Genomic DNA, 283,678 nt, shown 5'->3' on the forward strand with positions numbered 1-283,678 from the left:
TCTGCATTGTTGCATCTGGCACAGGCAATGCTTCTGTAAATTACATTCTGCGTCCGGTCAAAGACGGGCAGTTCCCTCTCTAGCGATAAATCCAACTTACGAACAGTTTGGCATTCGCTTGAGTTTTGATATCTGTGTAAACTGCAAGTAGATTTCATGATTACCCCAGACCATGGATGGGCGGGATCATTAACGTCTCCACACGTCATGTTTCCAGATGATTCGCCATTGCCAGTCTCACCACAACTGAGGAAACACAATCCGGAATTCATTATACAAATTCATTAATATTTCATGGCAGAAAAAAGAAATTGCCTTTTTTTTTTAAATTATTCTTTTTAACCCGAGGCCAAACTAACTAATATCTCGATCTAGGTAGCCGATAGGACTACCTCGATCGTAAAGCTACGCTTGCACGACAACCACACGGAAACTCACTTGAGGGAGGAAGTGCATAGTTCACACTTCAGTCTGTGTCCAAACAACTGGACACGAATCGTCTTTTTTTGGTTATTCGCTAGGCAGTAAAGTTATCTCTTTCACATATGGACATATCTGCGTTTCCAAACCGATGCAAAATATCACAGTAACACTTCGTGGAAAGAAAGTGATCGACATTGTAAAAAACGTTGCCAAGAAAGGCGGTTGTAAAGCGGTTAAAACTACTGCTACAAACTATACGGGCAGAAATAAGTAATATTTCACTACTATTTCAAGGTGTAAGGAATTCTTTTCATTTGGAAATCCTAGTTTGGATGGCTGCTTCTTAAGCCTTACCTTAAATGGAAGTCCAAGCAACAATCCCCGAATGTGCTGCAAGCCTTGTCACAGAAGCAAGTCCTAGAAAGAGATCTTCTTTCATCCAAGAAACATCTGTGTTTACACGACTGATCGCGAGAACCCTTGTCTCGATGCACTGCAGCAAGAACACTCCTTTCATCTGGCACGGTGAAGTTTTGCTGGCGGAGCAGTTCTATAAGGTTTTTCCAGCTAACAATTTTACCTTGAAACTTCACAATAAAGTTACTGCCTTTTGTCTCTGAATCGGGAAAAAGATAAAATTTGTTACTTCCAACTTTCAAAACACTTTCTAAGTGGCTTGCAAAAGCACAAATCATAAACGGTTTGGCATACAAACCAACTGGGATGGGAAATTCCCCAAAGATGCATTTTGCAGCTGAGATTAAGACTACAACAGCCACAATTCTTAACGTCAAAAAATTTGAATCGTTTAGTTTCATTTTATGTGTCAAGAAAATTGACGAAAACTGCAGATTGAAAGATTTGTCAAATTTTCACCGAGCTGGCAAGCAAAGCTTCGCCGTTTCTTTCTAATGAGATCCTTTGATCCCCTGAGCTGCGAAGCTAACTCTTTATAGCTGACTTTGTGAGAACACAGAACGCTTTGAAGTATTAATTGTTCATGGTCCTGCATGATAAAATCAAATTAATATTTAATTCGTAGGTACGAGTGTGTTCATTGTGAACGACCTCTTTGCGTCCTGAAGTAATTAAAATCCTTTTGGGTGTGCCGAGCTCAGTTCAATTCACGTAGAATTTAAAATAAGAAAATCGCAAACATACACAGCAAATACAAAGGCTGAGTTATTTTAGTATTGATGATATTCCAACACAAAGATACAACATAGCAGAAAACGGGATTCAGTTTTTCAAAGCTTACTTAGTTTCATATGCACCTGACATTTTATGCAAACACTAGCTAAAACTTCAGGCGTTACTGAACAAGTAGCAACATGATATACTGCTTACTAAAGTAGATGAAAAGTTTGTTAAAATGAAATATCTTTAGTATTGTGAAATAACAACGTTTTGATGCCGATCGAATTTTAAAGGATAACAAAATTCATAATTTGGAAAAAAAAATAAAATTTTTCTGTTTAGGGGTTTTTTTGTTTAGGTAGTTGATTAATTTTTCTGACGTACTAGGCTGTCAGTTCTTTTAAATAAAAATTTGTTCAAGTAATTCAATTCTAACGTTATCAGTTTACAAAGGTAAACATATAAAATGCATGGTAATTTTGTATGTTGTTATATCTGTAAAGCAGTTTGTATTAGAAGCCAGACTTTACTCTTGTTTGTCTGTTTCGTCTTAACAATGATCTTCAGAGGACCGCACGCAGAAATCTTGCACCTTTTTACGCCCTTTTACTAAAAGAGAAATTCGAAAATATAACATGATATGACCTATAGCGCGCTCTTTGTAATCAAACATTATTGCACCAATATCTTATCTAGCATCTGCTGATACTGTGGTTAATTTCTTTCTTTGCAAATGCACCTGTTTATGCTGCCTTTTAACTTGATTTCCGCTGTAAAAATTGGTTTTCTGAAAAGTAACTGACAGGCCTATACAAGAGAGTGCGATAGAAATAGTTTCCCTTTGTCTACGAATATAACACAAATATTTGTCTGTTTTAATCTTAGATTTTTCAGATGAAAATAATATCTTTTACCCGATTTCTTTAACCTTAAAGTAAACAAATTGCAGCCTCACCAACAGAATGATAGTTAATGCATTATACAAAAGAAATGTTGAATACGTTCCTGGAAAAAATGAACTGTTGTCTATTTTCATGAAAACAAAAAAGGAAAATCTACCCAGCTTGTTTCGCGTAAACTAAGTTCTTGTTTTCGCCCCAAAATCTTATCTTGGGCAAAACGCCACAAGGTATATGAAGAATTCTGAGAGAGAACACGGCATTCTGGCTTTGCGAGAGAAGATTGTCCAGAAAAGAGTTTCTCCGCTATGGGTGGGGTAAATAAAGACGTCGGAAGCAAAAGTATTTTCGAAAGGCTTTGATTAGAAAAGTTTCTTTTCTGTTTCCGAGAAACAGGAATATGTCGAATTTTTTTTCAATAATACTCCGCTGCTTATGGCATTTTCAACTCTCTTCTTGGTTTTTAAAATGGGATTGGCTACTGTTTCCCGTGTTTGATTTGTACATCATGTAACATGAGAAAATAAACTAATTGTGATCGGCTGAGAGGAAGCACACTTACTGTTAATTTTCAATTCTCACAACATTACAAATTTACGCACCCTCGGTTGTAATTTTGTCAGTCATTTAATATGCGAGTTTTTGCATGAAAACTCGAGCAATTAAGGATTTTAAACTCGCGTAATTTTTAGAATTTTCAGATATCACTCGTATAGCGTAAATTCTTAATTACGTTCGCATTTTTACGATTACCTATACTAATTAGCTACGAATAGAGACATTTTAACTTGGGCGAAGTTCGACAGCCCGTATCGACAATTTGATAGCATTTCAAATTCGAGCATCAGATTCCAAAGTCACCTTTTGCATTTCTCTTGAGCCCTTCTGTTTTGAAATTGCATGTTCCTCAAACATGTCATTATGTCCATGAAGGGAAAGACGGAAAGGAAATGCAAGACGAAACAAGGAAGTGTCTTATTTGTGGACCTTGATTAACAAGTTTCAATGTTTGCGCGCGCAAACATATTCTATGCACATCTGCGCTGTAAATTAGGTAAGCGTGCACAAAAACGTTTGATTGGTAAATTTTAATAATATATTTACATTTCAAAGTGGCTGATGGGGGGGGGAGGGGGTTTCACGAAAAAAAATTTCGAGTTCTTGTACAAATAACGCGAAGATCCTTGAAACACTTTTCTAAAAGTGGCACGTTAATGATATTCTGAAGGTTACAGTATGCGCGCGCTGCTGACCATGACGTAGCCAAACGGTATTTGTGACATCACAACAACATTGCAAACGACGGTTACAACGCCGACGAATTTGTTGCTCTCGAGAGGTTTATCACTTTAATTGCGTTTTAACTTTAAAATATCGATTTCAGCAATTCATGAATGGGATTGAGAAGTTTGTCACTATATTCTTCTTGGCATCAACTACATGTGGACTCTACCAGAAATGTGAGTCCAACCCTGGGAATAGTTTTTGCGGTAAGTACTCTATTTGAAAAGCTTTTGCAGTTATCTGCCTTAGACGTTTCAAGTTCTCGGGCCGAAATTTGCTCTTTTATGCCCCAGAATTTATTTAAAGTTGTTCATATTCTGATTACGTCAGAACTCGTCTTTTTTTCAGTTTCTTTCGTTAAGGCAAGTCCGAACAAACAACGCAGCAACTGGTAAAAAAAATCACTTTTATCTATTTTTGTGTTGTACACCTCTTGAAAACGTTATGGGGGACAACTGCTGCCTCAAAACGTAGGCAAACAAAAGATCTAGAACAATCCGCTTTTTAAACTAATTGAATGTGATTGCAACTAGTTTTAAAAGTTAATCTCGATTTTAAATTCAGCTAAGGATCAGCTGATTAAAGATTGTAACTTTGACAATGAGAAATATTTAGATGGTTTGTGAAAAATCTACGTTCTCGAGGACATAAACATCGCCTAAGCCCCAGGCCTAAAACACGCTCTTAGTTAGCGTGTCGTAACAAGTAATGTTTCGGTTCTATATGATAATTCGTGCAACAAAAACATTGCGGGAACTGTATGCGTCAAGGTGCGTTACATTATGTATTTTGTATTGGACTTGTGCAGCGCCAAAGTTGCGAGTCGAGCTGCGCGAAAAATTAACCTCTCTTAAAGGAAGCACCGGAACAATTTCTGGTTTCAAGGTGATCGCAGAATACAAACGGCATTCACTCGCAAGATCGCGAGCGCTCAATCTTACTACAGGTTCCGCTTTGAACATATAAACACAAGCCGCGTTGGATAACAAACGTTTTACACTATACTTCAAAATCCTGGAAAAAATAAATTCCCTTCCCTTATAAGATTCATTTGTTGTGTTCATTGTTGAATTTCTAGAATTCGTCAAATCGCGGTGGAAACTTCTTTTGCGACCTCAGGCAGACATCAGCAGATTACTGACGACCATGTTGCTTCTTGCTGTTATTGAGGTAAATTTCAGTCTTCTACGCTGTTATCACTTTTACCGAACAGACAGGGTTTTCTAAGCGGAAGGTGCCATATTCCTTAGCCAAAAATTCAAAACCCTGTAAGAGCTATTTAAAGGCACTGAGGAGTCTCCACAAAGTTAAAAGATCTTAAAAGATTAGTGTGAAATGTTCAAAAAAAGTTTAAATAATGTCAGGTAGTTTACAGTGGTCAGTGCGCTTAGCTACACCGAGCTATTTCACAGGCATGCCACTTTAACTGAAAGAAGCAAATATAAACTAAGCATAATAGGCTTAAAAATCCCAACTGGTGGGAGGCAGACCAGTTGGCTATTTCCAAGCATGACCGAGGAGTTGAACTAGGGTCTACCGAGAAACAGCTTCAGCTAAGTGAAAAGAGCGGGACTTGAACCCGCGATCTCCAATTTTCAAGTCCAGCGCCCTAACCACTCGGCCAATATCGAATCTCAGGCTTCCCGGCCCTTGAAAAGAGACAATCATAGGCACTCTAAGCAACACATGTTTTCTCTGTACAGCGCTCCTTTGTTTTGAAAAAAACGAGTATTTATTTTATGACGGCAGAGGGAAAGAGAACTTCTGGACGAAGAAGACGAGGAAGGCGATCTGCCGGAAATGGAAGAGGATGAAATTGCCTTTGAAGAAGGCCTAATGGCGAACATCGAGGGATTTACAAACGACAAAGATGCAACTGAAGTCTATAAGCTTCATCCCAAACTCATACCGCTCTTATTGAGTATAGTTTTCATGTTGGTCAGTTTCGCCGTGGTATGTTACGTTAGTTTTGTGTTTAAATGGACCTTTTTGTCAATGTCACGTAATCTCAACAATTCTTCGTATTTTTCAAATCAACAAAAAAAACACCGCTATAGTTCAATTTATCACGTCGAATCTAGTAAATCTAAGAAGTTTTATAAGAATCCTTTGCAAACTCACAAAGGTATGGGACCCTTAACTCGCCAATTTCTACAAAGAAATGTGTGGCAAGCTCTCATAGTTCTCGAAGTCCTATGTTTTTACGAGTTTCTAATGAAACTCTCCATAGTTACTCAATTCGGCATCAATAAATTGAGCGGTGTGGTTTATTTTTTTGTTTGAATCCAAAAATCGGAGAAGCTTGACATCGGTAAAAAGGTCCATCCTTGCAAACGTTTGTCTACTTTGGAGTCATAGAGACATCTTAAGGTGTAGGCTCTACCAGTTGGGCCGGTTTAACACTGAATTTTGTATCGATGGGAGGTTGTTATTCGTCGCAGACGTCGAGATCAGGGCGATACCTGAATAAAACTGGGAACCGCCTAAAACTAACCTTTGACATCCAGGGTACATATGAGATGAGAAGAATTTGATAAACAGAACAAAACCAAACATCATAATCTCAACTGCCAAGAGGCTGACTAGCTGATAATTTAAAATGTCAAAAGAAGAACTGAGTTCGGGACCACCAAGTCTATCTAAAGGCAGTCACGGAGAATTGAACCCAGCGATTTGGCAAGCTGCCAACTAACTCGTACCCACATCTCACTCTGTTTGATGCTCGGCCTTCGTTTTACCTGACGCATGGGGCCGAGGCATCGTCGCAGGTTTTCTGTCACCTCCTGGGTGAACAGATAGTCCACCTCTGATTACCTAACAGTATGCTGCCAAATTTACCAAAACAACAGACCATTTCCGTATCCTTGGTATTGGGCTGAAACTAGTTTGCAACTTAGGCTAATGAAGGGAATATTTTCAAATGCAAATGGTACGCCACGTTCGATTAGCAATCTTCTAACATGGTTCCGAGGCTTTCGGGTCAAAATTGTAATTTTTTTAAAGTTTCTTTTGTCTCTCAATTCCCAAAAGAGACCTGAATACAAAGAAAACATCACCAAATATAGAAGTGTGTCCTGAAAGCCTCGGAGCCATGTTAGAATATGGATATATCGAGCGTGGCCTATTTAGTCTCTTTTTTATTTCCCCACATGAGCCTCCATTGCAAGCTAGTTCCAGTCCAATACCGAAAATACGAATATGGCCCATTTGCCGATACTCACATGCGCTTCTAAATAAACAAAAGGACTGTTAGGTTCAAGTGCCTTTCATTAGAAAATAATAGCCCTAGAAGAAATTCAAAAATAGAATTGGAAATATGCACAAAAGTAAAGCCAGATATTGTATTGGGACATCCCATATGTAGCGTAAAAAAATGGAATTAGGCTTTGCATTTAACATTGCAAACAAACACGCAAAATATACTAATCTACCTGATTTTATTAGTTATTTTTTATTATTATTTTAGTTACTTACACTGACACAAAACATGCAATTATCTATAGGTATCATTCCTGAAGATAGAAAGGCCCGTGGAATGGGAAAAGAAGCACTTTTAGATAATATTTTTGTACTGGACAAATGAGAAATTTTGCACTATGTATGGTACAATGATGTACAATAACATAAAATTATTTCTATTAAGAGTTACCGTGTAAAATCATTTATGTCACTATATTTTACTAACACAGAAAGCAATTATCATAAAGTAACAAAGAGGACAACGAAATACGAAAGGTATTTAAATTAACTTCATGTATCTTTAGTTGCTGAGTATGAATATTAATAAGCACTTTGATAAGACTTTTCTTTTCTTTTGTTATTTTTTAATTTTTTTTTATACTGGTTTGAATGTGCAAGTTTAGCTGACTGTATTGCTTTCTTATTGGCCGTGTGAAAAGTTTTAAGGTTGCATGCGTTTTCTTAAAATCACTCAATTTTAAAGTAAACTAACCAAAATCAAATGCAGTGAGTTTAAACCCAAGCCATGAAATGAGCCAATTTTGTTCCCAGATCTCTCGGCAAAGAAAGGGGCAACTTGCATCAATATTAACATTTTACTGTCGTTGTTGTGTTTTTAAGCAATCACTTAATGCTTCTTGTTGCAAAACCTGTCACACAACGGTCAAGTAATTATTTTTTTCCGTGTCGAAGCATTGACGTCTCTACACACACAATTTATTCCGTGTCGAAGCATTAACAATTTTGCGCACAAATTGTATAAATACATTGATCGATTATAGCTTTAGTTCGTTTTGAATTATTCCATGTCCGCGCCCATGCTGTTAGCTTAAAGAAATGAAATTGATTTACATTTCCAAAAACAAACAAAAACACAACTCTATACAAAGTCATGTCCATCAAACAAGGAAAAATGTGTTTACATAAGTAAATATTGACAAGTTAAATTTGTCATATTTTTTTTCTCTTTGTCAAGTCTAAAAATTTCTTCAAATGAAGCAGCCGTGACTAAACGTAATTTCCGTTCAGTTTAGTTTGGTACACTGTAATAACATTCATAACATTACATATTGGTTTTTGAAATTGTATGAAATACTGAAGAGTCAACATTTCAAATATAGGTTCCAGTCAAACGGTTTGCAGAAAAAACGTCATAAAATTTGTCCCTATGTGGCTTTTTTCTTATGCAAATACTTCCGTGCGTAATTTTTTCAGGAAGACAGTATTAGTCTGACACCTTTAAAAACGCTGGTTGTTATTTGAACGGATTTTGAATTCACATCACAGAGTTTTGGAGTTGCCAGCTTTTAAAGCGGTTTATAAGGCGATTTACATTAAAATCCTTTGAACAAATATTACAAAATCCATACTATGAATGAACTTCGTTCCTTGCTGATGATAAAATCATCCAGATTTTTTTTTCCCGAATAACATTTTGCTTTATAAATAGCTTCATATATCAATGAGGGCTGTGATTGATAAAATTTTGCACCCAACAAGAACATGTACATTCGAATATCCTCTCTATGTCAGCGCCTAATAAAAAGGTCACGCTAAATATACGTGGTTTACCGAATAACTTATTAAAAGCCATCTGCGGCAGTTTTAACCCGCCAAATCGGCCTTTTCCGCTGCTTTCTTTAGCAGAGATACCGCAAGGTTATAAGGAAGAAATTTTTTGAATTTCCTTTTCGATCCGAATGCTTATGCTACCATTACTGTCCCAAGCTGGTTGCCTTCTTCTAAGGGATCCTAGCGAATCTCCACTCTGACTCGAAGAGCGCTTTCTTCGGCAGTAAAATCGGACTACAATCTTTTTGAACCCCCTGCGGTAGTTTTCGCTGAAAACGGCGTACAAACATGGATTTAAAGCGCTGTTAAAATGAGCCAGGACAAGTCGCACATGTAGCCAGTCACAGGGAAGATCGTGTCCGTAGGCATACATGCTGAGTCTAACGTAATACAGAAACCAACAGAGTACAAAGGCGATGACTACGATGGATACCAAACGAAGGACTTTCTTTTTGACAACTTCTCTACGTCGGAACCCTTCGCTGTTGTTGGACGAATTTTCAGGTGTAAGACCGGGAGCTTTTCGTCTTTTCAAAGTGACAATTATGGCGGTGTACAAGATCATAATCGTAAGAAGAGGAATTGAGAAGATTGCTATCATGTTAAAATGATAGTAAACTTTTTTGGCTACCTCGCCGAATGTGTCATCAAGGAGAAGATTGCAGTACAGTTTTCCATCCTGACCAATCATCGTTCGCACGGCGTAAACGCTGGGAATGCGAAAAGCCAATGCAAGAAGCCACATGCATGCTATGACGATTTTGCAAAGTCGCGCAGAGACAAATGTTCGCAGGGGAAAGACCACAGCATTAAAGCGATCAAAGCTGATAGCGACCACCGTAAAGATAGAAACTATCATCGGCGTTTGATTGAGGAGGATGGAGAGCTTGCAGAAGACAAGCCCAGCGGTTCCATCGACGACCCATTCGAAGCCAAACATCGCCATAGTGAACATCCTAGGCATGTACAATGTGATCATCAGATCCGCAACGGCCATGTTAACAATGTAGAAATTCACAGTGGTCCGCATGCGCTTGTTCTTTCGCACAACAGCGATAACCATGGAGTTTCCAATCAGAGATACGATGATTATGAGGCAATATGGAAGAATACGAGCGACTTTGATGGCCACTGAATCCCCGTGGAAACACCCGCTCTCGGACACCAGATCTCCTGAGGACAGGTTAGCAGTCATGTTGGGATAGGAAAGGCCTTGAACCTCTTTGATAGCCGCTTTCTCCATTTAAACACGAGAACGTGAATCCCACAAGTATCTATCAAAAAAGATAAGAGCCGAGTTAAGTGGCAAAAGCTGGCTACAGGTGAACAGCAAGCGTCCCTCCCTCGCCCTGTGATGAATTCAAGTAGTGGAATAAATACATGCCACACTTTAATTACGGAGCATCTTGTTTGATGTCAAACGAATGTCACACACAAAATTCTATGTCCTAGGCCACGCAATGACCACAGAAGCATTGAAGCACCTTAAAAGTGGATTATCTAGGAGAATATTAAAACAGAGACAGGTGCATAGTGAACATATAACTGCTTGAGATAATATCTTTTAATTTGCTTGTGTCTTTGTTGGCTTACTGGGTTTAGCGTGGGCTAAAAAACGGTTTAAGTCCATTCACACAAAATTTTGCTTTTGTACTCGCAGCTGGTTGCAAGTCCCATTTAACACCATCCATCACTTGGATTGATTTGGTAAGGAAACTGACATATTCCATTTTTTCGGAATAAATAAAAATGGTAGGCAACTTTTCTCTTTAAGTACTTTACGAACGAGCTGATCTGAGACTTCTTTTTTTAACCCAATGCAAATTCGTGCTGTCTCTACCAATAATATTGCAAACACCAACAAAATCAGTTTTACTTTCCGTCACAGAAACCTGACTCCCCATCAACCTTGGCAGACGAAGAAAAAATCAATTAACTGTCACCTTCTCTGTGATCACTTGAAGCTATCTTAAATTGCGAAAAATTTCAGACTTTTATGTTTATGGTATTACATCAGTGTATTTTAATTCAAAAGATCCGAGTTAAATGGCTTTCCAGAGCATGGTTAAATGGATTTTGGTAAAGTTTTTAATTTCAATTGGTCGTATCTGTCCTTAAGTTGAGCGAAGGAAGTTCTCTTAATTTGTATTTACACAAGATGCTCTCTTTTATGGATATTTGTATTTCATTACATGAAGGCTGCATAAATGAAAACTGCCAATGTTTTTCATTTCTGTTGGTCTGGAACACCTGCTTAATGGAATTGCTCATTAAATTAACACGCATTTTAAACCTTATTTTGACTCTATATTACGCGACGATTTCCTGCGAAAGTTGCGAGAAAAAAACACAAGTCAAAAGTGTCTTTCAAGTATTCCACGCCTTCAAGAAATGGCGGGCATACAGTTTTCTTTCAGCGACTGTTGCTAAGCGACACTAAAGATCTCCAGCGTCGTGGCATCAAACTGACGAGGCAATGTTGCGTGCGCTTTGACTGAAAACTGACAAACTCGGCGCTCTCCTTTCCGGTTATAGTAATTATGACAACATGACATTAAACCTTGTCGCTGTTTGGCCGTCAATTTGTCGAGTAACCAAATACGTTGTGAATTACTTTGTTTGTACAAAACTCCAATTTAAAGACGGTGCCTGATAAATACAAAGTTTTTGTAGCAGATTAGGACCATGCATGCGGACAAAGTAGATCTTTGCAAGGGCTGTTAGAATCCACAAAGAAAAATGGGGGTAGCCACGTATTTTTTCGACATAATTAGCCTTGAATCGCAACAAAAATGCTGGCATCAGCATTTTCCTGAAAAAAAGAAGGAAAGGATAATTCTTGTTTTCTTAATTTCTTATATTTCGCCTTCACATACAGAAAAGCAAACACATTTGTAAAGATCTTAAAACTACATGGTGAAAGGTAACAAAAACCATTTTTGGTATGTTTTTAATCACAAAATCGTTGCAACAGAGCTTTTAGCGTCTCTCACAGCCTTTCTCTGGCTCAGCAAAAATACAGTTCAAATAGCTTTTTGTCACAACCAGGAACTAATCACATGTTGAATAGGCTTGTCACTTCCATTTCATAATATAAAATGTAGGGGTAACCGCGCGTTTTTTTAAAGTTATTCATCTTTTTTTGAAACTTTTTACGGTGCCCGTCCTATTTTTTGCTGTCACCTCCCCAGTAAGTAAAACAGTTGCGTCTCTCTTACTTGGTTTCTCGCACATTACGCCATCTGCAGGAAGATCGGGATTTCAGTATAATTTTCGACAGATAACAGCTAGATTTTCAGCTGCAAGCCATTAACAGATAGTGGTTAGCGATACGCTGCTATTCTGGTATTCCTGGTTTTAGTACAGGTTGGTTAAACTTGATTTCATCATACCAGGAAAATTTTGCTGTCATTTTAGTCGCGTACTTGGTAGTGTAGTTGATTACTTACGTCAATGCCAACCCTAGCGCGCGCGAGGAGTGTAAACCATGCCTTACGTGACGCGCAGAACGTGTGCGCACTAATAAAAGTAGGTAACGTAAATATTTCAATCTGAATATGATTTTCTTAATAAATTATGATTATTTTTTATAAAAAAATTAATTCTGCATCGTCATTCCCTCAATCCCTTGAATTTTTTCCAGCACCGCTGACCAAAGAAACTACATACATACATACATACATACATACATACATACATACATACATACATACATACATACATACATACACGCAAAGCAGCCTGTATCCCTTGTGGATCCTCCATTGTTATCCGCTAAGTTGACTTCGGTCGTGTATCATGAACTTGATCCTTAGTTGGATTTCAAAACGGAGTTATAGGCTTCCCCTACCTTGTCACCTTGAAAGAAAATTTCCCAGGAGACCACGTTCCATGCCACGTAAATCACATCTTCGATTGCCGTGTTGCCAGCATGGTTGTCCTGATGGCGTAGTGGATATCACACCCGACTAGTATGCGGGGGGACGTGGGTTCAAATCCCACTCAGGGCGAATTTTCTTTCAAACATTTATTCACTTTACACACGCATACATATACACGCATACATATACATACGTTTATTTGATAAGTAGGTTTAAAATAAGCAATTGTACAACTGATGTGGACCTACTACTACTAAGTCTAAATAAGAGAAACAGAAATTTACAATACAATTGTCATAAAGCGAAAATACTATACTATATACAATAACGATAAAAAGAGTAATCAAATAATTTAAAAATACCTAAATTCAGGGTTCTTATTATAATTTACAGAGCATTCCTTTTGGAAACTGATGTTTCTGACATAGGTCTTAATCGATTTTATCTTTCTTTCAAAAGAGAGTGGGTTTTCAAGCTGTTTGACAGTGTCAGGTAAAGAGTTCCAGGCAATTGCACCTCTGTGTTTAAATTGGCCTTAATACAGCAACATTTAACGATTTCCTAAGACTATACGAAGAAGCGTTCTTAACAACTAGACTATTTACATCATCTAAATCTATATTATAAAAAGCTCTATGCGTTATATTTAGAATACGAGAACAATAAAAATATTTTAATGGCATCCAATTTGCATTTATGAGTACTGTTTCGTCTCCCATGTCTCCTGGTAGTTTGTGGATAAGTCTTGCTGCTCTGAGGTGGATTAGTTCTGGATCTTTCATCAAATAATCTGAGCAAGAGCCCCACACAGCCATACCATATAATACGCTTGGGATTACTGTTTTGTAATAAATTGTTTCTAGTGTGGCTTTTGGTAAAAAGCTTATGCGTCTTAACATTTTAACTTTAGAGCTGTATGAGGTAGAGACAGATTTTACATGATTGGCCCAGGAGAGACTTACATCAATGGCTATACCAAGACATACGGAGAAAGATTCTATATTCGATGGTTTTGTCTCCCCAGACTAAATCCTTCAGAGGGCCAATAAAGGGTTTTGTATCCAAGAGTAATGCATCACATTTCCCTTCATGAATAATTAATCTATTCTTTTGACACCAGGTTTGGAGCTGATCTAATATCACCTGGAAAGCTATAGCAACCTCATCAGTAGTATTATCAATGGTATAAATGGTAGTGTCGTCAGCATATATGTAAACTTCGCCACTTCTTATGCTGTCTGGAAGATCATTTACATAAGTAATAAAAAGCCTAGGTCCCAACAGGGAACCCTGAGGGACCCCAATTTTTACAGGTTTAGATTCCGAAAATGCACCATCCATTTGTGTCAATTAGCTTCTATTTGCTAAATAATCCACCAGACATATCCATATATCTTCTGACACTCCAAGTGCCTTAAGTTTCTCAACCAGAATGACATGACCTACACAATCAACGGCTTTCCTAAAGTCAATGAACAATACGCGTACTTTAAGCCCATCGTCCAAGGCTTCTTTCCACAATTCAGTAAGGTGCAACAAAAGGCTTTCTGTAGAATGGCCCTTCCTAAATCCCCATTGTCTATCCGATAGGAGATTGTGAGAGGTGAAATGATTATCAAAAGATCTACAAACCACCCAAAATTTTGCAAGGAACACTTAGGAATGAAATAGGTCTATAGTTATTTACATCTAGCCTGTTGCCCGTTTTGAGAACTGCAGTTACCTGGGATTTCTTCCACCTGATAGGGAATTGGCAATCTGCTCTGCTTTTCATACAAATTTCAAAGAGCCCTTGTACAACAGAGGACTCACATAACTTAAGGTCTCTTGGGGAAATGAGATCCAAATCCATTGCTTTATTTGGGTTGAGGGATTTCTGTACAATCTCCTGAACTATGTTCCACTCCACTGAAAAACTAGACATAGTAGGGCACACTTTATAAATGAAGTTGGTGGTATCAGGGTTGAGTGGGCCTAAATCCCTGGTTAGATCTAAGGCTATATTTAACTGAAAGAAATCATTAAAATAATCAGCCTTCTGTTCGCTTCCAGTAATGATGTTTCCATTTCTATCTTGTATCGGCCCACATTTTTTGATCTTGCTTTTCTTCAGAATGCGGTTTGTAACCTTCCAAAAAACCTCTGGTGAGTTGGCATTTTCAAAAAGGTTAAGGCAATATGCTGCCTCTGCCTTTCTTAGCATTGCCTTAACTTTGTTCCGTTGCTGTTTGTAGCGGCACCATAATTCATTATTTCCAGGATTGAAATGAGCTTCTCTTAGGTATTTATATCGCCGATTCATAGCCTTCCTAATTTCTGAATTCATCCAAGGAAGAGATCTATCTCTGATCTTCACAATTCTTTTCTTAATGTGGTTGTGAAGAATGCCCTGAACATAGATTCCCATAAAAATACACTATCGTCAATATCTTCAAGAGCACCAACAGTGTGCCATGGGGCTCTGGCCATATCAGCTTTAAGCTCATTTAAGCCTAAGGATTTATAATCTTTAACAAAGGCAATTTTCGGTTTTGGTTTGCTTTTTGTGAGAGCAAAAACTCCATATACAAGATGATTGTCAGAAATACCAAGAATACCAAGAAATACTAAGTAATGTAACCTTTCTGTGTGTACTTGAGTAAAATGATTGGCGCACACCTCGTAATGCCATAAAGCCCATTTATGAGTCATTCTTTTCCCCCCTGGCATGTCCTGCGCAATCCAGTCTATTCTAGGTGCGTGGTTAACCGAGAGCCTCGGGAACGGCAAGTGGAAAACTAAAGAGAGATTTTTGGGTCGGCTGGTCTCTTTTACACTCGCCGTTCTCCGCCACTTTCCCCATTTCAATCTAGACACACTCTGTTACGCGTGTTTTTAAGTCGAGATAGAAGTCAGTTGGAGGGCGCACACGTTATTACTTTACGGGCCCATTAACTGATCTTTTCGAGACGTTGCTAAGGAAAATTTATACTCGTATAACCCTATCGTTTTTAGTTAGGTCAGAGTTATTTCATGTGTTTTAACGTTTTCATGATCAGTAACACCAGTGATGACGTCATTAGGCCACGCCCTTGGTCATGTGACAAATACTGAAAAATGCAAAGGCTCCAAGGCAAATTGCTTTAACGAGATTTTTTTCATTGATGTAATATTTTTAATTTAACCTTCATTACGCTATGCATAGATTTTCTACAAGGTCAGATTTTGAGAGAATTTCAAAATATTGAACAATTTGTAATGTTCTGAAAAAAGGCATGATTTTGAAAAGGGAATACATAGCTATGTTTCCAACGTTGGCTTTAATCAAAACTCGTCGAATCAGGCTGGATTTAATGAAAAACCGTGTTTCCTTTACCATTTAAAGAAACCGGAAGTGCGCCCGAGATATATTGAAAGTTACCCCGCGTGCGCAATTTACACTACCAGCGCACTTCGTTGAGATCAAACAAAGCGACACGGAGTTAGTTTTTCTCTTACTTTTTCTGTTGTTTTTCTGTTTTTTTTCTTATTTTGTCTTTGCTTGTACTTTTCCTTTATTTTGCACTTGTGAAACACAGAGAAAAAACATCTAAAATTTAAGTGAATTTGCAAGTTAGTGTGTTGTTTTTATTTTCCACGCTCAGGCTGACGTAAGTAACCGGAAGAGAAATTTTATTCCTCAGAATTGCATTGCGCATCCCCTGCACACGACTTTTGCGTCATTAACGCGCGCTCGCGAGCAGTTGCAAATGCACAACATATACAAAATGGTGGCTTCTTCTAAACGGCTTCGGTTGCGAGAGACGAATCATCGTTTTTTCTCGGAAACGAGTACCGGGACTTAACGAATTTTTATTTAGTTTGAATGCAGCGATCACCTTCTTTCAATACAGTGAATCGAGACCAGTTTCTATTGCAGAGTAACAAGTTATCACTGAAAATGAGAGCATAGCTAGCACTCGTAAAAGACAATATGTGCCCTCAAGAATACTGCGCGCTTGGAACATATTGAATCCCTGTCGACTAAATATGGGTGTCTTTATCGTGAAACGTACATCAAATTGCTCCTTAACATTGATGCAATGCATCCATTGTTGTATTTCTCGCTTAATTTCTCCCTATTTTTCTGCTTTCACAAAGTGTAAAGCGAGTGGTTCAAATATAAACGTTTCTAAAAGCAGATAATTTAAGGAATTATGGGGTTTATTGAAGGTTTTCCTGCTCCTAAACGAATACCGGGCCCCCTTTTTTATTTCAAAATTTAAGTTCTCTTGATGTAAGCAGCCAACAGGCAAAATTTGAATGAAAATCAATTGTGCGTTCGTTTTCGGGAGAATGACCTTAAATAGATACAAGATTTATCGACGAAGCTGAGTCTTTACAGTATGCGACAAAAGAGCTTATTACAGGGGCCCTACAAACCTTTTGTGGCTCGGTGGTACAGCGCCCTACTAGTGAGCGGAAAGTCATAGGTTCGAATCCTGTTGCTATCACTCAGGATTCTCTTTCTAGGCATAACTCTACTAGCTTGTAAAAGGACACTTCGAGGTAAAAACACATTTCTAATACTGTTCAGGATTTTGGGACAGCAACTACCTATTTGGAAGAAGGGGTATACCTATGCCCAGATGTGGCGTGGCAAAATATCGATATACCCTTCATCTTCCCCGTTGTTTTTTAACGAAGACTTCTATAAAGCAGAGTAAAAAGCAATCACATGTTCAGGGTGGCTTTTTGTTCAATGTTCTGAAAAAATACATTGATATCTAAATATTCAGAAGCTTAATTCAACATGACACTTGACATTCTCTCTCTCTTTATTAAAGGACGACCGAGCTGCTATTTGAGAGTTGTGCTCGGTAAAGGTCCTACGAGTTTAGTTTAAGAGTTTGACTGCGTTCTACCTGTTTGTTTGCCTCGAGAAGAACTCGGCGTAACAGAAGTTATCGACAGACTCTCTATTTTTCGCAAGTAGCTAACATTTCTGATCTTGATTTCGGCAGTAGAGCTTTTAATAATCATTACATTTTAATTTTTCCCCATAAGACGCAATAGCTAGGGCTTTGACTTAGAAACACTCACGTCACTGCCGATAATTAAAATCAAGGCATAACATGCTTTTCAATAACGGTGGACCTTGAGATGCCAGTATGTTGCAATTATCTTCATATCAAGAGGAAATTAAGAGTAAGAGAAAATACGTCCTCCACATAAGCCTTATTCCTAAGGTAATAACTCTCAAGATATCTTGAGATCGCTCCCGGTTTCTGAAATCCCAGGAGAGTCCAGAAGAAGCCAATCTTACTCACACGTACAGCAGCATTGCATGCATTTTCATCCTCCTCGAGAGTATCTACGCAACACGCGTAGAAGAACTGGGTACAAGGTTATCCGGGGAAGCACTACGTACCATGTCTGAAAATACCTTTTGAGTTAATTTCAGTTGTTTAGTTATTATTATCGTTATCGTTATCGTTATCGTTATCGTTATTATTATTATTATTATTATTATTATTATTATTATTATTTAATAACAACAAGAACTTTAATAAAATCTCCTCAGAAAACCTATTTACAAATCTTCACACATTCCAATACCGTAGATTAAATTTTGATGAAAATAAAAATGTCATGAGATCCCAAAATACTAATTCACAAGTTCATATGTATCATCATCGACTTCTAAAATTAGTGGACACACGTCCGTTTAGCGTTATCATCATCATCATTATTATATGGCTTGTGTTTGCAGCCAATATAACGCGCGCTCTTATTGCCCAATTGTAGGGTCTTATTCTCCCTAAATACCCACGGGCCGATTACTGGCCCGCAAAACCAAAGCAAAAGGCATATAATAAACAGCTTATTAACGTCGAACGTTCGGTCTTTACGGGAAAATCTCACACCTCGGCCTTCCCGTATTGACCTCGCCATCGCTTGGTCAATACAGTAAGGTCTCGGCTTGAGATTTTCCCGTAAATACCGCATTCTCATTTAATAAGTAAAGTAGTTATTAACCTTTCAAAAAAGGGAACACATTGGAATAAGGCCTATATGGGGGATTAAACTTTCATCCTCTCCCTATTCATGTGCAATAACGCAAGATTCCTCTCAAACGATTGTTTTTATTAAATCCCTTCACCTTTGCCCTGGTTTTTATAATTAAATATCATAAAATCAGTCTATTGCAATTGCTGTCTACTAATACAGCAGTTTAGCATCTGTGGGCTAAGTTATCTCACGGCTGCATGTTTTTAAGCGACAATAGCGTCAACAAAGAAATTACGAAAGCCGCTGGATTTACTGAGCTTCAGATATGACGAATAATTCATACTGTATTGTACTATACTGCTTTGCACAACACTGCATTACACTCTACTATAATGTACTGCACAACACTGTACTGTACTGTACTGTACTGTACTGTACTGTACTGTACTGTACTGTAGTGAATTGCACTGCACTGCGCTGTACTGCACCGAACTGTGCTGTACTGCACTGCACTGCACTGTACTGTACTGCACTGTACTGAAATCTACTGCGCTGTACTGCACTGCACTGCACTTTGCTGTACTGCACCGCATTGCACTGAACTGCACTGCACGGTACTGCACTGTACTGCACTGTACGGCACTGTACGGCACTGCAGTATACTGCACTGCACTGCACTGTACTGCTTTGCACTGCACAGTACTGTACTGCACTGTACTGAACGGTACTGCACTGTACTGTACGGCACTGCGCTGCTCTGCACTGCACTGCTCTGCTCTGCACTACACTGCACTGTACTGCACTGCACGGCACTGCACTGTACTCCACTGCACTGCACTGTAATGCAATGTACTCCACTGCACTGCTCTGTCCTGCACTGCATTGCACTGCAATGCGCTGTACTGCACTGCATTGCACTGTACTACACTGCACGACACTGCACGGCACGGCACTGTACTGCATTGTACGGCACTGCACTGTACTGCACTGCACATACTGCACTGTACTGTACTGCACTGCACTGCACTGTACTGTACTGCACTGTACTGCAGTGCACTGCACTGTACTGCACTGCACTGTACGGCGCTGCAGTGTACTCCACTACACTGCACTGCACTGCTCTACACTGCACTGTACTGCACTGCGCTGTACTGCACTGCACTGCACTGCACGGCACGACACTGCCCTGCACTGTACTCCACCGCACTGCTCTGTCCTGCACTGCACTGCACTGCACTTCAGTGCATTGTACTGTACTGCACTACACTGCACTGTACTCCATTGCACTGCACTGTACTGCACTGCACTGCACTGTACTGTACTGCACTGCACTGCACTGTACTGCACTGCACTGCATTGCACTGCACTACACTCTACTGTACTGTACTTTACTGAACTGTACTGAACTGTACTGTACCGTACTGTACTGTACTGTACTGTACTGTACTGTTCTACGCTACACTGCACTGCACTGCACTGCACTGCACTAGACTTTGACACAAAGTTAACTGAGGATTGTCAATTGACTGTATATGTTCGGTGTCTCAGAGACACTAAGAGCAAGGGTGTCCCCTTCCTACCTTCCCCCTGGCATCCTCCTCCTTTCCTCACCAGGGATTAACGCGGTTCCACTATGACATGCAACTACCCATGAAACTATGGCATAGAGAAATAAATCTTGGATGCGCCAATTGACAGGGGCACCCAACGGATCGTTTCGGTAAATTATGTGTTCGGAAGGCCTTTAATCCCCTCTGATTTTCTTAAGAGAATTGTCACCTCGAACTTTCGTGATATGAGAAATTTAATGTCTGTTGTTTTCAGATTGTTAAAAATGTCGTTTTGGGTACCGAAAAAAGGTCAGCTATCATTTTCGGAAAGGCGATAAGACCTAAGGTTTTCGGGAAATGGGCAAAAAAGCCCTAATAAATTCGAGAATACTCAAGTTCCCCTAGAATAACCGAACAGATAAAACGTTTTTAGCGCAACCTAAAATTAACCTACAGAGTTTTAACAGAACTTTAAAAGTAACCCAGATGGCCTAAAACAGCGTTTAAAAGCGTTCGAGAGAAAACGGTCGTTACGTCGGGTGCCCCTGAATTGCATATTGAGTTGGACCTCTCTCTGACAATGGGCATGAATTGTTAAAAAAATGTCTTGTAATCGAAGCGCGAAATAGAGATTTCAACGAAGGACTTACTAAAATTAGAACAAAGAGTTCTTATTTTAGTTTTGAAATCAGGCAATTTAATTTGGTAAAACTGAATAGCTCAAAAACCAATCTTTTAAGCTGACGGAATTATTAGTCAATAGAAAGAGCTTATTTGAAGGTTGTCGCCTTGTTTATAGACGGCCTACTGATGTCTGCTAAGAACCCACGTCTTCCTAATAAGATAGTTGTTATTTCATTTCAGTTTTTGAAATTAGTTTGGGTATTAGTTTACCGACAAAGTGGTCCTCGAGTATTTGACTTTGAGCTTAATTTCACATCGTCAAAATCAATAGTGTATCAAGATGAAACAATTGGAGAAAAGTATATCTGTCAAAACCGACAGATATTGAAGCTTCTTTAAGGTTCACGTTTAAAAAGATGAGTTTTAATAAAAATGGAGAAATTAAAGTGATTGGTTTGGTTGTTAATCCTAATCGCTGATCATGTGCTGTGGAAATCATTCACTGCGGCAGATTTTTGTTGTACAGCAGCTAGAAACTGTCCTTTTGCGTGTAGAACATTGTCGGGGGCTAAGCGCTGGTAAAGATGACATAGATTCTGCGAGAAGTCGCTTTAGTTGATCCGTCGTATATTGCAAAAGACTGATGGAGAACGCCTTAAACACGACTTCCTCCACTTTCGAAAAAGAGGAGTGCTTTGTCTTGGATTCCATTACCGTGAAGATAGTCCGCATCTGCGTTTACTGCATTGTGATATTCTTCTCTTTAAGTGGCAATCTTTTAATTATAGCAGTGACAAGAAAGATCAAGATGACGAGCAGGAAATCTATTCATTATCTCATAGTGAACATGGCCGTGGCGGACATATTTCTTAGTCTATATATGCCTCGTGTTATAAGTCTCGTATACGCTGGGTTTGAATGGCAAGTCGATGGTACACCAGGAGAACTGTTCTGCAGAGTTTCAACTCTGCTCAACCAGACCTGTATGGCAGCGTCAATTCTAACTGTTGTTGCAATCAGTTTTGATCGTTTTCTTGCTATTATGTTTCCACTGCGGACCTCACTTCTAACAATTCCCAGAACTAAATTGCTTGTAACTCTCATATGGCTAACAGCTTCTATTTTTCGATTTCCAGTGGTCTATGCAGTCAGTTTAAACAACGTCGACGGGAAACAACATTGTTATGTACAACTCGATGAAACATTTGGCAATGGAACTGAAAAAATCTACTACTTTGTCAATCTTTTATGTCTTTTTGCTGCACCTTTCCTGGCTATTTTAATTCTATATTCTGCTATAATAGTCACTCTAAAAAGAAGAAAACTACCAAAACCTGACAGCGCGTTAAGAATGAATCCATGGCAACAGCGCAAAGAAGAGACTACCAGGAAGGTTTTGTCTATGGTAACAGCAGTTGTGATAGCATTTCTCTGTTGCTGGTTGTTGTATTTTATTCGTCTGATATTGTTTTCCTACGATGTCGACGTTTCATGCGATGTTCAGTTTGTCCGCCTGTTTCTCGCTCATTCCAACAGCGCTATAAATCCTTGCCTCTACGTGGCATTCAGCGAGAATTATCGTCGTGGCGTCAAAAAGATTTTCTCTCAATTGTGTTGTTTACAAGATTGCTGCAGAAACAGCTATATATTACCATCAGCAAAAGGGACTGGGAACTCGAAGACTGTAATCCACGAGCTAGAATTCAAAGACAGTTGCCGGGTAGTCTACTTTTCTACAAAGCTGTAGTGTCACATGTTCTGTATTCACCATGGAAACGATTTCGCTCTCTCCAGTCCTTCGGCAACTTTTCTACAAACTTTTAGTGTCACATGTTCTGTATTCACCATGGAAAAGAACTTGCTCTCCAAAACCCTCAACAACAGGAAAGAACTTGAGCATTGTCAATTCTTTTTAGGCGGCTGGCAACAGTTTCCATCGCTTTCCAAGACTTACATTTTGATGTATCATTATAACCACTCTACATCAGTAGATGCTACAAAGATGGTATCAAAAAAACTACTCAATCATTGGTGAACTCGTTTTTATTATTTTGGTGACAAAACAGGTTACCATAGCAACAGAATGACCTGCTAAAAACACCTTTAATTTTAGCTCTAACTGCTAATAACTCAAAAACGAGCTCGGTGACCCCTATTAAATTTTCAAAAATTCAAAGTGGATTTGAACCCAATGTGCAAGTTGTTTGAAAAACTTTGCCAAAAGTTGCGTTTTATCCTTCTAATCAAAATTCAATACAGTAAAAATATGGTTCACCGAGATCATTTTGATTTATGGGCAGTTAAAGTTGTGGGTGTTTTCAACAGGTCATACTGTTGCTATGGTAATCTATCATGTGTCATGAAAATTGTAATAACAACTTGTACACCAATGACTGTGTATTTTCCTTATCCTACGATCGTAGTATCAAATGACAAAGACTGATTATAATGATTCGTCAAAATCTAATTAAAACACGTTTTCCTTTTCAAACAAGCACAATGCATTTTCACCTATGCTCCACAGTACAGGAACGGGAAAAAGATGCAGTTTCAATCGAGAAAGGTAATTTCGAAACGCAGCTCTTCCTGTCAAGTCAGTGAAAACGGATTGACAGAATTCAAAATTTGGTTTGCTGCACTTCTACGAAAGCATGTCAGCCCTTATTATGAAACGAAACTGTAGATGGAACAGTTTCTATTTCTTTGCCAAGTTTTTGTCTCGAGTTTTCGGTAACTGAACTCATTAACTAATAAGGCCCCTGTCCACACTACACCGGAGAAATTCAAAAACGCTGCTTTGTTTCCATGGTTAGGCCTACCGACCACTCTAGTCCGGCACGAAAACGGCGCTTTTCGAGAACGCTTTTCAAAGCAGAAGAATTTCAAAACGCCGACGTTGCGTTTTAGTGCGGACGGAAAACATTTTGAACACGGAGCTTTTCGAAAACGTTGAGGTAAAAATGATAATCACCTGATTTCCCTGTCCGAATCTTCCTGAAACATAAATCCGAAATGACCGGTAATTGTTGCGTTTTCAAAATTCTCTGTGGTAGTGTGGATGGAAAACATTTGATGCGTTTTGACAATGAAATCGCCACTTTCAAATTTCTCCAGCGTAGTGTGGACGGAAAACATTTGATGCGTTTTGAGAGTGAAAATGCCATTTTCAAGTTTCTCCCGCGAAATGCGCACGGGGTCTAACTTCGTACAGGGTCACCCACGACACAGCTTGTGCTTTCAAACAACATATTTCTTGTCAGTAATGAAGATGCATTCTTAGTATTAAACTAACATGAATTTTAAAACTTAGAACGGTCTGTCACCAAACTGATAACATTTGCAATGTACTGTAAGCACAAGAGGCCATCACTACAGAAATTTAATATGGCATAAAAATTGTTATTGGTTCGTATACAATCAAAAGCACATATTAAGGCGTTTTCAGGTCAAGTGAGACAAGTGTGTAAACGACTTTCAATTCGATAATTCATTAAGTGTTGCACAAAATAAACATCACCAATATGACTTTTTCATCGATCCTCTCGTTGCTTTATTAATATTTGCATAGTTTCATTGTTCAAAATAAGGTCTTCCGTCAGGTTCGTAAAATCTTCCGTTTGACTGAATAGCTCAAACCTTTGGGGTCAGTTTTAAATTCCAACAACGGTGAATAGCTGATATCGCCGCTCAAGAAAACATATTTTTTTTCTTTAAGCTTGAGCAATGTTGCGTTCTGCACCAGCAAATTACTTTTAAGCAAACAACGACATCAATCCACAGTTTTCTTTATTTCTCTACATTTTGATGGCAAAAAGGATGGAAATGTTTTTTGTTTTTTTGGTTAACTAGTTTAGTATCTTTACGTATATCAAACGAGTGCATGTCAGTTTGTTGTCAGAATATCTTCAGTTTTTTCATGGTCATTGAAATTTTAGCTTAAAATTAAACTTCCCTGATATAAATCTCCGAAATGAGTTTGATTTTTATGATACTACCTGGGTATTAAACCCTTGGATATTATGCTAACATTACATTGAAAGCCACAGTTCACTGCACGGTAGAAAAACAAAATCGTATTTCACCTGTTACAGATAAATAAAAGTTAATAAATTTCTCACGCGAAACCCTTTTCGACCTAGGCTAATACGTATCTGTCATACATCTCCTCACAAAAGCTATTCAATTACGCTTTGCATGATCCAATGCGATTGCATTGAAGTGTTGAGTTTATATCTTAAACGTTTCGTTTTCAGTCCACTGAGGTATTTCCTTCTTCAGATCAGCTAGAATCACATCCTGTGCAAAAACGAATTGACTGTTTGGGCTCAGTGAATTACAGTCATTTTGTGGCGGAACAATTTTCTACGTTTTTTAACTAATAACTTATTACCTTCCTCTTTACAAAGTCATTTACCCTTTCTTTCATTTCGTATTCTTTCAAGGCTGTTCATCTTCGTCTTGTGGATACATGGACAAAGTAATCCCTATTGAGGGAGAAACTCTCTGTCTTAAATTACCCATAGCTAAGCTGGGTATGCATTTACAAAGAGGGCTTCGGCTCAGAATGTTTCTAACACCTCCACGAAAATTTTCGTTCAACAGAAGGTACAAACAGGGATTAATCGCGCTGTTAAGATGGGCCAAGAACAGCCTGAGAAACTGAACGTCACAGCTCACTTGAATTTTATAAGAAAACAGAATAAGCTGTACAAAATAGAGAATCCAACACAGCACAAACACAGCGACCACGATCAGCACCATGCGAAGAACCTTCCTCTTTATAACCGCATCTCGTCTTTGTTGCCTTCCCATGTTTCGTAATACCTCTTCTCCGGGAATTTTTCTTAGTTTTAAGGAGATCAAAATACCTGCATAGAGCACGACAGTCACCGATAGAGGCACAGCAAACAAGCCGATGAGGGTAAACTTATAATAAGCCTTCTCCGCTCCTTTGTAAAACGCATCGTCCAGAGACAATAAGCAACCCCACTTGCCATACCTGTCGTAACCTGTTTCAAGACCGTACAGCATTGGCAAGCGAATAGCGACGGATAAAATCCATATCATAGCGAGAATTATTTTGCAAACCGTTTTTGTAATGACTGTTTTTAGAGGCAGGACCACAGCGAAAAATCTATCACAGCTAATGGCGACCACAGTAAATATCGACGCGCATATGGCTGTCTGATGCGTGAAGACGGCAAATTTGCAAAATATCAGTCCAAGAGTTCCTCGTACTTGCCATTGGTAGCCAGAATACCATACAGACATAACACGAGGCATGTAAAGTGTTATTAACAAGTCTGCCACACACATGTTGACGATGAAGAAGTTGACAGTCTTTCTCATCCGCTGCTCTTTCCAGACCACAGCAATTATCACAGAGTTTCCGAGTAAAGAAACAATCAGCAGAACACAGTAAGGAATGATTCGCAGCATCTTAATAGCTGCTGAATCGTGCACGAAGCATTCATCGTTAATGACACTTTGGTTTCGCTGCGTCTGGTTAAATGTTTCGTTTGCCAGCGACATGACCTGCGAATTTCAGGAGTGCGCGACCACTGGTTGGAAAAAAGCCGGTTCGCGAACGGTTTACGAGTACCAATTTCAGCTTGCCTTCGTAACACTGCTAATACACTGATATCAATAACGTCTCCCCACGTTTTTCGGTTCTGAACGTAACTTGGAGCAAACGCCGGTCTAAATGACAATATTGCATGTGTCACCGATCGTCTAAATAGCGATCGAACGCTGCGGAAATTCTATATGTTTTCATTTATGTTAATTGCGCTCGATCACAAAGTGGCGGGCGTTGAAATTCGAAATTCAAATACACCTGCGAGAAAGCTACAAGTCAATGTACTCCCGGTTGAGAAATAGCTTAACGGACGAAGAAAAAAAAATTCAGCTTACATTTACCGTTAAACATTTTAGAAATAAATGCGGTTTAGTTTGCACGGAGCCAATCTATATCGGTCTACAAGGCAGATTATGATTGCGAAGCACCGTTTCAATAAGGGCGAAGGCAAGTGGACATATGCAAACACAGTTGATTTGATGATAGCGGTCTTTATAGAAAAACCGATCAATCTTCAATGACGCTAATTTTTTCCCCTCTTTTCAGATACCGGTTTTGTTGGTTTTATATTCAAACTGACAAATAGTTTACCTCGGCAATGTATTGCAATTCAGACTGAATTCAAACAGTACTTTAGATGTCAGAAGTTGATATCTTCTGCTGACGTTATTGAACTTATTGTAACGAATTTTAGTCTGGAAGTGAGATATCCAGGTTATATATCACCCTCCGTCCCATTTTGCAATTTTCTTGAAAACTTCTTGCGAAGACTTTTCAGTTATTGTCATAGTAGGGGGTAATACGTTGAAAAGAAAGACTAGTCGTCATGTGTGATATATGTCATATTTGAGTAAATGCTGATATTTTACCTGTTGAGGTTTGACGTTCTGCAATATTGTGAGACTCTTTCTAAACTCTGATAAAGGCTGTTTAAACAAAAGCACTAAGTGTAGGCGGGATTAGAAAGTGTTGACAACTTCAAAGGCGTTCAAGCAATATTCAAAATTTATAAAATGATAAAATGTTAGATTTTTGAAATGTTTTTGTGTGCACCAAACGCCGATCAAAATATTCTCGACTAACCAATGCATGGTTTGCTACGACAGTACATTACAATGTAGACTGAATTCAAACCATGCTTTATATTAGATATCAGATGTTGGTGTTTTCCGCTGACGTTATTGGACTTATTGTAAAGTGTTTAGTCAGTTTGATAAGGAAGTCAGATATTCTTTTATCACCATTTTTCCCGCCCGTTTCGCAATTTTCCAAGTAACTTTTGCTCATACTGCCATAGATTTTGTGCAACGATTTATTCATAACCTATATCAGACAATTAAATAACAGGTTTTTAATGCGGGAGCTGATATGCTGGGAAGAAAGACTTGTCATTATGTGATGTCATATTTGAATAAACGGCTGGCACATTACATGTTAAAAGTTGACGTTGTGAAATATGTATTTCAAGAAAATTCCTTGAATGCTCCTTGATGGCTTTACAAAAAACGCATTCAAGCAGTACTAAAAAATTTTGACTGGTTTTTTTTTTTTTTTTGCTAAATTTAAGGAGGGAAATCTTATTAGGAAGTTGGTAACTGATTAGCTCGCGTTGAATCAAGGGAAAGTTTCTCTCTTTCCAACATCTCAAAGATATTTTCTTTCATTTTTCAAGTTGGTTCACGAATGGATTTGTAAAAGGAGACAGACGGTGCTATCTTAATCTCCTTTGTAAAGTAAACTTTCATCAGTAACATTTCTTACCTAATTGTTTATCGGTGTTTACAACTTCAAACTTGAAATTCTAGCATGCAGAGAAACGGTTGCTGAGGGGTAGAGCTCTCTAAACAAGCAGATTTTAACTAGAATTTCAACTAACAGTTCATTTTAAGGCGTGAAAAATCCCCATGCTTATTCGGTAAACACATAAAATACCTGGCTAGATTTTTTTTGTCTTCCGACGCATGAAGCAAATTTCTAGATCAAAGTATAGGGTTTAGGGAGAAATTCTATCTTTTCTGAGATAAGAAACGAATTTGTGTAACAGTTATTTCCAGAGAAACCAATGTAATCCACTTATATTTTCCCGTTTCTCTGTCGTGAATAGCAGCAAACGTTGGCCTTTTGATTGATTTCTTAGTAAAATAGAAAAGCTATAAAAGGTTACCTTAAGAAAATGTACTTCAAAAGAAACACCTGTCTTGCTTTGCAAACACAATAACAGAACGATCTCTCCACGAGTCCAATGGATTTTACACCTCCGGCATAAACTTTCATTTTAATACTTTAAACATTGCTCAATAATAAAAACACCAAAGTAAACCATGGCTTGACCGAGCTATTTTCGCAGTCGCGCGGGGTATTTCGCAAAATTATATTGGCCAAATTGTTTATGTATGTCCTCCGTAGTCAAAGAGAACGTACATGTGTTTGCCGAACTCTCAAGCACTAGCAAATACACATTCTCGTTGGCCAGAAACCACTTCAATTATTTGTCAAAAACGCGCATGCATACAGGAATCGAATAAACAGAATTTCCTTTCTTGTGTCTTGGGGAAGGGAATTTGACTAGCAAATAGAACCAACAGTTTATTAAACAATCTGTATCTGTACGTAAATGCCTCTTGACTGAACGAAATTACAAACATTGCAACTATTTTCTGACCATCGTACATAAAAGTCTTTCAAAAAGACTTGCATTGACAGCAACTATTGTCAGCTGAAATGTTAGCTTACCTCTGTCTTTAACTTGGGTGATCATTTGTGGCTGTGTTGTACATATGAATTCGTCTGATTAAACTCTTTTTCTGTGATAAAACTGTCTTTTTTTAGAATACTGAATTTGGGTAAGGCACTGTTTTCTTTCTCATCAGTTGTGAAAATGGCAAATACAGTGAACAGAGATTTGTTGTCATAATTCTGGTGTAAAAAAAATTAGGAGTAAATAAATACATTCTATGTACACTTGCACATCGATCAGTTTCACTTAGTGCCATGTACAATCAAAACGTACGGCATGCGAACAGGACAGCTTACGAGAACAGAGTGAATGCGCTTCGTAGGATTTTTCTGTAACACTAGTCCATTTTAAAATTGAAAAAAAAAAAAAAGGACATCTCCTTGAGGCTCAAGTCTAATTAAGTCCTTCTTCAGGCCAAAAAAGCTAGAGGTTGATATACGCTTGGCAATGATTTCTTTGCTAGAGTTTACGTATTAGTTAGAATGCGGTTTTTCGCTGTTTGCCTTTTTTTCTACATCGACCGTTCAACAGCTTTCAGGAATTCAACGACGTTTCTCATGGTTTCTTCGTCAGATGAAACGGTATTCTCACAAGCTGTGCGAGCTTTGATTCCAAAATCCTTTGCCTGCAAAATAAATCACAGAATCATCAGAGAAATGCTTGTACACTTGAAATAAAGCAACAAATAAAATTAAAACAAGAAAGAGTTATTTAGGAAACAGCACTTTAAAAGTCGTGTTTTTATAACTCGACAGAAACAGAGAACTAGCACGAGCTGTTGACGTAATGATGGCGCGAGCACAAAGAATTTACATTTTGATGATCAAAGTAAACAAGTTGTTTCCCTTTTTTTCGCCGCGGTGTTTTCTAAAAGAAATAGAAAACATGTTCTCCGTGTTTCTATCGAGTTATAGAAAATATGGTGAAAGTTTGGGAGAACTCGAAAAGGCTGTGGAAACACTCGCCCGCGGCTCGTGTTCCCACGGCAATTCTCGTTCTCCCAAACTTCCACTCGTGTTTCTATTTAACAATTAGATTATGAGCTCGAGATTTCTACGAGGTGATAGTTGATGAGGCCGAGGGCCGAATCAACTATCACCTCGTAGAAATCGAGAGCGAATAATCTAATTGTATTAGTAGAATTCTTACTAAAATTTATTTCAAATAACGGTTTCCATTTATTTCTTGATGTATTATTAAACTTCGCCCCTCAAAAGGCTCGGATTGAATTGTCATTTAAAATTGAAGTTGTGTGCGCGCGCGCATAAGTTCTTTTTAATAATTTCAACATTTTTAAAAGTCAAGAAACCGTAAATGTCCTTTGTTTAGACTTTTCCGGAATTTAATTACCCATTTGCATCAAAATTTTCCTCCAAAACTTTGGAAGATCGAAAAAAACGTCGCCATTTCCTAGACGACCTCCAGCCACTGCACACTAATGGCTGATAGTGTTCAATGGCTCAGCCAATCAGATTACAGCATTTGCATTAGTATACTAGTAGAATTCTACTAATACTCGATAGAAACACGGTACATGTTTTCTATTTCTTAAATTCAGCATTGATATTATTATGCAATTTAACATGACCACAGATTTGGTGCGCCAACCATATTAAGGACGTTCTCGCGAAAATTTTCCATTCGATAGATTTTTTTAATATTTTTACTACAGTCAGATAATGAGATAATTGTGTCTGAAATGCAAATAAAAATGGGGGTCACCGACTTCATTCAGAGATAAAGCGTGTGGAAAACTACCCTGATTTTGAAAAATTGCTGCCCGTAATTCAGCATGGTTTATAGTTAAAAATAGGGACCTTACGCATATACGATGGCGACAGCGAGGACGACGCGTAGTAAAAAATGTGTTTCTATTTTACTTTGGAATGTCGCATTTATTTGGAACTATCCAGTGTCACAGTCTGTCGGTATTAAAACTTGCCCCTGCTGAAAGTGCTACGAATGCGTTCAATTCCAAATAGAAATACGAAAAATTAGCTGTTGTGGTCCACGTTCTCCAGACAACGCAGAACTTGGTCATTTCACGTTGCTGTTTTGCAGAGGACGGCAAAGAAATGTACCAAGAATTATAACGCACGTGCACAACCATTGTTCTTTTCATTAAACCTTTTGTTTGACGAAGTTCTCGTTACCGTTGCCGTCGTGTTTTGCGTAAGGGCCCTACTATCGAAGGTGATTCAACGGAGGGAAACGATCTTAGTCAGATTTTGTAAAAGTGGGTCTGTTGCGTAAATAAACCAAATGTTACCAATGTTTTCACAAAGCTTAACCCTTCAAGAGGCATTTGAGACCGCTGCACAGATAAACGAAGAGCTGAATAGAACGGAATTCGATGGCGCATTTTGCAAAATCTTCAAACTTCCAATCGATAGATTTTCTTCACTTTTTCGCTAAACGTAGAAAATCGGTAGAGAAAATGATCCATCAAAAGAAAAATAGGGGTCACCGAACGTCCATGATCGTTAAATCCAGGTAAAGCTACAGCAATGGCCGTCTGCCATAGCACGCGCTCGATGCATGACGTGGCGTGTGAATTTGCGTGTGCAGTAAGGATGCGCAGAAATAATTAGCGCGAACCTCCTTAAGGTGGCTCAAAACAGTTTCCAGCACTGAGATTTTGACGGAACACTGAAATTTCACCGTGACGTTTTAATGAATTATAAGCCCCTAAAACTGTAATTAAGGGTGTTTTTAGGAGGTCATACTGTTGCTATGGTAACCTGTCACGAAAATGATAACAAGGTGTTCACCAATGATTGGGCAAATGTTTGATACCATGATTGTGGTATCAAGTGATAAAGAGTTGTTATAACGACCCATCAAAATCTAAGTGCTGGAAACTCTTTTGAGCCACCTTAAATGACCGTTTGGAAGTTTTTACTTCTCAGAACGGGGTGGGGTGGGGATAGAGCCCATATACCGCCAAATGGGCACACTCAAAGAGAACGTGGAAGTGTTTTCTATTTCTTTTGAATAGGTCTTATGCCTGATTACATCACATGCACAAACTTCACCCTCAAACCCCGTTTGCATGAAATTCTCTCAAGCCTCTGGCACCTTGAACGTGTTGTTTTCACATCGGTTTTGTTTTCATCTTTGCTGCTTTGGAAATTTCTTCATAATAAAATTTGCAATTTGCATTTTCATAGCAAGGCTTGGTAGTGAAATTAGTTAAAGCAGCCTAATTTCAACGTGCATAAAGGCTATTAGAAAGGTTTCAACATGTTTTATCATGAAAATGACTCTGAAAACAGTCTGGACTTGGGTTTGGCACAAATTGACTTACAAGACATTTCATATCTTCTGACAAGCATTGCCAGAGCCTGTGGGAAAGCTCTCTGGCAGAAGTCTGAAGGACTCAGAGAGCTTCCAAGAAAGATTGCTCGCAGGGTTGCATTCCCACAATGTTGATAACTTGGGAATCCACTACAGATACATGCGATAAGTATTATACTATACGCATGTATACTGTGTTCAGTTTCACATTTTGTTATTGTGGAGGCGCAGTGGCCTCATGGTTAGTGCACTTGAATACGGATTGAGATGTCCAAGTTCAAGTCCTGGGCAGGGACATTGTGTTGTGTTCTTGGGCAAGACACTTTCCATCCAGGCGTATAAATGGGTATCAGTGAACTTAATGCTGGGGGCAACTCTGCGATAGACTATCCTCCCATCCAGAGGTGTGTACAAATACTCCTAGTCACTTCATGCTACTGAAACTTGGATAAACTCCGGCCTGATGGACCACTTGGCTCGTATGCAGACTTTACCTTTGTGTACATTTTATTACTACACATGGAAGAGTAAAGCTTTCCATCATGAGCGATAACTTACTTTTGGCATATCACCCAAGATAAACTGTAACATGGCTGTGGTGAAATAGATTTTACACATGACTGCAGGTGTCTGGACTGATTGTTGCTCTCGGAGGTCTAATATGGCATTTATCACCTGGATAGCTTCTGCTTCTTGAGCTTCATCTGGAAAAGAAGAATTAAGCATTCTGAGATAAACTTCAAACATGAGGTGATGTCTGTGAATTGTCTTTCTAGAAAATATTGGTTAGCATGAGTGCTTACAGTACCATTTGACAGAATTGGGAGGCCCATTGCATAACGTAAGGGTTCTTACAAAATCAGCAAGCCAACTGAACAAGTGGTGCTTACCACTCACGATTGAAATTCAATAATATTTGTTTTTGGCTGAGGAGACACTGAAAACTGGAATATTTAGCACAACTTCTGCCATTCCCTTCCAAGGGAAGGAGGACTGCCTCTGGATTTCCTGAAAAATCACTGCTCCATTTGACTTTCAACCAAAATTTTCAGATTTTTTGGTAAACACGCTACATCTGTCCATTTTCATACCTAAAATATCAAAATCTGTTGGTACACCCGAGTTAAAAGCTGGTCCTATCCCAGAGGGCTCTGCAGGAGTCTTAGTTCGTTGTCCCACCAATCTTCCAAGGTGCTCATACCAGATATCTGTGACCTAATGATAGAAACACATTACTGTTAGTGATAAGCCAAGTCTCCAGTGTAATCAAATCACAAGTAACCCATTAAAGCAGCTCAGGCATGGCATTTTGAGTTATTAATACCCATGTGCAAAATTGCTAGAAAATTGAAGGAAACCTGAAAATTGTAGATACAAAAACACTTATGAGATGAAAATAGGCCATAAAGGAACAAGGATGATTAAGGACAGAGAAGATAAACATGCATGACAAAAGATGAACTTGAAAAATGTAGGTTAAACTTTTCAAGTAAAGGAACTTATGCAGCTCCTTTAAAGACGTTCGCGTGAAAGTGTTCTAACACTGATTTTTTTTTCCGAGACTTTTACCGTTGTAAGATGATGAGTTAGTTATGTCAGAAATGTAAAAAAATGGGGAGTCACTGACTTCATTTTGGAGATAAAAAAACGCACTTCATTAGCGAATAAGACCACAATGTCTGTAAGCCCAAAAATATTACAATTAGATCTTTGAAGTAAAACGTTCTCTGCCAAATATTGTTTTAGTGGACCTATTAAGTTCCTAAAAGAACAAGTTGACATTTAGTGACCATAGTTTACGCGCCTTGCAGCCACAAGATGGCAGGATTCAATGTCCTGTGGACAGTAATCTTGAAATTTCTTTTAACTTCCCACATTAATTTTTTGTTCATTTTTGGACAATGTGGTGATACAATGTAAAATGTAACTGCAAATAAAATCTGTTTCTGGAAAGAAAAGTAGGAGTCGCCAAACATCCAAGATCATTTAACCCAGGCAAAGCCATAGCAATGGCCATCTGCCCCACATGTATCATTGTTCATTTTATTCCTTAGCGTGTGCTCTCAAACATGACATGGCGTGTGAATTTGTGTGGGCAGTAAGGATGCGCAGAAACAATTCGCGCGAACGTCCTTGAGTTGAGTTTGTTGTTGATCCTCATCCTTGCTTCAAGGTTTTTCCAGCACATTCTCTGGTTTTCCTCCCTCCCAAAAAAACCAACACTTCTAAAATTTCAATGCGAACTGGAAACAGTGGACGAGGAGCCTCTCAGTGGGATGTGCCTCAGCAAATTCCTATTTATTCATTTAAATATTTACTTATTTACTTCTGCCATACTAATGGTTAAACTGTAACTCAAGCTTCGACAACAGACCATTTTGCCCCCTGGGAGTGATCTAGATCTAATACTGTAACAGTAGGTGCAGTGGGGTCCAATGCACAGGAATCTATTGTACATGTAATGTACAGTACAATGTATATTGTTTGTGTTTGTGTTAATAAACAAAAGTATTACCAAATGAAGACAAAATAACACAAATTATAATTTAGTGTTACAGGTCTGCATAAATACAGCACATGGAGGCTGTTTACACAAAACTTGTATAAAATTACTGATGAGCTAAAATTCCCCCTCACATCGCACAGGTTTTCTTAAACCATCTTTTAAATCTGAGATACAGACATCAAATTGTGTTTGCATTGGGCATGGTCAGGGAGACTTGATGTCAGTTAAATAACACTACCAAAGCCATGGGTGCACTTGCATACTGGTGCTCTTCTCTGCAGGTATATTTTGCTCTCAAAATTGTTACAGCTAGATGCTACATGAAATTAAAACTATTCGTATTTGTCCATAAAATGTTAAAGCAGATTGAACAGTACCTGATTGTAGAGAGAGAACGCTATATCCAGCTTGTTCTGTCGGTAGAACACATTAGCCATGTGAAAATATCCACCAGATGTTCTGATGTCATCTGTACCATGTACTCTTGATGAATGGTATATCTAAATCAATGGTAAAATTTCATCATCATCATTATCATCATCATGGGACCCAAGTAACTGGATTACTTCATTATTAGTTGAACTTATCTAATATCGTAGGTCCGCAATGCATGTACAGAGCGGGACAATAAAATATAATTACTACAATTATATCAATAATCGTGTCAAGTTCACGTGCTTCGTGTTGCTTCCCATCGGTGAAGAAGCAAAAACATGACTTCCATTTTGTTTTTTTTCGTTCACTGTATAATAAAACCATTATTGTGATACCCAGAATTCAAGCAAGGTCTCGGTAAGGGTTATCAGCCTCAGCCTTAAGCTTGGGTTGATAACCCCTACCTCGACCTTGATTATTCTGGATATCACAAAAACCTCATCCAATACTTGTTTGACATCAGGTCCTTACATCATCAGCCAATTGTGACAGAGCATCTGGATAGTTGCCCTGTGCAGCATACAGCAACCCCAAGTTTCTAAAGAGTTTTGATTTGATGCTGTCTGGACACTCTGGAGTTTTAAGCACTGTCCACTGGGCCTGTGCCAAGTACTCCTCAGCTTGAGAAAAACGACCAAGGCCTGGAGAGAGAAAACAAACTTCAGTTCAATAAATCATAAAACAAAAACTGACTGTCTGACTGACTGAGTACTACTGACTGTGTGACTGACAGGCCAACTACATGTAACTGACTGTCTGACTGACTGGGTATTACTGACTGTCTGACTGACAGGCCAACTAACTGACTGTCTGACTGACTGAGTATTACTGACTATCTGATTGACAGGCCAACTAACTGACTGTCTGACTGACTGCCCAACTAACTAACTGTCTGATTGACTGACAACTGACCTACTGACTGCCAGTCTGACTAAGTACATGTACAGTAATTAAAATACCTTTAAACTCGGAGCAGAGACTTTATTTTCCAGTTAATTGAAATGATTTTCAAGAGTTAATCTAGATCACGCACTCTACATGTAGGTATTAAAACAACAACCAGAGGTGTGTTACATAAACTACAAAATACCAACCTATACTGGCTTCGCCAAGAATGAGGTACGATGGCACTAGTTCTATGCTACTCAAACCATAAACTTCAATGGAGAACTTTAGAGATTCCAAGGCAGCTGGTACCACTCTGTCATATTGACCTTCAAATAGTAGTTTCTGACCTTCTGTACGACATAGTTCAATCATTTGTTTCTGTTGTTTTGGGAGAAAGACCAGAATTATCAGTTCTAGCAGGAAAGTACATGCACATGTATGCTTCATTACAATTTCTACATAACAAAACCCAAAGGAATCTCTGTTAGGAAAACTGATTTAGAAAATAGCCGAAAGAAAATAGGCGTGCTGATTGGTTTAGACCCATCTCAGTAATTCCTAATCTGGAGGACAAAACAATGGTTATTCTCTCCACTGAGAGAAACAAACCTTTCGAATGCAAATTAGCAATCTTACTGCTTTGTCCTCCAGATTGGGAATTAACTGCACCCTTGTCAACTATCATGCGATAGAACTCAAGAGTGAATAGTCTAATTGTTTTAGTACAAATCTACTAGTAGTTCAAAACTTTCGCTAAATACTCTTCACAGACACCTTGAAAACACAAAGAAGCGGCCATCATTCTGTTAACAATCGCACACTGCTACGCTACTCATTATCTATCACAGAATAGACTGATAGTGAGTAGCGTAGCCAATCAGAGAATGGCATTCATGATAGAATGCTAGTAGATTTATGCTTAAACGTGACAGAAACACAGAACTGCATGTACATGTAACACGAGCTGTTGAGGTAATGATGATGCGAGCAGAGAAAATTCACATTTTGATGATCAAACAAGTAACGAAGTTTTTTCACTTTTTTTGACGCATTGTTTTCTAGAAGAAGCAAGTTTTCTGTGTTTCTATTTACTGTAGCTATAGCAATGTGAGTAGAACTATGCGAGAACCAGAAATGCTGTGGGAACACGAGGCGACAGGTAAGTGTTTCCAAATCTTTTTTGCATTCTCCCAAATTTCACGAGTGTTTCTATAACTCGTTAGAAACACAGACCATGTTTTCTATTTCTTAAATGATGTCATGCTCTACAAATACCTGTCTGACTATTTGTTGCTGTTTTCTATGTTGCCTTTCTTCCTCAGATCCAAGAAATGGGATGGGAGTCCGTAATGGAATCAGTAACTGACAAATTTTCTGGTGGATTCCCAGCCAGTCAGCTTTCTGGTGCTCCGATGCACTAAAATGCAGTGAAAATATCTTATCATTTCACTCAGATGTGTTGTCAGCCTTTTAGTACCTTCTGGTTCCACAGCAGAAGTGACAATTTTAACTTCGTTATTGAGTTGAAATGAGGCCTTATGTGACACTTACTCATAAAAGAGATCAGGTAACAGGTAACATTGGGTTGAAAATGTTATAAAACACACCTAAGGTTTGATATTATGATTTTAGTTCAATAACATAAGCTTATTACAAACAAGCTAGGGAGTAAATTTTTTCGGGGAAAATAAAAATTGAACTGGTAAAAAAAATTTACTTGATTGTTTAGGTTTAAGTTTACAAAAAGCACTTACTGGTATTTTTAGAGACGTTTCGGGAAAAACGCCTTCCCTTTTGTTAACTTGAACGTAAACAATTCAATTCAATTCAAAGTGCTACACACGGTTTCGCCACACACCAACAACTTGTTTTTATCAAGAAAAATTCAATGTACGATCGTGAAGTGCAGAAAATTCAAATGTGTAACAACTTAAGAAAATCAGCCGGTATATAATATTAATAAAAGCGGAACAGACAGCTCGTATTTCCGTCTGATTCACACTCTGCTAAAATTTCTCGTAAAAGAATCAGAGACGAAAACGGACACAATTTTGAGCAAAGCAAAACTTACCAATAGTACGTTACTCTGCAATCTGGGCACTGATTAAAAGCTGGCTTCTGACACAGCTCACATAGAAGTTTGACACCCTTAGGGTTAGCCAAAGGATTTATAGTATTCATTACATAAAACACCGACGAGACTGAGGACTGTAAAGTTTCACAACTTTAAAGTCATCTTCCACTGACCGCCATATTGTTTCAAAGTGCGAAGGTTTACCCTGTTGCTAGGCAACTTCGTGACTCTGGCACATGTGTCTGAGGGCTCAACACGATAGGTCTGAAAAGAAAATCTTTCCGTTGGACTGGATCAGTGGAATAAGATTTTCGTTTTGAACGCTGTCATTGGATATTTAGCCTGACCATGTTTTAAGAGCCATTGACCTACTGAACAGATCTAGACAATTGCAAATATAAATTCATTTTTGACTGGGGGTAGTCCTCGGCGTCGCCGTCGTCGTTGCTTAAGCCTGGTTTTCACGAGCGACGCAAGCACAAGCGCAAGCACAAACGCAAGCAATTGAGATTACCACAGTGAAAACGAAATTCGAGACAAAACACAAGCACAAGTAAAATAATCCGAACCTTCCAAACTGTTTAAGCGCGAGGCAATCTCGATCCAGTGTTTTCATTGGCCAATCATAACCATGTGTGGTAAATATCCATTTGCTTGTGTTATGCCTGACTGGTATTTCCTTTTCACTTGTTGCAGCGCAAACACAAGCATAAGCGCAAGAACAAGAAAAAGGAAAAATTTTGATCCTTGTGCTTGTGTTTGCGCTTGTGCTTATGCCTACGTCAAGGGGGTTTTCACAGTAAAAAAATTATTGTGTTTTCGCTTGTGCTTGCTTCGCCAATGAAAACCAGGCTTCAAGCTGCCTATTATATTATTATTACGGCGATAGCGCGAGCAAGACTCAGTCATTCAACTTTCTAAGCAGAAAAATCGCGCCTGTTCTTTCACATTCGATGTCATGTGCTTTATTTTCATAGTGACAACAGTGAAAAACGCAATTGTAAGCAACCTTTGCTCACTAACTTCAGAACAAAAGTGTTTTACATGGCTAGGAGTTGATAACAGAGCTTATTGGCATGATAACCTTCTGACAAGACTTTCGCCTCTTTATATATTTTATGCTGGTAAGATTTAAACATTCGTAATCCGTTAACTTAAGAGTTCCTTGTCCTAAAATGAAGTCAATAATAATGATTTCAAGCTTTGCTTTGCACGGTCCATGCCCAATGTCTTTTATTTTCGAACGAGTTTTATTTTCGATAATTCCAGCATCCGGTCAAAAGTTCGCCAAATTCAAACCCGCTATAATAAATCAATCGAAAGAAAACCTATTTAATAATATTACTTACTTTTCGCCAAGACAAATAAAGCATGATCATGGTAAAGTTGGAAGCCGATAGAATTTTCGTTACACTTGCCACTGACAGCAAATCTCTACTTTGTTGACACTGGAAACTTTACATTGTTTTTTGCAGTTTTTAAATGCTTTTCATGGAACACAACTGGGGACTTGGAAACCATAATATTCTTGAATAACGCCAGCTATCATTAGCTGATTTTGGTACCTTTTATTAATGGAAACACGAGGGTGAATCGAGGAGAACTACAGTATTTTTGTGAACCTGAGCCAAATTTATAATCTGAATCTAACTCCCAAGTTGTAAGAACCTTTGTCACTCGCTATACTAATCAGTATTTTATTGCAATATATCTTGTACTTCCTTGTACATTGTTGGCATAACACTTCTTCCAGCATGACGTCATCACGGTTTTCCCAGCGGAATATCCTGAAATAGTGTACATGAATCATAGATATGGTCATTTATTCTCCTAAGAAATTTAGATATGATGAAAAAGCAGTGTTCTTGCTTAGGTTTTAGTTTTTTTTTATTTATTTGCACCCAAAAAGGAATTTCACTTTCATTTAAGCAATTTAAAGATTAATTGTGTTTTATTACAATTGTGATCCTCTCCGCAGTCGCCATTCTCGTATTTGCGTTTTAAAGTCTCAATTTCTTCTCATAATGGCTTTTTCGAGTTGATCTCAAATTGGTCTTTGCCACACGGGAAAGTTCCACATAAGAGCGCGTGTGAAATTATCAATGACGTCACGATTGCTTTAGTCTTGGCCTTGTTTCAGTGATGAATAAACTGAACATTGCTAGTACATAGCCGAAGCATTCTCGATTCGCTCGTGGAAGACCTCGGAATTTGTCGGAGAATGATTGTGAACCGAGGTTGTTAATCTTCGGAAGAAGAAGAGGAAGAAGAAAAGAAGTAGAAGAACTTTATTAACGTGCCGAAGTCGCTAGCATACAATGTATACTAATAATAATTTTCAAAACTCGTCGTCCTAAGAAATTTAGATATGATGACATATTTTCTGTTCCTTGTAAATTAAGCAAAATAACACATAACTGCTATAGATGTGAAATTTGATTCTCTTGTCGTATTCACCGTTCTAAGAGACTGAAGAGACTTCCAAAACAAAGGTATTATTTCCTATTTAGTAAAACAGTTTATTATATCTCTCAGTCACTAAGCGCACTGTGACTGTTCAATTTAGCGTGCCGTATTCTGCTGTACGACCCGCTAAAATTTAAAACTGCTTTCAAATTGCACTCGCCTCAAGGCTTGTGCTGTTTTGAGAGGATTTTCAAATATCGCGAGTAGTGTAAATGCTTCATTGCTCTCTTATTTATACGATTACTTACACATATTTTGTTCGGAGCAATACTAACTTGAAAATTTACAATGGATTGAAAAAGAAGTTTTGGAATGAAAATCCAACTGAAGAGATCTTTTCCAAACTAAATAGATTAATTCCGTTAGTTAGCGATTCATGTTTAGTGTGGTAAGGCCGAGATAGGTATATAAAGTTGAAAAAATTTGAAAATATTGTTGCAAGTTCTAAAAATACCTGTCATTTTATAGTTGGTCGAGATTGTCTTTTTTTGACGAAATATCTCGTGGAGGATGCTGAAAATAGCATTTCCAAGCCTCCCTCACTCCCCCATTACAAAAACCCTGGCTACGGCCTTGCGCACGAAGATTAAAGACATGGCTATAGACTGCAAAATTATGTTGCATTTATTACGACAGATTTCTACTACAAGGAACTCATAGCTGCAGGCTAAAGTTTATTTTCTAGACCGCATGTTAAATTGTTTTTAATACAGATTTGTGACTGCACACAGCCAAAGCTTTTCTCATTACAGCCTTCCAGCTCCAATTAAGCAACGAGATTAAAAGTCAAGGTATTTGTTGATGGTCTAACTGATCTTTTAAAGTAATCAAAATATTAAAAAAAAAAAACCGGCTCAATTCCAAGTTACTAATAGCAGAAAAGGCGATCACATGAGTAAGACTCAATTATTCAACTTTTTTAAGCAGGAAAATCATGTCTAGTGTTTCACATTAGATGCCATGTGCTTTATTTTCATAAAGACAACAGTGAATAACGCAGGTGTAAGCAAGCTTTGCTCATTAACTTCAGAACAAAAGTGTTTTACATGGCCAGAAGTAACAGAGCTTATTGGCATGATACACGTCTGACAAGACTGTTACCTCTTATTCCGTTAAATAAAAAGTTCCTTGTCCTACAATGAAATCAATAATAATGACTTCAATCTTTGTTATGAACGGTCCATGCTCCATGTATTTTATTTTCGCAAAAGTTTTATTTTCGATAACTCACACATCCGGTCAAAAGTTCGCCAAATTCAAACCCGCCCTAAATAAATCCATCGAAAGAAAATAATTTTCAAAGGCGATATTTCTGACTCTTCGTCAAGACAAATAAAGCATCATGATGGTAATGTTAGAAGCCGATAGAATTTCCGTTACACCTGTCACTCACAGCAAATCTCTGCTTTTTTGGCACTGGAAACTTTACACTGGTTTTTCTTTTTTTTCTTTCTTTTTTTCGCAATCTTTGGAGAACGCTTTTCATGGATCGAATAAAACTGGGCCCTTGCTATTTTGGAGCCAAAATAATATTGCTTGGAAACTAAAATATTCTTGAACAACGCCAGCTTATATTTAACAAATGATTTCGGCAGTTACCTTTTATAAATGCAAACACGAGGGTGAATCTACGGGTGAAAAAAGCATGGAAAATTCATCGTGTTCGCTTATCTCGGCACAATAAAACCGAAATCTGACACACGTTCAAAAGTATAAATAAACCCGAACTTTTTGGTTTTTTAGGAAAATGGAAAAAAAATAAGCTACAAATTTTTACTTTCTAACTTTCCGAAAAAAGTCTAACTCAAAGATTGACGGATATCCGGTTCTTTTTCACTTTGTAACGTGAACAATAGAAATAAACTTGAGGTAAGGGTTACTCCATGCAAGGAATGCAAGGTGATCTTCAGGCTTTTATTTCAACATTGGCGTGGTGAGTCTTGTATTGTATATCATTTACGAGTTTAACTAAATCAAGCCATTAAGATCTCTGAGCTGCATAAAGCTAGCTGTTTAAATCACAAGCGAAAGGTTTCCATGAGCCTTGTAAATAAGCACACGACAGCATGCAAATGATGGTCTCTCACTCTAACGTATAACGAAAATCAACATACTCGTCATTTCCTAAAGCCTATATTTATTTACACATTTCATCAATTTGTGGTTTGAGCAAAAGAAATATTCAGCAAAGAGTAAAAAAATTAGACTTGTTCTCTCGTTATGAATCCATTGCTTCCTATAGCAAACATTCTTGCCCGAGGGGGCAACACCATATGGAAAAGTCGAGGATGCTCTTCGTCTCGCTTGAGTCGCTTAGGAGTATAAATCAAGGATTTGTGTCTCTTTCAGGGTGTTCATGTCGAAACGCCACCATTTTAAACTGTCAAAGTATCTTTAACGAACAAACGAAGAAATAATAGTAAAAACGCTCTAATTTCAGTTTCTCTGCTACATTTCCGCTGGTCGCTCGAGTCCGGTCTACTAGCGCGGTCTCCTTTCCTGAACAGTGACTGGTAATCAAGCCCATTCTGTTTTAAGTAGTATCTTTTAGGGGTCAAATAAAGCTTAAGCCACCTCCAGATTAATCTCCTTCAGGGATTTAATTCAATTTTTCTGACGAGCATCCTCCACCCTTTTATATGGGAGTTCCCGCACCCACTGGCATTCTTGTACCGATCATATATCTACAGTACAGCAGACATTAAGATATAATGAGTTCTACTATGCGCAGATTTGAAATGTTACAAGGTAACTTGCTGCGATCTTCTCAGTCATGTTACAAACTCATCAGGTAATGCTACATAACTGTAAAGCCTTACTCTTTTTATTTCCAGTTACAAGAATTAGCGAGGAAGGCGTCATGAATTACGTAGAAGAAATTCTGCAAGCCATCTTTATTGGCTTAGGTGTCGCTAATTTTCTTCTCAACATCGGTCTTGCTTTAAAAGCCATTGAGTTATGCAAGGAAAGCTTGGTTTTGCTAAATGACAAGGTACTGAGTATAGAAAAGCAATTAGGCCAATTGATTTACAAAAATATCTATGGCACCATGTTTAAGGCGTACCACCGTGTTAGTGATCACAGAAATACATTAGCGTGCGGCAGGAAACTTCTCGCCATTCTTCAGGAGTGCCGTGATACAGTCCAAGAAGGTATGCTTAGCATAGCATTGGCACAGATATATCAGAATCAAAGTAGGTATGCTGAGGCGAAAGAACTTTATGAGAGAGCAATCCCTGTAATGCAAACAACTGGTAACAGAAGAGAAGAGGCAATCAGTTATGATAGCTTAGGAACTGTGTTTGGATCTGTCGGTGAATATGCCAAGGCTAAAGAATATCACGAGAAAGCACTTGCGATCAACATGGAAATTGGCGACAGGGAGGGAGACGCAAGATGCTATGCAAACCTAGGAACAGCGTTTTCCTACCTGGGTGAATATGTCAAGGCAAAAGAATATTACAAGAAAGCACTTGCGATCAGCGTGGAAATTGGCTGCCGCGAGGGAGAACTAACAAGCTATGGAAGCCTAGGATCAGTGTTTTCCTCCCTGGGTGAATATGTCAAGGCGAGAGAATATCACGAAAAAGCACTTGCGATCAGCTTAGAAATTGGCAGAAGAGATGCAGCAGCGATATGCTATGGAAACCTAGGAACAGTGTTTCAATCTCTATGTGAATATGTCAAGGCAAAAGAATGTTACGACAAAGCACTAGCGATCAGCATGAAAACTGGTGACATAGCGAGAGAAATGGAATCTTACAGACAGCTAGTTCATATGTTTAGTGAACTTGGTGAAGATGCTGAGGCTGCAGAGTATTATAAAAAAGCATCTGCGATCAAAATCAGAATGGAAAATTGTGGTAGACAACACGAAGCAGACGATTACATCAGCTTAGGAACTATTTCTTATTCTCTTGGTAAATATGGCGATGCAATAAGATCTTATGACAAAGCACTTGCAATCAAAAAAAAAATTGGTGACAGAAGGGGAGAAGCAGCATGTCATTTAAGGTTAGCAGAGGTGTTTAAATCCATTAATAATATGGTGAAAGCGAAAGAATGCCATGAAAAAGGTCTTGCAATCGCAACTGAAATTGGTGGCAGACAAATGGAAGGAGCATGTTTTCATGGGCTTGGAACAGTGTATAAGTCTCTTGGTGAATACGTCATGGCCGAAGAATACCTCAAGAAGGCACTTTCAATAAGCAAAGATATCGGAGACGGTAAGACTGAACTTCTCTGCTATTTGTCTCTTGCGTTAACGAAGCTATCAGAACAAAAGTCGGAGGACGCTTTCTCCTACCTGGATCAAAGCACTGGAAAATTCGAAGAACTGAGAGGTCTTGTTGGAGACAGCGATCTATTTAAGATATCATTTGCAAACAAGAGCGTTTTTCCGTACCACCTGCTCAGTAGCTTGTTTTGTGACGTTGGAAATCCACGCGAAGCTCTTTATGCTGCTGAGCTAGGACGGGCTAGAGCCCTAGCAGACTTAATGGAAACTCAGTACTCTGCTGAACCAATCATATCAGCTGACCAGCAATCATGGACTGGCATTGAAAATGTCATGAAGAAAGAAAGTAACTGTGCTTGTCTATACATTTTTTATTTTCAAAATATAGTGTTGTTGTGGATTCTGAAAAAAAGCGGTGCTGTTTCTCTCCGAAAATTCAAAGTGGATAAAAAGACTCTTCACACCAGACTAGGAGAGGTCGCTAGAAATTTGGATGAATTTTTTGCCATCATGACTAAAAGCTTTCGAACCTTTGGTATTTTACCAGAGGAGCTCTGCGAGGATAGATCTTTGAATAATATTGAATCGGAACTTGACTCTTCACGGGAAGCGAACTTCGCAACTTTGCGACAAGGCAAGGGCACGACTGATCCTGCACAAAGTCTAACTTTGTTCTACGAAATGCTCATCAATCCTGTGTCCAACCTACTTGACGAGCCTGAAATCATCATTGTTCCTGATCGCGGTTTGTACCGTGTTCCATTCCCAGCTTTACTGGATGGTAATGGCAAGTATTTAACAGAGACTTTCAGAATCCGCGTGGTTCCTTCTTTGACGACTCTCAAGCTCATTCAGGACAGTCCTGCGGACTACCACAGTCAGACTGGTGTTCTGGTTGTAGGAGATCCTGATGTTGGTGAGGTGATTTACAGGGGACGTCTCAATAAAAAGTTCGTGCCATTGCCTGGTGCAAGAAAGGAAGCAGAGATGATTGGACGACTGCTGGGTGTTCGGCCTTTGTTAGGACAGCATGCAACAAAGCAGGCGGTACTTGAGAGGATAAAGTCTGTGAGTCTGATCCATATTGCTGCGCATGGTAATGCTGAGAGAGGAGAAATTGCTCTTGCCCCTCCAGGCTCTACTGCTGGGATTCCTCAAGAGGGCGACTATCTGTTGAAAATGACTGACATTTCACAAGTCCAAGTGCGTGCTAAACTAGTGGTACTAAGCTGTTGCCACAGTGGCCGTGGACAAATTAAAGCTGAGGGAGTTGTTGGAATCGCTCGTGCGTTCTTAGGATCCGGTGCACGCTCAGTGTTGGTGGCGCTGTGGGCTCTAGAAGACAGGGCAACACAGCAGTTGATGAGTTCTTTCTACGAGAGCCTTGTTCGTGGGAAAAGTGCCAGTGAATCTCTTCACGAGGCCATAAAATGGATGAGAGACAATGGCTTTACCGAGGTTTCCGAGTGGGCACCGTTTATGCTGATTGGAGATAACGTGACATTTGCCTTTGGAAAATAAAGGTAAGTATTCAAAAGCGAAGCAAAATGGTTTGATGATTTTGCTTAGTTTGTTACATGCGCAAGTTAAATTTACTGCGATCAGAACGGTCTCACTGACCCGTATCTTTAAAACACAACATAAATAATAGCGATAGATTTTGGTTTCCATTTATTTGGATTTAATTTTTAGACCAGGACAATGTTTTGAGTGTTGATCATATCGCTCGCAGATAGAAAATTGGAAATTTTGTTGCACAAGCTTAGATATTTTTTAATAATTTCCTTAAATTTTGGTTTTGTAGGGAAGAAATGACCTGATCAATGGACGACTCTATACACACAGAAGTCATGCAACGACCCAACAAACTTTTGCAGATACATTGATTTTCTTTTATGTGCAATGTTTGTTCGAGTTATAGTTGTTCATTTTTCGCCAGCAGCAAAGAAACGGTTTTTGAAGCAGCTGCATGTTTTAAAGTGATTTTCAAGAATAGTCTCCAATGAGTATAAGAAAGCGTTGGTCACGTGGATTTCTTCAAATTAATCGGCGGTAACTCAATCCGTTAGACGACTAAGCCAGGAGGGGTAAAGCTCACTGTCTCATTTAGTGTTGTAAATAGCAGATTTTTTTAACACTTGTCGCGTTCAGGGCAGCAATATTTTTATATACCGTTTGAAATATATTTACCTTTACCCAAGAAGAGACAAAAGAAACTGTTAGAGTGTATCGATCGCGCCTAGTTAAAACTTCATAGACATAAGCCTTGAATGGTACTTTCTTGCTAAGTTAAAATTAATGGCTGGTAGCTCGATCGGGGAGGGAAGAATAAGTCAGGAGGACTAAAGGTCACTGTCTCATTTAGTGTTGTAAATAGTGGATTTTGTTAACACTTGAGGCGTTCATAACAACAAGATTATTATCTACCGGCGGGTTGAAGTATCTTTTAGGTTTGCACAAGAACAAACACAAGAAACTTACTGTCAGAGTGTTTCGATCGGGCATAGTTAAAACTTCGTAGAAAAAAGCCTTTGGCGATATTTCCTTTTGTAATTAAAATAATTTCTTTGCTTGTTTGTTTGTTTGTTTGTTTGTTTGTTTGTTTGTTTGGTTTAAAAATGGTGTCTTTATATGAGGTCAATTAAGAAGTCACGTCCAGATTGCCCTCCTTTAGGGTTCCATCCAAGTTGTACAACGAACATTCTCTTTCCTTTAACAAGGGAGTTCATTCCGCCCCACCCACCCCACCATGCGAGGTAACTAAATCTTCGTTAGTTTTGGTAGATTTGTTAGACACAGTCTAGTTTGGTTTTGTTAAATTACAAACACTTGTGTTCAGGTCAAAAAGACACCCTCGGTATTTTTGGCATAAGAGAGATCAGTTTAAAGAACAGCTAATCTGTAGCCTGGTCCTGGTATTCGGTTAATAAGAAAACAGTACGCAATACAACGAGGAAGAACACGAAACAGAAAAGAAAGTGAGGAGTACGCCCGCCCTGCCTACCCCACCCCTCCCCAACCCCCTTCTTTCGCCCATCGTCTATTAGCCTGTAGTGCAGGCGTTTTCCCTGTGTTCACGATTTAGCGGTATTAGCTCGCGATCGAGTAGATTCGCCGTCATGTTGGTTTAGAAAAAGTGCGCGGGGAAGGGGTTACTCCACTTTCAGCATAGCGCCTTTACGTCTCTCCCCAAGCCTCCAGACAGAACTGACCGATCGCGGCTAACGGATCACAAACTGTTCTCTTCTTGTTTTATAACAAAGAAATCCTCTGGGATGCTTTCTTTCTGACGGATGCAATAACTGCTGCTAAATTTCGAAGCGTTTCATCCTCTTGGCTTGAAATTTAGCAGGAAGCGTAAACGTTTTGTCACGGATCATGGCAACATACAAGGTTTCATATCTCTCAGATATTTTAGAGGCCTTTGGCGTTTTATTTGATATTTGCTCATGGTGCCTCATCTGCATGATCCAGAACACATGTAAATATGTTAGGTCGAGTTCTTGGCCATGTTTTCCCAAAATATTGAAAAAATATTGAAAAATGTTTGAAATATTGCAATTAGATTGGGAGGCACTAGAAAAGAGTGAGTAGGATTCAATCATTCAAATTTTTAAGCAGGGAAATCGTGTCCATTGTTTCACATTCGAAGCAATGTGCTTTACTTTCATAAAAAAAAACAGTGAAAAACTCAAATGTAAGCAATCTTTGCCCACTTCCTTCTGAACAGAAGTGTTTTACATGGCCAGAAGTTAATAACAGAGCTAATTGGCATGATAAACTACTAGCAAGGCTTTCGTCTAGATCTCTTAACATATTTTATGCTGTTAAAATTCGAATCTGATTTCGTATTTCGTTAAAGTAAGAGTTCTTTGTCCTAAAATGAAATCAATAACAATGAATTCAAGCTTTGCTTTTTATGACCCATGCCCAATGTCTTTTATTTTGGAATGAGTTTTATTTTCGATAATTTGCGAATCCGGTCAAACTCTCGCCAAATTCAAACCCGCCCTTACTAAATCTATCGAAAGAAAAAATTTTAATAATATAACTTATTTTTCGCCAAGACAAATAAAGCATCATGGTGGTAATGTTGGAAGCCGATAGAATTTTCTTTTCACCTGTCACTGACAGCAGAGCTCAACTTTGTTGGCACTGGAAACTTTACACTGTTTTCTGCAGCTTTTGAACGCTTTTCGTGGATCGATGTAATTTGAGTGCTTCCTATTTTGGAGCCAAAATAATATTGCTTGGAAACTAAAACACTCTTGAATAACGCCAGCTATCATTAGTTGATTTTGGTACCTTTTATTAATGCAAACACGAGGGTGAATCTACGAGAACTACAGCATTTGTGTGAACCTGAGCCAAATTTATAATGTAAATCTAACTCCCAAACCGTGAGAACCTTTGTCACTCGCTATACTAATCAGTGTCATATCTCAATATATCTTGTACTTCCTTGTACATTGTCGGCATAACACTTGTTACCAGTGACACCAGTATGACGTATATTGGTTTTCTCAGAATGTCCTGAAATACTGTGCGTGAATCATAAATGTGGTCATTCATTCTCCCAGGAAATTTAGTTATGATGAAAAAGCACCGTTTCTGGTTTGATTTAAGTTTTTGGAAAACATTAATTGAAACAAATTCAAAGCTCGCTTCATATTTGCGCCTAAAATGTAAGTTCAGGTTCATTTTAAGTAAAATTTGTGTTTTAGTTTGATTGTAATCCTCTTCGCAGTGACAATTCTCGTATTGGTGTTTCGAAGACTCAGTTTCTTTCCATAATGGCTTTTTCGAGTTGATCTCAAATTCGTCGTTGCCAAACGTGAAAGTTTCACACAAGATTCGAGTGAAATTATTGATGACGTCACGATTTCTTTAGTCTTGGCTTTGTTTCAGTGATGAATAAACTGACTATTGTTAGTACATAGTCGAAGCATTTTCGAATTGTTCGTGGAAATCTTCGGAATATGACGGAAAATGGTTGTAAACAGGGGTTGGTATAATCCATATTCGGATAATTTTCAAAAATCGTCAGAAATATCTCTTGGTGAATTCTGAAAATAGCAATTCCAAGCCTCTAGATTTCAAAATTTCTGGTTTCGTTTCCCCGCCCCCTGCTCCGCATTACAAAAAACCTAGCACACGAAGACAAAAGACATGGGCATTAGTTGCAAATTAAAGTCACCTTGCATTCATTACTGCTGATTTCAACTACATTAGACTGCGGTTCAAATTCTTATTGTGTACAGATTTCTGACCGCACACAGTCATAACTTTTCACATTACAACTTTCCAGCTCCAATAAGCAAATAGACTAAAAGTCAAGGTATTTATTGATACTCTTACCCCTCGTGTTAAGGTTACTGTACACCTTCAGGGTTGCCTTCCGGAAAATACTTTTTTTTCGCGCTACTTTGAAGAAAACCTCGGTAAACCATATATCATTGAAAAGCTAATGAACTGTAGATTCGAAAATAACGTTTTTGTTTTGGTGAACAAGCGCAGGCCTTTAAACGCAAAACTGACCGCACTTGCCAAACTGAATTACAAGCCCTTGTGTTACCGCGGACATCCAATCTGACTGGACTATATCACTCAGGAGATAGTGGGCTAACAAAAAGTGTCAGGCTTTTTCGATCTTTCTATCGGTTGCGTAGTAAATTCCTTTCAAAGTTGGACAATAGAGAATATTGTTGATCTTTTCAAAGTTCTTAAAATGCTAATTAAGAAACCGCCTCATTTCGAAATTACTAATAGCAGAAATGGCGATCACGTTAGTAGTACTCAGTCATTCAAATTTTTAAACAGGAAACTCGTGTCTATCGTTTCACATTCGATGCCATGTACGTGCTTTATTTTCATAATGACAACAGTGAAAAAACACAAGTGTAGGCAACCTCTGCCCACTAACTTCTAAACAAAAGTGTTTAACATGGCCAGAAGTTTATAACAGAGCTAATTGGCATGATAAACTTCTGAAAAGACTTTGGCATCTTGATATATTTCACGCTGATAAAATTCGAACGTGATTTCGTATTCCGTTAAATAAAGTCTTCCTTGTCTTAACATGAAATCAGTAGTAATGATTTCAATATCTCTACTTTGTTCGGTCCATGATCAATGTCTTTTATTTTCGCATGAGTTTTATTTTCGATAATTCTAGCATCCGGTCAAAAGTTCGCCAAATTCAAACCCGCCATAATAAATCAATCGAAAGAAAACTTATTTAATAGTATTACTTACTTTTTGCCAAGACAAATAAAGCATCATGATGGCAATGTTGGAAGTCGATAGAATTTTCGTTACACCTATCACTGACAGCAAATCTCTACTTTGTTGGCACTGGACATTTTAATTTACACTGTTTTTTAGCAGTTTTTGAACGCTTTTCATGGAATACAACTGGGGACTTGAAAATAATATTGCTTGGAAACTATAATATTCTTGAACAACACCAGCTTTCATTAGTTGATTTTGACGGTTACCTTTTATTAATGCAAACACGAGGGTAAATCACCAGAACGTTGCTATTTGTGTGAGCCTGAGCCAATTTTATAATGTGAATCTAACTCCCAAGGCATGAGAACCTTTGTCACTCGCTATACTATTCAGTATTAGTATCACCCAACTAGTGGACTAATGCAAATCCTGCATTTTGATTGGCTACGCTACTAGGGGACTATTAGTAATAGTCATCGAGTAGCGAAATTGGCGCCATCGAGCGTGCGCTTTCTTCCGTTTTATTCCCAGATAAATATTTCTTCAACTTGCATTTGCTAACTTTATTATTACCTTTTCTGTCCGACTAGTTGGGTGATACTAACACAATTAGACCCTTCGCCCTCAAGCACCACGGGTCAATAGCCCTTTCGGCTTCGCCTCATGGGCTATTGACCCGTAGCCCTTGCGGGCTACGGGTCTAATTGTTAATTAATCCGTAATATATCTTGTACTTCCTTTTACATTGTCGGCATAACACTTGTTACCAGTGACACCAGTATGACGTCATATTGGTTTTCTCAGAATATCCTGAAATGCTGCACGTGAATCATAGATATGCATCTGGTCATTCATTGTCCTAAGAAATTTAGTTATGATGAAAAAGCACCGTCTCTCATTTGATTTAAGTTTTTGAAGAACAGTGATTGAAACAAATTCAAAACTTGCTCATATTCGCGCCTAAAATGGAAGTTCGCGTTCATTTTAAGTGAATTAAAGATTAATTGTGTTTTATTTCAATTGTAATCCTCTTTGCAGTCACCATTCTCGTATTGGTGTTTTGAAGTCTCAATTTCTTCTCATAATGGCTTTTTCGAGTTGATCTCAAATTCGTCTTTGCCAAACGTGAAAGTTCCACATAAGAGCGCGAGTGAAATTATCGATGACGTCACAATTTCTTTAGTCTTGGCCTTGTTTCAGTGATGAATAAGAGTCTGAAGAGATTAAAAAGCCCGGACAAAAATGGAAAAGCAGATTTTTCTTCGAATTGCCTTCGGCATTGTCTTGAAAGACGTATTCACAAGCAAGTGTAATTAAACTGACAATCTCAAACTAAGCTGATTTTCCAATCTCGTCGGCTATAATAAGGGCTAGAGAAACAAGGCATAGCGCGCCAACCTCGATCTCAGGCTCTCTCTCCAAACAAGGGAGGCAAAGGAGAGGGAGGACGGGTTCAAAAGACGGGTTGCTCGTCGGAAATTTTTCAAAGAACCCCTAAGAAGTACCAAGGTCCTGTTTGTGGGCGTGGCTTGAAAGTTATTTCACTGCCAATTTTTTTTCGGCTCAATACCCTCAAAGGTATCGCAAAAGCTCCCGCTGTGGACCTTTAGAACCGTTTTTTTAACCCCTTAAAGGAACGATGAGCACCCCCGTCCTTTAATTATGAGAGTCCTCCCCCGGTGAGCTTTTGCGCGCGCGCATGGGGAGATTTCAGTCGCAAGTGAGGTGCCCTTCGATTTCGCCAGCTTAGTCAAGAGCGGAGTCGAATACGGAAAGGACAACGAGCTGCAATATAGATCTGGGGCGCTTTCCATTCAACCCAAAATTCCGAAATTTTCGAAACTGGGACAAGTGGTATGGAAATTTACAGGGAAAGGTTCCAGAAAATCCTGAAATTGTCGAATTCGGAGAAAAGCGAACCATTCAACCGAAAATTCCGGAAATTCCAGAATGAAAATCAAATGTAACGGAAATTTCCAGGAAATTTTTTTCGAAAATTTGGCTATACCTCAAGAGGTTGCCCTCTTTTTCGGAAATTGTGTAAATTCGCAATTTTCTATTCAGCGCTAGTTCTTTTGCCCGCGATCATTCTTTTGCGCCGAGATGACGCCGACGCCTATTCGAAAATGGATTATCATTTTACTTTAGGCTTAGCCTGCGAACAGGCTCCCGGCTAGGACGGAAAAAAAATTCGGCGAGCGCGGAACTGAAGAATTTGGAACGTGAAGCGATCGGGGCGGGACGGGCTCACCGGGAGCCTTTTCACAGGCTACTTTAGGCTCCTTTAGAATCCTGCCACTACAATCCAAATCGTTTAATTCCAATAAAAATAATACCCCCGTGGTGTACTGGTTTGTTTTGCATAGGTTGGCTAAGAAATTTACAAAGATTTATAACGCGCGCAGAGCCATTGTACCACTCATTAAACCCTTACGTTCTGTGACTTTTTCGCTGACGTTGTGGTTTCTAAAAGGTCCCTGCTGTTGTGGTCTATAAAATGTCACCGTGTCAACGTATCAGTGTTTTGTTTGCTTCTATATTTGTGATTTAAATCTCGAAGGCATTGAAAAATTCCAAGCGAACAAAAGCGCAACTTGAAAGTGAAAAATGATCATCGCAGTAAATTTTCCAATTTAAGCAATAGGAAAGAAGAAGCCTGAAAAAATCAGGGCTTCAACGGGATTCGAACCCGTGACCTCCGCGATACCGGTGCGATGCCCTATCAACTGAGCTATGAAGCCACACATTGGGAGCAAAATACTCAATTAATTAACCTCGCTCCCAATGTGTGGCTTCATAGCTCAGTTGGTAGAGCATCGCACCGGTATCGCGGAGGTCACGGGTTCGAATCCCGTTGAAGCCCTGATTTTTTCAGGTTTCTTCTTTCCAATTGCTTAAATTGGAAAATTCACTGCGATGATCATTCTTCACTTTCATCTATGACCGCAGTTCAAATATGAATTATTTCATATATACATCACAAAAGCGAAGCTTATTGGAAAATCCTGTTCCATTCGCCCCAGGAAATTTCTAGAAATTCAAACCGGCATTTTTGGTCGAATGGAAAAGCGCTCTTTGTTTGCACGCTTTTTCTGCCAGCGAATCATAAACTGCGAAAAAAAAAGAAGTCCTGCACTCTATGAGAATTTGTGTTTATGAGCATTCCATCTTCCTTTTGCATACAATGCAGTTACTGATAAATTAAATTATCCTTAGAAGATTTCTTTTCTTATATTCTGCTCGGTATGAGATCAATCAGTGATACAACCCTCAAAATTGGTCATTTTTCAAATATAATTTGCTCCCAAGCTGGGATCAAAATGAGCTCTGAAAAATTAAGGCGAATGTTAAACCGATCTGCCAAACGACCAGTCAATACAATAAATGCGACATGGAAAAATAAATTCCGAGTTCTCCCAACAGGAATCTAACCTATCACCGTCTTTCTCAGGCGCTCTTTTACAAAACTACAGTAGACTTGTTAGACGTTTGCTCATCCTCGTCCCCAGAGGCCGCGCTCCTTTTGTTCAGCACGTGACCTCTGGCCGGACCCGATTTCCTGAACATGCGCAGAGTATTCGTTTCGTATTCTCAGCCAATCAGATTTTCCAGATTTGATGGGAGGGCCGTGAATCGCGGACTTCTGGTGTTGGACCCGCCCAAGCGCGACCTCTGGGGACGAGAATGAAGTTTGCTGTGATAACTAAATAAATTATTTCCTCTTTTCAAGTTTTATTTCGCTGTTTTTTCTCTTCGTTCATTTAAACTCAGTTGTTATTCCATCAGTTACCTTTAACGAGAGTAATAGCCCATTTCCGAGTTCACCTAAGCCTCGCTATCAAAGCGAGGCCAGATGCTCAACCATTCAAACGAAAATGAGTTTAAGTTGCATGTGAGTGAAATCTCATTTCCATATGAAAGGATGGGCACCAAGACTCGCTTTCAGAAAGAGTCTTAAGGTAAACCGAAAATGGCGTTTTGGGTTTTCGAAGCGAAAATAACACGATTTTTTTCTGGTTTTTCGTACAAATGTTGAGGCCCTTCATCCCCCAGCAACATCTCCTGCCCCAGGGTGGGGCATTACCAGACAATGTTATCCGTCAGTTTTTTAAAATAGGATGATTACGATTATCTTGGCTCCACCTGAATGATTAAACAAAATCAAAATCACCTCCCATATATAGTGTGTGATAAAATGGAACGACATTTCAGGAGACTGCTAACAGGATCTCCGCGTGTGGACTGGGAAGCAGTCAGTCACAGATTTGCACAACACTCTGAAGGTCCCACACTAAACGGATTGATCACGTGATCTTAACACGTGCGGTAATCAAAATGACAAGTCATTAATGCACAAACATAAAACGCCTTCCATTTCAAGGATGTCCCCAGTATCACCTTCATTCTACACTCTTTTGTGCTTGTTCGTAGCATGGGCCAGTGTACGTTGTTTCATAGAATTAGTTCACCTGAACACACCCAGAAACCCCTACGTTTGCTTTTTGAATTTCCCGAGCTTAAGCCCCCGGGGAGAGAGCACTTCCTATAATGACCTCTACAGAGAGTCTCCGCCCGAAAAGCAGACCTTTTTTAGGCTTCAGGTTTATGGAAAGGTAAGGAGTTCACAAATTGAGGTATATGAAAGGATAGGGAAATTGGAGTATCTTGACTCCCTCCACAACATGAACCGAACAAACAACACTCGTTGTTTGGTTAACATCTCTTCTGGTAATGCTTGATGTTCTCTCGTTGTAGTGCTCATCAACATTCCAAAGTTTTAGAAGAACGATGCATTGGTCTTAAATAGATATGCGAGAGGAGTACTTTTTTCAATAAAAGGTCCACGAAAGGAGTAGCTGTTCTCTTTCCAGACAAAATGTTTACGTAATTTTGAAATGTTTTCTATTTACTATTTTAAAGGCACTTTTTAACAAACTTGGCAATAAAGAAACCGATAGTGTCTAAATTGTATGTGTCGGTTTGATCTGTCTGAGCACTATAAAGACTGGTTGGATCAAATCGCTGCACCAACTGACATTCATCTGCTGACAAACCACAGTTAGGAAGCCCGGGTCCTCCTAAATGGGGAGTCTGTGGAGAAAAAAAAGACAAACGCGTTAAAATCAGTCCAAGCACACTACGCCGGAGAAATTTGAAAACGCAGCTTTATTTCTACGGTGAGGCCTACCGTCCACATTAATCCGTCACGAAAACGGAACTTTTCGAAAACGTTCTTCAAACCGGAGGAATTTAAAAACGCCGGATTTCCGTTTTGGTGTGGACGCAAAACATTTTGCAAACGGAACTTTCCGAAAACGATGACGATAAGATAATCGTGTTATTTCCCTGCCCGAGTTTTCCTCAAACACAAATCCAAAATGACCGGTGATTGTTGCGTTTTCAAATTCCTTCGGCGTAGAGTGGACGGAGACTAAACTGGTGAGAAAATTTCAGTGTAGCACTGATACGTAGTAATATAGGTTCCCACGATCCCTGCTCACTCCTAGCTTGAATTGACATTGGCAGTCAGCTTAGGCTCTTCGTCTTGCCAAATTTGAATGGAAGGAAGACTTGATTAACTAAAAATCTCAACAGTGTAGTAGCCGTTAAGGTCTTCACCCCCTCTTACTCTAAGCTTGTACTGACACTGATAGTCTGCCTAATTTGAGCGGACCGTAACTTGATTCAGTCTTAATCTTAGCATTGCGCATTCGCCCAAGTCTATATTTTCTCTCCGCCCTCTTGGACTAAAATCAGAGTCAGTGTAACGATGCCAGAACGCATGCGTCCTACACGTTGTGTTCTACCACAAGGAAAAACACAAGACCTCCGAGTGAGGTCTCCTATAAGCAGAAGCCTCTCCTACATCACTTGCAAAAAATTTCGGACGTTTTATTTTGGGACACGTTTTATCTCATTTCGGAAAATTCCGGACGACAATTTTGGACACTTTTCTGAAACACAGCGTAAGTAAATTTACTCCTCCAATACACGAATTACTGACTGAAACAACATCTGTGAAAATGATAGTTTTACTACAGCCTCGAGGTTTTACGAATACACCGACGAGAAAATAACACAAATTCTATCAAGGCGTTACATATGTCAAGCAGTGTCTCAACTAGAAGTCACTCGAACTTTGGAGCTGCTTCAAAGTTTTATATGTAGTGTAAATATTTCGGACGCTTAAAATTTCGGATACTTTTAAGTATTAAAAAACTTTCGGACGGTTTCATTTTCAGACACTTTTTTCCTCCGAAATTAAAATCGTCCGAAAATTTTCGCAAGTAATATAACTGGACACCTTTCACTTTCCTTATTCCAAGAGCGTCCGCTTTCAAGAATTCCAAGGTGAAACACACGACTGTTTGCTTTAGCGACAATAAGTCTTCCTTCACGCACTCAATTGTTACTAACAGAAAAATTCTACACTGATAGCACCGCTATGCACAGGGCCGACATGTAGCGTTTCTGACTGGTTATCGCTGTCACGTGAGCAACACTATTTACCTTATCACTGTGGAATTTTTCAAATTGAATCGTAGAACGAATCTTTCGAGCGCGGAACTAACCATTATTTTATTGAGAGTGGGGTTGGGCAATTTTCTGGGGTATGAAATTTTTTTCCCACCTTTAAGTTGTGTGTGATTTTTTTGGTCAGCTGGGCAATAGCTTGTGCAATATTGTTTTTAAAGTCAAACACAGGATAGGTGTGATCTCAGCTTCTCTTTTAGTGTCTTTTTCTGTTGCATATCATACCATATATAAAGGTGTGTGTGTGTGTGTGTGTGTGTGTGTGTGTGTGTGTGTGTCTATGTGTTGTGTGGCGTGTGTCCAATCATATTATGCATAGTCAGCTTGTAAACTGGCAATCTGGCATTTTTAACCCACTGGTTATTTCAGGTTGCCAGTACCCTTGTTATTAATTATAACTTTTAATTAGATTTAATCAATTTTGTAAGAAGAAAGTTAAATTAAGGATGTTATTGTTGTTGTTGTTGTTGTTGTTGTTGTTGGACCTAGTTAGTAGGAAGTACTTGCTTTTTTTTTTCACTTTGCACAATTTTTTCTTTCAGCAGATTTTGCTGTGCAGGAATTTTTTCTTTGAAATTGCCCAACCCCCCATCCCCCACCCTATATAAAAAAATAATGGTCCGTTCCTAATCAGACTTTGTTGTCGTTTACAAAAGGGCAAATAATTCTATCAAATTTTCGCTCGCCTGTCTAGCTAGCTTTAAACAAGGAAACGACTTCAGAGCCCAGGCCACTTGTTCCTCATTTTCCTGTGGAGGTATTGTACAGGTAGAGTAGACAAGCACACCTCCATCCTTCAATAGGCCTACAGCCTGCAACAGAAAGAAATTGTTATCATGGACCATGGAAATCACTTAATATGAGAACTATGGGGGAAAGATATAGACTTGAAAAATCTGATTTTTTTTTTTAGAATTTCTTTGTGACGAATTGCTGTAAAGCTGCCAAGATCTTGGAGGGGGGTTACACCCAAACGCTTATGCCAGGGGTGTGTGGCACTTTTCTTGAAAACCCTTACCCTATCTCAGACCAAACTATATCAGATCTGAGACCTGACCCAAAAATCAACATCCTATTTTACACCTCAAACATTAGTGCTTGTGCAAACATTTGAGAAGTGTTTCAAATTCCCAGCATTTTACAAAGAGTAAATAAAGCTCTTCTAAAGAGCAAATACAGTTCTGAGCCAAAGCACAAAACAAACAGTAACCCTGTTTAAGACCAAAACAACTCAAACTCGTTACCCTTTGTCACAGGGGCATAACGAGGGGGGTACTGGGGTGCCCATGAACCCCCCTTTTGTAAGCCTTTTCTAAGGAAACAACCTACAACAGGTGGTGAAAACGACATGACAATCTGGCGAGTACCCTCAATGTGACACAGTGTGACCCCCATTTGAAAAATCCTGGCTGCACCCCTGTGTCACTGCACATTTCTATAGACTTAATAAAAGGCAATATCCCCCAAAAAACTGGGCTAAGACCTCTTTTTCCTCAAGTACACTGCAGTGGGAACATAACTGATTATTTTAGCTGATCACACAGTACCTAATGAAGGCTATGCTGCATTATGATAGATCACAACTTCAGTTTTTGTCACTTACAGTAGTGAAGAGTTTCCTTTGAAGCCTCGGGTAAGACTGTAACTCTTTCAAATTCATTCTGACAACAAACTGAGGCCGCTGACCCAAAGCACTGCAGGGAGCATCAAGGAGGATGCGATCAAATGTTCCACAGGGGTAGGGTGGAGAAGGACGAAGGGAAACTGAAAAAAAAAAGGCAACAGGCCAAATTTTAAGAATGGTTTTTTTTTTTTTTTTGCAATATCCATGATGAATATTACTAGCCAATCATATTTATTTCTTATAACAGAAACACAGCAAGAAAAAATTAGGGAGCAAACAGACATTCTTTCTGCCCACACAAAAAGTCAATGAACATATTAATTTCAAATTTGCAACATTTTTGCAATTTTTTCTTTGTTTCTTGATTCCCAAGAAACAATAAGATAAAAAGAAAACCAGACCAAGTGTAGAGGTTTAAAGACCGGAGAAAGAAATAACAAAATTTACAGAGATTACACAGAAGTTAAGCAGCAGTTAAAAAAAAAAAATCAGTTCTTGGTGTGCACGTAACATGTACTCACTATTTCCTCTGTTGTAATGTTTTTCAGCATCCAGGGCTTTGATTCCATCATACATGAAGCTCTTTACACACTGGATGCCAAGTTTCTCGCAGTTTGCCTTCAGCTTTGCCACTTTGGGCTCACTCTTGTCAAAAGCCACTACTGTGCCCTACGAAAATAACAATAAAGGGTATTGCTAAACCTGCTAGACTCTGAAAAGTCAATACCCTTCCTGCAAACAGGCTGTGGCCTGCTCTCTCTCACAACCTCCTTAATTGGTGACAAAGGTAACAATCTCAGCCATTCATCTGCCTTTGAAGTGTTCACCTTTCAGTGTAGTCTGAATAATTTATACAGGTGTCCACTTTAGTAAAGTGAAGGGTTTCTTCCTTAAAGAAGGGTAGCATGTGGTCTTAAGTGTAAAGCTTCTCCCTTAGACAAGTGTTCACCTTTAGTGTCCACCTTAGAAAGGCGTCTCCCTTAAATTACAGAGCTTCCTTTAGCATCAATTCAAGAAGGTATGGATCATTAGATAGACAACTAATTAGTGGCAAGATAATTATTTAAGCTTTTGATTGATTTAAGTAACAAACTAAGATATATTTCAACCAGGAGGACATCCTCTTCTTCAGCTCACCTTGTCCCCCATGAGTGATGCTAGGTGAGTAGTTTTGCCACCTACAAAATAAGATAGTCTTGTTCAAAGAAGTTTCCTAATAATTCTATAAATGTCCTCCTAGATGGTGCAGTGCACCTTAGTTAATGTTAGTCTAGGAAAGCTTTAATTTATAAAATATCCAGTTTGAATCTCATTTTCATTTTTGACCAACAAAATGACCTCTACAGTCAACAACCATCAATCCATTTCACCATGGAGATCGAGAACAACAGCAAGATCGCCTTTCTCGACACGTCAGTTTACAGAGAACCTGATGGCTGCCTTACCACCAGTGTCTACAGGAAACCAACACATACTGATCAGTACCTAGTGTATGATTCACACCACCCTCAGTCAGGAAAGCGTGGTATTGTGAAGTGTCTGTATGACCGGGCTAAACGTCTTGTGACCAAACCACCAGTAATCGCTGGAGAGAAGAAACATCTGTCATCTGTAATTGTTTCTAACAGATATCCCTCCTCTTTTGTACAGAAGATCACAAAGGCACGAACAACCCCAAGAAGAGAGCCTGTCGCGGAATTTAAATCCACCGCCGTTTTACCTTATGTCCAAGGAGTTTCAGAGTCTCTCCGCCGCTGCCTAGAACAACAAGGCATTCGCACCGTCTTTAAGTCCGACACGACACTTCGGTCACACTTAGTGCGACCAAAGGACACCGTCAACCCGGCTAAACAAGATGGTGTTGTCTACAGGATTCCCTGTGAGTATGGCAAAGTCTACATCGGGGAAACAGGGAGATCTATGCAGGAGAGGATCAAAGAACACGACAGGGATATATGACTCGCCCATACCCAGACCTCCGCCGTTTCTGAACACACCCACGAGACCAGCCACTATCCTATCTGGAACGAGGTCAAGTTTATTGATCGAGATCCTCACTGGTACACACATAGGGTCAAGGAAGCTATTCACATAAGACTTCACCCTAATAACATCAACAGGGATAGTGGAATTGAAATTCCTGAAGCATGGATACCCACGATCAAGAAACACAACAACAGGAGAACGGTACAACAGCGGACCACTGAGGGAACAGCTACTCGCTGGAACAATGGAACGATAGGAGGATCGAAATGCACCAATCACAGCCAACCTTTGTGATATAAATGATACCGTGCAATCAGTCAACCTTATTGCCTGAAGAAGACTAGCAGTAAGCAGTCGAAACGTCGTGATCTACATCTCAAGTGACTACCATAACGAGCCAGACGTTCTTAGCAACCAAAGAACAGACCTGGGATCCCGTGGCTTACAACATTCCAGTGTAATCATATCCCTGTCGGTGATCGTTTATGTTCCACAAAACGCGTCAAGTTTTGCACGAATGTGTCATAATCCTAAAGTGTGAAATTATATTTACTGTAAGACAATTCCATCGTGTCAGAAAGATACAAAACATTTTAATACTCGGCGATTCGGGAAATCGCACGACTGACGTGAAGCATTTGGATTAAAAGAAAAAATAACGTTGAAACAATGTGTTTTCTAGGTTGGGGCGCAAACGCCAATTTAAAACTTAGACTTTTTGATACATTTCTTACTCTTGTAAAGCTACGGAGCACGTATAGATGAAACGTTTTCGCTAATCTCAGTTATCACTGTTATTCAGTAAGCGAAGTGACTATGCCCAGCAGCCCAGAAATGCCCGAGAGTCAGAAATGTTCTCAGATTTTCCGCGGAAAGCCTAATTGAAACCTGTTTAGGGTATTCTCTGTATACATGTTTGTTGCTTAGCGATTCCAAAAATAATCTGAATTTTCTAGTATTCAAATTTGAAGATCATGTGCACCGACACTTTGAAAATCAGTTAATGTTGTGGGCAGTCAGGAAATTATCTCAAAAATTATGTCAAAGCTCTCAAGAGCGATAGAAATCTCGAGTGCATGATGTAATTCTTTACGAGAAATGTCGAGCGATTCTGGAAACAGCACGACGGAAAAATCACTATCACGATTTTGTTACATATCCCGAAGCACTCAGCAACTGTATTGCATGGACTTCAGCCTGGATGAACCGGAAAAGGATATGTAACATGTTCCTATAATGTCACGCACGACGGTAAAATCACTATGACGATTTGGTTACATATTCCGAAGCGCTCAGCAACTGTATTGCGTGGACTTCAGCCTGAATGAACCAGAAAGGATATGTAACATGTTCCTCTAATGTCACGCACGACGGAAAAAATAACTATGATGATTTTGTTGCATATCCCGAAGCACTCAGCAACAGTATTGCATGGACTTCAGTCTGGATGAACCAGAAAGGATATGTAACATGTTCCTATAATGTCACGCACAACGGAAAAATAACTGTGGCGATTTTGTTACATATCCCGAAGCACTCAGCAACTGTATTGCATGGACTTCAGCCTGGATGAACCAGAAAGGATATGTAACATGTTCCTCTAATGTCACGCACGACGGAAAAATAACTATGGCGATTTTGTTACATATCCCGAAGCGCTCAGCAACTGTATTGCATGGACTTCAGCCTGGATGAACCAGAAAAGGATATGTAACATGTTCCTATAATGTCACGTACGACGGAAAAAATAACTATAACGATTTTTTTACATATCCCGAAGCACTCAGCAACGGTATTGCATGGACTTCAGCCTGGATGAACCAGAGAGGATATGTAACATGTTCCTATGATGTCACGCACAACGGGAAAATAACTACGGCGATTTTGTTACATATCCCGAAGCACTCAGCAACTGTATTACATGGACTTCAGCCTGGATGAACCAGAAAGGATATGTAACATGTTCCTATAATGTCATGCACGACGGAAAAATAACTATGACGATTTTGTTACATATCCCAAAGAGCTCAGCAACTGTATTGCGTGGACTTCAGCCTGGGTGAACCAGAAAAGGATATGTAACATGTTCCTATAATGTCACGTATGACAGAAAAATCAATATCACGATTTTGTTACATATCCCGAAGAGCTCAGCAACTGTATTGCATGGACTTCAGCCTGGATGAACCAGAAAAGGATATGTAACATGTTCCTATAATGTCACGTACGACAGAAAAATCAATATCACGATTTTGTTACATATCCCGAAGAGCTCAGCAACTGTATTGCGTGGACTTCAGCCTGGGTGAACCAGAAAAGGATATGTAACATGTTCCTATAATGTCACGTACGACGGAAAAATAACTATGACGATTTTGTTACATATCCCGAAGAGCTCAGCAACTGTATTGCATGGACTTCAGCCTGGGTGAACCAGAAAAGGATATGTAACATGTTCCTATAATGTCACGTACGACGGAAAAATAACTATGACGATTTTGTTACATATCCCGAAGAGCTCAGCAACTGTATTGCGTGGACTTCAGCCTGGGTGAACCAGAAAAGGATATGTAACATGTTCCTATAATGTCACGTACGACAGAAAAATCAATATCACGATTTTGTTACATATCCCGAAGCACTCAGCAACTGTATTGCATGGACTTCAGCCTGGATGAACCAGAAAGGATATGTAACATGTTCCTCTAATGTCACGCACGACGGAAAAATAACTATGGCGATTTTGTTACATATCCCGAAGCGCTCAGCAACTGTATTGCATGGACTTCAGCCTGGATGAACCAGAAAGGATATGTAACATGTTCCTATAATGTCACGTACGACGGAAAAAATAACTATAACGATTTTTTTACATATCCCGAAGCACTCAGCAACGGTATTGCATGGACTTCAGCCTGGATGAACCAGAGAGGATATGTAACATGTTCCTATGATGTCACGCACAACGGGAAAATAACTACGGCGATTTTGTTACATATCCCGAAGCACTCAGCAACTGTATTACATGGACTTCAGCCTGGATGAACCAGAAAGGATATGTAACATGTTCCTATAATGTCATGCACGATGGAAAAATAACTATGACGATTTTGTTACATATCCCAAAGAGCTCAGCAACTGTATTGCGTGGACTTCAGCCTGGGTGAACCAGAAAAGGATATGTAACATGTTCCTATAATGTCACGTACGACAGAAAAATCAATATCACGATTTTGTTACATATCCCGAAGAGCTCAGCAACTGTATTGCATGGACTTCAGCCTGGATGAACCAGAAAAGGATATGTAACATGTTCCTATAATGTCACGTACGACAGAAAAATCAATATCACGATTTTGTTACATATCCCGAAGAGCTCAGCAACTGTATTGCGTGGACTTCAGCCTGTGTGAACCAGAAAAGGATATGTAACATGTTCCTATAACGTCACGTACGACGGAAAAATAACTATGACGATTTTGTTACATATCCCAAAGAGCTCAGCAACTGTATTGCGTGGACTTCAGCCTGGGTGAACCAGAAAAGGATATGTAACATGTTCCTATAATGTCACGTACGACAGAAAAATCAATATCACGATTTTGTTACATATCCCGAAGAGCTCAGCAACTGTATTGCATGGACTTCAGCCTGGATGAACCAGAAAAGGATATGTAACATGTTCCTATAATGTCACGTACGACGGAAAAATAACTATGACGATTTTGTTACATATCCCAAAGAGCTCAGCAACTGTATTGCATGGACTTCAGCCTGGATGAACCAGAAAAGGATATGTAACATGTTCCTATAATGTCACGTACGACAGAAAAATCAATATCACGATTTTGTTACATATCCCGAAGAGCTCAGCAACTGTATTGCGTGGACTTCAGCCTGGGTGAACCAGAAAAGGATATGTAACATGTTCCTATAATGTCACGTACGACGGAAAAATAACTATGACGATTTTGTTACATATCCCGAAGAGCTCAGCAACTGTATTGCATGGACTTCAGCCTGGATGAACCAGAAAAGGATATGTAACATGTTCCTATAATGTCACGTACGACGGAAAAATAACTATGACGATTTTGTTACATATCCCGAAGAGCTCAGCAACTGTATTGCGTGGACTTCAGCCTGGGTGAACCAGAAAAGGATATGTAACATGTTCCTATAATGTCACGTACGACAGAAAAATCAATATCACGATTTTGTTACATATCCCGAAGAGCTCAGCAACTGTATTGCATGGACTTCAGCCTGGGTGAACCAGAAAAGGATATGTAACATGTTCCTATAATGTCACGTACGACGGAAAAATAACTATGACGATTTCGTTACATATCCCGAAGAGCTCAGCAACTGTATTGCGTGGACTTCAGCCTGGGTGAACCAGAAAAGGATATGTAACATGTTCCTATAATGTCACGTACGACAGAAAAATAACTATGACGATTTTGTTACATATCCCAAAGAGCTCAGCAACTGTATTGCGTGGACTTCAGCCTGGGTGAACCAGAAAAGGATATGTAACATGTTCCTATAATGTCACGTACGACACAAAAATCAATATCACGATTTTGTTACATATCCCGAAGAGCTCAGCAACTGTATTGCATGGACTTCAGCCTGGGTGAACCAGAAAAGGATATGTAACATGTTCCTATAATGTCACGTACGACAGAAAAATCAATATCACGATTTTGTTACATATCCTGAAGCGCTCAGCAACTGTATTGCATGGACTTCAGCCTGGATGAACCAGAAAGGATATGTAACATGTTCCTATAATGTCATGCATGACGGAAAAATAACTATGACGATATATTTTGTTACATATCCTGAAGCGCTCAGCAACTGCATTGCATGGACTTCAGCCTGGGTGAACCAGAAAAGGATATGTAACATGTTCCTATAATGTCACGCACGACGGAAAAATAACTATGACAATTTTTTTACATATCCCGAAGTACTCAGCAACTGTATTGCATGGACTTCAGCTTGGATGAACCAGAAAAGGATATGTAACATGTTCGTATGATATGAACGAGCGAGGGAAAAATGACGATTTTGTTGTTGTTTTTGTTTCCTATAGTGTCACGCATTACTGAAAAATATGTGGTTTTTGTAAAATATCCTGTAGCACTCAGTAACGTAGAAATACTGCGAAGACGTTTGCGTGGGAAAACCAGAGCGGATTTATAATATGTGGCTACATGGTGATTTTACTATATATCTGAATTCGTCTTTCAGAAAACTGGTGTACCATGGACTTCAGTCCAGGGTCTAACCCACGGATGAAAATAGTCATTTAACATTTTAGTAGCTATCTAGTCCCCATACAATCTAAAAGCATGACAATGGGTGTAAGTTATGATATAAATAAAATATTAATCGGAAGACTTAACTTGGTGCGTTTGACTTGTTGAGTTTTGAAGCTGTTGTCTTGATTCGATGCTCTGAGAGGTTGGTCACGGGCAGCGCAAGCTGAAAACACTTTCTGGTTCTCTCCGTCGTTCTTGGGTGAATGAATTCATGTATAAATCAATCGTGGCTGGCGGTTTCGTTTGGTTTTCAGCAGCTGTTTTATGGTTTAAGCGAAAACCAATCCAAATGTATAGTCAGGGCAGCTCCTTTGTTTCTCTTCCCGTGAAAAGAAAACCCACGCGCCTTCTTTAACTCCTCAAGGCAAATTCGATTGGAAACTGGCTCAATTTCGCACAAATGCGTCAGAGAGACACCATATCTTCTAACTCAGAGGCACATCTCATTTTGCATCTGTTTTCAACGACCGATGACGGGTTCATTCGAAGTCGAAGTCTTTTTTTCATATCTGACCGTGCAATATTCCCGCGTTATGAAAATTTATTATAAAATATCAATTATGTGGCCAGATCATATCTGAAAATAACCAGGTTGCTTTTGTACACAATTACTCTCACTGAAAGATATTATCGCTAACCACAATAGAACCGCAAAAGTCTCGCGATGACAGCAACCTAACAGATAAATGACATCACCCCATAGCAACCGGACCTGGCGAATTTTTCAGCTTCCGGTTAGCTCTGGCTCGTGATGTCATGAGACAAACGATAATACACTTAATTAAAATGACCTCTAGTTGTTACCTTAAACAAGCTATCATTATTATGGGTGTTTTTGCTCTTAGAAAATTGAGGTTGTCTTTGATGCAAGAAAAAAATAGAAAATGTTTGTGAGCTAAATGTTGTCGTGATGTACGTCATCATCTTTCTATAAGTAGTTGCATAACAATCTTATTTTTTAATATAAATATAGATGTGGCCCGCCTAGATTAGCCCAGGCTACCTGCGGGTTTGCGTTGTTGCTATTATCAAGCATTTTTAACTTAATGTGTATATCTATTTCTGTAAAAATTGTAAATATGCGAGTCATTATAATAAAGTTGTTGTTGTTGTTGTACAGTTTTCTTAAATTGTTGGTACATGTAATTGAAGCAGTATGTCACCTGGGGAAGCACACATGTCTAAGATAATTTCACTGGGATGAGGATCCAACACGTGTCCAACTACAACAGACGGCAAGTTCTGAAGGAACAGTAAATGAGGAAGAACTCCACTCAGTGACGGGCAGCTAAACAGAGGGGACGTCATACAGACTGCCACACCACTACAAAAACAAACAGAAAATGGAAAGTTTTCCTAGCCTTGCATAGCTCCTAAGAAGAGGACCATATAATGTATTTTGCGGGTAACATTATAGAGCGAAAGCTTTACCTGTTAATTTTTTGCACTGGAATATGTGAATGCTCGAGGTTACCATCCTGGAACCCTGATCAAGCAGTACAGGATTCAAGCCCTGACCAGCATCATTGTGTTGTGTGCTTGGGCAAGACTCTTTCTCTCCATCCATGTGTATAAATGGGTACTGGCAAATCTCAAGCTACACTGTAGGGGTACCCTGTGATGCACTAATGTACCATCCCAAGGGGGTGCAGAGATACCTCTAGTCACTCAGTGGTACAGAAACTAGGATAAACTGTGTACAGCCATGGCACCATGCAGATTTTCCCTTACCTTACGTTTTGCTGAGAGCAGAAAATCTCCTTCCTGGCAAGCACAGCAGTTCCATTTCCAACAAACACCTTTTGGCCATCATAGGGTTTGGTTAGACCCTTACGGCATTTGTCCTCCAGATCAGCAAACGCTGACACTAAATCTCCTCTTTCAATACCTGATATTAATAAAGATGCTTTGAATATTCTTGTATATATCTCTGCACAGGCTTGATGCTTGATGAGTCTAGCTCAGACAGATATAAAGGCAAGGAAACCATCACAAGCCATGTGGACAACAACTGCATAAAACAACTTGGAGTGTTGCTTACATGGCAAACTTCAGACAATTTTTTTTTTCCACGGGTTTTTCAAGAATCCTCAAGCAGTTGTTTTCCTCAGAGTCACACAAAATTTTTCTGGTTAGGAACATAAAATACAAAATCATGTACTCACACAAACCCTATTAAAGGCAGGATTACATTGTTTGCTATGTCATACACTAATTACTAACTTCAGTAAAACTTAAATTAACTTTTTTTGCAACTACAAACATTTTCCCTGATTTATAACCGCCCCTACCCGAGAGTACAAAGCTAGTTCATAGCAGCCCCTCCCCCCCCCTCCCCCCTTTTCCCCTGTACTGCCTACATTTTGTCAGTTGAATTGGTAGGCTTAGATGGGGGGGGGGGGGGGTGAGTAGAGAGGGACAATTTGGAGTGCAACACTCAAGCCATCATGTCTACCCCAGAAAACACAAGATGGAATCTGACCTTACCGGGGTGGGCTGCCATGACACCAGGAGCATAGATATCTGCACCTCGGAGTATAGCGGCACCACAGTGCGAGTCAACAATGATCTCCTTTGAAGCTGGCACAAGATCATCTTTTGGACCAGAACCATGGATCAACAGAATGTCCTTCAACATGTGATGCTCTGTCACTTTGTAATGACATTGTTCTCCTTCCTTGGCTCCCTAATTACAAACCATAACGAGCAGATAGGTATATTTTAAATATTACCCTTTATTTACTTTTCAAACTTAACTCTCTTAATTTGAAAGCTTGCTTGTACAGAGAGAATCATTGAATCAAGTTCTGCTAAGTTCACCTAAAGTGGCCTATACAAAGAGGCTCTGCCCGAACTTTAAAGGGGTGCTTTTCTCAGGCCTCAGGTATATAAAAGGGTAGGAAAATCTCTCATTTAGGTATTTAAAAAGGCGTTTAATTAAAAACATTCAAACAGATGCACCTTATGCGTACAGCTGTACCATTCCATTTATTACCCCATTGACACCTGGAGCTTATTGGCAGAGACATTTTTTGGACATGTTGGACATTTTTAGCCTTGATATCAGCCAAAGAACGGTAGCTCCAATTTACTCAAAAAAAAGCATTTGCAACATAACAGCATGCCTTTCTTTCCACTAGCATCGCCTTTTAGGACATTTTCGTTTGGGCATGCAAAGAAATCAAAATTTCGAGCAAGTGTCGTTAGGCTTTTCAATTTCTTTCATTTTCTTTTTTTTGCCTTTCCTTTTTCTCCTTTTCTTAACTTTTCACTGCAGTGGTTGACCTTCTTCTAGGCTTACTTCCAGTTCAAGAATTTCCAAGAAAGCATCAAGACGGAAAATTCTTACCACAGAGTAGCCAAGTGTAGTTGAGGGAAATTTTGCTCCAAGTTTTTTACTCCAATTCCTAAGCATTTTTGTGCATATTTCAGGCTCAATTGACCCAATCACTGCAATCTGGGTAAGAATGGAAAGATCTTTTCCTCCAGCAGAACTTGAGTATATGGGAAGCCAATTTCGGTCAAAGGTGATGTCAGAAGTGGGAGAAAGGCCAGCACTTGTCATGGTCAGTTACAGCCGGCACAGGCGTGAATGGGTTAAGCACAACACGAAAAAGACAAGATTTCCCTTTTTGGCAATTTATCCACAATATGGGCCAGTTATAAAATCATTTGAAAGGGACCCTTCTCTCAACTAGAGGTATACCAACGGGGTACCTTTTCTCTCAAAATGGTATACAGTACCCTCCAGGATATCTATATGATACATTTCTTCAGATGTTTTGCTGCAACACACCTCCTCCAGAATCTTCTGCAACTGCTGCCGAGCTTCATGTACAGTTGTCTTCAAAGTGTTAACTCGCACAACAGTAAACAGTGGCGGAGTGCAAAGTGCATCCAGAAGTTTATCAAATCCTTCAGAGTTGTCATTCAAATAATGTTCCTGTCTTACCAAAATAAATCAGTTCCATGTGTTTCTTATAACATTCTTTGTTTTGTCTGTAACACATAAATTGTCTGGCCAAGGAGGGGGACTCCCACTTAAAAAGGACGGGGGCGCTCATCGGAAATTTTGAAAAGAACTCCCAAGAGGTACCAGGGTCCAGTTTTGTTGGCGTGGCTTGAATTTTTTCCACCCCTGAGAGGTGCCAATTCTAAAACAACACATCACCTCCTGTCCTATTTTTTCGGCTCACCACTGTTACCGCCAAAGCTTCCGCTGTGGACTGTTTGGGGCTGAATACCCTAAGAGGTACCAAAACCACAGTTTTAACCCCTAAAATGTACGACCAGCACCCCCCGTCCTTTTTATATTAGAGTCCCTGCCCCCGCCCCCTCTGCCTCCCCCTCCCTGTCCCCCTTCCCCCATCCCACCAGGTTGTCTGAATAAAATTTCAGCATAATTTATTTTGAAAGCATACAGAAGATTTAGTTGTCTGGAGAGGCACAGGCTTACCATAGCATAATTTAATTTGAAAGCATACAGATGATTTAGTTGTCTGGAGAGGTACAGGCTTACCATTCGCTATTTGTGTATCAGAGGTTGCCATCCAGAGATTCCTATGTGAAAAGGTTGTGCTTGTTGTTTCACTTAGGGGTATAAATCACACATTTTGGACTTACTTAGGGTCTGTTAGGGTTCAGGTCCAAACTATCTTTTAATCGAAACTATCCCCGACCCTTCCACACGGGAATACCCGCCAATTGCTTTTTGGAACATGAAGGTTCCTTGCTAATGAAAGGTATTTAGGGAAGTGTACCTTTCTCTGCAACCTTATGTCTCATTTAGAGTCTATACTCTTCCTTATTCAGGTGGATGACAATAAGTGCTCAGTTTCTCTGCACTTCAGGTTGATACCAAGAGATGACACCTCTGTGATCTGGATAGTGATTTTCGCACAAATATTCTTATCACTGAAGCAATATGAAAGCGTATAAATTACCTCTCTAGGAAACAGGGAATTTCTCAAAAAGTCTTCGACTTCAGGGAATAAGAAGGACAATTTTGGAAGACGATGTGACATCCTCAAATGGCCGCCATTTTTTTTTTTGGAACTAGTACCCAGTTCCGCCGAGCAGTAGTGCCCGTGGGAGTGGGTGAGGACAAAGAAAAGAGGTCATGTGTAGGAGAGGGTGGGGAAGGAAGACGATACTCACCCCCGGCAAGAAAAGGTTTCTAATGGAGGTTATGCATGGCAGCCATGTTACATGGCAAGACCAATGAAAATGTTTTGCATTAGGAAGAACATTTTTCCCCATACGAAAAAGAATTTATTGTTCCTGCCATGCAACATGGCTGCCGTGCAAAACCTCTATACCGCAGATTTCGCGAGTGTCTTCGGATTTTTTTTTTTTTTTTTTTATGTTCGTGATCATTTCGCTTGGAAAATGCACTGATCGAGTGACTGATCGATACCAAACAAGCAGCGACCTAAAAACAGAATCAAAGCGATCATTAAACAATACCTGCATTACTGATATTTGGAAAAAAAGATCTAGGAAACAAAAAACACAATCTATTGTTTCTTAGGTTAGGCAAAAGGCTGTTCCCCAAATGTGCTCCATTGGAGTGAGAGTTAGGCCCAGTTCAGACGCCGAACTTTTCATGAGCCGAACTTAATTCGAATTTGGACCGACCCAAATTATCAAAAGCACACCTGTTGATTCAGACGTCGAACTTAATTCGCCGAACTTTATTTAGTTTAAACCAAAACACATCGAAATGTCAGCGATTTTCAGGCAAAGTAAAAACTGCTTGTAAAATACGTTATAATAAGTTATGCATTAGGTTCGGCTCATGAAAAGTTCGACGTCTGAATCAAAGCCGTTCCAAAGCCGAAATTCCCGGCTGAGCTAGGCGGGAAGAAAGGCTGGGCCGTTCCAAATTCAAATAGCCGTTCTTAACTGATTCAGACGCCGAACTTTTCATGTACTTAATTCAATATATTTGGTTCGGCTCATGAAAAGTTCGGCGTCTGAACTGGGCTTTAGTGATATTTTGTGTTGATACATGACTCCAGAATGTCTGAAATGTACAAAATTAAATTCCCGCTGCATACGCGATGAGAGCGATAGACCGAAACTCACGAACAAACAAGCGTTAAGATTATACGCTTTTTAATTTAAGAGTCAAAACCTGAGATAGAAATCAGCAAGGATGATTTCATACTGACAGCTTTTGGTGAGCTGTGTTATATTTATTTTTCCCTTCGAGTGATGTACATGTTCTACTTTGTCTTTTTCATTTATTTCTTTTTTGTTTCTGTTTTGAACATAGTGATATTCATTAAGTTCATTTTTACAGGTAAGATGTGAATAAACAAAGGATTTCTAATTGATTAATCTCTAAATTAAAGCCCGGGGGAAAAGGTGCAGGTACTAATGATAGATACTCAATTATTTCTCTGTATGCAATAATAGACAAGTGTCACGTATGACGTCTGCATCAATTATCGCCTATTATTTGAAATATTTCCGGCGTGTAGAGAGAAAATATAATATCATCTCCAGGGTATTACGATCATTATCAAAGGACATGTCGTCCGTCTTGTTGTGTGATTATCATTTTATGTGAGCGAACATGGATGAAATCGAAAATAACACAAACAATTTTTCGGGGCAGGTAGAAACTGTCGATACGAACGCCGGTACATCGAAAGGCTGGCAAGTATTTCAAATAATCTTTTGGACGTGGCTGAGTGCAGCGGCTGTCATCGGGAATGGCTTGGTGTTGGTTTGTGTTCTACTGAAAAAGCGGCGAAATTCATCCACGTTTAAGTTCTATGGAAGTCTGGCCTTGGGAGATCTACTCGTAGGTTAGTACAAAAGCAACCAAGCGAAGGGTTAAGGCCACATAATAGAAAATAAGATACATGTTTATCAAGTTGCTCAAATTACATGTAAGTATTATGCAGGGTTTGGAATACATATTGTAACTCTGTAATTGGTAAACATTTACTGCTACCAAGCTGTTTCGCATAGTTTGTTAGATATTGGACTGACTTTAAACAACAACGACAGCTCTAAACACTTCACAACGATCTTGTTCATGCTTGATCGTGTATAACTGCCATCGATATCTGTAAGAACGTTTAAAAAAAATTATTCACGCAAAATACAAAACTTTATAGCTTTCCACATGGATCGATTATGATACGATTAGCCTTTTGCAAGTGGAAAATATTTTGATCACAGTGGTCAATATGAATTCTTTTTTTAATTTAGCCACGCAAGTCGCTGCGCGAACATTTTTTCAATCAACCGCATAACTTTTGTTAATAATCCGTAGTAATATTGAGCAAGATTGACAGAGCTAAAACACAAATGGCAGTATCATGGTGTCATGTCCTCCCGTGATATCGACACTGGCTGAAAAGACCTGAAAAGAGTTTTCGTGACCTCTGCTCTCTCAATCGATTCGAAGGTTTTTTTGCAATGCAAACAGCGAGGAATTATTATTTGCTTTACATAAACTTTCGAAACAATAGATATTCGTTGCGGACACTCGCTGCGTCCCGCATTCACATGGAAAATTAATTACGGTATTCAAATTCGCCATAAAACAGGAAGTTGACTGCGTTATAACATTAAGTTTTTTCACCAATCCCACTTAATAGTCGGATAGGTATTTATCACGAGCATATATAAAGAATTTTGCTCCGTCCAGATAATTGCACATTTTGCAGAAGTACTTCTTAAATTTAATAGCGGGACGTAGGCTGTCGATTTAATTAAGAAATACACGACAATTCTTTAGAAATGTAAAAGAACTTGTCGAACCTGGTTTTATCAAACATCCTTTAGCGTAAAGAGAGCGTGAGTGCTCTTATATTAAAGTTGCAACACCGTAGCCTGACATTTAGTGACGTCAGCATATCACGTTCGATCGCGAAACTGAACTCGCCTGTCTGGTCACGCGATCCTCTTCAACGACAGGGACAGAGGAGTAGTGTTATATATGATCTAATTTCCAGTTAATTTCAATCTATTTTGTTGATTCAAATCATTGTACATGATCAAACTAAGCGTCATGTCATCGTGTTACTGTTGACATCTTATCCTTCTTATCATAGTTAGTCCCCCTTACTATTAAAACTATGATCTTATCAGACTCGTAACCTATCGCATAGGTTGCGCTTAGGACGCTTAGGTTGATCACGTACAATAAATATTGATTTGTGCCACAATCTTGGGATGTAGGATCAAATACGACTCCTCGATCCCTGTTCCCTTTATTGTGATGTTTAAAACTATCTTCAAAACGACAGAAACCTAAAAATAAAAGCAGTCAGAATGGAAGTTAGAGGTCAAGAAATCTCTCGCGCTGTATGTAATTAAGATTAGCCTGTTCGTAACCTCTTTTTCTATTTTTTCCAGAAAACGGGATTTGAAATTCCTATTCTTGAGCAAGTTTTAAAGTCAAGAGTTGTTCAATTTTTATCTCAGCGCTTACGACAGGCGTGGCCGAATGGAAGTTCGGGCTGTTTTCTTCTTTTTAGCCTTTCCTTTCTTTCGTTTCGTTGACGTCAATCTGCTGGCTCATTGTGAAAGAAACGAGTGTGTCCATATGTGTGAAAGAAACGAGAAAGGATTCTGTATCTTAATATTACGAAAGCGCGCAAGAAAACTTCTCTTATTCTCGTGCGCTAGCCAGTGGGTTTCTACCATTCTTATAACCAGTCAATAATTGCAAGTGGTATTTTCAAATCATTTTTATCTGTAACTTTACCTTCTTTTCTCTTTTATTTTTGCCCAGGGATATTTGGCGCCCCTGTGCTTTTGGTGGTGGCATGTCGCCAGCAATGGAACATGGGATATGCTCTGTGTAGGGCTTATTCCACGGTGATTTCACTTTCTCTCAATGTGTCAATCATGACCTTGTTTCTTATCAGCTTGGATCGTTTGAATGCCGTGTCCAGGCCCTTTCACTACAGAGCCAAGGAAACGTTCACGCAAAAGTGGACTTTGTGGTTCGTTCTTTTCGCCTGGCTGCACTCCATATTCTGGGCCGCGGCGCCCTTGGTGGGCTGGGGAGAGATTATCAAAGACGAAATCACCAACACCTGCAAGCCTAACTGGGCAGCGGAGGGGCTCAAAAACACTTTGTACTCCATGGGATTAGCAGCGTTTGCGTTTGCTATCCCAGTGTTGTCAATGGTAGCCGTGTATGGTATTATTTATTATCGCTCCAAAGTGAGCAGTAGGTTCATGAAAAACCGAGCACAGAGCAATGTAGATCAAGACAATCAGATCATTCGTCAAAAACAACAGAGCGCCATATTGCGGACTGTCTTAGTTGTCGTTGGTATGTTCGCGTTTTGCTGGTTGCCTTACACCATCGCTACAACATTCAAATTATTTTTCCACGAGCCCCCACCGTCATGGCTGGTTCATTTAGGTTTTATGCTGGCTGCTTCGAATAGCTGTGTTAACCCTGCCATTTACTCGGCGTTTGATAAGGGGATGCGAGATGAATTCAAGAGACTTTGCCTCACTTGCCGCGGGAAAAGAGGAATCTCTGAAGAGGACGGTGTTCGAAGTCGACGAAGCAGCTCGAACCTGGCCACGTATAACAACACCGTCGCGGTCAGGATAAGCAATGAAGCTGTGAACAAGATCATTGCCAAGGAAGGCAAAGAAATGAATGGCAAAGCAGCGCCAGTTAGAAGGGAACCAATGACCAAGTCCTACGACGACATGGTTGAGTTGTTTGTCAAAGACATCGCTCAAAAACTTCAAACGCACGCTCGAGAAACTTGGGTGTAGATTGCGTTATAGCTAGCGCTCACCTTTTCAGGTCACAAGCCTTCCGGTCTGCAGGTTGGCATCCCTGATTTGGGTCGTCACCAATTAATCAGTATATTTAACATAAATTTTAGATGCTTATGAATGGAAATCGAGATATTTACAAATATTGCTTCACTAGCCAAACGACCAAATCATGGCCCCATCCTAAACTCGTTTCTAGGGTCTCTCAACTTCTCGCCCTTCCAGAGCGAGAGAGGAGAGCGGGCATATAAAGGACCCTGGGAACTAGGTTGGCCCTATCCTTGATGATCGTAAATTGTAATATTCCAAGTTGAACATATTACGTGATCGTAACATACAAAAAAGTATACAGTTTATCAATTATCAATTAAATACAGTATTTATTTCTATCTCCCTATGACCTATGTACATATTGTACCACTGGAAAATAAGATCAGTGTAAATTTTATAAATTTACAATTACAATTCTTGGTGTTGTGGTTCCTTCTCTTTACTCTGTGTAACTTCGTCAAATCTTTCTTGTATAAAATCTCTCACTGCCTCATCTAGTTGTTCGGAATATTTTCCCAGAAAACTGTGGAAATCCTCCAAGGTTTTATCCTCCCTCAAGAGGAATTCCTCAACAAACGGCGGCTGTTGTCCTATCGACTGCAGAAGAGCAGTAACTCCTTGATCTCGGCGACGAGATTGGCCTTGGTAATTCACCTGCAAAAGAAATAAGTTGCAATCATCATCATAGTAATCATCATCGTCATCGTCATCGTCATCATTATCATCATGATTCATCAACATCGTGGAGACCTCATGTAACTTCACGCCACTCCACTGCCGTAGCAAGGAGAAAACAACTGGGGGGGACACATAACTGAGCGCCAAAAGCGCGAGCCGCTAGGGGGGTCTGGGGGCATGCCCCCCAGAAAATTTTGAAATCTAGAGGTTCGGAAATGCTATTTCCAGCGTTCTCCAAGAGCTATTTGTAATTTACGCGTAAATAAATAAATAAATAAATAAAATAAATATACATTTATGACCTATGACCTATGATACCCTTCGCGTATCGCGAATTACTTCCTACACTTGCAACGTCAATTACAAAATAACAAAACCAACTGTCTCTCAAGCAAGTGTTTAACCTGTCAGAGACTCAGAGTTAGGTCTGAGTTGCCTTAGAGGCAAACGCAGACTTCATCGGCCTGTCGAACAAGTGCTTGCGCCGCTGGTTGTCCCCACAGACAAATTGGCGACGACCACCACCATGTCAATACCATCCGCCAATTCTTTGTAGACACGCAGAAGCATGAGGTGGTTGAGTCTGGCCTCTCGCGTGGTTGAGCGCAGGTAAGTCTTGACCCGCTTTAACAACGGCAAAAAAAAAGAAATAAAAGACGTACAAATATGAAGGGGGGAAATGGAAACATAGAGGTTATTCGGTGGAAAGTTGTGTAATACGACTGGGAGATCAGATTCTATTTTCAACATTTTATGCACGTCTGTTTTTACTTTTGGGGTAAAAAAAAAAAAAACTGGGGGGCACAGCCCCCCCCCCCGCCCCCTTGCTACGGGACTGCACTCTACGCGATTTCTGTGAAATATTAATTCATTGACTTATGAAATCTCAACTACACAACGAAAAAATATGACTTGAGCGTTAATTCCATGACATCAGTTCACACCTTACCTGTTTGCTTCCTAATGGTGCATTTGTGTTTTTCTTGAAGTGTTAACAACCATCAACTGTTTATACTCACGAATTGACACCCCGCGGACGTAGGCCTAAGTTTGTAAAATGCTTCATCGGTGAGGTGATCCTATGAAAAGTACCTTTCTCAACACGGAGAATGACATCTGCACATTCAAGTCTCACGCTAAGGCCGTACTCTAAACGTTTCCTGTTTTCCGCGGAACAGGATGACGAACCCTAGAGCGTATTAAGGTCGGCATACATTAAGGGACATGTCGCGGGGACGTGAAGCTAGAAGAAGCCCCTTAATGTGTACGCATAGGACGCACTTGCCGGGACAGTACGCCAGTTGGTGCACACGAAGCGGATATTGGTTCATTTCTATGTTGTGGCAGGGGCAGTTTGCAAGAGCAGCACACTCGATGCGACATTGAAAATTGAGGTCATTTTGTCCCTGCTTCACGAATTCAAACCAGCTGAATTTCATGCAAGATGTTGCGGAGGAAAAATTTTGCCCTCGTAACTTAAAGTCTTCGCAAAAACGGGCATGTCACACGAGGAAAACTATCGCTCCACATGTCCCCGGATCATGTCCCCTTAACATGCCCCCAGAGTGCACCGGCCCTTAATGTCGTTTGTTGCTTGTTGATGTGAAGTTCCAGAGTGAAAGCTGCTCGAGTGAAACGCTAACTTTCAAGAACTTATCGTGTACTAAACTCATTCCGGGTCCTCACCTCTCCTGGTGGTGTTTGTCCAAAAGCCTCATCTACTACGTCAGCGGGAACGGACATGACGTCATCCTCTGTCAGGTGACCATCCTGGTCTTTATCAAGCAACAGAAACCGCTGTACAATACAAAATGAACCTGAACTCAGACAAACCAATACACCATTTCTGAGTTTCCTTTTCTTGACACAGAGTCAAAAGGAAACACGGAAATAGTCTACCTTACTTGCAAAACATTTCGGACATAAAAATTTCGGACGTTTAATTTGCGGTCCCTTTTATCTCATTTCGGACAAATTTCGGACAAAAATTTCGGACCCTCTCCTGAAACATTTAAGTTAATATTACTCCAGGAAAACACTATTAGACTAAAACAGCATCTACGAAAATGATAGTTTTACTGCACCCTCAAGGTTTGACAGATACACCGACGAGAAAATAACACAAATTCTATCAAACCATTACCTATCTTAAGCCGTTTCCCAATTAGAGTTCGTTCCATAAAGGAAACTATTAACTATTGGCGCTATTTAAAAGTTTCATACTGTACTGTAAAAATTTCGTACACTTAAAAATTTCGGACGGTTTTATTTTTGGTCCGAAATTAAAATCGTCCCAATATTATGGCAACAATTTTATGCTTCTTATGAGCTTCTTATGCCCACGTCTCAGAGCTTTTAGTTCTTCATTTCTTCTTTCAACTACTGTACGGAAAAAGCCATAGCGGCTGGGTGAGGAAAGAAGATGGAAACTTCGTTACAGAGCGCTAGAAAAAGGCCCGTTACACCACGCTTCCAAAGAGATAATGCTTGTCAGAGGTGTCACACAACACACAAGAAATCCAGCATCTTTGCCGGGCTTCAGCCTTCTGAGAAGAGAAAGATGTCTGTTGTGTTTTAGTTCTGCCTGTCTACTTGACTGTTCCTGTCTTCAAGAAATAGCGCATGCTTACCTCTTTAGTGATGAGTCGTTCTCCAGTGTGTTCTCCCTAGATGCATTGCAAAAGAGAAACAGTAAGTACTAACGCAGAAAAAGCCAGCAATGTTGTGAGGTTTAGAGATGTAGCTTCAGCCGTAGTGCTCTACAAGCCAGAGGGTTTATATAATGTTAAGTCTACATACGAACCAAGTGGCCCATCAGGCTGGAGTTCATCCCAGTTTCTGTAGCATGAAGTGAGTGCGCACTAACCATGAGGCCACTGCACCTCCACGGGCGTCTATATAACCAACTTGATAATTCTCTTACCACAATTAAAGAATTGATGATATCAAATGGCACTGATCCACCATGTTCCTTTATTATTCTGAGAGCCATGAACCTGTAACACACACACAAAGAAAAAACTCATTAGCCTGCACTGCTGGCTTAAACACTGAATGGGTAACTCCTTCCATCCCCAGTCTCCCTAACCATCTTACTTAACACACAGTGCAGACCTATATTTGGTTTTCTGTAAAGTAATGTGAACAAGATTAACAGTGAAACGCCATATATATAGAAGACTAGAGTTTTTCTGTCTGAGAGGGGAGAATACATGCAAACCATGCCAGCTGATCAGAGCAACACATACCTTAATTGTTCTCCAGTTGTGAACTTAAAGTTGCTCAACTTTGCTTTTGATGGATCAATACTTCCTGCATTTACTGGAAAAAAAATAACAAGATTGACACTCTAAGTACAGTGTAACAACAGTTATGTTATCAAATGGTGCAAGTGTTAAAACTCTAATAATATCAAGATCAAACCAATGTTCTGTTATTTGAAAGAACAAGGAATATATTGATAGATAATTGTAATATCTTTCAACTCTAAAAACTGCAACTGATTATTCTGCATAGCTGGTGGGACTACGTACATGAGTGATTTTGTTTTGGCCATAAAGCTGTGAATACAAGTGGCAAAGCCGCGTGGAACGGTGAAGAGTCTAGTTGAATTTCAACCTGCGTATTCCCTCACGGGTTCAACCCATGAGAGAATAAAATGGCGCCTCCTTTACAGAAAATCACTCGCCCACGTAACCAATATCCTTCCCAGGACCCGAAGATGAGAGTCCCTGGGAATGAGGTTGGAATCTCATCAGCTATGCAGGCTAGCAACTGATGCACTAATGAGTGCAAATACTGAATTTTTGTAAATCAAAAAACTACCAGTGAGAGGAACTTTTCATACCCTCACAGTCTGTTGTATTAAACCTGTGAAGAGGAGTCCACCAAATGTTCACAGCAATGTTTCTAAACAGTGAAGTCACTTGATGAGCCCATCTAGAAAACAACACCAAAAAAAAATGATAATAACGTTGCAAATTATGTGCCACTCATTGTTCTCAAGTTGTACCCTTGTACTATTTTGAAGCTGATAGTCATCGCAAACCTTAAAATATTTAGACCCATACAGTACAATCAGTTATTTGTTCTGATGGATGGTATAATATCTTCAGACCTCCTGCCAGAAAATAACTTAAGGTCAGGACTTAGACTTAGCTAAGGTCCTTGTGTGGCATCCTTGGTTTGCAACACCTCTCTTCACCCAGAGCTGGATAGGAATTAACAAACATGAAGCCTGCATTCGAGGCCATGGCATATCAGGCTGGTACTCATCCTTGTCCCATATATAATGGACAGGGTTGCTTGTTGTACCCTTTAGGGCTGTCAAAAAGTGGGTTTTTGTGTGGGATGCCTGTGGTATCCCACACTATTGTCATTGGCTCATGTCTGTTAATGGAAATGAGTTTGAATCCCATGCATGTACCCTTTGGGTACCTATGTTTTTTTTGTTTTCTGTTTTTTTGTTTTTGTTTTTGTTTTTTTCTATCCCTTGTTTCCATAGCATGAAGTGATTAGATCCCTTTTCCCCCAAATGAGATGCTAGTGTTTTGAGCAATAATTAAATAAATGTTAGTACTAATATCATGGGTGACAAACTACATGTACTCCTAAATTTTGGCATGAAATTTCAACATTAATTTATAATTTCACAAGCAAAATTACAAAATTGCCATGGCAATGTTTGGCTGTGAAATTGTAATTATTATAAGTAATTTGTCACCTATGATATTCCAAGGTAATCAAATGGTATACTGGTACTCATGAAATTAGAGAATAATCTCACTGGCTTAAATTTTTCAAAATATTTCTATATTTCACTCGTCAACATCTGTTTACAAACATCACAGGCATCAAAACCATGCAAAGAGCTATGTAGCCTTCTCAAACTCATTACTAATTCATCAAGTTTAAACAAAGGAAATCATGACCGTGATGGTGCTTGGATATCTGATCCTAATTAGTATAGATTTTTATGATTCTATTTCTCCATTTGAGAAGATATATCAAACACTCAAGACAGTGTTTGACCACATTTCCAAACACCTCCAAATTTGTCAAAAATACTCTGCTGTGTGTCGTATTTTCAACTCTCTTCCCAGTGTTTGGAAATTTGGTCAAACACAGTCTTTCATGTTTGATATATTATGTACCTGTAAGCTACGTTTATCATGTTATTCACCTGTTTTCATAATTTCTTACAAGACTCACCCATAAGGTATGAACATACAGTCGCCAGGCTCTAGGCGAGCAGACCACCATGGAAGATTTTGTAGACTTGGATATCGGTACATATCAACTTTATCAACATTGGCACTGCAATAGTCACCCTCTCCATGATCCATGTCAATCAACTTGCTGTGTTCCTACAATAATATTATTTATATACATTAGTCAAGCTCATGTTTGGCAATAAAACCTAATAATGACAGTCATTGAAATGTAACTTGTGCACAATGTGATAACCCCATCAAGCACATCAATTATTCTGGTGAAAACTTGCAATATTTGACATCAATGATTGAAAAATAAAATGAATTATTCAATAATTGAATAATATTTTTCACATTTTGTTGCTCCAGAAATATTCATACAGGCCCTCCCACAGAAGGCTTTTTAGTTTGAAACCCCACCCTACTAGAAATTCAAGTTTAGTTTCATACTTTCCTTTTAAAAATTGCCTTTTGATACCCCCTCCCCCTTGAAATTTATGTTCTTAACCTTCATTGGGGTGGGTATGGATAGTTCCTGGAACAGCACATTGCAATAAGTATTAAACATTATTTATTTACCAGGTCCACTATAAACCACTCCTTGACTCCACTGATCATACAGTTAATATTGTCCACAGTATCCATGTGAAGAAAAGATTTGGATCCTCCACTACTAAACCACATCACTGTATCCTTGAACCAGAAAACACAGGCATGAGTCACCAAACTAGCAGATAGGGGTCTGCAGGGGAGCCATGCAATGACCTGGTATACCCCTCCCTCCTAAGTCTAATTCTTTTTCAGTTGATTTACACTTTATAAGTTATAACCAAGAATGCAGATTTTCTTAAGGAAACAAGTGTGGAAACAAGTCCTTATGGTGTTTTGTGTTTGATACATGTACAGGTACAACATGTTTTGGGTGATTTGAAAGTTGACATACAATTAGATTCTTTTTTCTTTTTTGTTTGAGGGTAGTAGGGGAAGGGTGAATTCACTGCATTTACACTAGATAACTCATTACAGCTTCAATGGCATGTCCCCATCTTTTATTGCCAAGTGTGCAACCCCTTCCCCTCAGAGGGGAGAGGGAGAGGGGGCAGGGGGGCAGGAGAGAAGATATGCCAAGAAAGAGCAAATTTCACTTCTAGTACTGTAAACTGCTGCTTATATATAAGCCCTGGGCTTATACAACTTTGTAAGGGCTTTTACATGGGCTTAAAAACGGATGGGCTCATATCTGAGGGGGCTTATAACCGGAATAAAAAAAACCATTCTGAAACGAGCTATAGTTGCACATGTTGATCAAAGTAGACTTTTCATTTACTGGTAACTGAGCTTTAAAACATCATAATAAAACAAATTCAAAACAAGGAAAGCGAGAGGGGGGCTTATATTCTAGGGTGCTCATAACTAGATGTAATTTTTGGTTCACACGACAGGTAGACAGGCCTACAACCAGGGGGGGTCTTATAAGCAGCAGTTTATGGTATGCCAACAAGGTCTGGCATCACTTCTTACCTGTAGTCTGGATGTAAATCCTCCACACAACAGACAAGTTGGTAGGGAAAACTCATGCCACATTTCTTGAGGTAAAGTATCCACTAAGTATCTGTCTGAATCATTATAGATTGTCAAGAATTCTGCGAGGGTTAAGTCATCAGCAGGTCTAGCCCTGTTCTCTTTTTTACCATAATCCACTCTTACTGTAACATCTCCATAATTTTCCCTGAAGAAAGAAATATCATGTGGTTGAGATGACACATTTGTAATATGAATCTAGTTTCATTTCATTTTACCAAATTATACCAGAAGCGCCTAATTTTCAGACAAAGTTTGACAAAGTCCTTTTATTCATAGTTTGCCTGCTCTCTTTTCACGAAATTTTAGTCTTCATTCCAGTCTTTAAAAACATAATAAGGTACCTCTCACACTTAAATTGCCATTGTAAAAAAAACTTGCTTGTTACTTTCTTGTGAAATTCCATTCTTAAGCTAAGCTGCAATTCAGGCATTCACAGTTTTAAAAAATTATTATATATTTATTATTTGTTTCCTTTTCTTTTTTTTTTTTTCCTTTTTGTATTTTGATTTTTGGCCTTGAACTCTGTGCGGTGAACATCTGCCTTTTATGTTACAATATAAGCTTGCCATTCAACATTTACTAGTCGATGTACAGCTGGGTAAAATTATTCAATCTGTGTTCACCAGTTATTCAAATAGCTTTCATGGTTGGTACTACGTCATTAAATAACTAAACTGCCATTATTTAAAATAATTAAAAATATGTATTTAGCTAGAGTTTTTTGGTTTCTTTTTTTCTTTTTTTTTTCTTGTGTATTTTAGTAGATGATATGCACATAAGATATCTGATGTTTGCTCTGATCATGTTTTGTTCATTGATCCTCAAAAGAAATAAAAATCAGATCGGTGTTTATATACAAGTAAATACTTAACTTTTTTAATTTAATTTTATGAAGTCAGGATTTTTACTATGGTACGAGATCAATCTCTGCTACTGTGGCCAATATTTAAACTCCTCTTCTTAGAACCCTACTGCGAAAAACCTGACGTGACTCCATAAGGGATAAGTTTAAATATTTATATTTTAAATTTTAACAACTGGCAAACATAGTCACGACAAAACAAACTTCATGTGGCACAAAATAATAATAAACAAACATTAATACTTTACCGTATATAATTGTCCGTCCAGAGATTAAAACCAGGAGATAATTTAGCGGCTCCTTTGAAAATAACTGGTTGATTGCTCATAACATAGTCCTTAAAGAAGACTTGAGGGCTTGGCAAAAAACCTATTGCCTTTATCGCGCCCTCCGCCGGTCTGTGTGAACCAAGCCGCTTGAGATGGCCCGCTGGGACTTTCTCCTGTTTACAGAAAGGAAAAAATCCGCTAAGACTAACAAAATATAACAAGAAGATTCTGAACATCGTACTCCTGTGTTACTCCAGACTGCATGAATTATTTATTTCACTGAACTTGGTTATGACAAGGTGAATCATGTTTTCTTTGTTCGTCTGGATGAATATGTCAAATTGTGCCAGGCACATAATTTTCGGTACCGAAATGCATTATGGGAATTTCAACATGGCGGACGGAACGCGCTGTGAAAGAACATTTTAAAGAGACCTGATAAGGTCGATAATGCAAAGCAAAATAGGAGTATTTCATAATCCTTTCACCCTTGCTTGCCTTATATACAAGTCTAGGTGTTGTTTTAATTCAATTGCTTGAAAAACTGATAATGACAGATGATATTTCGCCCCAAGACGCCAACTGTGAACTCCGCGCCTTTGAAGCTGAAGAAGACTTCCTGTCTGAAGTTCAGACGAAAAACACGGATGAAGGAGCAAGTCGAATGGCAATTCACAAAAATGAAGATGTAGACTTTCTTCCTGCAGGAAGAATTATAACTGAAGAGGATAAGGAAGTTGATCAGTCGACCAGTTTGCCAAAAATCGAGGAAGAATCCTCGAGCTCGGATCAGGAACCGAAACCAGAGCCTGAACTTCTTTTAAAATCGTCTGAGAAAGGAATAATCGATCATGTAGTGTCGATTTTAGACATAGAACCTTCACTTGTGAACTGCAGAGACAGTGATGGCTACACGCCGCTTCATAGAGCGTCTTATAACGGGCGTATGAACGTGGTAAGAGTTCTGTTACAAAGAGGAGCTGATGTGGATGCGAGAACAGAAGATGGATGGCAACCTTTGCACTGCGCATGCAGATGGGGTGAATATAGTGCACTTATTATAGATGTGAAGCTTGGGAGGGGCTGACATGGGTGAGAGGATTTCATGGAACTCTTCACGGAGAAACAACGGGTGAAAAAAAAACGTTAGCGAGGTGCCAATGAAGCCTTATTAAATTAACACACAAAAACCACACATGTGAAAAAATTTAGTTGCCAAATTATCATAACTTCCCAAATCTTATCAAAAAGCATAGAGCCTGGATCGCAGTGGGTCCCATGTGTTGAGACTCTGGATCAAACGGTCTTAGAGTTTAAGGGCTGGTTAATGGTTAGAGTCACAGAGTTAGGTTGTAAGGAAATAAGCTTGGAGTATTTTTCGTCACCCAGAGGTGTTACACTGTTAGGGCAACATAGGAAAATGCCCAGGGAATCCTGCATTGAACTAGCATCCCACCAGAGAGAGTATCAAAATGTACTCCTCGTAACTTTATGGTACAGAAACAAGAATTTAGCACTGTTGCCGATGAGCCATCTAACTCCACCTTTCATCCGTAGAAATGGAATGTAAAAGACTGCTTAGTAATTACAGGGCCCCAGGGCTCAGTTGCATATTTCACCTCGGGGCTCCAAGTAAACATAATCAACACTTTTGTTTGGACCTCATGAAAGGAAAAGGCTTGGGCTCCAGGCCTGGGGAGGGGGGGGGGGGGACTCTCAAATAAAAAAGACAAGGGGTCAGAAATTTTGAAAAGAACTCCTAAGAGGTACCAAGATCCTGTTTTGTGGGTGTGGCTTAACTTTTTTTTCTTCCCTAAGAGGTACTAATTCTTACATGATACATTATCTCTTGTCAATGTTTTCGGCTCAATATGCTAAAAGGTATTGCAAAAGCTACCACTCTGGACCTTTTGAGGCTAAGTACCCTAAGAGGTACCAAAACAGTGGTTTTTTTTGTTTTTTCTTATTCCTGATAAGTACGACAAGCACCACCGTCATTGTTATATGGGACTCCTTCCCCCGGGGCTCCAGGCTGTTAAGAATATCGTTATAGGTCTTCTAGCTCTCGAGTCTCAGAATCTTTTCCTGTAGCACCCTATAAAGTGAAAACCCCAAAAGAGTTACCCGCAGAAATTATTTGTTTCCCTGAAAATGCTGTGATAACCCATTTGCCCCTTCCTGTTTCTTGTCTTAATTGTTGAGTTCCCTCAGGGAGAGAATAAAATGAACTATAACCAAGAATTAGAATTTATATCTGTGGCGAAGAGTTCTAATGGCCACCAGCAAATATTGTTAGGGCAACCTGACAATTTTTCAAGGGTAACCTGCAACAGACTAATGTCCTCTACAAGGGAACTAGTGGTACCTGCACTCATTCCATGCTACAGGAATCAGGGAATGCTCTGTCAGTGTGGGATACTTTGACCCAAGCATTGAACTCATTGTATATGTATGGCCTTTTAACAAATTAAAAGGGTTAATTTAGCATGACAAGGTCCACAGCAGGAGCTTTTGTTGTACCTTTTAGGGTATTGGGCCAAAAGAAAATATGACAAGCGATAATGTGTTGTTTTAGAATTGGTACCTCTTAGGGGTGAAAAAAATTTCAAGCCACATCCACAAAACTAGATCTTGGTACCTCTTTTCAAAATACCTGACAAGTACCCCTGTTCTTTTTATATGGGAGTCCCCCCCCCCCCCCCCGCCGGGGTTACATATCACTCAGAGGAGCCCTCTATTATTTGATCCTCTGTACGACCATCAAGTACAAAATTTAAAATACAAATAATTTGACTGGCTAATCCAACCCCCTATCGTGAGAAGAAGATCTGTAAAACACTTTCTAGTGTAAGACCTGGGAAAATTAGGTAGCTGGAAACTTCACTGACTGACCTAATCGTGCCTTGCTTTGTCTATTTTGTAGGAAAGACCAACGTTGCATCTCTGCTGTTACAAAATGGTGCTGATATCAATGCACAGACCAATGGCAAGCAAACACCTCTCCATTTTGCCGCCAGTGGAGTCGCTGGAACAACAACTTTACAGCTTTTGCTTTGCAATAGATGGCTGGATTCTAAATTACGTAACATGCAGGATGAAACTGCATACGACATTGCAAAGCGGAGTGGCAAACACCATGAACTGTTTGAAATGGTTGAAGATAGCATCAATGTTAAATAAAGCAACCAGATAAATCTAATTTATGGAAAATAAAATTTATTTATGATAGAACCAAATGTGTTATTTCTGAAAATAATGATGATGGCAATGTTCTCATTTCCTTGGCCAGTCAGAGTTCTCTCCCCTCACTTAGCTTTGCGACATGTTTTTCTTTAAAAACTTGTGCTTTTCAAGAACACCCCTTGCCCCCTCCCCCGCCATGCTCCTCAGATACCCCTGATGTGGAACAGTTTTTCTTTTTTTTTCAAGTGGGGCTTCTCCACAAGAAAGAGGTCCTCAGAAGAAATCATTCCAGTGCTTTTCTCAGATTACTGTAGTTAAATACAACAGTGCGTCACACCAGTGCGTCATATACAACGACCTTGTTGAAGGTTAAGTGATTGCGGGCCCAAACGTTTCAAATATGGCGGCTCGTTCATTGATTATGGACTTACTAGAAAGCCCTAATGGAACATTGTATGGAGTTCTCATTGCGTTTTTAATAGTCATTCTAACTACAGGTTTGTTCTTTGCTTTTTTCCTTGACATGGACAAATATTTATACTCGAGAAGTGTTTAATTCCGGAAATCTTCTTTCGCGTTTATGATGACGTGTTCGTAAGAGATCGGGGAAAAGAACGAGAGAAGAACATTGTTCGAAAAATGTAGCTGTCCACGATGAGTGAAAAGTAGTGCATGTGTTACAATGTCAACATGCCGATTGCTAGCGTCGAGTAAATTTGTAGGCGGGCCAAGTTTATTGATTGGGTCAGTAGCTCTTGAGCAAACAATTACCAGTGAGCTTAATTAAAAGGTTGTGGTTTGTGAGTGTGTAGCAATCAATTATTTGCCAACCATTTGAATATCAGAGGCGAATAATAATTGATTTGCAAGAAAATGAAAATCATGATAGTTTTGGTGATCAAGTTAATTTTGTATGGATTCATTCAACTGAGGTATTATTTATTTGATTATAATTTTTTTTTCTCATAAGACCTGGGGGAGCTACTATCCTATGTGCTACTGAGGGGATGATTTTCGTAAGGATTTTTACGAGGACTGAGATTTCACCCCAGGTTCAGAAGCATATCCTCTTGAAATGAACTTGACATAAATTATTGAAAACAAATTCCAGCCCATTCACCACGATGAAGTTCACAATGTGATCACCCTCCAAGATACAAAGTTTCAGATAATTGAAAATGTGAGTGTAAAGGAATGATCAGAATCTAGAAAAACAGTGGTTTTAATAATCAAGGTTTCACACAAGTCAAGCAGCATACACGGGGCTGTTAGTAAGGGCCATAACCTGTAAGACCTGCTACAGCTGAATATGTTTCATGGGCCCTTGATGTTACAAGTGAACTTGCCTGTAGTTGCAAGAATTCACTCACAAGGTAACATGTTTGTTACAGGTGTGAAAATCAATGCTTCAGTGGACTCAAAACTTCATGACAGTCCTGATACCCATCTATAAGGACACTCCAAACCTTGGCAAGACTACTTTTCCCAAATTAGTTTCTTTTTTTCAACCAAATTAAAGTTCATTATTTAAGGTAACATTTTCCAAAAAAAATGAAAATAAAACATTAAAACATGTGTGAGTTATTGGGAAAAAGAGATTTTGTACTAAAAGTTTATAAACTGTCAAGGTGTCATTCTCCCCAAAAGGCATGGAGTTTCAGCGTCCTTTTCGCAGCAAACAGCTTCATCTGGAGATTCTATATCAAATACTTTCAATTTTAGATTTCATGTCCATAAAGAGTGACTCCTCATAATCACGCTTCAGCAATTGCTCCTCTGTTTCTTTTTGTTTTGTTGCACATCGCTTTCCTTCTGTTTTGCGCATTATTGTTGACTACCGACCTAAAACATGTGCACCTAAAACGTGACTGTAACACTATCACTTTCCTGCAAAGCTCAAGTTTGCATATTGTTAATGCTGGGGGTTTTGTTATTTCATTGGCTGACAGCTTTTTGTGTTGACATCTCCCTCCAAGAAGACGTGACATGTTAAAAAATCTTTAGAAGGCGAAAACTGGCACTTGTTTTTTGAGAGAATCCCTCCTCTTTATGTGAGTTAATATGGTATGTAGAATCCACGGTTTTCCGTGAAATTTGGCCAGAACACGTACTGATAGATAAGGAACAAAGTGTGCCAGCAAATTCTTTTATTTTGAATACTTTTCTCGTGGCAGCCTCTAACGCAGCTTACACGAATTTTTCAATAGTGGAACTTGACAGATCTTTAAAAAGATAACCAATGGAAATAAAAGAAAATGCTGACACACTTTGAGAGATTGATGCTTTATGATTAACACTGCCCAGTTATTTTGCATGAACAATAATTTGCCGGAATTTCAGTCGGTCAATTTGCCGTTTACGGCTTCTACCACCTTAGGAAAGCAATCTGCAAAACAGAATATAATGTTATCAAATTCTACATTTCATAACCCTTCTATTGATGTATAGTTTGTGGGGGGTTTCCTTGAAAACAGCGAAGGTTTGGAGTAACCTTAAAGGTGCCTTGAAATGGCTCAGATGTATTTATTCATTTATCAATTATGTCATCTAAGCTACTTTTTTTATTTGGTTATTCCTTGCAGTCCTGTACCTTTTATTTGGAAGAAGTGGATCCAGAGGTCGTAGTATCCTCTTAGTTGGCCTGACAGATTCCGGAAAAACACTGCTATTCAGTAGAGTAAGTTAATATTCTAAAGTTTGTTTTATTTTTTTCTTTTGTGAACAGACTAAAAACATATATACATAAGCTTATCCTTCTGAGGTGCTTTTTAAGATTAATCTTGTCTGTGTTTCACACAAAAATCCAAGAAGACTGATAACCAACCTTGTGCAATGTTAGTGGCTGTATTCAGATATTGACTGATTGTTTTGTGTGTCATATCGTGTTGTTCCAGAAAATATCCATTCCCCTCCCATGGAAGATTAAAAGTTTGACCCCCCCCCCCCCTCCCTGGAAATTGGAAATTTCGTTTTAGCTTCATACTTTCCTTTAAAAATTTTGGCTTTTGAAACCCCTCCCCCCTTGGAATTTCCGTTAACCTACCTTGGGGTGGGTGTGGATATTTATTTGGAACGGCACATTCTACTTTTAACTTTTTCAGCTCTGTAGTGGAAAATATGTGATGACCCACACATCAATAAAAGAAAACAAAGATCAGTACAAATTAAAAGGCAAAAAGGTACACAATTTTGAATATTCACTTTTTGGTCATAAATAATGAATTGCATTACCTTCTCATTATTGCTTCTCATAGTGTGTATACATGCATTCACCAGTGAAAGTTTTATTTTCTAAGGTAAAAACTGCAAGATCATGTGTTTCAGAATGTAAATTTTTCATTGACCAGAAGCAGCTTGTTGTCCTTACCAAGCTATTAACATTGAATAGTTCTCCCACTTTTGGAACTGAACTTTCTCCTGTCAGTGAGAGAGGGGCCTTGCTTTAGTTTTGAGATGAAAAGATTTGTACGTACAAAGGAATTATGTACACACATATTATAATTATCTTTTCCAGTGCCTGAGATCAGAAGGGACAGGTGGCTTGTTAGTGTCATCACTTACCAGTGTAAAGACTGGGTCCCATAAGATCGTTATGAGCACCATGATTTCCACCATTACAGCGATTGTCTTGATCCTTCTGCAAAAAGTTGGGCAATCCTTATCACTACCAGGTTCCATATAACTGCCATGATCGCTATAGAATAAAAAAATGCCAGGGATGGCAGACCTTATCAAACAGTGACACACTGCATCCTGATAATTATATTTTTCATCACAATGATTACTACAATCCTTGAGACCGAATGATCACAATAATCACTGAACACTTTTGTTTCAGCAGTCATTAGTGATTACATCAATTGTAGCAATGGCATGTCTAAAAGCACTTGCTACACTCACTCAATGGGATGCTAGTCCGTCACAGATTACACTGTACCACCAATAAAACAAATTAATTATCTTCATTTACACTAGCCAACTATTGGCATATTCAATAAATTTTTTTAGCAATGAAAATTATTTCTTTACACTTATAGAGTGGCAAGATATTGGACTTGATAGATCTCCCTGGTCATGAAAGAGTAAGATCAAGGTTTATAGAGCAGTTCAAGAACCAGGCAAGGTAATCGGCACTTTGTTACTTCATCAGTATAATGATAAGTTGTGGTAACTGGACCGAGTGGAGTACAATTCAAGGAGTAATTGGGGTAAGTGATTTCACAATGAGATGAGTGTGCAGCATGAGAGTGATTTGAAATTGCGACAACGATTACTCTCTGAATTGTATGACACAGGGTTCAATTACTAATAATATCTGCAACAAATTTGAAATGAAGAAAGTCTATTGAGAATCTCCTTTGAGCGAAAAAGTCAGTAGCATTTTCCATAAGTTTAGAAAAACTGTAGGAAACATCAATAAGAAGCCATTAAAGTGGGCATACATGTAATTGATGTGCAAATGGCATAGGTATCCAATTACAAAAAGTTGTAATTGGTTACCTTTAATTGGACACCCACATGATCACATGCTGATTATATGACAAATAGGCACACGGAGAACCAATCACAATCAAGAATTTGGTTATAGATACAATTAACAAAGTAAACTTACAATGTAACTAGTTGTGCCAGAAGATCCCTTGCTAGTACATACATTTGTCTTGTGGTTTATAATTTCCTTTCAGTATATTCGTTTTCAAAATCTACAACAAAGGAAGTCAAAATAAGAATTTGTCATTGTTTTTACAAATTTCTAACCAAAAAGCAAATTTAAATCAAAACATCTGCATGTAAGTGTCAGAGTTTTACTTTGCCTAATTCAGTTTGATAAAGCTTACTTGCAGTTTTGGTTTTTTTATGATTTTGAACAAAATTACTCACATAAATTTTTCTTCCAAAAATATTTGCAATTCATCTGAACTTTGTCTTTCAGGGGAATCCTGTTTGTTGTTGATAGTGTGAACTTTCCACGAGAAGTACGAGATGTGGCAGAGTGAGTAAAACATTTTTTATGTATGTAGCCAGTCAGAGTGGGACATTTCTATAAAACAGACAGGTTATTACTTCACAGTAACGTCTGTACATGTTTACATACCAGAGGAGTACTTCTCAGTGTGAGTCCCTTAGATGGTGGCATCACAAACTTGATTCAGAGGCTGGATTGAAGGTTATTGGGAGAACAATTTTTTTTTTTCATCTTAATTCAATGGTCAGTGTAAAATGCACACTACAGACTGCTGACTGGGGATAAAATGTAGACTGAGGGTAAAATGCAGATTACAGAGTAATTACTTTTTTAAGTATATATATATTGTTATTTCCATTATCAAGTGCTAACTGTAAACAGGGATATTCAGGCTACTTGTAGTGAAAGTACGCACTCTAGTAAGCCTAGATTTTACTCTGTTTAGCAGTCCGCAGTCCACAGTCTTTATTTTACATTGACCTATAATTCAACAACAATTAAATTATCACTATTGTTTCCCACATAGGAAACAATTTAATCAGCAGAAAAGTTGTGTTAGTACTGCTAATCAATCTGAATTATTATCCATTGTGAACTGACCACTGAACATAGATCGTGCTTGTTCTTTGCATAGGATTATGTATGACATTCTTGGTGACAAGTATTTGTTGAAGTCTGCCAACTCCATCCTGGTTCTGTGTAACAAACAAGGTCAGCTGGTTACAGTACCAGTGCTCAAAGTTACTCATTACGCGCGTATGAACATTTTGCTTTGTTTAGCTTTAGAGTGTAAGCTCTTTTAAAATTCTTTTGACACTCTTTTTTTCATTTTGTTTTCAGACCTCACAATGGCCAAGTCGCAGAGTGTAATAAAGTCTCAGCTGGAGAAGGAAATGTAAGGAACATTTTTTAGTATAGAAAATGATAGTAAAGTACGTTAAGTTCAAACTGGTCTTTCACTTGGGTTCTATTGAATTAGTTTTTAGAGGGACACAGTTTTGTTAGTAACTTAGTATACGCTATTTACCTAGCCAAAAAAATGTGAATTTGTTTTCTGCAGAAATAACACCAAATGTTGTTTTCAGTTTTTCAAATGTGCATGACTTACACAACACTGGAAGCGTAACTCCGGCATTTTCTCCAGTGAGAAAGCCCTTCAAGAGGAAAAGGTTGTCTTCAGTCTATGAAATTGGCAGAAATTAGTGGCATTTTGGAGATTCATAATTCTTTCGCATCGTTTTATTTTGGGAAGGTGGGAAAGGCTATAGTTTAAGATAAATAATTCTATCACTTCACACGCAGCTAAATACAGGAATTGCACCCTATTAAAGAGCTAACCATTCAAGTCAGCGAACCGAAACGCTACTCAGGCTAGCCGGAGTGCTGTTAGGCTAACCAGAGTGGTATTTATGCTAACCGGAGTACATGTTAGCCGCTAGTACCCCCTCCTCCTCCACAATTCCCTGGCATTTAGCTAAATACTTCAATATTGTGTTTCTTTTTTCAGTACCACATTGCGCGTGACTCGTGCCGCTGCCCTGCAAGGTCAAGACGGAGGCTCAACTCGAACCGCAGGGTATGTCGGGAAGAAAGGCAAGGATTTTGAGTTCAGTCACGTGTTACCAGTGACGGTGGAGTTCGCGGAGTGCAGTGCAAAAGGACAGGCGGACGGTGAAGCTGATGTTACTGCTGTGGAAAAATGGCTGGAAAAGATCGCATAAGAACATCAGACTAACAGAAAGAGGAACGATTATTTAAAGAAGTATAAGTTAGAAGTGGCTAAAAAGACTGTTAAGTAACCTTTCAGAAGGTGGAGGCTAAAACGTTCTGTTATAACAACATGAACGAGCCGCATTTTACGCAGATTGCGTTCAGACTCGGTGCAATTTAGGCCCTTTATTATTTTCGATTATATCGGTATTCATTAAGAAGAAATTGCCCCTCCAAAGTAATGTTTACTTGAACTAAGATGACAAGGGAAATTTTCATTAAAAGTACATGTATACAGAAAAACTTGCCTCAAGAGATGTTGACGTGGTGTTTTGAATTTTTTTTTCGTTAAATATTTCCAGTGTTTTCTTTTTTCACGGTTTTTTGACTTTTGCTAGTCAGTGCGGTGAGTGTGAAGCCCACTTTACTACAAACATGCTTCTTGGGTTTGAAAAAGATAAGGCTGTTGAACTGTATGGGTCCGCAAATAATCCCCAAATTGAACAGAAAATGATCCCGGACCGGAAATGATCCCCATATTGGACCGCAAATGATCCCGATCAAAAAATAAGGAATGGCATGGATTTATATCAGAGGAAGGTGAGAACATGTACAAAAATTATGAACAAAAACACATGTTTTATCATTTTACAAAAAAATATTCCACATTTGCTGTTTTGTTCTTCGAACGGCACAGTTCGTTTTCACTGTCACGCAACAAAAAAAATAATAAATCGAAAACCAACCAATGGAAAAAGCTAAGAAATTGTGATGTACGCTATAGAAGATAACTAAATAAGACACTTCTCCAAGTTTTAGGTCTGTGCATTTCCCTAAACTTCAGAAATTCATCGTAAATGTCTCCCAGAAATTTACAGAGCCCAGTAAGAAAACGCCATGTTATACATCCGTGGTACACCAATATGGCGGCCGGAATATAGTGTAAACATCTGGAACTTACTTTGGCTTTCCAGGCAACTGATTATCAGTACTAAACAAACAAGCATTTACATAAGCACTTTGCCTAATGCTCTAACTTCTAAAAAGGCTCAAAATCATGAGATAAGTATATATTTTTCAACAAACTCGATCGTAGCCTTGTGTCACGCAACCTCCATGACACTGAAAAAAATGCTCTGGTTTCCAAACGAAGCACGCTAATTGTAAACAGATATGAATATACCGCCTCTTATGCCTGTGAGGATAAAAACACGTCACGTGAAGACGATCTATCAAATTAGAAGTCTTAGCAAAACACATACTTGTAAACATCCTCGAAATCCCGGTGGCGATAGGATCAAACATCTATCAAACAGCCAACTTGTCAAAACGAAACGCAAGCCTAATGGCCTTGCTTGATCATGAAGCTGAACTTCATAACTATAGCTTGGAATTTTGGCTTCTTAGAACACTCAAGTAGTCATTTTCGAAGAATTAAAGCCAAAATACGACCAAGGAAAAATTACAAAATAAATTTGATCAAATTTCGAGTGCTACACACTAGGTGTTTTACAGAGTGATGAAACGTTGTAGGCTTGTGGGTCTACTCAGGGGACAGCGTCTTCCTTAATAGTTGCTTCATGGCTAGATCAGATTTTAGTTTAAAACTTTAGACCAGTGGCGTTAATGGCTGATAAAATGGGATTTAACTATAACACCGAAATATCAATGTTTAACAAAGGAGGATATGTAGCGTATGTTGCACTCGTCATAATTTGACTGAGAATTGCAAAGAAATGCAAGGCAAGTCGTGTTTTGATGATTGAGTGGTGATATTCATAACATCGTAGTTAGCAACAAAATTTAGTCGAAAGTATGAAAAAAAAAGCAAGTTGTAAGCCATTATAATTATCAGATGGCTTTAATAAAAACATCGGTATTCACGTACGCCAATTCCCTATCCACACCATCCCACCATCCATGCCATTCGTTATTTTCTAGTCGGGATCATTTGCGGTCCCTATCGGGGATCATTTCCGGTCCGGGATCATTTGCGGTCCAATTTGGGGATCATTTGCGGTCCGGGATCATTTGCGGTCTTGGCATCATTTGTGGACCCGTACAGAACTCCTTGATCCAATAGTATTTCTCTCATCTGAATTTATACAGAGGGTGCAAGCAGCACAGTAAGCTTGAGTCTTTAGTTTTTACCCACATTTAAAAAAAATACCGTCGCGTCTATTCTATAGAAACAGTTTTAAAAATGAATCGAAAAATTCAATTGATCGCTAGATTTAAAGCACTTTGATAACCACGAATAGAAAAAGCAAAACAAGGCTGGGGAATTATTAATTTTAAGCCTCGCTACTAAAGGAGCTTAGACACTATATTTTGAGTTATTTTGGCTGCGAAGGAAACCCGAAAAAGTGGTCTACTAAGATAGAAAAACACCAAAGAGATAATAGTAAACTATAAAGGAACAAGGATGGTTAATGATGGAGAAGATTAACAAGGATTACAAACGACGAACTTGAAAAATTTAGGTTGCACTTTTCAAGATGCACAAACCGTGAAACTTTAATATCTAAAGATGAGCCAATTTTAAATGCAAAGTTCTCTTTCAATCAATCAGTCAATCAATCATTTTACGATAACTTCAGAAATTTTCGCACGCTCATTGGCTAATCTTCATTGTCAATAAGCGGACAGACACATGAATTTATAATTTATGCGATGCGTCAACGAGCGAGAGCGTCAACGAGAGTTTTTAATGCGGCTGTCCTATTATTGTCAATGAAATTCGTCATAACATTGTCATAGTAGTCACAGCTACTTTGACAATGTTATGACGAAATTCATGATCAATAACAGGACTGACACATGAAAAACTGACGTCAATTTGTTAATTTATTAGTGTCAAAACTTTTGGTGAGGTTGCTGGCTCGGATATTGCGGTCTTTCGCTTTCAAAACAATATCGTGAGTTGTTTTATCTGACCGAATCGAAAAAAGGCTTAAAATGAGCGAATTAGTTAAGCCCGTTGTCAAGGCAACCAACGGTTTACAAGATTTGCATTTGAAAGCATTTTCAATAAAAATTCAACACAAACCGTGCATTCTGAAAACAATGAGAGATGTAAATGGATATATTGGTGTGTGAAACGCTTACTGCCTACTATAAATCTTTCATGTAAGGTCCGAAGGCTTTTAAATTGAACAAGTCATGAGCGAAAATATGTATTTAGATGAAGAAACATTAACAGATAAAAACAGTGGCGAAATTGCCGGCGAAGATGCTGCGAGTCGTGACTGCACAAATCAAATGGAAAAGAATTCGACTTCGATAGAAAGTGAAGCGCCTGAACTGAACACTAACGAAGTTGTTTCTGGCTACAATAATGTCGAAAGAAATGAGGAGGCTCTAGAGAATGACATTGGCGATTCACATTTCGAATCAAGAGTAGCAAGCTTGTCGCTGAATTCTGACTGCACAGACAAAAGTTACGTGACGGCTGACGGAGAAAAAGTTGAAGATAATTCGCCGGCCTCAGCGAGTTGTAAGACTGACCCAGTCGCTGCCGCCGAAAACTTCGAAGAAGAGCAAATCGGAGTCCCCGCGCCTGAGGAGAATCCCTTCTTACAGTCGGTAAAATATTTGGAAAAGCATCAAATTTTGAGACTGTTTCAGGTGAGATTTGTGTAGCGAATATTTTACCATGCCGCCATCAACTCCAGTGAAATCGCATACGCAAAATTCAACCGGCAGAGCCTAGTAATTTTATTTTGGCTTTTGTCGATCATTTAGCAGCACGATCAAATTTGCAAGCGTTTATTTTTCTCAAGCGACTGACGTACATTTCCTTGTATTATTTTATCGGTTAGAAACCAACCGGCGTTAAAAATAAGACCATGAAAGTACCGGTCAATAGCACACAAATGATTAACATAATACGTGATCTTTTCATGGTTGTTTTACAAAATTAAAATTGTTGTTACTTAAGTTACATTTTGAAAAGTGAGATGTTCCCGAATTGGGTATCATTAATCAAAATACTATCTGCTCTATTCATAATCATAAGTAGAGTTTCTTTCTTGCTCTGAACAAATCACTGGCCAAAATCCTACAGGAATTCTGATCACTGTTCAAAGTAAATACTTCTTGAGGAAACAATATTAACCCCTCTCTTAAATGCAGATTAGATTTTTGTACTTTGCTCTGAAACTAGATAAGGTTTCAAGTATTTTATTAATGATTTAATCTGTTAATTCCATCCTATGGATAAAACGAGATATAAGTAAACCGACCAGGAAAAGATTTTTTTCGCTGTTTCCAACAAAAAAGACTAGTATACCAAGAGCGATTTGTAAATCATGGGGACTACACTCTTTCTTTTTCATAAGAATATATTTTACGTGGTTTATAAGAATATCGAGACAGAAATCTGCGAAACCGAACGAATATTTTAAGAATAAAACCGACGCTAAGATTTTGAAAAGAAGGTAATTTTGTGTGTTGAAAATTTGTAAATGCAAAACAGTTATGTGCTTTTAACTAAGCCGTAAAAAGTTCTTTTATTCTCTTAACGGCAAAACTAGCCAAAAAAACAATTAAAGCAGCTCTAGCCGTATGCTCGATCCTAATAACATTTTTGCAACAAGTTATGTGTATCATATCAGGCTTCTGGCTTTGCTTGTAGTCTGGCTCCACAATTGCTTAAGAGTTTACTAGAAAATTTTACTATAAAAAAAGTTTACTATGAGTAAATAGATAACAGGGCTGATTGACTGACTAGTGACTGACTCCCTGAGACCGACTGACTGACTGACTGGTTGACTGTTTGACTGTTTGACTGTTTGACTGTTTGACTGTTTGACTGTTTGACTGTTTGACTGTTTGACTGTTTGACTGTTTGACTGTTTGACTGTTTGACTGTTTGACTGTTTGACTGTTTGACTGTTTGACTGTTTGACTGTTTGACTGTTTGACTGTTTGACTGTTTGACTGTTTGACTGTTTGACTGTTTGACTTTTTGACTGTTTGACTGTTTGACTGTTTGAATATTTGTCTGTTTGACTGTTTGACTTTTTGACTGTTTGACTGTTTGACTGTTTGACTGTTTGACTGTTTGACTGTTTGACTGTTTGACTGTTTGACTGTTTGACTGTTTGACTGTTTGACTGTTTGACTGTTTGACTGTTTGACTGTTTGACTGTTTGACTGTTTGACTGTTTGACTGTTGGACTGTGTGACTGTGTGACTGTTTGACTGTTTGACTGTTTGACTGTTGGACTGACTGACTGACTGTCTGTCCGGACATGACTGACTGACGCGATATGATTGACTGGTTGACTCACTGTCCTGTTTCGTTACAGAATTTCGCCGCCCAAATTGTGTACAACAGACCTGACAACCCGCTTCAGTATTTAGTTGACGAGTTGGAGAGGTCCAGTGAAGAGGCGTTGCAGGTCGCAAAAGAAAGCAAAGAACCAGTCACACCATCACCTGACTTGTTTTCGTGACAACCGCTGGCCAGCAGATACGAGAGATGAGCCGATGAGACTTACTTCAGCACACGAAGTTTCGAAGTTCCACAAGCTCTCGTCGCCTGGAAACAGCCGATCAGAGACTTACTTGTCGCAATATATTGAATACCTGAATATGCAAAAATGCTTTAGGAAAACTCAGCAACTATGTTAACAAAGCATTGTAAATACACTTCTTGCTTGCGGTTCACGCCTCGAACCCAAGTAGTAACATGCATTTTTCGTCTATTGAGGCGAGAGTAAAGGTATTAAGATTAAAAATATTTTTGCAGAGAGAATGAATGACTGAAAATCAGCATCTGACGGTAGACAAAATTAAAGAACTGAATCATGAACTAGAAGATTTTATGTTGATGTACAACCAAATTCTCTGCCAAATACTTTGGGTGAAAATGTTCCCTCATTTTTCACAGTCAAGTCGTACAAGATTCAGTTTTTCAGATCACTTGATTCCTTATTCCTGATTTAAATCTTTTCATCCTGTTTTCTTCTTTCTTAGGGCGGTTTTCAATACTGATTGTCGTAAAACCAAAACCAAAGTAATCACTCTAGCTAGTCACAAAGGACGCAGACAATACAGTGAACCAATCAATCACGTTTTACTTCTGATTAGATAAAGAAAAAGTGGCGCGAGTTTTTTAAACCAATCATGTAGAAAACTCCGTGTTAATGTTAAGTAGTTTGGCCTTGTAGGCGACTTATGTCCTTTTGTATTTGAATTTCTACCTGTCACTTGGCAAATTTGTAAATAAATAAATAGATAAAATATAAATAAATAAATAAATAAATAAATAAATGAATGAATAAATGAATGAATAAACTAATAAATATTTATTTTCGCTTTTTGTCTTGCGCATTTCATTGTTAATTTTGCCGAGTATTTTGCTGTACTTATTCATGTCCTTGTAAAATCTGTCTTCAATATCAAAGTTTCAAAATTAAAATAACGCGAGAAAAAACGAAATAAAGAGAGAACTGCGCCATATTGGGAAAAGCCACAATCTTTTCGGGTACGACCTGAATCAGTGTTGAAACCGTTGTTCTTTTTTCATCATTTTATGCGGCATGCAAATTTGTGGCGCATAGTTGCCCCAGGAGAAATGTATCGCGGCAGCTTCGTCAACAACATTCTTTGCATCTCATTATTAACACGAGCGCTTGTGCCGGGCGCTTGTGAAACTTCGAAACTTCGTGTACTAAGTGTCAGAACCGCTCTTCAGCTTGAAGGAATCTTCAAAAACTGTCAACGTTCTACATAACAGCACCAAGAAAGACAAGGGAAGTCACTGAGCATCGATTTCGAAGAAAACTTCTCCGATCGTGAAGGAAATCAGAGAAACCGGCTTAGCACGCGGTGGGTTAGTTCACGCCACCGAACTGTTTAGAAGAACCTGTGCGTTCGTAACCCACGAGAAGAAAAGTAATAAATCGTCAATCATCGACGAGATCTGAGTTATCAACAACTTATCAACAGCGTTAAAAGTTCCTTAGAACGGACAGATCCGAACACAGCAGAAGTTAGCTAAACGCAGGACTACACCACGATCAACATGGCAGAATATTTAATAAGTGGTCACACAAGCTATGTGCCAGAAGACGGGCTCACCGCGAATCAGTTGTTTGGTAACGGCGCAGGTTTGACGTACGATGACTTCCTTATTTTACCGGGATTCATCGATTTCACAGCGGACAGTGTTGATCTCACATCGGCGCTTACAAAAAAACTTTCTCTGAAAACACCGCTTGTCAGTTCGCCGATGGACACCGTGACAGAATCGAAGATGGCTATTGCCATGGCCCTTCATGGTGGTATAGGTAAGAGGTGAAATGACCTGTTTGTACGTTGCTTGATGTCTACGAGAAAACAAAAATCTTCTGAACTTTAGGGAACAAAAGAAAACAAGAAATCGAAGGCATCTCCCCCCGGTTCATGTATAATTTTCTCGTCCAAATGCAGACCTTTCAAAGCAGACGTTTTATACAACTTCCACTGTTTGCATTATTTTGGCGTGCACTGAGTCACATATAGGCTCTCTATTTGCACTTTTAAGATTTATATTGCGTTAATTATCCATCGAAAACCTCGCAATGATCAACAAACAATATTCATACAACTTGTCACGCAACAAAACAATTAAACGTTGACGTTCGAGTTCATCACTCCGTTATCTTTTCAGACCATCAAATTAGCTTATTGCTGGTTTGGTTTGCAAATTGAATCATGTTTATAAAATTGCGTGATAGTTTGATTCTCGGTTATAAATTGACCATGTTACGGTTTATATTAAAATGCAGCATTTTGCCACTTCTGTCACTTTGCGTGCACATAAGACGAATCAATTGCTTTTATGGAAAGAAGACGAAATCGAGCCTTACTGGCAGGAGATTCGCACCCGGGATGGGAGAGCAGTCGAGAGCCGATGGAGCGAACGAAGTCGACCGTCCGAAGGATAGCTAAACATTTCTTTCCCCCTCCCCTACCCCACCCCTTCCCGTCTTACTACACCCTTGCTCTAAACAACAACAAAAGATTGGACAGCGACACGTTTCACAGTTTGTTTGCGTTCGCGAGTGCACTGACCAACCTAAAGAATATGCAAACAAAAGTGTCACGCAACGCACCTTTGGAGAAGCGTTACGTGTCTTACGGCTGCAAGTATCAGTAACGGAAGAATTAAACGTGATCTTGCCTCCGTCTACTGGTCTTTTGTCTGCCAATTTACTCACCCAGTTCTGCGACGGATCAGCAGCTTGACTCACCGCCTTGTTGCTGTGGTTTGACACATCTTAGATTCGTTTTTTTTGTTTTATCTCATTTTCTAAGGAATACTCCATCATAACTGCAGCATGGAATTCCAAGCTAACGAAGTTCGCAAGGTCAAGAAGTTTGAGCAAGGATTCATCAGTGATCCCATAGTTCTTAGCCCGGGTCACACTGTACGTGATGTCATGGACATCAAAAAGAAGTGTGGTTTTTCTGGAATACCGCTGACAGGTACGTTGCTGTGATCAGTTTCACATGGGAGGTCGAACGAGGGACTGGGTCGAGCTCTAGTCGGGGGGTGCTCTTGCTGTGTTCTTGGGTAAGCATTGCACGCGACTTGTGCGCCTGAAAACAGGATTCAGCAGGCGGAAAAAACTCTACTGTCCTGCCGTCAATGTTTTTGAACGGGAAAGGCACTGACGTCGCTGCAACTTTTCTCACTGGAGACGGCGTTGAATATTTGCGGAAAGGAATTTATAATTTCAAAAACCATATCAGATTGCAAAACGTGAAAAATATTTTGTGTCTGCAAGCTTTTGGTTTGGCGCTAAAAATTGGTCGCCTGCGTCCGGCAACTTGCTTGTCGCTCGTCTAGTGTCGCCACGTACCTGATTAAATAGTTAAGTTATTTTGAACAAAATATGCTGTTCCTCGTCAAATTATACCCAGAATTCTCGAGTTAAGCATCAGAAGAGGCCAAACGAACTTTAGTTTTGTCTTTATTTTTGTTTGCTTCGAATATTACCGTGTCGTTTCGGTAGTATATAGGAGAGCTAGGTTTTGAGTCCCGCTCGTAATGTAGAATGGGAGGCGCTTTTGACCACTAGGAATGCTTGTTCTATCTGCTAAACACTTTTCGCACCTTTATCCAACTGACCATCTGCTGATTCTTATTCAGATTCTGGTCGTCTCGGCGGTGTTTTAGTTGGAATTGTCACGTCACGTGACATTGACTTTCTCAGTGAGGATGACTACGGTTTAACGCTGGACAAAGTCATGACACCGTGGGAACAGCTTATTGTGGCCCATTCAGGATGCACGCTAAAGGAAGCCAATCAGATCCTTCAAAAAAGTAAAAAGGTATGTTGTTATACACTTGGTTGGCGTACCATAGAGAGCTCCTCGTTGGAAAATCTCTATTAAGTGAATAGCGCTCTAACGTGGAATCCCTATGAGCGCACCCTTTATCTAAAGCAAATACGCTTCTAAAGCCCCGGCCAAACGATCGCAACATTTCAACGCAACACATTGGAACATTGTTGGGCGCTACATGTTGCGCGCGTTTGGCCACCCTGTTGCGACGTGTTGCGACATGTTGGGTGTTGTTGGCTTAAATTTGAAACTGGCAAATTTTTCATGCAACATTTGGAGATGTTGCATGATGTTGTAGTCGTTTGGCAAGGTGCGTGCAACGATATTACGCCCGAGCATGCGTACTAGTTCGATTTTCAGTGCAACATGTCGCAACACGTCGCAACAGGTTGGCTAAACGCACGCAACAATGTTGCGATATGCTCCGTTCAAATGTTGCGATCGTTTGGGCGGGTCTTAAGAAGCTGAGCTTGTCTAAAGTGGGCACATTTCTGGAGCAGACTCTTATCTGAAGCGGATCCTTTGTTAGCGCTCTAAGCTTACACCTCTAAAAAGATGACCTCCGATCCTCCACGAGTCCAGCCCTCTCTACACGGCTCTTCATTAGTCCTGGATCGTATCTTTCACAAAGACAAAAACCGTAAGTTCGATAGTTTGAATTATCCCCGAGCTCGTATCCGAGTTGGCTTTATCGAGTAACTATTGACACTGTTTAATTTTTTTTTCCTTTAACAGGCAAAGCTTCCCATTGTCAACGATAACGGAGAACTAGTGTCGCTGATGGCGCACACGGATCTCAAGAAAAACCGCGAATATCCCCTGGCGTCAAAAGATAAGAAGAAACAGCTCCTGGTCGGAGCCGCGGTGGGCACGCGTGAGGAAGACAAGCACAGAATCGAGGCTCTGGTGCAAGCTGGTGTCGATGTGATTGTACTGGACTCGTCCCAGGGAAACTCGACTTTCCAAATCGATCTCATAAAGTACACCAAAGAGAGATACCCGGATCTTCAGGTTAATATGTCATTTTTTCACAATAGCTTTCTTAGTCAAGATACGTGCGAATCAACAATTGCAACTAACAGACTCTTCATAATTTTAGCAGGCGTGCTAATCATTATCACAAAAACGTTTCGTCTCCTTGCTTTTGCGTAACTGAAAAGCATTTCTTAAAACTATGTAGATCTGATGCACAGCCGGATATACACTGTATACACTCATGAAAGCGACTGTAATGTAATTTGAAAACTGAAGTAGAAGGAGTTAATGTGGTTGCTGACAAAAAAAAATATCGATCTTGTTCAGGTTGGGGTTAACAACAAAATTTCTCACTTCGATGTTGTGCTTTCAACTTGCGTGGAGTGATGATGTAGTGGCGAAGTACAAAGAAATACTGACGTGTTCCAAAGGCCAAGCAGTACGCCCTGTAAAGCTTTTAGGACTAGCTCCGCAAAACATTAACTTGCGGTTACGATTAGGGAGGGCAGGTGGAGTTGGGCAATTTCCAAAAAAAAAAAGATCGAGCGAATGCTTTTTACTAGCTAGGGTGTGTTTGGAAAAAAAAATTCTTGCACAAGTTATTGCTTACCAAAAAACATCATGCACAACCTAAAGATGACAAAACAATTTTATCCCCCAGAAAATTGCCCAACCTCCCCCACCCCCTCGGGGTTGAAAAATAATGGTTCGTCCCTTAGCTAAGTGATTTTCGTACCATTTTTTCTTCGCAGATCATTGCAGGAAATGTTGTAACCGCTGCCCAGGCAAAGAACCTCATAGACGCGGGCGCAGATGCATTGCGCGTGGGAATGGGAAGTGGTTCAATTTGTATCACACAAGAGGTGATGGCAGTCGGTCGGCCCCAGGCTACAGCCGTCTTCCGGGTCGCGGAGTACGCGCGAAGGTTTGGGGTACCTGTGGTTGCTGATGGCGGAATCAGATCCGTTGGTCACATTACCAAGGCGCTTGCTCTCGGCGCTTCGACCGTCATGATGGGCTCACTCCTGGCGGGTACCACAGAAACCCCTGGCGAGTACTTTTTCTCGGATGGCGTGCGACTGAAAAAGTATCGAGGTAAGGATTAGGTTGCCTGTGGTCCTAACCTGCTTTCCAAAGTCCATACTTGCTATAAAAGCTGTAGCAGAAATAAGTAACTTGCAGCTTGACTTTAATTAGGATTTCCGCATTATAAATATAATTGGAAAATTACAAGAGTACTCGGCCTGACTCAGCGGGCTTGACATGCCATGATATTACCGTGTTTATTCAAGTTCAACAAACACATCACTGCACGAAAACAAGTCTATTCTCCCGTATGAGGAGCAAAATTTGCTATTCTTGATATTAAACTTGTTTATCAAGTCTTTTTCCTTGATAAAGCAACTGCGCAAAAAAAAAAGTTCAAGCAAGAGAATTAAAAGGTAATTCAAGTCCCATGAGAACAGTTAGCCGCTTTTCTTTGTTAGTGTCTTCAAAAAATACATCAAGAAATGGACAGAAAAATTGAATGTGAGAGCTATTTAATCTGGGCGAAAAAGCTATTGTACCACTGCACGAAGGCAATTAATCGAATTATATTTTTTAAATAGGTTACGCTGAGATTGAAGGGTACTGACCCTTCTGCCGCAAGATATTTCCGGAGTTTTTCGTTGATAATCCCACTCGACCGAGGTTAATGTTGTTGTCTTTACCCCGTGTGCTTCAGCTAAAGCCACAAAGGAATTAGCACGTTCATTAGCACACAAGATGATGCATTGACGACCATTTGTATCGTTGGTCGTAAAATATGTTTGCCGTTCAACACTTGACCAGTTCAAGCCCTTGACCAAGAGCTTTCCATTCCCGTGCGTGCACTTGGAAATGATTCATTTTTCAAGTTGTTTCCAAATCTTCACATCACTTTCTTTAAGTCTACAGTTAACGAATTTAATGGTTTAGCACCTTACTTTTGGGAAAGAATCTTCGATGAAATTTACGAGAATTTGCAGCGCACTAAGATCCGATCCGTGCGTTAACAATTCAATTACTTTGCCCTAAAATTCGAAGCAGCCTCTCCATCGAGCGGACTTCATCTTGTTCAGTTCTGAACATTTTGATGTGTATCTCTGCTATCTTGCTAATATATTTCCTATTTGCAGCACAGAAAGTGTTATCAGTGCGCCATTCGCGATTTTGCTCTTCCATTCGTCTCTAAAATACGTTAATTAATGAGCAGAAGTGTTAATTTCCTGTGAAAGGGTATTAAGCAAACTCTAGGTGAAAGCTATTTCGCTAAGGCTCCCGCAGATAGCTGGCATCCTTTGCAAACACGATATAATCACACAAGCAGCTGGAATTGACTCAGATTAACATGTCCGGTTTTAAAATCTTGCTGCTAAACCTGTTATCTCATTAGCTTAGTTGCATAAGGCCACACGAAGCACGAAAGACCTCCAGTAGATACCTGATGCACTACCAAAACTCAGCTCAATTCTAGTGCAGTCGAACCTTACTAAAAACAACCTAAAGCGGTCTGAATGTTTCGTCCCAGCCGTGGGCTAATACATACACCGCTCCATAGTGGCCACCCCCGTGCAATGGCCATTAATTTCGTCCCAAAGTGGCCGTCGCAGATAAGTTCAACTACGGAAAGAATAGTGCTTATTGCCCCTGTTAAAAAACTATTTCCTGTATCCCTGGAAGAAATTACCGATATTTTAATTGCGCGGGATTGAGCGGGAAAAAAGTACCTCTTTCCGCCCTGCTCTCACGCTCGCATCGCTCGTGCGCTCCACGAAAAATAACTCGCAGAAAGATAAAAAACGTCCGTGTATAGACTACGATGCAATCAGACCACAACAAAGTCGCCCCCCAAGAGGGGAGGGGAATAACCAACTTTCATTTAACAACGTTTTGGTCAGAATAACCGGAAAATCTAGGCATTTTTTTTTCAGTTTGTGTAAACTAGTTCTATCTAAGATTGCAGTTATTGAGTTGGCTTGTTTTCTTTCAGGTATGGGCTCACTGGACGCCCTCGAACACGGATCAAGTCAAAGTCGTTACTTCGTGCAAAGCCAAAGAATGAGAGTAGCGCAAGGGGTGTCGGGTACCGTGCCGGACAAGGGGAGTGTCCACAGCTTTGTGCCATACCTCTACACGGGCCTGCAACATGGCTGCCAAGATATGGGCACACAGAGCCTCTCTGCAACACGATCCATGATGTACAGCGGTCAACTCAAGTTTGAGAAGAGATCTCCCTCGGCGCAAGTCGAAGGAGGCGTCCATGGTCTGCATTCCTACGAGAAAAGGCTGTATTGACGAATCCGATGAATTAAATTAGTTTAATTGCGTGACATTTCTTTGAAGAGAAACTTGTGTGGACTTGAATAAACAGCGTCACTCTCCGCTCGCTCAATTCTTCCGCTCAAAAGATGAATTATATTCTACACAAATTCTATATTGAAGGCATTGATTTAAGTTAGCAGAGACCATGTGTAATTTTACCAGCACGCAAGGAAATTCAAAATCGAGGATCGACCAATCATGGCACCACATAGATCTCTGTAGACCTACGTCATCAGCACCAGAATTTTTGTAGAATCCTCAACCTCGTTGCCAGGAGAGAGAGCCTGAGAACGAAGTTCTGGACCTCTTGAGAGAGGGAAGAAAAGAGCCGAAACGAAGGGAAGGAAAATGACAGTCAGCAGACATGAATTTAGTTTGAAGGAGCGAAGTCACGGTTTGCTCATCTTGCAATATTGAGCCTAAGTTTTTCAAGGTCGTCGTTTGTAATCCGTGTTACTCTTCTCCATCCTTAGCCATCCTTGTTCCTTCATGGTTTATTATTGTTATCTCTGAGGTGTTTTTCTATCTAGTAAACTACTATTTTCAGGTTTCCTTCAATTTAAAAGTAATTTTGTGCGCGGCCAAAAAACTGCGATTGAGCTCCTTTAGCGTTGATTGAAGTTGTGTGCCGTTTTCCAAAATTGCTCTGCGAAAGTTACGAGCTGTTTCGAACTGGTTAAGAAATTGTGTAAGAAGAGTTGTTATTTTGATATATGGCAATACTGTTTCTATCTGTTGTAGTTTTTGAGAGGCGAGTTTTTTTTTCATAACTGTTAAAGCTGTTAATATTTACTGTGAATATTTACAGTTTGCTGGTCGCACATCAGCCAAGATATTAATATTGCTTTGCAAAAGAATTATAATAAAGTGGTATTTTCAGAAAAAAATGGTTGTATTTTGGAGAGATTAATATCCCTTAAAATATACTGTACTTAATTTTTCTGAAACAAACAAAAGCCTCAATGGTCTCGAACTGAACGGTGAAAGAAGTTGGCTCGACATTATTCTTTAATTAACATCAGTCTGACTCACTCATTCATTCACTTCGAGTTCACCCTCTAATTGTCTCGTCGACCGCTATGCAACCAATCAGATTCGCGTATTTTTAATTAAAACATGTGTCCAGTGAAGGTTGATACACCTGAGGGAACGCTGGCAAATATAATAGGGACGCCAAGTACGACGCGTAGAAAAAAAAGGAACTTATATTTTACCTTCGAATTTCGCAATTGTCTAGATCTGTTCAGTGCGCCTATCGGTCTCAGAACTTGCTCAAGCTACATATGCAACGCCAGCGTTCAACTCCAATTGAGCCGCCGCCGTTCGCGTTCCCCAAAATACTCAGAACTTAGTTACTTCACGTTGTTGTTGTGCAGAGGACGGCAAAGAAATAAGCCAAAGATCTATAACGCAAGTGCTGGTTGCGTTCTCAGTGCTGTTGCCTTCGTGGTTTGCTTAAGTTCTTTATTATGGCGGGAAAGGGGACTTTCTTGCGAAAAGTTTCTTCATGTGATCAGAAGAGTTTCGCCATGTCAGCATGTCCTTGTGACCTCTTATCTGTTGTTGATCGATCTTCATATGGCTAATACTTCGACTACGATGCGTTCAAGCGGATTCAACAAGTTGTAACTTTGTTCCTATGCAGATATTTTACTCCAGAAATGAGACTTTCTCTATCCAGGGGTACAGATGTGTATTGACGTTAAAAAACCCAAGTCATTCGGTGGCGCCGATGAAATTTCACACCGAATCGAGTAGAGCGCAAAGGAAAAGCTTCGACAAAGGAAGAAGGATACTTTATTAAGTGCAGGGGGTCCTTGCAACAACCCCTGTCGCCTCATACTACAAAACGCAATTTCTTAAATAAGAACTGACAAATCATGCCTTATATTACATACTGTGCCGCTAAATATGTCTTAAAAGTGACAGGATAAGGCAACATAAAAAGGACACATTTCGATTTTTTTTATTCAAATCGACACACTTTTACACTAACAATGTATCAACATCATAAATTTCTAATTACGGCAACCTGCACCGATTTTAAACACAAAGGCTCATTGGTAACGACAAACCTTAGACTTATAGGGGATGACATTAACCCCCTCAAAACACTGGACAAGCTTGCTTTTCCCGTTGCTTTTTTTTTTTTTTTTTTTTTTTGTCTTTTTTTCGCTTCTTCTTTTTCATCAATTTGAAATTAAATTCAAGAAATAAAGCAAATTATAAATATTTCTCTAATTCACACATCTTTTTAGCTAACGTAACATCGCACTCATCAGGGCTGTATAACTGTGTTTTACAACCCTTTTGTCTTAAACGATCTTCATATAAAAAATAAAAATGCGTTTTTTAACGCTTTCGAATCTGTTCAACAATGTTTTATCGACTCTTTTATTTGAAATAAAAGATTGTCAAACAAAAAAAGAAATGCCACTCTGACTGTCAACTTTAACACGCATTTGATGCGCAAATCAGCAAAATAAACCACGCAAAGAAAACATGAAACTATTCTAGTTATCACACCGGCACATTCTTGCTTTGGTCCAAAGAAAACTAGAAAAACCAGCTTCCAAATAAAAACAACAAACAAAAACCTAACCCCACAAGTTTAAACACACCCCACGTTTTCAGCACACCTAAAATAGTTACATCTCCTTAGAAAGCACTGACGTGATGAATGACGAAAGCACAATGTTAAGCACTCGATACCTTACAATCACTCTAGTCCTCGAAGCATAGCCAAAGCTTAGCATACAGAAAAAAACAAATTTATATCGGTAAAAAGCTCGCTCCTAGTCTGTGGCTTTCAGCCCGAAAAGGCAAAGTCTACAGTTTCTGGGGCTAAACTGACAACTGTTTGCAGCCATAATGATTTGTAATCAAAGTAGCTATGTAACCACATCACGCAGATAGCATGCAAAATTTAGCTACATTGATGTGTGTTGTCTGCACGTACGGCTCCATTGTGATGACAGACGACGGAAATCATAAGACCGTGGGTGGAATTTCCCGCACATTCACGCGGCGATAATGGATGAAGTCTGCGAGGTTGCCACGAACCACAATCACGTACCACGGACGATAACAATGAGTAAAAGTACCATACCGTAAGATATTTGACTTCCTTAAATACTTCACGCTTATCAACTGACGGGAAATGGCGATAAATTGTGGCACGTACTGACTTGAAGTCTGTGAACGTCTGTCCTGCTTCGTCAAGAAAAATACTGATTTATCTTCAGTTAAGGGTGCAGATGAAAAGAAGGTTATGAAGGCTATTGTGCAAATGAGAGTGAAATAAAACTCCGTTTAGAGACCCGTTAGACGATGAAACATGTGTGCCCCCCTATGCGTAGTCTTGGGCTAAGCGGAGTTGTTGTTGAAGCAAATAGTGGATATTTTTCATCAACAAAACTTTGTTTGTATAAAACTTCTGAGTGCTTGTTAGCATTTAGCAGTAATTTAAGTTTCCCTGACTGGCTAATTCATACGCACGTGTAAATTTCGTTCACATATCTGGAATATGGTCGCTCACGAGAAAGTCTACAGGCCACACCTAAATGATGTGCTTACAGTGCGCAATGCAGGACGTCCAGGGACGTCTTGCCAGAAAAACACCTTCCGATTTAAACGTCAATTCGTACGTTTTTAAGATTAAAATTCCTCCAGTCCATTACGAACTTTGCGTCGCCCGGAAATACCAATAGAGAGGCTCACATTTTTCAGCATTTTTCAGTATCGTAATTGAAGAACCTCACTATCTAGAACTCGGTTATCGCAAACTTCCCGCTACTTTTCACTTACGGTTATCTCGAGCACCCGACAACTCCAATTATTTTCCTTTATCTCTTAAGAGCTCGAGATAACGGATTAACACAGTACATGATACGACGGATCAAATGTCAGTTTAAGCATGGCTATTAGAGGGAAATAGTTATGAAACCAAACAAAAGATTGTGCACGGTCGTGGACCTTCCAACATAAATCTTGACATCTTTGTTTGCTTCTTTGAAGTTTACCAAGCTTCGTAGCCATTCCCCTCTATTAACTAAGATTTAAGCAAGAGCAAGATCAAACATTTTAAAACCTCACAAAAAATGTTGGTTAAAACAGGCGGACAGACTATGAAGCAAGGTCTTTTGACAGAACGTTGCATAAACACATGACTTGTAGGTCAGGCAAGGATTTCCTTAACTTTCTCTCAGCTGAACGCGACCTTCAATTCGAGCTGCCATCTTCCATTTCTAAATTCTCGGTGAGCTTTTTTATCTGCGCCAGGATTTTGAGGGCGGGGCCTAGTCTGATTGACATCCTAGTCAACAAATGATCTTCTTGCATTAAAACAAATGAATGCCCGTCAATGTGTTCCTCTCTGAACGCATGCGCAATGTCTGGTGAGCCTGTGAGAGCCGACACGAAGTGACACACGTCATCAACACTCCATTCTAAGACGTTCTCGTGCGAGTCCGGTCGAAAACGAGGCACTAGCTTATGAGGTGATACACGTGAAGGTTCCTTACCACCACTCGGGGAAGCCTTGGGTGTGGCGAATGGACTGTGTCTTTCGTTAGAACCCGTAGAAGCCTCGGGGCTTCTTCGGATCCCACAGTCGCGATCGGAGATGGTCGCTATGGGGTTTCGGCTCTCGTTATCAGTTTCGTTTTCGTTCCCATGTCCCTTATCTACCGCCTCGTGTCTCTCCTCGTCCACTTTCGTTGTCCGAGCCTTTGTAACGTTTTTGTCATCGTCCACGTGACCGTTGACCGGGGTAATGTTCTTGGGAGATGCTGATCGTGACGCGCGATGCATTGTTAGAGATGAATGCGTGACCGGGAGACCCTGAAGACTGGCACGAGCGGCTGCCGCGGCAGCTGCATTGGCTTGGATGAAGGAAGATTGGAGAGGAATGTTTTGCGTAAGAGGGTTATGTTGGGCCGGAGGTGTCAAAAGTCTGTAATGCATTAAACTCTGGTGTAGCGCCGAAGGCACTCCAGGCATGTTGGCTCGTAAAGCTTGATGGTAAATACTTGGGCCGTGAGGCGAAGCCAGCAACAGGGGATCTGGTAACAGTCTGGGCGAGTTGTGAGACGGACTCATTAGAGGGGAGGGGCTGGGAAGTTGTGTAAACGGGTTGAATGGCTGGCAGTTTAGCGGCTGTGGTTTTTGTTGTTGCTGTTGTTGTTGTTGTTGTTGTTGCTTGGAGCTTTTTGCTGCTCGTGCAGCAAGTTCTCGTTGGAGAGCCTCCGCATTAACATGGTTCTCAGGGTTCATCTCATTATGAGGATTTAAAGCATCTGTAAAAAAAAATAATAATAAATTGCAATATTTAGCGAGCAAGCCACATCAACCTCAACTGTTTTCATGCGGCCGGGGTCCTCCATCCTGGTCGAATTGGCTTTAGTGGAGGGAGGAAAACCGGAGAACCCGGAGAAAAACTCTCGGAGCAAGGCGAGAACCAACAGCAAACTCAGCCCACGTATAGCACCGGGCCCGTACCGAACCTTGGCCACGTTGGTGGGAGGCGAGCGCTCTCACCACTGCGCCATCCCTGCTCCCCTAAGAATACACCAGGCGGCCAATCCAATGCAAACTAATGTCTTGAATCAAGAACTTTAACCCTCTCAGACCTTGATGCAATTCGAACTTTGAAGTAGCCTGCGTCGCAGACGGTCTAAACCGCGGGTACGGTCCACTATATCGGGAATTTTATGACACGTCCGGCTGCAACGCAGGCTAACCTTTAAGTCGTGGGTGAAATATTCAGGTGTGATCATTCAAATAAGATATTGAGCTCTTTTTCCTTGTGGTACTATTCATTAGCTGTACAAAGTGGTCCTGGTTTATTGCTGAGCGGATCAAACCCAAGCGTGTGACCATTAAAATGAAAGCTTTTAAGCTGTACTTTCAAGAGGTACTGTTTATTATGCTGTACAAGGTGCTCCGACCTTTTAAGTCTGTAGGTAAAACCCCAGTATGTGGCCTTTCAAATGAAAGCTACCGAGCGGTATTTTCATGTGGTACTGTTTCGCCTCTTAAGAAAAACAAGATGTGTGGAATTAAGCTCTAGCGTGTGATCTGACAATTTAAATTAAGGCTATTGAACAGTGCTTTCCTTTTCCAGTGATTTCTCTGGTGCAAATAAAGACTCACCTTGGTGGACCGCCCTGAAAGCGCTCCTACTCCCCGGGGCCCCTTGAGCTCCACCAGGGGATCCGCTAGTTTCCTGAGATTGCGAGCGATGGTGATTTGCCAAATCAACCGTCAGATCTTTTCTTGCTTGCTTGGAAGCCTCGGCAGCCGAGGAATTTAAATATTCCGAGGGAACATCCCTAAAGAAGAACGTGCTTCTCGGGTCGAACTGGAACCGGTCGGCTAAGGAAAAAGAGTCAAGTAGATTTTGCTTTACTAAATTTTACCAGAGGGGTGTATTCCGGGTGGAATTATCCTACGACAAAGCTGTTTTAAAACCAAATTTAAAACGGGGCGTCGGCTGCCGCTTTCTTTTATATAAATGTCCGCATTCTTCCATCCATATTGACTTTCCATTTTATGAAAACAAACATTTCCTCCCCCTCCAGTTTGTGCTTATTTTTAACCCAGTCAAGAATCGAAATAACCAATTGCCCCGACGATGGCTATAAAGGTAATATCAGTTGACGACCCCATTCCAGAATCATAGCAAAAAATTAATTCTAGTACTGTTTTCACTTTGCGGCGGTAAAGCAAAAAACTGTAGAAAACAACCCCGAACGATCAAGTCGTATAGAAGCGCTGAAAGGAGAAATTAGCAATTTATGAGCTCGAGCAGACTTTGTCGTTGTTAACAGATTGCTTTTGTGTTCTACACCGTGATGTGTGAGTTCAGTCGCTTAATCAAGTTATCTGTCTGTGTGATATCGAAATTTACAGACTACTGGATGGTCTTGATATATTTATATCGCAGGCAGTCAAAACAGGTCACCAAAATTGCGACGTTGAATCGCACATAGATTTACAAAAAGAAAATTAAAAGAATCCAAAATGGTAGTTATCACATTTATGTGTGATTTCAGTATGATGTATTTGTTGCCATGACAACTACAAACTGCTTAGTGATGGTTGTAAAACGCTAATTTCCCTGTCTATTTCCAGCGTATGCGGCAGTTTCCCTGTGTTCATCCCATATCCCACGTCATTATTAAAACGGAAAAAAAAATAACATTAAAACGTCCGGTGAGTGCAAAACAGACGCGACTCAACATAAGAAGCAGAATATTGGGTTTCCATTCGAGATTTCCTGCGGACTGCATGGTTTGCACGGGATCCATCATGTCCTGTTTGAACCTTGCCCGCAATATCAACATTGCACGAAAATAACTCAACTACGATATCCCACGCTTTTCCTGTCCTTCGGACGGCCCCACGAACCTTATACTCCGCTCTCTTAAATCTTCCTTTCTTAGGAAATTAACTCAAAAATGAAATCATTAGCAAAAGTTCACAGCTTGCATGCATGCGTTTTAAAGCTTTTCGCCTCACAGTGGTTACTTGGACGTATTTCCGTCCTTAAAGTATATCAGGAAAATGGATTTTTAAGTTGGCAACCAGCAGAGCGACGTTAATCCGGCTTAAAGAGGCACGGAAAGATGATCCAAAGTATAATTTCTTTGCAAACTTGCAGCGAAGATAAATGGTTCGCGGGAGAGTTCTCTTGCGTGCTGTGACGTCACTAATCTAACCGTTATCGTCGAGGTAACAGCATTTTCTCACGTACTCACAAGATCTCGCAATTTTGCAAACTTAAAGATGCGGTGTTACTTTTTTCAATTCTGTTGTAGGAGTTTTCTAGAAAAACAGCGAGTTATCGGCGCACAGAACTTGACAAAGCAAAGATTTGGTCTGGCAAAAAATTCAGTTATACCGTTCTTCACACATTTAAGAATTGGTCCCAAATTGAACGCTACACACAACATGCTAATGATAAGAACAACTTCGTTTGTAAAATCCTATCAACCGCCGTTAAGTCAGCCAAGAACCATTAACATAAATGAAAATAAAACTACCAGAGTTCAAAAATGATGGAATTGACCTTAAATAGCTTCATTTCAACACTCAAGTTGTATTTTCTTACCGGCTTTACAATCTAGTCTTAATTTTTTTTTTTATCAACCCTACAAGACAATGTCGGCGTATTGCGAAACGGAATGCGTGAGTGAGTTTGTTTTGATACGACGGAAATGCAGAAGCTTTTTTGCTCTTGTAAAGCCGTAAAAAGAACGGAATAGAGATGTCAAGAAGCCGGAAAAAGCAGGTCATAAGTTTGGCCATAATACCTTGATAGTTTGCCTATTTTAGTTAACAACGGTCAACCATAAATGAATGCCCTTTGAGTCTTCATGGGCAACAAACTGTTCCAAAGGAGAGCGTGAAAATCAAAATACGGGGAGAGCAGAATTAACTGTATGCTTTGCCACTGAAGTGGTTGAGTGATGATCATATCTGATTTCCTTTGTACAGTGAGAAAAGCTTTGCCCAGTTAGCAGAACTTACTCAAGCGACTTTCCACTAACGGCACTGATCCCGGCAGTAAACACGAAGTCTTCCTAAGTCTGCAGAATTCTTCACCGTGTTGTAAGCTGTAACTCACTTGGAAAAAGAACTGCTCCGCTATGCTTTGCTTAGTTTGACCTTGAACTCAGTTTTACACAACTGTATTGTTTGATTGACATTTTGATCACAAGATATTAAAATATATACGATATTCTGCAAAAAAAATTAACCTTTTCATCAGGACATTATGCATGATTGCCTGCACGACCGTTGTTGATGCAAAAAAAAATAATAGTAAGTGAGACCTTGTTTTTATTCTTTAATGAAAGCTTCGTCAAGATTCTCTGGTGTCCTCGCAGAAAAATGAAAGCAGGAATTTTGGATTGTCGAGTTTAAGATAACAAAATAACGAAATCAAAATTTCCTCTCGCGTCGATATTGCGTGGTTTAGAAATTACCTAAATCTAAACCGCAAAGTGCCCAGTTTACTTCAAAGAACTGTCTTTGGAAAAGCTTTTAGTCCTCGAGCTCAAAAATTGTCGACTTGATCAAAGTGAGGTTACAGAGACAAAAAAGTGACTCTGAGGAGCAGTAACACCTCAATTCAAATTGATATTTCAGTATTTTGACTCTCTTATAGTAGCATTGTCATATTTTTAAATGCTCAATTTATCGCCTAGTATTTTATCAATTACTTTGATTCGGAATTACAAACACGTTTCCAAAATTAGCGCCACTACAATCTCCAACACCATCCGCCCAAGTATGCCTTTGATTGCTCAATTTCTTTTGGCCATTTTTAACCCGTCGGACAATGGCATCACGAGATTGTCTTGTAAATTTTCGCAACAACCAAGGAGAGTATTTTGACTGCGCGGTCGTGGAACAACAAGATATATTTTGCTTCATACAGGGCAGCCCCCATGCAGTTGGTGAAAGAATAAATAAACTTAACACTGGAGTTCTTTAAGTTTTAGAATAAAACTACGCTTTGCTTACTTGCCCGTCTTTTCATAGTGCCCACTTTAGCCAGGTTTTCAGGTGACAAGCTTCTCGCCCGTTTCGGCGGCTCTGTAACCGGAGAGAAGGGGCTATCATCTACAGGTTCTGAACACTCAGAGGCAGTCGAAGACGTTGAGTGCGGGGAATCTCTCAAATCGACACCATTTCTCGCCGATGTGTTCATGTAGCCGTCGATATCAGAAGATGAACCGTGTCTGGCACCAAATTGTAAACCTTGCTCGAAGCCATCTTGCCTCCAAGTCGGCTTAGAAGAGTCTTTTCTTTTTCTAGTCGGAGAGGGCGGAGAGGAAACACTGCATTTACTGGCTAATCTTCCCCGGTTCTGTTTCCAGGAAAATAAAAGCAGTGAGGGTTTGAAGCACTATTGTCTAGCGTTGTTAAACAAACTTGTGGAAATCTCTGATAGAGATAATAGATGCGCGCCTTATATGGGTCGTCTTTTAGCCGTTGGGTCCTGCACCCGGTGCATGTTGCGAAAATATAGGTTCGACTTAAATACTTACTTCTATAAACATCCTAGGTTGCCACAGTGTTTATAATATTAGCGGAATAAACACGAGATAAGCCACGTAGTCTGCGTTACATGAAGTACTAACTGAAAAGATTGTACGAGCAAAGTCTCGAACTTATTTCAATCTTCAATTCTGGGCTTCGCCCAGTTGTACAAAAGGACATGCCCACAAACTGAAGAGGCCAGTGAAACGAAGGATTAACCTTAAAAAGCGTTAAAAGAGTCTTAATAGGGCTCTACGCCAATAAAAATTCCATTAGCTTTCGCTTTTACAGCCCACCACGTCTGGAATTATACAACGAAAAAAAAAATGTCAGCGACTGTGTACGTGATAAAATGTGCACGGCGCCTTCGAACGCACAAAGGCTACTCAAGTAAACCCGTGTTAGATGCTGACATTTGACCTGTGGGATGTAAACTTTATTAATTAAAAGCTATGCAAACCACTCATAGGATTTTTGACTTCCTTTGAGTTTTGTTTTAACAGTACGGAACATTCGGAAGTTGCTGTCAACTGAGGTCGTCCAAAAAAAGACATAACCTTCATTTCTGCCACAAAAAGAGTGCAGGTGGCAACTTTGAAAATATTGATATTTGCACGCAATATTCAGCAATTGAATTGTGTTTCCAGTAATCGTCGAGGATCCACGAGTGTTATCACCTGATGTTGGAGCGACTGACCCTCGGCCGCCGGAGATAGAAAACTTCACATGTCATTTCTTTGTCATATCTATTCGTTTTCTCTTTTTGGCCGGAAATGACTTGATTCGTGCGAAGCCAAGGGCATTGTCAGGCTCCTGGTAAGGCTCCTCATTTGCCAAAAGCAGGCGGGCTTTTGCTCCTTTCTGAACAATAATTTCAACTCAAATTATATAATAGCTCGAAGTGTGCCAAATTCGGAAACAGGTTAACCATTAAGTGACAGAAATCTGCCATTTTTATGCACGCTCCGTCGAGAAAGGTCGAAAACGTCGGTCATTAAAATTCTGCGATTAAAATATCTTGTCCACAACGTCAATATAATAATCAACATGTTCAGGTCATGTTGAATTGTGAGTCAACAATGGAACAATAGAAAGCATTAACAACTCACTACCCGACATTTGCAGCAGAACTTACTTGCAAAACCTACCTCCAGCGGTGAAAGAATTATTTTTGTTGCACAAAATTGAGCGGGTGTTGTTTTCGTACGTGTGATGTCAAACCTGGGTTTTGCCGTTTTTTAAACCCCCCGAACCATCTCTAAAGTGTGAAAAAATTTCAAGAGCTATTGTTACTTCTAAGCTGTCAATTTTATCACCACTTCGCACCGCCTCCTCCGTCAGCTTCGAGAGCATCCGCAAACAGATCTAGCGAAGCCTGTGTTCTTTTACAAAATGTCAAAACGCAACCCACACCACGATTTTGGTGATTTTTTGTTTCTTTGAACTCGTCTAGAAGACATAATCGTCTTAACTTTAGTGTTTGCAGATTGTTATTGGGTTTTTTTCTAGGGTTATTTGCTCCAACATACAAATCCCGGGTAATGAGTCAACTGAGAGCTCTCTGGTAAGGGTAAGGATAATTTTTTTTTCAACCCGTTAATGGGTGGGCAAGATATTGGAGTACATTGGAGCTAGCCTAAAAAGACTTTGGCTAGCTTCAGTCTCCGGTCTTACTAGACATAACCTAAATCAATAAACAAAGAGAATATCATGCGAGTCTAGGAATAAATCTCACCTGTGCACGCGTATGAAACAACAGTGTATTGTTAGCAAATTTTACCGGGCAAGCCACAGAAAATTTAAACTAAAGCACATTGTAATATCTAAGCCTACCCTTGTATAAATATAGTCGAGATAATCCCTTACCACAGGCGACGAAATCCTGCAGCCCAGGCAGTCGCATATAGGTGGATGAACCTTAATCAGTCCGCGTGCTATCAAACTTTTAAGAGATTTCCCTTTGTAGCGGATACTTCTTTTCCAGTCTTTTGCAGTTTCCCGTCCGCTGATGTATTGCAGCTCATTCGGTGTCAACCACTCGCCTTGGAATAAAATGCAAGGTCCTTTGCTTCCCTGGCACAGCTTGGACACGTAAAGCAGCGCAGCGTTTTCACCGCATTGAATTTCCAACGGTTCCTCCGTCACGAGCCCTTGATCAGGTCCGGCCGGTCTTTCGTTGTTAACGTCAAAGCGAATTGGTTCGCCCATGCTTTTCTGACCCTCATCGCTTTGCTCTGTTTTCACGCTGAAATTAGAACTGTCCGAGTGGCTGAAATTTATGTGAGCAGGCCCTGAGCTTGTCGAATTTACGCTGGGATTTTGAGGAGGCATTTGTGCGGAGGTGCCGGCGCTGTTGGTATGTTGTGCGTGAGACTCGTCACGACTGCTATCGTCGGATGCAAGTTTTTCTCGGAGTGTCTTAAGTTCATTAGCATGTGGTAAACCGGTACTTGTCTGCAACGGTGGGGTCGCTTTCTCGACAGACTCACTCGCAGCCATTTTCAAATCCTCTCGGCCTGAAAATCTGCAGATCCACAAAAACGCGAAGATTCTCGGAAGTAATCATGTGGGCAAAATTTGCGCCGCGCTCGCTTGTGTTTTCGTGTGGCGACGCTGGCGACAAGTTTTCTGCCGTCTGTCGCCGACCAAAGCCTGTCGCTCTTTATTTGATGTGATACCTTGCTGGCATCGCACTCCTATGATTGGCTGGCGACCTGTCGGAGTGGAACGCTTATCGTTAGTCCGACCAATCAGATGTAAGCAGTGAAGTAAATAGCAAGTCTACTATTACGGCATTTCATTGTTCTGTCATGAACGCTAAAGTCGTGTCTGCCAGCCAATTTGCTTGAGAGTGAAAATACAATTAAAATTTTCCATCATTTTGGATGTCAGTATGCGAAAACGATGCAAAAATCGGGTCGATGCAGTTTTAATGAAATTGTTTCCGTTCGGAAAGGAAAGTTCTTCCCGTTTCAGAGCTGTGACGGAGCCCATGAAACTGGCCATTACGTAAATGTATAACCCCTGACATTGCGTCGAAAGTTTGTCCAAGCGATGCAAAATGTTTCTAACCCCAATTTGTCGTTCTAAGAATAATTTCACCGTTTGAGGCTTGGCACAAGCACGATCAGTTTCACCATTTCTCGCACGCTTGTCGTGCTTAAATATTCATGGACACGTACAACGGACATATTCATAATAAAGTCATTGTGCTCGCCGAGGGTTATGACGTCATGCAACCCACGCAAATGGGTTCGAGACTAAACATTGAAATAACCAGCGATGTGATAAAATTGCTTCCACTTCTAAATAATGTATTCACCAGGGTTGGCAAGTGCAGTGGATAGAAAAGAGAAATCTTAGAGATACATTCGACTTTGCAAAAAGACCAAATAGATCGCAGGATTTTGCCAGAAGCATTGTTGCAATTCCCGACAATTCAACGGGCCGCCGGCCAGAGGAGATTTCGAGCGATTTCGCAATTGCACTGAAGCGGCCGTCAGTAAATTAATACCACAATTACGGGGCGAAAACTGATGCAGAATAAATAGGGTTTGGTTCTGTATATTTTCTATCGAAGGAAATTATTTATCAAAGAATTAGCAAGGCTCTGGCGAAAACCTTATTTACTCTAGCGAAATTTTCTTCTCAGCGGTAGCTGACGAGAGACTGAGTAATATTTTAAACGATCGAGTTTTTTTGAGGCGTTTACTTTCGCTTTCAAACGATATCCCAGTGGCATATGAATATCAGTCTCGCGGTTTCGCTCAAACCACTGAAAAAACCGAGGCCGTCAAGGATATCTCTCGTAAACTTCGCGCGGTCAATTAACCGGGCTTTGGGTTTTTGTCAGATTTTACGCTATTATTATTTTATCATTTACTTTTTTTTTAATTTTAAAAGACCTAGAGCTTCTTTGAAGGTTCCGGGATAATCAAAATGTCACGCACTGATTTTCAAAAGGCCAAAAACGTAGCATGTAGCTTGTAATTGTAAGGAAAGCGTGCCAGGCTTTTCTTGCCCTTAATTTAACATAAACATTTGATTTGTATAAATGTTTGCGATACACAATTGTGTTATCTTTGGCGTATTGTCGTCGGCTGTTCAGCCTCTTGACTCAGGAAATGCACCCTTGCTTTCCAATCTCCGGATGTCCGACAAATTCGATAGATAGATACTTAAACGCTGATGAACGCAACTGAAACTAATATCGTTAAGAGCGAACCAAAAATAGCAACGTCGGTGACCAGCGACGCGAAAAATGGTGAACTTGAATGAATCTGTTAATGTTGTGGCTGTACACACAAGCAGGTCTGCAAAGCAAAATTGTCATCATATACACAGCAGATATTCCGTTAAAATTGATCAATTGAGAGAGAAAACATGCTTGTGTTTTCAACCGATATATGCCCAAACTTATTTATTGAGAATAATTGTGGCCTTGAACTCTTATTGTTTGTTACGGTTTATTGCAGAACAAACTGTTACCCTTGGCGACGGATTTTATTTTTTACGCTAAACATTCCATTGGGAACTTAATCAGTTTCTTCTCATAATGTGTTAAACGAAATAGCGAGCCCTGCACCGAACTTCGAGTCACCGTTTGTTGACTGATACAAATCAACAGCTTTAGCCCTGAGCATGTTCAATAGTTCGCACGAATTCAATCCGAGTCATAGCACACTGAAACAAGTCACCATCACAAATCAGAACTGTAATGGTGTCCTAGCAAAACGCGGACTAGAGAGATTAAATTTGGGCGTCTTCGCTAAGTAAACTTAATTTCCGAATCACTAGTCGAAACATGGCTTAGTGAAATGACAAGCACAAACAACAACCAACGGATTGTTCCTCCATGATTTCGAGAGCGCTTGCTCAACCACTTTTGCGCTTTAAACATGGAGAAAACCTCTTTTTGACGACCAAAAGCACAGCTGGAAACGAGCGAAAATGTTACTTCCTGATTCTGTTGAATTCATCCTAAATTATTGAAGTTGCCAGGCAGAATCAAAATTTCGATACTGCTTTGGCAACTTTATCTTAGAATCTTGAGTATGTTTTGGAGTGAATTGAATTGAAAATTGTTCAAGTCAAAACTAAGCTAAGCTTCCCATGCAAGTGTGCTTTAATTGAGGGAGAGATAGAAAGCAGAAAAAGTAGAGCAAAGGAATTATTTATTATATGCAAGAACCATTTGGAATTCCTCTGTTTTACTGACCACTAGAAAAGGCAACTTTTATGTTAGCACTACTCCTCATAATGTTAACGACAACTTTTAAGAGCGACGATTAAACATTTGAATAAACTACCTGCATGGATGAAGAAAGAGTTACAGCTGGACAGCCAATGCAACCATTGTAAGTTACATGCCAATGCCAGCTGCAAATATGTACAGTGCACTGAGAAATAACCCGGCGTAGAAACATTACTCATGACTGAAATGCCCCCATTGATTTGTGTTTCATATTTAGTTCAAGGTAAACTGTAGAATCACTGACCGACATTTTTTGTCAGCCTTACAGAGCTGAAAGCACAGTTGAACTAGAAATACAAGATATTTGTTCGGTAAATGAGCAAGAAACGGCAAACAGAATGCTTAAAAACCTCTGTTTCGTGTACCTAGGTTGAATTTTATCTTAGTAACCAAGTGATAAACATTGCGTCCACGCATAACAGTTCCTCCATTTCCAAAGTTCTACAAACTGAAAGGTTACAATGACTTACTAATTCAGAAACAACCATCAATGGTTCTACTGTATCAGAAATTCGAATAACAGAAAAGTAAACAGTGTATCGGTTATAATATTTCAACCTGTTTTTGCCGGAGCCATTAGAAGCTACTAGAAAATGGTCGAGAATGACACGTACGTGCAAGAAGGATTTAATAAACTATATCGGCTGCCCTTCAAACAACGTTACATTTTTTACTCATGGTAAAATAAGATCGTGTATCTTTTTTGCCTTTTCCTTTGATTATAGTAGTTGTGAGCTTGAAACTGGTTCACAGAATACAATTGATTTGTTCAAGGCCCAACTCAATAGGCACTACTTTTGAATTAGGTCAGATTAGTCGGCTTTGCGATCGACTGCTCTTCAAGCTCCTCTTGAAATTTTCCACACGAATTTGCAAACTACACTCTTTCTTGCCTAGAACAGTCTTTTGAATATTAAATTTCTCTTCAAAACGAAGAATCTTGGCGAGTTTAACTGCCTGTGTGGATGACCTTACCAAAGCGTGCAAAACATTTCGGTTTTTGGATATAATGCAATTGTTCCTCACGACTTGCTGCTAAGGGTTCCCATTGAAATTTAGTGGGTTTCGTACAGGGTTTTCAGTCCGGGTTTGCTAGCAAAGGACTAACTATAGATAATTCAAATACCTTCAAATCAATGCTCATCCTTTTCATGCATTTAAACGTGTACTCTCTTATGAATTTACAAGTAGGAGAGGGCTACATTTCCCAAGTTTAAAGAGGGATGGAATTTGATAACTTAGGAACTAGGAACTGTAATTTATTTCAACTATACGCTACATTTCAAACATGATATACATTCTTCATTTATTTTGTTCCTTTTTTGCCTTTTCGTTTGAACATCTTTGTTGCGAAACTCAGGCCTATGTGGACATATATTTTTCAGGGTGTACTTAAATTGTGTCTATGTATTGCTTTAAATCAGGGCAACTTAGATCAAATAGTTCTGGTTTCTTTTGAATTGATTTTTTAGACATTTACTTTTTCTTACCTTTTACAGACGTTAAATATTAGATTGTACTTTGAGAGAACAAAACTCAACGAGAACAGCTGCCTCACAGCTACAAAGTGATCTTAGAACAACGGGAAAAACCTGGCCTTGAGCCAAGCCAGTGAGGACCTCGCCATTTGTCTTGCAAGGTGGGTTCTTAATACCCACTGTATGAAGGTTTCCCAGTTGGGAGTTTTCTGTCATGGCTTGCAAAGAAAACTCTCGCATAAGACATCACCTTGCATAGAAAATCCAAACACATTCAATGCCTTCACAACTCAGGACTCATTGTGCAGCTCAGCTGCAATTCTCTACTATCAATAAGACTTGAATTGACAATTTAGTAACGACAGTTCACTTATTTCACTATATATCATGATCATATCTCAAAATACTTTTATAAATGATGTATGCGGTAGAATATGAACGTTTTACCTTTCACCTTTGGTTTCAGTGATCATCGACTGTTGCCGGAAACACAATGTTTAATGAAACTTGATTTCTCAGGGCGGAAATTGTGCATTTTTAAATTTGGCCTCTTCGATCAACTGACTTTGTCTTCTCTTTTGAATTTGAATGCTTTCATGCCTTTTCTACAATAATAAACTATTTTATCCCTTGGACAGTCTTTAATATTAATTTCCCGTTGTAAAACAACAAACCTAGCGAGAGAACAACTGCCTGTTTAGGTGACCGACCTCAGAGCAGCTGCCAAATGTCGTAGCCAATTTTCCCCCATTTGGTCTTGCAATGGGTTCCAAATGACCACTGTGTTTTGAATTCAGTGGGTTCTGTTTATGGGATTTATGCTTCGGTGTTTTACAGACATAACATTTATATTAGCATGCCTGATGATGGTCAAACTAATCAATAATTCCTTCTCAGATATTGAACAACCACTTGGTAAGAGGAAAAATTGAAATCGACCACTGAGTAAGATTTAGACTTAATACACAATTTAGGAAATGCAATTTTAATAATCTAGAAACGAAATTTTAGTAGTGAGCTTCGATTTATTGAGGATTGCAAGAAACTCACATCAAGATGGCTCTGCGGCGATGAACTTCGAGCTTGAATCACAACATAAAGCATGGTTTTTGAGTTAACTTATGCTCGCTCTCTTCATGAGATTGAAACAATATCGGTAGACTATTGAAAATAAAGCTGATCACTACTAACTCGTGGAAAAAAGCTAAATTCGCCTATAATTCCGATCATTTGGAATTAAGCGTAGTGTTTCATCAAGGAAATTAGATATTGTGTTACCCCCATGATAAGATATTCGGAATCTGGTGTGAGACTATTATAAAACAGCTCTCGAAGCTAAGCCATCGCAGTGAAAAAAATTGTGTCCTCTAAAACTGTATGTTTTACCTTGATATGTCACGTAGAAACACTGCAATACTTTAAGTGTAACTGAGGACAGCTTGCAGTTATATAAAGATCCCGTAAAGATCTCAGCAGATGCCCAGGAAATTAAAATTTTCATCGGCTATTGGCAACCACTGATTTGCTTGGTCATCAGATGGATAGCGCCAGGGTTCAACGGTCTTCGCCGCAGTTCTTTCCCCACAGTTATCAGCCGTTAACATGATCACTGCTAGCCGAGGCTTTTACAGTTCGCCCTAAACCAAGATCTCGTGAATAATCTAAGGCGTATTAAGCTATGCCCGATTTATAAAGCTTCATATTACAAACTGAAGTCTTCACACAGAGATCTGAAACTTTGTCCGCCGTGATTGATGTGTACTTGACTGTCACACTCCACACTCAGGCTCTAGTACGAACCTTCCACAGTAAAGAAGCGCTTTTATTCCTTGATTTTCGTTCTTGTCTTCTACTCGGTCGAAGCAAGTTTCACCGAGGATTGGCGAGTCGTTTGGACTTATAAAACGGGGTTGACAGCAATCAAAGTGACGACTCGGAACCAGAAAAATTATTTTGTACACCATAAAGCCAGAAGTCTTTCCTAGCCCGCCTTGCATTGCCCCTGTAATTGATGGAGCGTGATAAACGACTGAGCGCGCTAACATGTCGTGATGTGCGTCGGTTTACAGGGAAACTCAGAACTGGAAATTTCAAAAGGACTGTTAAATCCTAAATAATCACAATACAGTCATTAAATTCAAAATGCGCATAAATTGATTCAGGAAAAAGTTATGCTAGTCTGCACGTTCGTTTCGTTTTGCATCGCACAACGATTTTCCGGCTTAGTAACTATCAAAAATGCGGCCAGCGACGGTCATAATAAATAACAAAAAGATGATTGATCAAGAGCGACCGGCAAGAAAATTTTTAACTTCATCGCTCGCTGGAGAATTAACCCCATGAATTAACGTCTTGTTGCCGGAAATGTTGCCCTGAGAGTAAATTTTTGCAGTTGCAGGGATAATAATGCTGTTACAAACTCGAGTCATTTTGTTTCAGATATAAACAAATGCACAGCTTGCGAGCAGAATTCACAGCAACGGGTGCATTTATTTCGCTGGACAGGGAGGTCGGTTGATAGGTTGAACATCAGTTCAATCCATTAAAAAAAAAATTTATTGTCACGGCGGTTATAAATGAATAAGACAAAATGTGAAAATGAATTTTACAAAGACTAAAGAATTTAACACACCTGGTTAGAGAGGACCGACGAGGACCCACGCAAAATTGGCCGGACTTCAGTACTATCTCGCCGATGTCGCTTCGCCAGAAAATTGATCCAATGATTACGATGAAAAGAATCTGACGAACATTGCGCAACTTAGGGCCGCCTTTTTAGAGCCTAATCAAATATCGATGAGATTTTTATTCAATTCAGATCTGATGACAGCGTCGTGCAGGAATGAATCGCACGGATCCGCGTGCGGCGTGACCTCGTGTCGCGCACGCACGACAATGCTGACGTCATAGTCCTTTGAGGAGCGGTCGCTATGCAACCATTGTGTGTTTGATTGATCATTCAAATCCTTCAATTGTTTTCAAGATAAGAGAGCTTTGCTCTTGGATCATTCGTGAATCCGCTCCGAGACAGTGAATGAGACAGTGCGTGTATTTTCACCGGCAGTTTTTCAATTAAGTATTGTTCAGTATACGAAGCGCGTGACCAATAAGCAATAAGCACGGCTCATGTTTTTGTTTTCGTAATTTCGTTGCCTGTCGACGGAGGCATCAGCCTGGCTGACGGCGTTCGAATATAAGCCGAGGCAACCATTGTTTTTGCATGCTTGATACTGACAAGATTTTATTGTTTATCAAATAACTCGAGATAACAGGCAGGCATAAGTCAGTATCAGTGGAAAAAAACACTATACGCAATTGTCGCAATTGTTCGGTAAACGTCACAGAACTCTTAAGAACTCTTTCAGTCAATCAATCAATCAATCAGTCAGTCAGTCAATCCCAAATACTACAGTTTAACCCCATTAACTATTTTACGCAGGTTAACGGGCGGGAGAAAACAACTTTATAGATATTTTGCTGACCAATTCATGTATTTCAGGGTATTTGAGATGGAGAAGGTCAAATTCGGTCGTCGTTTAAAAGGTGTTTGCTTGATTGCCAGAAAATTCTATGATATTTGTGGTTTGCAGTATTTTTATAAGCCAGTATTTAGGCTGTATCTAACCCCGGGGTAGAGCTTATGGTATTTCCAAGCTCTTAATTGGTTCCTTTTTCCTTGCATCCTAGAGTGGAAGAATGATGCGAACCAACTCCCCCGTCTCCTGAAATAACCAACAATTAAACACAAATGTTACGCTCTGCTTTTTTTCCTTTCTCAGTTTCCTCTGGTCTGGCAAAGTATCTCTCGTAAATTTGTGCTTAGCACCTTTCTAGACAAGTTTACTTTTCTTCTGTTCTTGTCTTAGTTCCGAAGCTTTTGTATTTATAGCTCCAGTTGTTTTGGTTTCCCTGTTTCAACAATCAACAAATATACAAAGCCTCATTCATTTGGAATAGTGAATTGTGTTTCGCAATGTTCATCTCTCGCACTCAAGAGTCACGCCATTGGAAAGCAGCGACAGAACCCTTATACCGTTGCTTGGAATGCCAGCAGAATTCACCAAAAAAGCTAACGTTGTCTATTAGCTGTAAATAAATTGTAAAAGACAAAATTAGGGTAACAACAAAAATGACGAAATGTACTGAATAACATTAAAGCATGAATATCACTCTGTTCAGTAAAGTTCTCTCCCTAGCTGTTACCGGTGTCTTCCCCGGCATTTCTGTAAAGAGAGAGATTGATTAATCATCCCACATTTCTCATAACTCAATAATGGATTTTCACAGTTGTTGCTGATTATAACGTGTTTTTTTCCAATTCCAAGACAAATCACTTTTGATTGACATGCCACGTGAACAATGGGTGCTGGGTTAAAGCTCATCAATGTAGACGTTTAACTCTGGATTCAGTATTATGAAATACCTACAAATATTATATGGCTAACTTCATGAGCGAGCAAGATGAACCGAATCCTGCGCTGTAATTGGCCACCCGAGCGCGCAAGATGGCGCTTTTGTTCGGTCAAGATGACTGGATATTGCCGGCCCTCGTTCTTTTATTTTTTTGCGTGTTTATGGACCTCCGCCTGGACCTTGAGTCCCCCCGTAGTAATTCCCAGGGCGTTTTTTTTTAATTAACAGAAAGCTGGCAGCAGAGGTGATGCGCCAAAAATATGTCACAGCTAAAATATACCTGACACTGACTCTCGGGTCAGGTTGCTGGAAAGCTTAACAGTAATTGATGATTAAAAGGTGATCCAGGTTTTAATTTCATGTGTACCGATAGTGCTCTTCAAGAATTTTAAGATTTATAAGAAGACCACACTGAAATAGGTATAAAACAGAAAAAAAAGTCCATGATTACTTTAGGTTAGCTTTAAGGACAGTGCCAACTTTTGTTAGTGCGCACATGGCATGGTTTATGCGCCACGCGCGCTCTAGGGTTGAAAGACTTTAAATTGACGTAATCAACTACCTTCCCACCATCCTTGTTTGGCTCAATCCCGCCATACCACCCCAGTCGGAAAGTCGCCTAGTCAGAGTCACAGTTCTCCGTACAACGTCGTCCGTGAAGCCTACGATTTTCTGTGTTTCATCCCGCATCCCGCCTAGCTGTCAAAATGAGAAAATCTCGCTTCCGCCAAAGTATTTTTATCCCGCATCCCGCACTTAAAATTTCTGTCATCCCCCATCCCGCCCTCATGTTTACTCTCATCCCGCCTCCCGCCAAACCTATGTTGGACCCTCGACTACGCTTCAAGTACGCGACTAAAACGAAAGCAAAATTTTCCTACTGTGACCAAATCAATTCTAATGAACCTGCACTAAAACCAGAAATATCAAAATAGCAGAATATAGATAACCACTAATGCTAAAGGCTTCATGTTAAAACAGATATTTCCAGGATTGAACGCTAATGAGATTCAAATTCCTTATGATAAGCATCACAGTGTCCTCAATGGTGCAAAGTCACCAAAACACACACAATTCTGTCAAATATGAAGTAATATGAAAATGTCAAATAACCCTGCCAAATATGAAGTACTAATTAAACAATACTTGCGTTCAATCCTGGACATAAGTGTGTTAAAAGCCAGCTGTGATCTATAGAACAGTATACTGAACTCCATCTGTAAACATTTACCTGCAGATCACTTAGTGCGCGCGCAAAACAAGTGCAAGGGACGCATGTTTGAATTCCTGTGGAGATAATAGGACAAAATGCAACGGGCACCAAACTGAAACGTTTTCAAAATTGATGAAAACAACTCATTTAACTTTAAAAAAACGCGTGGCTACCCCTGCATTTTATGTATTATTTTACGCAAGTCTATTCAATACGTGATTAGTTTCTGGTTGTGGGGGTTTGCCGGCTAAACCAGACGAGAGCTGTCAAGGAACTAAAAAGCGCTTTTGCAACGATTTTGTTATTAAAACCATACCAAAAGTGGTTTTTATGCTACCATTTACGATGTTGCTTAAACATGTTTATGGCGGAGCTCAGACGAAGGTTCGTCAAGCGGAGCACCATAACCATAGGAGCTCATAGGAACAGAACCACATGCATGCATAGAAACATGAACTTTTTTTACCACACATCTTTCTTTTTCTGCTCTTCTAGTCACTGTCGTATTAGAGCAATACAAGGGATCGCTATGGAGAAATCGTCGCGCAGTTGTACAGTCTCTTAGTTTAACCTGACGTCGTTTCATTTTGACTGGTATGCGCGCGGACTGTGCACTAGCCTAGCGAGTAACAGGCTTTAAAACAGCAGCAAACAAAATTCAAAAACTTATCCTCCTGATTATGCTTGCAGTGCTATTCCGAAAAATTCTGCTTAACTAGACTCTGCTCGGTTTAGAAACATAACGCCAAAATGATGCAAGAAAAATCGGGAAACCTACTGCAGCTCCGGTTATAAACACAGGGAACACAGCTTATGAAAACAGTGCGTCGGTTGTTGTAAGCTAATACATAGCTCAGTATTTTGCATCGAAATACAAGAGAAGGTTAATGAAAATAATTGAATTGTCCTACGGAAATCGGCTCTACAAGTCAGAGTTTCTAATTCATTCGATTTTTCGGTCACATTAATTTACTAACTCAGTTTGTCCATTGTTAATAGAGGGAGATGATTAACAAGTCCAGTAATGATCAAAGAAGCAAACAGACTAAGATATATGTTTGAAGGTCCTTGACTCTGCACATCTTTTGTTTTGTGTTTATTGACTATGTATGAATTACATAATCGCAATGCTTCTATTGGCTAGTTGTATGAGCACACATAACCACCTTTTGTATTTTGTCAGGTTTTTTGCAGGGTCAACCCCCAAAATAGCCAACAAAAACATACAACAAAGAACTTTGCCTGGTTTCTTAACCATTTCCCTCTATTAACTATGGTGAGTCAGAGATCAAAAATACCTTCTAAGCTTTATTTTCACGCCTTAATGCATACAAGCTTGCTACACAGGACGCTTCAAAACGCAGTGATACCAAACACTGCGCGTCACTATCAAAACAATATATGACGTCTTATCTTATAAAAACGCAAATATTACAAATCCATGCGATAACCATCTTTGAGCAACAATGACACTTGGTGCTGAATACATCGACTAACATAAATAGACACGCACGCGGGGTAAAATATCATTATTTATCTTGACTCCTCAGTATGATACGTGTCATGTCCAAGTCCACAACCATGATTCAATTATGGAGGAGTTTAGACGCACACAAATATACGCTGTCCTCAATAGGGTCGCTTAAGCCAAACCAAATCGTTGTGTAGTCCATTGAAACTTGCTCCAAGTTGACAGAGTAGATGTGTAGCATTGTAGATTTTTGAACTTCCAGGCATCACGAGCACAATATGTGAATGACTTATGTTTCTTCAGCTACCGAGTCCACGTGACTATTAACATCCGGGTGTCTATGCTCTGTTGTAATTAGACCTTGGAGAAGGATCTTGTATTGAGTTGTGACGTCACTCTTCACTGTCAGCTAGAAATGGAGGAACAAGAGAAAAAAACAAACATCAGCTTGGTTGCAATCAACTCATTTCTGGAAAATGCACACCCTTGCTACTCGCGAAGTTTTTGGTTGGTTGGTTTTTTTCAAGTTCTTTCTCAAATACATTAATGATTCGTCAATTTTAAACCTAGAAAAATATGATCGTGACGGTGTTTGGATGTTTGATCTTAATTAGCATACATTTTTACCATTTTATTTCTCCGTTTCTCCTTAGTTTTAGTTTCAATTGAGAAGATATATCAAACACCCAAGACACATTTCCAAACGCCTCGAAGTTCGTCAAAAATACTCCGCTACGCGTTGTATTTTCAACTCTCTTCTCGGTGGTTGGAAAGGTAGTCAAACAAGGTCTCTCGTATTTGATATATTACTAGTCAATCAACCAGGCAAAAAGCTGACCTACTTGATCTTTGCATCGCCTCACTGACCGAGCCCAACAGAAGAACGGCCGAGAGTTCGAAAACTAAAAACAATTAAAAACTTTGTCCCCACGCTTAAGTGTGCCAATTCGTTTCACTATGATGGGCGTACTTTTCGAAATTATGTTATTTTATTTTTAATGTCTGCTATAAGAATTGGCGAGATGATACTCTTAACTTACCATTGTGCTGGTATTAACAGGTTCATTGGGCTGTGAAAAACAACAAACAACGAAATTACTGTGAGACAAAGTTACAGCAAACTCAAGTCTCAAGTATGACTCTTACAGATACGGAATTGACACCATAAAATGTTTACAATCAGAACAACGTTTTAGACATTTTGAACTGAAAAATGTAGTCAATTTGTTTCTTTTACAACAAAAATCAAATTTTACGCGAGAATTAGGAGGAAAATTGAATGTAAAACCGCACTTCTAATAATAAAGACATTTTTGGTGTCGCTGCCATTCCTCTGATACTGTGCTATTGAATTAAACCCTAACAACTTATTTTTGTAAGAAAGTCGTCCCAGTTTGCGCATCTTGAAAAGTTTAGCCTAAATTTTTCAAGTTCATCATTTGTGATCCGTGTCTCCATCCTCAACCAACCTTGTCCCTTTATGTATGGGTTATTGACCAAGTGTGAGGTCAAGATGGCTGGATATTGGCCAAGTTCTTTTTTTGCGTGGTCATGGACCGAGACGGAGTCGAGGTCCATAAACTCACAAAAAAAGAACGAGGCCAATATCCAGCCATCTTGACCGAACAAGCTTGGTCAATAAAGGATTTATTATATGGCTTTCGGGGAAATTTTTCTTGCGGGACACGGCGGGTAGTCCCGAGCGGGCAAGATAGCTCCATCTTGCCCGCTCAGGTAGCCAATCACAGCGCAGGATTTGATTCATCTTGTCCGCTCACGGAACTAGCCATATAATAAGGTTTATTATTATTTCTTCGGTGTTTTTTATTTTAGTAAATTATAATTTTCAGGTTTCCTTCAATTTAAATGTAATTTTGTGCATGGCCAAAATAACTCGAAATGCTGTGACTGAGTTCCTCGAGGTGAGAAGAACGTTCACCACTTACGTCATGTCCTGCAGGAGGTTGCCACCGAAACACGATGTTCTTTTTTACGCCAATATCAACACCCGCCTGAAATGCAGAAACAAACACAAATTAAACACAATCCTCCACCCATTAAGCAATCTTTCCCAGGAAATACCGCGTAAAGATCAAAATAAACGTCTGCAAAAGCGGCTATGGAAAACGTGAAATTCAAAAACTCGCACCTTAAGAGGTTCAAAGTTAAATCCTCTCTCGTTAGCCTCCTTGGGATTGTCAAAGTAAAAGTCACAGGACTGCAAAGAAAACATACAAATTATTACTACCGAAAGGAAACCAAAGCCAAAGTGCTCACAGCTGACCAATCACAACGCGCATAAGTATCACAGTGAACCAATCAGAGCCGCCGTTAAAACCCTTGCAATCGACGGAAAGCGCGGGAAAGTTCGAGAAGCCAATTTACGGCTGATTTTGGTTCTGCAGTTGATTGGCTGAGAAAACGATATCTTTGTCCTGATTGGCTAGACCGGCTGAACCAAGCTGCAGACAGCTTTTCTTTTTAACCAAACACAGAGCTTAGCAAATATAGATCAAAACAAACGAAACAAAGATTGCTTTTGATAACTAATCTCTGAATCAGTGACAAAAGTCCAGTTTCCCCTGCACATCAAAGGTGGAAGTCTTTCATACCTTTTTAGTTTGTATACTGGACTTGATGCAGCCAATCTCTACGGCTCTTTCTGCGGCCTCAAATCCATCTGGAGTTGAAACACTCTTCATTGTCAATAGGACAGTCTTCTGGATTGCTTTTCCATCTACAAGAAAACATTTCTTTATCAAGGAAAACGCTTTCTACTCAACCTCTGTTAAATCTACGCGAGAGGCGACGTGATCTAATGGCTAGCGAGCAAGACTCCAGATCAAGCAATCCTGCTTTCCATGCACGCTGACCGTGATCTCCGAGTTATGTTGTTGAATTAGCTAAAATCGTGGTCCACACGGACTTTTTAAGTCCTTGGCTGAAACCAAATACGTGCATTAGAGATTTTTGCAAGTTAGTTTGTAACCTTTACAGCGCAGTACGACATTGCGTGCGAAAGGGTTTGGTTAGCGTTTGTCGTTCAAACTGCTGTCGATCATCTTTTCGAAAACAAACGAATTTTGCCGAGCGACGTTATCAGATACACCCGTTGCACATGTCGAACTCGCTTCAAACTCGTTTCTAGTCCATTGCAGCGGTGGGTGAGATTCACTCAAGCTTAAACTGCTAACAGTTTGCTCGATATTTCATCTGTTTAGTTCGCATACCAATAATTGTGACTTACGTTGCAATAAAACGTAGACAAGATTATGAGGCTTAACATAGGCTATAGATGAGCAAGAACATGATATTTGTGTGTAGTTAGTTATAACTAGAAAGCAGACCTTCTTCTTCTTCCTCCTCCACTTCTGCTCTTAGTGATTCAGCACTGGGCATCAGCTCGTCCCAGCCCCTCAAGTACACGATATTTGACCAGGCGCGGCCCAGTAGCTTGACAGAGTAGGGTTGTTCCTAAAATTCAGCACGAAAAAGGGATCAGGTACTTTAACAGAACCACAATAATTACAAATCAAATTCTTAAGTCTTCTCCTTGGCAAAAAACTTTTGGTGCGAACAGCGAGTTTTACACAAGTCGCGTCGTGATTGAGTTGGGCATGCCCAGTCGTTTCTCTCCGCTGGCGTGAAACAACGTAGGCTTCGTAACCATAAGTAAGTTATTCTTTGTGAATAAAAAACAGATAACAAACTGAATCGAAAGAACTCTGAAAAATAACAGTACACTAACGCAAAAAAACCCGACAAAATTGGAATTACAAACGAAACGAGAAAACGGATGGCAAAGATTGGTGAAAATTGAAGCGGACTAAAAACACAGAAATTAATGAAATGGCGCAAGCTTTTATTTGCCGTTCGCCTTTAATTGGCAGTGCAGTTAAGGTCCAGGTGCACGATCAAGAGTTGAATTACTTACCCCGTTATTAATTTCAACAGAAACTTCGTCAGCGTAAAGCTCACTAGCGTGATCCGGGTTAAACGATATTGTGATTTCGTTAGACTCGCCTGTAATCAGTTACACACAAAAACAAATAAATAAATAAAAGCGTCAGTAAATGTATACACTTAAGGTAATTCCTCTGAAATAAAAGTGACCATAGATTTTTGTTCAAACTTTGTCCACTGAATATTTGTCATATGATAACTTCAATTTTGAAATAAAAAAGGGGGGTGCCCATGCTCATTAAGGAGCAGTGAGGCATTGAAAATGCCGCATTTTGGCATTATTTAATGCTTATTATAAAAACGCATTCCCAGTAATTGTAAAATCTTTGTGAGCCCAGACTCATAAGAACACGCATTAAACTACAGTCAATACATTGTGTCGGACACAAATAAACGTTTCAGTTTGATTCAGACAGAAAGCTAAATCCTTGATTAAAAATTTGAACCAAATTTCTTGACGTGGTTACCGACTGCAAAATAGAAAAGACCACAGTGTATCTGCTATTTTTCATATTTATTCAATTTTCAGCAATAGAAATTAGATGAGTCTTTTCTCACGCAAAGCTTATGATTAGTTGATTACAAAGACTGGAAAAAAAATTGGGGTGCCCATGCTCGTTGGTGAGCTAGAGCCATTTTTCAACTGACAGAGCTCAATATCAAGGCAAATCCATCATGTTTTCAATATGCGCGTGCACAAGCGCGCGCTAATGACGCCATAAATTATGCGCAGTAAGGATGCGCAATGCAAATGTGAGGAATGACCTTAACAGCCATTGAAACGGAAAGGACTTATTACGTAGTTTGAAGGAAATTTCCTGTTTTTTAAGTCTACCTGGGCCAATGATCCCTTGGGCCGGAACACAGTCAAATACAGCCATACCATTGTAGTTGGACGGACCTGAGAGAGAGAAAAAGATTCATTTTCAAGGCAAGAGATGTTGCATAAAGACCAGAAGTGACATGTAGTCCATAATAGTCTCACCTAACGCATGCTGCTGAGTTTCTGGTAATTCGTTAAACGGCGGGAGGAACCTGGGTAACACTTGTGCGCGGCTGTGACGTAATGGCGATAAGCTGTCAAGCTTCAGTGAATAGGTGATTGACAGCTCTGACGTGTTGGAGATCTGGAAAAGAAAACCCATTAAAAAAGATTTAACACTCGCAGACCAACGCACGGAGCTTCTTATTGATCAATCAAAAGATTGCTCGAGCAACTCTCGTCAATTCGCGGCGATTGGAACTGTGGACTCGTGCAACGTCCACACCACGCCGAAGAAATTTGAAAACACAGCTTTATTTCTACGGTTAGGCCTATCGTCCACACTAATCCATCATGAAAACGGAGCGTTTTGAAAACACTCTTCAAACCGGATGAATTTGAAAACGCCGGATTTTCGTTTTCGTGCGAGAGGAAAAGATTTTGAAAACAGAGCTTTTTCGAAAACGATGACGTCACGATAATCACGTGATTTCCCTGGCCGAGTTTTCCTCAGACACAAATCCAAAATGACCGGTGATTGTTACGTTTTTAAATTCTCCGGCGTAGTGTGGACGGAAAACATTTTATGCGTTTTCAGCGTGAAACATCCGTTTTCAAATCCCCCCCGCGTAGTGTGGACGGGGTCTGTCCATCGTACTTATACCAGAGAAAATAATACAGCTTTATGACCTCGCGTATTCTCTCATTATCTAGTTACAGTAGTGCTTCATCAGTTCGGTCCGAACGGCCAGTTACATCTGGTCTCATTTTACTAACCGAAGAACTGAATTTGAACCTGAAAATGATCTCTTGAGTTCTACTGCAATTGTTAAAAACGAAATTCCAAAATTGAAAGAAAGTAAGCATACTCGGAGGATTTCGAAAAGCCTTTTGTAATGAGGGGCACCAAAAGATTCGCCAGTATGACAGATAATTGGGTCCAAATTTTTCATTAATTTTAGTTGAGTTTAAGGTCAGAATAAATCCCCCAAAAAACCTGACGCGCTAAAAAGAAGCCAAGTTCTGAAAGAGTGCTCAGTACAGAAACTTCCTTTACGCACCTTGAAGTTGGATGAAATCGTGTCGCCGACTAAAGCGTCTCCTAAATCCAATAGCCCATCCTCAACAGACAGAGAGATCACAGGTTGGACCCCCCTGCCCTTAAGTCTGATATATAGTGTGTTTCGGGGGCACCGCACCTCGAGGACTTCATGAAACTAGAAAACAATGTTACAGAAACAGCTCCATAAACATAGAGGTATATATACTTGACTCATCCACAAGCTAGTCTTTCTATTCGTACTTCCAAATCAGTCACTCGTGCAATATTTGAAAAGGTCACGCCTTCCAACGTCACGCAATCCACTCACCTCTTTCGGGGCATTAGGGCCAAACGATACAATTACATTATGAGTCGCTTGGGGTTCCAGGATCCTCAACGCGTTTAGCATCTGGAACGGACCGTGAGGATCTAGTAACGAGGAGCTTAACTACAAGACAAAACGAAGATACTTGTTCAGAAACTCTAACAAGCTAAGGGTAAGGATTACGACTGTCTGTCTGTCCGCCTGCCTGCCTGTCTACCTGCCTGCCTGACTGACCGACCGACCGACCGACTGACTGACTGATCGATCGATCGACCGACCAACTGACTGACTGGCTGACTGATTGACGACAGACTGACTGAGTGACGGACTGACGGACCGACCGACCGACGGACCGACTGACAGCCTGACAGCCCAACAGGCCTATCAATCGACACGACAGACGAGCAGACAGAACTAATTGATTCATTAATCGACAAATCACCCCAGAAGTCAAAAAAGACCTGCACTTACCCGCAATGGCTCATCGGAGATATTTTGGATGGTGAAACTTTTAACTTCGCATTGACCTTGTGAGAAGAAAACAGATACACAATTAGCCTAGTAAAGAGACGCTTGTCTTAACGCACTCAGTTCCTTACTCGCACGAGACTTGAGCCGAAACGTGGTTCTACAAGGTTTCTTGCAGAGTTTTAAACCAGAGTTACGACCAATCAGAGGTTGTTGTCTGTAAGTTACGTCATCAGTTTGGACTGTTTCGGGTCCAGTCTCAACATTTTTTTCCGGTAGGGAACATTGTTTATCATCAACATCAACATCCTGATGTCCCGCGCAATGTCAGATACTGTTCTACGATTCAAAGCGTCATTTATGAGCGTAATTTCGTTCGTTTTTGACTTAAACACAGTTGCAGGCTCAGTTTTTCCTTGGCTTGATTATCATTTTCCTCCGCTTCACATTTACTAGCAAAAGTTAACATAAACTAATATCGCCCTCAATGAAAAGGGACATTTTCTTCCAAGACTAACCTATTACATATGGAATCACTTAGAGATAAATTTATGTCTCGTCCTTACCTAGTGACACATTTGCAAAGTCCACAACGGACCTTCCACAATCAGAGACCACGACTATATGGGGTCGCACAGCCGGGCAATGCACCTCTAGGTATAGAGTGTTGTGTACACTACGAGAGCAGAAAGAAGAATTCAACAAAGCTAGGTAAGATAAAAGTAAGTTCCATTCCTAAGATTCGAAGAAGCCAGGGGAACCTGTCGGTTTCTAGAGCGGTTGTCAATTGAGTGTCGTAAAACCAAAACCAAAGTAATCACTCTAGCCAATCACAAAGGACACAGACGATACAGTGAACCAATCAAAACTCGATGCAAATGCATGTAGCTGACGCAAAGCGCGGGAAAACGAGTGTGAGCCAATCACAACTGGGTTTCCTTTGCTTAGAACTGATTGGATGAAAAAGTGGCGCGAGTTTTTTAAGCCAACCGTGTAGCGTGGTAAAGCAAAACCAATCACTTTTCGACACTGAAACGAAAACCGCTCTATAGCATGCAGCGATTAAAAAGTTATTAGCGGGTCTAGATGCATTTTCGGTGGTTTATTCACCTATCAGTTAAAATTTTAGTCCTTTTCTCAGCTATCAGTAACTTTTACAGGCTTCAGATCTCAGCTGTCAATTCTCAGCTGGTAATTAAGATTTTGACCAATTTTTAGCTATCAGGTGACCTCATCCAAACCCTCTCAATATACCCACCCCCCCCCCCCCCACCCCCAACCCGTTTGAGATGCTAGTCCAGCGAAGGTTATTCCGCAGCAATTTGTCAAGCTTCCCTAACAATTCGTCCCTGCCCCTATCTCCTCTGCGGAGGCTCAAAGGGAGTTTTATTCCGCATGGGGAGAATCCGCTGAGCGATATGAGTGCAGGCGCAAGGTTACGTGAAGGGTGAAACCCGATCGATCCATTCGACTTTGCGCCTGCACTCACCTCACACAGCCGCTTTTTCTAACGAACGTTTCCAACCTGTAGGGAGGAGAGAGAGTTCCAATCCAGTTATACTACTGAGTTGGGAAAGGGCACTTCGAGAGTAAAGCCTGGTTTTCACTAGCGACGCAAGCACAAACGCAAGCACAAGCGCAAGCACAAACGCAAGCAATAGGGATGACCCAAGTGAAAACGAAATTCGACGCAAACAAACTCATCAGAGCTTTCGGCCATTTTGGAAAACTTTTTAGGCGTGAGGTAATCTGGACCCAGTGTTTTCATTGGCGAAACATATCCACGTGTGGTAAATATCCTTGCGCTTGTGTTATGCTTGAGCGGTATTTCCTTTTCACGTGTTGCAGCGCAAACGCAAGCATAAGCGCAAGCACAAGAAAAAGGAAAAATTTTGATCCTTGTGCTTGCGCTTGCGCTTGTGCTTATGCCTGCGTCAAGACCGTTTTCACAGTGAAATGAGAATTATTGTGTTTGCGCTAGCGTCGCTAGTGAAAACCAGGCCTAACGTTTCTTGTTCAAAAAATCAACAGTGCTCGCAATTAGGACTCGCACCTAGACTACCAAGAAGCTAACCATTTACCAGTTTACATAGCCTCCCACAGATTGAACAAAGCTTACAAGATGTTCATATAGAGCGGGTCAAGACGCCAACGGGATTTTCAAGGGAAAGGCATGGATTAAAGCCGTCATCCAGCAGCATTTGTCTCACCTGCATGACAAGGACTCTGGTTCAGTGCATCTTCCCGGCGCGACAAAGCAAGGAATCACGTACCGCGAAAACGCGTTCTGATAAGTCCTGAGTAGAGCTAGGTGAGCTGACTCGTATTCATTGCAACTAAAAGGAAAGAACAAAGGAATTTCTGAGCTGTTCAAACCATATTTTGGTTTCTTAACAAGTCTCTACCCCGTTAGTCTCAAGATTGGAATAGAATATTAATTTTCTTCACTGATCGCCACGCACTTTTTAATGTTAGTTGTAGGAATTCAGTGGTTCATCAAGGAAATGCCTGTTAGAAATTGAAAGCTAGTAATTTAAAACATTGTATATGAAACTTCATTGAATAACAGCCAGAAAACAGCCAGCATCTTTGTGAAAAGTATCTAGGTCTTACCCGTCAACAACATCATCGATACTGAAAGTTCTTGCGGGGGACTTGGTACTAGCGGTGAGGTTTGGCGCGCTCGGTGTACCGCCTCGTTTTGGTGATGTCTTGGCGCTTTTTCCCGCGGGAGCAGCTTTCCCGCCTTTCTTTTTCTATATATAAAAAAGACACGCATGCAGTCTTCAGCTGAAAGAAGAATCCAATGCTACTTAAAGGAGCTCATCACGGTATTTTGAGTGATTTTGGCCGGGTACAGAATTACTTTTAAATTGAAGGAAACCTGAAAAAAGTAGTCTACTGAGATGGAAAAACATCAAAGAGATAATAATAAATCTTATTATATGGCTGTGTCTCACAAGGACTGGGAAGTAACCAATTCACGAATTTCATTGGCTGAAATCGATATTGACCGCGGTCTAGATTTTCCCATCTAGACCGACATCTAGACCGGTTTCATTTTGCGTTAAAAAAGTAGCAAACTAAAATACAAAAATGTTCACCATTTTCTTTTATTTTCTTCTCAATCATTTATGGAAGTGCCAAAAAGTTTTCTTCTTTGCCATAAAATAAACATCTTATTAACCGAGTTAAGTCGGTCTGTATAGGAGAATCTTGACCTCGGTCTGTACTCACGACCTCGGTCAAGATTCTCCCGTACAGACCTCCAGCTCGGTTAATAACAGCTAAATAAAGGAACAAGGATGGTTAAGGACGGAGAAGATTAACACGGATTACAAACGACGAACTTGAAAAAGCTTAGGCTAAACTTTTCAAGATGTGCAAACGGTGACGTAGCTCCTTAAAACATGGCTTCAAGGCTACTTCAAGATGGCTCATCCATCACCTGGCTCCTCTAAGGTGGCTGGCAACATTTTTTGAATTGTTAGCACTTGAAACTAGAATTAAGGGTGTTTTAGCCGGTCATACTGTGCTATGGTAACCAATAATGTCACGAGAATTATAACGTGTTCATCAACGATTGGGCAGTTGTTTGATACATACCATGATTGTAGCATCAAATAATAATGACCCATCAAAATCTAAGTCTTAAAAAGTGCTGGAAACTGTAGCCTGTCACCCTAATAAAGAATTTCAATTCTATTCTCTTAGCAGCAGTTATTTGGTTTGTGTCAAAAGGCTTCTGCTCACTTAAGAACGTCGTCACGCAATGTTCTTCTTCACTGAAGGCGGTCGTGAACCGGGGGGGGGTGGTACTGCCATATATGGGCTATATAGGTATGTGCCGCTGTGAAGGGTATGGTTTTCAAGCAGTTTACTCTAGGATAGGGTATATAAATCAGAGGGTTTGGGCCTAGAATGGGGTATCATTTTTTTACAAAACTGACTGGTTGGGTGAAGATTTTATCTAGATTAAGGAAACCAGGAATTGCCACTCAAAAATATAAAAAAATCAAATCGGCAAGTTTAAATTTACGCAAATCAGCCTCAACAGTGTTGATAGATGGGGGGATTTGGGGAGTTTACTCTAGTATAGGGTAGCAAAATTCAGCTGAACTAGCTCTGGTATAGGCTAAGGGTTCCAGGGTCCCAACGGCTCATCCCCAACCAGAAATTCCCAAAGTACTCCCCCCTCCGGGGTCGTGACGCACATCACGCGACGATAGTCACATAAAACGTTTCTTCACCGACAACGGTTGAACGTAACGGTTCTCTCCGCTAACGTTGCATATAAATTATAACGGTGAAAATGGAAACTACTGGCGCACACTTACCTGTCCGGAAGGTTGTTCCTGAAGCTTTTCCTGGGGCGAGGCCTGCTCTTGTCTCTTTCTCTCAGCCTCAGCTTCTCTTTCCATCATACGTACGCCCTCCTGTCGCACCATATTTGGATCCATCCGGGGACTAAACGTCACGTGAACCAAGCAACGCTGAAACAAAGAACAAAGTTACTCACATCCTTGGATACGGCTGGTGCGCCTGAAATTTGAATTTCAGGGGAAAACTGAACTGTCTGGACGTCAATGTATGATAACAGGAAAGGTATTAAATTCGGGCAACTTTTGTCACTGGAGACGGCACTGAACATTCACGAAAATATTGTTTCTCGTCAAGTCAAACTCGGAAATCTCCAGTTAAGTATTAGAAGAGGCCAAAGCAACTTAAGCATTGTCTTTTTTTCTGTCGGCTGCGAAGAAAAAGACTATTATTGTGTCGTTTCGGTAGGACAGCTCTGTTTTGTCGCCGTATGCAAGGATTTGCGCTTCTTGAACTTTCGCAAATGAAAGAACTGCGGGGAAGGGAGAATGGAGAGCCTAGTCGACATACAACAAGAACAAAAATTACACGCTGATCAAAAGCTCACCTTCCCTGGATTGACACATCCCACAGCTGGGGACACAGTCAGCGGTGCTCCAGCAGGGACCACAAACTCGAACGACGTGGGGCCCACCTCAACAATGGGCCCTGATCCAATCCTGGGGACAGGGTGGGTAAATTCATTTGCGCTGGTGTGCGAGTTGATGACCTCAATGTGAGCCGCACATGTGTCAGAGACAGCGGTCGCCTTCATTTTAATGACAGAGTGAGAGAGTTCCAGGGGCAGAAGAACACCAACAGCTCGGCAGTGCAGCTTAAACTCGCGTCCAATACCAGTCTTACAGGTTAGATCAAACTCGTATTCCTGTAGCAAGAAAGCAATATCCAAGGACATTTCTTGCGATATAAAAAGTAACCGTAAAATCGAAGTACCCCTAAAAATTAGTTTATTGCAGTAACAAGCAAGAGACAATAATAAACTACTGAAGTTAAAAAGGGAGGACTGAGACATACTGTGGGCCACAAAAACGATAAAATAGTTTGTCGATAGAACTGCTCGGAAGAAACTGCAAATAGAGGTCTTATTCCACACGCAAAACAACTGAGACAAACGAACGAATGAATGAATGAAAATATTTACGGGTCTTATGTCAAGGTGTAGAGATAAACTACTATCACTTGATTCAGTGACTATTTGATCTGTCGCCTACCTTGGCTTTTTTAGCATTAAACATGATGTCCACATCAAAGCTTTCTAGCGGCAGCAGTGTACCAAACCCGTCATTCGGTTGAACATCAACTGTCTGGAATTAAAACATGCAAAGATGCGCAGGTCAGGGCAAGAGAACAAACATACAATAAAGGATATACTAGCAATAATACTAAGGCATAAACCGAAAAATTTCGAAGGAGTTACAGTCACTTAAAAGTTCAGAAGAGCCCCTTTATGGGTTAGTTTTGGCTAAGGGGAAGGGTTGGAAAGTAGTGCGTTCGAGTTTGTACGAGACGTGTGCTCGTTGGGGAGGAAGGAAGAGTTGGTGGGTGGTGTTGAGGGGGGGGGGGGGGGGGCGCCATTGCAGTGTCAAAGATGCAAGGGCGGGTGGCTGGTACCCAGTCTGGTGGATCTCGTGGCCGACGGGGGAGGGGGAGGGAGTGGGAATAACGACAACCCACGCGGCTACGATTCCAAACCGGGTAGACGAGCGCTTACTAACGCCGAAAGGCTTTGTGCAGCGCATCGAGCTTTCTGAAACACTCTTATCTCAACAATTCACTCACATCAGGCACTCCACAGAAGCCAAACGGCTGTGGTAATACAGACTTGTTTGTAATAGTCACGGTTCGTCTCACCGACTCCAATACCGTACAAAAACCAAAATCAATGTCTTGTACGTTGAATTCTATATCTGATGATGTCACTATCCCCCTCACTGTGAAGGGAACTGGGCGTGTCTGGAGATGAAATGAACAAGAAACACCAATTACAGTCATGAAATCACAATAAAGTACACAGTGGTAAAAAAAAACATTAAAAGAACATTTGTAACTGTGTTCTCTGGATGTCAAAAGGGGTTTCATTAACATTTTCGAGGGCGACTGCTTTTCGCAGGCGAGCAAAACTGTTTGAACTAAACTTCTTTATTAGAAAAACTTTCCTGTAGATGGTCAAACTAGGCGGGCTAAATCATCCTCACAGCTGGTCAGTTTGCCCGGTGTCCGGGCAGCAATGAAACCCCCTGCGTCAAGTATAGCAAGAGCTTCGCATAAAGCTGGTCAAGCTCTGTGATCAATTCGTTAGGGAGGGAGGATAAACACACCTGATCTGCGACTCTTATAACCATGGGAGCCTCAAGTAACCTTGTCTCTCTGTCGAAGTAAGTTGGACAATCATCCGGCAAGGTTTGCCTGAAATGCGATAAAAGATAATGTCAGTGAAAACCGAGAAGCTTTAAGAGCCGCGTTGACGAAAACCAGCTACAGAAATGAAATGCAGAAGGTGCTTGCAAAGATGAAGGGACATAGGTTTTCCTGGCACTTAAGACCGAAATGGCGGTTGGTCTAGAAGCTGAAAAAGGACCCTTATTACCTGGGAAGGAACTTGAGCTGCGCGGAGAACTGGGACTCAGCCTGTATGTAAGCTGTCTTGGGTAATAGTTCCAGGTGACTCCTGAGCTCCTTACAAACTTCAAACTTTAGTCTAAGAGCTGATGTGGCTCTGAAAGTCGACACAAATAAACATTAATCCAAAGAGAGCCAGTTTAAACAAGCAAAAGTTAAAGAAGTCTAAGTAAATAAAGCCTTTACGGCATGCTCAAGAGGACAGGCTTTGTTTCCATAAAGCGACTACTGAACGTCACGGTTTGCGTATCTTGAAAAGTTTGGCCTTTAGTTTTTCAAGTTCGTCGTTTGCAATCCGTGTTAATCTTCTCCATCCTTGTTCCTTTATGGTTTAATATTATCTCTTATTCCTATAGTGTTTTATAGTAAAGTAATATTTTCAGGTTGCCTTCAATTTAAAGATGATTCTTTACGTGGCCAAAATAACTCAAAATACCGTGAAAGTGCACCTTTAATGGGATAACAGTCCAACACAGATTGCCACTCGGTATTTTGCCAGGTTGCTTCCACAATTCGCGGGTACCCATTTATACACCCGGGTGGGAAAAGTCACTGTGAAAGTAAAGTGTCTTGCCCAAGAACACAACACAATAACCCTAGCCAGGGTTCCAACCCAGATCGGTCGATCCATAGACCTAAAGACCATCAGAGCATTGCTTCTCCCTTCTCCAATCAAACTAAGCAATGCTTAAACATTATCGGCACCTACCTGTTGTTGACAAGTATTGCATCCTGATACAGGCGGTCGTACATACACATCTTCAGATCCACTACCTAATGAACAAACAAAATAGTGTCAAAGAAAACCTAGGCTTCTTTGTAAAGAACAAAATACTAGAAAAACAAACATAAAATAAATAACTTTATGTAAGTGTCGAAGTGTTTAGCACTTCTGTACTAACTGGGGACTCTGACACAAGCAAACAAATGTTGTAAATTGAACAGAAACTTGTTAAAAATCCCAACGGGCGGGAGGCTGACCAGTTGGCTATTTACAAAGCGTAGAGGCGTTGAATGTGGGACCACCAAACACAAATCCATCCAGTGGCAGGGAGGGGGATTTGAACTCAAGACTTCCAAATCACAAATCCAGCGCCTTTAACCACTAGGCCACACTGCTGGGAATCAAAAATCTATTGCCATTATAACGTATGCTGAACACAATACCTCTCTCTCCACCCACACAGGTACATCAATTCCAGTTCCGCGGGCTCTGATCATTATCTGTCCATAAATGGAAAGAAAAAAAGCAACAAATGATGTACTCGATAGACTTTCAACTTCAACCAGCTTCCTCGTATCTTTAAGCGCCACATAAGACCTCAACTAGCCCCGATATAAGAAAAAACCTTATGGAGCCAGCCATGATCATCCATACTCGCACCTACTCTCAAAAGAAGCCGGCAGTCTCCGCGACGTATGTATCAAACGAATTCCCGATTACAACAAACACATTATTTCTTTCCAACAAGCCCCAGTTGTTTGAAGGCTGGACAACGCAATCCACCGAATAAATAGCTATCCAGTGGATAAGTGTTAACAAAATAAACCACGCTATACGCTGGAGAGTGATTTATCCGGTGGATAGTGTTATCTACATTTCGAACCCGGGCCATAAATTTACTGTAAATCCACTTGGGTATAACGAACGTCGAAATTTTGTCCAAAAGAATACACGCAATCATCTTGCACATACTTTAACAAGACCACGCTATTTTCGTTCAAGCTCTGGGATGTCGACACTTTACGACCAACGGGGAGGAGGTCAGAGAAAAACACAGACACATTTTACTTACAGGGGGCGAGAGAGGGTCGGAGAAAGAGATCTCAAACTCAGCCAGAGCGTTTCCTGGCTTCACAGGATTAAATATCACCTCTAACTGGACCAAAGAAAACGGTGCGATATCTCCAGAGGCAAGCTGTCGATAAAAAGAAAAAGGCAAAGAAAGATAAACAACAGCCAAAAGAAATATCATGATACACTTAAGCCACGTCCACACTACGCCGGAGGAATTTGAAATCAAAAAGTATATACGTATATAAAAATATAACCTTTATTTACCCTCGGCAGTGTTATAGAACAAGTGCTAATTGGGCCGAGCAAACAACTGAAACAAATAATTCAAACTGAACATAACATTGTTAAGAATCCCAACTGGCCGGAGGCAAACCAGTTGGCTATTTACAAGCGTAACCGAGGATTTGAACTCGGGGCTACCGAGAAACAAATCTAGGTGGTGGTCAGAGTGGAACTCGAAACAGGGACCACTGGATTGCGTGTCCAACGCGCTGACCACTCGGCCACGCTGCCCCCACAAGATTATCGTGGCGCCATCGTTTTCGAAATGTTTTCCGTCCATACGAACACGAAAAGCAGCCGTTTTCATGACGGATTAGCGTGGACGGTAGGCCTAACCGTAGAAATAAAGCTGCGCTTTCAAATGTCTACGGGGCAGTGTAGACGCTGCCTTAATCTCATGTCACTGATGGCCAGTCGACCGTCTCTTGTTATGAAGTCTTGTTCAATCTCTTGAAGGTTATACTAAATAATGGGTACTTGCCTTTCCCACTCTAAGACCTTCTAGGATGGAGACCTCGGTTGGAACTGACGAGATAGCTGTCTGGGGCACCGCAGCTGAAGGAAGATCGGCTGAAAATACAAATAAAGAATCAGTCTCTCTATTATACCATCATTCTGATTTTAAGCCCATTCTTCAAGTTACATGTCTGTCAGTTACATGCAATATCAATAAAGAAGTGAGATTTCAAGAGGGAAGAAGCAGCGGGGGTATTAGTGCAACTATTCTCTGACTGGTTTCTTAGATTCCAAGGCCGGTTGTTCAAAGCTAAAAGCTGAAGCTAACCCAGGATTAGCGAGAATTTTGATTTGAGTTTTGTAACTTTTCGGCGAGGTTTTCTGTATATTGTTTGGCGTTCTCTTTGAGTTTGAATAATCTCAAAGTACACAAAAATAAGCAGTGAAAAACATATTTATGCAAAAAAAAAAAAAAAAATACTTCGGTTTACTTTTAATCTTGGGTTAGCGTTAACCAGCTTTCGAACAACCCGGCCAAGGAAAAGAGGTCGTTTGATTCCTTCATGTTGTTTCGCTATTGTTTTACCATTAATGACATGCTCATTTTCCGACATGCCACAGACATCATCTTGCCTACACTATATGACATTTCCCTTCGTACAACTGGTCAGTTTTGTATAGACGTCGAGTCTTGTACGGACGCCGAGTTTTTTTGTTTCAAAACCAGTAGCATGCATCATTCCCTGGCACGCCTCAAGCATTCGTTTACCCACACTAAATTACGTTCTTTGCTTATGAACCGTTTTTGCCAAAGCCTGAACCATTTTCGTTCGTTGCGACCAGGCTAAAAGTTTTCTCGCAAATCGTAGTAAGCCTTTTTTACTGTTTTTGCGCGAATAATGTTGATGGTGTTTGTTTACTTTTGTACTGGGCGCGGAGAACTAATCCGGCAGGGAACATTGGAATTGCATTTTACAACTGACCTCCGCCTACTTGCTAGTTCACCCGGACAAAATACACGACTTGACAAGTTTGCTTTTAAGTGTCAGTACATGAGACTAATTCTACATTTAAGAACATTGAAGGCTACTTTAGTTGGATACCAACCATCTGGCTGTTCCCCAGGCTCCTCTACCGCAGCAGAAGCGTCTTCCTCAGTAGTACCCAAGCCCTCTTCGAACTTAATTGCACTGCCAGATCGGACCGCTGAGGCCTTGTTTACATCTTCCCCTTCTGTAACACGTGAGACAAACAAACAAAATTATATTAAACAATCAAACAAAAGGTGTTTAGAAAACGGGCTTTACGCAGCGTTTAGCGTAACAGAGAAACAAAAGGAAAACTGAGAAAAGCTTGATCGCTAAAGCTGGAAACAATTTCTGTTCTAGGAACTAAGATCAGAGCTATGGTCAGAATATTACCTTGCTGATCTGGATCTCCAGGCGCTGCTGTTACCCCAGCCCCCTGAGGTTCTTTCACGTCCTCTACCATCCCCTCAGGATTTTGTTGTTGACCATTTTGGTTGGAATCTTGCTGAGCGACATTTTCATCAGTCACGGTCTACGGAAGACAGTTGAGGAATATAACACAACATCGTGACTAACTAACTCGAAACCAAACCTCTGACAAAGTGCTTGTAACCTAATGACCATCAGGTACCACGCCCCCGCAACCTAACGAATTTACAAACTGAAACTTTTAACAAATGATAACATATTTACCATTCCGCCAATTGAGCTAAGCTCTGAAGATGAGAGTGATCTTGCCAAACCTGTGGAATTGAAACGGCTTGTTAGAAAAGGAGGACATGCCTACAGTCAAACTTAATAACTGTGTCTATCAGCTCCGAAAACAGCTCCCGTTAACCCCATATCGTGTTCCACTAGACGTAATTTTGACATCCAGCCACGCATCATAAACAAGCATGGCAGTTTCAACCCATCATGAACAAATACATCCTAGATAACAGAATACCTGTTATTTTTCTGAATATGAACTGTGTTCCTAATGCTCCATTATTTGTCACATTGATAATTCTTTTCCTTGTTTCTCCCAGAACTTGACTGCCAAACTCGACTTCAGTCACATCAACAGAGATCTAAGGTAAACAAGGAGACCGTCAACCCTGTCAGAATCAAACTCGACACTCTAACAAATTCTCCTTACAAATTGTTATACATTTCTTTCGCTGTTGGTTCGTGGAATTGGGTAGTAAATCAAGACAATATATCCTAATTGATGATTTTCTTTTTTCTCAAAACCAATCTCCTTGGTATTGTGTTGTCATTGTAAGGAGAAATTTGCTTTCAATCACTCTTGAAAATTAAAGGGGCTAGGTAACAGTGTTTGAGGCAATTTTGTTCACTTACGTTGGGCCGATGTTTTTCAAGTCCACCCGAATGCAATACGTTTTAATCTTCTCCAATTTTGCATATCCATGCCCCTTTAACAATGGTTTTAAGCGGTTATAGTGAAATGTTAGTTGACTCTATGACCAGTTGGTCAGTGCTAAAATTTATTGTTTGAGAAAAATTACAGTAAATAATGTTTATTACATGTCGAATTGACTTATAATTATTTCAAAATTCTCTACATTTCAGTTACCTGGCATTTCTTTGTCACACATCTAATTGGAACTGAAAATGGTCCTGTTTGGGCAAGGAAATCTATGTGACCGACCAAATCTTCGTTCAGCTGCAAGGAAAAATAATAAAACAAATCAATTTATTGAAGAGTTTAGCACTGCTGCACTGATTGGGACATTGAGATATATTGTAAATTGCACAGAAACTGTGTTAAAAATTGCAATTGGTGGATAGGATATTTACAAACCGTGGAGGGGTTGAATTTGGGACCAGTAAACATAATCCTATCTAGTAGCTGGAAAGAGGATTTGAACTCGTGACCTCTGGATTACAAATCCAGCGCCCTAACCACTAAGCCACGCCGCCTCCATACGCAACGTCTGGTATTTTTTCCTGTGTCAACTCAACATTTGGTGCATAGGTTATCTAAGAATAGACACGAAGGTCTGCCATAAGACGTTCTTAACTCACCATGGGCTTAAATGTCACTACAAAATCACAGGTCAAACCAGCAGACATGACACCAGGCGGATCAAAACTGTCAAAAACAAAGAGAATATATTGAGGCGGCTGTATAATTAACTAGAGTTAAATAACAGTTAATGAGTATACTGTGTACCGGAGATTTTACTTACAACACTTCTATGAAGTCTTTCAGAATGTGCGACATTCCAACATATTTACAAAAGTTCTGAGTGTACGAGATATTTGTTAAGAGGATTTTCTTCTTGTAAGATTTCCCAACATCAAAGTCCTGAAAAACATAAAGCAGTCATTATATTAATTAAAATAGCACTTTTTCCATGTTTACATAGCCTCATCTAAACACAAGGGGGATTCGGAGAATAACGAAGTGCGCGAAGAATAAAAATGGAATGCAAATTAATGGAACCCTGCAAGAGTCAGACAACATATTAAGCGTGTTCTGAGAGAAATAGGAGGAAATTGAACGCTAAATTTTCGTTTTAAAAATCATTTTAGGAACACTTGCTTATGCGCTTGAAAAAGCTTCAAATCTTCCACCATTCCGGTTTGTTTGTCTGAGTTTGTCTGAGTTATGACGTCACTCGCGCGCTTCGCTATTCGAGACAATTATGAAATATTTCTCAAAAATACGCGCGCATCTAAAACGTCACAACCGTGTTAACGCACTGTCATCTGAGCACACCTATCGACCAATGAGCTCGCGCGTTGTATCTCACGTATTTTATAAAAGTAGATAATACTGAAGTTACGAGTGAAATCTAGTCTGGCACTGTGTAATACACACCTTGAACACGATGACTTCAGGTTTGCTGTAAAATGCACAACCCTGAAATGAAGCAAAAAAAAGAGGGATAAAGTAAATATGTATTCAACAAATATGAAAACACTAAAATGCGACACTGAAATTGAAGAACAGCCGTAGCTACAGGTATGTGTACTTACCTTAAATTCTCTTCCAGCTGCGACCTGTTTTTGAACAATTCCAGCTCTTTGCTTCATGAGAGCTCTCTCCATCATTTCCTAAAACAAAACGTTCGATAACTGAGCCTAAATCCTCTCTTACAAAAATCAACTTTAACATGATTATAAAGAAATTTGAAACTATAAATTGCACGAATAAAACAGGATACGAAAATTAAGTTTCAGTGGCACTCTAAGATATTTATAAATGAAACAGTGATTGCGCCAGCCACAACATTCTTCATGTAGGCATAACAGGCTTGTCTGTTAGCAGGCTAAAGACAATAACAGCTACATTGCTTAGTCATTTAGTGAAGCAGTGAACCCTCAGCAAACTTGAATCTCCCCCCCCGGGGGGGGGGGGTACTGCCATATATGGGCTATATAGGTATGTGCCGCTGTGATGGGTATGGTTTTCAAGCAGTTTACTCTAGGATAGGGTATATAAAACAAAGCGTTTGGGTCTAGAGTAGGGTATCATTTTTCACAAAACTGACTGGTTGGTTGAAGATTTTATCTAGACTAAGGAAACCAGGAATTGCCCGCACTCAAAAATATAAAAAAATCAAATCGGCAAGTTTAAATTTACGCAAATCAGCCTCAACAGTGTGGAGGGAGTTTTTGGGGAGTTTACTCTAGTATAGGGTAGCAAAATTCAGCTTAACTAGCTCTGGTATAGGCTGAGCGTTCCAGGGTCCCAGCGGCTCATCCCCACCCAGAAATTCCCAAAGTACCCCCCCAGGGAATCTCCGTGATTGAATTTACACTCCCGAGGCGCGGAAAATGAAATAGTCACGAATTCAAAGAATTGTCGTGGCATTAATGATGCTGTAGTGAAAATACCAACAGAAACTTACAGCCCTGTTACAGAAATTAGCACGGAAACATAGTGTTAAACATGTCAGAAAAAATACCTGCTCCATTTTGCTAGGCATGTGAGTCGCAAATTTAAACTTGTGTTCCTTTTTCTCAGATGCCTGATAAAATAAAATAAAAAACACCAAAGAAATTATGAGCTCACATCTTGAAAGGCTCGTAGTATTCTTTTATGAGTCTTGCCAAGCTTTGTGAATGTCGTAAAACTGGTGAGTCAAAGTTAACACAGTGGTAAGATTTCCTATTCGTACTAGCACGTCTAATGAAAGATATATTGTTCAACGTTCTGCCTCCTGAAACCATGTTCTGTTTACACTCGTGTTAGGCAAATTGTTATTTTTGCATCTCACTGAGTTGAAACAGATAATAAAACCATAGTTACTACTAACTATGATAAAACATACAAGTATGAAACAACTAAGTCAGTGTTCTATCTCGAATGCCGTTCTCTGATTGGCTACGCTATCACTATCTATTCTGTTGTAGATATTGAGTAGCGCAGCAGTGTGCGCTTGTTAACAAACTGGCGGCCGCTTCTTTGTGTTTTGGAATTGTCTCTAAAGATGATTTAGATAAAATTTTGAACGGCTAATAGATTTATACGAAACAATTAGATTATTCGCTCTCGATTTCTATGCGTGATAGTTGCACGCGAGAGAAATCTCAAGCTCATAATCTAATTGTTGATTAGTTTTAATCAAGAGTCAGTGAATCATCTTGTTACTTGCAATTAAATGAACTTGTTACAGATACGTAGTTTTATTGCTACAAGCTCTATCTGTCATAAACTAACCTTGTGGACACCTTCTTCCCACAAACCTCTAAATTCTGGTTGAGCCAAGTCTTCTCCTTCAGCATCTGAGTCACTAAACAAACACACACACAAAAAAGGTTAGCAACTCACTGGGATTGGCAATTTTTACAATTACTGCTGCATTTGATTCTGGAGGCTGAGAAAATATGTCCCTTGGTTTCACCCCCTGTGCAAAAGACAACTGAGAATTGAGCAGAAAAAAAATTCATGCTGATGATGGAGCACTACTGCAGTGACCTGTTAAGATTCCCTGAATTATTGTTAATTACTCTTGACTAATTTTCCACAGTCACACAAGTAGACAACCATCAGATGGTCACTACAGGTGTCTCTGTAATACTATATCATTGAGATAATTAAGCAAGTGCAAGCTCTGTACTGGCAGAATATCTGTCCTTGTTCCTGAAAGTTCAAATTGAGAACAATGAAATTCACACGGCAAAAAACTAAGGACTATAGCTATTCCAGTAAGCTCCCAAGCAAGCTTGATTAGTTAGAGAATTGTCGTGACTTTAAGATTGAAAAAGAGCTGATTTGGTCTAATAACTGGCTCAGTAACTTTCCGACTGACCCATAGCAGTTAGCCCTCTCTGTCAGTAAGCCTTCTCAGTCACTTCTACTGCTCTGGAACCCCTATTTACATTACCAAACAAGGCCTCCATCGTATTTTAGGTCTAGTGGCATTGTTGCAACTTGCTACAGTATCTGTTGTTTCAAGAACCAATGACAGACATAACCTGGTCTGAGAGGCAGTAAGTGACCCTCTCAGCTGTCTAATAATGATATATAAGAGAATTGAACTTACCCTTCCTTGGCTTCATCTCGACTTGTCTCGCCATAAGGAGAGAAATCATCCTCATCATCTTCTGAAGACACCGCACCAAGTTTACCTGGTGTGTGTTGACCCTGAGAGCAACACAATTGACATTGACAAGAAAATTCCATCATCAAATATTACTCTCCAGAATTAAAGGATATGCTTAAAGATGATTTCCAGTCGATACTGCGCAGTCTCAGCACCCTAATGTTTATAAACATTATAAGTCTCACTCAATGGAATGCGAATCGATGTCATCCGTTACGAACCACATACCTTATCTTTGAGGCCTTTCAAATTCTTTTTCCAGCAGCTTCATTGAGTTTTACAGCTGCGAAGTTGTTTCATCAAGTGATATGAGAAAGAATGAAGCCTAAAGCTTCGCATCCATAATGGTAGTTGAAATGAAACTTTGAATTTACTTCATGTATTAAGCAGTTGCGAAATGTTCACATTTTGCGATGTTTTACATGCAACAAAACAAAAAAACATGAACAAACTCTTGAGAGCGCGCAGTACGGACTGATACTCATCTTTAACAATCACAGAACTACACATCAAATGTGAAGTTACCCCAGTGTCCTCTACATCAGCGCTGTATTCTACAGAGGATGATCCACTTGTAGACTTGAAAAACTTGGGTTTCGGACGTCTTCTGCTTATTCTCTGCAATCAAGTTGAAATAATGGCTACCTCATTATTACGGCCACTTGTTTTTGTTCCAGCGAGATGCCCATACATTTTCTCATAAGAAAACCCTATTTAATGCAGTCACCCTCTTAATTGGCTAACAGCTACACTCTGAAATCCCAACCTGTTTAACCATTTACAATTTCGCCCCGTTGATACAGCCACTCAAACCAGTCATGTATGTACTGATTGAAATTTCAATTTTGGTAAAGTTATATCTGCATTCCAGATGCTTGTTAAAGAACAGTTGTTTAGAAGTGCAATAGGCCATTTCCTAGTTTCCCTTTGCCCCCGTGTCAAAATGAGTCTTTGTGCGAAACCATTGTTATTAAGACGCATCTCATCTGTAAGTTCATTTTCATTCAAGTCAAACTCATTTTCACAAGAGTTTTGCACGATGACTTATTTTGGAACAGAGGCAAAAGGCAACTCGGAAATGGTTTATTGTGATATATCTGTTGTTTTAAATTACTACACTCAATTTAGGCCATCATGAAATTTGACCCTACCCTGTTAATACACCCAAATTTCCACAGCCCATTGGTCACAGTATTAACAGTGTTCCACTGTCACAAAGTCAGTACTGGGTTCTCTGACAAACTAACTGACCCTATACTAAAGACTTGACACATTACCTTAACCCTCTCTCTTTGCTTTTCGGGCCACAGTTGAGGCTGTTGCTGATAACGTTTTTTCATCTGTTTTTCTTCCTTCAGTATGTTGTCAACAATTTCAACCTTCAAAAATTATGAACAGAACTTTGTTTGTGTCCAGACAAGAAAGAAAATCAATAATCGTAGCTTGCAATTAAAAGCTGTGAACTTGACATAAAAACGCATTTTACTTACCTGCCGCTCTCTCTGTCTCCTTTCGTATGCTCTGCAGAGAAGACATCAAAACAATGCATTTAAATATTTTCACATTCAAGGAAAAAAATACATCCCCAAATGGGAGATGAATTTTTATCGGGTTTCTATACTCCGAATATAGTTATCAAATTGATTCTGCAGTTTAACTGACTGTCAAAGATAACTTTTAGACAAGTAAGACATTGTGATGAAAAAAAGGAAAAAACAATACAACTAGTTAGGAATAAAGAATGGTATGGGATAAAAATTATCTTATACAAAATGTCAAATTATTCTCACATTTTGATTGGTTCATACCTATGATCAATTGGAGGAGGTCGCATAGATGATATCATTGAATTTTTTTGTTTCTTTATTATGCAAACAAATGGATTCCATGTTGCCATGCATCTATTCAGTAATTGATCACGTAAGAAGTCAAAATGTGGTAAGAACATCAGTGATACACTTCACCATCACCTCGTGTGCCACTTTGTTGTTATTACCACATTTTTATGTCATCTGTGATCAATTATTACACAGATGCACAGCAAGGGTAAAAAAGGGTAAAGTCAGCATATGGGCCAAGTGGCCAACCAGGCCGGACCTTACAGTGTATCTCGGTTTTTGTCGCATGAAGTGACAAGGAGTATTTCTACTGCCCCCCTCGATGGAATGCTAGTCCATTGGAGGGTTACCCCCAGCATTAAGTTTGCCAGTACCCATTTATACACATGGGAAGAGAGAGGCACTGTGAGAGTAAAGTGTCTTGCACAAGAACACAACGCAATCTTCCCAACCAGGGCCCAAACCTGGACCACTCGATCTGGAGACGAGCGCACTAACCACAAGGCCACCGCACCCCCACTGATGCACAGCAATATGGAATTTATTTATTTGAGTGCCACGTATAATTAACTTACAGTCCCTCTAATGCTGTACTTACTCCTTATCCTTCTCAAACTGCCTGATCCTCTTTCTACGTGTCAGCTCTTCATCAGGGTTCAACCCCTGTGCTAAGATCTCCTGCCTCTCCTTCAGTTCCTCCTCTTCTTTTTCAAGCCTCAATTTAGAATCCCGGGCCTGTAGGGCCCGAAGATTTTCCTGGAACAAAATGTTGCCAACACATTGAACTTACAGTGTGGCTTTTTAATGATTAATTCCAACTTTAAAAGTTTACAATAAAAAACAATACATCAAATCTACTCCTTGCAAGCCACAAATGATGTGAAGATACCTTCATCAAAAGGTTTATCCTTTCAAATGGATCAAAGGCTCACAATGACATTGCATATCACCTCAAGTGGAATGGTATCTCTTATCTCCTTTGACAGGGGTTTAAATGGAATTTGCAAAAGATGTTCATTATCAAGTCAACATTCATGTACCCCACAAGTTACAAATGAAACTGTAATTATTTTATTTAATTATCAAGCCAGCTATTGCACCTTGTTAGTCTCAATGTTGCCTTTGAGGCTCAGTATGGCCTGCATTCTGTCCTCCATGTATTCACGAGAACGCTCTTCTTCTTCTGCTTCTTTCTGACGAACTCTGTAAAGAAAGGCACAATCATTGGTTGCAACAGGTCATTTCCACATAACCTCTCTGTTTCAAAACGAGTCCTTGAAAACTTTTCTCATAAAAATGAGTTTGATTTGGAAGAACATTTACATTTTGTATTTGCAGGTGAAAGACTTTTTCATCTGAATGGTTTTATTCAAACTTGTTTTGATACGGTGTAAACAGCTCTCGGAAGTGGCCCTTTTGCACAGGACAACATAGTGAACATAGACTACAGCATCATAAAATAAATACTGCTTGGCAAACTAAACATTTTCAGGATGGCAATGTGAGACTCCACCGAGTAATAATTATTAATATCTATGACTGTCACTAATTTTTAAAGTAATTTAAACTTAACAGTAGCCAAACAGAACTATGCTTGTTTTTTTTTTTTTGCTTTCCCTAAGCATGTGATACCTCACTGGTAAACATTACAAGTGCCATAATTTAACAGTAATGGTATACATGTACCTGGACATAGTCTCTTTAAGGAACTTCGATGCCTGTTCTCTGTTGCGTTTTGCTGCAGCAATAGCTTGTCTGTGTTTTCTTTCTCTCTCTCTTAAGGCAGATTTATGCTCTCTGTAAAAGGTTCAAAACAATTTGTTGTTGTAAGCTGTTCTAGTTCTTCATTGTACAATAACTATCAAAATGCAAACAGAAGAAGTAATATATCAAACAAGGAAGACTGTGTTTGACCACATTTCCAAACACCGCGAAGAAAGTTGAAAATATGATGTGCAGTGAGGTACTGTATTTTTGACTAATTTGAGATGTTTGGAAATGTGGTCAAACACCGTCTTGAATGTTTGATTTATCTTCTTGATCAACACTACGTGTAAGGCTCAGGAGAAAATGGAGAAATAAAATAGTAAAAATCTGTGCTAATTAACAATTAGACCCGTAGCCCGCAAGGGCTATGGGTCAACAGCCCATGAGGCGAAGCTGAATGGGCTATTGACCCGTGACCCTTGAGGGCGAAGGGTCTAATTGTTTTAGTATCACCCAACTAGTCGGACAGAAAAGGCAATAATAAAGTTAGCAAATGCAAGTTGAAGAAATATTTATTTGGGAATAAAACGAAAGAAAGCGTCACGCTCGATTGCGCCAAGTTCGCTGCTCGAGGACTACTACTAATAGTCCTCTAGTAGCGTAGCCAATTAAAATGCAGGATTTGCATTAGTCCACTAGTTCGGTGATACTAATTAAGATTAGATATCCAAACATCATCACAGCCAAGATTTCCTTTGTTTAATCTTGATGAATTGTTAGTGACTTTGAGAAGTCATTCTGAAGTACAATTAAAAATCCTTGTGGTTCCCGTCTAATTTCTCATTGCCACATGAACAGATCATCCAACAAACAGGTGGAAAAACTTAGTACATATTATGGTGACCTAGCATCAAATTCTCAAAGTTAAATTCAAAGAAATTAATAGGAATCAATAAATGAGAATTAAAATTTTGATTTTGGGAATTACTTCTCTCTCAGTCTCCTCCTCCTCTCAGCAGCTGCTGCACTAATGTTTTCCTTTCGTAAACGAACAGCTGACCACTCGGCTTTTTGTTTCTCTATGAGTTTCTCATCTTTTTCGAGTTCTTTACCAGCAAGAAGGAATTTTCCTTGTTCAACAGTGGCTTGTGCAAGAGCAAATCTACAGAAACACAATATAACAAGGTATGGAATCAAGTAACTACAGTGTTGGCAATTTATAATCACTCCCTATCCATTAATGGCAAATATTCAAAAATAAAATTTGCTCTTACTATAATTTGCTATTAATAATAATTGCTCTAATCTGCCATTACTCTAATTTGCTATTGCTCTAATTCACTATTGCTCTAATTTGCTATTGTGTAGTTCCAGAAAATATCCATACCTCTCCCATGGAAGGGATTTTTTCTAACACCTCCCCACCCCTCCAGAAATTCCAGTTAAGCTTCATACATTTCTTCAAATTTTTTGGTCTTCCAGAACCCCCACCCCCAGGAAATTCCAATTCCTTCTGTGAGGGGAGCATGGATATTTTCTTGAACTGCACATTGCTATAATTTGCCATTGCTATAATTTGCTCTTGCTTTAATCTGCTATAATAATTGCTCTAATTTGCTATAATTGTTCTAATTTGTTATCGCTATAATTTGCCATTGCTATACTTTGCTATTCCTATAATTTGCTATTCCTATAATTTGCTATTCCTATAATTTGCTATTGCTATAATTTGCTCTCGCTATAATTTGCTATAATAATTGCTATAATTTGCTATTGCTCTAATTTGCCATTGCTATAATTTGCTATTGCTATAATTTGCCATTGCTCTAATTTGCTATTGCTATAATTTGTTATTGCTACAATTTGTTATTGCTATAATTTGCTCTTGCTATAATTTGCTCTTGCTATAATTTGCTATTGCTATAATTTGCTCTTGCCATAATTTGCTATTAATAATGATTGCTCTAATTTGCCACTGCCCTAATTTGCTATTTCTTATCATATTCATGAATTGTGTTTGTCACTGTCACTGTTTTTGTTACATTGTTATTATTATTATTACTATTACTATTACTATTACTACTACTATTACTATTACTATTACTATTATTATTACTATTACTATTACTATTACTATTACTGTTACTGTTACTATTACTATTATTATTATCATTATTACTATTAATTATTATTATTATTAGGAGTATTATTGAAATGTCTCCCTACGTACTCTGCCTCTTCAAGCCGGTGTGAAATTTCTCTTCCCACATCTTTTTCAGCATCTATTTCATTGCACAGCTTAGAGTGATAAGCCTTCAGTCTGTATAGTGAAGCCCTAGTAAAAAATACAATTACATTTCTAATTAGCGCACATCAGTACAAGGTGGGATCGGAGACTGATTTTACTCAGATGACTCATTAGAGTTATAATTTATTACTTACATGTTGTTTTGAGACTGAGCTTCTTCTATTTCACTGCTGACCAATTCTTTGTCTTTCTGCAGTTGATCTATGTGTTCTTGACATTTACTAAGCTCTTCTCTAGAAATAAATAAATAAATAAATAAATAATAGATAAATATGTTTAATGGTAGATTGCCATCAATTTCATACTGACAATAGTAATTATTAATAGTCAGGGCTGCAATAGTAATAATTTAGTTAAATTCATGACACAGTGAGTGGTCGCCCATTTTCTCAAGCCAGGGGCTCATGATAAAAGTGCTTGACAAGAAAATCTAATAGATAGAGCTCAATATCACACATTGACCCATGACAGAGCCTGATACAGATACTAAGAAATGAAAGAATGCTAAAACTCTCCTGCAGTTAAAATATGTTCAGCTTAATGTAAGATTACCTTTAGAACCATCAAATACTACTAATAACCAACTAAAAGTAAATTAAAATTGGCATTGCTAATTACCAGAATGTGCAATTATTTTAAAAGTTCAACCTGTGCTAGTCATAGAATAAGACACTTACCTGAACTGTGATACAAGATAGTCTTTCTCCAGGACTTGTTCACTCAGTTGGTCTAGATGACGCCTTAGTGCCAAACGTTGCAATTTCTCCTACAACAGAGTTTTCAGCCAACCACTGTATTTAGATCAATTGAATTATTGCCTGAAAAAAGGTGATCCTCAACATGTCTAAGATGCAAGCTGGAAAATTACATGTTGATAAAGAAATCCGGTCTTTGTTAAGTTCTTTTTCAAGTAAAATTTTCAGAATTCATGTTACCGACAGACAAAGATATTCTATTGACCTCTGTTAATAAAAAAAATTATCAGTATATAGTTAATTACCACAAGTGTCCAACATATCTCTCACAGGGGATGAATCTACAACCAGATGCATTATTTTAAGACTATAAAGAGATGACCGAACAATGTAACCTTAAATTTTAAAAACAGTTTCCTCAAAACAGTAGGCAGCTTCACTAACCTGCCTCCTTTGTTGAATGATTGGATCGGATGTGTACTCATCCTCTTCCATTCCACCATCCATACTTCTGTAAATTACAAATAACTGACCTTGGATTTGGTTTGGTACAAAGAATAGAATTGAAATATCTCTGCCTCACTGTGATCATTCAAAAATGTTATCATGCTTATTATTGATAATATAACTACCATTGTGTTTGTTTGCAAGTGATCAGACTTCAAGGAGCTACGCCACAGTTTGTGTGTGTTGAAAAGTTTAACCTAAATTTTTCAAGTTTGGTTTAAGTGTATAATCTGTGTTAATCTTCTCCATCCTTAACCATCCTTGTTCCTTTGTGGGTTATGATTACCCCTTTGGTGTTTTTCTATCTTAGTAAACTGTCTACTATTTTCAGGTTTCCTTCAGTTCAAAGGTAATTTTGTATGTGGCCAAAACAACTGAGACTGAGCGCCTTTAAGTGGCACTAGCCCTATCAGCCAGGCTATCAGAATGATACAAAACTCTATCTTGACCAGTAGATCAGTAGAAAGAGGAATAGTAGATTTATAAAGTTGCTGGTAAAGTTGATTTTCAATCGGGCGGACATATTTTATCTACCAACGGTATATTTCTCAGCCTTGTTCCCAGGTCTCTCTTCTTCCCACTCTGTGGAGCAAAAGAGATCCTGGGAACAAGGTTGCAGATCTCTACTTTGGGTCAGTAGATTTGCAAAGTAACTTGTCTGGTGATTTAGGCTTAAAGATCTCTATCCCTAGAAAAAAAATCTTCAGCAACTAAAGCTCTCAAAGTAAAACTTTAAACAAATACACAAGATCAGACAAACATGCTTGAAATATTTTTTACGCAAATAACAAATTTTTGGTACCAGCACTGTCATTAAGTTATAGGTCACCTGTTGCTTTGATCTTCAAACTCATAACAAACTTGTTGGTTTGTGGGTAAATTATCTAAACAACAGACAAGTTTACCTGTAACATCAAGGACCCATCAAGCATACTCAGCCATAACAGTATATAACCCTTAATAACAGCCCTGGAGACAAACATTGATTGAATTCATTCTTTCATAGCCTCACCCTGTGAGAGATTCCTGATCACTGAAATAATTCTTGTCAATATCAGATGAAGGATCACTCTCATATTCAATTGGCCCTGCATGACAAGTCAATAAAGAAGAAATAACTGAATGTAAATATATAAAAGCCCAGGCCAAATCCAAACAAGAGTTGTTTTAAAATACTAATAGATGAGAAGCGAAATAATTAACCTTGAATTGGAATGGACTTAATCATTAAGGCAGCACACAATTTGTGTAAAGAACCTCTGTGATCCATAAACGGCTTACCCGTTCATAAATTTGCACCAGATCTAGACTGAAATGACATTCATCCAAAGTAGTTTTGTATTCCACAAAGCCTAAGTTACAGTTTCTAAAATGGTATGGAAAAAAACATTTGTTTCTGTTCCCACAAGATTCATAAGAAAACCCTTTCTCGGAAACTTTCTCATTTTCCAAACTCCTTTCTCTTACCTTCATCAGAAAACTGCCAATGGTTTTGTTGAAACTTATCAACATCCTCTTGAGTCAGTTCGCCGTTGGTATCAGCATCAGCTGTTTGATCATTTGTCTCATAAAATCCATGTTCCTCCATTGTGTCTTCAAGGGACTTTTTTTCTAAATCAACTACTTCCATATCGGTAAATGGGCCTTGGTTGCTCTGTACTACCTTTTATGTACAAATGTAACAATATATTTTGTCCCAACACAGCCAATGCAACAAAATTCGACGATTCAGCGGTCTCCAATGACAACCATTCTCATGTGTAGATATGGTATGAAGAGTGTCTAGTTGCAACTCTTCAGTCACGGATCGTTACGGAGCTGCTGAAATGGCCGTTTGATAGAATGTTCCACTGGAAAATAACAGGTCATTATCGGAAATATAGCTCGCTAAGTCTTAGCTTTCCAGATCAGGCACTTGAGACAAATCTTTCCCGTAGAATTCCTTTCACAGTATTCAACTCCAGGCTAAAAATGCTACACAAGATATTCAGATGCTCCCATTTCGAAGCGCAACGAGTTAATCAATAAAGCATAGCAATTCCAACAGGTAAACAAGCTGTTATTTAGAGCCTGTCAACTTTCAAGTCGATTGTACCCGTTGAACAACAAAACACGGCGGCCATGACAGCGGTCAGCTTAGTAACCACGACTTCGTTAGGGAGACTGGGACTATAAACGTCTAGGTAGCCGCGTCTTTTAAACCAATATGGCGGCATTTCCAAAGCAGTAAACTTTCCTTGTCGTCTCGTTCCATAAAATCTTCGTCGCATTTTCACTTTGCTAGTTCCTAATCAGAAATCAAGGATGTTGAGACAAAGCATATATCGTTTAAAACTACCCAAGACGTTCCTTCAAGTGACTTGGCCAGGGAGATTAGCAGCGCACTTTGAGGTATAACGCGTGGCTTATGCAATAATTTTCTTCTCGCTACGCAAAAGAAAAAGTTGAAAAAGTTTCTAATCGGGAGTGATATAGACCTATACAGTGCAAAGAAATTGGCACGTGCTGAATATTAGCTTAGTCACATGTGATGGAAAACAGGGATCGTTTTATCAAAATTATTGCATTCCGTGACAGTTGTCATGGCCCCATCGTGTATTTTAGTTAGGGAAGGCTGGGTGTAGTGGTTGGGGCTTAGAGCACATATTGATTTTTTACACATTTGTGTGTGACTTTTAACCCATTTTCATGTATCACACATATAACTGCCAATTCTCACGCGTTAAGCGTGAGTCTCACGCCTGCGGATCTAAAATTGTGATCTCATACATTCAGACCAATTTCTCACGCCTAACTGGCAATAGCGAGTGTAATTGCTGAAAAACCGATTAAATAAAAATTCACTTTTTTTTCCCGGGAAAAACAGTTGGTGATTCCAGCAAAAAAGCATCTTCAAGCTTACTCCGTTACGCGTATTGAGTTCGCAACACCAACTCGTGTTTAGATTGTGTGATGTGACAAGTTTCCGGTTTCCTTTGTCATGGTTAAGTCGTCGAAAATCTTTCTATACTTTCGGTTATCTTCGGAAGTCGTCGGGAAATCTTCACCAATCTTTGGAAGTCATCGGGAAATCTTCGGCAATCTTCGGAAGTCGTCCAAAATCTTTGGCAATCTTCGGAAGTCTTTGGAAATCTTCGGCAATCTTCGGAAGCCATCAGTAAATCTTCGGAAATTCAGGTTCTGTGGAGACGAAAAATCTCACGCATTTTACTGAAAAAAGGGTGGCAGGTGTACACATAGTCATTTTCTCGGGGGGTACTCTGTAAATCTTTTGGTGGGGGTGTACTGCTGGGACGCTGTAACCCTTACCTTACACTAGACCACGATCAGCTTGATTTTGCAGCCTTATTCTAGACTCGCTAGGCACCAAAAATCCCTACCCTACCTCAGACCAGCTATTTTCCACGCAGAAACTTTATCACTATCATAGCCTGAGGAGGGGAGGACTCCGATATAACAAGGATGGCGGTGCTTGTCGTACCCTTTAGGAGCTAAAAAAGTGGTTATTACTTAATAGGGTGTTCAGTATTAAAAGCCCCACAGCTGGAGCTTTTCAGGTACCCATCAGGATATTGAATTGAAAAAAAATAAGACAGGAGATAATGTGTTGTTTTAGAATTAGTACCTCGTAAAGGTGAAAAAAATTTTAAGCCACGCCCACAAAACAGGATCTTGGTACCACTTAGGGGTTCTTTTCAAAATTTCCAACAAGCACACCCATCTTTTTCTCCTCCCACCTCCCAGGTATCGTAGTCCAGCAATTGCTAACTAAACCAATATCATAAAATGTCACTTCCGAGTTAACCTTGGGTAAAGAACCCCCCTGCTCTTGACTCTGTAAATTATATTCTATTCTAGACCAAAACTATCTGATTTCTATACCCTATTCCAGACTAAACTGCCTGAAAACTATACCCTTCACAGTGGCACATACCCATTTAGCTTACTGTATATATGTAGTCAGTTCTGCTTTGTATTGACCCTTTTACCTTGTTTGTGTGCCTTTAAACAAAAGAATATTCGACTGCAGACTAGCCCGATTCTCGGACCAGGTTGCTTATGGTCACGCACTAGATTAGAACAGGGTATAATTTACAACGTCAAGAACAGGTTTCTTTACCCAGGGTTAAGAGAGAGTGCATTGCCGTGTGCGACCTTGACCATCTGAGAATCAGGCTAACTGACTTAACTCAACAGCAGTGAACACTATTTATTTGGGCACTTCAACACTACTAGGGGTTCAAAGATGTTAATGTTTTTTTTTTCTTTTTCAGGTGAGGCCCATCCCCAATGTCTCTCAAAATAGAACTGTGATACGCTTTGCAAGAAATCCAGTTACACGGGCTGAAGAACAGAAATCAAATAAAAAGTCATTTGATGAAGCTTTTGAACGAACAACTAAGAGAGGACCTGTGACATGGGCTTCCTTAGCACTTGTCGCACTTGCCGGCGGAGGTCTCCTGCTTTATGTACGTTATCTTAAGGAGGAAAAGGAACGAAGTAAGAAAGCCAGTAACTTTATTTTTTTCAGTTGCTTTCATGATGAGAAAGGTCTAAATTGTGTGATATTGTTCAGTGTTATGGTTATATTCTAGAAAATCTTAAATTAATATCTAGTAATGTTTTACTTTTTGGTATCCAGCATCTCTGGGAAAGTACAAAATAGTGACACAGTATGCAAAAACCAGTACAATAGCCCTCACATTACAATATAATTGAGCACATATGTGAGGCATTTTCTAGCTATTTTGTAGTTTCAGCCTGAAATTGCCTCGCATCCACATTGGATTACATTGTAATGCAAATGAGAAAAACCAACCACAAAAAGGGTTATTATCTTACAATGTTTTGCTGGAGGAAAACTGGTTTAATTGGTTATCTAGTAGCTCTATTGTTCTTTTTGACTGTGCATTCAGTTTTAATACAGGGTCAGTACCAGGATTTGGGGAAAGAAATCATCAAGCAAATGTCTTCTTAGAAATTTAGCATTTGGTATCACTGTGGTTTTTTTTTATTTACCTAGATCTTTGTATACTCAATCAGTCAATTAATCAATCAATCAATCAATCAATCAACTTTATTTAGAGAGGGTAACACGTGACAGTATAAACTGATAACCTAGTGGCCCTCTGTGCTAAAAATCTATGAGTAATTATAAAATAACTAAGAATAGTACAAAGTATGAACAATAAAAAGTTACTTAACAATGAATAAAACAAGTATGTATATATGCATAATTACAATGATTTTAAAAAAGTCCTAACTATAATAATTACAGTAACTATAATTAGAATTAACCTAACTACATACATGCAATAAAAGTTAAAATATTAAGAGATTGTAAAATGGTCAATATTAGTGTACCCCTCCTTTACATACTCAATATATTTGCATTTAAAAGAGTTAGACATTCCCTGTCTAAAGAAAATCATCTGTTCAATATCACACTGAAATGTTTAAAAAGACATGTTTTATCCTGTAAAGCTACAGAACTATTAATATTTTGTTCTGATCTTCTGTTTAAATGCAGTCAAACAAAAGGAAAAGAATCGCTCAATAGGTAAAGTCGCTCTTGGTGGACCGTTCAGTTTGACAGATCATAACGGAAAAGCTGTGACTGACAAAGATTTCCACGGCAAATGGATCTTGCTGTACTTTGGCTTTACCCACTGTCCTGATATCTGTCCAGACGAGCTGGAAAAAATGGGACAGGCCATTGACATTGTCGGTGAGCTGTTCAGTAACTTGAGAAATCACACATCATTATTTCACATGTGTGTTCAGTTCTAAGAATTTAAAAATTTGAAAGATGATTTAAAACAGTTCCATACTTATGGCTTGGCTTTTAGCCAAATGGATAACCAGGCTCTTTGACTGTGTCAAATCCAAAACAAAGCATGGTAGGTAATTGGTTTGGCACTTATTGTTTTAAAAACTGCTGGCTTGAGCCACAACAAATTTCATTCACTTTTCAAATCGGGCCTGCTGATAGCATAGCTTTATAGTGATCCATACAGTGTCTCTAATTGATCTTGAGTTTTGCATGCAAGTTTCAACAAGTAAGAGAGTTGACTTGGACCTCTTTTCCTCTTTTGCACTGAGACATCAGTAAATTTTGAACAGCTGACAAAGAGCTATTGTTCCAGGTAATGAAATTAGCCAATTGTTGGCTCTTTGCTACATCCTTGAAAGAGATATTAATAAATGTTTTAAGATGTTGATAAATGACCGAAAAAGTAACATGAAAATTAGAATATGTGTTTACATATGTTTAATGGTTTCAAATGGTGGGTGGGTTAGTCTGTTAGTCCATTAGTCTGTCAGTTAGTTAGTTTGTTAGGTCATGCTGTGCCATGAGGCGCAGGAGGCTGCAACAAACGGCCCTGTCTTGTGCCATACCCCTGGCTTTGGCCCAGCTGGTGCACTCCTCAAATGGTTTAAAATTACTGACAGAGATTTTATTATTACATGTATGTGAAGAAATACTGTAAATCTTCGAATTAGTGCCAGGGGTGCTTATTTCAAATTAGGAGAAGACGGGGGGCACTTATTTAATTTTTCCCAAATCATGGCCTGACATGATCATTTTTTAAATACATCATCTGTATGTAAACACCAACATAAGTTGTTTATTGACACAAAAAGCTGATCCTAAAGTTTAAATCGCGACACCGTTAGTACTTAACATGTTCAACGTGTTCGACGTGTTCACTTCACGTGTTCACAAACTGAAACAATGTACAGATCCAATACTACATGACGAAAACTATACATCCTTTGTCTCATTTCTCGTCCACAAAATGGGGGGAAGGGGAGGGGGCGCTTATTTGAGGGGGGGGGGACACTAATTCGAGGATTTATGGTAATTTTATTTTTGTTTGCATGAATGTATTTTTCAGACAAGCAAAAAGAGTCGCTGGGTGCAGAACTCCAACCCTTGTTATTTTAAATTTCAGCCGAAAGGAGGGGCACTTATTCAAGGGGGGGGGGGGGCACTAATTCGAGGATTTATGGTAATTTTATTTTTGTTTGCATGAATGTATTTTTCAGACAAGCAAAAAGAGTCGCTGGGTGCAGAACTCCAACCCTTGTTCATTACAGTTGATCCCATGCGGGATGATGTTGAGGCTGTAAAACAATATGTGCAAGGTACCTATCTTCTGAAGATTTTGATCAGTTGAAGTGAAAAAGCATTCAAACTTCTCCGAAAATTTTCAAGTTCTCCTAACAGGCACCAAACCCTCTCCTCTACACATTTGTTGGACAATCTGCCATTACTAATGAAAATATGCAAAATAATTGCCTTCCCTTTGCTCCAGTTTTTTTAGTGAACCAGTTGACCATTTTTAAAGAGTACTTAAATAAACATACCAGTAGTTCACAACAAATGTGTTTGCTTTATTGCAGAGTTTCATCCCCGTCTCCTTGGTCTGACAGGTTCACTTGAGCAAGTGAAACAGGTCTGCCGGGCTTACAGGGTGTATTTTAGTCAAGGACCAGCAGATGAGGACAATGACTACATTGTATGTGTCGCATAATATAATTCATAAACATAAACATAGTGCATGTAACATTGTACTTCGGGAGGTAAGATGGCCTAGTTGCTTGTGTACTCTAGATAGCACAGTCCAGGTTCAAGCCCTAGGCAGGATCAATGTTTTGTGTTCTTGGGCAAGACACTTGACCGCTCTACTCTCACAGTGCTGCCCTCCACCCAGGTGTATGAATGGGTACCATCAAAGTTGAATAACTGCTGGATGGTAACCCTGTGGTGGACAAGCATTCCATCCTAGTTGCTTCATGTTATGGTAACCTAGAAAAAGCACCAAACTGATGGTCTAAGAGGCTTTGCAAACTCTAAAATAATTCATCAAGTTTTAAACAAAAGAAATCACGATGCTGTGACAGTGAACATTAATTTTGGATTTCTGATGTTAACTACATGTAGCATAAAGTTTTTTGGTTTATTTACTCCATTTTTTCTTAGTTTTAGTTCCAATTGAGAAGATATATCAAACACTCAAGACAGTCTTTGACCACATTTCCGAACACCATGAAGTTTGTCAAAAATACTCAGCTATCCATCATATTTTTAGCTCTCTTCTCGGTGTTAGGAAGTGTGGTCAAACATGGTCTTGAGTGTTTGATTATTCACTAATTGAACCACAGAGCTTTCCATGTACAGTAATATAATTACATCAAATAATATGACATATAATCTTGGTTTCATCAAGATTTCTCAACTTAATGAAAGGTGAGCTTTGATGCCTGGTTAAGGTTCCTGTCTCATTCAGGTGGGAATAACAACACACCCGCAAGGTTTCTGCACAGGAAATAGACAGTACAAAAGAATCAGCGTGGAGCACTTACCATGCCTTGTAGCACTCACTGGACATTGTCACAACCCCACAATATTAATTTCCATCGTCAATTTTACCATTTCTATCTTTCTCACAGGTTGACCACACCATCATTCAATACCTTGTGGATCCAACAGGTGAATTTGCTGAATATTTTGGACAAAATAAGACAGCAGAGGACATTGCTACAGGGATTACAAAACACATGATTTCATACAAACTCAAACAACGTAATAAAAAGCAAACAAATGTTTAAGTATTTAAATGCTACAAAATCAGCCGGCCTTGCAAGAAATGACCAGAAAAAAAGCAAGAAGAATCAGATGATATTCAAGAAAACCAAGTGATTTTTGGATGACTGTCATTAATTTCTTATATCATATCGTAAATAAGTAATTTAGTGTATCAAGATATCACTGCTTACATGTTGCCAAACCACTTTATATAAAAGAGTGCCAAACTTCAAAATAAAAAAAAATCCAAATTTCAGTTTGAAGAGTACAGAAAAACAAAGAGCACTGCTTGAGAGTATTTTGTAATATCCTTTATTTGCATGGCCACACACTAGGGTTTCAATCTACAAACTACAAGCACCACTTTGTAGAGCAAGACATTATTAACAGTACTATGTAAATTAAAGGTACTGCTGATTTGCTTTCATTTGTGTGGTAACTTACAAGCCAAAATTCGTCTACAAATGCCAAAGTCAGAACCACTTTGTACAGCATAATAAACAGCACTACATGAAAGTTATGCTTTAGCTCTCATTTGAATGATCAATCATAGCCAGTCACATGTGTCTGTAGGTTTTGTTGGCACACTGACAAACTACTTGTACAAATAGCTGTAAAGACACACAGGCAGCAAAGCTCTGCAAATGTGCAACAGAACAACAAGAAGAAATGGAGCAGAGAGCCAGTGAAACAATGCCAGCTATATGCTAGATAATAAATTTAATTGTCATCCACATATAAGTAAAAGTTAGAATCATAAAGCTGATGCCAGGTTTCACCTTGGAGTGAAAGGGTTAAAAGTAAATGACAATAATACTACAGATACTGTGAACAGCATTATTCAGCAAGTATTAACAACATTTTGTTCACAAAATATTGCAAGCGACCAAAGGTTTTTAATGCGTTGTTTAACTATGTTTTGGGAGGCACAGCTGCCTAATGGTTAGCAGACTGAACTCCATAATATAATTTTGACTGGTCTGGGTTTGAGCTCTGGCTAGGATAATATTATTGTGTTGTGTTCTTGGACAAGACAAACTAGCAATGAACTGGCATCCCATCCAGGGGAGGGGGGGGGGAGGAGTAGAAATACTCCTAGTTGCTTCATGCTACAGAAACTGTTAGTAGATAAGCGACAGCCTGATGGGCAGCTAGGCTTGAGCACAAACTTTACCTACCTCCTTACCTACCATCTTCTACGTAATGTTCTGACAGAAATAAATATTGACATTTGACTTTTTAGGATGTTCCTTTACGAAAAGTGTGAGTAAACAGATCTCTCTGACTCTCTCTTTTCATACATCTGATTCATCTCTGGTGAGAGAAGTCTGGTTTGTAAACATACTGACTGTGTAAATCAATATTTATTTTACACCATAATGATGCCTTTCCAATCAATGAAAAAAAGAAAAAGTGCTTATAACAATTTCCCCAGCAATTAAGTCAAGTCTTTTGATTTTGACATCTCTCTGTAAGTTTGCAAAACCTGGCACAATAAAAATTGAACTACCTCAGTTGTCCAAGACAGTAGTTTGTAATATTCCATCTTTTACCACTTATGAGTGCTTGTAAAAGCATAACAGGCATTTGAAAGTGATTCAGCATAAAAAATGGCAAAGGATCATTTGCATCCAGAACTGCATCTTTACCAGTCCACAAAGTAGAAAAAAATTCCCCAAGTCCTTGCTGGAAAAGACCAACTTTGGCGATTTCATTGTATAACCAGAAGACATGAGCAGAAGAAACAGGAGGTTCTATTGCAGTGGACAACTGAAACTGAACATCCAAGGCTCCACATATTGCTCTTTCAAGGTTGGGCTGCATGTGATAGGAAACCACGCCTGAATGAAGGCGCGGATTGCACTCGATGCAATAAACTTCTCCAGTTTTCTCATCCTCCAGGAAGTCGAAGCAAGCACAACCAGTGAGTTGCTTGGCTTTGCAAAATGTTTCCATCCACTTTTTGATCTCTGGGTGTTTGACGACATCATAGTCAATTTGCATTGGTGAACAAGGGCAGACATGAAAAGCTTGCAGATGCCCATCCACAGCAATGACATTAGCTGCAAATTCTTTTCCTTTTATGAACTGGTGGACAAGATATGGATTGTCACCATTAAGCTTTGAATCATAGCTAGTGATGTACTTGTCAAACTCCTCTGCATTGCTTGGTATGCGTGTGAAGTTTACACGGTCCACAGAATAAGGCATCAAAGGTTTAAGAAAGTAGTGAGCTCTTGAAAAGAGTCCTTTCTTGGCCATTTCACGGACTTCTTCAACATTGTTTACTTGTTGGAAATATGGCACCTGAAGATTAAGTTTTCGGCATTCCTCTAGAAAGAGAAGTTTATCATCAAGAACGGCAGTCAACTTTGGATCATCAAAAACAAGACATTTGATTTTTGGATTTGCCGCAGCAAGACGCTGTTTGATGATTGTGTCTAACACAGCTGTCTTTGTATGGCTTACTGGAATATACCAATCAATCTTCTCCACATGGGCAATGTGAATCATTCCATTTATATACTCCTCTTTTCCATCCTGGGAATTTAAATTTGGTACGGTATAGAACTTGGAAATAAACCGTGACCATCGAGCTGCAGAACACCAAAAGTCCTCTAAGTCTGCCAAGATCACTCGATGACCAGCTTTTCCCAAGGTTTTAGCAATATGCAGGCCCTTAGTGTGGGCCACGCCCGATACCAATACAGTACGCCTGAGAGATTCTTCAACACGTTGACAATTGTGGGCCTTTCTTCCAAAAAACCAACAAGAAATAGTAAATAGAAGACAGAATGGCATTGTTATGAGTAAAATAAGCAGATAGACAGCAGCCTTAGCCCTGTACCAGTGTTGCCCAAGAAGCGTTGACACAGATGGGAAAAACCCAGTTGGTTTTTCTTTGACATCCATCATTAGGAAAGACTTCAAACCAAACTGAAACCAAAAAAAAAATTAATAATAATAATAATAAATAAACAAATATTTATATAGCGCCTATCCATGCCTGCTCTAGGAAAAAGGAAAAGGAAAGGTAAAGGAAAAGTAAAATTGATTTTTGTAAATAAATTTGGGAAATATGCTGATTAAGCAGTGAATAAGGGAGGCTTCACTTACAAGGAAACATAAGTCAGATGCAGATGGGAGGGGGTGTGGGGCAGAGTGAAGATGAGCTTGATGATGTGAAAGGGGACCCTGGCAGAGTGTAGCTGATCAGGACCTTTCTTTCTTCTGCACTGGATGGGGTAGGCTTCTCTGTCATGCAATACCATTCTCTTGGTAGAGAGGTTCCAGGAACATTGTCAGCACATGCTGTCAAGCACCTCATATGCTGACATGAGTCACGGCCAGAACTGGACTTGGGAGGTGAGGGGGAGGAGGCAAAGCATTTTGGCCTTCTAAAACATGACCAACTCATGAGTTCCTGTATGGCTTTCTCCTAGGCTTTCATGGTCAATTGATTTCGGTGATGTATCAAAACGGCCGGGGGCCAATGACAATGAAACGGCCGCAGCACATTATGGAGGCCTATACTTGGAAGGCCTTATGCGTCCGATGGCGTGATGAGGACTGATGATGATGATGATGATACTTGGAACAGGGCAAGATATCTGCACTACCCCAATGCATATAAACTGATAAGGATCAGAAAGGGAAGACAAAAGTGTCTCGGACCAAAACGGTCAAGATTTAAAAACCCTTTTTTGCAAGATCAATCTCCGGCACTGAAATGAATCGAACACGCGACGATCTAGAGGTCTCCGGTTTCTCGATCACATGACCGCTAGTTTGAGTCTCGTCCAGTTCTGACCCTCTTATACACTCCAAAGAGCGTAGCATTGCGTGATAGAGACAGGGCCAGAGCTGAGTTCTCACTCTGGAGAGCAATTAAGTTAAATATGAAACAGTAAGTGAGAAAGCGGCAGCGTACCCAAATGCAGATAACGCAGATAAGACCCAGACAAGATTATGTTTGTAATGTGGGAATAAGTTAAACTACCTATGGAAGTCTCTACATACCTCGATTGATAAGCAGACGTTCACGAAGAAAAAGATCGAGCTCCGACAACCTTTACAGAAGAGTACTAGCAAGTTATGCAATCCGTCTGATGAATCCGTCCGACCCGTCCCCTGTCGCCAGTTTTCAGACTCAGTTCCAGGTCACGCGGTCGTGTCGAATGCAATCAAAATGGCGGCGTTCATGGTTCGGTTCACGGAACATTTGCATTTCAATCAAGTCTCCTCGTCTGTATTCACGAACACCTGCCCTAGTTACGAGTTCTTGACAACAGTATTGATTAACTTAACAATGGAAGGGACACTTTCAGAGATTAACAATCAATTCTGTTGGCAAGTAAACAAAGGGGTCCTTGGAATTGATCACCAATATCTCCGTGACAAAGCAACTGCTGTAAGAAGGTCGACAGGTTGTCTTGAACGTCAGTCTTGTGTACACAAGGTTGAGATAATAAGAGATAAGACGGCTTGGCAGCGAACGTAATGAAAGTAGTGGCCGTGAATGGACTGAATAATATTGAAAAGTTCCAGACTGGAAAGGGCCAACTGATTTGGTTAAGCTTTGCAATCATGTCGGCTTATTAAACGGATCGTTTGTTTTGAATGGATTCACGCGAGCTTTCTAGCAAATTTCAAGCGTTTCATTCCTTGGGACCGAGATGGATCGTCGATACCTGCTAGGAAAATATTTAGAGATGGCAGCTTCGAGGACTTAACGATGTCTTATCGCGGACGCGGTTACGCCAGTACTCATCAACAACGTCGTGCAGTGCCGAATGGCGCAAGTCACCGTGGACGGCCTTTTCCCGCCGATAGCAACAGCGATTTGGAAGACAACGATCACGTTAGACTTCCAGAAATTGATAAAAATGTAAGAGAAAGAAGGCCACAGAAAAGAGATGGTAAAATAAATAGCCGCATTCCTTTGCCAGCACGGAATAACGAAAGCGTTAGAAACCCCCCTGCTGGAGACCCTCGGCGGGCGCGTAATTCTAACTCGTCAAATCCGGAATTTTCTAATGATTCTGGTTCAGATCCAGTCGGAAAAGACCAGCGAAGAAGTAGAGTGAACGCTGTGAAAAGAGTTACGTTCTACCGTAACGGGGATAAGCATTTCAAAGGTGTTGAAATGGTGGTAACGCGGCAAAGATACAGGTCTTTCGAGACCATTGTGGAAGATCTGTCAAAAGCGATTCCACTTCCGTACGGAGTGAGAAATGTTTTCTCGCCCGGTGGAAGTGCGGTCACAAGTATCGGCCAGTTAGAGCATGGAAGGCATTATATCTGTTCTTCAGGAGACCAGCTTATAAAGAATGTAAACTACGGTAAAAAGCCGAAAGAGAAGCCTCGCTCGCTTGACGTAGAAAGCTTGTCTGACGGATCTTCGCTGTCCTCGTCAAGTAGAGATTCGAAGTTTGGCGGGAGTAATTCTGACGGAAATCCGAAACCGCGGGTTATAACAATCCTAAGTGAGCACGATAGAAACAAGAAATGCAAGATCCTGCTAAACAGAAAGACAGTAAAAAGCTTCGAAGACGTTTTAAAAGACATCTCTGACATGTTGAAATACACAGTTAAAGAGCTGCGCACTTTGGAAGGAGGCAAGGTACGTTAGCGGAAAATCGTCAAAAATAAAAAACAATCACTTCACAATTTCGAGAGTCTGAAAGACTGCCCTCTATGAAAACGAGCACTTTGTTTGTTATTTTTCAGGCTTAGGCAAGATTATCCGCTTTAAATTAAACACTTTTCAAGTTCAACAAACTCCATCCTTTAATATTTCCGGTCAACCTTTATATGTATATAAAAAAAATGAATTGTACAGGTTGGAGGTGTTTGCAAAAAAAACTGCTTTGTCTTCACACTGTCGCTTGCGGAATGGACTTCCACGGAAAAACTTCACATACCAAAACATTGAAATGCGATCGGTTTTACTATTATGCGGACAAATATTTTTTTGAAAGAATTAAACAGCACCTGCAATTTTGTAAATAAAATTTCGTCAGTCGGGTAAGAAGTCAATGAATAATACAAGCAGAGTTTAAATTGGTTGAAAAAATTCTGTCGCTTCTAATCATTTTCAAGAATATTTCTTCTCAACCGTCTGAATCTATAAACCAAGTTAGCTGATCAAACAAAGAGGCTTTTTAAATATTATGAAATATAGATGGTTACTAAGTGAAAAATATTCCTGTAGAATTATTAATTATTAGCAAATTGCAAGCTGCTGCTTCTTCTGGTTAGAACTAGAAAAATAAAAGTGGGAAAATTTCAAATTTCTGCACAAGGCCTATTTTAAAACTGGGTGCTTGGATAATTTCTTGATTGGAGCTAGTTTACAGTGCACTAGATAAATGAAGCATAAAATTAATACTTTTTCCATTGGTAAATATTTAGGATGAACAGCAGACAGCTGTCAGTCAGTCTGGTAAACTGTGTGACAAAGAATGTTCATCATCTTCCCTTCATAAAAATGCTGAGGGATTGAGGATGGCCTTTTTCTAGTCCCAGAATAATAAGTAAAATCAGTGTAAAATTAAACTAAAAATGTTTCAGTTGCATTCTAGGACTAGTGCATCCAGTGAAAAAGATGTTTCTTGTCTGGGTAATCTGTTTGCAATAGATTTGTTGATTTGTGTTTTCTGTCATAACATTGCCAAGGTTGGTTTCATATTGTTTTGTACCTTGGAATTTAAGAATCTCTCTCTTTTTTGTTGTTTATATCTTAACAAGTTTAATTTCACAAAAATTAAATTAAATTCTGGAATAAGCACTACCTCAGCCTAACAATTTTTGTGATTTTCACTTCAATATCACCTCAATTATGACTATAGTACTTGCTCCATCAACTAGCGTCTAATGTGACGCTTTGCTGATTTCATTGTTCAGGGAAACAAAAGGTTTCTTTTGTTTTTCCTGCTACAAAAGATCTTGAAAAAATCCCCATAGGAAAACTGAGTTTTTTTGCATACGTAATTTCTCGAAAATGAAGATCGAGCAGACCAGTAAAAAAATGCAGGGTAGTGATTTTATTAACTATCAAATCAAAAACCACATGCAAAAATTCAGGCACTCTTGAGCGAAAAAATTCACACAAATTTTCCACTTATCTTTTGACCAACCCATTGAGTTAGTTTTGAACAAGTTAATAATAATAATAAAACTATAATTATTATCTAAATTATCATGATAATGATTTAAAATGTGCTAAAAAGTTCCTGTTAAGAGAAACTGTGAAATTCACATTTATATTTACTGAGGATGACATTTCAATTTTTAGGTGAAAGGCCTGTCACAGTTATATCGAGACACTGACACCTTTATCGCTGGTAGCTCAGAACAAGGCTTTAAAAGAAACTTGTCCAATCCATCATCTCTTAGCAGTAATGGCCACTCGGCATCACCTCAGCAAAGAACACGTGTACAGAAATCACGGAAGAAACCTAGAGAGGAACCATCTGGTATGTTTCGGTCTGATTTAACTTTAAGTTATTTTCAAGCTGATCAGAATCTATCTTGTCATTCTGCATTCTTAATTCTTCTACTTGTTCTCTTAGGTAATTAATGAATACATTTTGATGTTACCTTACATGCAATTTTGAAATTAAGATGCAGTTTGCAGAAAATGATATGGCATGTCACAACATATAGTATATGGTTCTTTGTGAGTAAAAATATTAATTAAAAAATTATTAAATATTACTGAAAATAACTATAATTATTAAGAATTGATTAATATTAATTAATTAGAGTATTATTGATTGATATTTATATATTAAAGTATTAATTTAGGATCAGATTTAAAAATCTTAAATGCAAAATATGTGTGAAGAGTTTTTTCTCTGGACTCAATAATTCAGGATGTCCTATTTCTTATTTCCTAATTCCTATTTCCGGTCTTGAATAGACTGTGTTGTTTTAATGTATCTTGTTTTCACAGCACAAAGCCAAGTTGTGACCATAAAGGTGAAAGGACAAGTGCATACTTATCATCACACATCAGACTTAGATAACTACACAACTGACGGCACTCCAGTGGCACCTCCTGATTCCAAGCTACAACTATCATGGGTGTATCTTTTCATTATTTACTGCGGTATGTAGTGGACTGCTCTTCAAGTTGGTGATTTAGACCTAAAAGTGACACCTTAGAACTGTAATGCACACACCCATCTTAGGTCCCTCTACAGTGGACCTCTCTCAGGTCAAAGTCTCTGCGGCAGAGCTCTTAAGGGGTAATGGCCTCTGGAAAGTAAAGTCTGCATCAGGCTTAGTGGTCCATACTGCTGGAGCTTATCCTGGTTTCGGTATTGGTTTTCAAGTAGGAGTATTTCTACTCTCCCTGGATGGGATGCTAGTCCATTGTAGGGTTACCTAGTATTAAATTCACCAGTACCATTTGTACACCTGGGTAGAGAGAGGCACAGTGAGAGTTAAGTGTCTTCCCAAAACAAACACAATGCATTGACACCAGCCAGTGCTCAAATCCTGACACTCAACCCAGTGTCTCAATGCGTAACTTTTAAGCCACCATGCCTCCACAATAAAGTAGACATTTTAATTTTAATTAATAAATAATTTTTATAGTGTACTGTACCTCTAATAGGTGGATATAATACACGGATGTACTACGATTTAAAACAGGCAGATTTTTCTTTGCTGTAAATGGGTATTAGTCAATGAAAGGGCTTTAAAATCTTCCCAAATCTATGGAAATCCCTGTAAAAATTCCCAAATATAATTTTTTTTCAATTTTTTGTAGTAATTTTACGTTAGTTCACTAGTCATGGCCTTCCAGTGTCAAAGCCTCTTGATACCTTGCACACGAGAAGAAAATATGGTTTCATATTAACACATTTGCACAGTCTGTAGCGTTTTCCTTGATGGAAGAATTCTTTAGATATGGATACCATGGTAAAGACAGCTACAACAATCTCCATGTCTTACCTTCTGGAGAGATGTTGTACTTTGTCGCCACAATGGTGGTTATATACAACAAGACAACCAACACCCAAAGACATTATACTGGACATGCTGATGATATTAAATGGTAACCATTACATCTGCTTAGTATTTTTATGAAGCATGAAGCGACTAGGAGTATTTCTACTCCCTCCTGGATGGGATTCTAGTCTATCGCAGGGTTACCCCCTGGTATTAAATTAACCGGTACCCATTTCTACACCAAGGTGGAGAGAGGCACTGTGAGAGTAAAGTGCAGTTGCACAAGAGCACAACACAATGTCCCCAGCCAGGGGTCGAACCTGGACTGCTCAGTCTTGAGGCAAGCGCACTAACCATAAGGCTGCGATGCCTCCATGCTATAATGGTGTTATTAGACGACTAGTCATTAAAAGATCTGTGTCTTTTCTGCTGTAGCCTGGCTGTTCATCCTAACCAGTGGTACATAGCAACAGGACAAGCGTCTGGTTTATCAGTGGACCAAAATGAACTTGTAAGTCACAGTACGTTTTAATGATAGTTAACAACAAATGAAATACTACAAAAAAAGAAGAGTCAAGAATGGATTTTTTGGCAGAAACAATTCTCACTTGAAACAACCATGAATAAGTAGACCCAAGCAAGAGGCGCAGGTATTTTGTGATAATGCTATGATAACTATCTCATTCTTGTTTTTATAATATTATTATTTTTTGACAGAGTCATATGCGCATTTGGGATGCCGAGACACTCATTACTCTTGCTGTTCTGGCACTACAAGAGTACAGTCTGAGTATTTCATGTCTTGCGTTTTCACAAGAGGTATATAAATAATCAATGCCTTGATTGAGTAGTACATGTATGGGTAATCAAATGGCGACAAGCAAAATCAGGAAATAAATTCATGAATGCGCATTTTGTCAAAATTTTGATAATTTCCCAAGTCTTCAGGGGAGGGAAATTATTTGAATTTTAACAAAGCATGAGTGATATTATTTCTTAATTTCACGAGCATACCATTTGATTATCATTTAATATCATGGGTGACATATTAGTTTACAATCCTGGGTTTTTGCCTTGTTTATTGTATCAAGAAATTTTGTGCCAAACATTGCAGAGGAAATTTTGTAATTTCATAATGTGAAAATTAACTCTTAATTGCACCAAAATTAACTAGTAGGTTGTCACCCATGATAATTATAATTTTATTTTGGTTCAAGGGGTAACCTTCCTATATGATGGTTGGGGGAGAGGGCTGATTCATGAACTGGCATCTTTATTTACTCTTAATAGTTATTTGTTAAATTCGTAACAGGATAATGGGAAACAACTTGCTTGTGTGGATGCACTGGATGACGAGTATCATCTAACTGTGTGGGAATGGGAAGAGAGAGCAATCACTCAACAAAGCAAGGTTTGTGAATAGAAAAAATTATTGATTATAAGCATGTTATGGCCAAGTTGGTTAGTACAGGCTCAAACGCTTATACTGATTTTGGTGTGAACAGAGCCAGTATAGTGCTATTGTGGCAGTGATGTTTGATCCAGATGACTGCAAGACTCTTGTGACATGTGGGAAAGAACACATTAACTTCTGGAGGCTTCACAACACAAGGCTAGAAAGAAAGAATGGATATTTTGAGGTACATTAAGATTTTACTTAATGACTTTTGGTGAAGATTCTTGTTTTTTGCTCATTCTACTGCAAGGGATCAGGGATGCAAGAAGGGTCATCACTGTCATCACTGTAATTACTGGATCCTGGAACTTAAAACAACCAGGCCCCAGTTGTTGGAAGGCTGGATAATGCAATCCACCGAATAAACCGCTATCCAGTGTATAAGTGTTAACAAACCAAACCACACTATCCACTGGATAGTGATTTTTCTGGTGGAGAGCATTATCCACCTTTTGAACTACGTGGGCCAGCAGTATCGATTACTAGTCATCCTGAATGATGTCTTTAGTCCACTGGAGGTTAGCGAAAGGGTCATACAGGGGTATTCTGGTGATGCGTGATTAGCTGATTTTATTTTCCATGAAACATGAATTTAGGAAATTATTCTTTGAGATCCGTGACCTGAAGGTTTTGCATGACCAGTGAAGAAGTTGTATATTAACCGATATTCATGATTTCACCACTCTATTCTACATGATTTTGAGACGCAAGTCTTCTGAATGGTTAGAGTCGTCTATCAAGAGTGACTTAGACATGCAATTTGCAATGTGGAGCCTTCACTTAGCCTTTTACGATTTTTCTTTCTTCAAACACTCTTTCTAGTGTAAGAAGAGGTTATTAAAAAGAGTATCTTACTTGCTTATTTTTGTGATTCGGGAAAACAAAATTTTTATATCCTTTATCTGTGATCCTCTATTTTTTCCATTCGTGAACCGTGCCAGAGACCCCCCTGTACGACCCTCTAGCTACCTGCTAGCATTTTCTTGGGTTGGTCTTATTAACAGTTTGCCAGTCCTGGCTGGAGAGAGACACTTTGAGGGTAAACCTGGTTTTCCCTCCAGGCGTAAAAGCAATATATGCAGATGTAGTTATTTCAGATTTGTATTAATTAGTGCCTTTTGTTGTGATTTTTTCAAAACAAAAGACACTGCTTAACAGTACCTTACAGTGGCTGTACAGGTGTATGGGTTCGTGAAAATTAACATAGCTGAAATTGTCAGACCACTCAACCATATTACTGCATTTTGTTATTAACAATAACAAACATTGTGATTTTTTCCTTCTTATTTTGGTAGAAACATGAGATCCCACAATACTTCACATGCTTAGAGTTTTCTCCTAATGGAGATGTCATCACTGGTGATTCAAATGGCTCAATCACAGTTTGGGGAAAAGGTAACTGCAATGTTGTTTACAATCAGCTGTGTTCCTGATGACAAATGAGATCATTCTTGACCAACTTTTATTTTCTTTTGCATTTCAGTATCAAAGAAGATCAAGTTTGTTGTAAGGAATGCACATGAGGTACAAGCTGTAAGATGGATCTGTTGATAAATTCATACCTGTAGTCATGAGCTCTAAATCCAAATTCCCCTTACTGTTTTATGTCTTTTGTGGTACATGTAGATCTGAGAATTTGATAAATACATCAACACAGACTGAGCAAGTTGTCCTTCCTTCCATATATGTCTCTATATTTCTCATTCCCTTTCTTTCTTCTATTACTTCTGATATCCCTCCTATCCCTAGCTTATTTTGTTCCCTGTCCACTGAACAATATATTAAAGACACCAGGACAGTGTCAATTATATGTCTTGATTGTATTTATTAGAGGACATAATAGGTAATTATTCATTTTTTAAAACAGAATGTCAACATGCTTGTATTATTTCTCAACAGAAAAGCATTTTAAGCTTACGGTTATTAGAGAATGGGTCTCTGTTAAGTGGTGGCTTGGATGGCAAATTAGCAGCATGGGATGCTAATAAATATTTCAATACGCCGTTACAAGAAACTCAGGTGAGTGGGAATTAATTATAATCAGCCATGTTTTTGCAAAGCATTTGCAGGGTACTCGAGCAGGTTTGAAGAAAAGTATCAGCTGATTTTTTTTCTCATTACTACTCTACTTACAGTGCATTACTTACATTACTTACAATACAGGTTACTTATGCTGGCAATACAATACTGAATACAGTTTCTTACAGAAAATACAATTACTTGCAATACGGGCTACTTACACTGCTAACAATAAAATACTCTACTTACTTTACTTGCTGAACAATTGATTCTTATAATCTGGAATTACTTACCTGTCCTTATAAATATTGATTCTTATTTGCATGTACCTCTAGCTGGACAGTGGCTTTGGAGGAATCTGCGCTATTGAACCACTGCGCACAGGCCATGGAGATGACATTGATATTCTTATTGGGGTGACGAACAATAACATTGTAGAGGGCTCCCTAAACACTCCTTTTCATCCAGTTGTTCAGGTATGTGTACCCTCAGGACGTGATTTAGAAGAAGTGCTAATGGGATCCATCATTCAAGCTTTAGAAACAGTGATGACAAGGAGGAGGATTACTTTCTGCAACTAGAAATGTTCTCACTCTAATTCCCAAAAGTAGGGCTTAACAAATATTAAAATGGAAGTCACCTTGAAGTAAAATACAGTTTAACAGAATAAAATGGTTGGTTGAAGGTTAATAATCAACTAGGTTGTAGGCCGACTACTAAGAATGTAAAAAAAACTGTTTCCATAACCCTTTCTTCACTGCTGCTAGTACATGTATGCCATCCCACCATGTCATAGCACCCCCCCCCCCCCAGATACATTTAGTTTAAGGTGGTAACAGCAACATCAATTTCAACCCTTACCTTGTAATTATTAATGACCATTATAGTTAAATTTACTTTTAAATAAAACTGCTTTTTACGTGGGTCTTATCATGCCGCGGTTTGGTGCCCAAGGCCCAGTAACCACTTCACAAAGTCATGAGAATATAACTTATTTACAACTGAATTGCTACTTTCTTAATACACAGAGTCATAAGGATGAGGTTCATGCCCTGGCAGTGCACCCTAGTGAGACACAGTTTATTAGTGCATCACTGGACCACTCGGTTTCTTTGTGGGATGCTGAGACCCATCAAGTTATTTGGACAGTCAAGGTGGAGGTACGTGCCATCAGAACTGCTGTAGATGCAATAACTAACTCACTGACTGATCAACTGACTGACCAACAGACTGACCGATCCACCCACCAATTGACCAACCAACTGACCAAATGACATTGCACATTCATGTGATGCATGAAATCTGCTTATTAGCTGGACAGAAAAAAATCCACCAGCCTCAAGTTATCAAACAACACTCTCTTTGCATGCCGATGTACTTTGGATCCTCACTAATATCATTCTATTCTTGTAATTAATGTTTGCTCAATATTAACTGACCAAAAGACTGACTGACTGACCAACCGACTGACCGACCAACTGACTGACCGACTGACCAACTGACTGACAGACCAACCGACAGACCGAATGACTAAGTGACTGACTGAATGAATGACCAACAGACTGACGGAATGACATTACACATTCATGTGATGCATGAAATCCGCGTATTAGATGGACAGAAAAAATCCACCAGTGTCAAGTTATCAAACAAGACTCTCTTTGCATGCTGACTTACTTTGGACCCTCACTAAATTATCATTCTGTTCTTTTAATTAATGTTTGTTCGATACTGATCCAAATGCTTGCTCCTAACTTGGATCTTTGTTTTTTAGTTTCCTGTCAAGTCAGCAGATTTCTATTCAACTGGTGATATTTTGGCATTAGGCACCACTGCAGGAAGGTATGTGGCAGTTTTCTACCAATTGAAAATAATGTTGAAATTCTGGTCAAACTTTTTTTTTGACTTGTGCGACTGTGTTTTACAGATGGATGGTCTTGTCATGTGACTCTGGAATGCATATTGCTTCATTTCAAGATGGCACAGTCCCCCTATCTGATCTGGAATATGCAAAAGGTGAATTGTATAACATGCATCCTTGAGATACAGAAACATGCATTCTTGATGCAATGAAATGTGCATGTTTGGGTCAGTTCTCCACAGAATGGTGTTTTGGGAATCTAATAGAGCAGGTCAGATGATGACTCGAAAGTTGGCACCCTGGATCACGTGGTCTGGGTTTGAACCATTACTGGGTCATTTTGTTGTGTTCTTAGGCAAGACACTTTACTCTTAGAGGGCTCGTCTCTGCCTGGTGTATACATTATTTTATAAATACTTAACCCTGTAATGGACTCGTGTGACTTAGACAGACTCCTAGTTGGTTCAGAAACCATCTACAGTAGATGGGCCCCTAGGCTCAAAAACAGATTTTCCTTTTATGCAGGTGACATCTAGCACAGATGAAAATATACAGTGTAATAAACTTAGGGCATATTTTATTTACTGATTTGTTTGATTTCATTCTAGATGGTGAACACATTGCAGTTGCTTCCCATGATGGCAGCATTTATGTTCATGCTGTGTATGATGAGGGGACAACGTACAGAAGAGTTGGCTGTTGTTCGGTGAGTTTTCTTCTGTGTCATGGGAGGTAGCAAGCAGGGAACTCACACTTTATCTCACAGTGGAGCAATTCATTGGTGTATGAGTATGATTCAGTTCTGATCTCATCTTATTTAGCCAAACTAACCCAATTGGTAAAAGATCTACACTTGAGCCAAAGTAACGTAAAGAGTTGAAGTTTATCCCAGTTTCTGTAGCAGGGAGTTTCTCCACTCCACAGCTGAGGTTCCTGGTGGGGAGAGGCCCTGCAAGACTGAAAAGTGTTATGCAACAGCACAAAACCAAACCAGGCTCCTTCATCCAGACTCCATTGGAAGAGCTAATCGTTTTGTCATTAATTTCAACTTGTAAACAGCATTATTATAATAATAAATTCTTTCAAAATCAACACAACGCTTGTCTTGGATGCTGATACACAGTTACTGCAATACAAATTGTGAGCATTACTGGTCATTTCAATCTATAGATTATTGAATGGTTATTTCTTGACAGGGTCACAGTGAACCAATCATGTTTCTGGACTGGTCACTTGATGGTTGCTTCCTTCAAAGTTTGTCCACCGATTATGAGCATATTGTTTGTAAGTATATCACCATCACTGTAACTTTTATAAAATTTTAGCATTGCTGTAGGGAACTAATCCATGGTGAAGGGATTAAAAAGAGATTTTTGTAAAGATTCATTTTCACACACAAGAATTGTTGCTTCATGAAAAAATGTACAGGAAAATGCTTATGTCATGACCCTGAGAAGGGAGCATGCTTCTTTATTGTTATTAGTTATTAATTATTGTTTATTGCTATAGTATTAATTATTATTCAGACATTAATTATTTATTGTTACCAATAAGTACTTGGTTGTAATGTTAGTTTCCTTGTCTTCTTTCTAATACAATCATTCTGTTTCCAGGGGAAATTGGTGAATTTCAAAGAGAAGAATCACAGGATATTATTCGCGATGTTGACTGGTCCACAAGAAATGTCATGCTGGGCTATGATGTAGCAGGTAGCACCTAAAATCTTAATTTTGCTTGGTTCAGGGAAGCTACGTTTTCAAGGTTATGATACATTGATCAAATGGCCATATTATTATACTGGGTATAAGGGGGACGGGGTAGAGAGCATAAACTGTCCGTGTTCTTAGTGAGACTCTTTTACACTGAGAGTGCCTCTTGCCATGCACCCACAAGTACAAATGGACACCAGGAAATTGCCAGGGCAGCCTGCCTTAACAAAATGCCGAGTAACCTGTGATGGATCAGCACCTTATCCAGAGAGACTAGGAACTCTTCTACTGTATGTACTTACTTCATGCCACAGAGGCTGGTCTCTTAGTCTCCTCCGCAGCTGTTTTTGGGATGTCCCGCACACAACAGTCTCTGGGATTGGTTACCTTTCACCTTGCTATCAATGACCAAATTAGCACTATTTCAGTTTGAAAGTCTGTGGCTAATTTTCAGGGAGCTCTTGGCTAAAATGTTCATTACACACTCTGCTCATTTCCAGTGGTGTAGGCATCTTTTTGTCACATGATTAACCCAGTCTGATACGTAATTTAGCATCATTACATTTGCTTCAATAAATTGCTGTATAAAATGTGCTGGTGTAACTTGACATTCTGTAATAACTTGCTGTTTTTTGAAGGTGTTTGGCCTTCTCAACCAGATGATGGCAACCTTGTGAACAGTTCCGATCTGTCCTGGTCACGTGAGGTTTTTGCTGTCGGGGATGAGTTAGGATACATTCGTTTGTTTAAATTCCCATGCAGTCAACCTGGGGTAAGTGATGTGGTTGTATCATTCATCTCCATGGCACCTTACTAATTTTGCAAAATAAAATTTAAATTGAAAGAACTTAATGGGTTTTCTTGAAGAGGTGATAGAAAACATGTTCTTATGAATTCTTATGAATTAAATTTCAAAACAGTACTGTAATAATTTAATTTTTAGTAATACTTTTAGTATCAACTGTAAAATTACATAAACATGTTCTTTGTAGGCTCACTATCACCAGTGGCGAGGTCATAGCTGTCCAGTCACATGCATGCTGTTTTTAGCATCAGACACCCACCTCCTCACAACTGGCAGTCGTGATTTCTGCATTCTTCAGTGGACAGTGGAAGGAAAGCTTCCAGTACTTAATGAGGAAGAGGAGTCCGACATGGACAATGAGATGGCTCACGCTGGTAGGCGTCAAATTAAGGACAACCACAAACTTTCAGACAATAAGAGCTACCATTCAGACTATAGCCCTGATGAACAAGAGGACGATGACTATGAATATTCTAAAAATGTTGCTAGAGGAAAACAGGCAAGAGGTCAGCAACAGCCTTCTGAAAACAGCCGTTATTCAGATGCTGCAGATTCCTTGCCGCAACAAGCACCTCAAGGACGTGGGCGTCCATCCAGGAAGAGTCGTCATTTGGATCATCAAGGAGAGGATACCAGAGCTGTGGGAAGAAGCCCACAGCGTAATATCCCAGCTCAGGACACCAGGTCACAGCAAGGTTCATATGCAGAAAGGTTTAATAAACACAAAGCTGGTAACAATGCTAGGTGGAACCCACAATCATCCAGTGATCCACAGCAAGAGCCTGAAGATATGGGGCACTATTCTGATGAAGAAGGCTCAAGGCAGCAGCAAGGACACGCAGGTAGAGGTGGGGGAAGGAGCCGCCACCCTGCACGAAGACAGGATAAGGAATGGACTAGGAGACCTAGGAGATAGCAAATTAGCAAATTCCAATACAGTCATGTAAATTACTGTCAGTGTCTAATTTAAGATGACTAACAGGAGACAGTATTTACATTAATCCCAGGAGTATCTTCTTCAGTTTCGTTCCTCTAGTACTAATATAACCTGAGACAATCAAACTGCTGACCTGTTGTAGAGGTATTTAGTAAGGCAACATAATTATCATTGAATTGAAACTAAAATACTTTTTGCAAAACAATTGCTCAAGCCCATGGGTAAAGTAACAATTTCTGAAGGTTTATGTGACTTACAATTAAAGGAATGCCTTCGCAAACATTTTCCTCCGAGGTGGTGTCTTTAGTTCGCAGATGGTCTTTATGAATTTCACACACAAACATAATTTAGCCTTGCAAATGTAGGCAAATCTGAACTGCATTCCATATTGTTAATATTTTCATGGAAATAGTTATAAGAGTACTGAAGAATTTATATCATTATGCATAAAGTATTTGTAGCCAGAGCATATGTCTGGGCCATACATAGGTTTTATATCTTATTTAATGTTTTTCATTTCAATATTTAAATGAAAGTTTTTTATGTATTTTATATTGCTAATACAACCCTGTGTATAAGCTACATAATCTGTTACATGCAAATATGAGGGTTTTTTTTTTTTACTTAATTAGCATTCAGTTCATAAGTAGCTCAGTGCTTCATTTAGTTTCGTCAGGTTTCATTTGGTTCTGTAAAATATTTTCTTACGGGAAAGGATAGCGTTCAGTTTTTAACAGGGCACCATTATTGCTTAGGATCTGTAGAATGTGTAACAGGATATCTAAAGGTACACATTATTCATATATTTAATTACTGTATTATTAATAAACAGAAAATGTAAATTTTTAAAATAACTGATTCCACAAATAATTTAGAGAAATAAACATATATTAAAATAGGGATTTGCAGATTTCATTAGGCAATCCAGGCATGTTCTCCATCTGTTTGCTGGTTTTTTTTTCTTTAATAAATCTAGGATATACAAAAGACAACAAGTTCAAATGCTTATGACTGATACATCCTTAATATGTCCATCCGGTTAAAGCACAGTTCACATTTTTTTTTTGAATTACGCTTTCATTTGTCAGAAATCAATCCCATGACATTAATTGGCTCACTGTGACTTCCTTGGAAGAACGACATGGAGCGATAAATTAAAATATGACTTTTTTAAGTCTGCGATGGAACAAGCCACAAGAGACTTCACTACAAATGATTTGTAGTGAGGCTTATTGTGATACAAAACCACAGTCAAATAACTCAGTTTTTATACTGAAAGCTATTTTCCCAATCATCACCAATCACATGGTCACCTGTTCTAAAATGTCCCACCAATTCATCTTTAGAATCACCTCCTAACCTAGAGTACAAGCTTGTCAGGTCCAAGTTTTCCGCACTAACTAACAGTTGCATTGCGTGGTCAGTTGTAATGAAATTTCTGCATCAGTGATAAAGTACCATTTGTCGTGGTATAGATGTAAACAACCCTCTGGTTATTAGACCACAATCTGAACTGGATTGCTGAGAAGATGGCAATTGCGGACAAGAAGAATGCAAGTACTGCTTGCCACGGACGGGTCCCTGCACGCTGCTCTTGAAGGAACTGCATCAGTTTATCCCAGGATTTTTCTTGTTCTGAGAAGCGTTGACGACTGACTTGACGAACCAGTCGATTCCACAGATAATCCACATCAACGTTACCCAGGGAGACGATTGGCAGCAGTAAAAAGAAGAATAACAAGAACGAGTGCTCATACTGAAAAAACGCCAGTGGCGCAGTTTTGACAATCCACATGTGCAACTCAAGAAGAAGGCAAACTGTGCTTAAAATTAGGTTCAAGGCAATCCAGCCTGAGGCAAATTCTCGGAATATATGATAAGCATCAAATGCCTCTGCCAGGCGAGCTCTACACAAGTCAATGTCTCCAATGTTGTCACGCAGAAACTTTGTGATAAGTCGAATCTCTGACTCGTAGCTGCAACGCAAAAGGTACACTAAGTAACAGAATCCACCAAAATTGATGTAGCCCTCTATGACGACAAAAAAGTGAAGAGGAACAAGAGTAGTCAGTCCAGACAAAGAGGCATTAGCAGAGATGGGTGACACAAGCACTGGGTCAAAATAAGGTGCCACTATCTTGAGGCATTGTGTGCACATTATAACAAGGCTTCCCAGGAAGAGGGCATAACCAGCAAACTGCTTGTTCTTCATGTTGACAAATCGCATCCTGTGAACAAGAAATTCCACTGCCAAGGCATTTGACCAAGTTCCCATGAACACTGTCGGCCATGTGGTGTGGACAACAGAAATGAGGCACGTAAACGGGCCAATGTACAGCAAGAGTTTCATGCCAATCCAGGCAAGCACGTGGACTATGTCACAGTCTGCATCATGGTAGCGAGTTATTAACAGTATGATGTTTGCTAATGTGACACCACTGATGAGAAGAAGCCAAATCAGCGACAGAAAACCACTTCCACAATGATTGAAGAATGATGACCCGATGTCGCTATCAGTGAAGGCAGTCGGTACGCCCCTGTGATCCCATGTCAGGCTGTCGCACACTTTGCACTGATTTTCAGTGTAGTAAAATGCATGCTGTTTCTTTGATGAGCGGTCACATCTGCTGCACAGTTTGGGGCGAACGAGGAGACCTATACCAAAACAAGAAAAAATAAATAAATAGTATATTGATTACGAAAATGAAACCTATTTGACTGTGTGCCTGAAATAAAATGTGTAGTCTCCAGACATTTTAGGAAGTCCTTAATGATTCCTGATCTACGAGGATGGAATTACAATGGCATGTTACATTGGGTTATTACTGAAATATACGATGGTCACTTTAAAACGACAGTGTCTTTTTGGCTGATAATCAAATTTCCTTTTTCGTAAATTTCCATAATACAGTGTATTATCACTGATGCCACCAAGTAATACAAATAAATACTTCTACAGAAGAACAGAACATTTGCGGATTACAAGGATATAGTTCATCACTTTGATAAGACGTGAACAACTCTGAATGATGAAATTTTGAATCTTTATGTCAGACTTTCTTTTGTATTCTTTTTGGATGATATTTCTTTGCTTTCACCACTTTTGACAATTTTTTTTCTTTCTATTGCAAGATACAGTATTAAAGCAATTTCATATTACCATGCTGCTGGCCATTTATTCATAAATTAAAACACAATCAGGAGGATATTGTCCCTTAAATATAGTGTTAAGTCCTGAATTGAAGAATTCAAGGTCTATTGAGGCCTGATCAATATACCTCACTGTATAATTGTATTTTCTTGGGTTAAACACAGTTTACTTTGATTCACAGTGCTGATGAGTGGCAAATCCAAGTTATAGTCAGCATATTGTCAGTGCTATGAGAGCTGACCAGAGTTCAAGTGTCCAGGCATGCATAAATTATAAATATAAAAGGAGTATGCTATTGTCGTCATAATTACCAGAATGATAAAGTCCTAATGTCTTCAAGTAGAACCACAGTAGAACTGGCCATCTTTCTCCAAGTTCAGCCGCTTTCAAAATGGGAACCTTGACAGAGTCACTGCTTTCCTGAAGACTCAAGGAGAGTGTTCCAAAACGGCCCATCTAAATAATTAACAGAAAACATAAGTTAATAAAGATGGTGAATTTTAAGCTTGGTAATGAAATGTGAAGGTGAATTAATCAACATGACACGAGCATGGGACAAAGAAAAATTCTGAGTCAGAAAACATGTTATGCAAGAGTCAATTCCAGTAGTGCCCACCTCCAACTGGGCAAACCTAGCCCATTTTTAAAACAGTAGCAAATTCCCTGGGGTGGTAGCCCCTGAACACAGACAGAATGAAACAAAAGCAGAAAGTCTGTCTGTGTTTGCAGGCTACTGGGGTGGGGACAAATAAGTAGGTTAAATGCCCTGGGGTGAGTGCAAAAAAGAAGGCAAATGTCCCACCCCTGGCTCATCCAGAAACTGACAATGCTCAAAATTTAATAACTCACAATGAAAAAGTTTCATTCACTTTGTTGTTTTTGCTTACATCTCCATTTATCTCCTCACTGGTGACAACATAGAAGTTCAAATTGCCCCACCCTCCACAATTAAGACGTGATATTGCCCCTGCGGGGAGGGTGATAGGCACTGCTGGAAATTATTGACTGATGGCAAATACATTAAAAAATAATTTCACGTACACCTTAACCTAATCTTAAAATGCAAAATCTTCCTGAGGAAAGAGAGAGAGAGTGTAGGAATGCGGAGCGAATTTTCAGTGAAAGACTTCTTCCCTGTACTGTCGATATTTAATAATATATATTTTTCGTCTGAGTCAGTTGATATAAACTTTTAAGATGGGCTCAGTATGAGCTGATAGAAACAGCTCTTTACCCCTGTCCAGCTCAAGTCTCTTTATTCGGTGATATGAAAATACTCCGACATCGCTGTGATACGATTTCATTTCTGGAACTTGACAGCCTGAATTTGGGTCGAATTTTAACTGGCCGGCCGCTCATTAACTCCAACAACCAGACGAGGGCGGCTGAAAGTGTCGCGAGAAGTTCTCAAGCTGGTCATCGCGGACGCTCATGAGTCGTTAATTATTTTACGTGAAGTACAAATACCCATCACATTTGTACAGACTGAACACGAATCGATCGCAATCTTCTGCGAAGCAAGTTGTACAGTGGAACCCGCCTTTCGACCACCACGTTAATATTACGGCCACTTTGTTCTGGCCCGAACAAAAGCTCAGTCAGTCATTTTCTTATTTAAAGAACCCCTTTAAAACGGCCACCACATTTTTGTGGCCCGTTGGTGACCGGAATTGTACTAAGTTAATTAATTCCTCGTTCCGAGTAAGTTGTGTCGCAATACCTAAAGATTATTAACACTTGTAAACGCAACGCCATTTTGTTGTTGTTGCTGTTTTTTTCCTTTGGCTCACGGTATTGACTGAATGATAACCATCGACTTAAATCATATTTCACATTAAAATCACTTGGTAGAATTTAAATTTCCGCACGTAGGACTTCTGATATGAGTCAGGGGTAGTGGACAGTGAGCGACCTACCGGTTTGAATTTCCGAAGCCGATTTTTGGCAAATTTACTAGGAACTACAAGCTTTTAAATATAAGCCCTAACCTTTTCATCGGTGTTCAATTTGCCCGTCCATTCTGCTGAAGACGTTTGCAAGGAACTCGATTTGCTAACCATGGTGTGCAAGCAAATAAAAAGACAGACACAGTGTAGGTCGCTTGAATTTATACGACCTTGCTACATAACGAAAATTGACCAATCAAATCCAAGTTTTTATGTTATTGATACAGCCCGGTCATCGAGTGTGACTACGAAAAGGTCAACGAATTTCACAGAATCACGTATGTAGATAAGTACCTTTGGGAAACCTGCATGACCCAAACAGTCTAACTTTTTTAAAAACAGAGAAAAAGTGAAGTGAAAAAAACTGAACTCAGCGAAAAGTCGGAATGATAAGACGTTTTAGTTTGTCTGACGTTTGTCATTGCAGATGCTTTTTAATTTGACAAACTTCAAACCCATCCAACTGGTAGGGGGCCTAACACATCTCATTTTTAATCTTTTTACAATCGAAGGCAAATAACTTTTATAAAATTGAAATTAGAGTGTACTGTTTTGCACTCATAACTTACCAAAACTTTCTTCTTGTTTGAATGATTGAGGACACCTTTTTTTAGAACGCGATAGAACCTTCTAAACTATTCAAGCTCAATCTTGGTTCAACAAATGATGTCACCGTTATTTATCAGTGAAAAAAACACGTGAACCTCCCACGCAGAGGTTCTTTGATCTCGTCACGCAATCTTTGCTTCCACGTGACGAGTCCAAAGAAAGTCTAAATAAAGTGAAGGTGGCGTGGGAATTTAAATAACCTGTGAAATTGAAAACAAACCATAAAAGGGAAAGGAACATATGGCATAAAATAAGATAACGGGACCTTTTTAACATTGCTCCCTGACTCAGGGTTCCTGACAAACCGAGCGCCTTCCTAACCCACTTCCGCTGTCGAACAAAGGCTGTGCTCCCCTTCCCCAGCCCCACCCCATCCCGCCACCTTTGGAGCCCTCGAGAAACCCGTTAACCCGCGTGGGTACCCGCGTGTCGTCAGGCACTCATACCCATAAAACCTTGCGCGAGTTAGTTTACGGCGGCTTTCGAAAACCGACTTACCACTCACTGAACGGTGAAGTTGATATTATTCCATCCGTCTGTCTTCAAAAACTAAGGTGAAATCATGATCAAGGTTATCACAGCCATCGTCTGCTCTTTTGCAGCGATGGTGATGATCATTTTGAGCCTGGCCACGACGTACTGGCTTCAGTGGGTGATAATTTCTGGCAATCAAAACATCACACACTACAGAGGACTCTTCTATCACTGCTATGAAGCCAGGGACAACATCACTGACGAACTCATACAAGATGGTTGTGAAGGGGACTATCTAGACGTGAAGGCAGGCAAGTTATTTATGTTGTGACTTTTGGATGTGGTTATTCTTGTAAAATATAAGTTTATAGGCGTGATACAGCTTTGGCCTACCGCGGAGCTGTAAAGCGCTCTGTTGTTTAGAGCAGGCATAAGACTTACGTTCTCTGCATTTCAAAATAGAAAATCGATGTACACAGCGAACTTATCTCACGTTTTATTTCACTCGATTTCTCTTAGATAATTTGTAAAGGTTATGTAGTCACTGTAGTCAGTGAACCATCGTACCGCAAGTTCTAAAATCATACGTAAAATATTGTTACGGGTGAAGTGAAGCGAGCATAAATGGCAAGCATGCATTTCAATGAAGCCAGCAGCAAATTCCTCGCAAATTAATTGACACACCCAGCGACGCAGCAATATAGCGAAACTTTGAGAGTACGAAAGCCGCTAGAAAACAATGATCAAGGTGATAACAAGTTTTGTAAGCTGTTTAGCAGCAATTCTACTGGGAATTTTGGCACTCGCCACGGACTTTTGGCGAGTATGGTGGAAGGAAGATAAAGAAATTGAAGGAGTTCAATATCATCATGAAGGCTTGTTTCAAACTTGTTCTGAAACTACAATCAATGGCACTGTTCTGGCAGTTGACAGATGCACCGACTTGCACGAGTTAGGAAGACCAGGTACATTTTTGAAAATCAAGTACATGAAAGTACTTAAGCTTAGATCTAATTTGGCAGAATTATCTGGCAGATGACTGATTTCAGACTTAGCAATGGGGCAAAGTTTGTTTATAAACTCTTGAATGTGTAAATAATGTATCAAGTTAAATAAACTTCATCAAACAACTTTTTTCCTAACTTTTACATTCTGATATCTATCGTCAAAAGTGATTGATGATTCCTAAAAGCCTGATACAAAATTAAATTGAGGTGTATGTATGTTCTCGTACACCATTATTAATTTATCATTAATAAGAACTCTAATAGTTTGAAACATTTCTGATCCATGATATTTTATAGTTGTCCTTTACCAATGTGTAAGCTTCTAGTATTACATAAATGATCTACATCATCAAACTAGAGTTTTTTGTGTAAAACATCAGATTTAATTATTGCAGACACCTTTTGTTATATTGCTTCACACCTGGAGTATGAGTTATACATTCTAGAATGCTCCATGTACTAAATTCCAATGATTAGTTTCTTAACAATAAACTAATGTGCCATGGATTTTATCCCATTGTAATTTGAAAGTTTTGACGACCTTTGAAAACTGAAGAATAGTTGAATAGTTGTATCCAAAAGTTTTACAGTACCAAACTATTTTTTCATTTAAACCTTGAATGACAAATAGCATGCTGTAATGTGTTTTGCACAAGGCCCCCTGGTTCAACTTTGAGGTATCTAAAAGAATAATAAATTCCCGTAACTGCCACATTAGGTATATATTTGTTTTTATGCTTGTTTGTTAGTAGTCAATGTAAAAGCCTGGTATTATTAAATATTTGTTTGAGTGTGTGAATCCTCAAGCTACACATACATATAAAAGGTAGTCTTTGCTGTCACATTTAATCATAAGCTAGTATAAAATTCACCGAAAAGTTTGCTCATTTTTGTATGAGAAGTAAGCTCTCTTAAGGAAAAATTGCAGTTGTTCTATTTTTGGAAACGTTTGTATCTGTTCAACATTGTAATTCAAACAATGCACAGATGCTTAGAGACATAAGTTTGACAGTCAAAACAAAACAATAATTGCCATCAATCAGGAACATTTACATGCATAAATTGTGTCAATTGTGTTAACTTGTCAGGGAATTTTCCTGGTGTGATTTGTTCCCTTTCCTTCAACTAGTTTTTTTCAAGATAGCAAAAAATTATCAAGATGCATGCTTAATTAATAGCAAGATTTTTGTCTCCAGTTACGTTCTTAGTTCATTGACTAGATTGCTCTGTCAGTAAGGGAGCACCATCCTTTATGGAAAGACTTAGAGAAACTTTTTACTTGATAAATTAAAGGGGACTAGTTACTTGTATGGTTGTGAAAAATCTGAAGAAATTCCTAGAAGCATCCATCCAGATTTTTTTAATGTAAAAATTTTCTTTGTACTTTTTTGTAATGTACTGATCAATCTTTACTAGTTTCCAAGGAAATGTTTTCAAGAATGTGCCAATATTGTTGGCAACTTCTTCTGATTCCTGGCAAATATTTGTTCCTCTCTGAAGAGTCTCAACCACATTCTGTTAAATTTTGTTAACAATCTTTGAGACTGGCTTATGCTAGATTATTACTATCAAAGACTGGCTTATGCTAGATTATTACTATCCAAAGTTCTGTTATGGGTACCTCTCTGGTGCTGAATAAGTTTTATTTATAACACCAGCATAAGTACTTGTAACGATGTTGATTATTTTCAGATTGGAATGCAGCAACGATTGCCCTCATGATCATTGGCCTGATTTGCCATTTATTTGCTTTTGTCTCTACCATTGTGACTACTGCATGTCGAAAAGGACATCCATTCCCCTCATTTTCTATTGGAGGACTTTTTGTTGCTGCAGGTACTAAAGGTTTTATTTGTCAGACTCAATTTAGTATTCTACTCTTCAAGTAGATGGTTTGTTAGCCTGTGAACACAGACAGATTTGCAGCTTTTGTTTCACATCACCTAAAAAGTTTTCTACGACGTGTCAAAACAAAGGCCAGCAATCTGTCTGTGTTGGCAGGCTAATGGTTTGCATGTCCAATGTAAAATGCATTAGCTCAGAGATCATAGCAGCTACAGTATAGAGCTGCTTTTTCAGTACAGTAGTTAAAATCGTCAATGAAATGAGAAGAACACATCATAACTCAATGATACATGCTAAAGCATGGATTAGGTGGTAAACTGTAGTTGTAAGTTGTACTTTGACATACAATCAAGGTGAAAGAGCCAATTCTGCTTTGCATTGACCCTTTTGTCTTTTTGGATCCCCTTTTTAGGGAAAAGAATATTTGACGTTAGTTTGAACTGCAATAACTTGAGACCAACTAACTAAGACCAATCTTAAGAATGGTATTAATAAAAGGCAATTATTATAGTTACAACTGAGCTTTATTTTGCTTGTTTTGTTCTTGCTTTCAGCAATTGCGGTGATTATTGCCTTGCTGGTCTATACATTCCATAACTGGCAATCTGATGTGTTCTTCAGCTGGTCATACGGCGGGGGATGGTCTACAGTAGCGTTATCCATTATAGCATTTGTGCTAATAATGGCGGATCGCTGAGGATGTTGAGAGCCCACCTGACACACAGCAAAGGTCTCACCTGAAATGACTGCACTGGCTGGAAATAATTTATGTTAACATCACAAAGTTTTAGTCATAATTTACTTTGCAAATTTGTCAGTGGGCTCGATGATTGCAAACCATTAAGCCAAAACTAGTACAGATAGTTGTCCGAATTCTTCCAAATAACACTACAAGAAATGTAGAGTCTAGTAAGGAGAATTTGTATGTAGACATAAGGGCTTAGCAGGCCAAGACATCGCAGTTTCTATTGTTAATTGAGCTTTTTTTGTTGAGAGGTCTGCGTGACTTTTATCAGCGCTCAAAATATAGCATTTTAATGGAATGTTATCATTGTAGCTGAGTTAAGTTGACAAGTTAGTTGTAATGCTTTTAAACATTCAAGTTTTGGTTTCTTTACAAGTGGTTTATATTTGTCCTTGGTTTAAGTTTTTTTAAATCAGTTTGGCTTTTAGTGACCATTGTCTTGTATTAATTTAACCATGATGTGATACAAGGAAGAATAAAAATCAAACTGGTTTATAATTTCACACTAAAAGAAATCGCATGTTGACAACACAGGAAAATCTGAATATTGACTGTAGGAAGTTTTTTTTTGTTTGTTTTTTACCAGAACATTGTATTTCTTTTATTTGTTTCCCAGTGTACACAGGTATTTAAGTTAACACCCATATTTTCTCAAGTCTGTAAATTTTTCTAGGGTTTACCTTTTGTTGTTATCAGAGGAAGTAACTGTTATTTACTACTTGAGCGTCACTGTAAAACAATTTTCTTGCTATTTGAAGGATTTTAAAAGACAGAAACAGTTCATGTTTCTATTAGAGTAGAATTTGTGAACATAAGAAACCTGTACTTGTAAGTATTTCACAAGTATTTATTTTATAGATAGAACTTGCCTTGTTGTTCCACAGAGTTTTGAAAATTGAACTTGTATGACGCACTTCAGGATATTCAATGTAATATGCGCATGTAGTGAATTTTGTGACTGTAATTAATTTTCATTAGTAAAGCTGCATTATAATGTAGCTACTTTGCAATAAAATGTTCAATGCAGTTCTTTGTCAGTGTACAGAATTACAGAGATTTTTCAATTTCACTTCTCAAACTCCTGACTGTGATGTATAATCTTGTATGCATAGTTTTACAAATTTTATTTCTCTGTTTTGTCAATAGTAAATGTTTGAATGGAGAAGATACCACAGACATGAAAGATAGTGTTTCACCATATTTTCAAACACTACAAAGTTCATCCAAAAAATGTAAATGTAGTCAAACATGGTCTTTTGTGTTTGAAATATACAGTAGAACCCTGCCTTACAGTCACCTTGTTAATACAGTTACCTCATTATTACGGCCATTTTTTTCTTTTGCCAGCAAAACACCCATACATTTTCTTGTAAGAAAACCCTGTTAATGTGATCACCTCGTTAATACAGCCAACAACCACATTCTGAAATCCCAACCTGTATATTCCTTTAGAATTTTACCCCGTTCATACGGCTACTCAAACAAACATGTTTATCAATCTATTGTTAATATTGTATATACTAATTGAAGTTTCAATATTTTTACAAATTATATCTGCATTCTGGATGCATATTAAAGAACAGTTGTTTACAAGTGCAATAGTGATATATCTGTGAATATGTCACTCAGTTTAGGCCAGTCATGAAACTTGACCCTACCCTGTTAATATGGTCAAATTTTCAACCCCTGTTGGTGACCATATAAATGGGTTTTCAATGTATTTACATCAAAGAGAGGCATTATGGCATACTCACTGTCAATGCAGATCAAGCATTCTAGTGGAAATTTGAGCACCAGTAATAATTTGCACAGCCCAGGTAATAACCAAATTTTACAAGCTTTTAAAAAATTATTACTTTAATCTTCAAAGTTACATACATGAAGCCTGTGTATTATTCAAACACATGGTAGTAATGAAGCAGGTTTTAGTACAAACTGCAAACAAACAATGCATCCTCCAATTAGCTGACTAAATAATGTAAATGACACTAAGTTGCATTTTACAGATTCTTATTTACACAACCTGTTTCAAGTGAGTTTAGTTTTGGCCAGCTCTTGCCCACAAGGGGAGCTGCAAAAGTCAAGTTCAGAGCAAGAAAATATCTGAGACACTCAAACCTGCATGCTTGAAGGACTGAGAAAGTTTATACACAGCATTGTGTAAACCAATGCATGCCTGCTAAATTTTGAGTTTTCCCAAACACATTCTTGTGTATGCATGATTGTCTTCTGTCTCTTTTTTTAGTTACCTGTATACCTGAAAGTTAATTACAAATATTCTTTCCTCCTTTATTTAAAAAAAATATCACAAAACATTATGAAAATAACAATAGAACATAGACTAATTTGTGATGTGGTTAGTCTTGAAAGGGTTACTACGTTCTCCCCTGCAAATCACAACCTTTATGGATAAGAATGGATATCATAATTTTACACCTATTACCATGATTCCTATAACATAATAGTAAGAAATTCCACTGATATCTTAACTTGATATAAACAGTACTTAACTAAGTACCTATAATAATCTGACGTACAAATAAACAACCTCTCTTTGGCAGCCAAATATGTATGGCTATTTAACCACTGAAACATGGAATGTACAAATGTGAAACAAAAACATGAAAACTAGGGGACAAATCACTTGGAAATAATTAGCAAATAGGCCATTTCCAAGTGGCCTTTTGCCTCTGTTTCAAAATAAGTCCTCATGCTTAACTTTTCTTGTGAAAATGAGTTTGACTGACAAGAAAACAAACTTACAGATGAAACCATTTTCATAAAAATGATTTCGCATGAAGACTCGTTTTGAGACAGAGGCAATGGGCAACTCTGTAGTGGCTAGGCTATTGTATTGTATGTTGTGTTTAGAGCAACTGCATATCACAAAAAATATTGGATGGATTGTGAAATACATGTACCACATCGTTCATAAAACCTAGTACCCATTTACAATAATATTGACAGGTAGGTTAAAAAGTACCACACTACCAACTGAACTGTTATTTGCAAACTGACATATCTTTTTTTTTTTTTTTCAATTTTCTTAATTTTTCAGAAAAACTCTTTTTAATTATTAATATTACATTTTAGTAGGAAAATCAAATCTTTATGTTTTTTAAAATTTTCTTCTGATCTCTAAATACAAAACAAAATAATATATCCTTGTGATAATATACCTGGTTTTTTTTGTTTGTAACTTGGCACTGTTTGGAAAATCTTTTTAATTATGGAATAAAGCAAGTTTCATGTAGCCTGTGAATTAAGGACAATCTTTAATTGCATTGCTATACCCTGGGCATGTCACCTCTTTGTGATCCCAAAAGATATGCTATTTGGGGCCTGAGCCCCTGGTAGTTTCAACCATGCCTGATTGGTTTATGGAAGAGTCATGGAAGAAATAGCCCCTGCCCCCCTGCCACGCCCTCCCAATTCAGGGGTAGGGCTTGCATGAGGCAAATCATTCCACCTACAAAAACCAAATGAATACAGAAATCCCTAAGTGCCTGATGAGCCACATGGTGTAATTTGAGGCCTGAGCATGACATTCATTGATCTTGTCATAAGCACACATTGTTGATAGTTGATGCACATTATGGTTTGGACATATGTTTGCAAAGTAAACCAAAAATAATGAAAAATTGAATAACGAAACTTGGGCAATGACATCATCATTTCTCTTTGTGATCACAACCATGCCTTAGTATTTTAAAATTTCTAATGAATGTTGCATCACCTTTACATGGAAATCTCTTCCACCTCCCAGGTTGCAACTCAACCAACTACAAAATACCTGTTCTTCTTAATGTACATACACTCACTCTTGCACCCTTTAATACATGACCATGATTCAATCTAGCTGTAGAACAGCTAGAAGTAAATACACTTCTAAATAAAATTAATATGTATTTTTCACACATGCTCTCTCTCCACCAAAAGAGTGGAAACCCCAGTAATTGATTTGTACAAAATTCTTATATGTATGAAATTCTGTAAACTAAATCTTTGTTTCATAAGCCTTGTATACTTTTACTGTAGTACATAAGGACTCTGCCTACGGGTTCAAACCAAACAAACACCACTTCATGGCCAGCTGTCTTTGTTCCATTAAGTCGGCAATTTACAGTGCGGGATCTGAATCTTCACTAGTGGGACTTGTGGCACGCGCCTCAGAGTATGGCCTCAACATAACATCTTGAACCTGTGCCGATGTAAAACTGCCTCTATGGTCCCCTTCCACCGCATCTACATGGGAAGCATCTAGAAATCGCTCACCCTCAATTGCCTGTCGAACCTATGGTTAAAATAAATGCAAGCATTAACATCAACCAAGGCAGCTCATGAATCACATGTGAAACCCATATTCAAATGAAAGCTTTTGAACAGAACATGATCATGTGACACTCTACTTTGCTGTACAAGGTGGTTCTAACTTTTAACTCTGTGGATGAAACCTTTAAGCAGAGAGTTCACGACCATTGAAATGAAAGCTACCAAGCAGCACTTCCATGTGGCACTGTTTATCAATATGCTGTAAAGGTGTTCTAATTTACAAACTATTACTAATGCTTACCTCTTTAAGTGCAACCACGCCCACCAGTCGCCCTAGAGTGGTCACATAGGCATGTGACAGATTAAGAAGTGCAAATAACTTGTGAACCTGCAAGAAATTATTTATTTTGATCACCTGTGTAATTGAATTTGAGTGTTAAATAAAAAATAAATAAATAAAATTCATTAACTTATAAAAACAAAAAGTATTATTATTATTTATTCACTTCACTTCACTTATTATTTATTATTTATTAACACAAAATTTTGTTCACATTAAATTTAAGACAATTATTTCGTGTTAACTTAAACAGAAGAATAATGAAGCACCAGATCAACATATTTTCTTTCATCAGGGTAATAACATGATTTATTATATGGCTAGCTCCGCGAGTGGGCAAGATGAAGCAAATCCTGCACTGTGATTGGCTACCCGAGCGGGCAAGATGGAGCTATCTTGCCCACTCGGGACTACCCGCCGTGTCCCGCAAGAAAAATTTCCCCGAAAGCCATATAATAAATCCTTTATTGACCAAGCTTGTTCAGTCAAGATGGCTGGATATTGGCCTCGTTCTTTTTTGGCAAGTTTATGGACCTCGACTCCGTCTCGGTCCATAAACTCGCAAAAAAAGAACTTGGCCAATATCCAGCCATCTTGACCTCACACTTCGTCAATAACCCATATACCTAGAAATTTTAGACAATTTAAATTAATCATGGTGATCCAAGTTTCAAAGTGTCAAAATACTACTGACATCATTTAGTATTTTATTAAGTCTAAGATTATTAGTATTTTTGCTAGACTCACTTTCAAAATGAGCTCACCATATAGACCTTATTTTGAGCGAAATGACAAAGAACTTTTTTCCCCTCATGATTTTACAGTTTCTGCATTGCTCAACAATTACCTTCAACAGAGATGTTCTTTCTACCAGCTGGAATGGTGCCGGATCAATCTGGCAGCTACTATAGTCGACAGGTCTCTGTAACAGTTCCTTCTCCCACTGAAGTTGCTGTAGAAACAATCAAATAAAAAGAGAGTTCTAACAACACAATCATCAATGTTTGAATCATGAACTGTTCACCAGGAAAAATCACAAAACTAATAACTTTGTCACTGTCAACTGTTTTAGGATTTAGCTTAACTTAGTCTGGGGAAAAAATCTTATGCATCAAGGAAACCGTATTTAAGACAATTTCAGATCATCAAAACTCTGACCAGAATCTTTTAGGTTGGGATATTTAGGAGTAACAATTTATAACTCCATGCTTAAAATTAACCTAATTTTAACTTGCCATCAACAGGTGCCTAGCAGATCTTACATGTTGCTCTGTGTTAGAATTTTGACTATGGCCAGTAATATTTCATGCATACACTGAGAAAGAGGTATTTACATGTAGACTTGGTGAAGTATGATTACGGCAGTGAAATATTCCACACCAACTTAGAGAGGTTGTGTCTGAACATACTGGATTTAAGACATGGAGTCTTGTTGATAACATTACTACAGCTAAGCTAGTATGACTAATTCAGACAGACATGTTGATGGCAATTAACTTTTTGGAAATTGTGGACTTTCATGGGCAGAAAACATAGTTACCTCAGTCTTAGGGTTAAGTTAATTACAGAGAGCTTCGTATCAAGAGGTCCACATTCAAGAATGATGAGATCGGTGCTGCATGGATTTAGCAAGATACTCCCTTCTCAGTGCCTATACATGTACATACCCTGTTGCTGGTGTATGACATTTGCAGACTGCAGACTGTGGACATTTTAGGTAGTATCATACACCCAATTCTTCTACTGAGAGCTAACCTTAACCAGGCTAACCTGAGCACTATTTAGGCTAACCTGAGTGATATTCAGGCTAACCCGAGCACTACATGCATTTACATGTAGGTGTAAAATGTAGTCTGTAGTCTGTAGTCTGCAGTGTGCAAATGTCATATACTGCCCTGTTACTACCCCTTCCTTACAGGAACTAATCGATTTATTTTTTGACCTGCAACTCACCTGTTCTGCAGTTGGACTGTCTTTGTCAGATGCTTCAGAAATTTTCTATAAAATTAATTTTAAAAAAAACACATCAATGTGGTGTAATAGTAATTAACGTGCAAACAAAAACATTGAAATCCTGCACAGACAGTCAAACAGGAGTTAACAACAGCCCTTGACAGGATTGTCAGAATCTTGACTTCAACAAAAAAAATTCTCATCCAGGTTGCAAAACTGATTGGTGAACTTCAGCTAAGACTTCTGACAAGATCACTGAGAAAGGGGAACAGCACAAAAATCACATTTATAACTGGTTGCTTTTGCTACCAACCTCAGCATCATCCAGAAGTGATGCACTACCAAACAGTCTATGAAGTCTTGCAGGAACTAAGAGAGAAAATAAGAAACAATCATGTTATTATTTTGATATGATTCAATCCTGGACCATTAAATATAGGTCAAACAGATGAAAAACACTATGTTTAGCTTATATAAACCCTGCTATCTGGAGCTAAGAAAGTGAAAAGTAGTATGCTTATATGTTATGTAAAATTAAGTTACCTGATGTCAAAAGCTTAAAACATACTGCAAACTACATGAAATGGCAAGGAAGCATTGTTACAGATAGGTCAACTGCTGTAGAATGATGTTACCTGGAATTTTCTCTAACAAAGACTTTCCTGTTGAAGATCTTTGACTTGCTCCCTGAGGTTGGCTATCTTTTCTCTGACACAAGAGAATAGAACAAAAAAAAATTGAAAAAAATTTCTTGAAAAGCAGCTTTTTTATTATTAATTATAATAATATTTATTATTCTCTCTGATAGTGTACCTATCTTGAAAATAGTTGCAGTGGAAGGTCAGTCAGCATAATTACAAGCAGAGGGCTGGTTATTCATGTTTTCTAATATAAGATAAGCAGTAACATTTCAAAGAAATTATTCACAGATAAAAATCCAACCTCATAGAAGGCCCACCTATTGGCTGTTTACATGGCAAGACAAAGGAATTTAGCTGGGAACTATATGTACCAAGGACAAGTCAAGGTAGCACCAGGAAAATGCTCACAACAACAAAATTTCACCATTTTGGAAGTTAGGGTACTAAATTTTTCAGTCAAAAATAACACACACAAAGTAACTACAAGTCAGAGTACAAGATGTCATACCTTTATGGATACATCAGCTGACACTTCAAGTTTAGCTGAAGGAGGGCCCTGATCATCACTGCTCTCTTTGCTGAAAAAATTATTATCAGTGACAACAGTTAATAAGTAAGTGTTATGTGCCGTCTTTAGGGTGTGGCTTCAAACTACACCCACCGGCAAGACTTGAACAGACGCAGTATTCCACAATAATATTCTATAGTCAGATGGACCACAGCCAGGAAATAGCATAATTTCTATTAATATCAAAAAGGCCAGATAATCTATTATTTTTTTGCTTTGAAAACAAAATTATTAGGTTTTATAAGTTCACATACAGTAAATAGCAGATTGCAGTTTACAAGCCTGGGAAAAAACATGTTTTTTTATAAAAGCATATACAACAGATCTATTGCAACAAATTATGATGCTGAAGAGACGGCAATATGAAAATGTATTTAATTAATGATCAAGTTGTTTGAAGGCGTAAAATCAGAGAAATATTTAGGAAAAAAGTGCCTTAGTTTTCTAGTCAAAAATAAATGGTACTGAACAACTTCATATCCAATTAAGTTATTTGCTCAGTAATCTGTCCTTGCATCTCTATGGTTCTTATAACTTCTTTCAATGTTCCACCAATACTTACTCAGACTGTAACTGCAACGAGTCTGGTGTCTCAGGTCTCACACATAACGCATCTTCACTCTCTGCGTTACTGCTGGTATGGATGAGTTTTTGCATGTGTTGATTTAAAAGAGACTGGAGCTGAGGCCGCTGAATGGAGCCAAGGAGGATCATAGAATCTTAAAGTTAAGTAAAGATTTGTAATAAATAAATGTCACAGTCAATGGAACAATTCAAGGCTTAAAGAAGTAGCATGATCAAGCCTCCTGATTTCTCTCATTGATCTAAACCTTGGATGATGCTAAACAGAAGAAAAGGGCAGATGCCCTTAGATGAAACTGTATCTAAGAATGATAGCTGCAGTACCTTCAGAATCCACTAGTGGATATGACCTGTGATTTGACTTCTCCAGTAGATCCTTGAGGTCGGCATATTTAGTGTGATATGAGATGTAAAAAAGTTTGGTCTTCATAATATCAGCAACAAGCAAGTTGTAAACCCTGAAAGATAAAAGAACAATCAGAAAAAAAAATTAATTGGCCTTATAGAGAGCTGTTCATTTTTGGGGACATGAAGATCTGAACACTCCTGATCCTGAAAGAAAGCAAATAACCATAAGACAAAAGGGGAAATAAGTAACATTTATACCGTGCCATCGAAAATACAGGCAATCAGAATATAGGAAAGCCATTGTACATTTGATGGTATTACATCCAACTTTCCCATCATGCACAACACACATGTCACATTGGTGTGTTGGGCACTGTATTTTCTATGGCATGGTGTAAAATAGTTAAGCAATGCTCTCTTGTGATATACCATGATGGAATATCCCACTTATCACTTGTATTTTCTTGGCATACACACTTCTCCAAAGGCTCATGCATATACCAAGAAAAGACAAGTAACTTGTGGGATATTCCACAGTATACCACTTGAAAGCGTTGCATAATATGCAACACTTTCAAGTGGTATACTGTGATATACCGTAGTTATATTACCACTAGATGTATTTCTAAAAGATTGGGCAACAGAAACTTTTAATATGATCTCAAAATCTTGGAAGCCTTTGTTTGTGATGAGAGATAAATTCTCATTTTTGTGTGGTTCATTCGGAAGTCTTTAGTTTAAAACTTGTCCAGAAGTTTGTGACACAGGAGCTGAGGCATCCATAAAATGACTCATACCAAAATTAGAATCCCCGCCTACAGGTACATGAAGCAGCGTGTCAATTTCTGCAGAACTTTGATTTTAAATTTGTGATCAAGCTAATCATTATGCATACTTACTGAGTTTTTGTTAAGTCGGGAAGGTAAGGTAGCCTCTTGATTTGAATGATGCTGTCGTAAAATGATGGCTGCAACCACTGTGCGATAGCATTAGCTATCAACACAGCAATCTGTAGAGAAAATGGCAACAGTCAGAAACCTACAATTTCTGATATTTCTGAGTCAAAAATCAGGTAGGCTAAGAGAAATTTTTGCTTTTTAGGCCAACTGTGTGAGTCCAATCATGTGCTACCAGCAAATGGATAGCAATAATAGTTCTAACCAATAAAATGGATTCTCAGGTTTTCTAACAGGACACACTCGAGTGTCTAGCTACTAATAAAGTGCTTTGGCAGACAGTTGATGGCACAATAAACATACCATAACAGGGAGAATGTGAGTGATTTGTCCTGTGAGCTCAAACACAATCACAGATGTCGATATAGTGTGTGTCACAGCTGCTGACATGGCTGCTGCTCCTGTACCACAAACAAAACAACAATCAGTATGAGTATTAAACTGATTAACTTAATATCCTCTTATCTCAGCTCCACAATTAAGGAAAGACCATCACAATGTTTAGTCTCTAGGCTCACACAATTTCGTAAGGTGAGTCAGATAGGTTTAAAACAGCTTTAAAGAAGTTCAGCATGGACTGATCCAGAATTAGCTGATAAGAAAGAAAGCTAGGTAAATTTCACATTTTGAAGGAAGAGGAAGAAGAAGAGGAAGACCTTCAGTCACCTGGCAGAGAACTGCTGAGGCAGCTGAAGACCCTTAACCACAACTGGAGTACCATTCGGAAGCTAGCCCAGAACAGACAGGAGTGGAGAAATTTTGTTGCTACCCCACACGCTACCCCACATAGGTATAAGGGCAGTAAGTAAGTAAGTTACATTTTGAAACTATCAAGAGGATTTTTTCATCTTACATAGTTTTTGGACATTAATATACATGAACTTTCTTTCCACCCACTTACCGACAACAGCATACCCCCCTGGGACAATGGGTGTTACAGCATCTCCAGAGTTCACACCGTCAGGAAACCATGTTGCCATGGCTTCACCTACAAGCCGACCAAATGCTGCTCCTGAAGATGAAAAAAAAAGATGCAGATGTGTGAGAGGGCCATTCCACATGAGCAAGGATTTCATTAAGGGCCAGGTACCGGGCAAATTGACCAGCTATGAGGATGATTTTGTCCACTTGGTTTGCTCATCCACAGGAAATTTTCCTATAACAAAGTTCAGTTCAAAACATTTTGCATGCCTATGAAAACCAGTTGTACTCCTGCTGAAAAAGTTAATGAAACCCCCGCATGAGACATTGAAAAAGCAAAAATTTCCATATTGAAACTTATACTAGCAGAAACAACTAACTTTTTGAGCATCTTGACCATGCCCAATCGTTGGGAGACCATGGAATTAATATAACGCAGTTATTACGATCCATTATTTAGTTATTTCTTGAATGAAACTTTAAGAAAAAATTGCAGAAACACCAAAGCTACACTATCGACTCAAAACAAATAGCTAGTTAACAAAATTATTAAGTTAACAAAAAATATACAAAGTGTAACTATACAATTCAGCCCACCCCTCCCGAAAGAGGAAGACAAAAATTATTAAGTAAACATCAATAAATAATTTTTAATTAGTTATTTAATAACTTGGGTTTCTCCTACCTATTAAAAATACTGGGAAGAAGACACCAGCAGGAATTGGCAAAGCTACTGACACAGCTGTCATGATAAACTGTCAAAAAAAAAGTTCATAACCCCTAAATTACAAACTACCGGAAATTGTTGCCGCAATCATTTGAAAATAGGGTTAAACAACATATTGATAGAGCTGCTTTATTAACAGTCTAAATGTTTAAAAATAAAAAATAAATAAATAATATATTAAAAAACACATTGAAAAAATGTAAATGTTGTCTTCTATGAACATGAACTGTAGACTCAGCACACCTAATAAAAACAAATATCCAGAGTCACCTAGCCAATCACAGCTGATGATTAAGTGACAACATACCTTGAGAACAATGAATATGACCAAGGTGACATAGATGTTAGTATTAGCCCCATCCCAGTGCTTTAGAACGTTCAAGCTGGCTTGATCCTCAGACTCTCTTGCTTCAGACCATGTGATGTTCATAAACAGCTCATCTATTGCTTGCTTTGACGTCAACTAACAACAACAACAACAAATACCTTGGAAGGTTATTATATCCTTAAAGGTTTAGAATGTACATTGTTTGTTCAACTCAGAACCTAAAGTGTGTTAAATTTACTTTTTTAGCTCCAAATATTTCCCTTGTTCATTAAGGATCAAGTTTCCATTTCATTATATATGTACATGTATGCCAAAAGTCAATTCTGAAAACGGAGGCTTAGATTTTGGAGGGGATCTTAGTTAGATCTTTGTTTTTGAGATTTAGAGGGGGTCTTAGGTCTAAGTTTTTGAGATTCAGAGCAGGTCTTAGGTCTTAGTTTTTGAGATTCTGAGAGGGTCTTAGGTCTTAGTTTTTGAGATTCAGAGGGTGTCTTAGGTCTAAGTTTTTGAGATTCACGGGGTGTCTTAGGTCTAAGTTTTTGAGATTCTGAGAGGGTCTTAGGTCTTAGTTTTTGAGATTCAGAGAGGGTCTTAGGTCTTAGTTTTTGAGATTCAGAGGGTGTCTTAGGTCTAAGTTTTTGAGATTCAGAGAGGGTCTTAGGTCTTAGTTGCTGAGATTCTGAGGGTGTCTTAGGTCTTAGTTTTTGAGATTCAGAGGGTGTCTTAGGTCTAAGTTTTTGGGATTCGGAGGGTGTCTTAGGTCTCAGTTTTTGAGATTCGGAGGGTGTCTTAGGCCTTAGTTTTTGGGATTCAGAGGGTGTCTTAGGTCTTAGTTTTTGAGATTCAGAGGGGGTCTTAGGTCTTAGTTTTTGAGATTTGGAGGGAGTCTTAGGTCTAAGTTTTTGAGATTCAGAGAGGGTCTTAGGTCTTAGTTGCTGAGATTCTGAGGGTGTCTTGGGTCTAAGTTTTTGAGATTCAGAGAATGTCTTAGGTCTCAGTGTTTGAGATTCGGAGGGTGTCTTAGGTCTCAGTTTTTGAGATTTGGAGGGTGTCTTAGGCCTTAGTTTTTGGGATTCAGAGGGAGTCTTAGGTCTTAGTTTTTGAGATTCGGAGGGTGTCTTAGGTCTTAGGTCTTAGTTTTTGAGACACCCCTGAAAGTAGTGCAATGTAACTGTTATGAACTGAAGCTGACCCTCACCTCTCCTGCCATGAACTGTCCAAATCCTTTAGGAAACGTTATTGTAGCAATGATGAAGATGACAACAGCTGGATACATGAAATGGCTGTGGAAAGAAATGACTAAAGGTAAGTCTTTGAGCTTAAAAATTAACTACAATTGCTAATAATTCTCACTCGATGGGTAGTACAAATGGTGTAACTGATATCGTGATGTTCTCTGGTTTCTAAAACATGAGGCAGCTATGACCCAACAGTTATTATAAACACAGTTATCCAAATCTTACTTCTTTGACAGAAACTTTGCCACCTTGGTGTGTTTGTGAGTTCTTTGAACATCAACAAGCTTTCTATGAGTAAATACAAACAGGGCTCCTCCAAAACCGCAAAACAACCTGCAAAAGAAGATTTCATCACAATTCAGTTTCATGAATCAGTCAAAGCTAGTGAATAGCAGATCGATAAACAGGCAAATTCTAGTTTTTACCCTATTGATGCAAAAGCAATGAACTCTTCTACATCAAATGGAAAGTCCAGGCGAAAATTTGTCTTGAACAGAGCAGTTACAGTTTCTGCAAACAAACAAAATTACAAAGCTGTAAAAGCTGCAAGTTCTTAGTAAGTAATAACACAGTACCGCTCACAAGTAACGTAACAGGGAACGCCTTTTGCCAAGTGTTAGGTTACTTCTGAGCAATACTGTATTTATAATGAATGATGAAACCATACTGGAAGAATCATGTAACTTAACGCTGATGAATGTTTTTAATCCACAACACTAATAAATTGTAATTTCTTTAGAGGGGGAAAGTCAAATGATTAACATTTGGGGATACTGTCTAGATGAACTTGCAAATTGTCAGAACTAAAATGACTGAATGGAAGATTTGATGTTTGATGTTCAAGCACTGAAAAGGTACCAATAATAATTATACAATACATGTAAATATTTTAAGGAAAACGACCAATTTTTTAAGTTTGCAAGACATGTTTCGACAGAGCTTCTGTCATCTTCAGTTGAATGAATGATTACAAAGCAAGTTGAATAATAAGTAGGCAAAAATGCTAATTAAGACAAATAGTAACAACAAGAACGTGAAAAGGTGTAAGTTAAAAGGATAATTTTAGATTTACATCTTCAAACATCTTCAGAATTCTGAACGTTGTCGCTCATTGTGTTCAATAGACTGCTTTCATATTTTAGATCACGCCACTACCAGCTTTCAACTCAAGATAAAGGAGGCTATTCATATTCAAAAAGAACTACCTTCCCTCAATCAGCAATTACACCATGTAAATCTAAAATTATCCTTTTAACTTACACCTTTTCACGTTCTTGTTGTTACTATTTGTCTTAATTAGCATTTTTGCCTACTTATTATTCAACTTGCTTTGTAATCATTCATTCAACTGAAGATGACAGAAGCTCTGTCGAAACATGTCTTGCAAACTTAAAAAATTGGTCGTTTTCCTTAAAATATTTACATGTCTGCTGCTATCTAGACCTTTTGGAAACAATACATGTACTGATATGTAATAGATATTAGATAATGGCACAAAGATATGAATTCCATTTTTAATAATTACACAATATATGTACTGATATAATAGATATTAGATAACAGCACAAAGATATGAATTATATTTTTGAGTGATAAAAACAATATAATTTTTCAAGAACAAGCACTACAAGAGAGTAAAATATTGTTTTTACGTATTAAAAAAAATTCATATCTTCAAACCACCATGTAATTTTCTTTTTAATGTACAATGTATGCTAGACAAATTAACTGTTTGCACAAACAACCTTGAAAAAGCGAGAATTGACATCATCAATAACCTTATTAGTGAGGATATAGAACATAAGCCACTCAGGTCCCAGATGTAGTTTTGTATGAATTTTATGAATGGCGCCTACATAACACTGTCCAGTAATCTCTTATTAGCATCACAGCAAAATCCCAGATTATGAACACTGACCTTCTTCCTTATCAAACACAGCTAGAAGACGAAACATCAGTGCTCCACACACAGCAGCAAAGAATCCACGCCAATAATTTCGCACAGCAAAATAAGTGGCTGTTACTTCAATACTGAATAGAACCCCTGTTAAAACAATGAACAAATTCAAATAAAATTGTGTACAATGAAACTAAGAAACAAGACTTTCAGTAACACTGACCGTGATGTACAGTTCACATTCAAGCAGAAAACAATTAACATGCAGTACTTATTAGTAGGCTTTTAGCCAGACTGGCATTCAGGCATCCTTTGGATGGCCACTTTTTAAAGAAAATTGTTTTATTAATTTTTCATATGTTGCCTTATAAATTGTTGATTTGAGCACATTTTGACACCCACTTTTCAAATCCTGGCTAAAAGCCTGGTTATTGGCAAGTGTGATTACATTTGTATTCAACAGGAGTCAAACCAATCTTAAAAAATACAATGTCAGTTAATATGCATTACTAAGATGTTGACTAATTATAACTTGCACAATATATTGCAACTATGGCTACTTACCATGTACAGACTTAAAACTAGGTTTCTTATAAATAGTGGTGGTTCCAAGAGCAGAAAATTCAACCAAACCCTGCGCAAGCTGTTATGTTCTCTGTACATAAATACCCAAATAGGAACTTGGCTGATATGCAGCCATCATGGACACACGCTTGGTCAAAAAATGCATACATACACACCTCCAATAGGAGACCCGAAACAGCTTGATACACCAACAGCACATGCTGCTGCTAACATCTCTGTATTTCTGGACTCATTCTACAAGGAAACAACAATCATTCATGAGAAGTAAAAAATGTGATTAAATTTTCTTGATCCAGAAAACTATTAAAATGTAGAAATAGCATCAACTTAATGGAAAAAATCCAAGTTACTGATGGGATTTGAGCCCTCGATACTCCATGACCTAACCAAAAAAATATTCCTCAAACCTGCTAATTTAATTAGTCAAGAGCACAAATTAAAGAAAAAACATTTACCGTATATATGCCTTTAAATGATGCCACAAACTTCCCCATGGATCGAGCAACCATGCTTGCAATATGCACAAAAGGGCCCTGTAAACATCAAGGAGAAGAACAAAAATGAGGGGAACAATAAGGTTTTAAATTCATCCAATGGAAAAGTCATTTCAAGGTAAAGGTAAAGTATGTATACAAGCCCAGTGGCCCCTCTGGTTGGTGCTTATCTCTGGTTTCTGTAACATGAAGTGAATGCGAGTACTTCTACCTTCCAGGACTGGATAAGATGCATGCTAGTCCATCGTGGACATCCATTGCAGGGTAACTTCCCAGCATTAGAATAATTGCCAGTACTTATTTATACACCTGAGTGGTGAGAGGCACTGTGAAAGTAAAGTGTCTTGTCCAAGAACACAAAACAATGTTCCCAGCCAGGGCTCAAACCCGGACTCCTCCATCCAGAGGCAAGTGCACTAAAGATGAGGCCACCACACCTCCTCAAAAACAAAGTCATTACAAGATTTTCCGTAACTGACTCTCTCCCTAACCCTCCTTGAATTATGTATGTATCACCCCATAAATCATAACTCACCTCTTTTCCTATAGGAATACTGCTTCCCAGAGCTGTAAGAAGGCCAAACTACAAACCAACAAAAAAATAGTGCAAAACCAAATTAAAATAATTTGGTGATTAACAAGAAATAATTTACTTATGGCCAATCTTGGTTTTTCTTCTTCATGCTTAAAAATGATTTGAAATGTATGCAATCAATTAACTGAAGAAGCTAGTCATAAAAGGGGATAAGTGACGATTTTGGTTGCTTTTCTTTTTTCTTGCTCCAAATTAGCTGAAGTTTTGCATGTGGTCTTCAATGTAATAGAAAAATGTGGTTCTGTATTTTTGTCGCTGGTTTTTGCTTTGTTTTCGAGTTAAAACGTAGGCAAAAAACTTGGCTTTTCCTAGCCATGTCTTTAGGAGTTTATTTGTTGAACAGCAAACAGGCAGACTGTTTATAGTGTATGAAGTCAAAACCAAATCCCACAGCATATAGAGCGGAAATCTGGGAACGGATTGTTTACACCGGTTATTGTGACGTGAACACAACACGTGAATCGATCGAGCGTCAAACGAAATGCCATCAAACAAAAAAGAGATGTGCCGCATTAGAGCTCTGTCAACTAATATCTTAAGCATTGTTTTAAAGTACCTTGTGTGCCTACCTGGTGGTTGAGAGGCATCATAAAGCCTCGATAAACCCGTAAGTCATCAGCACGTTTTAAAGAATCAAAATGTGTTCTGAAACTTCGAAGGCAGCTGATATTCCGTAATCGTGTTATCGGCATTCGAAGTCAGATCGAGCCAGGTAGCAAAGTCCAAGAGCAGTTCTTGCCCAAGAAAAATACCCTCTGGTGAGTTGTGGCCCATTTGCCAAGCGTTGCTAGCGTCAAAGTTTGGAAAGCGAGAACTGGTTTTAGACTTATAAAATTTGTCTTGTATCGACCGCCATGTCTTCCCGCGCACGAGGTGTAAAGACCCTTCCCGGCATGCATTGCAATTACGTTCTGCGGACGTTTCTCGAACTGGTAACTAGATTTAAACATAATAATGGCCAGCAAGTGGCGATCGATTGTAACAGATCTGTGATCCAGTTTGCGTTGATTTTATTTCAAATCGGCATGATTTGTAGTGTTTTGAGCTTCTGGGATCAGGGGACATGCAGATGTATGGAGACCCGTACGTTGTGCAGAAGGGTTAATCTGTTAATCTGTCAGCCCTATTTATAGAGCGTTTTCACGTGGAGTCATCAAATTCTTAAATCCAAAACTAAACAGCCGCCAAAGTTGTTGTCCTCATCAGGCATAAGAGGTACCAGCGCATTTTGAACTTGGAAGTTATGGCGGTGCGTGACATAAAGCTACGATCGCGTTTGTCGAAAACTATGTTTTATCTCGTGATTTTTTAGCCATTGAAGACGTTGCCGTATTTGAAAAAGTGTTTATTAAAATGTTTATTTGTTTCATTTTATTTTTATTTACACCTTTTTTTGACCTGAAATCAGCATTTTTGAGCTTATACGTTGCATGAAATTACCATTTTCAGGAGCCCATCATGGGCTCCTACCATTTTGCTGTTTTCTAAGTGAAACCAACATCCTTGCCGTCACGCGTTAACGCGAAATCAACATTTTAACCTATTTAGACCTGAAATCAACATCATTGAGCTTATGCGCTGCGTGAAATTGACATTTTGCTGGTCTCTAAGTGAAACCAACATCCTTGCCGTCACGCGTTAACGTGAAATCAACATTTTAACCTATTTAGACCTGAAATCAACATCATTGAGCTTATGCGCTGCGTGAAATTGACATTTTGCTGGTTTCTAAGTGAAACCAACATCCTTGCCGTCACGCGTTAACGTGAAATCAACATTTTAACCTATTTAGACCTGAAATCAACATCATTGAGCTTATGCGCTGCGTGAAATTGACATTTTGCTGGTTTCTAAGTGAAACCAACATCCTTGCCGTCACGCGTTAACGTGAAATCAACATTTCAACCTTTTTTGACCTGAAATCAACATTTTTGAGCTTGTACGTTGCGTGGAATTGACATTTTGCTGGTTTCTAAGAGAAATCAACCTCCTTGCCGTCACGCGTTAACGTGAAATCAACATTTCAACCTTTTTTGACCTGAAATCAACATTTTTGAGCTTATACGTTGCGTGGAATTGACATTTTGCTGGTTTCTAAGAGAAATCAACCTCCTTGCCGTCACGCGTTAACGTGAAATCAACATTTCAACCTACTTAGACCTGAAATCAACATTTTTGAGCTTATACGTTGCGTGGAATTGACATTTTGCTGGTTTCTAAGAGAAATCAACCTCCTTGCTGTCACGCGTTAACGTGAAATCAACATTTCAACCTACTTAGACCTGAAATCAACATCATTGAGCTTATGCGCTGCGTAAAATTGACATTTTGCTGGTTTCTAAGTGAAACCAACATCCTTGCCGTCACGCGTTAACGTGAAATCAACATTTTAACCTTTTTTGACCTAAAATCAACATTTTTGAGCTTATACGTTGCGTGAAATTGACATTTTGCTGCTTTCTAAGTGAGATCAAAGTCCCTGCGGTCGCGGCGGGCCGATCCTTTGTTATGATAAACCGAGGCGAGACTTCGACTTATAACAAAGGCTTGGCTTGGTTATTATAACAAAGGATCGGCTCTGTTTATCATAACAAAGGCCCGGCTTCGTTTATTTGCAGCCTCGGCGGGAAAAGGGCGTTAGGTATTTTAATCAAAAGTGAACTTTGTCGAAAACGCTCCAAATTTTGCATAGAGTTTTGTTTAGGTATGTTTAGCAATGTCCCGTAGTTTTTGCGCTAAACCTTGCTTCGTTTTCAGGATATTGCGTATGCAAAAAACCACTCGGTTTTCCTAGCGGCGTCTTTATAAAGCGAAGCAAAAACCAGCGGCAAAAATACAGGAACACGTTTTTCTATTACATTGAAGACCACATGCAAAAATTCAGCTAATTTGGAGCAAGAAAAAAGAAAAGCAACCAAAATCGTCACTTATCCCCTTTTATGACTAGCTTCTTCAACTTACCACTTTGGCAATCAATGTTCTAAGTGACAGGTAGCGTTTTAATACTGTGCCTCTTAAAATTACTTTCATCTCAGGAATTCCTGAACCTAAAGAAGAACCAAACAAGAAATTATGAAATGCTGGAGTTTAGAAAATAAAATTACATTTATCAAACAATAATTAAGCCATTAACTAATTGATTAATTAAACTTACTTGTGAATCAATAAGTAATAAATTAATACAATTGCCATTAATCAAATGAATATAATCGATTCACCGAGTGACTGACTGACTGGCTGGCTGACTGACACACCAACTGCGAGATTGACCGACCAACTTACTATTCAACCTACTGACTGCCCGACTGGCAGACTGACTGACCAACCAATCTTATTGAATAACCTTTTTTTTATGCAAAGCCAATTGATGTTCACACAGTGAAAATGGAAACTGTATACCACTTGTTGGTGTACTCTTACTTGCCCATACTAGCAAGTGAAATTACTAAACAAAAAGTACTGTTGGTTGAATGGCAAACTGACTCCTAATAATTGCATCTCCAGACATATATGTTGAGCTTAAAATGATTTACCTATTGCATGAGGAGAAACAAGGTAAGTGAATCCAACAGAAAAAGTTACAAGGACTAAAGGAAACGAAATCCAGACAATATACTGCAGGAAAGTATTGCTTGGTAAACTGTACAACCAAATATGGGCTGAAACATTAAACATAACAAAAACAATTAATACAATGTTATTGTTAAAAGTCATCGTCCTTTATCTCTCCTGTATACCATATTTATTTACTTTAAGTTGCTTGTAACATTCATTTAAAAATGAGTGACACTGGCTGTCATTTAACAACAATAACAACTGGCAAAACACTCTTTCCACAAATTTCAATGAAACATTCAAGTCAATGATAGACCTTTTTACCAATATCATGCAATACTTACAATTTTTTATTTTTATTTTTCAAACAAATCACCTCCATAGTTCAGTTTATCATGCTGAATTTAGTAAATCTATGAAGTTTGAAAAGAATCTGTAGTTGCAAACTCATAAAAAATATGGGACCCTAAACTTACAAAGAAATGTATGCCAGGAGGCAAGCACTGCCCCTTAGCATATATTTCTTTTTAAAAATTGTCGATAATAATACCTATTTACTAATACAATCTATGGAAGAGTAATTTACCATTTACAAAATAAAAAGAATTTTTAGGTTAATTTGACATACCCGTTTGGCATTTGTCAATTGCTAAATCCAAGACAAAACTTATAAGTGCCATTACTATTCCAAGAATCAGCAAGAACACCCAGTCACTGCCCAAACGACTCCAACATGGACGCAACCGCTCTATAAACCCTGTAACAACAGAGTCAGCTGATCAGTCTTTGCACCTTGCAATATGAAATCTTAGATCAGAAATGTGTAGTTGAACCTCCTAAAAGCAGGTACACCAGGGAACAGAGAGTGTCCCCTAATTAGTACCATAACCCCCTAAGTTTAAAAATGTGCTGGCATTTGAAATGAAACTTTGACCTCTTTTGTGAGTCACCTATTATCTGTCATCAAGTTAAAAAAAAAATTCATATATATACCTACCATATTTGAACAAAAATAAATCATGCATCATGGGTGTAGCTAGGGAAGTCCTGGGTGCCGTGATTCCACCCCCCCCCCCCCTTTCGTAAGCCTTTTTTTAAGCAAACAACCTACAACAGACGTGGAGGTTGACATGACAATCTGGTGAGTAACCCAACTTTGACACAGTGTGACCCCCCCCCCCCCTTTGAAAAATCCTGGCTACACCTCTGTGCATCACAAATGAAAAGACAAAGTAGAGTAAACATACTTAGTACACTGACACTACACAATTTAGTCACTATACATTGCTCATTTTATTAATACCGCAGATCCCAAATGCACCATCTGTACCAAAAGACTTGGGCCATGAGTAATATTACAATTAAACTGATTTACTCATAGTTTTATTTCATAATAATTATATTATAATCCAGGATATTTTTAAGACAGTTCACTTTTTTCAAATTTTCTGGGGAAGCTTGTCCCAAGAAATTGTATTTATCTTAGCTGTTTTCATTTCTCTGCACTGTGAAAAACTATTAATTAGATCACCCTCCTCTGGGAGCAGCTGTTTTGAATTAATCAAAAGGAAGAGATAATGAGAAGTAATGCTCATCGAACACATCTTGATACGATTATGAATGCAACTTGTTCTAAATTTAGTTTCAGGCCCTTGATGTACTTGCATTCAAATATCTGTCACAATGTGTCACGCGAGATTGAGCGCGCGAGGCTCCTTTGGATTCGACTCCCGGATTCGATGTGATCGAATGCTGGTTGATTCAAGCAGATCCAAAAGAGTGCAAAGCCGAAGGATCTCACATTCACAAGCATGGCTTCGGAAGGCGACGTCGAGAAAGGCAAACACGAAAATGTGAGTTCGATAGCAAGCTTATTTCTGGTAGTGATCTTGAGCTATGATGCCGAAACCATTACCGCTTGATTTTTTGCCAAAAAGGCGTTCCCAGCGGGAGAGAGATTCCATTGTATTTCTGCATGGCGAAAGAGGGAACGAGAGACCAGAGGGAACGAGAGGGAACCGGTTACCTCTTGTCTTTCACCGAGCAGGAAAAGTTAGGGAGTTTGTGTCTCGGCGGTAAAATGCGTTTGAGTGTTGATCTTTAACGGGCAGGATTGGTTTCCGAAGGAAGATTGTACACAAAGACCTTCCAATTTCCATGAAACACAAATTCAAGAGAAAGAAATTTCACGAAAAGATTGTTGGTTTCGATACGCTGTACTATATGTTTAGACTTATAATTCGACTGTGCACTTAGAAGTTGTTTTTTTTTTTGCGAAGTATGGGAAGTCAAAACAAGCTTGCGTGCAAAGGTCTTCGAGAGGGCCAAAAGCTACACGACAGCAACCTCTCGAGGTGCGTGCGTTCGTTCACGTGATCCTTCCAAGTCCTCGAAATTTTCAGCACCGAAAGTGTGATTTCCTCTAGCCCGCTTGCGGGCGGTCTTTCACTTTTGGGTCAGACGTTATGATATTTTTATTCTTATTGTTGCATTGTATTGACTATGGCTCGCCCCAATCATTTAGCACCGAGTACCGATTTCATTTCGCAAAGTACAGATTTTCATTTCGCAAAGTACAGATTTCATTTCGTTTCGTTTCGTTTCGCAAAGTACAATAAGCCTTATTGTCTCTCATAATAATCTCAGCTGTCTAGATTTTCCCTCAAAGGTGTCTATAACCACCGGCAACAACTAGCTCGATCGTACCCAACATTTCTCAAATCATTAATTATTCATGCAGCTCTTACCCAACCAGAGCATCTTATTCTGGTCAGGTGGACGGGTTTAGAAGCTCAATAAACCACGGCCGTGTTTGAAATAATTTCAAACACGGATGCAAATTTTCTTAATCTGCATATTGATAAACCAAGAAAAACATATGACGATAAACGCGTTTGATGAAACCCTTGCACTCGTTTTTGAAATAGTGCCTCAAGTACAGCTTTCAAAACCTTGTGTTTTTTAATTACTGTTAAAGTTTGTAAATTAGCATTTTAACTTCGTAAAACAACCCCACAAGCGATGGCTTCGACTTGTCATTTGTATTGTAATTCAATCGAACGCAATTTCATGGACTGAGTTCGAATGGTTTCAATTTTTTCAATCGAATTTGTTGGTCTCGGAAATCGAACTCACACAAAGTTCAGTGTGCAAATTCGCTCACATGTAAATGCAGAACTCAATCAACTTCGCTTAATTTCTCACTGTTCCATTGACTTTGCATGTTGAGTTCAATCAATAAAGTTTCAACAGACCAATTTCGATATATTAAGATTCAGCTTAAAATAAACCTCAGTACCAGGCTCTGGGGGAATAACTACGGAGTTTGTGGGGTTTATGCCCCAGAGCCTCAAGCTGAGGTCTATTGTGTTAGGCTGAATTTTAATATATCGAAATTGGTCTATTCTACATCTAATCAATTTCATTCTTTTTTTTTTCCTTTTAATTTAGGTGCAAGAGTTTAAAGATGAGGCTAAGGAGAACGAGAAATCAAAAGGAATTTGCGCTCCAGACATGTGGTACTCACCACGAGGAAAATCATGTCCATGTGTTATTTGTTTGATTTTGTGCTACATCATACTGCTGCCTTTTATTATTATACTGGCTTTTGCATTTGCATTGTGGTACTGCTTATCAACCTGTTACACAAAGTGGTTCATGGCTGGCTTGGATACCGGCAGAGTTGAGTGAACGCATTTTTCAAAGTGATGGAACAGTAGACAATGTTACACAAGATGCTATTGTGCAGGGAGTACAGAAACAATGTTACCAAGGCTGCATCTCATGAACTGCAATGAAAATGTATAGATGCATTGTTTTCTTGGGCAAGACACTTAACTCTCACAGTGCCTCTCTCCACCTAGGTGTTTAAATTACTACTTCCCTTGCCTTGTAGGTCTTCCAGCTTTTTGTCAGATTTTCCAATACTAAATATTATTTTATTTTGAATCAACAAACAATTCGAAAGCAACAGTATCTGATTTTGTGCTTCCAACATTGATAATCTCTTTCGACCATGCACATTTTGTAACTGTGTGATGTATAAAAGCTGAAAAGATTTTCCACGAGTAGGAACCTTCCATATGTTGCTTTACATACAATCTGCAGTCCGGTCAGAAAATCCAGACCCTCCACTGAGAGCAACTAACTTGAATTAATCAAAAGCAATACTGCTTGTCACAATAATGAATACTACACAAATTGCTGTGTACATTAATAATTAATGTACACAGCAATTTGTGTAGTATTCATTATTGTGTCAAGTAGAATAATTATTAATTATTCTACTTGACACAATATTATTATTCTACCAATACTAGTTCCAGACCCTTGACATGACTACGTGACTATCTCTCACGTGGGTCCAAGGATTGTGAAGACTTCGGAACAAAGTAGCTGGTTCAAGCGGCGCAGGTTCAAGCAGTCAGGCAAAATCATTATAAACAGTGCAAGCAGAAGGTACACCTTTCAGTGTTCTTACATTCATGAGCATGGCTTCAAAAGGCGATGTCAAGAAAGGCAAACAAAATAATGCAGACGAAAATGTGAGTTCCATACTAAGCTTGTGATCTTGAGAAATAATACCGTAACCACCAGCGCTTATTCGCCAATGGGTGTTCCCATGCGAGACAGACATTCCCTTCCCTCTCTGCTCGGTGAGAGGTCAGAGGAGACTGGTTACCCGTTGTCTTTCATTGAACAGACAGAGAAGGGAAGCTGTCTCACCGGTAAAAGGCGTTTTTGGTTTCCAAAGGAAGATTGTACACAAAATACATGAAATACATATGCAAGAGAAAGAAATTTCACGAAAAGGTCATTAGTCTTGATATGTTGTACTATATATGTTTGGACCTATAATTCAACTGTGCGTTTGAGAAGTTGTTTTATTCAAAGTATGGAAGTCAAAACAAGCTTGCTTGCAGTATACCAGGACAACAACCTTGCGAGTGCATCTGGTCGTTCACATGATTGCTCTCGAATTCCATGCAAAATATCACTTACGTTTCTTTTCATGGTTTTTAGGTCAATCATATTTTAAGTCCAAAATTTTCAGTGCCAAAAGTATGAACGACCATCCCGTAAAGGAGTATTTAGCCACTGGTGCAATGCGTCATTCTCTGCGAAATCAACCTGTTTCTATGTCGAAAAATCAAGCAGATTGTGAACGGACGTACTCCCTACAGTGGCGTATGTGGGGAGTTTTCGCCTGAAAGGGGTACTTTTCTCAGGTTTCATGTATATTGAAGGGTAGGGATTTCACAAGTTGAGGTATATGAAAGGATCTGAAAGGTAGGGAAAATGGACTATCTTGACTCTCACCACAACATGAACTGAACAAATAATACTATCTCGTTTTTTTGGTTAACATCTCTTCTGGTGTTCTCCCATAATATTGTTGCTAATTTCATTCGGGTGAGAAAAGGGATGCAGTTCTAAAGAAGGTATGTGAAAAAGTACCATAGGTATACAAAAGCGGTCGCTTTGTCAAAATGGTATACAGAAAGATAAGGGGTTGAACCTCGAGGCGTCGTCTCCCCATATAAAACTTTCTAGAGTAGCCCCCTGGGGAGAAGAGCATGTAGTTAACTCCAATTTCCTGCTCAACTTATATCTACATGACAGTGACCAACTTTCCTGCCCAACTTATATCTACATGACAGTGACCAACTCGAAAGCTCATTGGCTACTTTGGTCACTGTACACAATTGAATATTGTTTCTTGTAGGTAATTTCTATCTGTATTTATTTTTCCTATATCATTGTAAACCATCTTACATTAAGTTGTTTTTCTGTAAATAGTGTGTGATAATAAAACTGAAACTGAAACTGAAACTGAACTGAAGCTCAATGTGTCTCGAGTGTACATTTTTCATTTCAGGTATAGCTTCAAAATCTCTCAATTTCTGGCTACACAACAGTGGTTTCCCATCAAGTGTAGATTTAGTGTCAACCGAGTATCGATCAGAATGTCGATCGAGTATCGATCAAGGGTATCAATCAAGGCATTGATCGACACTCGACCACAGATGCCTTTAGTACATATAATCCAAAATAAGCTTGGAGCATCACAATTTTACACATTTATGATATTTTTAAAACATAATTTTAAGTTCTTATGATGCTATTTACAAGGCTTTAGAAGACATCTTTCTCAATTGACATTGCTTCAATACCTAAAGTGTGTGGTGTTAATTCTCAATTCTCATCAATTTCATTTTTTAATCTATTAGTTTAGATACCAGAGTTTAACTTAGATGAGCCTCAAGAGAATGAGAAATCAAAAGGAATTTGTGGGCCAGACATGCGGTACTTGCCATAAGGAAAATCATGTCCTTGCACTATTTGTTTGATTTTTTGCACTATATCATATTGCTTCCTTTTATCAAAATACTGGCTTTTTCTGTTGCATTGTGGCACTGCTTATCAACCTGTTACACCAAGTGGTTCATGGCTGGCTTACAATCCTCTAGCAGAATTGACTGAACACATTTTCAAAGTGATGGAATGAAACAATAGACAATATTATGGAAGATTATATCATGCAAGGAGTCTGTCAGTAACAATCTTCATGGTAAACATAATTATTAGTTGCTTTTTTTATATAATACAGTACAGAAACAGCATTACGAAGCCTGTACCTCAGGAACTGCACTGAAAACTTGCATTTTTATGGCAACAGAACGGGGGAGTTTTTGAAAGTTTAGGCGTACATTGAGTAAAGATTTTATTGTCAACTTATATTCCTCCTGCTAATTGCAATCATATATCACAATACATACTAGTTATTACAATAATGATTCAATTTACATCTTCAGTTACTAGTATTGTAAGTCGTTTTGTATCTGAAACATATTGCAGTACTACTTCACTACCTAAACTGCAAAGGAATGAAATGACAAAAAGCTGCTTTGTAAGGAAGCTGGGAATAATATTCACTCAAACTTTTTCAATAAGAAGTCGCGACATCACAGAGCACAACACTAAATCCTAGATCCTGATCTAATTTAAAGAGCACTTAATTGTGCTCCTTGATGTGCAGCAAAAGTTACGTACTGCCCATCACTACGAGATGATTACAATTACAACAGAAGTTCTATTATTGATTATGTATTTAATACTCCCCTACCAGCAATACCTACCTGAAATAAAAAAATTCTTTCTGAAAACAATAACTATTATTAATATTTTTTGGGGGAAGGGGGATTTGGGAAATTACAGTCAATAAAGACAAAAGAATACCATAAGTTAGTTGATCTGAAGTTTCCAGTGTTGAATAAGTAACACCCAATATTCGTTTCTGGTAATGGTACATTCACAATAGCTTCTTGATAAAAGTGGGTGGAAAGAGGCACTGTGAGAGAAGAATGCCATACCAAGGACTCTGGCCAGACTTAAATCTGGCCAGAGATTTAAGTATATTTAAGTATACTTAAGAGTTTAATATATAGATTTAGCCAAATCTAAGAGCAGAGCTCCTGATTATATGAGCTAAATGTGATTTTGAGACGGCAATACCCCAATATATTGGCAGCTAGTTGGAAAAAAATGAGCCTGCGATATGGTCATGTGATACTGGTAAGCGGATACCTTGTTTTGACAGGTGTCAGTTGAATATAACATGGATGCCCAATATCAAAGATGTATGCTGTAAACCCACCCCTCCTAGGCTGTTGCAGAGTGACATTTCACATTGATTTACATGAAGGGGGCGTACAGACATACGAATGTATGGATGGACAGTCATGTGACAACCAAAATTTTAAGATCGATAGGTTACCAAATTTTCCAAGGTATGGCGCTCAGCTTGCACACCGGAGCCCCGTTAATATACTAGCAGCTAAGTGGCCCACCGCGACAGGCCGACTATTAGTCAAGACGATTAGAACTTCCCTGATCTCCATCCAACTCCATTGTACCTCTTTTGAAGGTTATTTAACATTGAGGGGTACAGGTCAAACCAAGCAGTGAAATGCAATTTTAGTTGTAAAGTTGCAGCAACCTTTCTTGCCTCTAACCTAATGACTTAATACATACATCACACACGACTCCTACCAATCAAAACAATCCAGACAATTGAACAAAACACACTGTTGAGTGTAAAACTTGTGGAAAAAGAAACATTGCAAGTCAGGGGGCAATCAAACTTTGGTCCAAATATGCCCACACAAACAGCCTAAAAAATTTTCTCCTTGTCAACCTCCAGAGCTAAATCAGCTTTAATTTTACACCACTTAATTCTCAGTGAAATCCTGAGGTAAACTCATCTTCATTTTAGTATTGAAAATTCAAGGAATGGTTCCAGAAAATTACTCTAACTCATTAGTAATTCATCAAGTTACATGTAAAACAAAGAAAATTCCAACAGTGCAGGAGGTTTGGATACCCGCTCTTAATTAACATAGATTTTGATGATTTTACTTCTCTATTTACTCCTCAGTTTTTGTTTCGATAATTTGAGACGATGAATCAAACACTGGAAACTGTTTCATCTGTTACCCAAACACCTTGAATTTCATCAAAAATACATGTACTCCGCTGCACATTGTATTTTCTACTCTCTTCTCGGTGTTTGGATATTCCGATGAAACACTGTCTTGAGTGTTTGACGTAGTACATCCATACCCACACCAAGGAGGGTTACTGGAAATTCCAACAGAGCAGGGGGGAGAGTCTCAAAAGCCAAAATGAAGTACATGTATAAACCAAAACTGGAATTTCTAGAGGGATTAGGGTGGGTGCAACAAAAACGTCTCTGCAAGAGGGGTATCAGGGCTCAAAGTTAACTTTTTCAGTAACAAGCCAACTGGCAACTAATCCTAAAATATTGGTTGCCAGATCATAATTTTTGGTCGCCATTCTTTTTTCCACTGAAGATTTTTCTTCTTCAGTATTTTCTTCATGCACACAATCTTCCACATAACATTTATTCTAAGTTTACATACAAAGAAACTTAATATGTGAATACAATAGTAAAGTTTTAAAGGAAGAACAGTACGAAATAATAATCAATCTGAAAGCAGCTTCTGTTTCGTTATCTGTGTTTTCTCCCCTGGGGGTACTCCCAGAAAAGTTGGGAGGGGGTGTGCGGCCCACTTCCAAAAACCCTTACCCTATTTATGACCAAAATCTGCAATATTCCCAACCCTATTTATGACCTGACCAAATATTCGATACCCTATTTATCCATCCTATTTACCCTACCTATTTATTCAAAACCCTGTTTCAGACCTGCGTTATAATAAGTTCCCTAGTTCAGATCAAAGTTAAATTACCGTAAACATAATTTGTGAAGGGCTTTAATTTGTTAATTTTCATTTTGGTAATGATGAAAAAGTGGCTTCTTCTTAAAACATACCCATATCAAGGCTAGAGTGCAAAAACCATACCATATTTATGACCAAAATGGCCAAAATAGGCTAAAATCGATACCCTATTTATAACCAAAACGGCTGAAAAACCATACCCTTTGGGGCCACACATACCTATATAGCTCATATAAGGGAGTACCTCCCCCCCCCCCCCCACAGGGTTTTCTCTTTTTCCTCATCTAGTTTTGCGTCTATGTAATTTTCAACACCAAGCCAAGGCTGTGTGCAGTTGACAGACATGATATTAGAATTAGTCCCCTGCTCTGCCACATTGTTGGTAGTAGTACCAGGCTCCGCGCATGCATTTATTAGTGTGCCCGCAATTCTTCTTAACAAAGAAGCTGCTGAATCAAACATGGTGATCCAGTGGCCAATTGAAGAATCAATTAGTACTGCAGCAATTTGCATAAAGAATAACAAAAACTTTGGCTCTTATATTCTTGCAATTTTCTACACTAATTGTTATTATAATGTCAACCCATGCGGTATTTTTGAGTAAATGATGTCATTTGCCCCAATTCTAAACCAAACCTTGGAACAAGGAGAATTGATGACCGCCGTAAATTCTTGCACATAAAGGTCCAAAAAACACAAGTTGTATTGTTCATAATAGATTGAAATTTGGCAACATACATGTATCTAGGAAAGACCTATTGTGTACAAAAATGTCCAAAACAAATGGATATTGAGAATTTGATCATAAGGGCACTTTAACATCATATATTTTCAACTCCATCTCGTACTTGGAAATGTCTGTCATGTATGATATATTATGTCAAGTCTTGGCCATCCAAGATTGCTGGTTGCAAGTTTACTTACTTTTAACTGGACCTAGCCATGAATGATCATAAGTTCTAAAGTCATCCTCTGTTTGTTCTTGTTCCTCTCTCCTTTGTTTCTCCTCCCTTCGTAACCTTGCACCTTGTTCTTTAGCATAGTTCTGAAGTTGTGTGGTCGTAAAACGACCATACATCTAAACATACATGAAAAGAAATTGTTTATAAATAAGGAATAGAGGACTTTGACCCTGTTTACATAGCCCTGTCTAAACACTAGGGGGAGGGGGTTAGATAATTTAAGACAGTTATGGAAGCCCAAGATGTAGTCAAGGGTTTCCATAACTATTGAGAATTTTCACAACCCCCTCCCCTCAGTGTTTAGATGAGTTTATGTAAACACAGAAAAAGTCCTCTAGAGGACTTTTATAAAATATTTCTTGCCACAATTGTGTTTACGTACCCCTATCTAAACAAAACTATCAACCAATGAGAGGATGTGTACTACATGTATCTCAAATATTTTATAAATCAACTTCTCAAGACATCTTATGGACTTGATCAAAGACTAAATAAATAAATAACTTTGAAAATACACAATGATGATCATTAGGCACAGACATGACAGTGCCTGACGCACTCTTGAAAGGGAGAAGTTTTTTGGCAATGTATCAAATTTACTCATCAACAAGGTTTGATTAAAGAAAGATATGCTCAAAAAGGCCAGAACTATATAGTGCTCTTACGTGACTTTGAAATTCAATACTGGAAACATATTTGGAGGCAAAATTATTTGAGGGCAATGATGTTTTGCTACAATGAGTAACTAAATCTTCTTTTTGTGAAAAAAGTGAAACACAGTAGAATAGTCTTAATTTACATTTGTTGATCAATCCCGTAATAATTTATAACACTTTTAATTTCTCCGTAAGCTTATCAATAAATAATTGTTACGTAAGTTTTTACAATATTTTAATGAAAATCTATAGTATTAAACAATGTAATGTATATAAAATACTCGATCAAAAAATAGATCAATTGACAAAATGAATAGATTTCTGGTCTACAGCAGTCAAATTGTGTGAGATGCCGGACAGCTGGCTACAAATATTTCGAACCAACATCTGGAAAATAGTTTATTATATGATAAGCAATTTCAACCCATGTGCACAAAACTCGATCCAAAGTAAAAATTGGTACATCTTAATCTTCATTGTCTTGTGAAATAGTTAAATTATAACTCCGGCGTTCTCTACCTTTCCGTTTCATAAATCAGGAAGAATCACTGACAGTGTCATACGTGTTGATATGCGACGATACCCATTCAGAAATACTGGCATGTTTTGACATAAAAATGTCTGCACTTTGAGCGAAGATAAACGGTATTTACTGTTCAAAAACACACCATGTTGGGAGAGGGATTTAATAAGACTTTAACAGTCCTTAAAGTTAAGCTGAAATAAACCTGTAGCTACAAGGCTTATTGGTCGTTGAAGGAATATCTTGCTGACACAAATCGCAATTAAATGCATGTTGTTAATGACATCGTATCCAACATGAAAACATCCTTATTGAATTCAAACTCTATATATTCGAATATATGCGAATATATGAGGTTCACAGACTACAGCTAGTTTCTCTCCGACATGGCAATAATGAAAAACTTTCAATGTGAACTCGAAACGAAAGTCCTATTTCCCATTCAAGTGTGAGTCGTCAAATTTTATTTGCTTATGTTTGTGGTTGTTCGCAAAGTGAGAGACAACAAAACACTTTGAAAGAAAACTGTAGCTTACCAGGGTTTGCTCGAACCCATATGAATCCTCTTCTTCCATCATTTTGCTTCACAGAGGAGGAAACGCGGCTAAATAAGCCAAGACACACACCACTTCACATAAAATCGTGACAACATTTCGCGAGTCCAGGAGGAGTATCGCGTTGCGGATGGAGACTCTAATGGTAGTAGCCGCTGAACGGAAAAGCGCGATCGCTCACGTGAGGCTTTGCCCGACCCGAAGAGATTCGAAAGCGTTGTTTAGCCGTATCACACTTGAAAACATTAAATGTTTACCAACCGACCAGAGTATCTACTTGATAATCATTACCCATAGTAGTCTAGAGGGTGCGCTAACAATATTTCAAGGAGTGCAAAAAATCGCACGTGGTTTCCAGCACGTGTGGAAAATCCAAAAATTTTAAGAATTTAGTCCCCGACCACATGACTAATGCGTCAGTTTCGTGAGAAAACACACACTTTTTGATGCGTTTTCGTCTATCGTCCATACGCCCGAAAACGTTGCTGAAACGGAGGCCTTCGAAACGGATTCAAAAGTGGAGCCTTTTTTGAACATATCGTTTTGAAAACGCTCCGTTTCTGGTGTGGATAAGCGAAAACGGAGGCTTTGAAAACGGTGCTGTAATAAGTGTCATATTCTGTCGTTTCCATCAGCGTTTTCGGGCGCTTTAGTGTGGACGATCGATACGCGAAAACGAATCCAAAAGCATGTGTTTTCGAATGTGGACAGATGAATACAAATCGAAAACGCTAGTGTGGTTGAAAATAATTAGCTTCGTTTTCGTTGAAACGAAAACGAAGACATTAGAAGTGTGGTCGGGGACTTAGTCGTAGATCATGAAAAGACGCCACACTTCATCGCCAACTTTCAATAGGAAACGTCTTCAATCACTCTCATACCTATTATTTTAACAGCTTCTACTTAAATCTGTCTGCTATTTGTAGGTAGAAGAAGGTTTCGTATCCAATCAAGTTCGCACTTTCCGAGTTCGCACTGATACTTTTCAGTTTGAGAGGTCGACCAAGTCGGCGGCTCCCTATATACTCCCTGTTGATCTTGATGTAAACCTACGTTTAAGACAATTGTAGTTTACTGACTCAGACTTCAGTCTTATTACTACTACTAAACATAATCAGTGGGATAAAAGATCCCCAAAAGAGTTAATAGATTGCTCCACGAGTGAAATTCGAGTGTAAGTTGAGTGTTCCGAGTACTGCTTACATCACTGATCAATCAGGACGATATTGAACTGTTTTCAGGATCGATAACCGGAGTAAATGTAGACTTCAACTTGAAGTTCGTCCTTACATGAAAAACCTAATTTTCGCCGAAAAATTCAACTTACTAAGCATGCTAAGTGCAACAACATCAACAAGTCAAGTATACTTGGAGATTTAATTAACGTGCAGTTTCCGAAGGAAAAAAGATTTTTTTCGATAGAATACTTTCAAACCGGGACGTGATAAAGTAACCAACGCATTTGTGTCAACTAGCAACTCGTTCGTTCAACTAAACATCAGGAATATTTTCCTTGCCTTCTTATTAGTGGAATGAAATGACTACACAGTGGAGCCCTGCCTTACGGCCACCCCCCGTTAATACGGTCACCTCGTTATTACGGCCACTTTATTCTGGCCCGAACAAAACTGCTCAGTCAGTCATTTTCTTATTTAAAGAACCGCTTTTAAACGGCCACCTCGTTAATACGGCCAGATTTTTGAGGCTCGTTAGTGACCGGATTAGGGGGTTGCCACTGCAATGTGGAGCGATCTGACTTTTTTTTTTCTTTTTTTCTTTCTTTTTTTTTTGGAACGATCTGACTATACTAAGCTATGGAACGTTCTGAACAAAGAATGATATGATCCGGCATAGCTGCAAGCACGGGCGCACCTAGGAAATCGGTCATTACAAAATTCTATTACCACGGCCGTAGCTAGCAACAGGCAAACCGAGGCACTTGCCTCAGTCATTTTTTTTTTTCGTTTTTGTTGTTATAGTCATCAAAAACACCCTAAATTCCCAGGAAGAGAATTAAACCATGGACATTGCCTCAGTCACAACTCATTTCTTGGACACTGCCTCAGTCATAATTTGTTTCCGGTTACGGCCCTGATTACAATGGGGCTGTAGAACGAACCAGAGTTGGTCGAAAAGTCTTTAGGAATTCTGGCATCTTGCCACTAAGAAGTATATTTGATACCTGTAAGTCACTATAAGCTAGGGTTTATGTATTTTCTTGGCGTAAAACATGACATATATAAACATGAACCGGGGGTTCAGGTTCCGGGAAGTGACAAAAAAATTCCGTCATTCTTTTTGCTTCGTCTCCTGGCTATGCCAACAATAAATGCTTCTGCATGCCGGATTACAAGACTTCGTTTATTCAATTTATAGAGCTTAATTTATTTTCTTCCACAACAAAGATGTACATTTGTTTTCCCAGTATTTCGTTATGCGACTCGACGACTTTTACAAAAAAAAAATAATTAGAAAGTTAAGGCCAATAAATATATTATAAAGTATTGTGAAATTAGCATAGTGTGTCAGTTAAAAGAACAAAACTGTCAAAATTGTACGGGCGAGGGTATTTTAACGAAATTCTGGGAAACAATACGTTAATTACTGAACGGAAAATAATTTCTTCTGCAGGTGAAATAAGGACCCGTCCCCGCCATGTCCCAAAAATTTGAAAACGCTGCTTTCTTTTTTCGGTCAGGCCTACCGTACACATTAATCCGTCACGAAAACAAAGCTTTTCGAAAACGCTCTTCAAACCGGAGGAATTTGAAAACGCCGGCTTTGCGTTTAAGTGTGGACGGGAGACATTTTGCAACCATGCTTTTCGAAAACGATAACATAACGACAAACATGTGATTTCCCTGCCAGAGATTTCCTCGAGCACAACTCCGAAATAACCGGAGATTTTTGCGTTTTCAAGTTGATTTCTCCGGCGTTTTGTGAACGAAAAACTGATTAATTTGATGCGTTTTCAAAGTGACAACACCGTCTTTAAATGTCTCCGGCGTAGTGTGGACAGGGCTTAAAAGTTACCATAAAAGTATCAGGTTTATTGGTAAAATGCTAGCCGGCAATAACTAACGCTTGATCGTGTTTTAGCGATCCTTTCTTATTAGAAAGACGCCGGCGAATTTACCCGCGAAAACAGGCAAGAAACAGCTTCTTTCATAAAGAAAACTGTACAGTACATCGGAAATTGCCACCCCTTTCACTGAACCGCTTGTCTGAATTTGGTCTTATCCATTTAACAAATAGAATCCATGTTGCCATGCGTCTGTTCGATAGTAGATCACAGATGACGTCAAATTGTGGTACTGAACAAAGAGCTGGCACGCGCACACGAGGCGATAGCCGATTGTGTCACTTATGTTCTTAACACACTTTGACGTCTTCTGTGATCTATTACTGAACAGACGCACGGCAACAAGGATACGATAAAGAAACAACAAAAAAAAGTGTCAATGACGTCATCTATGCGTCTGTCCCCCAATAGATCATAAGCAAGAACCAATCAAAATGCGAGATTAATTTGAGTTATTATTCTCAGACATGTTCTTTATACACCTGCAAAATAGACTCAGTTTTTCCTTTTTCATTAGTCGACCACATGGTGTATGTCTACCAATTTCTAACTTCAAATTCTAATTTTAAAACAGCATCAAATGTTCAAAATTTCCTATTTCCATAAATTTTACTAAACCTTTGAGAAAAACTATTTATCCCCAAATATACCCAAAAATCACCATAAAATTACAAAACAACCCAAAACGTAGCTACGTAAAATGAGCAGAGAGATTTTTCACTGCTTGAAACGTGAACGAGATATTTGCATTCGAACCATAATACCCAGCAAAAATACGGCCTTTATGTTAACCCCCGCCTTAACATTTTAACGATGGGGGACTGCTTCTGTAAATAACGTCCCGGTTCACTTGGCAGCACCAATCGAACTCCTCATCAAAATTAGCTACGACCCAGCGTTCGAGACATAGTTACTTTTCTCGCAGATTCAACCGCTTTGCACACCACAATACCACCGCAATATTCCCCAAAACAACCAGTGCCGTTAGCAAACTGCTGTTTGCGAACGTCGCGCATGGGAGAGGCTCCATGACTACTCTTCTCTGTATCATGTCCAGCTCAACGGCCGAGAACTCATCTGCTGCTCCGATGGCGCACAGAATGTGAAGAAAATGGTGGCTATGACCTAAGATGTCGAACACGCCAATCATGAGGCGCTCTGGGATGCGGCAGACGTACGCGAGCGTGCCCCCGGCGTAGAACAGACAGTGGCGTGCGAAATAATGCACGGACGCATGACTGCTGCACGTTGATGCCTGGTCACATAACAACAGCATTGTCAGGTAAGGTGACGTGTTGAACAGCCAAGAACTGGTGTAAGTCCCTGCCTTTACCACTGCATCAAAGCGGTTTTTTTTCGAAAACGAGTAACAACACGCAAAAGTCGACGCGAAAGAAATGGCGGCTGAAATTCCCAGGAACAGAGAAGGGGCGTTGAAAATGAAGATGTCATTGTCCACAGGTCTGGAATAGAAATAAAACACTTGACCTGCCGTAAAGGTGTACACGCTTATGGCAGCATAGTCGAAGAAAAAGCAAATGTGACGTGCTTTTACTGACATACAGTTGAATAGATGTGCGCCCACACTCATGACCAACATAATGCAAATCCCGAACGCGAAGCAGAACAGCGGATACACGTGTGAGTCTTGCCAAGGGTTGTGTTTCAAGAACACTGATATGAAACGAAACACAAACACGACAAACGCCAAGATATGACTCCAAATGTTGATGGTCTCGTTGGTAGCTTGAAACAGACTCCTAAAACAATACCAGGTCGAGGAGTCGCATTTGCGGTAGCTTGAAATGATAAACGGTTCACGGAAAAACGAAGGAACTTGATCAAAGTTCACGAGCTCGATGGCATCTTTCTCTTTCCATGACTTGCGTGTCGTTGTTGTCTTCTTGAGGTTATTATTCTTGCAATCATTTTCGTTAACCAGAACCCCATTAGCTTCGCAAATTCCCCTGTCAACTTCACAATTAGCCTCTTTGTGCGTTTCTTGTTTGGTCTGCCGTTTGCTCATTGTAGTAAACAATTCTCTGAATTGTCTGTGAAACGAGAACAACCTCCACTGACTGCTGTTTTGCTTTCTCAGTTGCAACTGCTCGGCTCACTTGTTCCAGCTCGATGACATAGTAAATATTCAAAGATCGTGTCACCAAAGACAATATATGCTAATTGTTCAATATTTCGAGGTTGAATTTTTATCAGTTTTGTCCCGGTGTTTTGTCAGTCTTCCATTCGAATAGTCTTTTAAAAGCATGTATTAAGCGGTAAAAATTTAAAAAAAATGTCAATCTAAAATACCAGTTCGCTCACGCAATGCACACGTGCGGCATGGCAGACAGCAGTTCTAGAATTGACCTTAGCCCTTGTTTGTGCTGCCCTCGAGGCAAAATGAGCTGATTATCATCTTAGGTGAAACGAAATTTTCGTATGTGAGATTTTTGCTTAGTAATAAAGTTTCAACCTTACTTGGAAACACTGCAGACTTTTTTTTCGCATACGGTAAGCGAAAACTGCTTTTTCAGCCGTTCGAAATTGGCTGGTTAAGCCCAAAATTGGCGGCCATCTTGGCGCGGCCAAAACAGCCTAGTGACGTCACTGGTTGTATTGCTCTCATGCCGCGCTGAAAATTTAGAGTGATTATGGGAGAAGAGAATACTGTTCGAAGCCCCCCAAAAAACATCTTAAGGACATCTCAGGGCTGTAAAGCAGATAATAACAGTAGCCTTAGACATGAAGAGGTGGAGAGTCGATCCTGGGACTTTTCAGTCTATTTAATTGGATATTTTATGTAAGCAAGCAAACGAGTGGGAGTTCTTAGATCGCAAAATGATCGGGACTCTTAGTGAAATGGCCAGCACTCAATTAAACAATATCTACACTCATAAAATTAAAAGACATGAAAACAAGAGAAAGCGGCTTTTGAAAATATTATCCGGAGTGCTGCTGCACGAATCGTAGCAACAACGTTTCGAGTTTTCGAGTCGCTTCGCTTCGAGGAAACCGGACGCTTTGTGAGTTTCACCGCGGACGAGATTGTGCCACAGTGACCTTTAGTCTAGTTGTATCTGCTACATCCTACAAGTTATCACAACAGCAACAATTTAAGAAACCCTCTTCTTTTATATGAGGGAGCGAATTTAAACTATAAAGGTAAACTTAGCTGCCATAACCCTACAATTATATGTTTTCAGGAAACGAGAGAAAGCGTGACAATGTCGGCGGCGAAAGGTCATATATGCAAATTAGTTCAAATTCTGTTTAATAAACCTTCGACTAAATAATAAACTAGTGACGTTTAACGAATTGCTTTGAACTTGAATACTATTAAATGAAGATCATAGACATAAGTATGTGCTAAAGAACTCCAAGTTATCCATCGGCCGTGAAACATTACAATTGGGAGATACGTGTAAAAGAGAAGCGAAATTCCCGCTTTGTTTACACTGATACGTATGCCGCGATAAAGCAAACCCTGCTGCGGATCACAATTTTCAAAGATACATTTTGTCTACCACAAGAACTCTCACTTATTAGTATCATAAAAAGATGCTCTCTGTGTGCAAAGAAGTACTCGACTCAAAGCTTGTGGACCGTTAATAACTTCATGATTGTGCGGATGGCTGATGCGCTTACGGCTTTTAATGCAGCAAAGTTGCCGAGGATATATTCGAACCTTGTTAATAGACCTTAGATAAACGTGAGAATCCAAATTTCAGAACCAGGCTGAAAACAGACGACGAAATATCGTGTTTAGGCTTCAGGACGTGATACAAAAGTTGCCACACTCGTCTTCGAAATCTCCAATCGAGTACTCAAGATGTTCGAAAAGTATACTGAGCTGTTCTAATCTGTAGCATTCATTTTGGTGAATCTACATTCTTTGGCGCCCTCCAACGTTTATGATGTGTATTTCCTGTCAAGGCTGGACTGAAATTACAAGGTAGGAAACTAGTAGGTATCGACAATATGAAGAATAAACTTAAATGAATCAAGTGAAAACAAGAGAGAATCTTAAGCGCTTCTTGCGTGAATACAACCAGTGACGTCACAAGGTCCTTAAACTCGGTTCCAGAGCCCGGACGCAGTTTTGCTCCAAAAAGTCGATTTCAGCAGCTAAAAAGAGCACTTTCCGTTAGGATTTGACAGAAATAAAGTTCACCATTATTTTAAGCACGTTTTAAACTATAAATTGGGCTAAAAAAAAGAGAGTACGAAAATATCGTTTCAGTGGCACTTTAATGAAAATTGTCTACACAACGGATAAGCCGAGGTTGTTTTAAATACCAGACATGCTACACATTTTTAAGGTTTATTTTTTTGCTCGCCAAGCAGGAAAATACTGCAGCTACAAAAACCCTCCTGAGCTGAAATTATACAGTTGATTGACTCTTAGAACACTTTACATTAGGTTTTGGCGTTTCTTTGGCAGTGTTTTCCCGTTTTTGTTTGGTTACAGTGGTATAACATATTTTTCAGATCGGGGTATTCCCTGCGCAGCTACGAGCGTAAAGAGAAGTTGGGAATGCTTTTAAGTTGTTTTCAGGGACTGGTCAAAAAGTATGGGGGAGGGGGGTTGGGCCGGAGCATTTGGAAATGTGGTAAATAAAAAACATATGGCTCACCCCCTCCTTTTGGCACAAAACTAATTAATTGACCCACTCCTAAATGAAGGTTGACAATTACATAACCCACCCCCTTATAGAACATAACAATTCTTCAAAACCTGAAGCCAGCCGGCAAGAGAGCAGCAACCGAAACCACTGAAAACAAGAAGGATTCCAGCTTCAGTGAAGATGAAGAAAGCAGCGAACGAGGAAGAAAGCAACGAGGAAGAGAGTGGGAAGGGAGAGAGCGCGGGTCATCAAAGTAGCAGTGATCAAGACAGCAGAGAAGGAAGCATTGATTAAGTCGAAGAGCAAGAAGAACTGATGACGGTTGAGCAGGCAGAGTTTATGGAACAGTACAGAAGGGATTTTTGGGGCAATTTTAATAATTATGAAAAGTTCACGATGAGAAATACATAATAGCCAGTTACAGTTCTTGTTTATATATAATCCATGAAAAATTTAAGTTGCTTTTACTTGTAGTCTCGTAGAAGGAACAATATAGCTGTGAAATGCAAAAAGAGCATTGATTTCATATTGAATACAATTTATACTTTTTAGGGACCGTTCATTTTTTATAAGGTAGGGGGGGCTGGTGGGATTTGGGGGGGGCCATGCGAAAAAAAATGGCTTTCGAGGGGGGGCCATCCCAAAAAAATAAGGCAAAAAGGGGGGGTCACGTGAAATATTTTAGTAAAACTTTAAAATGGCATAATGTTTGAATATCAAAAAAATTGCTATAGAATAAACATAGAAGGCAGGATATAAATTTATTACAAACTTTCCTTCTGCTTTAAAAAAACGTTTGGCGGCAAAAAGCATTTGTAGCTACTGAAAAGAAGTATTTAACACTGTTATTTTCGAATGCAACTTTCACTGGCACTCATCTTCATCTCCGCTGTCGTCGAGTTCTTCGTCGCCGCTTGTGCTGCTATGGGAGTCTCTTTCACCAATGCTGTAAGAAGCAGCAATGCTTTCCGTCAGAGTGTACTCTTCAGGGTACATGAAGGTGTAAACATAATCTCTGACTTCCCGCTCAAGGTCGGCGGTGATTCTGCTTCTTGCAGCATTGGTGAAATAATTCCCTTCCAAGAGCTGTGCGATGTATGGCCCATCTCTTCTAAATATCGACGTGGCAACATCCTCAACTTTAAGACACTCTTCCGGGACGGCCGTTCTAGGAGGCTACACAAGGCATTGTGGAAGATCATTTCCTAGCGGGTTTCCAACACAGATTCCATAAACTCGTTGGACGTTGTTTTCAGTCCGCTTCCTCTTTCTTTCATTTGACTTTCTGCGGTTTTCTTTTTTTCCTTCTCCTTTTGTTGATGTGCTGTTTGAGTATGCCTTTGAATATGCTGTTATAATTGCTCTTCTTATTTTCTAGTGCTTCCATGTCCTGCGTAACCTTCGTCAACTTAGCTTCTGTACATTTGATCTGTTTTACATTAAAACTGTGGGCAAATTCTTCGCCCTGCTTTAAAGCAAGCCCATTGGACTGAAAGAGTGTGGAATCGTGTTCCTTTACATCTTTCAATATGACATTCAACTTTTCCACCATTGCTCTGTGCTCTTTGATGGAGAAGTTCAGTTTTCTTCCATCACTGGGCTTCAACTGGTACCCTTGCATGGAAAACTCACTCGCCCTTTCTGAACAGCCATCCGCACCTAGAAAAATTGCTTCTTTTGCATGGAAGATGTCAAACTGCCTGGATCGTTCAGCTGTATACCTTTTCTTAAACGACTCGTCGCTTTCGCCATTATTGCGCATTTTGGAATGAGCCTCTTTCATGATGCTCATGTAGTAATGCGCTCTTTCCCCGATTGGATTAACAATATAAAGAAGAAAGAGCATGGAAGTGGCAGGCTGGTTTTATCTGACCCAGAGAGCGTTGCTCTATTTGCAGATAAGTTTATTGTCAAATCGAAGTTTGTGGTGGATTATCTTCAGCATCTCGAAGTGCTGGAATTTAAAAGGAAAAAGAGAGCAGAAGAAAAGGCAAAGTTAAGTAGGGAGGAGGATTATCTTTGGACTGAGTTGTGCGAAGATCTAACCAAGCTTAAAAAGCTACCTGTTCCAGAACTAAACAAGTACTCAAACCACCACGGGCTGAAGCAGCATTTGAAAAGCAGCAAGAGTGAGAAAGTAAAGGCAATTGTAAGACATTCATGCTTGCAGCAGAAGAGTCCTCTCAGAGCTGGCCAACCAACACAGAGAAATGCCAGGACATTGACACAAAATGACAACAGGGCAAGTGCTGACAGCAGTGAAACGGATGGAAGTGACAATGATGAGTATGACAGTGATGCCATTGACTCTAGGGGAGAAGATGACTCAAGTGATGTCATTCTTGCATTCATCAATTCAGATGAGGAAGATGCCAATGAGAGGCCAAATGCCACACGCTCAGGGCGAGCCACAACTAGGAGATCCGAAATTGACTTCTCTTTCTTTTGATTTGTTTTTTAAACAACAGCTCTCTGTCGTATAGAGATTGTAAATATTGTCTTCATAGTGAGCACAATAACGTGAATTAGGGGGATAATAGAGAAATATTAAAAAAGTTGAAATCTAAATATTGTTTGTTCAATTTTTTTTTTGGGGGGGGTCATCCCAAAAAATGACCGCTATAAGGGGGGGCCATGTGAAAAAATTGGTAAGCTGAGGGGGGTCATGCGATTTTTAAATGGTGCTTCCCAAATCCCACCAGCTCCCCCTCCCTCATAAAAAATGAACGGTCCCTTATATGTTAAAAAATACACAAAAGAGAGGCTTTTTATCATTTTAATTTCGGTTAGATGTAATTTTAATATGTACAAAAATAAATTACACATCCGGGTAACGCTGCAACGCTTTAAATGTGTGGCCAACTTTTGCAGCAGAATCAAGTTTTCCATTCTTAAAAACATTACTTTTAAGTAATTGCCTATTCCTGTTTTAAAATAGGATGACCCACCCCCACGTGTCGCTGAAAATCGAACGACCAATTCCTTTCCGAGGGCTCAAAAACTGATGACCCACCCATTCCCTACTCCGGCCAACCCCCTTCCCCCGATACTTTTTGACCAGTCCCTTAACCGGGCTGATTTCAAGTTCCTCGGACGTTGCAATATGATAGAATTTGTTAATGAACTTGACAATTTATAATAATTAATATCAGCGTCTTACTGACTGATAACGGTTTCATTTTAGAAAGGAAACTGCATATATCAACTCGGCTGCTATGAATGCAAGATCGGAGCTGTAGCTGCTTCCAACATTAGATGACAAAGTTGTCCATGCCACTGACAAACGGTGAGTTTTTAATTTTAAATGAAAACTCGATGATGTCTATCAAATTTCAAGTCTACCAGAGAGTTCTCTCTCGCATGCTTTGTTGCCATGTTGAAAAGCGCGAGGTCTTAGACTGGCCCCAGTTGTTCTAAAGGGGGATAACGCTATCCACAGAATAAATCGCTATCCAGTGGTGGATGAGAGTTACCAAAACAAACCACGCTATCCGCTGGATTTATCCAGTGGATAGCGTTATCCATCTTTCGAATAACCCGGCCTGGACCGGAGCATCTCCGGTTTCTATAGGACCCGGCCCCTATAGTATTAACGACTAGAAGGATTTATATTCCCCCTCCCCGGGTGGAATGTTAGTCCATCGCAGGGATAACCCCAACATTAAATTCACCGGTACCCATTTATACACCTGGGTGCAGAGAGGCAATGCGGGAGTAAAGTAACTTGTCCAGGACCTCTTTTAGCTTTCACTACACAACACTGAACATATATATACTACCAACAGGTGCCGGGGGGGAAAGGGGTGGGTGGAAAGTAAAGATGAAGCAATGAACGGCAGACTGAATCCCTGTCTAAAACATTACAACCTCATCTTTGGAGGAAACTCACTACAGCTCACATGATGACTACTTACAGACAAAAGGTAAGACTGCTCTTCGTGTTTGGTGCCCTCGATCGATAGTCTGATCTGGATTGCACACAAACCGGTCAGTTTTATTTGCACAGTTACGTTAAAAAAATCTTTAATCTAATCAAAAACTGGCGTGTTCTCTCGTACAACTACGTCGTTACAGCATTAAGTAAACAGCATTGTCTATTATCACTTTGTTTTCCTGTTTAAGATATTCACCTCATCTGTGTCTTGCATAAGTTACGTTGTTTTACAAAAGCTGACTGACATGGAGCGGAACAGTAAAACTAAGTTTGTCATGAAACCTCAACCCAGCTCCATTTCAGTCCAAAACGTTGCAACCTTCCGCCCTTCGTAACTGGCCGTAATCGGATCTATTACCAACTAGCAATATATTGGCCTTCCTGTCTCTTTACACATAGCTAATAATTCTGACAGAATTGTCTCCATGTTTGATTTGGACATCAAAAACAAACTAAGCTTTCTGTTCGATCAAACATTCTTTTGTGCTCTTGGTTACCGCTTGTGACATGTTTTCAGTTCAGTTTAGCATTCTACATCGAAGCCTTCGACTCCACAATCCTCCATTCCTCGGAGTTTTGATGACGGTTTAAATCGCACCAATGATATGAAGACATTTCAGTGACTACAGGGCTACACTAGGTATCTGTGGGCATACCATCTAAAGACTGAAAGGAACAGATCGAGTTGACGACTCCAGAATCTTGACGACGTCTAAACGTTTGCTGGAGGTTAAGGCAAAAGGTTTTCAGTTTTTCCCCTTATGGAGAATAGTGATTGCGCATTTAATCCCTCGAAACCTCGCCACGAGGGAGGAAACTCGGATAACGACAAAGGTAACTCTAAGGATCACGCGAGAACTGTTGAAATGCTTCGTAAACTTGAAAAGCTGGAAGAAAAAGCATCGAACAACAACACGTTGGTGGCTGCAGATTTACCGATAAGGAAAAGCGCATCTTTCCAGAACATCACCGAAATATCAGGGGATTGTCCAGTTGATCTAGGAAGAAGAGGTTCAGACCCACGCTCCATGCCAAGCGCACCCAGGGGACAGAAGGGAGCTACCGGGGGAAGACGGCAGAAGCCCTGGGAACTACGCAGGTCTTCGACTCCCGTTCCTGGAGCTCTGGACGTGAGCTCAATTCTTCGTAAGGCTCGAGGGAGGTTTTCTCCCGTGGTTGGGCATACGATTGTTAAAGAAAAAGAAGAATCGGATGAGTGATTTATACACGCTGCAGATGTAGAATGGAGAAGAATTTTGTTTATTTAGGTTATCATTTTTGTGTAATTTGCATGGTTAGAAGTACAAATAATCTCCATGGCCAGAAGTTGAGAGCGGTTTATCATTGCAATCAGGAGCCATGTTGCAATCCATTATTTCTAGTCGGTAACAATTAAAATACATTTTATTTCCTTATATTATCAGGTTGCCTGCCAGTAAAGGCAATATTTGACTGGTTTGGTATGCTGTATTGAAGTTGCTTTGAGCTACGCTGAACCAGCTGAACTGAACGTAAATGCGAGGATTTAATCTGATGAACAACGTTATCCCTCGAATAATAACATATTGCGTGGATTTAACTATTAACTAAGGACCCATTCACACTACGCTGGAGGAATTTGAAAACGGAGGTTTCACTCTGAAAACCCATTAAATGCTTTCCATCCACACTAAGTCGGAGGAATTTGAAAACGCAACAATCACCAGTCATTTTGTGTTTGGGGAAAATTCGAGAAGGTAAATCACATGATTATCGCGACGTTACGTTTTCGAAAGGCTCCGTTCTCAAAAAATTTTCCGTCCAAACGAAAACGAAAAGCCGGCGTTTTCAAATTCTGCAGGTTTGAAAAGCGTGTTCAAAAAGCTCCGTTTTCGTGCGTATTAGTGTGGACGGGAGGCCTACCGGCGTAGTGCGGACGGTGCCTGAACCTTGCCCCAGCAGAATTTTTAAAAGCCAAGTTGTTAACGTTTTGACACATATTGCGATAACAGGATTAAATCTCCGTCATTAGACTTCTGGCCTCAATGCGTGTGATTTCATCGTCATCTGGAATGATCAGAACACCCCTGACCCAACTTTCTACCCGGGGTCTTCTTTACTTTTCAAAATGACGAGCCGTCATTTTGAAAATCCTCGAGGAGAAGGGCCTGGGGACGAGGTTGCACATGATGTTGACCAGGCTCATTCCCAGGGCTCTCCCTAGAGACGAAAAGAAGAGAGACTCTGGGAACAAGGTTGGGCGTATCACTTTTGGACGCCCACTGAGCCGGAGACGCCGTGTCTTGTCTCTCGGCGTATTATCCTACCAGCGGGCTAGCGTTTGGGATCACACAAACGTTTGAGGAAGCTACTGTAACCTCAGCCGACGTGCGAAGCGAGAAACTGTGAAACCTTTCCGGTCTTATACGGGCTCATTCCCTCTCGCCACCTCGCCACGTGAGCCCGCTCGCAGGCTTTCCTCATATCGCCAACCATGTGAGCATGCGCGCGATTTGCGCGCATATATGTCATGCACTATCCTCGACCAGAGTGTTGGTTACTTGCAGTTTTACTCTCTCTCCCCTCCCATCTACCCCGGCCTAGTAGTTATTGGTAACTTTTACAACTACTTTTGCATGGGGCTAATTTTTTTGTGTCACCAAAATCGTCATGTACCACTCAATTTCATATAACGCACTCTGTGTGTTGAAAACACTGACAATTACGACTCCAATACCGCTCGACTCCAATGGACCACTCTAATGTGAATATTCATTCAGCAGCCTTGCGCGCCGAGGTACATTTGGTTATTTTCGTATTTGACACAGACACTGGCATGTTAAAGTAATAGTCGCTATTGAGCAAGTACTCATTTGGTATTTGGATTACGAGCAATCCGGTAGCACAAATGCCGAGCGTTTGCAGTGTATATATAAAACTGAAACAAGAACAATCAGCCAAAAGGATATGGGATAAGAGTTTGACTCGCGCCTTTTTAGACGACAAATCATTATATATCATAATCAGAAACAAAGCTACAACTGGCTCTTGGCGGGTTGTTTATCTTATATCATGCAACAACGACCAAGCAATTAAATAAAGCGGCAAATAATCTTGGGAGAAGAAAAAGGTGCCCACAAAAGAGCAAAGCAGAAGCAAAGATGTTTTTACGTCTTTGACGCAGTCAAGCCTTCACATACCTCAAAGACAATTTGAGAAGCTGTATCAAAATGGCCCCTAAATTGGATTTTCCTAAATTGAAACTCGAAAAACGTCTGTGATTCTACTCGATAACTAATCTTTTTCATCCTCAACGGACATACTGTATAAGTAGTATTCTACTTTATCTGTGACTTTGCACTGTAGGTTGCTATCATCAGCCTGGTTTAAGGGATTACCAGATTGATCCATTATGGGACTCACGTTAAACAACTCTCGCACACACTCGTTTGGTGTTTTACGCGTGCGCACTGGTTGCACCAACATTGGACTGTGTGTGTGATCAATCCGCGGCAATCTGTCCGATTGTTCAGCGGGTTTTACTGTTGAGCATGCGTCAGTGGAAGGAGACTTGGAGAGCGGTGAAAGAGTCAAAGGAAGTGAAAACTTGGTGAGTGGCTCATCTGAATCGGCTTTCATAACTAGACACGATTTCACCCGTGATATACCTCCCTGGGATTGATTTAGGCTGTGGCAGTTTCCTGACTCGAAATGTCTCCGTGGGATAATAGGGCTAACCAGAGCTTCCGCGGGAGAATCCGACAGAGCTCGTCCTCTGATGTTCAGGGGGCTTGACTTCTGATCTCCAGTGGGGAGTGGACTCGAGAAGTTACGCTGGATTCTGCGCACTCCTGACCGCAGTGATTGCTCATATATTGCGTTGTCATCCACACTCTTCTGAGGTATTAATCGAGAGAGGAATGGGGACAGTGGCCGAGGATCCACGCCTCTGACGTCTTTATTTGACCCAGACCTCCGCAGATCAGCTGAAAGTAAAATGTAGATGATATTTACTAGAGCAATTAAGTGCTTTATAAACCAAAAATATATTTCAGACTTGCGTCACGTCCTCGTCTAATCCACGCTTAGGATTATAAGTATTACACAATGTCGCAGTAACTAAATCCTCTTTCCTGGAACGGAAATTTCACTTCAAACGTGGGGATTATTTGTATAACCGTTTTTACAACCAAACCTTACCCATCTTCTTTATAAATCATTCCTCAATTTTTCATCTCCTTGTTTCATTCAAATAAGGCAACTTTGACAAATGAGTTGGTTTAAGGCTTACAAAGACTTAACGAACGGAGAAACAATAGTCTGGTTGAATAATTATGAAAAAAAAAAGATTGCAAGACTAGCGTAGAATCAACACTAGAATATGCTAGAAAGTCTGATGCTAAAGTAACGAATAAAGTTCAATTACCTCTCTCGGATTTTCAGAAGCATAACAAACAAGGAACTTAATTATACACAAGAAATTATAATCAATTAAGGTCATTAGCGCAAAAGTGGTTTAAGCTCATTGAATAGGGTTCGTTTATCATCGAATACATAAATATTGTTAGGGTCATTCGGACGTTAAACGTATTTGGAAAACTTTTAAAGTCGTTCGAATTAGGTTTCAATCTGCAGCATAGAGCGGTTTTCAATTGAGTGTCGTAAAACCAAAACCAAACCAGTTAAAGCGGTTTCAGTTGAGTGTTGAAAGTAATCACGCAATTACTTTGGTTTTGGTTTTGGTTTTACTACGATTTCAGATTGGCTGAGTAGTCTAATTGGTAAGTAATTGGTTTGGTTTTGGTTTTACAACACGCAGTTGAAAACCGCTCTAAACCAAAACCAAAACCAAAACCAAAACCAAGTAATTGCTTGATTACTTTCGACATTCAATTGAAAACTGCACTCTAAGACTATAAATTGTTGTAACTAAGGTAGAAAGTCTCGATGGATATGTTTCCATGAACTCACTTTTCACGGTGTCGGCAACACGAATTTTATGCAAACATTGGTTGGCCTTTCAAAAGGGTTCAGGAAGCGCTTATTTCAGGACTAAATGCTAATAAAGACCAATAAAACATCTTACCTATAGCTGATAACTTCTCATGCTTAGAGACTTTTCCTTCCTTTGTGATTTTCCCCTCAAAAACTGTTGGAAGAGCGAGATGTTCAATGCTTCCGAATCCTGTTCGTTCGTTCTTTGTTTCGGATAAAGATGGTCTCGTCAGTACGTTTGCTGAATTAGTTTCAATCTCTTTCCGCGCATCGTTCGAGCGTTTTTTCTCGTCGCCAATTTGTACGTAGTTAGTAGAATTTAGCTCCATTGCAAGTTGAGTTCTGAAAGAACTGTTGCAGTGAAGGCCGCTGTAGCTTATCAAGGAGGAATGCATGAAGGTTCAGTAATCCGAACTAGCATTGAAAACTTCAACAAACTTGGCATTTGTTTGGTTTTGTGTATTGGCGTGACTGATCCGGTAAAAAAATCCACTCTTGTAAAAAGTTCCACTTGACATTAACTTTGCCAAAGTGAAGCTCGCATTTTCTTGAAAAGTTTGCGAAATGCAGTCCAGTTTTAGTTATCATGAGGTCTGTAGCTAGACAAGCTCTTTCAACATCACGGCCATTTTTGCATTAACTTCAAAGTAAACCAAGGAATTAGTCTTTCTTTGTTCCAGTTCACAGAAGAGCTGTTCTTTTCAACTTAGCAACTATTCAAACTCTCAAAAGGCGACCTTCCGGCCAATGACAAGGGTATTTGGAAGGCGAGAGGATAAAGTCAAACAAAGAATCTGACGAGCAGTTTTGTCTGTCTATCAGTGACGTCTTGAAAGCAAAAACGCAAAACTTGGCTGGCGTGAAGCAGAGACGGCAAAGTAAATAGCAACTGACTCACGTACACGGCAAATAATTCACACCTTCACTGAGAAAAAAACAAAAATCTATCGATGATAAAAGAGTTAGGTAATTGCAGCTTTTGTCCAAAGTGCAATTCACTTTACAGTCAAAGACAAAGAATTGCACTTTATGATTCAGTGCCATTCTCGACTACGGTGATTGTATACTTCTTCAAACATTGCGTGTGAACAAATCTGCATACAAAACACGCCAAAAGAGAGAAGTAACAATAATTACCGTACTGTAATACGATTTGTAAAGGCTTAAGTGGTCAACAGAATACCGTTTTTTCATTGGTTGAAACAAAATTGCCTCAGCTCTTACGTAGAAATGCAGGGCTTGGAAATGTGCGGTTAATAATGTTACGGAACTTTATTTGAACAATTTGACAGACACTATGAAAAACTAAGTCGCTTTTATCCAAAGACAGAGTTTCATTTAAAACTGTGATGACAAATTTTTCAGATTCTTATAAAAGAATTAAGGAGAAAGATGATTAAGTTTACGAACTAATGACTTAAACAAAAGCTTCCCAGTTGAGCTTGTTAAAAATTCCTCTTCACAAATACAAGCATTGTAATGTACAGCCAACTCCTTGACATGCAGAGTAACATCAAATAAGATAAAAGCTATAAAATGCTATTAAATAATTTTAAGTTATTCTTGTCACGTCGCGTAATCTCAATTTTTCAAAGAATTAGTACCCAGTTTCCCGTGGCATGGGATCGAGGCGCAGTGACAAGATCGCGTGGTTTAGGTCCACACTTCGCCGAAGAAATTTGAAAACGCAGCTTTATTTCTACGGTTAGGCCTACCGTCCACGCTAATCCGTTGCGAAAACGAAGCATTTTGAAAACGCTCTTCAAACCGGAGGAATTTTGAAAACGCCGGCTTTGCGTTTTGGTGTGGACGGAAAACATTTTGAAAACGGAGCTTTTCGAAAACAATGACGTCAGAATACTATAATCATGTGATTTCCCTGACCAAGTTTCCTCAAACACAAATCCAAAATGACCGCTGGTTGTTGCGTTTTCAAATTCCTCAGGCGTAGTATGGCGGAAAACATTTGATGCGTTTTCAGAGTGAAACCTCCGTTTTCAAATTTCTCCGGCGTGTGTGGACAGAGCCTTAGGAGTGTTCGTAAGACCAGAGGATTCTTCAGGCGCGGTTTAAATTAATGCTTTGGGTTTAAACAATAAAATACATTACAAGTTTTTTATGCAATGCATTTAGCTTTTTAGGTGTGACATCACGTGATAAAATGAGAAATTAAGTAGTTGAAAACGGTAGTACTTGGATAAAAGACCGATATTTGCTTTTGTTATAACTACACTCTGAAAACAGCTTAGCAGAAGGCTTTCGCACGTGCAGGAAAACGTGGGTTGTCATAAAACACATTAAATTCTAAAAAAATGCTTCGTCATAGTCATTAACAACCAGCAATAATAAAAGAGCAAGGCTATGCTCTTTTCTTTTCTTTTGAGTTGTACAACAGTTCTGGTAACTCTAAAATGTTTATAAAAATATTGAACTTAGCGTTTGTCTGCAGCTGGCTACAATCTTCGGAGAGATTAAAATGAATGATAAAGAATGGTGAACAATGTAAAAATCCAAGAGGCATGCATAAATTAAGTGTGATATAAGGCCTGGAGCCAAAGATTTTAACCTCAATTTTTGTATCTTTGTTATCGTTTACTAAGCCATTAATCAGGTTAGAAACACTTTGAAGTCCTAGCACACCGGGCAAAGATCTTTAATATGGGCAATATTTCCCAAGTCCCGTCCTGACAAATAGCCAGTATGAACATTGTTAAGCATTTAGAACACTGATTCTTGCTCATAACTTAAAAGACTTCCAAACCTCTAGCGTATTTTGTTCCTGAAGAGGTCAAATTTTCGCGCGAGAAATGAAGAGAATTGTTTTGAAAAATGTCTGTTAAGTCTTATTGCTTGCATTAATTTAATATACCGATTTCTGAACAGAAAAGAATGAAACCTCCTACAGCAATTTCCTCTTTGTTTTGTACTCCGATAAAGATCAGAACACGCCATTCCGTTTACTCAAAGCTCGTGTGGAGCTGCGGGTTCTCTCTTTGCTGATTCAGGAACTAAATGCCTTACTTTTTACTTATTTTTATGAGAATATCAGAATACAGAAACTTGGTTTATTCCTCAATATTTAAAAGCGACGGCAGAAGTTAAGGCACCTACCAGCCGTGTCCTAAATAATGCATTTTTAATTCTGACCTTCACTGATCGCAGTTCGATATTTAATTGTTGCACCTCCTATAGTCCACTACAAAAGCTTTTGCGCAACCGGATAAAGGAAGAAAAGAATTCGCTTGGTCACTTTGGAATTGTGACGTAAACTATTAACGTTTTCAACTGATTAAAACACAACAGGTGAAAGCGAGTTTATTGTTTACAAGAAAAAAGCATCTAAAGTAATTAGTCCCTCGGGCGCACACGATCACTATGGCCTTTCACTTCAATTGTGTTCCAGCTCGCTTCATGCAAATACAACATTTTGGATGTCGAGACAAAAAGAACACTTAAAAATTTCAATCCGCGCACGGTCCATTACAGATTAACATGTTAAATTGCGCATTAGAGCGACAGGTTGAAATAGATGGAGCGATAAATGCACATCGATAAGCTTTCCCCTGCCATTAGGTTAGGGTTAGAGTTTGCGCAACATGGAAAGCATGAAAATTGCCACTCATGGAAAAGTAAGCTTTCGCGAGTTGAATCTCACTCAAGGAAGCAACAATGTCCGCTGGCTAAACGAAAGAGAAGATAGAATTCTACAAACGTCTTTGAATTCCTTGGAAAGAGCTCGGCAGAAAACCCTTTACCGACTGCAACATGAAGTGAAAGGATTACACCATACGCTCAGAGAACATGTTACAATTCGCTCACCGCAACTTTCAAAGATTTCGCATTTTCCAGACAATGCACTGGATATTAACCCCGAGACAAAAAGATCAGCGACGCTACATACAGGGACTTCTAAAGTCCCTTTGCGCGATGAAAATTCAGGGGGTCAACTGGTAGATGCCGTGGGAAGAAGCTTGTTTGAAGACCTAGAAGATTCGACTTTAGAGCACATCGCCTTGGAAGGTTAGCCTAACTGTTTTGTGTTTAGTTTTTAATAAGATATCAATATTCTCGCATTAGTAATCCTTTTATGCCGATGGCTTCAAGTAGTAACTAGAAGCCAACAGTTGGTAAATATTTTCAAGGAAGTATTGAAATAGCTATAGTTGATTAAACAGCTGCAATTCAAGTGTGTAAAACTGGCACTGCGCGATGTTAGTCCGACGATAGTAAGTACTTATTTACTGAGTTTTAGGTCGGGCAGGAAGATTTGGTTTAGCTGTAAATAACTTAATAACCAAATACCGCAGGACCCTTGAAAACAAGTTATCGTGAGCCACAAACTTCCGCACAGCTCGACGAGTCGGTCGATAAGTGATTTATCGAGAGGCACTTTTCTTAGGGCCATGAGCTTCAATAAAAAATTATGAAAATACTTCAGGTATAGTAAAAATATGTCGACTTAAGCTCACTGAACGAGTAGCTTACGAGATATCAAATCGGGTGGCTCCGATACATGGCGTATTGACCTGTTATTGATGTTAAATAGAAGGAGCGGAAAGGGCAGTGTAATACTTTTATTCAGAAGAAAATGTTCCTCAGTCTAGACAATTTAAAGTCAATATTGACTAGCGAAAAAGTTAAGTTTCTTAGTTCCGTTTTCCAATAGGTTTATAAAAACCGCAAAAACGACCTTTGACGCAGTTTTTAAAAATGTCAATATCAACATAACAGTCCATAACAATGATTTGCATTGTAAATAAACATCAATTTAAAAAACCACTGCATCATCGGCAAATGATATTGACCTCCATAAGAACACTCAACTAAATATAAACAACAGAGCTGAAACAATGCCGTCTATATCGCCAAATGTTAAAACCGAAAAAAGTCATCAGAAAAAGGGGAGAAAATTTCTAAAAGATTCTGCAAGGAGCTAGTTCCCAGGCTCTTTCCATGAATGTCCTTAAAGAGAAATAAAATTCCTTTTCGGTTCGATGGCCAATCTATAAAATCTGTGCAGGTTAGAGTTAATGAATCCCAGATAATTCCCCAGTAGCATTCGCAACTTTATGTCGATATGGTTTACAATGAGCGGCTCTTGCTTTTTTGTAAAATCTTGACTGAAAAACAAGCTGACGTACGCTCCGATGCGATGGTTTGTAATTTGAGAGCAGAAAATGGCAATGCATGAGGAACAAGGAACAAAAGACTTCTTGTCAAATGATCGTTAATACAGGCAATTACTGACGCTTATAGTGGTAATTTGTTTCTATTAATTTCATAGCTTTGACAGGGGTATTTCGAGTGTATGATGTGTTTCGGTTATGCACAAGTTATTTTTGACATTTTGGCTGTTTTTCACTTTTCCCTCCCTACCTCAGTGAGAGATCAGTTCGTCGAGATTGCTTGTTTAAGAACACAATGCTTAGTCGAGGTTCAGATTGTTAAAAAGTCCACAACATTATCAAATTTCAAAGAAAGTACCATAAATGTTCAAATGAGACCTCCCGAATGTATAAAGCCCCTTTCTTCGAAAATAAACTTTCAAATTTAGGACTCAGAAATGCTTTTTGATTACAAGCGCCTTTGAAGTCAATGGGTTTGTAATAGAATTGTGTGCTTTAAGAAAAGCATGATTATTTGTCATCATGATTAACTTGTATTAATAGATCTGTAGTCCTGTCTGCCTGCCCTTTTAACCCTCTAGTCATTTGAGATAGCCAGGCCCCTGCCTCTATTACGTAATATATAATTTTGTAAAATATTTTTTGTGAGACTAAGAGGAAATAAGGCTTTTTGATATTGATTAAGCCCCCTACTGTAAGGGGTAGAGTCTGTTTTGGTCTTTTACGTTGTTTTGATCAGTTACGCCAGATACACTTCAAAGATTTCCTTGTTTATATCGTTCTTTAGATAGTCTTTATACTTAGAATATCATTATATGCCCTACAAATCAAGTTTAACGAGGCAAAATTCCTTTTCTAAACCAATCCCGACCATGTATCCCTCCCAACAGCTAACCCAGTCTCAACAAAAACAAGTTTTAAGCAAAAATGAGCGCCGTCGGCAAGGGCTTATTTTCTGAATTTTGCAAGCAATGCAAGGTAGAATATACAGTTTCGAAATAACTCTTGACGGTTTTCCGATAGCTTAAACTCTTGTATCATAAAACGCGGACACTCGAAGTAAATAAGCAATGTAATAAAATATTTTCATCTTATGCTGGTCTGCAAGAAAACAGTTATCTAAGGCCCCGCCTACACTAACGCCGGAGGAGTTTGAAAACAGAAATTTCACTCTGAAAACGCATCAAATGTTTTCCGTCCACACCACGTCGGAGAAATTTAAAAAACGCAGAATTCACCGGTCGTTTTGGATTGGCGTTTGAGGAAAACTAGGTCAGGAAAATCACATGATTATCGCGACACCATCGTTTTCGAAAAGCTCCAATGTTTTCCACCCATACGAAAACGAAAAGCCGGCGCCGGTTTCAAATTCCTCCAGTTTGAAGAGCGTTTTCGAAGAGCTCCGTTTTCGTGACGGATTAGTCTGGACGGTAGGCCTAACTGTTGAAATAGAGGATAAAGTTCCGTTTTCAAATTCATCCGGCCTACGTTGGACGCTGCCTAAACTGCAACTCAACTCATTAATTTCATGACTGACAAATATTTTCTTTCTGTACTATCAAACATTTTAAACATTCTTGGAAATAAGAAGAAGAATGTTACGTTGATCCACCACCAACTTCTCATAAAAAAATAATAAGTAAAATGTTTCAGGATCGGTAATGGGAATTGATAACTTGAGCAAATAATAACTCACTTTGTTTTCAGCTGTTAGAAGACACGCCCCTTTAGTCTTCGTTCTACGCATGATCTAACTATACACGCTATCTTTTCGTTGTAGAATCCAGCAGCTTCAACGAGAACCTGTCAGAAAGAAAGACTAGCAACCAGGACGAAAGTGTTTGGACAAGAAAACTTTCCTCAGGCAACAAAGCTGCCCTTAAACGACCACTTACAAAGCAGCCGTCCAACTCATCCGACCACTCTTCGTCTTCGGCGACATTGTCGGTGCCTCGTCGTAAGATTTCCGTCACCGATCCGCCGACAATGAAAGAACTTAGTCCCCGTTTGCGTAAGACGTACAGCCAAAGCTCCTTGCAAGTTAACAGTCAGGCCCCTTTGAACCGTTCCAAGGCGAGATCAACTGAAATGATTAACATCGTGCCTGCAAACCCTGGTGGAAATGTTCCGTTGAGAAAGCTCTCGGGCGAATCCATCAATCGTGTGGCAAGCCCTTTGTTCCACAGAAGAAAATTATCTCAACATCACCCACAGTCTCTTTCGTCGTCCCCTCCCAGACCGATCAGGAAAATATCGTGTCCATCAAAGATGCAGCATCAGCTCAGAGTTCACCAAGAGGAAGTCATACCGCTCCAATTGTCACGTGACAATACCGAAAGTACGTCACGCGCTCTTGCAACCATGGGAACCGACCTTCCTAAACTGAGTGTGTCACATGGAGTAGAGAAAGGGCCTCAAATTAACGAGGGTAAATGTCCTTCGGGCTGTGTAAGCCTCTTGGGACTTAATGCTGAAAGCATGGACTGTACTCTTCAAGAAAAAGTCAACAACTTTCTCAGGAGTTTGGAGAGCACTGATGTCGCTCATGAACCGACAGAAGAAACCAGCTCCAAATAGAACTGACAAATTGTGCAGTAATGCTAAGAGCAGCAGTATTTTGTGAAGAGTTATACCGATATTTATAACCATTCAAGGATAAAATAGTTGTCCGAAAACGAAATAAATAGAAACTGCATCATAATGATATAATATCTGACATATTTTTGATGTTTAGTTTTCAGCCAAGAACTATAAATAAATTTGCGGTAATGTTTTGATATAAATGTAAAGAAAAAAAAAATATCATCATAAGGAAACGAAATGATAAAAATCACAATGAACACGTACCATTTTAAATATTTAATTACGGATTTAATAACTACTTACGGGTTTACAAACTACTTACTGGTTAACTTACTCATAAATAATATTATAATAACAAGTACACTAATAAATATATATATTTTTGCAATTCAGCGTTTCTAATATTGACATAATGGTTGGCTTTTTAGTGAATAAGATGGCATTTCTTCCTGTGCAGTATTAATCTTTATTAAACACGGGATCATTGGATAATGTAATTCAAGAGTTTTCACAGGCCTAGTCATCATGGTAAATAAGCAATTTTACCATGCTCTACGAATGTGGTAAGTGTACACGTAATCTTTGGAACGTTTTGATTTAAATTTTATTTTCGTTTTCTACATATTGGGGGTGTTTTCAATAAAACAATTATTATTAAATTCTTGTGTGGTTTTCAATGGTCTCCTTCAATGTTGAAAGTTTTCAGCAATGCCTTTCTATGACTGGTTTAAAAACTCGGGCCATTTACTCAACCAATCAGGTACAAAATCAAACTTGGTCACGTGCGTTTTCCCGCGCATGGCGACGGCCACGTGTACTTGAATCGAATTCTGATTGGTTCGTTTTGGTATATTGCGATTGGCCATTGACAGAAGTAATATTTTTGTGACATTTCGTGGTCTTTCATTGAAAACCCGTCTACGTAAGGAGAAGTAATACGGTCAACAGTTTCTTGCAACATCAGAAACTGTTAACCGTATTACTACCGGTCCTTCACATTTAAAGTTCATCCTTAACGGAACTCTTAGGGACTGTTAGCTGTTCTACAGCAGAACTCTTCATTCGTCCAAACACCTCCTCCCGTTTCTGTCGATAGTGTTCCAGCTTTTCTTCAATAAACTCTGTCGTTAGGGCAGACTTATCACTTTCATCGCCAAGTAACACGTTATATACTTCATAGGCTGCTTCATCTTCTTGGGCGCTCTCCAGATATTCCAGTGTTTCTCGTAAAGCCTTGGAGATTGCCAGGTGATAAGTGCGGGCAACCTGTTGGGCGTATAAACGAACCTGGTTTTGAAACGAGATTTTAGGGCTAACTCCTGAAGATCAAGCACAAACCAAGAATTGGAGGGGAATTTATTCAACGCTTAAATATTTAAGGATTGTTCCAATTCTTTTTTTAATCGCAAGTGCCTCTTTGTGTTGAACTCCGAAAAGAAACTCTCTATTACTTTGAATTTTTTCACACCATTGATTCCACAAGCTTTGCAGTTCTTATATAAAAGAAGTTCATCTCTACAGTATGTTAAAATGTCTTTCAGATGAAATGTTAGTTTAAATTTTCACTAATATTTTAAGCTGTCTTTTTTGGAAACTTCTTTCTCCTTCCAACGTCGCTTCCTTTTGATGATTGCTGCTTTTATTCTGTTCTTAAAACTCCTGCTTCAGCATCAGACTTTTCTAAAGTCATTCGCGGTCACAGGTGGATTCGCACTAACTCGGGTTTTAAACGCCGCAGACATTTTTCTCTTTCCGAATTCGGCTATTGCACATCAACGTGGGGGCAAGTCTAACACACCAAACTTCAAATATGGAAATTTTGTTAAAAACATTTCCACAAGGATGCCATGAAACTAATAACACGCAGAGCTAGACAGCAAACGGGTGAACAAGTCGCACAACAACCTAAAATGTTCGATGAATCGAAAATTTAGTTGCCTGGCTTTCATAAGGTTACGAAACCCTCGTTTCCATGGTCCTCTCGAGGTAGAGTGAGGACCCTGGGAACGAGGTTGCACTCACCTTACAAGCGAACGTGTACCGTGCCCCACTGAACCCAGGACTTGGTGGCCTGGCCGAGTGTGGAATGATACCTCTGAATATCACAATTCGTCCGTACCGCGGGCGCACAGAGGCAATCCACTCATATTGTTGTTTCCCCGCGGGAAAAGGGGTGCCTTGTTTGGATAAAACTTCCTCAAAAAATGCTGTTTCCCCATAGTTATTTGCCTCCCAATCTGGCGTGAGGTACATCAGAAACGTGTATTCATGCTGAAAAAAGAAAGTTTTTTAGCTATGAAAAACATAAACTATAAGATGACGGAACCTTGTAAAAGCAGGAAAGGGGAGAGGGTAGAAGGGGTGGGGGTGGGGGGTAGGTGGGTATTGAAGAGGGTCCAACATAGGCTTTTTCAATTCCTTCCCAATCCCACATCCCACCCTACTCTGAATGTTCATCCCGGCTCCACCTGGTTAAAGTTGTAGTTTTCCGCGTGACGTCTGTAACAAGTGATTTTCTGCTTTTATCCCACATCCCGACTGTCAAAATGAGAAAATCCTGCTTCCGCTGAAGTATTTTTATCCCGCATCCCGCCATTACAGCTTTCATCCCGCATCCCGTATCCCGCCAAAACCTACGTTGGATCTTATTAAAGATTAATTTCCAACCTCCATAGAACTTAAACAGTATTTATAAAAAGCCTTTGATGCGCCTTGAAATCACAATACTTAAAGGAGAGTAATCAAAAGTAATACCTCACTGGGTTCACAATCTTCATGAATCCTGGGATAATGCGAGTTTCTGATGATGTTCATGGACACATCGTATGGATACCACTCATTAAGGCCGCTAAGAAAAGTCGCCAACTGCTTCACAAGCTTCCACAGGCGACTTCTTACAAAGTCCTTCACCTATGATAGGAGACAACTGGTCAGTCTCATCAAATAGAGAATGTTACGCTTTAAACTCTTAGTTTCAGTACAAATCTGCCGAGTTGTTTGCATCATGGCGCAGGGGCGGATTCAGGATTCCTCCTAGGAGGGGTGCACCACTCAGGAATGGCATAACTGACTGGTGAGGTAAACAAATTTTAAAAGTGACTACAAAGAAGAAAGCTTTATCTCAGGAGGGTGGGGTGCATACCTCCTGTACCCTCCCCCTAGATCCACCTCTGTAGTGCATCAATTGATATAAATAAAATCATTATTTTCTATTCATCAGTGCAGCTAGAGCCACAAAGAAGAGTTTTTAAACTTTCTGTGGTTTTATTGAATTTGCCCAATTGAGCTCTTGCACAATCACAAACACAAAGAGAGTTTCCAAGTTTTAAAGAATTGTTAGGTTATGCTGATTTGTTTTTTTTTTTTTTTACCAAGCACTCATTCCCGGCTGAATTTCCAGGGATCCTTAAGCGTCCCTTACCAAGAGAATTTCTAGTATACCATCCATCAGGGGGAGGGGCAGTAATGTTTCTGGAATAACAAACATTGGGTTTGCTAGCAGCTCACTGCAAACTTGATAGTAAATTTTCAAAGAACTGCACATGTTTACTCATAAAAACTGATTTTGTTTGCGAAAAATAGAAACAACTTAATAAGGCATTATATCATGGGTGACAAATTACTCTTAAATTTTGGTACGAAATTTCAATGTTAATTTATCATAATTTTCACATTCAAGTGAAATCAAGAAATAATTTCACTTGCGTTTTGCCAGAATTAAAATGATTTTCCTCGCCTCAGTAAAGGGGCAGGAAATTATTAGAATTTTCACAAAACGCGCATGAAATTATTTCTTAATTTCACTTGTCACCATTTTATTACCCAAACTTATTCACCTTCAGCATAGCAATCCAAGACACATTGTCGTGTTCTTCATCTACACCATCAAAAGGCTGATAAGCAAACACACTGTTATAGTGTAACAAGAAGAGTCGCAGAGCATCAAGATCTGATTTATCAACCAAACCATCAAACACTGCAATCTCTCGACCCTGGCTGTCATGGAACCTTCTTGTCTCATATTTACTGAAGTCCACAAGTGGGATATCTCCCTCGTCTGAGAGGGCGAAACCTGAGGCATCCTGCTTTTCTGATTTCTCAATTAACTTCTGTTGGAATAAAGAGGGAAAAAAGTCTCAAAAATTAATAATCATGAGATGATAATATTTGTAAACTAGCTTGTGATGCGGTAATCAGTATCTATTTTCAAGAGTACAATAAGCCCTGAAGCTTGAGGGATATGATATCATAGAGGAACAACCATGAGAAGGTGGAAGAGAGGGGAGAGAAATAAGTTCTAAGGGGGGGGGGGAACTCCCATATAAAAAAGGATGGGGGTGCTTGTCATACCTTTTAGGGTTTAGGGTTTACAAAACTGTAGTTTAAATGTCTTTACTAACAGATCTAAAGGCTAACAAAGTTAATGACATTGGACTATTTAAGGCCATTTTATTTAATCCCATTGACAGAAGTGTACCTTTGTTTCTGCAATTGCTTGCTCTGCTTTCTCTTTTGATGTTGTGATTCTTACAAGAATATCAAACTGAGCTTGCACATAGGACATTGCAGGGGGCTTGAATATGAAAGGAACTGTGGCATTCCATACGACCATCCGTCCCATCTTAGGATATACAGCTGAAAGAATTTCTCCATTGTCTTTGTAAAATATAGCCTCTCCATAATCATTTCTCTTGAAGTCCTTGTTCAGAGATATTCTGATTACAAGTTCATCTTTATCTAAATCATTCCCTGTACAAAAAAAAAAAATAACATAATAAAAAAAATAATAATAATAAAAAAAATGAATTCAAATGTTGTCATTTATGGTGGTCAAATATGCACTAAGCTACATCTAGCCAGTTCACGGGCATGCCACTTAAACTGAAAGAAACAAATATATCAACTAAACATAATAGGCTTAAAAATCCCAACTGGCGGTATGCAGACTAGTTGGCTATTTACAAGACAGCATGATCGAGGAGTTGAACCATGGTCTATTGAGAAACAACTCTAGCTAAGTGTTCAAAGTAAGACTTCAACCAGCGAGCTCTGGATTTGAAGTCCAGTGCCCTAACAGTGAAATGTGACATGTATATTAGCAACTGTTTATTTAAGAAAACAAAGAAAAGAATTTGTCTCCTATCAGTAAAATGTAAAATTGACAGTGGAGACTAAGGAGTAGCAAGAATTTGGGGATGCAGTCTAGAAGTACCATGATCTTTCTGCTGAAAAATTTGTTCAAACAGATAATTGACCTCCATTACATGATGTCTTAGCTGCAGGTTAGCTACATTGTGCAGGGCGCATAATGACTTTTTAGTTCTTGTCTGAAGTAGGATATAACACAGTTTAATATATGGCTAACTCTGTAAGTGGGCAATACCATGTGACACTAAATTTTTGCGGGAGTTTATTTTGGCAAATTGGTGGTTTTTTACTTTGCAGGAAATAAATAGATTTTTACCATAATCATGTAAAAGACTGGTTTTTCTTCCTATGTACCAATTTTTGCGATTTCTGGGAAGTATTTAATTGAAATTACAACATTGTTGCATTTTTCATTTAACCACATGCAATTGACTAGTGAAATAACACGCAAAGATTTAAAACACAGTACTCCGTATCACTCAATCACAGTTACATCATGCTCTTGTGTGGAATTGTACAATGCTCTTCTCACTGGACTACCTTCTAATGATCCTATAAACCCGTACAATAAATCCTTTATTGACCAAGCTTGATTGGTTAAGATGGTTGGATATTGGCCTTGTTCTTTTTTGCAAGTTTATGGACCTTGACTCTGTCTTGATCCATAAACAAGCAAAAAATATATTGGCCAATATCCAGCCATCTTGACCTCATGCTTGGTCAATAACCCAAATATCATAAAAGGTATATATTTTGGTTAGCAACAGGGTATCTAGGCTCAATTTCTGCTGTTCTCTTAGGTCTGGTGCCCAAGCATCCTCCTGAGAAGAGGAGGAAGGGGCACAGGCTCCTTTCCTGAACAACGGCTAGTAATAATAGACCATTTTACGGTTGTCTACTGGGCGACCTGGCCTTTGAATGGCAGTGAGGCTGGAGGTGACCTTGCTTTGATAAAGACCTGTCTACTATTGTCATGTAAATGCACCTAGTTAGCATTAGAACAACTTTATTTACACAACAAAAACAGTGAGGTCTGTATCAAAACAAGGTCACCTCCAGCCTCGCTGCCATTCAAAGGCCAGTTCACTGAGCAGACAACTGTAAAATGGTCTATTATTGAGCCCACAAGGTATCCACTTAAAAATGATGATTCTTCAGTTTTACCCACCAACCTAAGACGAAACAGCTGGACTAAAACCAACTACAGAATACATCAGGAGTTTACAATCTGAGGTTTTCACAATCTCCTGCAGGCTTGTAAAAAGGATGAATTAATCTTACGTTTACGATTTTCTCTTGGGCATGTCCCTTGGTTTGCATTTTTCTTAATAACAGACAATCTTCCTGAATGTCTAATTACTGCCCAGGAGGCGAAGATTCCATGCAATCCGTCAATAATTTATGACATATCCCCAGGGAGAAACCGTAGCAGGAGGTTTTGTGCCAAGTCAAGTTTGCATTGTCCAAATTTGCACCACATTTTTCGAGAGTTTGACTGAGTTTGTTCCCTAACTCTAGCTGAGTGTAACTTTGTGGAAGTTTAACATCAACTGTAATACTCTGTACAAAGTCTATCAGACACCTCCAACTTTAGCTATTGCTTCACATGTGAGTCAAACCTTTTGTTTCTCTTGCTCTTCGAGCATGAGCACCAGTAATTATTACGGTGAATGTTGGGGGCAAACTCAGCTAACATTTCGGTGTGAAGTCAGAGGGTGTGAACTCAATTGGCTGCGAAGCCTCCACAATTTAACATGGTGAAACAGGTAACAGGTGTATTTCAAGCAAGCAGGCCTGAGGATAACAAAGGGAACAGATCAAGAAAACGATTCTTGAACGGCACTTGAGGACTAGTTCTATGTTTATAAGTTCGTATTAAAACAAATAATAAAAATCTCCACTATAGTTATAAGTTAACAAAAAAGTCTTACATGTGATCATGGCAACTGGAACATTCCAAAAACATTCTCACCCAGCTGGTGTGAAAATAATTTAGAGTCAATTATTGTCACTAATTGTTAAACAAAATGAAGGTTTTAGATGTCATTTGCAAGGAAAAAATATTTACATAAAAAATCGGTAAAATTATCCTTTTGATTTATACTTCACAAAACCGTAATGGAAACAATTTGTTATTACTAAACGGCTGAGAACGAAACGTTAAGCTTCATTTTGCTAGTTTAATAGTTTACGGAAATAATTCATAATTCTAAAATAAGCTTATAATTCATAAATAACATGAATTTATAACAAGAAAAAAAAATTACAGCGACTGTACATAAGCTTAAGTATTTTTCCCCCTTACCTTTACTAGCAGCAGTAATAAAATCCAGTCTCCGATGCATTGAGAAAGAAACATCGTATGGAAAATATTCTTTGCCACCTGACAATTTTTCTACAACTTTTCGGCTGATCTTCCACAACGCCGTGTTGGAGAAAAACTGAGGATTTACAGGTGCAATCCACGGTGAATTACTCGATGTATTAAGAGTGCCAATGTCCTGATAATAATCACTGTACGTATAAAACCACGAAGAAATGTTTCCCGGAACGCTTCCCGTAGTCACAAGGTCATAGTACGAGCGGACAACGTCAGTGGGAAAAAGTTTGTCGAAAATCAACACTCGTTTGTCGCCATCGTGAAATCTTCGCGTCAGTGTTGGCTTTGTTTGATGACTTGGTGGACATAAAAGTAGGAGAAAGTAACATAGGGCAGCTTGATAGTTCATTCTGTGTTGATAAAATCCCCACAGTCCTTCCGTGGGCGCCTTTTGTTAGTCTTTGAAGTTCCTTGAAGGTTGTTGTGTCTGCTGTTGTTTGGTGTTTCAAGTCTCGCCTTCGGCTTTGTCCACTACAGGGCTGGTAACGAGATTACCAGACCCCGCAGGGGCGGTTCAGGGGCAGCCGCGGGGGCTGTTCAAAGGGGCCATTCTCTATTTTCCAATTGCCCATAATTCACTCTGTTTGCCCCCCAAATATTGCACAAACTATTGTTGTGAAATACTCTTAATAGGTCTGCATATTTCCAAGAGCATTTCATAACAATAGTTTATACAAAATTTGGGAGGCAAACAGAGTGAATTATGGGGCAATAGAGAACAACTGGGATCTCACGGTAGGGAAAAAAATAACCCCAATACAAGACTGAAGGCTGGAGTTTAATTTTGTTTGGAAATATCCGTGTAGAATTTCGTGCAGAACAAGTACAAAATTATACTTCACCAGTTTTAGATGCGTTCAAGCTACATCCCGGGTGAGAGAAAATACCTTTAACTAAAACCAGGGAAGAAATATTTATACCCTATTTTATCCCTCTACTCCTTATTCAAGGAAAAAGAACAAGAGAATGGTCAGGGAACGACACGACCAGAAGATAATCACCCTTATCTACTCTTCCAACATATCAGGCCTTGTGAAAGGGCTATCTGATGCTCAGGCTGTATTCATGTGCAGGATTGCTCTTTGCATCTTGAAGCCAGGTACTGCCCTAAATTGAGCTGGGAATTTGTAGCCTAGCGGTACGGTGCGGGAGTTCCTGTAACATCCTCTGGGAGTGCTGTATTTTGCCATTTCATCTCGAAGTCTTTCTGTAGTTCTGTGAAAACCAAACCATGAAAATCTCTAACGCAAATGCGCATCAGAAGCATGGCCAGTACAACTTTTGGGTCAGAGTTAAATCCAGCTTGAATGTTTCTCAAAATTGACCACATTCCTCTTCAAGGGGACGCGATGTCTGGCCGCGTTAGAATAGGAAAGTCAGAAATCGTATCGCATTTAGCCTCTTCTAGCTGTTCATTTAGTCGGGGCGAAGCGCGAAAAACGGCGAGCGGAAAAATAGGGGAGAAGCGCGGGATGTGATACCCCCTCGTCCCCGCCTTTTTAGGGGGGCTCTCGCCGTTTTCGTGCTGCTTCCAACTATTAACCCGAAAACTCGGAAGAGGTTAGGTTGTATTTTCTTCCTTGATTCAAGTCAGTTAAAGACATAGAGGCGCTAATGCAACCACTTCTCGCGCCCCAGGCCGCCACTCATTCTCAAAAATAGTCCATTTCTAGATCACAAGACAAGTTGCTAGGGTAAGCTTTGCCTGCCTGAGGAGAGAGAGCCTGGGATCGAGGTTGCCAAACTCACTGGAATCAAAATAAAATCGTAACGAGCACACCAGTACAATGTTGCCAGGCGTTTATTTTCATTTCCAAGCTTCTTGCACCAGGCGATACCCCGTTCATACTCACAGAAGGTACAAGACTTAGTGAAAGCCCTGAAACCCGCTCTAACATGCTTCAAACAGCGGACATCAGGGCATGGTTTACAACAGTACTACCCGTATATTACATCTTAATCACAACATCTTGAATTTAAACGACAAATATATAATTAACATCAACTATATTGAACGTCTCTTTCCCTGCCGTGACTTACATTGTCACGAAATATTTTCTTTTCCGAGTGAAGCATTACGTGACAAGTGAAGTGACGATTGCTAAGAGATACTACATACTTTGATATTAGGATATCATTAAATTTAACTACATCAATTCTTATAAAATCTGAGTTTATATATCAAACACTACTTCCTATTTGTAAATTTAATAACAACAACGGGATGAAAGTTGCTGACTGCCAAATTGTGCGCCTTGCGTCTAAGCCTTGCACTGTTTCTTGTCCAATCTGTTCAAGACTTGGACTTCCATCAAGTACAGTTTAATTCCTTTGACATGAAACTACTTGCTGCGGACCAACTGAGAAAATAGCTGCTTAAAGAAGATTTTAGCGACACGGTAAAAATTAGTTTCAAAAATAGCTTGGAAATTCCATCTGTATTCTGCGTACTAAAAATAGGAGTAATTTCTTTTTATATTATAAGCGTAATATCTTGTTTTCAAGGGTCTACAAAAGAGATCATGATGTAACGCTTTCCCCATGTCACGGGCAATCCTTCGTGGTAATGCGTGAGCCGTCCTGGGTGCATGAAAGACCAGCCTCGGCGAGTTTCCGTGACTTGACAGTTGTAACGCAAAAATCTGCATCCCCCGCCCTAAGAACAGAAGAAACAATTATCAAACAAACATCGAACAAGAAAAAAAAATGAACACAGCAACGTCGGTTTTATGAACTCGCTAAAAACGTTATATCTAAAGGACCGACCGTTCCCATTTATTTCATTCAACTTACCGCAGTTCATAATATATTACGCAGCAATGAGACGCTCGTATATAATCAAGGCTCCGTATTTTTATTTTAATGGAGAAAGCGCGCGAAAAGTGGCGACAACCATTCCGCTTTTCACTGGCTAAGATAACGCAGCCTCCATTCTGATTGGCCAAGCCTTTCGCATGTCTTTTTGCATGAAAACCCACTGAGAAACACTTCGAAAACGTTCAGATTTGGCCCAAATAATTGCTGTTGACTTACGATTTGTTGAGCAGTGGTACTTACTCCGTGGTCAATCCCTGGCCTGGTCAAAGCAATGTTGATTGTGTACGTTGAAGAGTCATGATGTGGTCTGAGATAGTACTGTCGGTTAGGATCGTACTTTACAACAAAGTTCATGACGGAACGAGCCTGAACAGAACAGAAACAAAAAAGACAAAAGATTAAAAACAAGAAATCGTTGGAGTACATTCTGACCAGTGTCGTTTCTGGCGAATCTTCGTAAAGGACCCGAAGCGTTTCCGATTATTGAATCTACGTCAGCTTGTCGCCGACAGTAAACGTCATCAAAATCTTCGGGCTACGAACGTAATTTCGGCTCTCCCTGTTAGAGTCTGACACTTATTATTAAGAGAGTTTGAGGATTGCGAGAAAACGCTGCAACGACACATTAAAGTACCAGGCGACAAAACTTCGCAATAGAATAGATAACGACACGAATTTCTTAAATTTTGACACAAATATTTAAGATGATTTTTCGGGTTTATTCGTACCTCAGAGTTGTAACCAGGGTACAGTCTGGCGTTGACAGGTACAATGAACTCTTTGAGAAAGTGAAGCCAGTGTCTCTCATAGCCGATCTGCGGAGACAAAAAACAAGCAAATAAACAAACTCTTGGTACGATCAATTCTCCACTGAGCACGGCGTTACTACAGTATATTACACTGCTAAGGTGAACCGTGATGACAAGAAGAACTCACAGTAATGAAGGTCATAGTATATAACACATCTCTTTCACCAATCATGGCAAAGGTGCTTTTTTAACAACCAATCAGGAACAAGCATTAAACCAATCTTAGCTTGACTTACGCACGTTTTCCCGCGCATAGCACAGGCCAGCCAAGAAGAGCAGCTACCGACAGTGATGAAGGTTACAACCCTCCAACCAATCAATGCAAAGGTACTTTTTAACAACCAATCAGGAGCAAACAATGATAAAGCTACGATCGCCTGCGTGCGTTTTCCCGCGCTTCGCACCGGCCAGCTGTACGCGTCAGCTTGGAGTTGTGATTGGTTCGTTGCGATGTTCCAATTTGAGCACTGTGATTGGCAGGATGCGATAATTTGGTTTTGAGAGTGATCTTCATTTGCTGCTAACATCTGTTAGAACGTTATTGATAGCAGCTAACCTTTTTTTTTGTATTTTATTGATATTTATATAAGTTTATAAATAAGAGTGACAATAACAATTGAAATTACATTTGCAGATAAAAGAAAGAAAAACTAGATAAACTAACGTGAGTAAAGATGGAAAAAAAAAGAGGAATACTATTACTAATAAGACTACTTACGAGGAAAATACTAATACATCCAAAATACTTACTAACTATTTATATTCATGAATAAAACTACGCTAATTTTTACTTTTTTTAGAAGAAACTACATAGATTAACACTAGTATAGATGAAGAAAAAAAAAACAAAACAAGAAATACTGTTACTAATAACACTACTTATAAGGAAAATACTAATATACCAAAAATACTATCTTATTAATATATTAGTAAGTTAGTAGGATAGCAGCTAACCTGGTTCATGTGTATGTCGTCCGTCGGCACATTCTCATAGCCTCCTGAGAGTCGCTTATCCTACGAAACACACAAGATTAATAAGAATAGTGGTAACTTGGTTGTAGGAAAAGACCAGTCAGAAAATAACGAAGAAGAAAGCAAAATTCAAGTTCACCTCATGTTTTCCTCCAGACCAGTCACCAAAATGTTCCATTTCCTAAATAAAGTAACCATAAGAAAATTAACACTTACATTGTACGAAAAATTGGCTTTAAAATCTGTTGGTCTCACCTCGATAAGATGCTTGGCAAAAGTATCTGTCACGATAGGGAACCAGTACACATCGGGACAAGGCTACAAATAAATATACAGTCTACAATCAGAGAAGGTCTGCAAGACAGTGCGTAATTCAGGAACTAGCTACATACTAACATGTGCTTCTACCAACATTTGTTTGACGATCTCACTGTGGCTTTTACGTTAAGTCTGCATACGAGCAAAGTGGCCCATCAGCCCGGCGCTTTTCTCCGGTTTCTGTAGCATGAAGTGACAAGGGGTATTTCTATTCCCCCCTGGATGGGATGCTAGTCCACTGCAGGGTTACCCCCGGCCCCAGCATTAAATTTGCCGGTACCCATTTATACACCTGGGTAGAGAGAGGCACTGCTAATTCCGTAACAACTATTCTTACCTCTTCAATAGGAACGCTGTAGTTCAGGTTCCCTGAATAATTTTCATGAATATATTTCTCCTCCCAGTCCTAGAAAAACAACACGCACAACATCAAACCATGTTGAAGTTTGTCGAGTGTGATATTAAGTTATTCAACTTACTGGAATATGCAGTTTCTCTGTGCGCATGTCAAACTCAGTCCTCCTTGATTTGGAGAGATTTAACGTCACTTGAGTGGTGGATGAACTGAACTTCTCAAACTGATTAATAATTCATCAAGTTTGAACAAAGGAAATCATGACCGTGACGGTGTTTCGAATTCAAGATTTTGACGATTTTATTTCTCCGTTTTCTCCTTAGTTTTAGTTTCGATTGAGAAGATATATCAAACACTCAAGACAGTGCATTTGTTTGACCACATTTCCAAACACCTCGAAGTTCGTCAAAAATACTCCGCTGCGCCTCGTTCACAGTGGGTCAACTTTTTTATATGGAGTTAAAAAAAAGCTCAGTTCATAATTTCCCGGTTACACTGTGTCAACAATGAATGGCAACGTAGTTTCAATTTGTTATGTCATTCCAAATACTGGATTTAAATGATTTTGTAATCTTCAACGGTCAACACATCTCAAGCCCCAAAAAATTCAGACTAAAAATTCTCTAAATACATGCATTTAAAAAGTTCTCAGATTTCAGCTGCCAGACAATAGTGTCCTTTGATGGATGAATCCTTCTTTATTGAATAAACCCAGCGAAGTCATAATTATCAGTCTTAGTCTAGGCTAGCGTTGTTCAATTTTTACAAGCTTACCAATCTGTTGTCAAAGATCTCCCACAAATCATTATGCAAATGATTTGTGTTATAATTGTCGGTCTCCAGCAGACGACCAAAGTCATAAAGATTGGTGGCATACATGAAAATTCCCTGCAAAATGAAAAAGAAACATCATTCCAGATACTTTGTTAGACAACTTCTCAAACTCATCAGCAATTCGTTAAGTTTAAGCAAAGAAAATCATGACTGTGACCATGTTTGAATATCTGATCTTACTTGGCATTGATTCTTACGATTTTATTTCTCCGTTTTCTACTTAGTTTTAGCTTCAATTGAATTTTGAAGTTCGTCAAAAATACTCCGAGCATCGTATTTTCAATTCTTTATTTGATGTTTGGAAATGGGGTCAAACACAGTCTTTCATGTTTCATATAGTACTTAAGTTACTTTGTCTGTTCAAATGGGATCGCTTACATGCATCAGGGCAAGCTTATTAGAAGAAGAGATACAAGTCAAAGTATAGCTCTTTCCTGGACATCACATATGGATATACTTACACGATCTCTGAAATACTGGCACAATGCCATGTCTGGATCAAGTTTAGAAGGCCCAAAGCTTCCTTGCATCTTGTTCAAGACTTGTTTTTGGATCAAATAAATGCTTGTAATGAAAGGAGAATTCCATACGCCCCTGGAATGAAAGAAATTACTTGATATTTTAACTTTGATCACATTATATTCAAAAACAGTGTAGCCACAATGAAATAGCAAGATGGTGTATTTAGATTTGGTTCTTCCACATTATGTGGAAGTTTGTTCCTTTTTCAATCAAATTTCAAGGTTTTCCAAGGACCCAAATATGTACCTTCCATGGACTTTCAAGGCCGGGGTGGGATGGGAATACACCGAGCTATTCCCTTCTTACCATGGATTTTCTCTCCATTAAGAAAGAGCCTTTATTAAATTAACCTTTTAACCTTCACAAAAAACTTTTTTACTTACTTCCTCTGCTTCTGAACAATAGCAAGGTAATCACGTGATCGAGCATAGTAACCATCATTTCCAAGTGCGCCCCAGAAGTTTGACCACAGTTTGCCGTGCTTTGTTACAATAGGTGCTAGCACAGGTCTTGGGAAAAAAGGTAATGAAAATTAATGTTAAGACATGATTTAATGCGTTTTTTTTATGGCTAAATCATTTCTTCACAAACATTACATTTGGCACACTTCATATAAACTTCTTTATTACTTTTTGTTCGAGGTATAAATGTCAATGCTTGTCGTTACTGACCTGTTCTGTTTGATGAGAATCTTCAACGTATCCTTGTTGGTAAGAACAACAGATGCATCGACAGAGAAAAGATAGTCACACTTCTTTTCTTTACACATCTCACTGAGTTAACAAAAACAAACGAACAAAAAAAATGCGAAAAATTAAAATCCTTCATATGCAACGAGTCAAACAACCGTTCTTGTTACAAGATAAAAACATTTTATTGTTAATACTACAAGTAATTTACAGAAAAAACAACAACAACAACAACAACACATTATGATTTCACAATTATAATAATAATAATAATAAATAATGTAAAATCATATTATTACAATAACAGATCTATTCAACAATAGATGTACTAACTACATTGCCGTAAAGTATTTAATATTTAATTACTATGTTCAACAAAAAACATAATGGAAATTAGCATGATCGATAACATTCAGACAAACATTTTTATTCTCCTAAGTGGCTGTCACATACTCTTTGAGTTAGTCCACCTTACTGGTTACTACTCAACAAAACTTCAACCTAAATGTCAATGTGTCTAACTGTACAAACAACAACAACAAGCAAAAGTTGCAATAAAATGTCTTACACAGCACGATTTCTGGCTTGATACTCATTCACAGTGTCTTCAGGCTGCAGAACAGTGACGGAGTCGAACTGATCCTTGACCTCATCTGTTAACCATTCTCCAATTTGTGGCTTGTGATATGAAACCTAACATGCAAGACAAGGATACCATAATTGTAGATAAAGTTCTGTCATACAACTGTATATACTTAGACTATGCTATCATGAAAGGCAACTGCAATTCTTAATATACTGCTAATAAGTTACTAAAGTGTGCTGGTCTGTTTAGCACACATTTCTGCATGACGAGCTTTTTTGGCATTCTGGCCGTGCAAAAATTGGAGTGAGAGCAAAAAAACAAACAAAGCACTTGCCCATCGATTTCTTTTCTCTTGGTCCAATTTGCACGCTGCCAGAATGCGGAAAAAGCTTTTTGTACAGAAATGCTTGCTATGCAGGCTAATGTCTGTTCTAAAGCTGAATGAAGAAGAATCAAAATTCCCACCATGTCGGCACAACGCTCCTTGTAACCAGGGTATCCCTGTAGAGGTGTCTAGGTATTACTCAGATGAGAAATGTATGGTTGGACATAGCAAGTAGAAAATTGTGGGTCTCGGAAGCTTTAAATACAATCTCAAGATCTTTTGTCATGACAAGTCACAAAGTCTAGTTTTTGATTCCTCCTTTCTGTCTAATGTTGGAGTCTTGACTTATATAAGTGAAATAGATAGCCGACAGTATACCTACCGTATTGTGGACCAGAAGATCAATGTGCTTTTTAGGATAATCCAACTGCATCATTCTATTCAGAAACTCTGGTACGAAAGGTGTAGGCTTTTCAATAAACAATCCCATCAAGATTTTAGGATATTCCTTTTCCTAGAAGCCGCAGAGAATCAAAATGTAACAGTCAGAACCTAAGGAATAAAGGCTAACATAAAGTGACCCTACAATATTCATAATTGAAATTTACTTATAACCTACAAAATTTCCTGTGAAAGCAGAGATGCTGACCTAAAAAAAAAATCAAAAATCTGGGAGATCACCAATTTTACCTTCTCAACCCTAAAAAGCTCTTAAAAGTGGAAGTCTGCTAATTCGACGACAAAGATGTGTCAAATAATTATAAAAAAAATATATTCCCACTAAATGCCACAACTCATCCAAAGTAAGTGAGAAAAATGTACTTAAAGCTCAATCCTTCATATCTGGGATATTTTGTTACCCATTCGGGATTTGGTCTGACACCAAGACACCCCCTGATAGTCTGGCAGTGTGGGCATAGAATGATGTAAAAGAGAAGAAAGCCTATTAAGGTCCTTTTTATACTATTCTTTTTGTAGTAGGTGATGTTTTGTAAATAAGTTGCGCATTACTACCAGCTGAGAATGTTGTTATAACAGTACGCCAAGATGCGTGGAGTTTTGACATCTGTTTTTAACCGATAACTATTTCCACTGTGGTGAAAACAAAACACAGCACAATCACATGCTGTGTTACCTTGAGTTTGTCTAATGATATCGTATCTTCAGCACACGCAGTGCAACCATCTCTGAAGTTCCATTTATCAGGCAGGTAGTTATCCAGGTAGTTTAAAAACAGCTGAAAGTACACAAACAAACAACTGGCTTACTCCACTGTCAATATACAACTCATGATAAGAATCTCAAAAAGTCTGTCATAAAAAACAGAATGATATAAATCCTGGTTAATATATAATATCAACTATTTTATAAATTTCCATCCATCAGAAAACAGCTGATTGTTTTCTACATTGCAAAGGAGATGAGTGAGGAAAAAATGCCAGCAAGTAAATACTGTATAACTGATAAATTTGAGTCAAATTACCTTGCTAGGTCCATTACCATGAGCCACAAGAGGCTGAGTTCCATATTCCTTGTTCTCCAGCCAGGCCTTGTCACCACTGAACTTGATTTCCACTTCCTCTGCAAAAAATGTTTAATATGTTATGTGTTGACTATCCATACAGGGCTGTACCTTAACCACATGCTCCAAAATCATTGGAAATTCCAAGCCTGGGGTCAAAAATTTTAAAGGAAAGTATGTCCTTGGAAATGTATTTCCAAAGGGGTGTGTGGGACAGGGGGGGGGGGGGTGGGGCGTGCCAAACCAAAACACTCAAGATGGGAGGGGTATGGATATTTTCTGCAACAACATATTTCACTACTATAAACTGTAATTTTATTATACCAAAGTTCAGGCCAAACTAAGACAATTTTACGACTTAAGTTGTTCTAGTCAGTTAAAGCAGTGTACCTTCTGCTCCATTCAGATTCATGAAGATTTCTGCTTTGTTATCTAACTTCATTTTCAACTGATCCTGTCAAAGCAAAAATAAATAAATAAATAAATAAATAAATAAATAAATAAAATAATAAGATAATAAATAATAAAATAAAATAATTAGTAAAAAAGAAATAAGCAACTAGTAAACATAAAATATCCTTTAGTTCTTATCTCCAGCCACAGCTTTCATAATTTCCAGCAATGCTAACTAAACAATCCACAACGAGGAAGCCAGACACTACAAGCCATACAGTGCTAAGGGCTGGGTTCATTGCTAATTAATTACAGTTGTTGTTGGTCATACGCATCAGAGGTGTTTTACAAAATATTGTTCAACGCACCCTTTTCTGCTTGTCCAAAAATATCTTGGTGTAATACAACTGATCATCTTCAACATCTTCAATGGCATGATCTGCTACAACTTGGTGGAATGTTGACGCATAACCTATAAAACCTGATGAAACATAGACATATACAATGTTGTTTAATAAAACTGTACATAATTCTTTAGATGTAAAGCAAGAAAATAGGGTAAACACGATCAATGAGAACATTACTGGCATGTCTGTCAGGGCAAAGAACAAAGTTTAACTGACTTCACGTATACCTCCTGAACAAAGATATTTCTTTCCATGAGAAACCTCTGGGTATTGGTCCTGTAAAGCAAAAAATTATAATATTTTCAATGAGCAGCTCTTTGTGACTTTTAGTTGGTCCTGAATGCAGGGATGGGGGGTACCCCATTTCCCAGCCCAAATGTTATCTAAATCCCACACTAGAATTTTGCCTAAATCCCAATCTTATTTACATTTGTTTTGCCTAAATCCTATTTTCCCAGTGAAAAAATCAGCCAATCCCAGTTCTAATTTTATCACTTCAGACCCATCTTTATGGTTAGTGATGATGATCAAAGGTAAACCATAAGTACAGAGGACACAGAAGAGACGAGAGGTGAGGCAAGAAGAAGGGGAGAAGGAAGAAGAGGACAGGGGCAGGATTGAGGCGTGGTGTGGCAAAGCGAGAGAAGGGGAGTTGAGGCAAGAAGAGGCGAGAACAGGAGAGGGGAAAAAGGAGAGGGGAGAAGAGGAGAGGGGAGTGTAGGAGAGGAAAGAAGATAAAAGGGGTGGAGAAGGGAGAACAGGAGAGGGGAGGGGAGCGTTGGGGAGGGATGGAAATGAGAGGAGAGGGGAGAGGGGGGAAAAAAAGAAGAAAAGAGGAGAGGAGGGGAATAACTCATTTTTCCAAATCAGCCAAAAGCAAATGTACATACTTTGAGCCATCTGTCTGGCCAGCAGAACCCTTCAGCAGAAAAGACCAAGTTGGCATTAAACTCAAGAAACTTTTTCAGGAATTCCTTGGGATTTGCAAGTAGTATCACATCATAGCTGTGGAGAAATCAACATAATTTAAATGTAAAAATTCCATCAAAATATAAAGAAATCAAAACGTGATTTATTAACCTAAAGAAAAAGTTATCATGCAAAACTATGACTAAAAACACTATCACACTGACGTCCTACCTATCCACAAACATAAGCACAAGATTGCTTTCATTCTTGTGAAGTTCTGTTTCTTTTTTAAGAATGTTGATTTTGTGGCCTCCACCAGGATAATTCTTCACATCTCCACCTCGCCATTCCTCGCCCATTCCGAGCACCTACATGTACAAAAGATCTTGCATATAAGTATAATTAGGTAAAGGAGAACCAGTCTCCTCCCCAAAAACTTGCACCAAAGAGTTTGTAGGGTAAATACTAGAATGTCTGACAACTTTTTTTCCATACATTTCAAAGATTTCTGAGGTAGCTACTCAAGGAAAAACAAGACGGCAAAGCACAAGTTCACACCCAAACAAGCCTACATACTCCTGACGAGTATGCATCAATTTTGGGTAGCCACTTAATAAGGGTCAAGACCGTAGACAACTCTCAATGGAATGACCAAAAGGTAGCTGGGGTGGCCATTACAAAGAAGTGGCCAGTTAGCAGGGGTTTTACTGACAATAATTTCGGGACTTTGCTAACTAGTGGCTTAATAAGGGGTACCCGCTTAATGTGACGGCTTAATAGAGGCTTGACTGTATGCCTTTGTAGGATGCTCCACCCAAACCAACAAGAACACAAGAAATATCAACTTGCCAAGTTTTTGACAATCTGTTGCTTTTTCTTTTCTTAATTTTTGGTGGCTTCTGTCCATGCACCTTCATCAGTCAGAGTTGCAATATTAAAGTTCACTATTGCTCACTCTATAACTCTGCTTGCTCTCGTTTTATTCATTTTTAAAATAAATGGTAAATAAGCATGAGGGAGTGGTTTTCTCTCATTTCCCAAGATATCTGAACTTTGTACTCCCCTCTCTCCTGCCCCTCTCCTGCACCCCTCCTTGTCCCTTGCTAAACACACAAAAAAATCCTGTAAGTTGGTTAAGACCTCTACTGAAGTAGGATTGTAAGCAGAAAGATTATTTTTTTAAGGAGTAAGAAATAAAAACTATAAATCACAAGCTGACAACTTATTGACACAACTGTTAAAAAATTTGCACTCCATTCCCACGTTTTATTTGCATTTATATATTATTCCTCTATTTCTTTTGAAAAAAGAGATGGAAAATACTTCACTTTGAAATGATATGAAGCGACATATTTCCCTATGCATTCCACATATAGAAGTGGTTTCAAGAAGTAATAACAATCGTGAGAATTAGCACGTTTCTTCAGACTCATACACTAGATCCATTCATTACAGACGAACCATCAACGACCCTTTCATGACAACATGACATTCGATATTTCACTCTCTGCCAACGTGTAAGAAAGCGTTGTTTGTAATCAGCCGGCGTTTTCCTCAGAAATTAAAGGAATTCGGCAATATCCTTTAAGATACGTGAAAACAGAAAAACATCAGCACTTTTACTCGTTTTCCCTGACGCATTCCTTCAATAAAAGACTTCACGGTTGCAAATAAAAATCCAAACCGTTTACGTGCAGAAAATTGTGAGATTGCTATCTCTCAGGTCTGTAAAAGTTCGGCTCCTTCGCGAAGTTTGTTTCTGAAGGTAACGTGCAGTTAACTGGGAAGGAATCTAATAAAAGTTAGAAAGTTAAAGAAATCTGAATTTCTGTTTACACCGAATGATTAAATATTCAAATGCTCAAGCATAACAAACAACACGTGCGAAATTAACATGTTAGAGCCCATGCAGAAAATTTGACAGCAGATAAAACTACGAAATTCTGTGAATATGAAATTTCATTGCCGCTCCAAGACGTAACGAAGGCTTAAGTGGATGATATCTCTCAACGATGGAACAAAATTAACAAGAAACTAGTAGATAATTTAAGTAAACTTGTGTGTCAATAAAGATGATCAACTCATCTGCAAGCTTCACAGCTGATCTAGGTCTATCTAGATACATGTATAAATAATTAACGATACCTTCACATCGATGTTACTAGATTTAGCAGATCTCATAAATCTTTTATAGCCATCTGTTTCGTCTGTTGCTACCGTTATGGCAAGCAGTTTGAGCTCATCCAAACCTAAAATCACACAGACAGCATGGAAGGGAATTTTTCTGATCGAAGTGTGTTGTTCTAAAGATTACTTCATAACTGTGTAAAAAAGTTTCCCCCGAAAACCATAAATCTTACCTTGTTCCTCACAACAAACATCTGTTAGAAGTACAACTAAGACAACCAAAAGAATACAGCTAACACATCGGAGTGTATCTCGGCTCATCTTTGCGTCAATCCACCGAGACACGAACTGTACTCAAATGGAGCGCTTCAGCGCTCTTGGCCGAAAAATGAATCACGTGACTATTCAGAGGGGTAAAATTCCTCAATGGGGTAAAATTCCTCAATGGGGCGGGGTGTTGGTGGGGTGATAAGAAGGAAACCTGGGGATTCGAGATTTTACACAGATCTGAGCGATTTTTTGAAAGCTCTCAGTAGTAAAATATGACATTTGCCTAAAACCTCGTGCTTCTTTGACTCTTAAAAACATCAGTGATGCCCATAAATTGCAAATACACCATTTTCAAATTGTTAAAATTCTAACAGCACTGAGGCTTAGGGGTCTAAATCAAGAGAAATCATGTTACTTCTATTGTTTAGTATTACTCTCAGCCTGGGTGTTTCGTTGAAATTTTAATACCTCAGAACTAATTTTTGAATTTTTTTGGTCAGGTCATAAATAAGGTAGGGAAAATCACAGATAATTTTGGTCTTAGGGCAAGGTTTTTGGGAAGTGGACCGCACACCCCCAGCCAATTTTTCCGGGATCACCCCCCCCCCCGGGTTAAAACAATCTTCTCTTTGTTATGATTTTCTGGCTAAGGCAGTGTATCACCCTCTACTTAACTCAGTACACAATTCCACACCAGAAGGGCAAAGTGTACATTCCTGTTGGTACAATAATTGATAGAAGCACATAACTAAATAGCATATTTAGGGGACCACTGCTGAGATTACTTTGTGACCTGTCTGTGCTCAGTCTGGACATGACAATTTTTCCTTTGGACTACATTCAATTAACTAATTAATTAAATAAGTTAACTTGCCACTCAAAGCATTCTTCTAAAACACGTTTTATTTTGAGTTCTCATATTGATATTTAAATAAGTTTATTAATAAATACTATGTTCAATAATGAGTAAAAAGTAATGCTGATAATAATACTGATATAAATTGTCTGTTTAACTAAAGTTTTGACTTATTCATAGATCAACTGACATTTCACAAACTGAGTGAAGACCTGTTAGAGGAAGAAAATGTTGCCTTTGTGATGATGTTCACAGTTGTTCTCACACCACATGATATCATCTGTTCATCTATAACGGGTAATATCACATGAAGAAAGAACAGCTAGTGAAAAAAGTGTCTTGTCTTACAGCTAGGCTACTAGACATTTCTATCATGTACCGGTACTTAAATTCCATTTCTTCTTCTTCTTCTTCCTGGGCGACTCACCTCCTTCAATTCTGAAGATTCTAGTGAGCACATAAATAAAAAAAAAACTACAAATTAAAATAAGGCTAAAATGCTATAATAAAAACTAAATAATAATAATAATAATAGCAATAATGATAATAATAATAATAATAAAGTCAAAGTCAACATCGTTTGGTTTGGCCTTGGTCAGGCGGCAGGCTTTTCTTGAAGGCCGTCAAGTTTGGTGCATTTACTGTTTCATTGGCCAGGCTGTTCCACTCTCGTATCGTTCTCGGGAAAAACGAGTACATGTGGTAGTCCGTCTTTGAGCGGGTAATTTTGTACGCATCTGAATTTACGTGCCGTGATCTCCTTTGAAGTGGAGTCATGAACTCTTGTGTGTCCACGGCTATCAAGCCTTTATGAATTTTATACATCATTTATACATTTTTGACATTTCTTTGCCAATTTCTCCCACATAAGTACTCCACACTTCACTTCTCATGAATATCCTTTGCCCCGCTCCCCACAAATTCTACCAAGTTGCAAATTGCAAGAGACAACAGGCACTTTGCATGATGGCGTCATTTGACTACAACTACCAGAATCCTTCACTTTTTCTGTTTGATATGCTAATTAAGGCAATTGCTATTAAATCCCACTGGGGCTTCAAAATTCAAGTAACAGAGAAAACACGAAAGGAATTCTGGTAATTGTAGTTAAATGACGACAACATGCAAATCTGCTATTGCTTTTCATCTCTGCAATGGCGATCCAAATTGTTACATCCAGGAACAGTTTTTAATTTGAAAAACCATGGCAACCTCACATCACTTTTTTTTTTCAGCTGATTTTAAGCAATAACTAAAAAAAAAATTATTGTAATTGCCTAATTTTATCAGTAACAGTTGACTTGATCCCTAATACCAAATTAATTGCAATAATACACAAAGCTCAGCGACTTATGGTCATAAACAGTAACTTGAATCTTGTTCTGTTCTGTTTTCTTTTTTCAGACTTGAGACTGTTCCTCATCTTCCTTGGATGAGTCAAGAGTGTTTTATGCTCTTTCCACAGCTTGTCCTTTTTGATGATCAAACACTGTTTTATCATTTTGGGAAAGCTCTCTTTCCAAACATGACACAAAGGATGTGCAATGAAATGCTCCCCCAGAATTTCTCCATGCCAAAATGTCAACTCCATTTGGGAATGGTGCTACCATGTGCTGCGAGACATCTGGATGATCCATGATTGATTACCAGTCCAGCAAGTACTTGTTATCAGAAAGTACCAGATATCAGACTTTTCCTATGCTATGTCATTTGCAGTTTCCTGTGGTCAATTTTCTCCAGGTGAACAAGACTTATGAAGTGTGTTAAGGTTGCTTATGATGTTATTTAGCCTTGATTAAAACAGTAATGGAGGCGCAGTGGCCTCATGGTTAGTGTGCTCTTCTCCGGATTGAGTGGTCTGGGTTCGAGCCCTGCCTGGGGACATTGTGTTGTGTTCTTTGGCAAGACACTTTACTCTCACAGTGCCTCTCTACACCCAGGTGTTTAAATTGGTACTGGTGAATTTAGTGCTGAGGGTAACCCTGTGATGGACTAGCATCCCATCGAAAAGGGAGTAGAAATACTTCTTGTCACTTCATGCTACAGAAACGGGAGATAAGCGCTGGCAAGATGGGCCACTTGGCTCGTATGCAGACTTTAAACCTCCCATCACAGGTCATATGAGAACATAATTTGCATCATTCTTTTTTGTCAATTTAAAATACTCTTTGATGACATAGGAGCTTTCTCTGACTGCCTATCATTTTGGTCGAATAAAATTGAAATAAATGTACTTAAAAAATGTGGAGCCTCACTGATGAATGATGTAAACATTTTTTGTAGGAAAAGGATACGGCTTCAGGTGTTCTGCAAATGCTTTGATCTCTTCAGCCATAGTGTCCTGTGAAAAGAAGAACAGATGTGTATAAATTTGTGCTCCTCTGCAGTGATTTTCTAAGCTGAAAGTAAGGCGTGGGAACTAATAAACCTGTTAAGGACGTTTGCACTAATTGTTCTTGCGCATCCTTACTGTGCATACAAATTCACACTCCATGTCATGCATCAGAGTGTGCACTAAGTAATAAAATGAACAATGATAGGGCAGATGGCCATTGCTATAGCTTTGCCTGGATTTAACCATCTTGGACATTTGGTGACACCTACTTTTCTTTCCAGAAACAGATTTTATTTACAATTACTTCCACATTGTCCAAAAATGAACAAAAAATCAATGTGGGAAGTTGAAAAAATTTCAAAGATTTCTGTCCACAGGACATCGAATCCTGCCATCTTGCAGCTGCAAGGCACGTGAAACTATAGTTGACTAAATTCACTTAATAGGTCCACCTAAACAATAATTGGCATAGAACATTTCATTTCAAAGATCAAATTGAAATATTTTTGGGCTTACACTGTGGCCTTATTCGCTAACCAATTTTTTCAGATTTAGGGTGTTCTTCCAGGCATGTTCCCTCCAAAGTGAACTCGGTGACCCCCCATTTTTTTTACATTTCCTGATATAACTACGGTAACTCATCATCTTACAGTGGTAAAAGTCTCAGAAAAAAAAATCAAGGTTGGAAAATTTTTGCATGAACGTCCTTAAGTATTCTTTGTAGAGTGCTATGAGCTAGGGATTCTGTGACTAACCACTAACGTGCATGTTACCTGTTGAACTGTGGTCAAAAGGCTGATCTCAACAAGGTACGAATCTGAAATGGGTTGGCATGACTGTGGATCATTAACACTGGCAACCTGAAATGTTACAACCCATATTAATTAATTGTCATAATGAACTAATCAATGATTAAATATTAAATAAATTTATTTAATTAATTAATTTATTTATTAAAACTAACACTTATTAAGAACAACAAGAAAGGTGGCTAATGGTCCATCAATAAAGTATGTGATATGCACAATTTTTGCCAACTTTCAGTCAGATCTTTTCCATAACAACATCTTGTAATCTCAAATACTTTGTAAGGCTAAGGAGTTTCAAATTTACCATTTGCCACCTCTAAGATGGATTATGAACCTTGCCAAGGACCTCATCTTAGACTTTATAGATACATATATGTTTATACAACTTATCTCATTCTATGCCACTGAATAAATTGCTTCATGCTATGAACCCACAGTTGCTCTAAAAAGAGCAAGGGCTTAATACTGTAATAATTAAAATATGAATTGGCTCTCAGATTATCCTAAACAAATCTGCCTAATTGCGCTGCAAAATTCACTGGACATGGGAAACAATATTACAATAAGTAATAATAGTTACTTACTCTGCAAACTTGACTAACAGTGATGCGCATGTGTCCTTTAACAAAATAATATCTCTTCAAGACAAATTCACTTTCAAACCTAACATGACAAGGAAGAAGAGAGACTGTATTGCATGTAGCTTCAATGTATCATAGACACCTTTCACATCATATCAATAGCTTACTAATACATGGAGTTTGCTCTCTGTTCTAGAAACATAGCATTTACGACAAACATTTGTACAAGGCATTTTCTGTGAAAATGAATTGACTCTCACGCGACTGTCGACTGAGATGTCGATCGAGCGTTGACCGAGTGGCGATCAAAAGTAGCAATGAACACTTGTCTGTAGATGCCTTTAGGAGGGGGGCATTGGGATTTTCGGTTTTGGTTATTTTTTAGATCGATTTTTCGGTTTTTGTGCCAAAAGACTTCGGTTTTTCGGTTTTGGTGTTCATTGCAGTTTGTGGATTTTTTGTTTTTTAGCATCTGGTTTTCGGTTTCTCGTAAAAAATACTAGGGGTTTTTCGGTTTTGGTATCCAATGTGGTGTTTGGTTTTTCCTATTTTGTCCTATTTGGGTTCTGGTCTCTCTTTGATTTGAGCGGCAATTGATCTCGAAAAGCCACGAAACGCCAAAGTTATTGAGAGGAATGCGTGACAAACTAAATGTCATGGTAGGGGATCACGCATCTCAAATGACGCCAGAGACTGTAACCTTGCAGACCAGGGTGGTCATTAATTTGGTCAGTTTCCAACGTGCCTCCCGTGCCAGCAATGGAAGAAGCAATTATTGTGGATTGTTTTGGGTTTTTTCTACGAGGAGGGGAAAGGTGGCAAGAATTTTCAAAAGAAAAATACGTCTAGATGTAAAGTGAAAAGGGAAGAGAGAAGCCCGCAGAAGCTAAAAGATATTAAAAGATATGAAGGTTTCAGACAAGTCCATGATATTCACAAATACTTTGATAAAATTAGTGTTAGTGTAATTTGCTCTGTATACTCCACTTGGCACAATTGTATCGCTTTTTGATGGTTTTGTATGCAGTTTTCGGTTTTGGGGGAATTTTTTTGCGGTTTTGCGGTGTTGGATGATTTTCTCTTTGGTTTTGCGGTTTCTAATATACCCCAATGCTCCCCCCTCCCCCGCCCTCTATAGTACACATGATTTTACTGCTTGATCCAGGGTCCAGTCCAAATTTATGCATGAACCATTAAACTAGACTACACCTCTTAAGGTTACAGTATACCTTCAGATCGGCAATTTTCTTCAAATTTGGTTTTTTGGTTCAAACTAATGGTCGAAGAGTAATCTCTAATTTCTGAAAACAAAATTGAAAAAAACCTAATATTGGCGGAGAAATGGATGTTTTACGTTATGGCCGGAAGTAAAAGTTCCCTCTTGATTGACAGCCCTATAACGTGTATGCAATCAACCGAGACTACTTTCGCGGGAATATTACCGATATTGATACCATGAATTGGCTGGCTACTCAGTTAATCAGCATTGTTAATCCAAGCATTTTTCGTGTTAGATGTAATTCTATTAAGTTATAAGTAAACATGGACCACGGAAAAGTCCGTTTACCAGTTCGAAAGAGCGAAGAATGAATAAAAATACATCAATGAGTGAAGAAGCGAAAGTTGGCCTCGCGGATGAAGCTACGGACGTATCAAGCGGGCAAAAAGATCGAGTCAAGAGAAGAGAAAGGTTGTGTAAAATTTGGGAACTCGACAGCGATAACAGCGATGTTTACAGTGACTCTTTGGTTGAGTTCGATACCGATGAATCGTCCAACTCATTGAGATCCATTGTAATATTATCCATGCACATTTGCTCTGCCGCGCTTTCTTTTGTTTGTTCTCGTCGCCCAGCTACTCTAACGTTCGTATCCTTTTTCGTCTTCCCCATTTTGCCAAACCAGCTTCAAGAAAAACCCAGCTGCAGAAAAATTATCTCTCCGCCTTGAGCGCATTGCGAAACGCAAGGTTTTTTTTGCAGATTCACGCGTAAATTTCACCGCGAGTTAATGGTAGTAAATTTTCCAAGCGCTGATTGGCTCAGTGATCTGAGAACCCAGTTGAAGGCGTTTGTGGGCGGAGTTTGTTTGCGAAGTAAGATATTTTTCTTAGCGCTGTTTTCTCGGATAAATTTTTTCACTTGAAGCAGACACTTTAAAGAGTTACAACTCAAACGGAATTTGTTTGTTTGCCCTCAAATTTGGACAGTAGCTAGATTAACATATAAAAAAGAAAAAGGTGTCTGCGAATTGTTTATTTCGAAATATTTTTTCTCCGAGAGCGATTTTTGTACGATCACTTCACATTTTTTTAATCCTATTTCGAAAATGTTCTGTAACTTTTTACTACAATTGAATATGGAAAAACGCAGACACGCTTTTTTAGTGCTTTTTGTCCTGAAACCGAGGAAAAAAATAAATTGGCGAAAAACAAAATTCGCTTTGACTTGTAGCTTCCAAAAGGTGATTAGGACGCTTGCATTTGGTGACCGTGAAAAAATTGGCAATTCATTTTATTTCAAAATTTTTGGTATGGTTTGATAGCCAGCTCTATAAGCTTTAATTTGATATAGGGGCTAAGGTATCTACAGCTTAAACCGGACGCGCTACATCGCTTGGAGGCGAGACACCCCTGAAGGTATACGGTAACCTTAAGACTAACAAAGTAGAGAGACACAATGAGAAAAACAACAGACCTGAATCCAAGTTCTTTGAGGAAAGTTGTCAGATTATCACTTGTTGATACCTCCACACAGCTACGTAGCAATGTGCTCCGACTTTTATCGCCCATTTCACTTTGACCAACATAACGAAG

General features: G+C 39.1%; 27 protein-coding genes and 2 long non-coding RNA genes across 30 annotated transcripts in view; 12 read left to right on the forward strand and 17 right to left on the reverse strand.

The window, feature by feature from the left end:
* The window catches only part of LOC145480328 (uncharacterized), a 3,576-nt gene extending 3,234 nt beyond the window's left edge, over window positions 1-342 (reverse strand). Inside the window, exon 1 of the mRNA XM_081458620.1 lies at window positions 1-342. This exon is cut by the window's left edge and continues 1,037 nt beyond it. Coding sequence (XP_081314746.1) covers window positions 1-272 — 272 coding nt within the window. The 5' untranslated portion in view covers window positions 273-342.
* Window positions 343-8,631: 8,289 nt separating this feature from the next.
* Window positions 8,632-10,383, reverse strand: LOC145480329 (somatostatin receptor type 4-like). Its single transcript, XM_081458621.1, has 2 exons — window positions 10,368-10,383; window positions 8,632-10,048 (listed from the first exon to the last, which is right to left on the reverse strand). Exon 2 carries the CDS (start codon window positions 10,015-10,017, stop codon window positions 8,863-8,865), a length of 1,155 nt encoding a protein of 384 aa, XP_081314747.1. The 5' UTR covers window positions 10,018-10,048; window positions 10,368-10,383; the 3' UTR covers window positions 8,632-8,862.
* A 10,656-nt stretch (window positions 10,384-21,039) lies between these two features.
* LOC145480330 (histamine H2 receptor-like) lies at window positions 21,040-22,949 on the forward strand. The gene has a single exon (XM_081458622.1). The coding sequence runs from the start codon at window positions 21,443-21,445 to the stop codon at window positions 22,544-22,546; it is 1,104 nt and encodes a 367-aa protein (XP_081314748.1). The 5' UTR covers window positions 21,040-21,442; the 3' UTR covers window positions 22,547-22,949.
* A 128-nt stretch (window positions 22,950-23,077) lies between these two features.
* Window positions 23,078-27,926, reverse strand: LOC145481823 (QRFP-like peptide receptor). The gene has a single exon (XM_081460366.1). The coding sequence runs from the start codon at window positions 26,329-26,331 to the stop codon at window positions 25,237-25,239; it is 1,095 nt and encodes a 364-aa protein (XP_081316492.1). The 5' UTR covers window positions 26,332-27,926; the 3' UTR covers window positions 23,078-25,236.
* Window positions 27,919-38,608, reverse strand: LOC145481822 (zinc finger MYND domain-containing protein 12-like). The gene is made up of 8 exons (XM_081460365.1): window positions 38,312-38,608; window positions 37,516-37,657; window positions 36,447-36,618; window positions 35,824-35,993; window positions 35,295-35,417; window positions 33,503-33,626; window positions 32,970-33,115; window positions 27,919-29,739 (listed from the first exon to the last, which is right to left on the reverse strand). Exons 1-8 carry the CDS (start codon window positions 38,419-38,421, stop codon window positions 29,626-29,628), a joined length of 1,101 nt encoding a protein of 366 aa, XP_081316491.1. The 5' UTR covers window positions 38,422-38,608; the 3' UTR covers window positions 27,919-29,625.
* A 4,213-nt stretch (window positions 38,609-42,821) lies between these two features.
* LOC145481824 (uncharacterized) lies at window positions 42,822-48,607 on the forward strand. Its single transcript, XM_081460367.1, has 2 exons — window positions 42,822-46,544; window positions 46,827-48,607. Exon 1 carries the CDS (start codon window positions 43,554-43,556, stop codon window positions 46,536-46,538), a length of 2,985 nt encoding a protein of 994 aa, XP_081316493.1. The 5' UTR covers window positions 42,822-43,553; the 3' UTR covers window positions 46,539-46,544; window positions 46,827-48,607.
* A 7,174-nt stretch (window positions 48,608-55,781) lies between these two features.
* LOC145481825 (tRNA (cytosine(72)-C(5))-methyltransferase NSUN6-like) lies at window positions 55,782-72,123 on the reverse strand. The gene is made up of 10 exons (XM_081460368.1): window positions 71,666-72,123; window positions 70,519-70,665; window positions 69,210-69,408; window positions 68,454-68,610; window positions 67,886-68,046; window positions 60,544-60,584; window positions 59,928-60,075; window positions 59,386-59,546; window positions 58,469-58,594; window positions 55,782-56,339 (listed from the first exon to the last, which is right to left on the reverse strand). Exons 1-10 carry the CDS (start codon window positions 71,744-71,746, stop codon window positions 56,163-56,165), a joined length of 1,398 nt encoding a protein of 465 aa, XP_081316494.1. The 5' UTR covers window positions 71,747-72,123; the 3' UTR covers window positions 55,782-56,162.
* Window positions 72,124-73,099: 976 nt separating this feature from the next.
* LOC145481860 (adenosine receptor A3-like) lies at window positions 73,100-76,495 on the forward strand. The gene is made up of 2 exons (XM_081460418.1): window positions 73,100-73,537; window positions 75,478-76,495. Exons 1-2 carry the CDS (start codon window positions 73,303-73,305, stop codon window positions 76,485-76,487), a joined length of 1,245 nt encoding a protein of 414 aa, XP_081316544.1. The 5' UTR covers window positions 73,100-73,302; the 3' UTR covers window positions 76,488-76,495.
* A 430-nt stretch (window positions 76,496-76,925) lies between these two features.
* On the reverse strand, window positions 76,926-85,465 carry LOC145481858 (bifunctional peptidase and arginyl-hydroxylase JMJD5-like). Its single transcript, XM_081460416.1, has 10 exons — window positions 85,127-85,465; window positions 83,954-84,161; window positions 83,012-83,125; window positions 82,431-82,585; window positions 81,067-81,158; window positions 80,468-80,540; window positions 80,143-80,215; window positions 79,850-79,885; window positions 78,906-79,016; window positions 76,926-77,195 (listed from the first exon to the last, which is right to left on the reverse strand). Exons 1-10 carry the CDS (start codon window positions 85,381-85,383, stop codon window positions 76,950-76,952), a joined length of 1,365 nt encoding a protein of 454 aa, XP_081316542.1. The 5' UTR covers window positions 85,384-85,465; the 3' UTR covers window positions 76,926-76,949.
* Window positions 85,466-85,534: 69 nt separating this feature from the next.
* Window positions 85,535-88,327, forward strand: LOC145481888 (ankyrin repeat domain-containing protein 49-like). The gene is made up of 2 exons (XM_081460453.1): window positions 85,535-86,187; window positions 88,071-88,327. The coding sequence occupies exons 1-2, from the start codon at window positions 85,698-85,700 to the stop codon at window positions 88,325-88,327; spliced, it is 747 nt and encodes a 248-aa protein (XP_081316579.1). The 5' UTR covers window positions 85,535-85,697.
* Window positions 88,328-88,643: 316 nt separating this feature from the next.
* Window positions 88,644-96,560, forward strand: LOC145481887 (signal recognition particle receptor subunit beta-like). Its single transcript, XM_081460452.1, has 8 exons — window positions 88,644-88,827; window positions 90,913-91,007; window positions 91,432-91,509; window positions 92,368-92,453; window positions 93,264-93,323; window positions 93,931-94,007; window positions 94,137-94,191; window positions 94,804-96,560. The coding sequence occupies exons 1-8, from the start codon at window positions 88,731-88,733 to the stop codon at window positions 95,015-95,017; spliced, it is 762 nt and encodes a 253-aa protein (XP_081316578.1). The 5' UTR covers window positions 88,644-88,730; the 3' UTR covers window positions 95,018-96,560.
* Window positions 96,561-98,109: 1,549 nt separating this feature from the next.
* On the forward strand, window positions 98,110-101,292 carry LOC145481894 (uncharacterized). Its single transcript, XM_081460458.1, has 2 exons — window positions 98,110-98,633; window positions 100,319-101,292. Exons 1-2 carry the CDS (start codon window positions 98,169-98,171, stop codon window positions 100,463-100,465), a joined length of 612 nt encoding a protein of 203 aa, XP_081316584.1. The 5' UTR covers window positions 98,110-98,168; the 3' UTR covers window positions 100,466-101,292.
* A 4-nt stretch (window positions 101,293-101,296) lies between these two features.
* Window positions 101,297-109,552, forward strand: LOC145481854 (inosine-5'-monophosphate dehydrogenase 1-like). Its single transcript, XM_081460411.1, has 6 exons — window positions 101,297-102,304; window positions 103,314-103,484; window positions 104,152-104,333; window positions 105,081-105,356; window positions 106,073-106,415; window positions 108,334-109,552. The coding sequence occupies exons 1-6, from the start codon at window positions 102,040-102,042 to the stop codon at window positions 108,636-108,638; spliced, it is 1,542 nt and encodes a 513-aa protein (XP_081316537.1). The 5' UTR covers window positions 101,297-102,039; the 3' UTR covers window positions 108,639-109,552.
* Window positions 109,553-109,649: 97 nt separating this feature from the next.
* LOC145481846 (uncharacterized) lies at window positions 109,650-128,299 on the reverse strand. The gene is made up of 5 exons (XM_081460405.1): window positions 128,080-128,299; window positions 120,582-121,429; window positions 118,197-118,542; window positions 114,819-115,040; window positions 109,650-113,962 (listed from the first exon to the last, which is right to left on the reverse strand). The coding sequence occupies exons 2-5, from the start codon at window positions 121,212-121,214 to the stop codon at window positions 112,887-112,889; spliced, it is 2,277 nt and encodes a 758-aa protein (XP_081316531.1). The 5' UTR covers window positions 121,215-121,429; window positions 128,080-128,299; the 3' UTR covers window positions 109,650-112,886.
* A 4,062-nt stretch (window positions 128,300-132,361) lies between these two features.
* On the reverse strand, window positions 132,362-164,615 carry LOC145481827 (cilia- and flagella-associated protein 74-like). Its single transcript, XM_081460371.1, has 50 exons — window positions 163,968-164,615; window positions 163,513-163,588; window positions 162,438-162,504; window positions 161,976-162,064; window positions 161,433-161,531; window positions 161,221-161,325; window positions 159,979-160,152; window positions 158,970-159,080; window positions 158,384-158,486; window positions 157,882-158,039; window positions 156,936-156,966; window positions 156,723-156,824; window positions 155,971-156,063; window positions 155,386-155,486; window positions 154,560-154,632; window positions 153,805-153,867; window positions 152,873-152,950; window positions 152,715-152,756; window positions 152,080-152,198; window positions 151,916-151,982; window positions 151,464-151,553; window positions 150,834-150,957; window positions 150,581-150,630; window positions 150,281-150,419; window positions 149,967-150,092; window positions 148,885-148,973; window positions 148,120-148,242; window positions 147,491-147,547; window positions 147,033-147,097; window positions 146,292-146,420; window positions 146,023-146,110; window positions 145,484-145,657; window positions 144,916-145,008; window positions 144,252-144,569; window positions 143,662-143,817; window positions 141,938-142,080; window positions 141,535-141,660; window positions 139,891-140,000; window positions 139,328-139,383; window positions 138,860-138,979; window positions 138,551-138,706; window positions 137,493-137,634; window positions 137,343-137,408; window positions 136,479-136,567; window positions 135,892-136,018; window positions 135,157-135,281; window positions 134,694-134,762; window positions 134,491-134,556; window positions 133,585-133,614; window positions 132,362-132,953 (listed from the first exon to the last, which is right to left on the reverse strand). Exons 1-50 carry the CDS (start codon window positions 164,128-164,130, stop codon window positions 132,834-132,836), a joined length of 5,280 nt encoding a protein of 1,759 aa, XP_081316497.1. The 5' UTR covers window positions 164,131-164,615; the 3' UTR covers window positions 132,362-132,833.
* An 83-nt stretch (window positions 164,616-164,698) lies between these two features.
* On the forward strand, window positions 164,699-171,499 carry LOC145481880 (cytochrome c oxidase assembly factor SCO1-like). The gene is made up of 6 exons (XM_081460442.1): window positions 164,699-164,891; window positions 166,775-167,000; window positions 168,031-168,228; window positions 169,551-169,649; window positions 169,908-170,023; window positions 170,958-171,499. The coding sequence occupies exons 1-6, from the start codon at window positions 164,805-164,807 to the stop codon at window positions 171,114-171,116; spliced, it is 885 nt and encodes a 294-aa protein (XP_081316568.1). The 5' UTR covers window positions 164,699-164,804; the 3' UTR covers window positions 171,117-171,499.
* A 252-nt stretch (window positions 171,500-171,751) lies between these two features.
* LOC145481857 (uncharacterized) lies at window positions 171,752-175,181 on the reverse strand. Its single transcript, XM_081460415.1, has 2 exons — window positions 175,114-175,181; window positions 171,752-174,030 (listed from the first exon to the last, which is right to left on the reverse strand). Exon 2 carries the CDS (start codon window positions 174,007-174,009, stop codon window positions 172,600-172,602), a length of 1,410 nt encoding a protein of 469 aa, XP_081316541.1. The 5' UTR covers window positions 174,010-174,030; window positions 175,114-175,181; the 3' UTR covers window positions 171,752-172,599.
* A 128-nt stretch (window positions 175,182-175,309) lies between these two features.
* LOC145481828 (77 kDa echinoderm microtubule-associated protein-like) lies at window positions 175,310-189,764 on the forward strand. The gene is made up of 20 exons (XM_081460372.1): window positions 175,310-176,716; window positions 178,391-178,571; window positions 179,051-179,183; window positions 180,011-180,160; window positions 180,490-180,565; window positions 180,772-180,873; window positions 181,367-181,465; window positions 181,560-181,694; window positions 182,806-182,905; window positions 182,994-183,034; window positions 183,410-183,529; window positions 183,865-184,005; window positions 184,558-184,689; window positions 185,304-185,371; window positions 185,457-185,545; window positions 185,999-186,096; window positions 186,587-186,674; window positions 187,004-187,099; window positions 187,738-187,871; window positions 188,092-189,764. Exons 1-20 carry the CDS (start codon window positions 175,829-175,831, stop codon window positions 188,818-188,820), a joined length of 3,600 nt encoding a protein of 1,199 aa, XP_081316498.1. The 5' UTR covers window positions 175,310-175,828; the 3' UTR covers window positions 188,821-189,764.
* Window positions 187,004-188,232, reverse strand: LOC145482948 (uncharacterized). The gene is made up of 2 exons (XR_014048853.1): window positions 188,164-188,232; window positions 187,004-187,497 (listed from the first exon to the last, which is right to left on the reverse strand). It is a non-coding gene; the product is annotated as an uncharacterized LOC145482948 (long non-coding RNA).
* Window positions 189,765-189,781: 17 nt separating the features above from the next.
* On the reverse strand, window positions 189,782-194,148 carry LOC145481855 (uncharacterized). The gene is made up of 3 exons (XM_081460412.1): window positions 193,981-194,148; window positions 192,304-192,448; window positions 189,782-191,496 (listed from the first exon to the last, which is right to left on the reverse strand). Exons 1-3 carry the CDS (start codon window positions 194,050-194,052, stop codon window positions 190,262-190,264), a joined length of 1,452 nt encoding a protein of 483 aa, XP_081316538.1. The 5' UTR covers window positions 194,053-194,148; the 3' UTR covers window positions 189,782-190,261.
* Window positions 194,149-194,689: 541 nt separating this feature from the next.
* Window positions 194,690-199,641, forward strand: LOC145481902 (claudin domain-containing protein 2-like). Of its 2 annotated transcripts, none has more exons than XM_081460465.1 (3): window positions 194,690-195,332; window positions 197,721-197,864; window positions 198,428-199,641. In XM_081460465.1, the coding sequence occupies exons 1-3, from the start codon at window positions 195,110-195,112 to the stop codon at window positions 198,568-198,570; spliced, it is 510 nt and encodes a 169-aa protein (XP_081316591.1). In that variant the 5' UTR covers window positions 194,690-195,109; the 3' UTR covers window positions 198,571-199,641. The 2 variants fall into 2 exon arrangements, with proteins under 2 accessions (XP_081316591.1, XP_081316590.1); XM_081460464.1 differs by lacking the exon at window positions 194,690-195,332 and adding an exon at window positions 195,354-195,986.
* Window positions 199,642-199,676: 35 nt separating this feature from the next.
* On the reverse strand, window positions 199,677-231,576 carry LOC145481838 (chloride channel protein 2-like). Its single transcript, XM_081460387.1, has 26 exons — window positions 230,559-231,576; window positions 228,806-228,959; window positions 219,247-219,375; window positions 218,597-218,722; window positions 218,025-218,110; window positions 215,004-215,051; window positions 214,430-214,507; window positions 214,130-214,208; window positions 213,411-213,536; window positions 211,918-212,002; window positions 211,718-211,825; window positions 211,453-211,537; window positions 210,234-210,389; window positions 209,885-209,954; window positions 209,180-209,290; window positions 208,582-208,679; window positions 208,222-208,331; window positions 207,299-207,432; window positions 206,955-207,111; window positions 206,333-206,402; window positions 205,819-205,891; window positions 205,497-205,552; window positions 205,184-205,228; window positions 204,078-204,182; window positions 203,192-203,278; window positions 199,677-202,912 (listed from the first exon to the last, which is right to left on the reverse strand). The coding sequence occupies exons 1-26, from the start codon at window positions 230,598-230,600 to the stop codon at window positions 202,739-202,741; spliced, it is 2,592 nt and encodes an 863-aa protein (XP_081316513.1). The 5' UTR covers window positions 230,601-231,576; the 3' UTR covers window positions 199,677-202,738.
* Window positions 219,796-222,833, forward strand: LOC145482934 (uncharacterized). The gene is made up of 2 exons (XR_014048848.1): window positions 219,796-220,471; window positions 222,069-222,833. It is a non-coding gene; the product is annotated as an uncharacterized LOC145482934 (long non-coding RNA).
* A 1,360-nt stretch (window positions 231,577-232,936) lies between the features above and the next one.
* LOC145481904 (membrane progestin receptor gamma-B-like) lies at window positions 232,937-235,871 on the reverse strand. Its single transcript, XM_081460469.1, has one exon. The coding sequence runs from the start codon at window positions 235,682-235,684 to the stop codon at window positions 234,569-234,571; it is 1,116 nt and encodes a 371-aa protein (XP_081316595.1). The 5' UTR covers window positions 235,685-235,871; the 3' UTR covers window positions 232,937-234,568.
* A 9,159-nt stretch (window positions 235,872-245,030) lies between these two features.
* LOC145481905 (uncharacterized) lies at window positions 245,031-248,211 on the reverse strand. The gene is made up of 2 exons (XM_081460470.1): window positions 247,283-248,211; window positions 245,031-246,182 (listed from the first exon to the last, which is right to left on the reverse strand). Exons 1-2 carry the CDS (start codon window positions 247,584-247,586, stop codon window positions 245,491-245,493), a joined length of 996 nt encoding a protein of 331 aa, XP_081316596.1. The 5' UTR covers window positions 247,587-248,211; the 3' UTR covers window positions 245,031-245,490.
* A 2,562-nt stretch (window positions 248,212-250,773) lies between these two features.
* Window positions 250,774-255,076, forward strand: LOC145481912 (uncharacterized). The gene is made up of 2 exons (XM_081460476.1): window positions 250,774-251,211; window positions 254,098-255,076. The coding sequence occupies exons 1-2, from the start codon at window positions 250,788-250,790 to the stop codon at window positions 254,892-254,894; spliced, it is 1,221 nt and encodes a 406-aa protein (XP_081316602.1). The 5' UTR covers window positions 250,774-250,787; the 3' UTR covers window positions 254,895-255,076.
* An 85-nt stretch (window positions 255,077-255,161) lies between these two features.
* Window positions 255,162-263,244, reverse strand: LOC145481907 (uncharacterized). Its single transcript, XM_081460472.1, has 6 exons — window positions 262,354-263,244; window positions 259,378-259,649; window positions 258,737-259,009; window positions 257,655-257,810; window positions 256,923-257,171; window positions 255,162-256,166 (listed from the first exon to the last, which is right to left on the reverse strand). Exons 1-6 carry the CDS (start codon window positions 262,775-262,777, stop codon window positions 255,900-255,902), a joined length of 1,641 nt encoding a protein of 546 aa, XP_081316598.1. The 5' UTR covers window positions 262,778-263,244; the 3' UTR covers window positions 255,162-255,899.
* Window positions 263,245-263,266: 22 nt separating this feature from the next.
* Window positions 263,267-276,888, reverse strand: LOC145481906 (multifunctional procollagen lysine hydroxylase and glycosyltransferase LH3-like). The gene is made up of 22 exons (XM_081460471.1): window positions 276,247-276,888; window positions 276,032-276,135; window positions 274,118-274,254; window positions 273,868-273,982; window positions 273,205-273,253; window positions 272,939-273,051; window positions 272,568-272,631; window positions 272,139-272,236; window positions 271,791-271,892; window positions 271,038-271,169; window positions 270,313-270,437; window positions 269,727-269,828; window positions 269,439-269,564; window positions 268,995-269,127; window positions 268,474-268,587; window positions 267,682-267,750; window positions 267,282-267,344; window positions 267,166-267,207; window positions 267,009-267,068; window positions 265,974-266,060; window positions 265,486-265,611; window positions 263,267-265,084 (listed from the first exon to the last, which is right to left on the reverse strand). The coding sequence occupies exons 1-22, from the start codon at window positions 276,332-276,334 to the stop codon at window positions 264,929-264,931; spliced, it is 2,205 nt and encodes a 734-aa protein (XP_081316597.1). The 5' UTR covers window positions 276,335-276,888; the 3' UTR covers window positions 263,267-264,928.
* The window catches only part of LOC145481911 (mediator of RNA polymerase II transcription subunit 18-like), an 8,026-nt gene continuing 1,235 nt past the window's right edge, over window positions 276,888-283,678 (reverse strand). Inside the window, exons 3-7 of the mRNA XM_081460475.1 lie at window positions 283,560-283,678; window positions 280,868-280,946; window positions 280,248-280,334; window positions 279,434-279,480; window positions 276,888-278,889 (exon numbers count right to left, since the gene is read on the reverse strand). The exon at window positions 283,560-283,678 is cut by the window's right edge and continues 4 nt beyond it. Coding sequence (XP_081316601.1) covers window positions 278,841-278,889; window positions 279,434-279,480; window positions 280,248-280,334; window positions 280,868-280,946; window positions 283,560-283,678 — 381 coding nt within the window. The 3' untranslated portion in view covers window positions 276,888-278,840. The remainder of the gene's footprint in view (window positions 278,890-279,433; window positions 279,481-280,247; window positions 280,335-280,867; window positions 280,947-283,559) is intronic.

The sequence above is a fragment of the Orbicella franksi genome, chromosome 3 (assembly GCF_964199315.1).
Source record: "Orbicella franksi chromosome 3, jaOrbFran1.1, whole genome shotgun sequence".
Classification (NCBI taxonomy): domain Eukaryota; kingdom Metazoa; phylum Cnidaria; class Anthozoa; order Scleractinia; family Merulinidae; genus Orbicella; species Orbicella franksi.

Excerpts from the sequence above, each read along its gene's own strand:
- LOC145480329 (XM_081458621.1), bottom strand. The coding sequence starts at position 10,017 with ATGGAGAAAGCGGCTATCAAAGAGGTTCAAGGCCTTTCCTATCCCAAC.
- LOC145480330 (XM_081458622.1), top strand. The coding sequence starts at position 21,443 with ATGGAGAACGCCTTAAACACGACTTCCTCCACTTTCGAAAAAGAGGAG.
- LOC145481823 (XM_081460366.1), bottom strand. The coding sequence starts at position 26,331 with ATGTCGCTGGCAAACGAAACATTTAACCAGACGCAGCGAAACCAAAGT.
- LOC145481822 (XM_081460365.1), bottom strand. The coding sequence starts at position 38,421 with ATGAATACTATAAATCCTTTGGCTAACCCTAAGGGTGTCAAACTTCTA. Across the intron at positions 37,658-38,311 it reads TGCAGAGTAACGTACTATTG|TGCATCGGAGCACCAGAAAG; the intron begins GTAAGTTTTGCT and ends ACTGCATTTTAG. Across the intron at positions 29,740-32,969 it reads TCTTGGGTGATATGCCAAAA|GCAAAGGATTTTGGAATCAA; the intron begins GTAAGTTATCGC and ends TTTATTTTGCAG.
- LOC145481824 (XM_081460367.1), top strand. The coding sequence starts at position 43,554 with ATGTTACAAACTCATCAGGTAATGCTACATAACTGTAAAGCCTTACTC.
- LOC145481825 (XM_081460368.1), bottom strand. The coding sequence starts at position 71,746 with ATGTCACATCGTCTTCCAAAATTGTCCTTCTTATTCCCTGAAGTCGAA. Across the intron at positions 58,595-59,385 it reads AAAGGAAACTCTTCACTACT|GCTGTAGGCCTATTGAAGGA; the intron begins GTAAGTGACAAA and ends TTTCTGTTGCAG. Across the intron at positions 56,340-58,468 it reads GTTTAAAGCTAGCTAGACAG|ACTCCCCATTTAGGAGGACC; the intron begins GCGAGCGAAAAT and ends TTTTCTCCACAG.
- LOC145481860 (XM_081460418.1), top strand. The coding sequence starts at position 73,303 with ATGGATGAAATCGAAAATAACACAAACAATTTTTCGGGGCAGGTAGAA. Across the intron at positions 73,538-75,477 it reads CTTGGGAGATCTACTCGTAG|GGATATTTGGCGCCCCTGTG; the intron begins GTTAGTACAAAA and ends ATTTTTGCCCAG.
- LOC145481858 (XM_081460416.1), bottom strand. The coding sequence starts at position 85,383 with ATGTTCAGAATCTTCTTGTTATATTTTGTTAGTCTTAGCGGATTTTTT. Across the intron at positions 84,162-85,126 it reads TGGACGGACAATTATATACG|GGAAAATTATGGAGATGTTA; the intron begins GTAAAGTATTAA and ends TTCTTTCTTCAG. Across the intron at positions 79,886-80,142 it reads TCATCAATTCTTTAATTGTG|GGAGAACACACTGGAGAACG; the intron begins GTAAGAGAATTA and ends CAATGCATCTAG.
- LOC145481888 (XM_081460453.1), top strand. The coding sequence starts at position 85,698 with ATGACAGATGATATTTCGCCCCAAGACGCCAACTGTGAACTCCGCGCC. Across the intron at positions 86,188-88,070 it reads GCACTGCGCATGCAGATGGG|GAAAGACCAACGTTGCATCT; the intron begins GTGAATATAGTG and ends TCTATTTTGTAG.
- LOC145481887 (XM_081460452.1), top strand. The coding sequence starts at position 88,731 with ATGGCGGCTCGTTCATTGATTATGGACTTACTAGAAAGCCCTAATGGA. Across the intron at positions 91,008-91,431 it reads AAACACTGCTATTCAGTAGA|CTCTGTAGTGGAAAATATGT; the intron begins GTAAGTTAATAT and ends TAACTTTTTCAG. Across the intron at positions 94,008-94,136 it reads GGTTCTGTGTAACAAACAAG|ACCTCACAATGGCCAAGTCG; the intron begins GTCAGCTGGTTA and ends TTTTGTTTTCAG.
- LOC145481894 (XM_081460458.1), top strand. The coding sequence starts at position 98,169 with ATGAGCGAAAATATGTATTTAGATGAAGAAACATTAACAGATAAAAAC. Across the intron at positions 98,634-100,318 it reads AAATTTTGAGACTGTTTCAG|AATTTCGCCGCCCAAATTGT; the intron begins GTGAGATTTGTG and ends GTTTCGTTACAG.
- LOC145481854 (XM_081460411.1), top strand. The coding sequence starts at position 102,040 with ATGGCAGAATATTTAATAAGTGGTCACACAAGCTATGTGCCAGAAGAC. Across the intron at positions 104,334-105,080 it reads TCCTTCAAAAAAGTAAAAAG|GCAAAGCTTCCCATTGTCAA; the intron begins GTATGTTGTTAT and ends TTCCTTTAACAG. Across the intron at positions 105,357-106,072 it reads AGAGATACCCGGATCTTCAG|ATCATTGCAGGAAATGTTGT; the intron begins GTTAATATGTCA and ends TTTTCTTCGCAG.
- LOC145481846 (XM_081460405.1), bottom strand. The coding sequence starts at position 121,214 with ATGGCTGCGAGTGAGTCTGTCGAGAAAGCGACCCCACCGTTGCAGACA. Across the intron at positions 118,543-120,581 it reads GCAGGATTTCGTCGCCTGTG|AACCGGGGAAGATTAGCCAG; the intron begins GTAAGGGATTAT and ends TCCTGGAAACAG. Across the intron at positions 113,963-114,818 it reads TTTCAGGGCGGTCCACCAAG|ATGCTTTAAATCCTCATAAT; the intron begins GTGAGTCTTTAT and ends TTTTTTTTACAG.
- LOC145481827 (XM_081460371.1), bottom strand. The coding sequence starts at position 164,130 with ATGGAAGTAGTTGATTTAGAAAAAAAGTCCCTTGAAGACACAATGGAG. Across the intron at positions 154,633-155,385 it reads CGAGATGAAGCCAAGGAAGG|TGACTCAGATGCTGAAGGAG; the intron begins GTAAGTTCAATT and ends GTGTTTGTTTAG. Across the intron at positions 133,615-134,490 it reads AACCTCCTGCAGGACATGAC|CCCAATGAACCTGTTAATAC; the intron begins GTAAGTGGTGAA and ends TGTTTTTCACAG.
- LOC145481880 (XM_081460442.1), top strand. The coding sequence starts at position 164,805 with ATGTTGAGACAAAGCATATATCGTTTAAAACTACCCAAGACGTTCCTT. Across the intron at positions 164,892-166,774 it reads GATTAGCAGCGCACTTTGAG|GTGAGGCCCATCCCCAATGT; the intron begins GTATAACGCGTG and ends TTTCTTTTTCAG. Across the intron at positions 170,024-170,957 it reads ATGAGGACAATGACTACATT|GTTGACCACACCATCATTCA; the intron begins GTATGTGTCGCA and ends TCTTTCTCACAG.
- LOC145481857 (XM_081460415.1), bottom strand. The coding sequence starts at position 174,009 with ATGATGGATGTCAAAGAAAAACCAACTGGGTTTTTCCCATCTGTGTCA.
- LOC145481828 (XM_081460372.1), top strand. The coding sequence starts at position 175,829 with ATGTCTTATCGCGGACGCGGTTACGCCAGTACTCATCAACAACGTCGT. Across the intron at positions 181,466-181,559 it reads CAATCACTCAACAAAGCAAG|AGCCAGTATAGTGCTATTGT; the intron begins GTTTGTGAATAG and ends TGGTGTGAACAG. Across the intron at positions 181,695-182,805 it reads GAAAGAATGGATATTTTGAG|AAACATGAGATCCCACAATA; the intron begins GTACATTAAGAT and ends TTATTTTGGTAG.
- LOC145481855 (XM_081460412.1), bottom strand. The coding sequence starts at position 194,052 with ATGGTTAGCAAATCGAGTTCCTTGCAAACGTCTTCAGCAGAATGGACG. Across the intron at positions 192,449-193,980 it reads AATTGAACACCGATGAAAAG|ATGGGCCGTTTTGGAACACT; the intron begins GTTAGGGCTTAT and ends TTAATTATTTAG. Across the intron at positions 191,497-192,303 it reads ATTAGGACTTTATCATTCTG|GTCTCCTCGTTCGCCCCAAA; the intron begins GTAATTATGACG and ends GTTTTGGTATAG.
- LOC145481902 (XM_081460464.1), top strand. The coding sequence starts at position 195,761 with ATGATCAAGGTGATAACAAGTTTTGTAAGCTGTTTAGCAGCAATTCTA. Across the intron at positions 195,987-197,720 it reads GCACGAGTTAGGAAGACCAG|ATTGGAATGCAGCAACGATT; the intron begins GTACATTTTTGA and ends GATTATTTTCAG. Across the intron at positions 197,865-198,427 it reads AGGACTTTTTGTTGCTGCAG|CAATTGCGGTGATTATTGCC; the intron begins GTACTAAAGGTT and ends TCTTGCTTTCAG.
- LOC145481838 (XM_081460387.1), bottom strand. The coding sequence starts at position 230,600 with ATGATGGAAGAAGAGGATTCATATGGGTTCGAGCAAACCCTG. Across the intron at positions 213,537-214,129 it reads TTTCGGGTCTCCTATTGGAG|GGGTTCTATTCAGTATTGAA; the intron begins GTGTGTATGTAT and ends TTGTTTTAACAG. Across the intron at positions 208,332-208,581 it reads CTCACATTCTCCCTGTTATG|ATTGCTGTGTTGATAGCTAA; the intron begins GTATGTTTATTG and ends TTTTCTCTACAG.
- LOC145481904 (XM_081460469.1), bottom strand. The coding sequence starts at position 235,684 with ATGAGCAAACGGCAGACCAAACAAGAAACGCACAAAGAGGCTAATTGT.
- LOC145481905 (XM_081460470.1), bottom strand. The coding sequence starts at position 247,586 with ATGCATTCCTCCTTGATAAGCTACAGCGGCCTTCACTGCAACAGTTCT. Across the intron at positions 246,183-247,282 it reads TGAGAAGTTATCAGCTATAG|CTGATCTGCGGAGGTCTGGG; the intron begins GTAAGATGTTTT and ends TTTTACTTTCAG.
- LOC145481912 (XM_081460476.1), top strand. The coding sequence starts at position 250,788 with ATGGAAAGCATGAAAATTGCCACTCATGGAAAAGTAAGCTTTCGCGAG. Across the intron at positions 251,212-254,097 it reads AGAGCACATCGCCTTGGAAG|AATCCAGCAGCTTCAACGAG; the intron begins GTTAGCCTAACT and ends TTTTCGTTGTAG.
- LOC145481907 (XM_081460472.1), bottom strand. The coding sequence starts at position 262,777 with ATGAACTATCAAGCTGCCCTATGTTACTTTCTCCTACTTTTATGTCCA. Across the intron at positions 259,650-262,353 it reads TATTACTGCTGCTAGTAAAG|GGAATGATTTAGATAAAGAT; the intron begins GTAAGGGGGAAA and ends TTTTTTGTACAG. Across the intron at positions 257,172-257,654 it reads AAGATTGTGAACCCAGTGAG|CATGAATACACGTTTCTGAT; the intron begins GTATTACTTTTG and ends TTCTTTTTTCAG.
- LOC145481906 (XM_081460471.1), bottom strand. The coding sequence starts at position 276,334 with ATGAGCCGAGATACACTCCGATGTGTTAGCTGTATTCTTTTGGTTGTC. Across the intron at positions 269,128-269,438 it reads ATTGTTCAGAAGCAGAGGAA|GGGCGTATGGAATTCTCCTT; the intron begins GTAAGTAAAAAA and ends CTTTCATTCCAG. Across the intron at positions 267,345-267,681 it reads ACAGCGTTCCTATTGAAGAG|CCTTGTCCCGATGTGTACTG; the intron begins GTAAGAATAGTT and ends ATTTATTTGTAG.